Source organism: Tamandua tetradactyla, chromosome 17 (assembly GCF_023851605.1).
Source record: "Tamandua tetradactyla isolate mTamTet1 chromosome 17, mTamTet1.pri, whole genome shotgun sequence".
In the NCBI taxonomy this organism is placed as follows: domain Eukaryota; kingdom Metazoa; phylum Chordata; class Mammalia; order Pilosa; family Myrmecophagidae; genus Tamandua; species Tamandua tetradactyla.
The window spans coordinates 52622113-52910470 of record NC_135343.1 but is presented as its reverse complement, the minus strand read 5'-3'; the positions used below and the strand labels follow the sequence as shown (position 1 = coordinate 52910470).

Sequence of the window (288358 nt, the reverse complement as noted above, 5' to 3'; positions counted from 1 at the left end):
TTTTCTAGTGGCCTTATCTTTTTCCCCCATTTTGTATTTCAATTTTCTAAGAACTCTTCCTTGACCAAAATCTGTACCTTGAAGCTCTCCAGCTGTTATCTACTATTACACAGAATCCTTCTTCATGTAGTAGATTCAGAGACAGGAAGAGTTCTATAGTCTTTTGATTAAATTTCAGTCTTTCAGTGGGCCTGTGTCCCAGTTTTTTGTTTTTGTTTTTTTTCACTAAACTTTGTTTTAATGGGTCTTAAAATTCTGTGACAGATTTGGTCATTGTTTCCATTTAAAAAGTACTGATTTTAAAAACTAATAACTTAAAACTGCCATGCAAAAATAAATGGTCCACAAAACATCCCTTTCCTTCTGAAAGTTTTACAATGCATTGTTATCATTAGCCAGTCTTTTACTATTAAACTTAAATGGCCAATTGAGACAAACAGTTCGGAGACGTTCTTTCACCACTGATTAAGATTGGAGTGGCAGGTATAACAGGTAACATTCATTTAACTTTCTGAGCTTTCTGTGCAGACTTGGTGACCTTACCAGCTCCAGCAGACTTCTTGTCCTTTGCTTTGATGACAACCACAGCAACTGTCTCACATCATGAACAGCAAAATTACCTAGAGGAGGATAGTCAGAGAAGCTCTTAACATACATGGGCTTGCCAGGAACCATATCATCAATGGCAGTATCACCAGATTTCAGGAATTTGGGGCCATCTTGCAGCTTCTTGCCAGAATGGTGATCAATCTCCTTCAACTCAGCAAACTTGCAAGGAATGTGAGCTGTGTGGCAATCCAGCACAGTTGCACAGTGAGCACTGATTTGTCTTGGATGGTTCAGGATAATCACCTGAGCATTGGAGCTGGTTGCTTCTATTGGTGGGTCATTTTGCTGTCACCAGCCACATTTCTATGGTGAGCATCTTTTACAGACACATCTTAACATTGAAGCCCACACTGTCCCCAGAAAGAGCTTTACTCAAAGCTGCATGGTGCATTTCAACAGAATTGACTTCAGTTGTAACACTGACTAGAGCAAAGTGACCACCATGCCCGGTTTGAGAACACCAGTCTCCAGTCAGCCCACAGGCACAGACCAATACCACCAATTCTGTAGACACATCCTGAAGAGGTAGACATAAGAGCTTGTCAGTTGGAGGAATAGGTGGCAGGATACAATCCAGAGTTTCAAACAACATGGTTCTGCTGGCATTGCCGTATTAACACTTGGCTCCAGCATGTTGTCACCATTTCAACCAGAAATTGGCACAAATACCACTGCATCAGGGTTGTAGCCAATTTCTTAATATAGATGCTGACCACCACGACAATTTCTTCATATCTCTCTGACTATAAATTGGTTTTGTGGAATCCATTTTGTTAATACAAACCATTAGTTATTTCACACCCAGTGTGTAAGCCAGAAGGGCATGCTCTCAGGTCTGCCCATTCTTGGATATACCAACCTCAAATTTACCAACATCAGCAGTGTACTGGTTTGAAGGGATGTATGTCCCCTAGAAAAGTCATGTTTTAATCTAAATCCCATTTCGTAAAGGCAGAATAATCCCTATTCAATACTGTATGTTTGAAACTGTAATCAGATCATCTCCCTGGAGATGTGATTTAATCAAGAGTGGTTGTTAAACTGGATTAGGTGATGACATGTCTCTACCCATTTGGCTGGGTCTTGATTGGTTTACTGGAGTCCTATAAAAGAGGAAACATTTTGGAGAATGAGAGATTCAGAGAGAGCAGAGAATGCTGCAGCACCATGAAGCAGAGTCCATCAGTGAGCACTTTGGAGATGAAGAAGGAAAACACTGCCCAGGGAGCTTAATGAGACAGGAAGCCAGGAGAATAAGCTAGCAAATAGTATCATGTTTGCCATGTGCCCTTTCAGATGAGAGAGGAACCCTGACTCTGTTCACCATGTGCCTTTTCACTTGAGAGAGAAACCCTGAATTTCATTGGCCTTCTTGAACCAAGGTATCTTTCCCTGGATGTCTTTGACTGGACAGGTCTATAGACTTGTTTTAAGTGGGACATTTTCTCGGCCTCAGAACTATAAACTAGCAATTTATTAAATTCCCCTTTTTAGAAGCCATTTCATTTCTGGTATATTGCATTCTGGCAGCTAGCAAATTAAAACAAGCAGCAACAATCAGAAGAGCACAATAAGTCTGAGATATGCCTGTAATCATGTTTTAAATAAAGTTTCTATGTCCTGGGGCATCAATGATGTTCACATAATACTTGCTGATCTCAAATTTCCACAGAGAGATATCAGTGGTGATACCATGCTCATGTTTAGTTTTTTGTTTAACCAAGACCCAGGCATACTTGACCCTTTCCATCTCAGCAGACTCCTTCTCAAATTTTTCAGTAGTTCTTTTGCCAATTCTACCACATTTGTAGACCAGAGGACCAGTCATGGTGGACTTCCCAGAACCTATGTATCCAATAATGACAATGTTTGATATGAGTCTTTTCCTTTAATTTTGGCTTAAGATACAGCAATGGTTTTCATGACACCTGTGTTCTGGTGGCAAATCCACTGCAAAAAGACCTGTGCCCCACTTTTGCAAGCATTTCTTCATTTTCCTTCCAGCTTCCCCACTTAGCACTTTAGGAGATATAGAAAGGCTAGAGGAGGCTGCAGTTGTTTAAGGTTGTTTCCCCTGAGTAGTAACCCTTTGTTGTGGAGAACATTCTAAGCAGATTTCAAACTGTATACTGTCAGATTCACAAGGGATCTTTCTTGGCTCTTCATAATGAGAACCTGGTCGGGTGCCTAAAAGTAAAATCTATAAAGCGTGGGGATCTCCATAAGCCTGTGGCCTCTAGGAGTTTGAAACTCTTATTGCTAATCCACACTCACTCCAGCAATTTTTCAAAATTACCATTTATATTTTCCTAAGAACTCATTTCTGATCTCGCTCCAGTTAAGCAGCTCTCAACTATAGTTTCCTGTAGTTGCCTGTCTCTGCAAATATCAGATGGTGCTTTCCCTTACAATCTCAATTCTCTGATGGGTACAAATAACATTGTTGATGTTCATTTTGTCTAACTTTCTTTTCATTTTAAGGAAGGGAGTGAATACATTCTGGCACTTTACGTAATGGAACTGTAATCAGAATTCAAAGGAATTAATTTTTATTCTACTTTACAAAAGTTGTGACCCAATGTTGATTGGAAATTAAGGAAGAAGATAAAAAGCCCTGTGTTTCAGGCAAATAACTTGATCAATATTGTTCTAAACATCTTCAGGGTCCCATAAGTCTCCTTGTATCACACCACTGGGAACTGGGTTGGGGGAATGTGTGGGCAGCTGAGATCCTATATGAACAGGACCCACATTCTCATTACAAATACATCTGTGGGTATGTGGATTGAATAGTTATACCATAGGAAGGGTGAATTTGGGCCGAAGGAAGACATGAGAATTACCTCCCCCTCCCCATCCACCCTGCTTCTCAGGATTTGGCTAGGAGACCAGTACACAGCTATATGTTGAAATATGAATGTGTAGACAACTTTTTTTTTCTCTTTTTTACTGTTTATCAAGGCTTCAGACCAATAGGATAAACAGAAGAACCTGAAATAAAGGTAGGGAAGAGGGGAGAAGGGACATCAGAATGAGGAGGTCAGGCTGGGGCTGTGGGGAGAACACTCCCTTCACACTGTGTTTGGGTTTATTAAGGCTGCTGGAATGCAATGTACCTGAAATGGAGCAACTTTTAAAATGGGAATTTATTAAGTTGCACGTTTACAGTTGTAAGGCTATAAAAATGTCCAGGGGAAGATACCTTGATTCAAGAAAGACTGGTGGGTCTGGAATACCTCTGCCAGTTGGGAAGGCATGTGGCTGGCATCTGCTGGTGTCTGTGACTTCTAGGTTCAAACAGCTTCCCTGGGGGTGTTTTCTTTCTTCATCTCCAAAAGTTTCTGGCTGTGTGTGAGCTCTGTAGCTTTTTCTAAAATGGTTTCTTCTTGGAGGATTCCAGTAGGTGTATTAAGACCCACCTTGACTGGGCAGAGATTCATCTCCATGAAAATCACCTAATCAAAAGGTACCACCCAACACTGGGAGGGTCACATCTCCATGGAAACAATCAAAATAATCCCACCTGATGATACTGAATTAGGATTAAAAAACATGGCTTTTCTCGGTTACACAACAGTTTCAAACCAGCGCAGACTGCATCTCATAGCATGATAAACTTTACACCAACTCCAGCTGCTGATTTCTACCTACCCTAGTCCTTAAACTTGCACATATAAGGTGATTGCTAATCATATTTATAACTTTGCCGTTGAAGATAACTGAAGAGAAAAGAGATAAGGCAGAGGGGGATAGTGGAGGCTGTGATTCTAGCAGAAAAGCACCAGATTCTGACAAAGGCTTCAAAAATCTCTCCCTCATTTTCACTGATGCCCCACAACAGAAAAATGAGAAGCAAAGGAAGGAGAGATGAGAGTAGATGGAAAAACAGAAACCAATATTGAATTTCCAAATTGCAGTCCTGGCAAAGGATGGGGATTGAGTAAACAGAGGAGAAGATAATGGTTCCTCTCTTTCTTACCTTGTTTTACTGGATAGGCTCCCACAGTAGCCAGGTCTTTCTATGGTGGAGGGTTCTCCTTCCCAAGCCTAGTAATTAAGCATGCCAGTGCTCCTCCATTCCCACCCACCTCCATTGGGTTTCTGGCTTTATATAGGAGAGGATAGAGCCTGGTGAGTGGAATGGCCAGTACCATTCTCCTTGCATGATCCCCCAAGCTCAAATACATGACCCATCCCCAACATCATGGAATTTGATCTGCTCTTCAAGATCCTTAGAAAAATCTCTTCAGAGAAGGTCTTTCTTAACTCCTCACTCCTTTTGGCAAATCCCAAAGCCATAAGCAGTAGAACATTCAAAGTACCATCTTGCTGGCTGAACAACAGCTAATGGCTCACTTGTGATTAGCCTCTCAACACTGAAGACAACGACTCCTACAGGAGGAAAAAAACTGTTCTTTCGTCCTTTAGGATTCCTGTAGAAGAGTTTGCACAGATCCTATGAAGATGAGGGAGTTGAATTCAAATTCTCATGGAGAATTGTATATAAAGTTTCACAAGAGGTAGATTGACTTTAACTGGAGACCAGGGAACTCTACAGAATTCAGATTTCAGCTTGCATAAAGCTTTTTATGTTCCCAAACATGTCTCCTAGGATTCTTAAGCTGAAGACTCCATGGGGCAATTTCAAGGCAGGCACAAGGACAGGCCATGGGGCTGGGTGACAATAGCCACATAAAAAGTGACGGAGAGGAGAGAATGTAACCACACCACTGTGGGGTCTCAGAGCCCAATCTAGATACATGTATAGTTGTTCACATTACTCTCGACCAGGAAGGTCAGGAAGGATCCATCGTCCTTGCTCAGTACAGACAGCAGGTGTCCCAAGGGTCACTTCGGGCAGGCCATCTGTGCAGGAAATGAAGAAAATGAGAGGGAGCCTGAGACTTCACTGAGAAAGGGGAGGGGAGGACATGCAAGAGTTGCAAGTGCAAGTTCTCACCCTCCAGGCTCTCTGAAAAATGGAGATGCTCTTTTCACCTGCATCTTCCATATGCTTTTCTCTACCTCTCCACTCCCTACATCCCACCTCTCTCAACTGCATCTATCCAGGATTTCGGCATCAGAAACAAGGCATAGCAGTATGAGCATAGGCTTTGGAGCCTTTAGAACAGCTGATTCATTTAGAACGCAGGTCCTTCTGGGCATCTTCACCTGGGGTGGATGGGAAATAAAGGAGAGAGATGGGGGAAAAGAAGAGTGGGGGCGGCCCCTGACCTTGGAGGAATATCTATGAGGCTAATTTCTAGGGAGTAACACCAAACACCCAACAGCTTCTCACCTTTGCCAACATTTTCGGGAATTCCTGATCTTGCAATGTGCCAAGAAAAAAATAGGGATGAAGAGCTGAGATACCATCTGTCTTTTTTTTTTTTCTCTCTTTTCCTCTCTTTGATTTCTACCCTCATCCTTTCTCTGGCTGTCTGTCCCTAAATTGGACTCTCCAACTCTTCCCCATATCTCATTAATGAACCTTCACACTTTCCCTTCTCTACTTCCCAGGAAGGGTATACTGACAAATAGAAAATAATCACATTCCAATGTTAATGTGCCATTGCAATGTCTCCCACAACTGGCTGACCCAAAGGCAGTGTAAAGATGGAAGATCTGCAGGTAATTGTGGGGCAGTATACCTCTTCCTTACCCACATGTCTCACTTAGAAAACTTCTTATTCTTCTTGACCCTGAACATTGACAGGGAACCCAGAGGTGAAGGCAGAGAAATCTCACTTTGGACCTGGGAGAGGAGCATCAGACAGGGGAGCAGCATCCAGAACACACTAGAGTGGACCGTGAAAGGCAGTATCAGGCCTGTGAATTGAGGAGGCAAAAAGAGATCAGTAAAGGAAAGGCTGACCAGAGAGTGGTTTGCAGAGTCCCCACTGTCCTACCTCTTGTCTTTTATTTTTAACCCATAGGTATAATTAGCCTTGGTGAATATCCATCCACTTCTGTGGATCTGAAAACAATTGGAAATCTGTACGCCAACTACTTCTGAGACCTCTCATGATAGCCTTTGCTGAATCTCAGAGCTCCTACATTGGATGAGGACTGGGATCTTATAACCTACCTCTGCAAGGTGTGAGGAAAAGACCTTGACATGGATCTCATCTTCCCATGCTACCACTTTCCTGTCTTGCAGTGGGGCTGGGGTCTAGGGTGGTTTATCAAGACAGGTAAGTCTAGATTTTTAGAGGATTGGAAAGAGCGGCATTGAAATGAATAACAGCAATATATAGGCACAATGGGGTTGTGGGGGGAAATATTGGCCTTTGTTCAAGTAGATTCTCATCATGGGAAGAGAAGACACTTCCCAACAAAGTCTGGGATTTCCCACATTTGTTGCCTTGTTGCCTTTTCCTGTTAGCTGGATAGCACTTTCTCCAAGGAGAGGTGATGTCCTAGTCTCTCCGAATTGCCCCGTTCTGAGAGACTTAAAGGAATAACAGAGGCCCTGTGGCACCAATTCTGATGTTAGGTATTTAAGAAAAATTGTGGTATTAGGTAGTTATTGAAAAACATAATTTAAATGTATTTTTGATCAATTTGAAGATGCCATTCTTTTAGGCATGCATATCAATTTATTTTTACTTTGTCTAGTAAAATTTTAAATAAATACAAGAAAATGAGGAAAAGGGTGCTGGGTACAGCAGTTGGATTAAAGGTGAAGGAAAAGTATTAGTTGAAGGGAAAAAGAACTAAAGCCGTGTGTAGAAGCAATGGTTCAGAGTTACTTCTTTAACCTAACAATAAGGTGTGAAGCTTGATATAATCTTGCAAGTCAATTGGCAAGACAAGATCTAAAGGAACAGAAGATGGACAGACTTGCTTTTGAGTCTTCTGGAACATCAGTTTCACTGATGATAAAGCTAATGGGAGAGAATGAAGAGAAATGAAGGAAATCAAATTTTAATTAAGAGACCAGGTGTGTCCTTCCCTTGGGCATACCCATGTTAACCTCTCTAATGTGTACTACTCTCTCTTTTTAATAAACTTTCCTTCTAATAAACTTAACTATGAAAAAAGAGACCAGGTAAACAGTGAAAAATGGAAGAAAAAGTGAATCTCACATGGAGAAGTGACTGAGGAGATCATGGATGAGAGTAGATATGGGCCTATATTACATGTAGAGCGAAATCTCCATTGTATTCATTACTTCATTGTTTCTCAAAGACTCCTGGTAAGACTGTCATGTGTCTATAGATTGACAGTTCATCTCTGCTACCTGCTGTCTTAATTTCCCAGCTGCTCAGGGTATCGCTTTTTTCCCTGGAGACTAGTGACTATTCTGGAGCGGACTGGCAGTGATCCCTGTGTCCTTGGCTTCTTTGTCACATGGCAATGCACATAGAAATGTCTTCTCCTTTTTCTTCTGAGTTCCATTGATTTCCAGCTTCTGGCATTTCCCATGGTTTTCTTTCTGTGGTCTTCCTTATAAGGCCTCCAGAACTAAGATAAAGGCCCATCCTGATTCAGCTGGCCACGCTCAACTTAAAATCATCATCTTCAAAAGGTTCTATTTGCAATGGGTTCAAAGAATGGATTAAGATTAAGAAAATTTTGTTTGTTTTTTTTTTCCTGAGGTACATATTTCAACCTACCACACCTGAATACCGAAGACGCTAGCAAACTCTATCTAGGGAAACAGAAATAGTTCTTCAGTTCAGCATAGCTCTGAGCTGGAGATTTGATGCTTTAGTATCATGTACTCAGCATATAATCTCCAGTTATACGGGAGTCTTCAAGACACTTTTAGGGGAACTCTGAAGCTATAATTATCATAGTTACACCAAAATGTTATTGCATTTTCAAAGGGTTGACATTTGTGCTAATTTTGCAAAAGCAATGATGGGTAAAACTTCTAGTGCCCCGTCATTGAAAGCAGTAGAGCCATCTTGTATTATTCATACCTATGTACTTTCAGGAAAACAAAACAAAAGAATTAACTTTAAAATGCCTTTGATGAAGAGTTGAAAATAATTGATTTCAGTAAATCTAGCCAAAATGAAAGGAGGCATATATTTGTTCATAATGTTCTCTTATAATCCTTCTAATTTCTGCAAGGTTCATGGTAATGCCCACCTTTCACTTTGGATTTTATTTATTTCGATCTTTTTTTCTTTGTCAGTCTAGCTAAGGGTTTGTCAATTTTATTCATTTTTTCAAAGAACCAAATTTTGGGTTCCTTTATTCTCTCAAATGCTTTTCTGTTCTCTATGTTATCTGTATTTGCTCTATTCTTTATTATTTCTTCCTTCTACTAGCTTTGGGTTGACTTTGCTCTTCTGTTTCTAATTGCTCAAGATGTGAAGTTAGGTAATTGATTTGAGATCTTTCTTCTTTTTAACATGGGCGTTCATAGCTGTAAATTTCCCTCTGAGTCCTGCTCACTGATTCTCCCTTAGGATCTCTCATACTTTTGCAGACAGTGGCTGGAGTCATGTGAATGTTTAAATGGGTGGGGACTTCGGACATGGATCACTCACATGGCTAGTTGCTGACACTGGCTATTGACTAAAACCTTATCTGGAGCTGTTGAGGGCTAACTCATGACCTTTCCATGAGGCTTATACTTCTTGCAGAATAGATATATCAAGATATTTGAACTTCTTTCATGGTGTCTCAAGGTGCCAAAAGGACTTAGTAGAAGCCGTGAGTCTTCTTAGATACTGGGAGAAGTGACATAATTCTATTTTCACCATACTCTATTGATGAAGCATAAGGTTGAATTCCCAGTGCCTAGCACAGTAAGCCCTCAATAATATTTATTTAATAAATTAATATATTCATTCACAATGATTAAAATGACTATGAAAGTTACTTTTAATTTCATAATGTCCCACAAGGTTAAAAGACTTGGATATTTATTTATTTCTAGAAGCATGCTAATTTGTGTAAGTGATTTTATTCCCCTTCAACCTCTATTTTATTGATTTTGAAATGAGGGCTTTGGGCAAAGAGTCTCTGTGGTGAATTCTTCAACTCTCCTATTGTTGTCCAGAATGGTGGAAAACATGGTGTATGTGGGTCATGGGAGCCCTGGAATATGGTTTATTAGAGTGATTGCTCCCATGTTAAAATCTTTTGGAAGACCATTTTCTTATTTTATTACAGCAGAGGGGTTATCTCAATTATTATTGAGAGTTGTTTCTATTATCTTGCATTGACTATTAGAAAAACAACATATTTCCAAATGGAGTATATGTATGAAAAAATTATCAGGGAAAAGTATGTTCACTGAAGGACCATATGCTTTCAGAAAATCCTTAAAAATTAGTAGAATTTGACAGGTGCCATCTGTTTCTGATTCCTCATTGTTCTAGGGGCCAATTGGGTACAGTAGGAAGATGGGTTATCTATATTACGGCACTAGGATTTGGGCTAAATCAAAGAGTAGTATAAGAAAATCAAGTCAATGCAGAAACACGTTCTATAGAAGAGAGTGCTCATAAGAACAACTTCTTTAGTGACCAGTGGACTAAAAGAAAAAAAAAATGACAAAAGGAAAGGGAAAACAAAGGATCATGAACAGGAGGAATATAAATTATTTGATCTTGTGGGTTGGCTGGAGTTAAGAATTCAAAGTCAAGGAAATCTTTGCTCTTTGGCCTCATACTTCATTACTTGAAATAAGAACAATAGGGAGGAAAGAAATTTCATAGAAAATACCTATTTTCTATATAAGTATTATAATTTATAATACTATAATAATTATAATGCATAATTATTAAGGGTTTAGGCTTTCAAACCATCCTATCTCATCAGGATGTAGTGAGAATAAAATCCAATAATCCACGCATGTCAAGCATAGTACATGACTTCCAAGGCTTTCCTTTTTCACACTTCTGCCTTCACCTTTCTGTTTCTCAGATCAACCTGAATTGCTTAGAAGAGAAGGGAGACATGAAAAAGATTCCATTGTAATTGAAGGGAGAATCAAAATTAGGGTAGAAGCAAAATGGTAACTCCAAGCTGAGGGTTAGACAGGAAGGGGATGTTAGCTAAGAAAGACAAAGTAACCAGATACCCCAAACTAAGTCATAGGCAGAGAAGGAATGGCATATTTCTAGGCTGGGTTGATCCAAGACAACTGGAGGATGGCAAGCTTAAGCAATGTTTCATCAGGAGGTAGAATATTCATAAGACAAATTCAAATGGACTGTATTCTCTGAGGATGTGGTGAGAAGTGCCAGCTCCAGTCTTCTGGCATTACTTAGAACAAGGTCATTCAACCAAGGTGGGAATGGAGGATGAGCCTGAGGGTTGGAATTCTCCAGAGGAGTCCTAAATTGGAAATTCTTCCTAGGCTGGATGCTTTAAGGTTGTAGAGATCTCTTTCCTACTCTTGATATCCTCTAGGACCATCAGCGAGGCATAATTATTAAGGGTTTAGGCTCTCAAACCAGGTTGATCTATCTCAACAGGTGTCGTGAGACTAAAAATATTGCTTGAATATCTTTAAGCATCATGCCTAGCACATAATAAATGATAGATAATAAATATTATCTTCCGTGCCTGGAACAGAACAGATATTTGATAAATTCCAGAGGAATGACAAAATTATGGTCTGGAAATGGCAGTTACATAGTGATTCCTCTGAATCATAGCTATAGCATATTGAATATTTTTTAACCTTTGATAATGTTATCTTGGGGACATTGAGTAAGCAATGCTTGCCCAGCCTTTTCATTCTCTGTAAATGCTTAAATGCAATATAACAGTATTTATTTTTAAAATGTATTTAGATGTTGCTATTTTAGAAAATCATTAAAAACCTGTCTCAGGGAATTGTAACCTAGTTTGTGTAAGAGCTCTTCTAACTATAACTACCAGTTATTTAGCACTAATTTTGTCCAGGCATTGTGCTAAGAGCTCTAAATCAATTTTCATTTTTGATCTCCAGAGCATCCTTAAGAGACAGGTTACCCCCATTTCTCACACAAGGAAATGGAAATTTTGAGAGGTTGAATAAATTGGTCATAGTTCCTTAGAATTAACTAAAGGGAGACGAAAACCCAAATTCCAAAGCTATGACTTTAAGCATTCTTGCCTACTTCTTCTTAAGGGAGGAGATAGGGAAACAAAACAGAGATATAGTAGTGGCCTCCATTTCAAGGCCATTTACTTCTGTACAAAGAGAGAGGGAATGGTTTTTCTTATGTGTTTAATTTACCAATGAAAGGATTTGACATTTAGGAGACATATGCTCAGAAAATCAGAATTCTGATGTACATACAGGGAATTGAAAACACGGGGGAAATTCTGTGACCAATAGCCAAGTGGGGTTATTTGCATTAACCTAGTGGATACTGAGAAAATGAATGTGCTCAGTAACATTAACACCATGCCTTTCCTTACTTTAAGTACAATACCATCAATTCCTTGTTTGAAAAAAATGACCAATTTTGTTCCTGTTCTTATGATAATAAGTCATTCGAATGCTGTGAGCTCCAATTTTTCTTTGATTTAGACACTTGTCTAAATTGTCAGTATATTCCATTATTTCCTGACCCTCAAAACTACCCTGTATGTTAGGCAGGGCAGGTGTTGTTAACTCCATATGACACTGCAAATGTTCAGGACCAGAGAGGAAACCGGACTTTGTTAATGTCACCCCATAAGACAGTGGCCTAGTGAAGCAGAGGACCCAATATGATCCCTGGGGTTCTTCCTCCTTGATTGTATATCCTAGCCTGTTTCATGTGAATTAACATTCTTCAGGCATTCAGCAGCAATGAGGTAAATTATGAAAAGACCCAATTAATTGCCCCTTGGCATGCTAGGTTTTTAAAACATCTCACCCTAGTTGAGGGGTTCATTATTTCAGAACATCTTATTTGTTTTTGTTAATGGAATTTCAGCAGGTGACTGCTTAGTTACCTATTCTAAACCTCATGCAGAGTTTAAATGTCATTTAATACAAAGACACTTACTGCATGGAATATTGGTCTAATTAATTTTTTGAAAGCAAGTATAAATTACTTTAAGACACTTTTGTCTGGAGTTGGACCATGAGCTGTGATATTAGCATTAGAATTTCTCGAGTACATATAGTTTCCCACATGTATCAACCTAAGCACAAGTGTATGTTAAAATGGGTTCAGAATGGCGATTTTGTTTTTGTGGAAATTAGAATATTTGTTTCAAGATTCTTTCAGGTTTTTTCCCTTTCTGAACCTATTCCAACTCTATGTAATGCAACAGCTTGATTGCAAAACAGCTGGGAAATATCTCTGGGGTGGGGAGGGTGCCTGTAGGGCTGGATGAGATCGCTGTTGTGGGGCGCACCAGAAGAGAGACCACACAAGTCAAAGCAATTTGCAAGCCAATTAGGAGTCTTTATTAGCCAGCTGGTGACTGCCTCAGAAACTCAAGAAAGAGGAATCAGAGAGCAGTCCTGAGGAGTTCTCGAGGGGGGCTTATAAAGGTAAAAACCACAAGCGTATCCAAAGCAGGAAAAAGGACATTATCTTTTTGAGCCACATCTTGGTTTGCAGCTGTAAGCAAGCAATTTTATCTACAGAAGCAGAGAAATGCCATTTGCTCTTGCACAATACATTCCATTCTTTTTGTTTCTTAACAATGATTATTGTTCAATTTTTAACTCTTGGGAACTTCCTGCCCTGAATCTTGTGACTCCGGATACCTTCTTCTTGCTAGGGCCTGATTTATTGCCTGATTTATTCCTCCTGACCCCCCACAATCGCCATGCCCGAAGGCCATGGATCAGGGTCATGTAGGTTAATCTTGTTTGGTTGGGGTTAGAGAAAGAAAGATAGTCTTGCAAATCCAGGGAAGTATAGCCAAGGGATACACACAAACCAAAGTCTATTAGGTGCAGGGTTTGGTTGGAAGATAAATGTCAAGCCCTGGGGACTGCAGTGGTCTTAGTGTCAGGAATTAAATATTGAATTTGAGGGATATGAGAAAATACAAGAGAACATCACCAGTATTAAAGGTATTGGCAGATTCTTTCTTTCCCCCCAGTATTTATTTATTTCTATTTCTATATATTTTTACTCATCTGTTCATATCCTCGATAAAAGAAGCATCAGACACAAGGTTTTCACAATCACACAGTCACATTATAAATGTTATATCATTACACACTCATCTTCAAGAATCAAAGGTACTGGAACAAACTCATGAGTTTCAGGTACTTTCATTTAGCCACTACAATGCACCATAAACTAAAAATGGATATCTGCATAATGCATAGGAATGACCTCCAGGATAATTTCTCAACTCTGTTTGAAATCTCTTACCCACTGAAATATTATTTTGTCTCATTTCTCTCTTCCCCCTTTGGTCAAGAAGGCTTTCTCAATCTGATGATGATGGGTCCCAGCTCATACTGGCATTTCTGTTCCAAGTTGCCAGGGAGATTTACACTCCTGGGAGTCATGTCCCACATATGCAAAGAGGGCTGTGAATTCACCTGCCTAGTTGGCTTAGAGAGGGAGGCCACATCTGGAAGGAGGTTCTCTGATAGTGACACTTAGGCATAATTTTAAGTAGGCTTGGCCTATTGTTTGCAGGAATAAGTTTCATAGGGGTGAACCCCAACATTGAGGCTCAGCCTATTGATTTGACTGTCCCCACTGCTTGTGAGAATATCTGAAATTCTCAAAATGGGGAAGTTGAATATTTCCTCCTGTCTCTCCAGTCCCCCACATTACATTGGGATATATTGGGGCATCACACTAACTGGACAAACCAACAAACATGTCCATTTAAGATTCCATGCATTTATGGTCACCTAAACAGACCAGACAGGTTAAACAGATAATATGCTCCTAAAATATAAATTTTGCACCAAACAAACATCTCTCCCTTTGGTCTCACACAGAAGTTGAAGTTTTAAAGTATGGACTGTATCATTCTTAACACTGTTTTCTAATCCACCCTCGTCCTATCCAGATCATCTTCATTCATATCTCAAGTCAAAGTGTGGTCCTTTTGTCAACTTTTTGAATAGTTCCTATATGGGTAATGCTGACTTTCATTTCTTTGGAGTTCTAACTCTGAGTCTCAGGTGTCACATAAATACCTGATGTTTCTGGGAATGACCAAGTTATATATAAACAGCTCAGTATTTCAGGATTTAGAAACAACAGTTACAACTACTGAATTTAGAAATAACAGTTACAACTCCTGAATATATGTGTCTGTTGTAAAACCTTACAATCTAGGACCCTTTACAAATAGGTCCAAACTTGATAATTTATGCTCTTGACTTCAGTTCACTGAGTTTTTATATTATAGTTGGTCCATATGAGTGAGGCAAGATAATATTTGTCTTTTTGTTTCTGATATTTCATTTAGCATACAGTCCTTACGGTTCATTTACCTAGTTGCATGTTTCACAACTTCATTCCTTCTTGTGTTGGTTCAGTAGTCTGTTCTATGTATATACCTTCCATTCTTCAGCCATTGTACCCTTAGGCTGCCTCCATCCATTGTGAATCACAAACACTACTGCCATAAACACCAGCATGCAAATGTCTATTCCTGTCCTCACACTCAGTTCTCCAGGTATATACTAAGCAATGTTGTTGCAGGATCATATGGCAACCCTAACCCTAGCCTCCTGTGGAACCACCACACTGCCCTCCAAGGAACTGTACCTCTCAGTTTCCCTACCAACAGTGAATAGGTATATCTATTCCTCTGCATTTTCTTTAGTACTTGTTTCTCTCTGTTCATTCTCAAACAGTTTTATTTGCACATCATACAATCCAACCTAAGTAAATAGACATACCTTCACCATCATGATCTTCATAGAATGAGTTGGATTGTTTCCTCTCCTCTTCAATTTTTTTGAAGAGTTTGAGCAGGACTGTACTAATTCTTTCCTGAATGTTTGGTAGAATTCACATGTAACACCTCTAGTCCTGTACTTTTCCTTTTGGAGGCTTCTTGATGATGAATTCAATGTCTTTTCTTGTGATTGGTTTGTTGAGGTCATCTATTTCTTCTTGAGTCAATGTTGTTGTTTATGACTTTCTAGGGAGTTGTTCTAGTTTGCTAGTTTACAGTTCTAAGGCTGAGAAAATGTCCCAATTAAAGCAAGTCTATAGAAATGCCCCATCAACGGCATCCAGGGAAAGATACCGTGGTTCAAGAGGGCTGATAAAGTTCAGGGTCTCTCTCTCTCAAGTGAGAAGGCACATGGCAAACACAGTCAGGGTTTCCCTCTTGGCTGAAAAGGCACGTGGTGAACATGGAGTCATCTGCCAGCATTCCCTCCTGGCTTCCCGTTTCATGAAGATCCCCAGGAGGCATTTTCCTTCTTCATCTCCAAAGGTCGCTCACTGGTGGACTCTGCTTCATAGTGCTACAGTATTCTCTGCTCTCTCTGAATCTCCTTCATTCTCCAAAATATTTCCTCTTTTATAGGACTTCAGAAACCTATCAAGACCCACCCAAATGGGTGGAGATATGTCATCACCTAATCCAGTTTAACAACAATTCTTGATTAAATCACACCTCCAGGGAGATGATCTGATCACAGTTTCAAACATACAGTATTAAACAGGGATTATTCTACCTTTATGAAATGGGATTTTGATTAAAACATGACTTTTCTAAGGTACATACATCCTTTCAAACCAGCACAGGAGTTGTCCATTTCAAATATGTTGTCTAGTTAATTCGTATGTAGCTGCTCATAGTATTCTCTCATTACCTCCCTTAATTCTGCAGGGCCAGTGGTTATGTCTCCTCTTCCATTTCTGATTTTATTTATTAACATCTTTACTCTTTCATTTTCATCAGCCTAGCTAAGGGTGCCTGTGCTCTTGAAAATTATTTTCAAATAAAAGGGAATAAGAGGATGCAAATAAATAAAGGTCCAATTTTATGATTTTCTCAAAGAACCAACTCTGGTTTTGTTGATTTTCTCGATTGTTTTCATATTTTGAATTTCATTTGTTTATACTTTTGTTATTTTTTTTCCCCTTTTGTTTGCTTTGGGGTTAGTTTGGTGTTCTTTCTCTAGTTCTTTCAAGTGAAAAGTTAATTCCTTGATTTTTGCTTTTTCTTCTTTTTAAATATAGGAATTTAAGGCAATAAATTTGTCTCATAGCACTGCCTTTGCTGTTTTCATTCCATAAATTTTGATATGTTGTGTTTAATTTTCAGTTGTCTTCAGACATTACTGATTTCTTTTGCAATTTCTTCTTTGACCTACTGATTGTTCAAGAGTGTGTTGTTTAGCCTACATGTATTTGTGAATTTTTCTGGCCCTCTGCCTGTTATTGATTTCCCACTTCTTTCCATTACAATCTGAGAAGTATTTTGTATGATTTCAATATTTTTAAATTTACTGTTATTTGCTTCATGACCCAGAATATGGTCTATCCTTGAGAATGATCCATGGGCACTTGAGAAAAATGCATATCCTGATGTAATGTTCTGTAAATGTTGGCTAAGTCTAGATCATTTATCATATTATTCAAAATCTCTTTCTTTATTGATCCTCTATCTAGATATTTTATCCATTGATGAGAGTGGGGAAGTAAAGTCTTCAACTGATATGGGAGCATTGTCTACTACTCCCTTCAGTGTTGTCAGTTTTTGCCTCATGTATTTTGGAGCACTCTAGCTTGATGCATAAATAGTTATGACAATTTTTGTTGACTTGCCCCTTTAACTAATACATAGTATCCTTCTTTGCCTCTTTTAATTGTTTCACATTTGAAGTCTAATTTGTCAATTATTAGTATAGTTTCTTTGCTTTTTTTCTTATTGTTTGCATGAAATATATTTTCCCAACCATTCACTTTCAACTTATTTTTGTCCTTGGGTCTAAAATGAGTCTCTGCAGACAACGTGTAGATGGGTCCTGCTTTTTAATCCATTCTACCAGTCTATGTCTTTTGATTGGGGAGTTTATTCCATTAACACTTAATGTTATTAATGTAAAAGCAGTACTTTCTTCTATCATTTTGTCTTTTTGCTTATATATGTCATATATAAATTATTTTTCTCTTTTACCTTCACCGAGAGTCTTCATTTCTACATTCTTCTCCTAACCTCTCTCGCCTACCTTTTCCTATATGCCTGTACTTCTCACTTAAGTATTTCTTGCAGAGCCTGTCTTTTAGTCACACATTTTCTCAGTGATTTTGTGTTTTAAAATTTTTAATTTCCCCCTCTTTTTTTTTTTTTTTTTGCATGGGCAGGCACTGGGAATTGAACCTGGGTCTCCAACATGGCAGGTGAGAATTCTGCCACTGAGCCACTGTCACACCACCCTCTCCCTCTCATTTTTTTTTTTTTTTTTTTTTTTTGAAAGGAAGGAAAGAAAGACAGAGAAGGAAGGAAGGATGGAAGGAAGGAAGGGAGGAAGAAAGGGAAACATCTTTATTTTTATTATATTTTTTGTTTGTTTGTTTGTTTCTTACATGGGCTGGGGCCGGGAATCGAACCGGGGTCCTCCGGCATGGCAGGCAAGCACTCTTGCCCGCTGAGCCACCACGGCCCGCCCCTCCCTCTCATTTTTAAAGACAGTTTTGCTGGATATAGAATTCTTAGTTGGCAGTTTTCCTTTTTTTGAACCTTAAATATATCATAGCACTTCCTCCTTGCCTCCAGGGTTTCTGCTGAGAAATCCATGAATGATCTTATTGCGCTTCCCTTGTATGTGATGGATTGCTTTTCTCTTGCTGCTTTAAAAATTCTCTGCCTCTGACATGTGACAATCTGATTAGTAAGTGTCTTGGAGAGTATCTATTTGGATCTATTCTGTTTAGGGTATGCTGCACTTCTTGGATCTGTAATTATTGTGTCTTTCATAAGAGATGGGAACTTTTCAGTGATTATTTCCTCCATTAGTCTTTCTGCTCCTTTCCCCTTCTTTTCTCTTTCTGGGATACCCACACATATATATTTATGTGCACTATGTCATTCAATTCCCTGAGACCCTGATCATATTTTTCTATGCTTGTCCTTATATTTTCTGTTGTGTGTCAGATTTCAGATGTTCAGTCCTCTAGTTCACTAACCTTTTCTTCTGCCTCTTCAAATTGGTTGTTGTAAGATTCCATTGTTTTTTCCATCTCTTCCATTGTACCTTTCATCCCCCTAAGCTATATGATTTGTGTTTACAAACTTTTGAGTACTTCTTTTCATTTTTTATATCCTTCCTCAACTCATTCATTTGATTTTTGATGACATTTCCCACATTCAAACAGGATATTCAAACATCCTGAATAATTTGAATAATATTATTTGAATAATAATTTGAATAATTCAGGATATTCAAACATCCTGAATTAGTTGTTTCAATTCCTGTATCTCATTTGAAGTATTGTTTTGTTCCTTTGATTAGGCCATATCTTTGATTTTCCTAATATGACTTATTATTTTTTTCTGTTCTTTAAGCATTTTATTTCCTTAATTAGTTTGTTCTGGAGGTTTTTTTCACGTTTCTACCTAGGGTTATCTTGCTGGATGGCTTCATTGCCTATCTGTTCTTGAATTCCAGTTCAACCTACTCTAGACCTCTAGCATAGGTTCTGTGATGAGAATATTTTAGTTCTTGTTTTTCTGATTTTATTCAGCCTATATTTAGCCTTTTTTTTTTAATTTGAGGAGGGTCTCCTCAGATATTATAGACCCAAGTCAGATTTTCCAAGATCAGGCAGACCCACATCTCAGGAGGAAAGAGTATCCAGCATTAGTTTACCCTGAGGGTGAGACCCAGCAAGTTGACAGACTTTCGTAGGAATCCTCTAGACTCTGTGCTTTTTGTATCCTGCCCAGCATTTGGAGGTTCTCTGCCTAGAGCTTCCCACCAAATTAAAGTGATGAAGTGCCTTTAATTTCAGCAGACATTTCTTGGAAGGGGAATGGTTGAGTCAAAGGTGAGGTGGCAAGATGGCTTTAATTGCTTCTGTTTTCCAGTACCTGGGGCCTGAATTCCTTGAAGGAGGGATTCCACTTGAGCTGGGCCCTGCCCCCATTTTGGGGTGGGGGGAAGATATACCCTTTAGGGAATTAACTTCTTTCACCTGACTAATCACTTTGTCTCTTAAGCTTAATTCCACCCTTGTCTGGGGGCAGTGCTCAAATCTGAGAGTGCTTTGGGTTCTACCTAATAAGCTGTCTAAAGAGTGAAAAAAAAAAGGAAAAAGCCTTTTCAGAGCCAGATGACACTCTTCAGTTTGTCAAGAGCTTGAGTTGGTATGTGGCTCTATGTATCTCCAGGCTCTATGTGACCCCTTTTCTTAGGGTCCAGACCATTTTCAGTATTTTGTGCTTTCCAACTCAAAAAGGGCTGTTTTTTAAATCAGCCCTGCCCCCTCTCTGCTGGGGCAAATACTCCTAGTTCCTTTAATGCCTATTACAGATTTATTTGTGCTGGGGGCTTGTTTTCAATAGTCAGAATTTTAAAATTAATTCTGCACTTGGAGCTTGGTTCAGCTAAGCCCTTGCTGTTAGTAAAGTCTGTTTCTTTATCCCTCAGGGAACCAGCCTGGCATGCCTGTGGGGGAGGGCTGCTGGCCTCTGGTGCTTGGGGAACTTACAGTTCTGTGTGGGTTCTCAGCTGTTCCACCTGGTCCAGACTGGTGTTTGCTGCGTATCCGGTCACTGATATTCCCCCAGATGCTGTTTTGTACTGTTGCTGTCTATTTCCTAGTTGCTCTGTAGGATAAACTAAATTCCACACCTTACTAGGCTGCAATCTTGCCCCACCTCCTTGGAAAGTTCTTAAGGAGCACATATTCAAAACCAGCTTATGACCCCCTCAACTGGGGGGCTAATAATGGATTCAAGGCTTAAATTCAGTCATACTGGTTAGGCTAACAATATGGGTAAGTACGATTTGGTGCAAGGGTATGAGGGACTTCAGGATTTATTACATGTTCAGTGGTTCTAAGGCTGGGAGCCAGAAGAATAAGTTCACATTCTATGAATTATATGGTAGAGCTTTTAAAACACTGGATACCTATGTTATGATTGACTCTGTGCCTGGGAAGTGTAGAAGCAGTGCTGAAAAATGGTTTTGTGAGCTTAGTATCTTCTTGCCAACTTCAAGCACTTGATATGGACTCTTCCTTTTGTGTGAAACACACGATTGCTCCTTTCTTCTTCCTTTCCTGAACTTAATACTCCAATCATTTAGGTCATGGTTTAAATGCCATTTCCTCAGAAAGGCCTTTCCTGAATTTTGGGCTAAGTAAGAGTTTTCTTCTATGTGTCCCCACAGCATTTTGTACTTCCCCTATCAGAACTCCCTGCACTTCATCATAATTATTTGCTAAATGTCCATTTATCCCTTGAGAGTCAGGGCTCCATGAAGGCAGGGATTAAAGTGTTCTTATTTCCTGCTATATCCCTATCCTTAGCATGGTGCCTTTGGTGTCAAGTGGCTATGCAATATTTATTTACTGAATGAGTGAATGCATGAAAGAGTGAATAAGTGAAAATGAAACCAACTGTGCTCTACTCATATGGCCTTTGATCCCTCTTCCTAATTCTGTAAACTGTGGAAAGGGTGGGTCTAAATGTTGTCTGAACTTTGAGGTCCCAGGAGGATGAACCCCAGGGTAGGATGACCTGGATCCCAGGATAGGAGTGTGTGGGGTCAGGCTGTGTAGGGTGCACTTCCTCAAGGATACGAGGACCATGATACAAGGGTTAGAACCCACAAGTAAAGTGCACAGGAAGCTGCTGAATAGAACAACACAGCTGCCTTGCCCAAGAGGATCCTATGACCTGAGATCCTAGGGGATAAGTCACTTTTCTATTATATTGATGGCAGTGGTATTGGGTTCCTGTGCACTAAGGTGTAGGGAACAATGATTGGAATCAGTTCTCACAGAAGTGGAAATAACCACCTAAGCTCTTCCAGCTCTGGGAGGCTTACTGTGTTTCTTTTTCTTTCTCTCTCTCTCTTTTTTTTTTTTACATGGGCGGGCACTGGGAATCAAACCCGGGTCCTCTGGCATGGCAGGCAAGCATTCTTGCCTGCTGAGCCACCATGACCTGCCGTGTTTCTCATTTTCTGTCTTTACGCTAGAGGTATCTGATTCCTGTCCATTCCTGAGCCCAGTTCTTCTATCTCCTGTAGACTAAAGTAGCCAAAGGTGGTCCATACTTTTTACAAACAAGAATCCTGACTGGCCCACCTTCTAATGAGTCCAGTGCTCATCCACAGAACCTGTGGGTGACCTTAGGTAGGATGTCAGTGATAGCAGCAAGGTAGTTGTCATAAAAGCCCTGACTCTGGGACCAGCAGTCCCCAGGTCTACAGTCGCTTATGGCCATTGAGATCTGGCTTAAAAGCATTAGCTGAAACAATCAGACCACTTTGCTTCAACTTTGTCTAAGGAATGCTCAAACAAACACCAAGCCATGGGGACAAAAAGAAGTTCACATGATGAGGGCCGTGGTTTGGAAAAGGCACATTTAAGTCAAAACTATGACTGAAACCATAATGAACCCAAAGAAGGCAATGAACAGAGAGAAGACAGAAACAGAAGGCATAAGAGAGGCAGAGACATTGAGATTTTGAGAGAGCTGGAGGGACGAGCTGGTTCTCAGAGCTACCTCCGTGTACTGACAAATTAAAAGTCTAGGTCTGGTACATTAATAAGAACAAATAACCACAACATTGTCTCAGGCAAGAAGTCTCCAGAGCAGTGTGTAATTTCACAGTAAGAATAAAAACATTGTTCAAAATTATCATTCCTTCCAGTTCTTACCTAAACATTCCTCCAGTGTTTGAGGGAACATCCTTTTCACGAACAGTTGGCATTATGCGATCAGTCAATCTGTTGGGATTTTTCAGGTGGCCATGCAGGCCAAGGTGGGCTTTCCTCTTTAATACCCTCAGTCTTACTTTTTTATGAGAGAATGGTCATCTTTCTAGAAGAGAAAAACCTTGCCAATAGGTTTTGGCCTGTGAATTATGACAGAGCCAGGTTCACAACTAGATTTGATCACTTTCTAACTTGTAACTTGAATGAGTTTTGAGATTTTCTCCATTTCCACATTTGAAAAGTAGAGATATTAATAGATACTACTTCATGGAATCGTGTTGATTAAATGGCATTATCTTTTTAAATCATACTGAGGCAATCCCTTAGTCATTGTAAATGCTCAAAACTATTAGCCACTCTTTTTATCATTAATGGTAATAGTGGTAATGCAAGTTTAACCTTTATTTTTTTATCATTTTTATTGAAATATAATTCGAACACTATAAATTAGCCCTTTCTAGGACTGAAGTTCAATGGTTTTTATTATATTTACAGATTTATGCAACCATGACCACAGTCAATTTTAGAACATTTTTATCAACCCCAGAATAAACCCTATATCTATTAGTCAATCTCCATTTCTCACTAACCTCCTCACACAAACTCTAGGCAATCACTAATCTACTTATATTCCATATGATATGAGGTCTTTTGAGACTGATTTATTACATATAACATGATTTTTAAAGGTTCATCCATGTTGTAGCATTTCTTTCTATTCACTATTTTTAATTGCTGAATAATATTCCATTGTATAAATATACCATTTCTTTTTTTCCAATTCATCAGTTGATATCGATTCAATTTTTTTCACTTGTTTGGTTATTGTGAATAATGCTGCTACAAGCATTCTGTGGTGGATATATATTCTCATTTTTGTATGGATATTTATTTCCATTTCTCTTGGATGTATACCTGGGAGTGGAATTGTTGAATTATAAACAGCCCTTTGTTTAAGATTTTAAGCAGTTAAAAACTGTTATTTATTGGCTGCACTATATTCCATTCTAGCCAGCAGTATATGAAACTTCCACTTTCTCCACATCTTTACCAACTCTTGTATTACCTGACTTTTTATTTCAACAATCCTTGTGGATTTTAAATGGCATCCAATTGTGGTTTTGACTTGCATGTCTGTAATGGCTAATGATATTGAATATTTTCATGTCAACTGGCCATTTATATATCTTCTTTGAAGGAAAATTGCTACCTCAGCTCTTTTGCTCATTTTTAAATTGGTTATTTGTCTTTTTTATTGTTATAAGAGATCTTTATTTGTCCTAGATATAGGTCTCTTAAGAGATATATGAATTGCAAAAGTATTCTCCCATTATGTGGTTTGTGTTTTCTAGTTCTTAAATGTGTCCTTTGAAGAATAAAGGCTTTTAGTTTTGATGTTGTTCAATTTATCTAAGTTTTGCTTATGTTTTTGCTGTCTCAGAAACCATTTTCTAGTCCAAGCCTTTAAATATTTATGCCTATATTTTCTTGTAGGAAATTTATAGTTTTAGCTTTTACATTTAAGTCTTTGAACAATTTTGAGTAAATTTTTATATATGATGTGGGGTACGGGTCTGACTTCATTATTTTACTTGTGGATATCCATTTATCCCAGCATCCTTTGTTGAAAAGACTATTCTTTTCCCATTAAATTTTCCTGACACTCTTGTCAAAACTCAACTGAATGTAAATGTAAAGACTTATTTCTGGGATTCTCAATTCCATTCCATTGATTTATATGCCTATCTTATATCATTTCCATGCTGTATTGATAGCTTTAGCTTTATAAGTATAAATTTTGCAGTTTATGGAACAGTTTCACACCTTTCCTAGGACCCACTGGATATTTATGAAATCCATGTGAGGTCTCTCTAAGCCCAACTCTGCAAGTGAAATCATTGCCCATCTCCCCATGTGGAAAAGGACATCCAGGGGTAAAAGTCTCCCAGGTGTATGGCAAATGACTCCCAGGGATGAGTCTGGCCCTGGCACCATGGGATCAACAATGTCATCCTGAACAAAAGGGGGGAAAGAAGCGTAACAAATAAGGTGTAAGTGCTGAGAGAGTTCAAATAGAGTCCAGAGGCTACTCTGGAGGTCACTCTTATGCAAGCTTCAGTTAGACATTGCTGCCTACCATAACTTGCCAACCCCCAGCCCAAACCATTACAGTCAATCCTAAAGAATACCCAGGGCAATATGTAAGATTCTACAGAAGTTCCATGCACTGGGGTAACTTTCCAGAAACCTACAACCTCCAGGTAAGTCCTTGGACCAGATGAATCCTGAGATGCAGAGAGGCTAGCCTCTCCATAACATCGACTAATTCCATCCACCCATCTAATATTATTGACAGCCCCTTCTAACATGAAAAAGTTGGAATTGGCATAGCCCAAATACCCCTAAAGAGTGGGAGAAAGATCAAAGGTGATAGTGGAGTAATACAGAGATGGTAGCATTTAACAAATGAGTATACTTGCCTAATCATTGTATTGATATTTCTTTTAGTCTCTAGTAACTTAGAGAATCTAGAAGTAAAAACCTAAAATTGTGGAATTGTAAATAATACCAAACCTTGAGATCTGTTCTACAATTAATTGTTGTGATATGCTTTGAAATTTATTGCTTTTGTATATATGTTATTTTTCACAAAAGAAGAAAAAAAGGTCAATTGTAAGGATTAAAAAAAGTATATATATTCCTTCTAATCTCTAGTGTTCTGGAGCAGCTAGAAGGACAAATCTGAGATGAAGGAATGGTAACCCATGACAAACTCTGAGATCTGTTCTATAACTATTTGTTGAAGAATGCTTTGAAAATTACTGCTTTCTTTCTTTGCTTTGTATATATGTTATATTATAAAATTTAAAAAGTTAAATTTAAAAAATCTGCATGAGGGAGTCATGGTGTAAATTGCTGCCTTCAGCCTCAGTGAACTTGTGACTATAATTGTTGGAGCTGGGGCTAGAACCCAAATTTTCTGTCTTCTAAGCCAGTCTACATTGCAATCTTGGTAACACTCTACATGGCAGAACTAATGCTGCAGGAGACTAATGTTCTAAAACCAGATTCACTGTTTAACCCGGACAATTACTGGGTTTGAATTTAACCTTTCTGATTTCAATTATCCATTCTGGAGAAATGATAACTTGCTGACAGTTTCTATCTCAGCTGAGTGATATGAGAATCTAGTGATACCAATGATGTAAAAATGTTTCGGATGGACCATGATGTAACCATGAACAAGAAAACAGAAGTTATTAATTTTATGTTTTTCTAAGTGCTTCTTGTCTTAAGTGTCACTGCATTCTTAAGATGTCAGTTGGGTTGGGTTTTTGGCACCAAATTAATGATTTGTTCAAGGTTAGAAGTGAAGCTGTTACTGGTCTGTAACTTCTTCAAATCTTTTTCTTTCTTATATACAATTTCAGTGAATCTCCTTGTGGGAAGGACTTTTATTTTCCTATTAACTGAGAAGAGGCAGGTGTTCTAGTTTACTAGCTGCCAGAATGCAATATATAAGAAATAGAATGGCTTTTAAAACAAGGAATTTAATGAGTTGCTAGTTTACAGTTCTAAGGCTGAGAAAATGTCCCAATTAGAACAAATCTATAGAAATATCCAATCAAAGTCATCCAGGAAAAGAGGCCTTGGTTCAAGAAGGCTGATGAAGTTCAGGGTTTCTCTTTCAAGTGGAAGGGCACCTGGTGAACACAGTCAGAGTTTCTCTCTCATCTGGAAAGACACATGGCGAACACGGTCAGGGTTCCTCTCTCATCTGGAAGGGCACATGGTGAACACAGCATCTGCTAGCTTCTTCCCTCCTGGCTTCCGGTTTCATGAAGCTCCTCAGGAGGCATTTTCCTTTTTCATATCCAAAGGTCTCTGTCTGTGGACTCTCTGCTTCGTGGTGCTGCAGGATTCTCTGCTCTCTCCGAATCTCTTTCTCCAAAATGTTTCCTCTTTTATAGGACTCCAGTAAACCAATCAAGTCCCACTCAAATGGGTGGAGACATGTCGTCACCTAATCCAGTTTAGCAACCACTCAACTAAATCACATCATTCAGGGAGATGATCTGATTACAGTTTCAAACATACAGTATTGAATAGGGATTATTCTACCTTTATGAAATGGCATTTAGATTAAAACATGGCTTTTCTAGGGGGCATACTCCCTTTCAAACCAGCACGGTGGGTGACTCCACTCTTTCTCTTTTATTAAAGGAAAAGACCAATAGAAACTTGAGTCCTTGGACATTTGTTCCCTAGCCTCTTGTGGCTTAGCTCATATGGTCTCAGAAAAAGTCAACAATCTGACTTTGTATCCCCCCAGCTGGCTCATAAATGCAGGTATTCAATTTGAAGAGAACATGCATGACTTAAAGAAACTTTTTCCTTCTCTGAGGCTATGACTCACAGTTCAGCATTACTAATAGAGACTTAAAGGATGTGCAGGGACATTGTTTTCAAATAGAGAAGGCAGCAGGAAATGTGTGAATTATGTAACAGAGCATGCTTACCATGATGTTCCTGGCTTAAGATCAAGGCAAAAGCAGAGCTCTTCAAAGCAGTGATTATAAACATTAATTACCTCTATCCCTATCACAAGTTGTATGTCAATGAAACTCAAAAATGGAGTTAAATACTACCTCAGGGGGAGAGTCAGCCATAAACTAAGTAACTTTGTCTCTGTGGCTGCTGGGGTGTTTTTAACAGCATATTCACCAAAGAATTCCCATCAGCAAGTGCTTGTCATGGTTGTAGTGCTCTTCTCTGACCCACACCACAATAAATCTGTTATTTTGACTCGCTGTCCCACGTGGAATCCTTAATGACTCTGTGCCTAACAAGTATTACTTTGATGACACCTTAATTTATACTTTCATTTAGCCTCAAAGCCATAAGCAAATAAATTCCCATTGTTTAACCTAACCCATTTAATAGTATTTGCTTGAGCAATCTAGGAAACTAAACAGAAGAATATCTGATTCATGGGTTTGTATGTGTGTGTTTGGTTATTTAGGTATTTAGGAAGTTAATATTTTCCTCAGAAACTTAAAAAAAATGAGCCACACTAAACAAAATGCTGACATGACATCAAAGATTTTGAGACCATTCAACATTTGTTTGGCTAAAGCTATGAGTAGAGCACAGTATGTCTGCATGTGGGGTTTTGAAGGTGTTTAGAACACATGTAAATACAGTAGTTCCTCATTTTACATGAACTCAGCATGCAAACTCAGGTATATTCAATGGGCAATAGGAAGAAATAAATTTCCAAATAATATGGAAAAAAATTAATTACAGACTAAATCCATGCCATTTTCCCAAGCTGCTTAAAGTCTCACAGCATCTTATCAATCACGCTTGTTCTTACTCTGAGAAGTATTAGGGTGACTTATTACACTGTTTTTCAGCAAACATTAGCACCCTCGTCGATCTTTGTCTGGAGTTCTCCTATCCAACCATCATCTTCAAGATGGCCAACCAAGGAGCCTGGGTCCTCTGAAGCGAGTGATCTTTCTAATGTACCATCAGAAGGACACAGCAGCCCATCGCGATTGCACAATGCTTACACACTACAGTCATCCTGTCATTTCTTTGCAGTAGCATGTGGGCATTCTTATTCTCATCATTGTCATGATTTCAAGAAGATGTCTGAAGAAGGATGGTGAGTACAATATATGTATAGGGAGAGAGAGAGAATTACAAAATTTTTAAATTATTCCTATGATTAATTACATTTACTTATTGCTATTGAGTATTTATTTTCCTTAATTACAAAAAAAAGTGTGAAAGGTTTGTTCATTTAAGAAATATTTACTACATAATGGGGTTCTCTAGTATGCACAATTTTCAATTTATGCAAAGTGTCTTGGAACATATTGGTTGGCTAAATGAGATCCTACTATGCAACCTAAATTTCTCTAATTTCAGATTCAAATGGAGTCCCATTAGAATAAAAATTTGGAATTTTACTGAAATTTGACTCCCCTTGATGATGCAAGATTTTCTGCAAATCTCCTTCCTTTCCCACATGTTGAGAGTCTCTTTAGTTCATGGGGTCATCCCACGTGTACCTTTGGGCAGGTCTTCTGATATTGCAACTCCAACTGTCACTGAAGTCTCCAATGAGGACCACCACTTTCATGAAGTTTTCAGAGAAGCAGTGACACTTGAGAGCCTTTATGGTGCCCCAGCTGTGGATTATGAACATTGAACATGTATATGTGGCGCCTTTCTCCATTTCACATTACACTCTGTTACAAGGCTCCCAAAGCAGTCCCAAGAGCACTCTCAGGTTTGGACTCACTCATGCCCTAGCCCTATGGTTTAAAGTTTTGTTTTGTTGTTGTTGTTGTTGTTGTTTTTACTGAAGCAAGTGTTTCCATTTCTATATAGAGAGCCATCTCTCTCTCTCCTGAAGACCAGCAACAAACCCAAGGATGGGGCTGGAACAGGTTTTGTGTGATGATCAACACACTTGTTTGCAGAATGACTCCCCTTCTCTCAGGGCCCAGGTTTCATAAAAGTGCCAGACTCATCTGCCTAATTATCTTTCCTTGTGATTCTTCTCCAGAAAGATGCCTTGGCCACCTCCAAATAGCATTCAGTGGAGCTGAGTAGTTCTAGATGGATGCTGAGATATATCTAAACCCAAGATAGTGACACAGCAGCTTAGGCACAATATAATAGTTAGGGGGAAAAGCTGAAATCCAGAATCCAGGATAAATTTTATTTGTTTACATTGGCAAGAAACATAAATAGGAGTTGAAATGCTGAGAGAATTGCCAGTGATGGGGAAACCCGTTAAAGAGTTAAAACGCTAAAGATCAATTGAAGGATAAGAAGTAGAAGAGGCTGTGTACCCAAACCACCATCACGGTAATATGAGCCATGCCATTGGAACCTAATTTATTTGTTTCATTCATTTTCTTTGGTTCCTTACAATTCAGATCAAAGATGGTGTTAGTAATCCAAATTTATATGTGAGGAAACTGAGTCTGATAGAAAACATGACCTGTCTAAGTGCATATATCTGGTGAGATGTAAAGCCAGGTTAGACTCTAGATAATGGTGATATTTACATTAGGAGGACAATTTTAATTGTGGGAAGTGGAAATGATTTTGGATGTTAAAGTTATTGGTGGAATTCCAAGTTTAAATGTGAGACTGAAATTTAGGAAGACGATTGGGGTACAGAGGAGTCCTTTATTTGAGATGATCCCTGAACCACTGATGTGGGGTGAACTAGACAAGAGAAGTGATGATGTTGAATTTTATCCAAATCCTGTGATTCCAAAAAATATGGAAGGTTTAGTTATACACTTTTCCTGTTATCCTTTTTGTCCTGGAGCTTCCTCAAGTCACTTCCCTATAAGTATCCCCTTGTCCTACAACAAGGACCGGCACAGAGTGTGGAGATCTGGAGCGATGTACCCCAGACAAACATTCTTAGATTTCATCCATTTCTGGGTTGTGAACCCATTGTAAGTAGAATTTTTGGTGAAGTTACTTAAATTAAGGTGTAGCCCACATCAATCAGGATGGGGCCTCATCCTATTATTGGAGTCCTTTTTAAGAGAATGAAATTCAGACACAGAGAGAGAAAGCTGAAATTAATGATACTCGCAAGAGAAGGGAGAGGCCAGGTGGTGCTGCCATAAGCCTTTCCAGGTGACAGAGCAACCTAGGATCACTGGCAACCAACCCGCAAATGCCGCAGTCTTCAGGGAAAAGACTTGATGATGCCTTGATTTGGATATTTTCCGAGCCTCAAAACCATGAGTGAATAAATTCTTATATTTTTAAGCCAATCCATTTTATGGTATTTGCTTGAGCAGCTAGGAAACGAAACAGAGTCTCTGAATTCCCATTCTTTAATTCATAAAACATTTTCTACACTACTTGTCACCACTGATCAGTTGTAACAAATGCTTTTTATTCAAACTGTGGTTAAGTCTCTGTCCCTCATGCACAGCCCCAAATTTTGACTAGTATACAAACCCTCCTAATAGCCCCTTCTGAGAGTGGGCTGTCCTCATGGTGACAGTCTCTAATCCTCTATCCCATCTCTCTACTCTTTCATCCCACTTCCTCACACTCAGCTTGGTTCTTTTTAAACTGGTCTACTCCTCCTTATTAATAAAAAAATTCTTTTCCCCTAATCTTTTGGATATTTGCCAATCTTATTGTTTGACCATTCTCCCTGTTGCAATATTCTCCCTCCTCCTATTGCAATAGTTCATTTTTTTCCCGTCACCATAATGTTTTTTTTTTTTTTTTTAATATGCCACATGACATGGCAGGGGGCTGGGGTATAGATGACTTCAAAGTGAGGGCAAAATATCCCTCATAATAACTCCTGGGTCTTTGGAAATTCTCTCTCACTTCAACTACCTGTGAACATGAAAAATAATGTAAATAAATATAAAAACTGAGTAATGTTTTGCTCCTGTCATGCTCTGCAAAGAAAAGCTCAGAATAAAAAAAAAGAAGGAAAAAAAACTGCAGAAGTACCATGGAAGGTAGACCTTTAAACCCTTTTAGCAATGGAGGAGGGATAATAAACCCAAGTGTCCTGCATTGCTGTCCCGGTGTGTCCTGCTTCAGGCTGCATTCACTTGGCACATTTGCTGACCTGTGAGATTATATTCAACACCTGTATATTTCCCGGCATAGCTATCTTGATTAAACCTTGTTATCAGTTTGAATTACTGCATTTATCTTGAGCCCTTGGGACCCAATTATCCCAGAACTGGTAAGAGCCATCTCAAAAGAAGATGGAGTCTTCAACTTATCTCAACAGCAAGACTGAGAGGCAGAGGGAGTGGGGCTAGGGCAGGGTTCACCATTCAGGAGAAGGATCTGAAAGCCATTCTGTCCTCTGTAGAGACTCTGTTTTTCATAGACCCATAGGGTTGGAAGCTACTGTACATCTCAACTAAAGTTACTCCACCTGAATCCTGTGTATCTCCAGTAACGGGGAACTCATAATTGAACCAGGTGTTTTGATCGCCAGCCCCAAATGTTCTGCTGCCCCACAATCTGGGGCGTCTATTACAATGGAACAGGACATCATGTGTACTGGCTGGGGCTAAAGTCCACATTGGGTGATGAGTGGGATGTCAAATTTACATTCATCACTGTTGTGGCAGGCATGTTAAAGAAGCAAAGCAAAGCTGGTCTCTGTTCAGAGTCTGTGGCAGCAAGATACAAGACATGAGTAATGAATCACTGCAAAGCTTAGCAAGGAGGAGGGTTTGAGGCAAAATAACAAGGCAGTCAGATCAATTTATTTATTTTTCCTGAAGAAGACACTTATTTTATTGTATTTTATTTTTGGTTTGTAATCACAGTTTTCCTTCTCAGTGCTTTTTGCTCCATTGTCCCACAGCATCATTTGCCAGGCATGAAGTCCTCTAGGCTCCCCAGAGCTAGAGATTTCCTTATCCTTCCATCTGTCTCTGTCTTTCTGACTTAAAACTTGAAAAATTGCTTTAAGGGGAAAATAAAGCTTTAGAAAAAGGAGACTTGTGTTGAAATTTGCCTGTCTGAGGCTCAGGTTCAGTGTTTTATTTAAACAGTTGTATTGTCCTTGATTTTGACATAGAGGACAGATTCTAGAGTAAGAGGACCCAGGATTGATTTTTTGCTGCTGGTTTTATGATCTTTAGCAAATTGCTAACCTCAGTTTTTAAATGTTATTTTATAAAATAGGGTAAGCTCTGTCCCTTAGATTACATAATTATAAAGGTACTCTGATGAAGTACAATACAAAGCTCTATATCAGTACTATATGATAGAAATAAAATGTGAACTAGCCACATTCTCCTCCGTCAAATGATGAATTCCACTCTTGCAGAATAATTTGTGAGTAACTTGTGAAGGACTGTATATTAAGCCATTAGCAATTATTAATTTGTTGGGAATGAACATCTCAGAGCCCTTCTGGCAATTTGATTTTGCAGGTCAGAAAGGTGGAGGAATGGACAAATAACCTAAAATCTTGGAGAAGAGGAAAGCATGAAGGTGGAATGAGGGAGCCAAAAGACAGGTTGGGAGACTTCGAAAAATCTGTCCAACCCAGAGTGTTGTCAAAATTCTGTGATACTTTGCAGAGACCTGTAGGAACGGACTCCTCTGAAGACCCAGGGACCTAAGGCTGAACACACACATTCTCCAGGGAAGATGGGAGAGGAAGTGAATAGGCTAGCTTCAGATACAGCCCAAGAGCCCTTTCTCCTGGGTGGGGCCTGCCATGTTTGGATTGAATGCCCTGCCCAGGCAGCAGGGGCTGATTCCTGGAGCCCTTATCTGTACCTGGGGTTCCTGTCCTTAGATATACCTAACAGCTATCTTTGGGGGCCCCACTTCTCTGGGGCCATAAAAGTAGAAAACAGATGTGGGTAAAAATATCTGCCCAGAACCTGGTTGGTAAATTCTTATAAATGCATGAGTGTAATTAGGACCAGATAGCAAAGTCCGTTTTTTATTTTTATTTTTTGAGGAAATGAAACCAGTGAACCAACATAAAAACATTAGTAGGTGGTAATTAATAGTAATTAAAAAGTAACAAATATTTAATTTTTTAATGTAGACCTGAGTTCACCAATCTACATTTGAACAGTGTTGTTAGAGTGATGGATAAGAAAACACAACCTAAGTTCCCAAATGGGTCTTTTGGTCTCTTTCTTTCTCTGATTTCCTATTACTTATGCCTTTTTATTTTTATTTGTTTTAACTAGAAAAGTTGTGAATTTACAGAAAAGTCATGGATAAAATATGCAAAATACTAAGTTCCCGCATACCACCCTATTAATACTTTACTTTAAGGTGGTATATTTGTTAAAATTCTACCTATGCCTTTTTTACACCTGAAATGCTGCAGGCTATACTAATTTAAACTGGGTTTAGTAAAGATTTGTTTTGTAAAGCACCACGATTCCATGGAGGCTGCTTGTGTGTCCCAACAAGTTCTTTCTTCTCCCCTTCCCTCTCTCCTTAACTGGAGAGAAAGGTAGTGGGGAGAGAAATAGAAATCAACTGGAGGTGATTTTGTCCTTCTCCCCTCCCTGGGGCATTCGACACTGTCTGAAGACATCCTGTGTTTTCATATCTGTGATGAGGGTGCTACTTGCACCTAGTCCTTAGAGGTCATGGATGCTGCTAACCTTGCTATAATGCACAAGATAGCTCCTCCCAACAATGAGTTATTCAACCCAAAATGTGAACAGGGTCAACTTTGAGAAATCCAGGAATAGAGAGGATAGTGGGATTTTGCAAGAGGAAAATAAAGGAAAGGAAATAGGTCATAACCAAGAATGAATTTGAGATTATGTCAACAACATTTTGGTCCAAGAAAAATGTCACTGGTCCAAGCCAGGCCTCTCCCTGCTCTGTGCCATAAGAAGGGTTCAAACACTTGAAACTCCTCACCGAGATGTGAGGAAAATCTGTGGCATGGAAAGTACTGATTGTTCTTTATGGGGTAGATTGGGTGGGTGAGCTGAAGCTTTGTTATTTTTCTCTGAATTTTTGTCATGAACCCTGGGTCAAGCCATGGTTGGGAGCTAAGGCAATTCTTCTATAAGTGTGCTTCAGTTGATTAACCCTTTGTTTTAAGAAAAAATTCAGAGTGTTTACTTTGGGTAGTGCAATTTATATACACAATTATGCATTAGACAAAATCTCTAGCCAGGAAGAGCTTACTACCTAGAATTTTCAAGTTTTGCCATAGACAAAGTTTCTGGAAGAGCACCAGATGAGAAATAGAAGGTGTTTTGGGAATGCTAAGTTAAACTATTTACCCCAGAAAAAACATCCTGCAGAAGTGATACTTAAGAAACATCTTATAAGATGAGGATGAGTTAGCCATTCAATGAAGGGTGGGTGGGGAGGGGACCTTTTCTAAGCAGAGAAGCATCATGTGACTGGCAGATACCTGCAGGTGACAATAAGCAGTCTGGTTAAGCTGGAGTACAAAATATGGAGCAAGTAAGGGCAGGTTGTAGCAACTGCCATTCAACTGTAATTTAGTCCCCTCCAATTCCGTTTGAATCTGGTTCAATTTCAACCCACCTGTTGTTTTTTTTTAATGCTTCCATTTTGACTAATCCTGAGCCATATTCTGTGAAGAGAATGACCAATATATGAGATGTGATTCTGGCTGTATGGTGCCCTGAGCAAATGCAGAGCCAAGACATGATAGGGCCCTGTCCAGTTCTCTACCTGACCTCAGCTGGCTCTCCCATAACTCAGCAGGCCTCAGACAGGTTGACCATCACTCCTAACTTAAACCTCCCTGAGGATTTCTGCTTTTGCTGTTCCTATGACATGGAACACCTATTTTCTCAGAGTTGTACTCACTAATTCCTTCTCAGCCCAAATAGCCAGCCTTCCCCATATAATTTGCCCCTCATCTACACTCTATCACATTTTCTTGTCATATTTTCATTATAACACACATCATCATCCTAGAGTCCCTTTAATTTTGGTTTGCTTGTTTGTTTTTTTATTGTCTGACCCCCAATGGTTTGTTTGCTTTTGGGAGCAGGGATCTTGTCTGTTTTGTTCAGTGTCATGTCACCAGAGAGGTCTATTGTGCCTTGTACAGACTGATACTCAATAAATAGTTAAAAAAAAAATGAAATCATTCACTTAGGAAATAATCAGGAAGTAATTAGTAACACACTTCCTGGCATAAGTGAGTGGTCCCAGTGGTCATTCAGATCATAAATGTAAGAAGGAGTCATATAAAGGAGGGGAGAGCATTCTGGGGAAATTCCTGGCAAGAGGAACCTCATAAATTCAAGGTTGTATTGCAATTCTTCCTTATCTCTAGCATGGACTCTCTCCCAGATCCTGGAAGGAGATGATGAAAACAGCTCTGGATTTGAAAAGTGGTCATAATTACCTGCTGGAAGTTCTTCCCGGACAGGACAAGGTAGGGTGACCTGTCACCTGTGCTAGAGGAAATCAGCTTCTAGATGTTGAGGACTTTCAATTTAGATTGCTGTCTTCTGCTTTTGCACAGGGTCTTCTTTCATGTTAGGTTGGCAGCTGGATGATAGATCACATTCAGGCAAGCAAAGAAAAAAGTGTGGAATCTAGAAGTAGTAGCCAAACTCAGAAGATGTCATGGAAGAAGACACCATCTGCCAACTGCCAACTAACATGACCTCAGAGGAAACAGAGAACAGAAGTAACCTAGGAAAGGGTCTTCAATGCCAAGCTGGAGTGGCCTGCTATGTATATGCAGGGGTCGGTAGGGGCTCAGACTGAGAAGGGCTCCCTCACACATGTCTCTTCAGCACATGAATGCCCTGACAACTGTTCAAAGATGGCATGTCCAAAGTATCTTGATACACTACCTATCCCAGTTTCTCCACACCTTTCCCTTCCCCATTCCTCCTCATCTCTATAAATGGCATCACCATCTACCCAGGTCTCTGGTCAAAATCTAGGAGGGCTCCTGGATGTCCATTATTTCCAGCACCATCAACTCTTCTTCCCAAAAGGATCTCATATCAGCCTACTTCTCTCCATCTCCATTCTCGCCAATGCCATTATCTTGTCCAGGTCACAATCACCTCAAACCTGGACCACAGCTGCCTATGAGGTCATTTGGCTTGTACTCATGCTCCCTCTGTCCTTTATAAAGAAGCTAAGGAAATCTCTGAAAAAGTTAAATCAGATCATACCACTTTGTATACCCTCTTTCAATAGCTTCTGTTTGCACTTGGGGAAAGAAAATCTTACTTCATACCACTTTGCTCCAGATCAGCTTTCTGAAGAAGCTAAGTTTGTTTCTACCTCTGGGTTTTGTCACTTGCTATTCCCTTGGGTTGGCCTGCCTATCCCTCTTTTCTTTGTATGGATTGTCCCTTCTTATTCTCTGGGTCTGAGTGTAAATGTGCCTTGCTCAATGAAGTGTCCTCAGACTTTTATTCTCTTAGCACATAGTCTCTACCAATAGTTACTTTCTAATACATTACTCGATTTCTTTATCTCAAAGCCATGATATAAAAGGCTTAGATGATACAAGTGACATCATTCAGTACAGGCTAGTTGTCAAGGGCACCAGGGTCAGTGGGCTCTCAAGTCCTCTTCTCTCAACCTGCTGTGGATGTCCTGTTGTTTTCCATTCTTTATATAGGAAGATGGAAGTTGATGTTGCAGTGTGGGATAATCACTGTGAGCTCAAGGGTGAGTTCTTTAAGTGGCTATTGAGAAATTCCAGCTGCTCAGGAGTACCTGATTCATGGAAATTGTCAAGAGATTAGGAGCAGTTTCTCCAGCTGGCTGTGGTGGGGAGATGCCTCCCTCAGCTACTTCCTTGCCAGGTTATCAGTAATAAGCTTCTGAATTTATTTGTTGGACTATTTTGCTTCCCTTTCAAACACTTAATTATCTTCTTCATTTGTATGTTTATTGCTAGTTGTCAATCTCTCCTTCTAGAATGTAAGATCCATTAAGATAGAGCTCCTGACTATCTTGTTCACCACTGAGTCCACTTCATGGACTTTAGTCCACCCTCAAGAAATATTTGTTACATGAATTGAGTCAATGACATTGTGCTCGAAATGCCAACAAAAAGTATGACCTGTAAATAGAGCCAATAGTGGAATTTTAAAACATTGTATCTACATTCCCAATAATCCTTAGTTCTGTTTAAAAAGAGATTCCTTTTTATTAAATCTTATTGAAAAGGTTTCCTTTTTATTTTTTTCTGTCAGTATTGGGAATTGGAGGTCAAGCGCAAGATGAGAAGAGTTATAGAAAAAGAAAGCTATGTGATTTTCTACTTCTGAGCTGTAGTACATAAATCTTCAAATGTGCCACTGTTGGCAGAACTGAACAGTGTTTAGTAAATTGATGATTTGACCTCAAAGCTTCTTTTTTGATTTTTGCTCTCCTTTCCTCTTGGAGGTCCTGTGCCCCTCCTCAGTTGCCTCTTTCAAATCTTGTATACTTCCTGCAATGTGGTGGTGACGGTCCATCCCAGCTCCAGGCATATCAACAATTTTAGCTTCTCCTCTGTCTGAGGAAGGAGACACATTCCACTGGAGTTGGAAGGGTGGACTGTGGTTCTCTAATGTCATCTATACAAGTGGTTGCTGCTCCTTAATGGTCTGCTCCCTTCTTGAATGGTTAAATGAAAGCTCACTGTAAAGGGAGATGAGGAATCCCTGAGCTGTTTTCTGCTGTGTCTTGGAGGGATAGGCTGAAATTGGCCAGGAGCCTGGCTATTCTGAAAGGGGCTCAAACTGGGTTTCTGCAAGGGAAACAGGGGGCCAGGTATGAGGAAAGGTAGCACACAAAGGGGAGAAGGAGAGGTTTCAATGAGAGCTGTTACTCAATTGAGTTACAGACCAGATGAAAGAGTATGTGAATGGGTGTATGATCATAGGAAATAACAGGTAAGAGCACTTCTCATCCTCAGAGCACTTCAGTGACTCCCTGATGTCATAGTAATGAAGACTGGAAACCTTATAAAAACATTACTGGTCCTCTCAAATTTTAGCTCTGCCTTGACAGAAATTTTCCCTGGTCCAGGTTTTGCAAGAGCCCCACGGTGAGCCCTGCCCCAAATCTTCTGAACAAGCATATGTCTCTGAGATTCCAGTCAATCTGTTCCCTTTCCTGGAAAGACCTTCCTGCTCTCCTCTCTGATTGCCTGAGTCAGTATCACAGCTCTTAAAATAGTTTGCTTTAGTATGTTGGAAATTGTCTCTCTTTCCAAACAGAAACTATCTTAACTCATCTCGGTGCTACAAGAAATATACCCAGTTCCCTGCACATGCTAATTAATCTAATTCATTCCATTTGTTTATTAATTAACACAGAGTGGTTGCTGCAAGTGGCCACCCCCCATTCCCTAGCAAGGCTCTTTTATCCCTAGATCCATTTCTCACTGATGGATATTGACTTAGCTTGAACTACTGACCCAGTTTTTTCCTGAGTGGAAAGTAAAAAAAGCTCAACTCCTGACAGTTCTTTGGCTGGTGATTTAATAAAAGAACATTATGTCAAAGTCCAAGAAATTGGATTGTACTCAACTGTGGTAGGTGATATGCACTGTTAAGGATGTTTAATTAGCATTTGTGAACACAATTCAAGATGAAATGGTTATTAAGAGGATACTCATGAGGTTTGAAGGCATCACTTGGTTTCCCTTTCCTGGTTAATACTATTTTTTCATGCTGAAAATCAATTAAGCATGAGAAGCAGAGTGGAAATATATTCATAATTTGTTCCCTTTAATGACAACAAAGTAGGAATGGGAGAAAAAAAAGTCCAAGCTCATTTGACTCATGGCTTGGTCATTATTTATAAAGAGATACGTACTTACTTGTAGTGAAATGGGCAATTGTTTTTGAACTTGGGGATAGGAAAAATTGCCTCAATTCAACAAACAATGCTATTTTCAAAATGAAAAAAGGGATTTCTCCACCAACAGCTTTTCCTTTGACACTCATCTCTAGATGCAGGGTTTCTTCTATGCTGGAAAACTTTGACTATAAAGAAGTTCAAAGTACATGTTAGCCAAGAGGCAGATATGCATTTGGTGATGTCTTTTAGGATCCTGAAACTTTTACCTGCCCCTGTACCTAAGAATATTTCTGTCCAAAAAAATGATGTCTTCCCAGGCCTGCCATGATGCTGACTGTCTATTAGCTCTGAATTTCTGCAGGTAATGTTTTGTCAGATGTTGAACAGTACATGCTTCTGGAAGGGGAGCACCTTTGTCGTTAACATCTTAATGTGAATTAACGTAATAGATTATTTTCAAGGCTGAAGTTTAACTGGAATGATTATTTTAATAGTTGGTGAGGATTCATTGAGGTCTAAAGCATAGGTTATGCTATCTGTATATTATATGTTTATTCATATCTAATCCAAGGGAATCAATCTATCCATCAATCATATATTCAATTAGTGAGTTGGTGAGTCTATGTGTACACATGCGTGTTTGGGTTTCATGCTGGCAGGTTAGACCCTTGTATAAATGCTACATATGAGAGATATATAGCGCATTGTTTGAAAGCATGGAGTCTTCTTTCTAGCACACCAATATTTGCATATTGACTCTGTCCTTTAGCTAAAGGAAATTACATATACCTCACAGGGTTGATGTTACTCAATAAGATAATATTGTAGCAGAATTCATGTTACCTAATAAAATTTCAATAAATTCCTGTTGTTATTGTTGCCAAACATGTCTTCATCTCTTTGGCACTCCTCAAAGGTCTGGCTGAAAGCCCCACGTCTGAAGATCAATATTTCTGTTGTCCTAGCTTTGGCTTCCCAAAGCTGACAAGGTGCTGGAGTGATGACTTGCCTCCAGCTCCAGCCCTTTTTCTGTGAGCCCTGTTGTCAACTTCCTCCTCAGCAGCTCCTCTGCAGGCTATTGTTTAATGATCAAATCCCTCTTCTTTGTGAGCTGTTGCCACAGAGAACTCTACCAAATATTTTGGGTGTATTTTCTGAGAAAATCAGGGAACGTTTCCAGGCACAGATAGTCTTTGAAAGGAAACCTGATCTGTGAAATAATTCTTGTTGCCTTTTCCCTGATTACCTACGCCATACATATTATTTGAAAAATAATTGAAAAATGCAGAAACATATAAAGAATGGAATAAAAGGTGATTTGGACTTCAGGAGGATCTCACATGTTAATTAGGTCAGACACTTGGTCACCTCAGGAGTCAGATAAGGTCAGGACATGCAAGACTGAACAACAGGAAACAAAACACTCATAGAAATGAGCGGTTCACTGTCTTAGCAGCTGGTATCATAGTGAGATCCTGAAGATGTACATTTCTGGCACATGTGCATGGAGCTTCTGCCATTACAGGAGGAGTATTCAACTATGGAACGCTTCCCCAGGTCTCCAATTTTCTAACATTGTTCGAGGACTGAAATAGGGGGGAAGGCTAGGAATTGCAGGAGGCATGGATTTTGCCTTGAGCTTGTAGAGACCCTTACATCAACCTGGATCATGGATGATATGCTGGAGGCAGAGCCACTCTGGGTGGGGAACAACTTCACAACTGTAAGTGGCTGTGCTCAGTGCCCAGAGGTATGGTCGAGAGTCAGTACCTATCTGGGAATATCAATGTTTCTTAAGCCAGATATACCAAGGAGATTGGCTGGAAAGAAAGGATTGAGCTGTACCAGCAGCAAGGTAGAGCCCAGGAAGCAATGATTTGAAGTGAGAGGAAGAAGGCAGAAGCCTTCGGTACCCAAGGAAAGGTGGAGGCTTTCTCAGGAAGGCTATGGCTGCAGGATACTGCCTACAATCTGCTGGTGATTTTTAGAACAAATAGAAACAGTAACAAACACCACCTGTGATGGTTAGGTTCTACTGTCTACTTGGCCAGGTGATGGTGCCCAGTTGTCTGGTCAGGTAGGCACTGACCTAACCATTACTGCAAGGATATTTTGTGACTTGTTGATAAACCAGAAGGCTGGTTTATTAAATTATCAGTCGATTGATTGCATATGAGGCTGATTATATCTACAATAAACAAAGAGTGTGATTCTGCAAGGAGACCATTCAATTGGTTGATTTAGTTCAATCAGCTGAAGACTTTTAAGAGAGTAGAGAGAATTTTCATTTCTTCAGCCAGCCAGCCTCTTCTGTGGAGTTCACTGAGGACTTCATTTCAGCTTCCAGCTTTGTGACCTGCCATGCGGATTTTGGACTCTTCCATCCCCATGGTTGTGTGAAGCACTTTTATAAATCTCATATTTACAGATAACTCCTTTGGTTCTGTTTCTCTAGAGAATGATGACTAATATAGCTTGGTACCAGGAATGGTTCTTGAGAAACAGAATCTTTAAAATGGATTTTTTATAATTGGTTTTCTACTCTGATTATATTGAAAGGCACAATTGGCTCTGACAGTTCATGGCACTGACAGTTCATGGAGTGAGTTGGCAATACAGATACACAAAATATCACCATTTGATTCTCCTCCTCATACTCTTATACAAGACCAGGTTCTTTGCGACAATGTTTTTGATACCTAAACAGAGTTTTGTGGAGTTAAGAGGTATAGCAGTGCTGGCTGGTTGTTCTTTGATAGGCTGGATACAGTTATGAGAGAAAGGGATTGAGGTGAAGTCTTCAAATTTGCAACATAAATGCCATATGAAAGATGTGAAGGTTTAATGGGTACCCTGAAACAGGATTTTACTTCCTATGGCTGCAGACTAAAGCTCTCTGCAACCAAACCCAGAGTCTCATTGTGTGAGTAGCCAATTTACAATGTAAACTAAATACTCAAACAGGGTGCCTGCTGTTAGAGTAAAGGCTTTGATTGGAAAAGAATGGGAATCTGAAATTTGGGAAGGGAACATATGAGTTGATAATGATGGCAGTGAAGATATGGAAACCCTGGAATCTGCTAAGTCTTTGCTAGATATAACTGTAATGGTTTCTGAGGAGGCCGCTACCCAAATCCAGACTGCCCTGAGTAAATAGCTACCTGACCTCCAGCCTGCCCCCCTAAAAAACAACTTCCTGGCCTGCAGTCAGTCCCAAGGTGCCTGTAACCCTTCAATGCCTCTAAAACCTGTAACCACCTCCCATGTGAAAATCACCCTCAGTTTTCTGTTTGGAGAGATTAAGTTTATTTCCCAGATGAAACTGCAATGGAATGCCCTGAGGTAATTCACTTGAAAAACACTTTTGATGTTTTTATGACCACCCCACCACTTCTCTTTTCTTCAAGACCTATAATTAGACTAAATTACCAACCCGTCCCAAAAGGTGAGCTACAAAGTGTGACCTATGAAGAGGTATGCTATATTTTAAAAGAACTACATGAGCTTTCCAATTTATATAGACAGAAATCATGGGAATATGTGTGAAAATGGATATTAAGGGTGTGGGATAATGGTGGGAGGACTATAAAGTTGGATTAAGCTGAATTTATTGATATGGTTCACTAAGCAGAGATTCTGCATTCATTGTTGCAGCTCAAGGGGTTATAAAGTGTGTTAACTGTTTGGATGGTTGGTTTAAACATGGATCAAAAGGCAGCTGACATTCCTTGAGGTCCAAATGCCAGAATAACCCTGGTATAATGTAAATGAGGGGATGCAAAGGCTTAGAGAGACTGGAAAGTTAGAGTGGATTTATCAGGGAAGACATGCTCACACACACCAGAAATGTTCAGAGGATACAACTTTCAACAGGAATTTGAGGAATAAATTTGTGAGACTAGTTCCATCATCCCTGAAGAGCTCTGTAGTTGCCCTTCTTCATAGCTCAGAAATTACTCTGGGAAATGATTTCACTGAGCTGGAATCCTTAAACACAATGGGGCTAACTGGATACTGAGTTGGCAGAAGCCACATGGCAATAGTTAATCATCCTAGACAAGGTGACTGTGGTTACCATAATGAACAGCAGACTCAAAGCAGCAGTAAAAATAACCTGATTTGCAAAAACATATGGCATTGGCTGGTTGGCCTTCATTTTCACAGGCACTGAAGGATTAGTCTGTTGATGTGGCAGTAGGATGGGGAACCTAGAAATAAAATGGGAAGTCTATTAAATTCTTGTTGGAGCTGCATAAGCAGAAGAGTTTGAGATCAAGTGAACGGAAGTCTAACTTGAATTATAAAAATAGATTTATAGTCTCTTAATCAAATTTCAGACTTGAGACAGTTTACATTTCCAGAGCCCTTTGTATAAGGGGAGGGGTTGGTACCTTTGGAGAAGGACCCTGATGCACTTCCCAAAATTTACACTGTTAGTATTCTTCGCAGCCTTCCCCAAGGTGATCTACAGCCTTTTATCAGGGTGACTGTGCACTGGGGAAAAGGAAATGATAAGATATTTTGTGTACTCTAGACACTGGCTCAAAAGTAACACTAATTCCGAGAAAACCAAAACATCACTCAGGTCCACCATTCAGAATAGGGACTTATGGAGGTGAGATGGTCAATGGAGTTTTAGCCCAGGTTCATCTCACAGTGGGTCCAGTGGGTCCCCAGACCCATTCTGTGGTTATTTGCCCAATTTAAGAATGCACAATTGGAATTGACATACTCAGCAACTGGAAGAATCCCCACATTGGTTCCCTGTCTCATGGAATGAAGGCTATTATAGTAGGAAAGGACAAGTGGAAGCCACTAGAACAGCTCCTACTAGCAAAATAATAAATTAGAAGCAACTATATATATTCCTGGAGGGATTGCAGAGATAAGTGCCATTCTTAAGGACTTGAAGGTTGCAGGGATGTGATTCTCAACACATTCCTTTTCGACTCTCCTATTTGGCCTATGCAGAAAACTAATGGGTCACAGAGGATGACAGAGGGTTATTGTAAACTGAACCACAGGGTGACTCCAGTTGCAGCTGCCATTCTGAATGTGGTGTCCTTGCTTGAGCAAATCAACACATTCCCTGGTACCTGGTATGTAACTATTGATCTGTTAAATGCTTTTTTTCTCAATAACTATTAGTAAGGACCATCAGAAATAGTTTGCTTGCAGCTGGAAAAGCCAGCTGTACACCTTCACTGTTTTAACTCAAGTGTACATTAACTCTCCATCCCTATGTCATAATCTTGTCCAAAGGGGCTCTGATAATCTCTCCCTCTGATAAGACATCATGCTGGTCCATTATGTGGATGATGAAATGTTGATTGGATCTTGTAAGCAAGAAATAGCAACTATTCTAGATGTATTGGTAAGGCATTTGCTTGTCAAGGAACGGGAGACAAATCCAACAAAAATACAGGGACTTCCACCTCCGTGAAATTTCTAGGTGTCCAGTGGTGTGGGACAGGTCAAGATATCCTTTCTAAGTTGAAGGATAAGCCATTACATCTGGCTCTTCTTATAACCAAAAAAGAGGCACAAAATCTAGTTGACATCTTTGGATGTTGCAGACAACGTATTCCTCATTTGGGTGTGCTACTTCAGTCCATTTACTGAGTGACCAGAAAAGCTGCTTGTTTTGAATAGGGACCATAACAAGAGGAGGCTCTGCAGAGTTCCAGGCTGCTGTGCAAGCTGCTCTGCCACTTGGGTCATATGATGCAGCAGATCCAGTTGTGCTCGAAGCATCAGTGTCAAATAGAGATGCTCTCTGAAACCTTTGGCAGGTCTGTATAGGTGAATCAAAAGGAAGGCCCTTAGGATTTTGGAGTAAAGCCTTACCATGCATTGCAGATAGCTACTCTCCTTTTGAGAAATAGCTTTTGTCCTGTTACTTGGCCTTAGCAGAGACTGAATGCTTAATCATGGATACTAAGTTACCATGTGATCTGAGTAGCCTATTATGAGCTGTGTGTTGTCTGGCCAATCAAGCCATAAAGTTGGGAATGCACAGCAGGACTCAATCATATGCTGGAAATGGTATATAAGAGATAGGGATCAAGCCGGTCCTGAAGGCACAAGTAAGTTACATGAGGCAGTGGCTTAAATGCCCACAGATCCACTCCTGCAATATTATCTTCTCCTTCCCCACCCAGAGCTATGGCTTTTTGGAGAGTTCTTTACAATCAATTCACTGAGAAAGAGAAAACTCAGGCCTGGTTCACAAATGGTTCTGCATGATAAGCAGGTGCCACCTGAAAGTGGGCAGATACCACACCACAGCCTTTTTCTGAGATATCCCTGAAGAATAGTAGTAGGAGGAAATCCTCCCAGTGGTTAGAACTTTGAGTAGTGCACCTGGTTGTTCATTTTGCTTGGAAGGAGAACTGGCCAGAGGTGCATTTGCATACGGACTCATGGGCTGTTGCTAAATGCTTTGGCTAGGACTTGGAAGGAGCATGATTGGAAAATTGACAACAAAGAAGTCTAGGGAAGAGGTATGTGGATTGAACTTTCTGAGTCAGCAAAAAACATGAAAATATTTGTGTGCCATGGGAATGCTTACCAGAGGGTGACTTCAGTTGACAAAGGTTTAATAATCAAGTGGATAAGATGGCCCATTCTGTGGATATCAATCATGCTTTATCACCAACTACTCTGGTCATTGCCCAGTGAGCTCATGAACAAAGGGGTCATAGTGGTATGGTTGGAGGTCACGCATGGGCTTAGCAACATGGACTTACACTCATCTATGTCTCCCTGACTCTGGCCATTGCTGAGTGTGCAAACTGACAGCAGCAGTGACCCACACTCAGTCCCCAATATTGCACCATTTCCTGGGGTGATCAGACTGGTAGGTGGTGGCAGGTTGATTACACTGGACCATTTCCATTATGGAAGAGGCAGTGATTTTTTCCTATGTGGAACAGACACATACTCAAGATATGGGTTTACCTTCCCTGAATGCAATGCTTCTACCAAAACTATGATCCACGGACTTATAGAATGTCTTATCCACTGTCATGGTTTTCCACACAGCAGTGCTTCTGATTAAGAAACCCACTTCACAGCACATGAAATGTGAAAATGGGCAGATACTCATGAAATTCTCTGGTCTTACCATGTTCCCTATCATCCAGAGGCAGCTGGGTTGATAGAACAGTGGAATGGCCTTTTGAAGACCCAATTACAGTGCCAACTAGATGGCAGTACCTTTCAGGGCTGGGGCAGAGTTCTCCAGGAGGCTGTGTGTGCTATGAATCAACATCTGCTCTATGGTGTTGTCTCTCCCATAGCCAGGATTCATGGATCCAGGAATCAAGGGGTGGAAATGAGAATGGCGCCACTTACTATTACCCCTAGTGATCACTGGAAAATTGTTTGCTCCTTATCCCTGCAGACTTAACCTATGCTGGTGTACAGGTCAGAATTCCAAAGTGAGTGCTCCTACCAGAAGACACAACAATGATTCTATTGAACTGGAAGTATAGACTGCCACCTTGCCACTTTGGGTTTCTCATGCCTCTGAATCAACAGGCAAAGAAAGGATTACTGTACTATCTGGGGTGATTGATCCTGACTATCAAGGAGAAATAGGACAACAACTTCACAGTGGAGGGAAAGAAGAGTTTTCCAGAATATAGGAGATCCTCTAGGGCATCTCTTAGAATTTCCATGCCCTGTGATTAAACCAATGCGAAACCACAACACCCTAATCTAGACAGGACTACCAAGGCCCAGAAACTTGAGAAAGGCAGGTTTAAGTCACCCCACCAGGCAAAGAATCATGGCCAGTTGAAGTGCTTGCTGAGTGTAAAAAGGAAATATGGAATGGATAGTGAAAGAAGGTAGTGATAAATATGACCTATGACCATGTGACCAGTTACAGAAATAAGGACTCTGATGTTATGAATATTCCCTCCTTCCTTTTTTATAAGTATGTTTGTATTTGTAAATAAAGCAAATATTTTCTTTTGTCTTATCATATGACATAGGTTGTATTGTTCATTTAAATTATAGGTTATCAAGTTTAAGAGTGAATGTTACCTAAGGACTTGCACCCTATTCTGAAGATATTTAGTGTGTTTCTGATTGTATGCAGGGCAGTTGAGTATCATTAAGTGAAATATATGTCTGTTATTGTATTCTATTTAGAGATTAAATATGGTTTAATGTGATGTGCACGACTACCAAGTTGACAAAGCGTGGACTGCGATTTTTAGGTTCAGTTGTCAACTTGGCCAGATGATGGTGCCCAGTTGTCTGGTCAGGCAAGCACTGGCCTAACTATTACTGTAAGGGTGTTTCTTGGCTAATTGTTAAATCAGAAGGCTGGCTTATTAAATAATCAGTCAATTGATTGCATCTGTGTCTGATTACATCTACGACACACTAATGGTGTGTCTTCCACAATGAGAGAATCAAATCATTTGGATTTAATCCAGTCAATTGAAGACTTTTAAGGGAGAAGAGAAAATTTTCATTCCTTCAGCCAACAAAAACACTTCTGAGGAATTCATCAAGGATTTCATTGGCATTGCCAGCCTTACAGCCTGCCCAATGGATTTTGGGATTCTTGCATCCCTATTGTTGCATGAGACTCTGGAATGTATCTGGGTATTACATTGCCCTGTACAGAATGATATTTCATTCTCTATTCTAGGTTCCATGTAATTGGGTTGCTTAAATAAACTGACCAGACAGGTTAAATTAGATAGTGTGCTACAGAAAATATAAATTTTGATCAAATAAACATCTCTTCCTTTGGTCTCACACAGAGGTTGAAGTTTTAAAACACAGACAAAGTCATCCTTTACCCTGTATTCTGATTTACCTTAGTACTGACAAGGTCTATTTCATTTATATCTATAATTAGAGACTGAGCTCTTTTTCACCTTAACAGTTGCTGTATGGAATAATGCTGACTTTCAGAGCTGCCAAACCGTAACTCTGAGTCACAGGTGTCATACGGATACTCAGTCTTTCCCAAGAAATACTAGGCTATACACAAAGAGCATAGCATCTCAGAATTTAGAAATAACAGTTAAAACTCAGGAACAGATGTGACTGTCATAAGAATTTACAATCTAGGAATCTTTACAATGAGGCTTATTTGAACATTCTGTACTCCTTAATCATTGATCGCCCAATATCTGCCCACTTTCTATCCCCTGATAACCTATGCACCCATATTCAATTCTCAGAGTTTGCTCATTATAGTTAGCAAATATTAGTGAGACCATACATTATTTTTCAATTTTTTTTCTGATTATTGCACTCAACATAATGCTCTCAAGGTTTATTCTCCTAGTTGAATACCACACAACTTCATTCCTTCTGGAAGCCACTCATTACTACATTATACGTATACACCATGTTTTGCCCTTCCATTCATCAGTTAAGGTACCATTAGGCCACCTCCAACCATTGCAAATAATAAATAATGCTGCCATAAACATGAGTGTGCAAATACCTATTCATGTCCCTGCTTTCAGTTCTTCCAAATCTTTGTCTAATAATGGGGCTGCAGGATCATGTGGCAACCATATACTTAGCCTCCTATAAAGATACTATACCACCATCCATAAAGTCTGCACCATTACGTTTTCCTACAGTATAATCACATAGTTATCCCTATTATATAATGCATAATTACGCATTTACCACCACAATCTATGGGAGAACATTTCCATTTCTTACACAAAGAGAGAAGAAAAGGAGAAAAGAAAATGAGAAAAAGAAGAGAAATAACAAGAATCCCATACCCCTTCATTATATCCTCCTCATTGTTGATATTTAGTTTTGATATATTACCTTTGTTAGAAAGAACAACCCAATGTTACTGTTAGCCATAGACCCTAGTGTGCATTAATTGTATATTTCCATATGCCATCCCATTTTTAACAACTTGCAGTGGTGACTTTCAAATGTTCTCTCTCAAGTGAAAAAAGTTTCTTATATTTATAAATGTAATCACAATCATTGTCCCCTCCAGGTTTTGCTATGTTATACAGTCCCTGTTGTTATCCTCTATCTTTTCTTCTGGTGTCATACATGACCCTAGACTTCCTCTTTCAACTATTGTTCCTTTTACTTATACTGTTGCACAACCATCACATAGTATTCTGGTATCCATTTCTGGATCTTAATAGTCAATTTTTGAATGTTCTGTGCTCCTTCAGCATCGAGTACCCAAACTCTATCCTCTTTCTCTCCCCTGATAACTTGTGTTCTCAACTTCAACTCTGAGAATTTGCTCATTATACTTGGTTCATGTTAATGAGACCATATAGTATTTGTTCTTTTTTTGGCTTATTTTGCTCAACATTATGTTCTTAAGGTTCATCCATAGTGTTGCATGCTTTGTGAATTTATTCTGTCTTACATCTGTGTATATCAATATTGTCAGTTTTTTTTTTTTTCTTATCCACTGATCCATTGGTGGGCGTTTGGGCAATTTCTAACTCTTAGCAATCCTGAATAATGTCACTATAAATATCTGTGTATAAATGTCCATTTGTGTCCCTGCTTTCTGTTCCTCCCAATATATACCTAGCAATGGGATTGTTGAATCATACAACAATTTTATATTTAGTTCCCTGAGGAACTGCCAAACCATCTTCCAGAGCAGTTGCACCATTCTATATTCCCCCAGCAATGAATGAATGAACCTATTTCTCCATATCCACTACAGCACTTGTAGTTTTCTCCCTTTTTTTTTTATAATGGCCATTCTAGTAGGTGTGAGATGATATTTCATTATGGTTTTAATTTGCATTTTCTTAGTCACTGTGAATTTGAGAATTTTTTCATGTGCTTTTGAGCCATTTGTGTTTTATCTTTGGAAAAGTGTCTGTCCATATCTTTTACTCATTTTTAGTTGGGTCATATGTTTTTGTTGTTGAATTATGGATCTCTTCAGATATTCTGGATTTTAAACCCTTAACTGATATGCGATTTCCAAACATTGTCTCCCATTGTGTAGGCTGCCTTTTTACTTTCCTGACAAAGTCCTTTGATGCACATAAATACTCAATTTGGGGTAGATCCCATTTATTTATTTCCTCTTTCATTGCTCATGTTTTGGGCATAAGGTCTAGTAAATCACCTCTTATCATAAGTTCCTTAAGATATTTCCTGTATTTCCTTCTAAATATTTTATGTTCTTACCTCTAATGTTTAGGTCTTTGGTCTATTTTGAGTTAATTTTTATATAAAGTGTGAGATATGGATCCTATTTCATTATTTTGCCTATGGATATCCAGTTCTCCAAGCACTATTTTTTTAAAAGAAGCTGCTCTTTCCCAATTGAGTTTACTTGACCACCTTATCAAAGATCAATTGACTATATATGAAAGGGTCCAACTCAGAGAACTCTGTTTGATTACACTGGTCAGTACATCTATCTTAATGCCAGTATTATGCTGTTTTGACCTTGTAGCTTTGTAATATGCTTTAAAGTCAGGTAGTGCGAGACCTCCCACTTCATTTTTCTTTCTCAAGATATTTTTGGCAATTCTTAGCACGCTGCCTTTCCAAATAAATTTGGATATTGATTTTTCTATTTCTTCAGAGTAAGTTGTTGGGATTGTAATTGGTATTGCATTGACTCTATAAGTCAATATGGGTAGAAATGACATCTTAACTATATTTAGTCTTGCAACCATGACTGTGGTATGTCGTTCCATTTATTTAGGTCTTCCTTGATTTCTTTTATCACTGTTTTATAGTTTTCTGCGTGTAGGTCTTTTATGTCCTTGGTTAAATTTATTCCTAAATATTTGATTCTTTTGGTTGCTATTGTAAATGAAAATCTTTTCTTGATTTCCCCCTCAGATTCTTAATTGTTGTTTGTATAGAAACAGAACTGATTTTTTGAGTCTTGATCTTTTATCCTGCCACTTTGCTGTAATTGTTTATTAATTCTAATAGCTTCACTGTAGTTTTTTTTTTTGGTTTGGATTTTCTTCACAAAGCATCATGTCATCTGCAAACAGTGAAAGTTTTAGATCTTTCTTTACAATTTGAATGTCTGTCATTTCTTTTTCTTGACTTATTGCTCTAGTTAGAACGTCCAGCACAATGTTGAATAACAATAGTGACAGTGAGCACCCTTGTCTTGTTCCAATCTCCCAGAAAAAGTTTTCAGTCTTTCCCCTCTGAGTATGATGTTAGCTGTGTGTTTTTCAGATATTCCCTTTATCATATTGAGTAAATTTTCTTCTATTCCTGTCCTTTGAATTGTTTTCCTCAAGAAAAGGTTCAAATGTATCTTCGGCATCAATCAAGATGATCATATGATTTCCCTGATTTAATTTATTGATGAGGCATATTACATTAATTGATTTTCTTGTGTTGAACCATGTTTGCATACTTGGGATAAAATCCACTGGTTGTGATGTATAATTCTTTTAACACACTGATGGATATGATTTTGCAAGTATTTTGATGAGGATTTTTTGCATCTATGTTCATTAAAGGAATTTGTCTGTAATTTTCTTTTCTTGTATCATCTTTCTTTGGCTTTGTTATTAGGGTGATTTTGCCTTCTTTGAATAAGTTAGGTATCCTATCCTCCTCTTCAACTTTTTTTTTTTTTTTTTTTTTTTAAGGAAAGACAGAGAGAAGGAAGGAAGGAAGGAAGAAAGGGAAACATCTTTTAAACATTTTCTTGTTTTATTGTATTTTGTTTTTTTGTTTTTGTTACATGGGCTGGGGCCGGGAATCGAACCGAGGTCCTCCGGCATAGCAGGCAAGCACTTTGCCCGCTGAGCCACCGCGGCCCGCCCTCAACTTTTTTTTTTTTAAAGAGTTTGAGCAGGATTGGCACTAATTCTTTCTTGACTGTTTGGCAGAATTTGCAAGTGAAGCAATCTGGTCCTGGACTTCTGTTTTTCGAAAGATTTCTGATGACTGATTCAGTCTCTTTACTTGTGATTGGTTTGTTGATGTTTTCTATTTCATCATGTGTCAGTGCTGATCATGTTGCTCTAGGAAGTTTTCCATTTTATCTAAATTGTCTAGTTTGTTGGCATACATTGTTTACAATATCCTCTCATTATCTCCTTCATTTTTACAGGTTCAGTAGTTATGTCTCTCCTACCATTTCTGATTTATTTATTTGCAATCTCTCCCTTTTTTCCTTTGTCAACCTAGCTAAGAGTCCATCTATCTTATTGGCTTTCTCAAAGAAACAATTTCTGCTTTTGTTTATTCTCTCTATTGTTATCGTGTTCTCAATTTCATTCATTTCTGCTCTAATCATTATTATTTCTACTAGTTTTCTGTTCTTTCTCTAGTTTCTCTATGTAAGCAGTTAATTCCTTGATTTTTACATTTTCTTCTCTTGTAATATTAGCATTTAGGGTAATAAATTTCCCTCTCAGCAAGAGCCTTGCTATATCCTATAAGCTTTGATATGTTGTGCTTCCATTTCCTCTAGATATTTATTGATTTTTCCTACAATTTCTTCCTTAACCCTCTGATTGTTTGTGTGTTTTATTTAGCCTCCATTTTGCTTCCATATTTGTGTTTTTTCCAGCCTTCCACCTGTTACTGATTTCCAATGTCATTCCATTGTGATCTGAGACAGTGCTTTGTATAATTTTAATCTTTCAAATTTTTTGAGACCTGCTTTGTACCTTAACATATGGTCTATTCTGTAGAATGACCCATGAGCACTCAAGTAGAATATGTATCCTGCTGTTTTAGGGTGCAATACTCTGTACATGTGTGTTAAGTCTAGTTAGTTACCCTTACTGTTAATCTCCATTTCTACACTCTTCTCCAAACTGCCTTCTCTTGTCTTTTCCTATCTGCCTGTACTATTTCCTTTAGTATTTTTTGTAGAGTAGGTCTATTGTCCACAAACCCTCTCATTGTCTATCTGTAAATATTTTAAATTCCCCTTCATTTTTGAAGGACAGTTTTGTAGGATATAGAATTCTTGGTTGGCAGTTTTTCTCTTTCAGTATCTTAAATATATCATACCACTGCCTTCTTTCTTCCAAGTTTTTTGCTGAGGGACCTCACTTAGTCTTATCAAGTGTCCTATGTATGTGATGGATTGTTTTCCTCTTGCTGCTTTTAGAATTCTCTCTGTCTTTAATAGTTGAAAATCTGATGAGTAAATATCTTGGAGTAGGTCTATTTAGTCTATTCTGCTTGTGGTATGCAGTGCTTCTTGGATCTGTAATTTTATGTCTTACATGAGAGTTGGAAAATTTTCGGTGATTATATCATCCATTATTCTGTTTGCCCTTTTCCCACCTTTTCTCCTTCTGGGACACCCATAACATGCATATTCATGTGCTTTATGTTGTCAATCAGTTCCCTGAGATCCTGTTCAAATTTTTCCATTTTTTCCCTATTTTTTCTTTTGTGTGTAGGATTTCAGATTTCCTATCCTCTAGTTCGTTAATCCTTTCTTCTGTCTCTTCTAATCAGTTGATTTATATCTCCATTTTGCATCTCATCTCTCCCATATGACTTTCATTCCCATAAGTTCCATCCTTTGTTTTTTCAAGCTTTCAATTTCTTCTGTATGGTCTCCCAGTGTCTTCTTTATATCCTTCATCTCTTTTGCCATACTTTTCTTCACCTCACTGATTTGGTTTTTCATTTGATTTAGAAGATTTGGTTGAATATCTTTAATTAGTTGTTACAACTCGTGTATCTCAGTTGAAGTGTTTGTTTTTTTTTTTGGTTAGGCTGTATCATCACGCTGTGATTTTCTGCTGGTATCTAGGCAACTGATCTTCTTGCTTAGTTTATCTTGTATGTCTTTTTCCCTCTTGTGCCTTTGGTTTTCATGCTGACTGGATTTGTTTCTATCTGTTCATCTCTCTTACTAGCCAGTTGTCAGACTGACTCTGCCTCTGACCTCTCTGCCCAAGCCAGATGCACACAGCAGCTGGCCTCTGGGATGGGGGTAGGCACCAGGCACCACAGCCTGGTCTCTGTGGATAGAACAATTCTGCTGGCTCCAAGTGGTGCTCTGCTTTCTGCCAGCCTGCAAAACCTGGGTTTGTTTAAAAGTACTGCTTAAGATTATCCATATTTTTCAGACTAAACAAGGGCAGGTTCCCTTGCAGGGGGTCTAGACAAGCTCCAATGGATCTGAGATATTTTTTTGAATTGTCTCTGAAAAAGCCTTTCAATTTCTTTGCACTTTCTTGTATGCCCAGCAGATATCACTGTTCCATAACTTAATTATTTTCAGAAGCTGCTTGCCTCATAGCCCAGGCTAAATCTGGCTGGGGCCATAACCTTCAAACACATTTTGAATGGTTTTTGTTGAAAATTACAGAGCAGCAACAAGTTAAAATAAAATTGACTCCTGGTCATTTGCCTTCACATAAGTCCTGGACCATCTGTCTTCATGCAGACTTCATTCATCCACGATATTCTGCTTTTTTTTTTCCCAAACATCTCTTTCTTTGCTAACTCTTCCTAATCCTGTCTCATTGGAAATCTCATTCTCTGAAGACGTGGTGCAAAGAATGCAATAGGCAGGCTTTCTCTCCTGGGAGGTTTTCTTGAATCCAGAAATGCACCTCACACTGCATACCAAATGGGGAGTCTGACTATAGACTCTGCATCCTGGTCTGTTGCCCAGCTAAAGCACTCACACATCTGTTGTTTTCTCTAAGGCCAGCAATGGAAACCTGACCATGTTTCTGAATCCAAGGCACTGTGCCTGTGCACAGGATCCAGCAGCAGGCCTACCTGCTACTAATCTGCATGCTCTTTACTGTCTCACAGTTTTAGAGGCTAGAAGTCTGACCTCAAGGTTTTGATAGGACATGTTTTCACTCCCCAATCTGAGGCACTCTGCTACATGCTTCTGCAATTCTTGGGGTTCCTTGGCTTGCATTTATACATCCATAATATAGCCTATTTCTGTGGCTTTCTTTAACTTCTGTCTTCTAAGTCTCCTAGCATCTTCTGTTTTTGGGATTCTACTGACTGACTGTATCCAATTCCCTCTCTTTAGAAGGCTTCCAGTTGCATTGATTAAAACCCACCCTGATTCAATTGACCATACCTTGACTAATAACATCATCATAAGGTCCTTTTTACCCAAGGGTTCATACCCACAGGAATGCAAATTAAGGTTAAGTACATGTCTTTCGTTGGGGCATGTGATTCAATCTACCACAGATGGGTACTTGGGTACAGAGTCTGAGGAAGTTAAGAATGATTCAGGTTTTGCAAGTATGTTTTTAAGTCATACTATGTGCTTTGACTTGTGTTAGATCATGCTGTGGAGAGGACAGGGAAAGTAGAATAGTCAATCTCTGCTTTTGGAGAACTCAACTTTTGTTTTCAATTTTATTTTGAAAGCAGAAACTGACTGTAGTCAGAGACATGTTACATGGTATAATCATAAGGAGATTGTGTTGTCAACATTCTATTTGCTGATGGGATCAGAACAGTAAATGTAATGGAAAGAGCTTTAGTTAGTGGAAAAAGTGTTGGTTTGGGAATCAGGTGATCTGGGTGCAGGTCCTAGAAATGATATGTGAGTTTGGGAAAGTCACTTCCCCTTTCTAGACCTGCTTCCTATTGGTAAATCAAAGAGATGAACTGGATGGTATGAAAGCCGCATATTATCTCACTTAATTTTCACAACCACCTTTCTGAAGGCAGTATATCTGAATTTTGCAGACATGAGACTCTGGGCATGAGAGGTTGAATGACTGTCTTCTGATGACTGGGCCAAGACCTGAACCCAGGTTTCTCTGGTTCAAAGTGCATTTTTGGCCACGGCTCCCTATGCATTCTAATTAACACCAAATCCAATGAGTGAGTGGTCTCAGACTTGAAGATGTTCCCAGCCTATACAGGAGACAATTGGCTTAAGAACAATACACATTTTGTAAGTTGGTGTCCAAACTGTTGGCGATCCACAGAGAAGGGATACAGATGGAGAGGTCAGGGAGAACCAGAAAGGAGAGTTGACATTTGAACTCAGGCTTGTAAGATGAGTAGAATTTTGATGGATGGCACAGGGAAAACCTGCAGGAAGACTAAAGAGTGTTAGAAATGATTCAGAAGTATGAACATAGAAGTGTGGTTCTGGCTAAAGAAGCAGAAAATAGCAATCATGGGGAGAATGCCTGGGGTTGAGGTTGCAGAGAGGTACATGCTACTCAACTTTCCACTGTGGGATCCTTGCTTTGCCTGCCCAGAACATAAATACTGACTATCCCCAGTCTCTGGCCCATGGAAGACACTGTCACCCCACTACCCAACAACAGTGGAAAAGGCAGATGGGCAAAGAAGCAGAAGTTCATCTGGTGAGCATGCTGTTTTAGCTCAGCCTTGCTTCTGAGACCAACTTTCTACTTCAACCCACAGACAACTGTGAGAAGGTCACTCCTGAGATAACTGACCCTTGCCTGTTTTGGTGATGATGTCCTGGCAGTGAAGGGCAGTGCAGATGTTTGTTCTCACTCTGAAAAGTCCTGTGAAATAACCAGTGAAGAATAGGAGGCCTGGTGCAGACATGAGCCCTGGGTGCTACAGCTAGTTACTCTGCCACAAATTAGCTTTGTGACTTCTGGCAAGGGTGCTGCCTGCCTGGACCCTTTTCCACTTCCACTTGGCTCTAATGCAGTTGATACCTGCATAGCTTCTGGCTGCAGAAACATATCTTGAAAATTAAATCAGATAACAGGTAGATTTGAGACTGAGCTGGGATTGAGACATGCTTTCACAAACTTTTGCCTTCTTTGCCATTTTGCTAAGGATTGAATCAGACAGCTCAAGACATTTTTTAAAAAAATGAGAATGCAAGTGACCCAGACAAAACAGCCAAGTTCAGACAAAAAGCTTGCATTTTTCAGAAGTAAACACAAGAGGGTACCATAAGACCATGCTTAAGAGTCTGTGTGGATCTAGGAATTTCCCTTCTGATTTAAGTGTTTGTGCGTTTTGTGTCACCTGCTTCACTGATGTCATCCATGTAGGGGTTAAGATGGGACAGTTTATCAGGGATGTGTCAGCTTGAGTCTTAATCAATTCTGATCTTGTGCAATTATCCTAATCATTGGGATTTTGCCTGGTCTGAGAGAGTTCTTTCTTTCTAATTCTAGAGCCAAGATTCCCATTGTAATTCACAAACCTGAATCCTTGAGCTGATAATATGAAGACTTGACTGAGCAAGGTCTGGTGACTTCACAGCACAAAGTAAAGAGAAAGAGTTGGAATCTAGGACCAAGCCTGGCTGGGGCAGGTCAGATAGTATCTAATAGAACAACTGCAGGCTGAGGGATGAGGGACGGTCTGGTTTGGCCATCTGACCTAAGGCTGTGGGCCATGTGCCAGACCAGCTTTCCACATGGAGGGCCCAAAATATAGTAGCATATGGTCCCAGCAGCCCCAGATGGGAGCAGTGCCAAAGAAGAGCTGAGACTCTTATAACTTAGATTTATAAGCCGGCAATCCATGCTTGTGCATCTTACCATTTATTTCTTCAATTACCTGAGAAAGCAGCAGCAGCAGCAGGCAAAATGCCTCCAATTCAGATTAGTTGGTGACATCCCCCCCCCCCCCCAGATCAGACAGGGGTGTGCCACTCTGACAATGCCTGGGACATCTAGCTGAAATAAATACATCCTCATGTATAAAGGAAGGACATGGCCAGGTACGAAGGCCATGGTTTACTTGGGCCTTTTACTTCCTCTCAGCCTTTTTAAAAAAATCTAATGACAAATTTTAGTCTACTTTGACTAGTGATTTTACTGATTTGCTAGAGAAGATGTTGTGAGAGTTACAGTACTTGTTTAGCTGAGAGAATGGCATGGACATCAGCTTACCCACTCCTATTTCTCCTATTTAAGGCTGTGGTCAGCGTCCTTGACCTCCATGGCCTGTACCTTCAAACAGAGCTGGGATGACCTCTAGTGGAGATTCTGAGGCAGGGTTTTTACACAGGATATACAAGTGGATTTGCTATTTCTTAGAGACCCTCCCAAATTTAAAAGGCTGTGACTCTTCTGTGTTTCATAGCAAATTAGTGCAACCCCTTCACCAGCCCCCAATGCCCACCGATGTCTCATAGATGAAAGAACACAAAATGAATAAAACACCAGCTTTGAACCTCAATAACCGTGGAATACAATAAAGCCCTTCTCGATTTAGTTCAGAGTCAACATTCATTAAATGTCCTTGTGTGGCAAGTACAGAAGCTAGCAATTCAATTAGCCAATTGCTAAAATCAAATACATCAAACATGCTTGTTTCTTCTCACTATTTATTTGCATTTTTTTTCTGTTCATGAATATATTTAAAGAAAGAGTGAATATGCCTCTATCCCAACTCCCTATAATTTGTATTAGAGATTAAGAGGTAGAGAGAAGAGAAGATCAGGGACATAAGAATATTTTTATAAAAATATTTTTTCGTATATGAATAACATGAGCAAATTTCTTATAAATATGTTTTCTAAAAAAAAAAACTACGTCCAAAATAATATCAAGGGGAAAATACTTATCTCCATTTATTGGTGTGAGACAAGTACACAATTGTTGGCTGCTGGTACAACTCACAAAGTTGGGATTGTTAGAATTTATCCATGGTGACCTTCCAATGTTACCTTCATATCCTGCAGGATAGGGTTATGCTTTTGCTATTACTGTTTATTATTATTATTATCTTTATAATTTACAATCTTAGGGGAGCCATGGGTTAAATCTTATCAGTCCTAGCTTTTAGACATCCTACAGTAGACAAGAGCAGAGGATGTGGAGCCAAACAGACCTGGTTTCACTTGAGGGTTGGGGGTGGAATGGTGACAGAAAGAGAAGGTAGCTTAATGAGGCAAAGTAAGATGTGAGGAGGAAAGAGATGCTGGGCTTGATTAAAGAAGACAGCCAGCTGAAGCAGGGTGAGGGCCAAAGCAGTGGAGAAAGAGAGCTGTAGGGAGGACATTGTCTACAAGGTAGGAATCCTGGAATCGGCCAGTGGTTGCTCACAGCAGTGGTCTCTGGCACCCTCTGCTGAGAGCTGGGACCAGTAGGCTTTTGGAGATGGAGGTGGGGAGCAGGTTTCCTCTAGGAGCCAGGGTGTAAGGCAGCTAGCTTGGGAGTGAGATGTGTGGGAAGCTTCTTTGGAGTTGAGTGGAGCACAGAGCACCTGCACAGCAGATGCTCTCTTCCCTGCAATGGCCAAAGGAGCAGGGCAGCAGGACCTGATTGGGGTGAACTTTAGAGGCAGCTATGCTGAGGGGAATGCTTGGACTTGTTCAGTAGTACCTGGAGAGGTTCTCCCCAGAGCCAACCAAATATATAACTCCCCTCAATGAGTCACAGCCCCAGTTTACTTAAAACAATAGTATTTTGGGCTCATAGCTTTGTGAAAGGATATTTTTTAAGATAAAATTATGACTCTTACAGACATAAAATTGTATTTTATTTAGTTCTGTTTTAAGGAAGATAGAAAGATGTTACAACTGTTTTAAATAAGTAAAAAAATAAACCCACAATACAGGATCAGGAATACTGAGACAAATTTGAAAACGAGTGCAAAATTTGTGTTTTTACAAAAGGGTGAGGGGAAAGGATTGACGAACAGCATTTACTGGCATGTCTCTAGATGCAGGACTGTCAACCATAATTTAGAGTTGTAAAACTGCTCAGACAATGAAGGGAAGTGCCTTCTCGGTATCAAAATTAGACTCTGAATAGATGACTCCAGAGGGGTAAGCATCCAATTTTCCATCAAAGCACAAAGCTTTCCCCAGGGTGGGGGCTAAGCATGTAAATTTCTTGCAGGTGGGCACTGAGAACTTTGTAAACCAAGGGAGAGAGCAAAAGAGCTAGTGTCTTTGGAGAGAACTTGAAGTGGGCAGAGAGGGGCACCCTTTGGTGCTGGAGATGGAAAACGGGAGAAGTGTGCCCTGGTTTATACAGGGCAATAACCCATCCTACTAAAAACTAACACGTGCGAACAAGCACTTACCCTGTGTCAGGGGCTGTCGCAATCCATTTATGTAAATCACCCCACTTTTTAAGGATCCTGAAGGGAGGAGTCACCATCAAGCCTCTCGACAGGGGAGAGAACTGACAGCCTGGGATGCGGACGTGGGTAGGAGGAGGGGCAAGCAAGACCTCTTAGGGGCGTTGGTGTCGGAAAAGCAGCTCAGAACGGCGCCTTCAGGATGAGGTCACGGCCGCCAGCGAGCGAGTTTGGGGGATAGAGGACGAAGGCGTTGAGGACACCGGGGAGGGCCGGGGGAGGGCGCGGACTTGGAGCCCTGCCTGGAGCGCGAAGGCTCTGGAAGAACCGCCGAGAAGTGTCTGGACGAGGAGGCGTGGGGGTCCCCGGGGTAGCGTGGGTCGCCCAAGTGAGAAAGCAAGGCAAGGGGTACACAGAGCGCCCCCCACCCCCACCAGGCGTAGCGAATGCTCGGGCTGCGAACCACTGCCTAGTCCCTTTTAGTGAAGGGTGGGGGAGTCTGGGCACCCTCGGACTCCCACGACGAGGGCGGAGGCTCCGGGGAGGGCGGTTATAGCATCTGACCGTTTCCGAGTAGAAAGACAGCCGAGCGCGAAAAGCAGGGGCAGCGGGGTTCCTGGAGCTACGGAGGAGAGGAGCGAGTTGGGGGGCAGCGTCAAAGCGCTTCAGAGATCCCATTACAGTGAGAGAGTCGGGGGCCGAGGCCAGATGGAGAGGAGAGCGAAGGCTTGGAACCCCGAAAGGCGCCCGCCAGGGTCTTGGGAGGGCAGGGGCAGGGGCAGGAGAGAAGCGCATCGAGTTGTGTCACGCGCGGTGGCGGCGCAAAGCTGGGCAGCCCGCGCCCTGCAGACTTGGGGCAGAGGAGAACCGAGGGAGTTCGAAAGGGGTCTTGGGGGGCCTCGGGTACGCGGTGCAGAGAAGTGCGTCCTGAGGTGGGTTTACGACAGCCCTCAAGGGCATTTGCTTTGCGAGCTGTGGCACGGGGTGGCAGAGACCGGGACGCAGAAATCGGTGCTAAATAGAAAGTGGGGGACCAACGTGAAGGGATTTGGGGTGAGGAAATTGCTCTGGGAAATTGAAAATAAAGGTTCCTCGGTGGGGCTAGGGAACAGATTACTTGCGGAGCTGTGAGAAGCAGCAGGGTACTTAGTCCAGGGCGGCGACAGAGAGGGACTTAAGAAGGAAATCGGTAAAGTAAGTCCTTAGAGAGCCGGGTCCTTTTAGGGCGCTCAGAGCTGCAGAGGCTCCACCGCCGATAGGTCTCCCTCTCGTGGCCGTTTGGAAGAGCGCAAAGTATTCAAATTTAAAAAGGTAGGTTATCTAGAGAGATTGAAGAACTGACAGAAGAAAGAAGAGCTTTGCAGGACGAGAGAGAGATGGACACGAAAAAAGAAGGAACGTCAGCTTTAAAGGAGATGGAAGGCTATCAGAAATAGCTGTCCTGAAGCAGGGCCCAGAGGCAGGGTCTCCCTGCAAGGCTTCAAGGCCGGGCATAGGCAAACCAGAGATTTAGGGTCAGACCGGGTCACCCCCACCCGCACACCACACCCCCAACCCAGTATGGCAGCGAGGTGCTGCCATAGGAGTTACTTCCAATTGTAACTATTACACACTATACAGTGAGATATGTTCGCTGAAAATGAATTTGAAATTTAAGAAAAAGAAAACCAGTAAGTAGGCATTCTGAAAGATAGCCAAATGTGCATAAAGAGTTGCAAAACACATCTCACCCCCCAAAACTTAATGGTCACTCAAATTACAGTATACGTTAGCCAAATGAATAGGAATTACCATTTCCAACCAAACTGCCATTTTAACTAAATTGTCATTGTCAACCAACCGGTTTTCATTCCAATTATTTTTGGCCAAGTAATGTGTAGTATATGGAGCAAGGGAGTGGGTGGATCTGTTGGAATGATGGTTTTGGAGACAGTTTCCATTCACAGGACTCAGGCTAAAAAGTAACATAGTGTCTCTTCCCAGCACACAGGAGAAAAAGTTTCTTTCTGGGTCCTGGTTTGCTAAGAGATCATAGTCCTGAGGTGAGATAGCAGAATAGGGAGCACCAAGCCTGAATGAGAACTCAGCAGAAGAATCAGCATGGAGACAAGCAGGCTGCACTGATCTATGGTAGATCTACTGCCGATGACCTTGGGCCACAGAATTATTGCCCACCCCTGCTCTTTTCCCCTGGGCCTTCTAGGGACATGCCCTAAGCTCCCAAGCTTGGTTTTACAGATGAATGTGAAGATCACAGATGAAATGTTTTGGTGAAGATAGTCAGTGATGGGCTGAGGAAGAGGTCCCTAATTCTTCTGCATTTAGTGCATTGCCCTTTCTGTTACCTGTCTTTCTGAATGTCGAAGCAAGGAGAGCCACCCTGAAGATTTGAGACAGTGTTAGACTGGACTGTCTGATTTCACACTTTCTCTCTCCCCCTCTCTCCATTCTGCTCGTCCATTTAGAACAGGTGACAATCTTTCTGGGAAGTGTTCAGTGTCAGCTTAAGAACCTGGCCCTGATGCTTTTAATTCCTTCAACTGAGATCACTTCATTTATTCATCCTTTCACTTTTAAAATATGGAGACTCTGTCCTGTGTTCTTTATAAATTAGGAGCTAGGGAAAGAAAACAAGTGAGGGTAATGGATGTTTAATTGCAGTAAGGTTGGATATAAGAATCTCCTTGCCCAACAAGGGAGCACGGAGAAAGCCAAACATCATGGAGTTCACAGAGTGGGCAGGTGAATTTCACTTGAGGCTTGACCCTGGAGATGCAATGATACTCTTAATGGAGTTTCAAAGGGTGAATAGAATCAAATAGAGTCAGGGTAAAGATTGGGGGGTGGGCATTTTCTAAGAAAGGGGACAGCAGGCCAAAGGGTTTGGAATTTTTTTTTCTGTAAGGCAGGGGAAGCTATTAGCTTTTTTTGAAGAATGTAATTAGCTGTGCTTTCTTACTTTTTTCTTTTCTGCAATCTTGGGACACTTTGAAGAATGGACTTGGGAGTAAGGTAGAGCAGGGACTAGCCACAGGGAAACCAATTGTAGGACATTTTCAGTAGTTTAGATAGAGTGGTTGCAAGCTTTAACTAGCATTGTGGAAGGCAGTATTATTCAGTGACTAAGGCTTTGGTGCTAGATAAGCCTCAGTTTGGAGTTCAAGTTCTGAATGATTTTGAGCAACCTAATTAATGTCTCTGATCTTGGGTTTTCTGTTTTATAAGATATGACCACTAGTAATTGGGAGAATTTAGTGAGACATGGCATATGAAATGGTCAGTTCTAGGTTTGGCCTATAGTAAGAGCCTCTGCCATTGGGTTTTACTGTGAAAAGGGCATTAAAAGTAAGAGTTCAAAAGAGTCTCTTCCTGGAAGCATGTTTCCTTCACTTAACGAGTTTCTTGGTGAGAAAGTGGATTATTCAAGACACTTTGCAAATGAGGCCTGTCTAGAAAAGAGAGAAAGGGGGAGATGGAAGTAGATGACTCTGAGATTACAGGTGTAAGGTGATGATGACCCCATAAAGAAATTAAGGATTCAGGAGAAAGAGTGGCTGCCGAAGGAGTGACTTTTATTTTAGCTTTGGAATTGAGTTGCCTGCAAAATATCCAGATGGATTATTTTTCAGAGGCAGTTGAAGTTTGGGCTGGAGCTCAGATTAAAAATCAGGGCTGGAAATGTATACATTGGCTTTTGCAGCCTGAAAGTGAGAGACAGGACTGTGAATCCATATCTAAATCAATAAGAGAAAAGCCTGAGGATAGGACACTGAGACCATCCATATAGTTAAAGGATGAATGCAATAAAAGAGGAATAGAAGAAGAGTAAAAAGGGAAAGGACTAATCAGACAGCATCTTGAGAGGTAGTATAAGAACCACCAGTCTTTATAGAATGTAAGTAAAAGAACCACCAAGTTCTCTGAGCTGTTGAGAAGTTTTTACAGGAAAGGAAACACAGGGTTTCATAGGAAAAGGTCCATATGGCCCTTTCCAGATTGTTTTTGGTAAATTTATGAATAAATTTGAGGTCAGTAAATGTAGGCATTGAGCACTGAGGACTAGACTACATTTTCGGGAAGTTAAATTGTGAAGGAAACAAAGGTGCAACTCAAAGTTCAGGATTGGGTTTGGTTGAAGGCAAGTTTTGTTTGCTTTAGTTTTAATACTGTGGGGCTGGCAAGGGAGAGTTGGAAAAGGTTAGAAAGAGGGGACAAGTGGTTAGAGGAGTTGGCCAATTCTAGAACACAGGTTGCAGAGCAGCCTTAGCTCGGCACAGGTAGGGTGATCTTAGGTGCAGTTTAGATAAATGTAGATATAAAGAGGAGAGGGGAGGTAACTCTTGCCCAAAAGTCTTTATTTTAATGTATTTGTCAAGTGTGCCACATTTGGAGCACATTGTATGGCAGACATCCATCTTTCCATGTAGTGGCTGTGTGAATTTGAGTAGTTAGAGTCAAACCTCAAGGTGCCTCAGTTTCCCCAGCTATGAAAGGGAGATCCTAGCACTTCCTACCTCATGGGGTTGTTAAGCAAATTAATACATGCAAATTAATGAAAACTGTGCCTCGCCATAGTAGCCCTTAAAAGATATTAGCTGCTATTAGTTGTAGTGGGGCAAAAATCTAGATCATCTGCTGAGAGTTATTGGTAGAGTGAGTAGGGGTTGGAAGGAAAAGGTAACACACTGGGGAGAAACTACTGACAATGGAAGAAGGAGCCCACCATGGGCTGCTGAAGGGCAGGCAGGAAGAGCTGGGAGCCAGCTGAGCCTGCTCCTGGAGGCTTTGGGCTCCCTGGCCTCATCTAGGCTCCAGGGTCTTGGGATCTGTCAGACTCTTTGGTGGTTATAAAGGCCCTTTGAACCATTTCTGACCCAATCAACTGCCTTTCAGCCTGACTGCTGCTTACTCTGCAGGCCTAGGAGCCAGAAGCAATGTTGAAAGCTTTTTACTTATTTATTTATTTGTTTTGTCTGGGCAGGCACTGGGAATCAAACCCAGGTCTCCGGCATGGCAGGCGAGAACTCTGCCTGCTGAGCCGCTGTGACCTGGCCTTACTTATTTTTAATTTAATTTGAAAGTAGACTGGCAGATTTCTTTGGCTAGAATATTGGAATTTGCATGAAGGTTAAAGGCTTGAAGAGTCAGAGATCTTGAGCCATATGGCTACAAAACAAAGTTTGGCACACTACATGGGGTTCTAATGAATATTACATTTTGTGCACTTTGTCAGATTTATGGACTGTGCACACATCCAGTTAGCTGAAATTAAAAAGAAAAGGGCAGCTACTTTGTGGATTGGAGAATTCTGAAATATCTGTAGATTAAATTTATGACAAGAATGTTTTGTAGCTGTAGGCAAAAATTATGAAAATGAAACTCACCCTCTGGATCCCATGTCCATGCCATTAATGATGTATAGGCATCAGGGAGAAGCAAGCAAAAACTAACAATGTTAAAATGTTAAACAGCCTGGGACAGTGAATTCATATTGTGAGTAAATGGGAAGAACAAGTGACTGGAAATCATCAGTAACATTTATTTAAAAAGTAATAGAATGAACTCAATTCTGTTATGTATGTGGGATATATCCAACTGCTGGAAAGCAGCGGGGACTCAGTATTATAATACCAGACCTTTTCGATAGGCTTCATAGACATTATTTGAAGAATACCTCATAAACACCCATGTCAATCCCAAATAGGAGGGATTAGAGAAGAGTAATAATCAAGGTGCAACTGGAAACTAAAAGCTTCAACAACATGTCCATGGTTATGTAGTTTAGTAAACTACTTAGAATTGTGATGTCAACCCACTGTAGGTGGGGAAATCAGTTTGGTGATTTGCCACCAGAATTAAAAAATAGATACAAATCATTGATTAAGATAGTGAATATCAGAGTAATAAGACCAGTGTTCTCCTATGACACTTTTGTTTGAGAGGTCTGTGTGCATGTGTTTACACAGGATTATAATTGAATGGAATATCCTGTGTGTCTTCTCAAAAAGTATTTGAAAAAAAAAAATTAGTGAAAGAACACTTAGGTAAAGTAGGAAATTGTAAAGTGCACATAAGATTGAATGATAAACAAAATCTTGCAGATGGATCAATTGATCAAACTCTGAAAAATAGATTACGATGTGATGGTTCAGAAGTTTCTTGAGCGGACAAAAATAAACATGTTGGGATAGAGATCCAAAAGAAGTAAGGCCCTTCTTTTTCAGAAGGTAGAATGGTAATAATTAATAGTATATTAGTACTAAGAACCACATGTACTCTGACTTCAGGAGTCGAACCTAAGACTCAGAAACTGAAAATAGAGCAGAATTTAGGGCAGGGTGCAAGAATTGGGTCCAAAGGGTCAGGGAGGCTATTGATGACAGAGGAAACTTGGGTGTGAAGATGAATTTTTATGTTGTTGCCTGTTCTTTTTTCTGATGTTGTTTAAAATAACCTTTATCTTGCCTAATTTGGCAATCTACGCTGTGGACAGCAAAGGCGACATAGTGCTCTCATCCAAATGAAAAATCACATGGAATCTGTACCATATTTTTTTCTAATGTCTTTTACTGGGATTTGCTGATGATCCAGTAGGTAGAAAATAATGGCATAAACTGTGAAGCTTTAGTGGTGCACCATCATCTCCTCTGTTGTGGGGTAGCTGGTGGCTGGTTAGCTGATGGCGGGGGTGGGGGGTAAGCGGCTGTACTGAGTCAGTCACAGAGACACAGAGCACAGGACTGAGGAGATAACCCTCAGGGGAAAATAGAAGGCCTCTGCTTTATTCAGGAAGTGCACAGGCTTATATAGGCTGGGAAGCATGCAGGGACACGTGTCAGGCTGGGATTGGTGGCTGTTGTTGCTAGGTTGGAAGGCAGATTTCTGGGATTGGTCACCATTGTTGCTAGGCTGGAAGGCAGATTTCTGGGATTGGTCGCCGTTGTTGCTAGGCTGGAAGGCAGATTTCTGGGATTGGTCACTGTTGTTACTAAGGTGGAGGGCAGATTTCTGGTCAGCCATTTTGTATTGCCTTGCATCAGCCATGGCAGCCATATTAGCGATATTTTATGGCTTCTCCAACACTCTGTGTGTAATTCATGGGATTTAGATGCAGTTTTGATGATTTTTTTGATGTGATGTCTGTGTTCTCTTCTAGACCATGAACTCCTATCGGGAAGATACCAGTGGTGCTTGTCTTTGAGATGGCAGCCCTTTGAGCAGTGCTGACTTCATAGTAGGCGAGCAGTTACGCCTTTACTGAGCTGAACAGTTGAATTAATCTGAAAACAGGAATAATCAAGGAGGAGAAGTGGTTGCAATAATGTAGTATAATTAATTCTTCATTTTTAATCTGTTCTTGGAAAGATGGTATTGCCTCGCAGTTTAGAACATGGTCCCTGGAAGCAGCCTACCTTGTTCACATCCCAGAGGTAGGATTTCTTCAAATTGTGAGATCTTACAAATCAAACTGGTTTTTGAATAAAGGGAATGCGTTGACTAACACAGCTGAAAATAGGTTGTATAAGGGCGTTCTAGGACTATTTGTTCATGGTTCCAGCACCTTCCCTCTGAGATGCTCTCAGTTTTGTCCATTTTTCTGTTATATAATTACTTAGATTTACTTCCCTTATGGCCAAAAATATGAAGCAATTTAAACTGTCACATGTGTACACTCATATGTCCAGGTGAATAGAAGGTCCCATTGACTCATGTTTTCCAGCTCAAGTCCTAACAATTATTTTGGTTGTATTCATTCAGGATCTTTGGATCACAAGATCACCTGTGATGCATTCATGGGGGCCAGGGTGAAAGGGATTGGGTTGAATTGTTGAGCCAAAGTTGAGGACTCTCTCTCCTAATAGTTGAGAATGGAATCAAATTCCTTGTAACAACTTGCAACAGTTCAGGAAATCAGAGGTTGTTGCTACCCTTCCTTTTTTTCCCTGTCTTTTATATGTTGGAGAAATTGTGCTGTTTGTCCTATAAATTTCTAATATTCTGCATTTGGTGATTACATACATGGCTTTATTTATCACACTCCCCTATTCCTTGTGATTCCCATAAACTGACAGTTTATATCTAGATGCTTAATCACATTCAGGGTTGATAGTTTAGCAGAAATATTTAATAGATGGCTTTGTGTATTGGTTTCCTTTTTGCCTCAGTTTAGGAGGTACACAATTTACAGTAGTTTCTCCTGATTTCACATTATTACTGACCAAAGAAGTTTTAAATATTTGAAATTGAATATATGAAAAGTGCTGCTTATCATATGTTGTGGGGTGCAAGAAGAAATAATAATTGGAGAAGAAATCATAGCTTTCCATGCTGATATGAGGAAAAGAAGAAAAAAGTACCCAACTAAAGATGTTAGAGAAAGAACAACAGATTAAACTCAAAGAAAATACAAGAAAGGACATAACTGAGAAAAGAGCAGAAATCATTGAAACATAAAATAAGCATAAAGTAAAACCAACTGAGCCTGAAGTTGGTTCTTGGTAAACATCAGTGAAATAAGCAAACCTCTGATTAGACTGCTCATAGAAAAGACAGGAGACAGATAATCAGTACTATTAAATTAACAAAGGATATAATACCAGAGATAAGACTAATATATGGATTTTATATTGTGTCAACAGCTTTATACCAGTACGTCTGACAACTTAGATGGAATATTTAAATTGATCCATGAAGAAATTGAAAGACTTAGTAATTCTAAAAGTATTAAGGAAGTTGATACATATTTTTAAATCTTCATATAAAGTAAACACCAGATCCATTTGGCTTTACAGTTTTAATTTGTTGTTCTTTCTCTAACACCTTTAGTTGGGTACTTTTTTCTTCTTTTCCTCAAGTTGGCAAGGAATAAAGCTTTCCAGTCTTAACCGTATTATCAAAAGACAGTATTAAAGGGGATGGTTAAAGGCCATTCTCACTCAAATTTTTAGATGCAAAAAATGTTTAACAAAATATTAGTAAGCCACATTTACCAGTGTATAAAAAGTTAACACACAATGATCAGATTTAGATCATCCCAGAAGTGTCAAGGATGTTTTATAAATATCTTCTTCTGTTAAAATGATTATTCACCTATAATCATTCCCTGCATGAATAGATTATAGGAGAAAAACAATGCACTGTCTCAGAAAATACACTAAAGAAAAGTATTATCAATTACTGATTCTTAGCAAACTGATAGTAGAAGGGAAAATAATTCAAACATTTTTAATGAGAAAACATTGGAATAACTCCCTTTAAAAATAGCAATAGCACAAGGAACCCAAATACCATCATGTACTGTAGGACACAGATGAAGTAGTACAGACAGAAAAAATAAATGGCATAAAGATTAGAATGGAAACAAAACTATCATTATTTGCAGATTATGTGATTATTATTCTTTGATCCATGTGTTATTTATTAGTTTATAAACTTCCAAATGCCTATGGATTTTAAGCTTTTCTTTTTGTTATTGGCTGCATAATTATACTGTGGTCAGATGCAGTCCACTTGGTCATGTTGGACAATTCTTTTTGTATGCTGCTGGATTGATTGCATTGTATTTTGTTAAGGATTTTTTTGTATACATTTATGAAAAATTTTGAATTTTTTCTTTTTGTGATAACTTTGGTTTTGTTATCATGATCTCACTAGTCTCATATAATGAATTGGGGTGTGTTCCTTTCTCTTCTATTTTTTTGGAGAGTTTGTGAAAAATTAGTATTAACTATTTTTAATAGTCACAAAACTTTATCAATAATAAAAGTATGCCTATGATAATGTATAACTTCTTTCAGAACAACCATGCATAAACTACTGGATTTCCATATACCACTTTATTATCACTACCTCGCATGAGTGCGATACATTTCCTATAATAATTCTTTTACAATTTATGGTAGAATTCACCAATGAAGTCACTTGGATCTGGACTTTTCTTTGTGGGAAATGTTTTGATTAATAATTCAATCTCTTGCATTTATCTATACAAACTTTCTGTTTCTTCTTAGGTCAGCTTCAGCTGTTTGTGTCTTTTGAAGAATATTCCCATTTCATTTAAATTATCTAATGTTTATATGGTTATTCAGAATATTCCCTTGCAATGTTTATTTTTTCCTTCTAAAGGTCAGTGGTAATATCACCCCTTAATTTCTAATTTTGGTATTCGAGTCTTCTCCCCTTCTTGATGAGTCTAGCTAAAGGTTTGCCAATTTTGGTTGCTTTTTTAAAAAAAAAAACACCTTTTAGTTTCTTTATTGCTTTTCTATTTTCTATCACATTTATTTCCATTACAATCTTTATTGTTTCTTTCCTTCTGCTTGATTTGGATTTAGTTTGCTTATTTTTTAGCATCTTAAGGAGGATGGATAAGGTTATTGCTTTGATCTTTTTTCTTTAATAAAGGCCTTTATAACCATGAAATCCATGTAAGTGCTGCTTTAACTGTGTCTCCTAAGTTTTGGCATACTATATCTTCATTTTCAATCATTTCAAAATGTTTTCCAGTTTTTCTTCTTTAACAATTTGATTATTTAGGAATGTGCTATATTCCCTTGTTTGTAAATTTCCCATTTTTTAAATTTTGATTTCTAACTTAATTACACTGTGACAGGAAAACATACTTAGTGTATTTCAGTCATCTTAAATTTATTGAGGATTGTTTTAGGGCCTAACATATGGTCTAGCCTGGAGAATATTCCATGTGCATTTAAGAAGAATGTATATTCTTCTTTTTGGGGATTGATTGTTTTATAAATGTCTGTTTGGTTTAATCATAAAGCAATATTGATGGCATCTTCAGTTTCTTTACTGATTTTCTACTTAGGTGTTCTGTCCATTATTTTTTGTGAGATATTGATGTCTCCAACTATTTTTGCTGAATTGTCATTGTTTCCTTCAGTTTGGTCACTTTTATCCTCAAGTATTTTGCAATTCTGATATTAGGTACATATATATTTATAATTGGTATATCTTCTTGATGGATTGATAATTTTATCATGATAAATGTCCCACTTTATCCTGGTAAGAATTTTTGTCTCAAAGTCTGTTTGAGCTGATGTTAGTATAACCATTCCAGCTTTTATATTATTGCTGTTTTCATGATAGATATCTTTCCATTTCTTTTACTTTCAAACTATTTGTACCTAGGGACTTCTGGGAAGATGACCACATAGAGTAGATCGAGTTCAGCCTTGCTCCATGGGAAAGTTAGAGAAGGGAAGGGAGAGCGACTGAGATGGTGATTCAAGAGTGCAACTGACCTGGGGGAGGCTTCCTCAGAGACTGACAAACTGAAAAGCAGAAAGCTGGAGCCTGGTATGGAGGTATAGAGCCCTCAGGAATGCAGGGACGCGAGCTGGGGACTAGGAATTAAGCCAGGCCATGTTCCTTGAACACACGACCCTCACCAGTGCAACCCTGTGACCCGCGACTCATCCCACACCCCACACGCCTGAACACCATCACATGCTCCATTTGCCATGCTCCAAGTGCTCCGACCCCACCAACCCCCAACAGGCATACCCACCCCACAGCCCCACCCCAACTGCATCCTTCCCAGGTACCACCTCCCCCTCCCTGTTGCTGTAGGCTATTGCCAGTACGTAAAGGCTACAGGTGCTAACCTCCATACCCAGGCTACCTATGCCCCGGAGCTTTGTGCAACGTTTTACATTGCTACTAGTCCCATGCATGTGTACAGGCCTCAGTCACACTTCCCAGCTCTGAGAAAGTGTTGACCTGTGCAACCGGGTCACATCTGCTCCCAGCAAATGAAAGCATTGCACTGACCTGCTGCCACTGCTCTACCATGCACATAAAGAACCTTGTGCCCCAGACCAGTGCACACCATGGTTATGACCCCAAGGTTAGTGCACCCGCATGGCTACATCATCCCTGGTCACTGGGCACCCACATTCACAAGCATCAGTGTAACACCCCCAACCTGTGGCTATACCTGTCCTGAAACAAATCACAGCACTGAGCGCCCTACCCCATGCTTTGCGCCTTGCTGTACAGCCATCCCGCAAACACAAGGCCTTAGACTATTGAAAGAAATCAACTCCAAAGGTAAATCAATCAAGATACTTACATGTGACAAAAACAACAGAAGATTACTAAGTGTATCACAATGCAGACAGATATAGTCCTGCTTATTGACCAAATCAAAACACAAGAGGAGACATAGACATTGGAACAACTAATCAAAGATGTTCATACAACTATACTTAATAAAATAAGTGGGATGGAAAATGACATAAGGGAGATCAAGAAGAGAGTAGAAAAGCATAAAGAGGAATTGAAAGAATAAATAGAAAAATAGCAGATATCACAGAGATTAAAGAATCTTTTGACCAAATAAAAAACTTACTAGAGGCACACAACAACAAATTTGAAGAGACAGAAGAAAGAATAAGTGATATAGAAAACAGGATAACTGACTTGAAACTCAAAATAACACATGGCAAAAAAGATGGAAAAACTTGAATTAGATCTCAGGGAAATGATAGACAAAACGCACAAATATAAGAATCATTGGTGTCCCAGAAGGAGAAGAGAGAAGTAAAGGGCTGGGAAGAGTAGTTGAGGATATAATGGGGGAAAACTTCCCAACCCTTATAAAGGACATAGAGATAAATATACAAATCAAAGAAGCCCAATGAACTCCAAACACAATAAATCCAAATAGGCATTCACCAGGACACATACTAATCAGTCAGCCAAATGTTGAAGAGAAGCAGAAAATTCTGAAAGTGGCAAGAGAAAAACAATCTACTATATACAAAGGAAACCACATAAGGCTGAGTTCATATTACTCAACTAGAACCACGGAGGTGAGAAGGTAGTGGTATTATCGACATCGAATAGCTACAAGCATCCTAAAAGAGAAGAACAAAGTGGGAGGATTAACACCCTCTGACTTAAAAACCTATTATAAAGCCACAATGGTCAAAACTTAATAGTACTGGCACAAAGATAGAAGCATTGACCAATGGAATTGAATGGAGAGTGCAGAAATAAGACCATCATATCTTTGGTCAACTGATTTTTGACAAGGCCCTCAAATCCTCTAAACTGGGACAAAATAGTCTTGCAAATAATTGGGCATGGAAGAACTGGATATCAGTAGCCTAAAGAATGAAAGAGGACCCCCTATCTTACACCCATGAGAAAAGAGATGCTTATTTTCGTTGGCTATAAGGGAAATGCAGATCAAGACTACAATGAGATACCACCTCACCCAATAAGAATGGCTTCTATTAAACAAACAGGAAACTGTAAATGTTGGAGAGGGTGTGGGGAAACTGGGACACTTATGCACTGCTGGTGGGAATGTATAATGGTGCTGCCACTATGGAAGACTGTTTGGCAGTTCCTTAGGAAACTAAATATCGGGTTGCCCTGTGACCCAGCAATAACACTACCTGACATATACCCAGAAGAGCTGACAGCAATGACACAAACAGACATTTGCACACCAATGTTCATAGCAGTATTACTCACAATCACCAGAAGATGGAAACAAACTGAGTGCCCATCAACAGATGAGTGGATAATGCTGGAACAATTGAAACACAGGGAGTCCAGAATAAGAAAGAGGGGCTTTAATCTTGTATAGATTGTAGTGCCTAGATACATCCTAGAGTATATTAAGCAGATATTCAAAAAGTATTGGCAAAGCCCCTTGAGAGATGAGAGAAAGAATATGGAACTATTAAACCTTACCATCAGGCAATCCCCTGGCAATGTGTCAAACTTTAGGGATACCCAAATCAATAGGTCATGCCCTGGATCCTATGGCTTACTCGTATGAAACTTATGTAGGTAGTGGAGAAGCTTAGACTACCTATAGGCATGCCTAAGATTTACATCTGGAGGTCCTCTTTTTATTAGATGTGGCATCACTCGCTCTAAGCCCAACTCTGCAAGTGAAATCATTGCCCTCCCCCCTATGTGGGATGTGACATCCAGGGATGAAAGTCTCCCTGGCAACATGAGAGATGAATCCAGACCTGGCACCATGGGATCAACAATTCCATCCTGACCAAAAGGGGGAAAAGAAGTATAATTAATAAAGTATCAGTGTCAGAGAGAGTTCAAATAGATTTGAGAGGCTATTCTGAGTTGCTCTTATATAAGCTTCAGGTGGACCTTGCTACCTATCATAACCTGCCAATCCCCATCCAGGACCACTCCAGCCAATCCTAAAGAACACCCAATGCAATATATAAGATGCACCAAGGGTTCCAGACACTAGAGTAACTTTCCAGAAGCCTACAATCTCTAAATGGGACCCTGGTCCAGATAAATCCTGAAACCTAGAGGGCCAGCCTCTAGACAACATCAGATAGTTCCATCTCTCTACCCCAAATTAGTGAAAGATGTTTCCAGTATGGAAAATTTAGAATGGCCATAGGCCAAACACCACTAAAGAGAGGGAAGGAAAGACCAAAGGTGATGGTGGAATTATACAGTGTGGATAGGATTTAACAAATTGATATGAATGCTGAATCATTAAATTGATATTTCCTTTAGCCTCCCATATCTTAGAGCAACTAGAAGTAAAAACTGAAAATTATGGAAATTTAACCCATGTCAAACTCTGAAATATGTTCTACAACTAATTGTGATGCTATACTTCAAAATTTATTGATTTATCATATATATGTTATTCCTCACACAAAAAAGTCAATTGTGATGATAAAATATATTTAAGCCTTCTAGCCTCCTATATTCTGGAGCAGCCAGAAGGATCATATGGTATCCCATGACAAATTCTGGAATCTGTCCTGTAACTACTTGTGAAGATGGTTTTGAGAACTGTTGCTTTTTTGTTACTTTCTTTGTATATATGTTTATTCTAGTTTGCTAGCTGCCAGAATGCAATATACCAGAAACAGTATGGCTTTTAAAAAGGAGAATTTAATAAATTGCTAGTTTACAGTTCTAAGGCTGAGAAAATGTCCCAATTAAAGCAAGTCTATAGAAATGTCCAACCAAAGGCATCCAGGGAAAGATATCTTGGTTCAAAAGGCTGATGAAGTTCAGGGTTTCTCTCTCAAATGAGAAGGCACATGGCAAACTGTCACAGTTTCTCTCTCAGCTGGAAGTGCACATGGTGAGCAAGGCATCATCTGCTAGCTTTCTCTCCTGGTTTCCTGTTTCATGAAGCTCCCTGGGAGGTGTTTTCCTTCTTCATCTCCAAAGATTGCTGGTTTGTGGGTTCTCTCCTTCTCATGGCTATGTCATTCTTCTCTGCTTTCTCTCTGAATCTCTCATTCTCCAAAATGTTTCTTTTTTATAGGACTCCAGTAAACCAATCAAGACCCACTTGAATGGGCAGAGATGTGTCATCACCTAATGCAGTTTAACAACCACTCTTGATTGAATCACATCTCCAGGGAGATGATCTACTTACAGATTCAAACATACAATACTGAATAGGGATTAGAAGAAATGCTGCCTTTACAAAATGGGATTAGGATTAAAACATGGCTTTTCTAGAGTAAATACATCATTTCAAACCACACAATGTTATACTATACAATAAAAAAGTTAAAGAAAAAAAACTATTTGTGTCTTTGAATTTAAAGTGTGGCCCCTGTAGACAGCATATAGTTAAATTTTGTTTTATTTTTTTATCCCGTATGAAAATGGCTGCTTTTTGATAAGATTATTTTATCCATTTCTGTATTTGTTATTATTGCTATATTTGAATATATGTCTGCCATTTAACTTTTTTCTATAGGTCTCATGCCTTCTTTGGTCTTCTGTTCTACCTTTATAGTCTTTTTAAATTAATTTTTGCATTGGTGACTATTTTTAGGGTACATTTTAATTCCTTTAATATTTTTTTTACTGTGACTTTTTGCCTGTTGTTTTGGTTGTTTGAGGTCTTACTTTATGTATCTTATCAGAATCTGCTTCTGATTTATATGAACTTAATATCAGTGATGTATATACAATGTTATTACCATATATTTCTAGTCAATTTTTCTGTTTTTGTGCTATTATTGTTATGCATATTACATCTATGTATTTTATAAACTCCCAGAATACATTGCCATCACTTTCAAAGAAGCTGAGAGAAGTGAGAACAAGTACATATTTATAGAAATTATCTTAATTTTCATAGTTACTATTTCTGCCTTCTTCATTATTCTTGTAGACTCAAACTACTATCTTGGGGAATTAAAAAGCAATCAATATAAACTTTCTGGGAGAGGGCATAGATTTTGAATAAATAGACAGACACATCCATTATAAATATGGATCAAAGAACTAAAGGAAACCACATTTAAAGAAGTGGAGGAAGGTATAATAACAATGTCTCACAAAATAAAGGACATCAGTAAAGTGACAAGAATTGTAAAATAGAACCAAATGGAAATTCTGGAATTGAAAAGTACAATAAGTGAAACGAAAAATTCACTAGGGGAATCAACAATTTATTTGTACTTATAGAAGAAAGGATCAGTGAATGTGAAGAAAGATCAATAGGGATTATGCAATTTGAAGAGCAGAGAAAGATAATAATAGAAAAATGAAGAAAGACTCAGAGAAATTTGGGATACCAATAAGTACACAAATATATGTATAGTAGGAGCATCAGAAGCAGAGGAGAGAGAAAGGAGCACAAAGAAATCATAGAATTAATGACTGAAAACTTACCAAGTTAATGAAAAATATCAATATACAATTCAAGAAGTTCAACTGACCTCTCTAAACACAAATAGATTCTCAGCTAAAAACATCTTAATAAAAATGCTGGAGGACAAATAATTTTTAAAATCAGCAGGAAAAATAATAATTCTTCATGTACAGTGAACCAAAACAAGATCACTAGCTAATTTCTCACCAGAAAAAAAAAAAGAAGAAGATGGAGAAGGAAGTAAGCAAATTGCAGATTCAATATGCTGAAGCAATAAAAAGTCAGAAAAACAACCTGTCTTATATCCTGTGTGAGTCACCCTTTCTTATTTCTTTACATATCTTGGGATATTTTATTGGAAACTGGGCATTTTAGTTAATATTTGTAGCAACTCTACATACTAATCCTTCTCTGCTGGGAAACTGATGGGTGGGAAGTGGGGCTGGCTTTTAATGGTTGGTTGTCTGTTTATTTGCCTAGTTACCTGGCTGGATGTTTTAGTAAAGTCTGGGTTCTCCCACAGTGAAGCTTCTGATATTGCTTCTCAGGTGGCTCAGCCTTCGGCACACACAGTCAACCTGAACCTGGGTTGACAGTGGTTTTAACATGGCTCATTTTAACTTTGTTTTTCTGATCTATTAAGCTGTCTGCCTCTTTTGTTACACCTTCCTCTTAGGTGCCAGTAATTGTCCACTGATTTCTCTATTGTTTTCAGCCATATCCTGGGCACATATTGATCCACAGTGTCACTAATTGCACCTTTGTGGGGTAATTTTTGAGGCCAGACACTGATAGATGTCACTGATGATGGGCCTCTTCCTAGCAGTCTTTTCCTCTGGTTCTTTCTGGTAAATTAGCTGGTTCCTTTCATGCCACTACCAGTTTCTTCTTATTTACACACCATTCTCTTACTTATTCATATCCATCTTTTTTTTTAGATCACCCTGTTCTAGTTTGCTAGCTGCCAGAATGCAACACACCAGAGACGGATTGGCTTTTAATAAAAGGGGATTTATTTCATTAGTTCTTCAGAGGAAAGCAGCTAACTTTCATCTGAGGTTCTTTCTTATGTGGGAAGGCTCAGGGTAATCTCTACTGGCCTTTTCTCCAGGCCTCTGGGCTCCAATAACTTTCCCTGGGGTGATTCCTTTCTGTATCTCCAAAGGCCTGGGCTGAGCTGCGAGTGCGGAGATGAGGTATGCCAAGCTGCCTGGGCTGTGCTACATTGAATTCTCTCATTTAAGCACCAGCCAATTAAGTCAAACATCATTCATTGCAGCAGGTACACCTCCTAGCTGACTGCAGATGTAATCAGCAACAGATGAGGTTCACATACCATTGGCTCATGTCCACAGCAACAGAACTAGGTGCCTTCACCTGGCCAAGTTGACAACTGACTCTAACACACCCTATATCTTGAATTCTCCCATTCTCTTTCAAACAAAGAACTCTTTGAGCAGCATTCTTTGTTCTTACAAATTGCTTCTCTGGGCAAAAGCTATGAGCCACAACTCTGGCCTATTTTCTGCCATCTTCTTTATGATGTGTCCACCAGTATCCCATTTAGTCTCCCTTTTTAATATGTTTTCTCCCTTATTTTGGATTGATTTATTTCCCGTCTGCTATCGTATTTGAGTATTGCTCCCAGTGCTTTTTTTTAAAAATCATATACTTTATTTCTAGTTTAGTGGTTATGCTTGAAAGTTACCATATTTATTTTGTTTCACAAAGTGTAAATTTTAAAAAGTGGAGTGTGATAGAGACGATTTTTGCCTCCGGGGACATATCTGGCAATGTCTGGAGGCATTTTTGGTTTTGAACTGAGTTGGAAGTATCCTACTGGCACCTAGTGGGTAGAGGTCAGGGATGTAGCTAAATATCCCACAATGCGTAGGCCAGTCCCTCACAACAAAGAATTAATTATCCAGCTCAAAATGTCAGTAGCCCTAAGTTAAACAATAACTTAATCCCCCCATCTGATCAACACAAGGTCCGTAGAATTATTTTCCTTCTTGAGTTACATGCTCTTTTTACCCGTACTTTGGTTCTCTCTTTTATTTTTAGCCAACTATCATGCATCCCTGTTGTTTTTTTTTATCCTGACCCCTGTTTACTACTGTTTTAAGACCTTCCCTACATTTTGTGAAACTAGTACCTAGTTGGCCATAACACCAGAGGTGAAAGTTTTCTAGGGTCCCTTTCAGATTTCTATTAAAGAAAAGCTTAACAAAAGATAGTCTATTCCTTCCATCAGGCCAGAAGTTCACATGGCAGGTTAAGGTAGGAATAACTACACTGGGTCATCACTTTGCAAGTTGTACTTTTGCAATAAGGTTTCTGCTGGCTAATGGTCAGGACCACAAAACTCTGTTAGGAGGATTGCGAAGTAATAAATGCCAGTATTTTCTGAAAGAAGTCAAGTTGATGAAGTGGAACCACTTTACTATTTTGCCTACATGAATTGCTTGCCTTTGCAAACTAATTTTGAGTTCAGAGTCTTTGAGATAAAACTTCCTCCGATTCTTCTAGACGCTGATGGATCAACTTTAGAAAACACTAGTGCATAACAGCAGAACAGGTGCTTGATTCTCGGCTGTTAGGGCCCCTCTTACTGAAGGATGGGTGGTCAGGACTGTCACTAAATGCAGTGCAGAGCTGTCAGGTGCAATAGCTCAGCTTTGGCTTCCTTTGTTTTGGGAACCCTTTGCTGTCAGACTTGGAATCAGTAATTTGATCACTTTAGTTACAGCCAGCAGAAATGGAATCAATACATGTCAAGATTAACTTCAGTGATTAATCCCAGAATCAATGAACCAAATGATTATCATTTCTGTCAGGTGAAGATTCTGGATGCAAAACTGTGATTACAGAGGTGGGTTCATTTTCACCAGACTGGCTTCAGCAGCAGGCACATCTGAAGCCTGCACTGGCTTCCATGGTAACTTCAGGCTGTAGCCCCTTCCCATGTCACACAGTGGGATCCTTCAAAGTCTGATCTGACAACGATGAGTGGCAAAGTCGACACACTCTGGACTGCTACATCTCTGAGGACAATGCTGAGCTAGTGAAAATTTTCACTCAAAATCAGAGTGATGATTCTGCCTCTGGAATATGGGTAGGCAAGTGCCATTCACTGGAGAACAGGAGGAGTCTGGAGGAAGGGCTGAAGGCTTCTAGCGTCAGTCTGCACAGAGGATTAGAGCCATTTCCGTAGCGGTACTTCCCTTTGAGGCACCAGGCAAAAAGTACCCACTACTGCTAGTTGGGATGGAGACCTTACAATGGGCCAGCGGCTGTGCCTGGTGTTCTATATGTCTTCTTTCATTTACAGCTCACAGCAACTTTCTGTTGTAGGTGTTGTTTCACAAATAGGAAACCGAGTTTTCGTTACTATCATTATTTGCCCAAGGGCACAACCGCCAGTGTGAACCCAGTTCTATCTGATTCTGGATTCTCCGTGCTCAATTTCTCAGTTGTGAACAGCCAGATATGGAAAAGGATATGACTATGTAGGTATGTATTTATTCATTAATTTGATATTGGAATATTTCTAAAAGCAAGAAAACAAATAACACATAATCCCCAAAGCTTACTGTATACAGAGTTCAAGGTTAAGGGTGTGGAGAAGCACAGATATATGAAACTGAGTGCGTGTGCTTGGGTAACATAATATTTATCATTTAATGTGCATTAACTGTACGACAATGCTACCTGGATGAGAAGTGCATGTCACTAAGTAATTCCACTTCTGGAGTCAGCTCAGCTTGCCAGGCCCACCTCTAACTCTATGATATTTCATCAGTGACCTTGGGAAAATGACTTAGCTTGCTCTTTGTCTCAGTTCCTTATCCGTAAAATGGGAATGATGATAATAAAGGAGTCACAGTGACAGCAGGTAAACTAGTGCATGTGAGGCATTTGTCACAATGTCTGACAGTTGTTAAACATTCTCTAGACAAGATTTATTGTTAGTACCTTGTCTTTGTGCCTTCAATAACTGTGGGAGGTGGGTATTCTTATCCCCATTTTATCAATGAAGAAACAGAGGCTCAGAGAGGTTGAGTGATTTCTCAGGGCTACTAACCTGTTAAGGGGCAGACCTGAAATCCAATGTACAGCTCTCCAAAGCCTGGGTTATGTTGACTCCACCAGCTGCCTCCCAAACAAGAGCATGCAACTGAGTCTGGTTAATTAGAGGCCAATACACATTGGGAGCTAAATGTGGTACCAGGAAGTGTTCAAGATGAGACTAAAGAGTCATTTGGCCATCAACTGAGAGTCCTCTGGTCTTACTGGGACATCATAGAAGGCTCTACCAGGTTGAGATGGGTTGCAATATTGCTGGTCTCCTCTTCCACATCAGGAGCATCTATCAATCTGATTCTTTTATGTTTTAATATTTGTGGAGAGCACTGAATCTTGAAAGAAAGAAGAAGGGTGTACCAAGGAGATGGGTAAGTTTTGTTTTTTGCCCCATTAGGGTTATGCAATGGGGTGATCTGAGATTGGACATCAATATTTTAAAAAGCCTTGCTGGCTAGAAATGGCAAGAATTGCTTTTTTGTTATTGCTTTTGGGATGGTGTGTAAAACAGAGCCAAATACAACATTTTAATTGACCCTTTGATTATTTATGCAAAAGCAGAGCCAAAACCGAGCTTCTGAAAGGAGAAATTCAGGACAATGTGCAACTAAATTATTTGTCTGCATAATGATATTAAGATTATTTCTATCATGGACCAAATTTCAAGATGAAGAGAAAATTTGTTTACATCACTCTGAATATTAAATGCTAGTGTACATACACTTAGCAGACATGCACACTGAACGATTGAGGGGAAAAGGTAAAAACAATTAGAAGTTCCAGGACCAAAGAACATTGTCAGTGATGGAGAAACACTAGAGCCATTTCAAATAAAGTGTTCCTGAACTCTTAGCCTCAAACCACTTTCCTGATAAAATTACAGAGCTACTTCCATTTATATCTGTATTAACTTTTAAACTCTGCACATTTCATTTAGTAGTAGATTAATCACAAAACTAATAGTGTGAATTAATAAGGGCAAATCTAAATTACTGATTCCACCTAATGCCAGAAGTGTTTAACAAGAATGCAGTTTTATTATTAAGCACAGTATATGCAAATAGAAATAGTAAATAATAGGTTTTAAATAAAACAAAGCTCTTTCAATACCCCCACCTAACTACTAATGCCAGAAGTGTTTAACAAGAATGCAGTTTTATTATTAAGTGTAGTATATGCAAATAGAAATAGTAAATAATAGGTTTTAAATAAAACAAAGCTCTTTCAATACCCCCACCTAAAACAACGTGTTGTTAGTACTGCTACATATTTTAAAATGCCTAATACTCATAGATGAGTTATTGAAATTGTTACTGAAGGAATCCTAAATATCCTCGGCTACTAATTTTAATCGATTCCCTTTATGTGTGTGACCTTTAATATCCACATAAGGAATTATTTTGAGCTTTTTAAGCCATAAAACTCTCAAAATTTGAAAACCTCAGAATGGATAGATTAAAAATTGTTGGTATTTTCTTATATATCTAGAGAGGCTATCTGGGAAAATCTCCGTTGCTTGGCCTTGGGAAACATTCCTTGGTGTAAAGAAGCAGAGAGCCAGCAGGGGGCAATGCATCTCTACCTGTGAGCAGAGAGCTCCGCGTTTCGTTAAAAAGCCCCTGCTCGGGCTGCAAGCAAGTAATACAGAAATGTTTCTTTGCTCTGTGCAAAGTTGAAATCCATCAGGATGTTCTTTTCTACAGGCATCTGCAGAGGGAGGGCGGGTGGTGTACTGGCTCCCCGAGTGGTTGGTTTTTGGGGTGTGATGGTCCTGCCGGCTCGGACGACAGCTGGCAGTGCGTTGGCGCCCTTGCCTCTTCCCAGGACCGGATCTGGTAAGCCCTGCCAGAGACTGCCGGTCGGATGCCCGAGTCAGAGCCCTGCCAGTCTAAACAGTGTGCTCTCCTGAAAAACGGTATCTTCCAACACACTGTCCGGGTAATGAAAAGGGTGATAGGGGAGCGCGCTGCCTCTGGGCAGGCTACTGTTCTTTCTTCATTACTTTAGAAGCTAAAACATCTCCTGGGTGATGGCCGGCCGCAATACAGAGTCGTGAATCCTGGAGCTGGAAGGCACCTTAGACCAGGCGGCTAATCCCCTCAGATCACAGAGAGAGCACCTGAGGAAAATCAGGGTATTTCACAGACCCCTCAGTTAGCTTTAGGGTAGAGTCAGGATTAGAACTCTCATCTCCCTCCCAGGAAAGGACTCTTTTTCTCCACACATTTACAATGAGTAGGCATTAAAAGAGAATTTCTGAACAGTGAAAAGGAAAGGAAATAGTATTTCTTGACTGATTTCTGTTTTAGGTACTTTGGTCTTTTTTTTTATTTCTTATTTTATTTATTTATTTATTTTTCATACATATGTTGTCTTTTAATCCAGAATGAACTGCCAACTGATCTTACTCTTATTCATAATCTGAATTTCCGAAGGGGTTAAAGGATTTGCCCAAGGTCACTGGGCTAGTAAGTGGTGGGGATTTCCCTCTCCTGCCTACAGAGAGAAGCAAGAGTTGATTTTTAGAAGTTGTTATATGCTGAGCAGGGATCAAAGTATCAATAGAGGATTCATAAGAAAGTTTAACTCAACCTTCATCTTTGCAGATAACTACATTGCCTTTCATAGAATCTTTCCCCCAATCCCATTTTTATACTCAAATCTTCCCGAAAAATTTTCTCTAAATATGTCAACCCAAAGTGCATCATCCTCAGAACAAATGTATTATTTCTGGCTGTGTCCCTCATCAGGCTTCTATCACTTATTGTTTTAAGTAGCATTTATCTATGTACATAAAAATTAGTTTCTTCCAGCTTGATAATAGGTGTTCACTAAATGTTTTGATAGATTCATGGATCAAGTATTTAAGTAACTGGTTGGTGCTTACAAAAATAGGACACACTCTTCAAGGGAACGGAATCGTTTCCAATACTGTTGAGTTCAACATTTCTTAGATCAGGGATCACTTCCAATTCTCTGGAAATTTTGAATTAATAATCTGGTGACTGGTCAGGCTGAACCCATACCCTTGGGGGAAATTAAGCTTTTACTAGTTTCCCCAGGCTCTCCTTGCTGTATTTCATACAGTGTGCTTTTTTGCATAAAATGAGTAAGGTGAATCTTGGGTTATCAAGGCCAGAGTAACTCAGATCCTGGAGGCAGCCCTTGTGGAGGCTGGTGAGGGGTTCCCAAGGGTGGCTTGGAGCTAAATCCTTCCAGGAAGAAACACCATGCTGAATGGAAGCCATTAAGGCCAGTGGAATTCTCTTTTAGGGAGTGTTTACTAAGTAAGTAAAGAGAAAGGGGATCATTTAAGCTTAGCTTGTAATGCAGGTGACACTAAAGGGTTTTCTAGTTCCTAACCCAGGTTGATGAGTGGAATCAAAGTGACCCTACTGCTACTGAGGTCACATTTTTGTGCTACTCTCCATTGTCATAAATCTGCCTCACAAAGAGGCGCTGTCTCTCTCTCTCAACTCTCTTTATCCTAGGGTGGAGTCACATAGCTAGGTATTTTATTGCCTGAAACACCAAAATCAGATGAGGTAGAGTGGAGAAGACCTTAGAAATCGGATAGAAGTGAATTTGATTCTTGCCTCTGTCATGCATTAGTTATTGAGCTCGGATCTCACATCCCTTTGTGCATAATAGGGACAGTAACAACAGTTGGAAAGAGGATTAAAGGAAGTAATATTTGCAAAGCACCTAGAACAGAAAATATCATAAAATAGCTGTTTGATATTATATGCTACATCACCCTATGAGGCAAGGGTCACTTGTATATGCTTTTGCAGTTGGGGAGGGAGGAGGGAAGAAGGACTTGTCTTTCTAAGGTGACCTACTTGTTCACTTGTACACTCACTCACAGTAAATATTCTACCAGATCTGAGCTATGGACAGGGGTGGAATAACAATACAATGCTTGTTGTTGTTTCAATTTTTTTTTTTTTTTTTTTTTTTTTTAAAGGAAAGACAGAGAGAAGAAAGGAAGGATAGAAGAAAGGGAAACATTTTTTTTTAAACATTTTCTTGTTTTATTGTATTCTGTTTCTCCGTTTTTGTTACATGGGCTGGGGCCGGGAATCGAACCGAGGTCCTCCGGCATAGCAGTCAAGCACTTTGCCCGCTGAGCCACCGCGGCCCGCCCTGTTTCAATTTTTAAAATCAAGTTTATTGACATAATTTACTTACCATAAAATACACTCATCCAAAAAGTCTGACCAGTTTGATGAATATACATGTCCGGATGATCACTGCCATCCATGTTCACCAGTCATCACTGTAATCACTACCCCAATCAGTATATAAAACGTTTCGATCACCCCCCATATTTCCAACTTGTCAATTTTCAGTTAATTAAACCCTAATGTTGAGCTTCCGATAACCACTGATCTGCTTCTCAGTTACTGTAGATTAATTTTGCATATTGCATAAAGTCACATAAGTGGAATCGTACAATTTATAATCATCTGTATCTATCTTGGAATAATATTTTTGTCTTTCATTCATACATTTGCATATCAGAAGTCTGTTCCCTTTTATAGCTGTGTAGTATTCCAAGGTATGAATAGTCTATGATTTGTAGTATTGCTTCTTGGTAAACATTTGAGCTGTGTCTACGTTTTGACTGTCATGAATAAGTGGCCAAGTCTTTGTGTTCTATATGTTCTCATTTCATTTGGACAAACACCTTGAAGTGAGATTTTTGAGTCATGTGATAAATGGATACTTAAATTCATAAGAAATGACCAAACCTGTCGAAAGCATGTACTTTTTACATGCCCACCACCAATCTATGAGAGTTCCAATTTCTCACCAACAGTCAGTTTTGATAGCCTTTTAAAAGTTCAGTCATTTTAGTGTGTTTGAGAGTCTTTCATTGTGATTTTAATCTATAAGTTGAAGATGTTGAGAACTTTTGATGTACTCAGTGGCATGTGTTTTCATCTTTCTTTGTGAAATATCTGTAGAAATGTTTTTCCCATTTCTTAAAACTGGCTTATCTGTTCATATTTTAGAATTGTAACAGCCCTTTGTACGTTCTCTTACAGGTTCCCTGCCAGACAGATACTTAGTGAATATTTCCTCCTTCTATTTGGTTCACCTATTGACTTTTTAATTGTCTTTTTAATTTTGACAAACTCTGGGTTTCCAAGATTTAAAACAATGGTTCATTCATTCTGAGTGATGTTTAGGAACTATTTTTCTACCCTAAATTCATGAAGATTTTTTGCTGTGTATTTCTTTCTTAAATGAATGCAGAATTAATGAATAAAATCATATAGGCCAGGAATTGTTTTATGAGAGGATTCTTTTTCTTTCATTACAGAAGTTGTAGGTTTATAGAAAAAGCATACATAAAATAGAGAGTATTTTTATTTCCTGTTTACCAATCTATAATTGACATCTTGTGTTAGTGTGATACATTTTTTACAATTCATGAAAAAAACATTTTAGTAATTGTACTATTAACTATAGTCCATTATTTATGATAGGGTACACTATGTTGTACAGTCCTATTTTATTTTTATTTTTTATTCTAGAAACCTATACACAACCTAAAATTTCCTGCTTTAACTACATTCAAATATATAATTCAGTGCTGCTAATTACATTCACAATTTTGTGCTACCATCACTGCCATCCATTACCAAAACGTTAAAGTCAACTCAAATAGAAACTCTGTACAATCTATGCATCAACTTTGCATCCCCAACCCAGACCTTGACAACTATATTCTATATTCTTTCTCTATAAGCTTGCTGATTCCAATTGATTAATATCAATGAGGTCATACAACATTTGTCCCCTTGTGTCTGGCTTATTTCACTCAACTTAATATCTTCAAGGACTGTCCATGTTTCACATGTATCAGAACTTCATATCTTTTTATAGGTGTATGATATTCCAATGTGTATATATACTGCATTTTATTTATCTATTCATCAGTGATGGATACTTGGGTTGCTTCCTTTTTTTTGGCAATTGTCAGTAACGCCACTATGAACATTGGTGTGCAAATATCTGAGTCTCTCCTTTCAATTCTTTTGGATATACACCTAGAAGTGGGATTGCTGGGTCACGTGGTAATTTTATACTTAATTTTCTGAGGGACTGCCATACTCTGTTCCACAGTGGCTATACCACTTTACATTTCCTCCAGAAATGAATATGTCCCTATTTTCCTACATCTTGTGAGAAGAAGTGTCTTTAATTAGAAAATCTGTTCCTTTATAGATATATGGCTATTCAGATCCTCCACTTCTTTTTATGTTAATTTTATAATTTGTATCTCTCAAGAAATTGATTCATTTCATCTAAGTCATTGCATTTAGTGTCATAAAATTGTTCATAATATTGCCTCATGTAGCAGGCAGCATCTAAAATGATCTCCAATAATCCCTTTTTCTTACCCTTCTGTAATGCCCTCCCTTTGAATATGGGCTTATAATGCAAAAAATATGTATATATAGCAAAAGTGATAATATGTGGCTTCCTAAATCATATTTTAAAAGTCTCTGATTCCTGCCTCATTGCTCACAGTTATCTTGACAGAAGGCAGCTGCAATGCTGAGCTGTTCTGTGAAAAGGCCCACATGGCAAGGAACTGATATCTTTGGTCAACAGCCAGGGGAGCCTTCACCTTCTCTCTGCAGTTGTTGTATGTGCGGGTTTATAAGTGAATCTTCTGATTCCTGTGAACAGCCACAGGAGTGAAGCAGCTCCTCCTCCAGTTGAGCCTTGAGTTGACTAAAGTTCTGTCTGGCATTTGGTTCCAGCCCTTTGAGAGACCCTGAACTAAAGGACCCAGATATGCCATGCCTGGATTCATGAACCACAAAAAACCAGGAGATAAGAAATGTTTGTAGTTTTAAGCCTCTATTTGTAGTAATTTATTAAATAATAAATGATAACTAGAATACTTTACCAGTTTAACATCTGTAGGATCTGTAGTGATATACCCTCTTTTATTCTTAGATCACTAATTTGTATTTTCATCTATTTTTTCTTGTTCAGTTAAGATAAAAGTTTGCTAATTTTATTAGCATTTCCAAAAATAGTGTTCTAGTTTGCAAGCTTCCAGAATGTGATATAACCAGAAATAGCTTTTAAAAGGGGGAATTGATTGAGTTGCATGTTTACCGTTCTAAGGCTGTGAGAATGACCCAATTAAAGCAAGTCTATAAAAATGTCCAAACTAAGGTACACTTAAGAAAGACTGATGAAGTTCAGGGTTTCTCTCTCAACTGGAAAGGCACATGGCTAACATGGCGACATCGACTAGCTTCCTTTCCAGGCCTGCTGCTTCATGAAGCGCCCATAGGGGTGTTCTACTTCCCCAGCTCCAAAGGCCCCTGGCTGGTGAACTCTCTGTCTCCCTTCAAAATGCCTTCCCTTCTAAAGGATTCTAGTCAAGACCCACCTGGAATGAGTGGAGTCACATCTCCCTCTAATCGAAAGTTAGTACCCACAATCAGGTGAGTCACAACTCCATGGGAACAATCAAAAAGCTCCCAGCCAGCAATATTGAATGAAAACTAAAGGACATGGTGTTCCAGGGTCCACCGCAGATTCAAACTGGCACAAATAGCTATTATTTTCATTGATTTGTCTCAACTGCATATTGATTTTCTACATCATTGATTTTGCCCTTATCTTTATTATTTTATTCATTTTACTTACTTTAGTTTTAACTTGCTCTTTTTTACATTTCTCTAGGTGAAAACTTAGGTTGTTCTTTACAAGCCACTTTTATTTTCCAGTACTTTAAATCCTAAATGAGTTTCTAAACACTGTTTAGCAACATCCTACCAAATTTGGTATGCTGTGTTTCATTTTAAATTTGTTCAAAATATTTTCTCATACCCTTTTTTATATTTATTACTTGTCCAATGGGTTATTTAAACTGTGTTGTTAATTTCCAAATATTCAGGGATCTTAGTAGTTAGATTTTTCTTAGTTATTTCTAGGTTAATTTTGTGTGGCCAGAGAATATACATTGTAAGAGTTCAATGAAAAAATATATTGAGACATATTATTGCCCACCATAAGGTCTATTTGAAAACTGTTCCATTTGCACTTGACAGCACTTGTGTTTTGACATTGTTGAGTGTAGCATACCAAAAATACCAATTAGATCAAGTTGGTTGGAAGTGTTTTCCAAGTCCTCTGTTTCCTTACTGATTTACTGTCTACTTATCTGTCTATTACTGAGAAACAAATAACATCTCCAACTTTCTGGATGTGTCTATTTCTCCTTTCAGTTCTCTTACTTTTGCTTGATGTCTTTTTAAACTCTATTAATATCTGCATACTTATTTAGGATTGTTACATCTTCTTTCGGAATTGACTTTTTTTTTCATTATGACAAGTCCTTATTTTTTTATTTTATTTTATTTTATTTTTTATTTATTTATTTTTTATTAATTAAAAGAGAATTAACAAAACAATTAGAAATCATTCCATTCTACATGTACAATCAGTAATTCTTAATAACATCACATAGTTGCATATTCATCATTTCTTAGTACATTTGCATTGATTTAGAAAAAGAAATAAAAAGACAACAGAATAAGAATTAAAACAATAATAGAAAGAAAAAAAAAAACAAAAAACCTATACCTCACATGCAGCTTCATTCAGTGTTTTAACATAATTGCATTACAATTGGGTAGTATTGTGCTGTCCATTTCTGAGTTTTTATATCCAGTCCCGTTGTACAGTCTGTATCCCTTCAGCTCCAATTACCCCTTCTCTCTTTTTTTTTTTTAATTAACGGAAAAAAAGAAATTAACCCAACATTTAGAAATCATACCATTCTACATATGCAATCAGTAATTCTTAACATCATCACATAGATGCATGATCATCATTTCTTAGTACATTTGCATCGGTTTAGAAGAACTAGCAACATAACCGAAAAAGATACAGAATGTTGATATAGAGAAAAAAATAAAAGTAATAATAGTAAAATCAAAACAAAACAAAACAAAACAAAACAAAAACCTATAGCTCAGATGCAGCTTCATTCAGTGTTTTAACATGATTACTTTACAATTAGGTATTATTGTGCTGTCCATTTTTGAGTTTTTGTATCTAGTCCTGTTACACCGTCTGTATCCCTTCAACTCCAATTGGCCATTATCTTACCCTGTTTCTAACTCCTGCTGGACTCTGTTACCAATGACATATTCCAAATTTATTCTCGAATGTCTATTCACATCAGTGGGACCATACAGTATTTGTCCTTTAGTTTTTGGCTAGACTCACTCAGCATAATGTTCTCTAGGTCCATCCACGTTATTACATGCTTCATAAGTTTATCGTGTCTTAAAGCTGCATAGTATTCCATCGTATGTATGTACCACAGTTTGTTTAGCCACTCTTCTGTTGATGGAGATTTCGGCTGTTTCCATCTCTTTGCAATTGTAAATAACACTGCTATAAACATTGGTGTGCAAATGTCCGTTTGTGTCTTTGCCCTTAAGTCCTTTGAGTAGATTCCCAGCAATGGTATTGCTGGGTCATATGGCAATTCTATATTCAGCTTTTTGAGGAACCGCCAAACTGCCTTCCACAGTGGTTGCACCATTTGACATTCCCACCAACAGTGGATAAGTGTGCCTCTTTCTCCGCATCCTCTCCAGCACTTGTCATTTTCTGTTTTGTTGATAATGGCCATTCTGGTGGGTGTGAGATGATATCTCATTGTGGTTTTGATTTGCATTTCTCTAATGGCCAGGGACATTGAGCATCTCTTCATGTGCCTTTTGGCCATTTGTATTTCCTCTTCTGATAGGTGTCTGTTCAAGTCTTTTTCCCATTTTGTAATTGGGTTGGCTATCTTTTTGTTGTTGAGATGAACAATCTCTTTATAAATTCTGGATACTAGAACTTTATCTGATATATCATTTCCAAATATTGTCTCCCATTGTGTAGGCTGTCTTTCTACTTTCTTGATGAAGTTCTTTGATGCACAAAAGTGTTTAATTTTGAGGAGCTCCCATTTATTTATTTCCTTCTTCAGTGTTCTTGCTTTAGGTTTAAGGTCCATAAAACCGCCTCCAGTTGTAAGATCCATAAGATATCTCCCAACATTTTCCTCTAACTGTTTTATGGTCTTAGACCTAATGTTTAGATCTTTGATCCATTTTGAGTTCACTTTTGTATAGGGTGTGAGATACGGGTCTTCTTTCATTCTTTTGCATATGTATATCCAGTTCTCTAGGCACCATTTATTGAAGAGACTGTTCTGTCCCAGGTGAGTTGGCTTGACTGCCTTATCAAAGATCAAATGTCCATAGATGAGAGGGTCTACATCTGAGCACTCTATTCGATTCCATTGGTCGATATATCTATCTTTATGCCAATACCATGCTGTTTTGACCACTGTGGCTTCATAATATGCCTTAAAGTCAGGCAGCGCGAGACCTCCAGCTTCGTTTTTTTTCCTCAAGATGTTTTTAGCAATTCGGGGCACCCTGCCCTTCCAGATAAATTTGCTTATTGGTTTTTCTATTTCTGAAAAATAAGTTGTTGGGATTTTGATTGGTATTGCATTGAATCTGTAAATCAATTTAGGTAGGATTGATATCTTAACTATATTTAGTCTTCCAATCCATGAACACGGTATGCCCTTCCATCTATTTAGGTCTTCTGTGATTTCTTTTAACAGTTTTTTGTAGTTTTCTTTATATACGTTTTTTGTCTCTTTAGTTAAATTTATTCCTAGGTATTTTATTTTTTTAGTTGCAATTGTAAATGGGATTCGTTTCTTGATTTCCCCCTCAGCTTGTTCATTGCTAGTGTATAGAAATGCTACAGATTTTTGAATGTTGATCTTGTAACCTGCTACTTTGCTGTACTCATTTATTAGCTCTAGTAGTTTTGTTGTGGATTTTTCCGGGTTTTCGACGTATAGTATCATATCGTCTGCAAACAGTGATAGTTTTACTTCTTCCTTTCCAATTTTGATGCCTTGTATTTCTTTTTCTTATCTAATTGCTCTGGCTAGAACCTCCAACACAATGTTGAATAATAGTGGTGATAGTGGACATCCTTGTCTTGTTCCTGATCTTAGGGGGAAAGTTTTCAATTTTTCCCCATTGAGGATGATATTAGCTGTGGGTTTTTCATATATTCCTTCTGTCATTTTAAGGAAGTTCCCTTGTATTCCTATCTTTTGAAGTGTTTTCAACAGGAAAGGATGTTGAATCTTGTCAAATGCCTTCTCTGCATCAATTGAGATGATCGTGTGATTTTTCTGCTTTGATTTGTTGATGTGGTGTATTACATTAATTGATTTTCTTATGTTGAACCATCCTTGCATACCTGGGATGAATCCTACTTGGTCATGATGTATAATTCTTTTAATGTGTTGTTGGATACGATTTGCTAGAATTTTATTGAGGATTTTTGCATCTATATTCATTAGAGAGATTGGTCTGTAGTTTTCTTTTTTTGTAATATCTTTGCCTGGTTTTGGTATGAGTGTGATGTTGGCTTCATAGAATGAATTAGGTAGTTTTCCCTCCACTTCCATTATGTTGAAGAGTTTGAGGAGAGTAAGTACTAATTCTTTCTGGAACGTTTGGTAGAATTCACATGTGAAGCCATCTGGTCCTGGACTTTTCTTTTTAGGAAGCTTTTGAATGACTAATTCAATTTCTTTACTTGTGATTGGTTTGTTGAGGTCATCTATGTCTTCTTGAGTCAAAGTTGGTTGTTCATGTCTTTCCAGGAACCCGTCCATTTCATCTAAATTGTTGTATCTATTAGCATAAAGTTGTTCATAGTATCCTGTTATTACATCCTTTATTTCTGTGAGGTCAGTAGTTATGTCTCATCTTCCATTTCTGATCTTATTTATTTGCATCCTCTCTCTTCTTCTTTTTGTCAATCTTGCTAAGGGCCCATCAATCTTATTGATTTTCTCATAGAACCAACTTCTGGTCTTATTGATTTTCTCTATTGTTTTCATGTTTTCAATTTCATTTATTTCTGCTCTGATCTTTGTTATTTCTTTCCTTTTGCTTGCTTTGGGATTACTTTGCTGTTCTTTCTCCAGTTCTTCCAAGTGAACAGTTAATTCCTGCATTTTTGCCTTTTCTTCTTCTCTGATATAGGCATTTAGGGCAATAAATTTCCCTCTTAGCACTGCCGTTGCTGCGTCCCATAAGTTTTGATATGTTGTGTTTTCATTTTCATTTGCCTCGAGGTATTTACTAATTTCTCTTGCAATTTCTTCTTTGACCCACTCGTTGTTTAAGAGTGTGTTGTTGAGCCTCCATGTATTTGTGAATTTTCTGGCATTCCGCCTATTATTGATTTCCAACTTCATTCCTTTATGATCCGAGAAAGTGTTGTGTATGATTTCAATCTTTTTAAATTTGTTAAGACTTGCTTTGTGACCCAGCATATGGTCTATCTTTGAGAATGATCCATGAGCACTTGAGAGAAAGGTGTACCCTGCTGTTGTGAGATTTAGTGTCCTATAAATGTCTGTTAAGTCTAGCTCCTTTATAGTAATATTCAGATTCTCTATTTCTTTATTGATCCTCTGTCTAGATGTTCTGTCCATTGATGAGAGTGGGGAATTGAAGTCTCCAACTATTATGGTATTTGTGTCTATTTCCCTTTTCAGTGTTTGCAGTGTATTCCTCACGTATTTTGGGGCATTCTGGTTCGGTGCGTAAATATTTATGATTGTTATGTCTTCTTGTTTAATTGTTCCTTTTATTAGTATATAGTGTCCTTCTTTGTCTCTTTTAACTGTTTTACATTTGAAGTCTAACTTGTTGGATATTAGTATAGCCACTCCTGCTCTTTTCTGGTTGTTATTTGCATGAAATATCTTTTCCCAACCTTTCACTTTCAACCTATGTTTATCTTTGGGTCTAAGATGTGTTTCCTGTAGACAGCATATAGAAGGATCCTGTTTTTTAATCCATTCTGCTAGTCTGTGTCTTTTGATCAGGGAATTCAGTCCATTAACATTTAGTGTTATTACTGTTTGGATAATATTTTCCTCTACCATTTTGCCTTTTGTATTATATATATCATATCTGACTTTCCTTCTTTCTACACTCTTCTCCATACCTCTCTCTTCTGTCTTTTCGGTTCTGACTCTAGTGCTCCCTTTAGTATTTCTTGCAGAGCTGGTCTCTTGGTCACAAATTCTCTCAGTGACTTTTTGTCTGAGAATATTTTAATTTCTCCCTCATTTTTGAAGGACAATTTTGCTGGATATAGGAGTCTTGGTTGGCAGTTTTTCTCTTTTAGTACTTTAAATATATCATCCCACTGTCTTCTAGCCTCCATGGTTTCTGCTGAGAAATCTACACATAGTCTTATTGGGTTTCCCTTGTATGTGGTGGATTGTTTTTCTCTTGCTGCTTTCAAGATCCTCTCTTTCTCTTTGACCTCTGACATTCTAACTAGTAAGTGTCTTGGAGAATGCCTATTTGGGTCTAATCTCTTTGGGGTGCGCTGCACTTCTTGGATCTGTAATTTTAGGTCTTTCATAAGAGTTGGGAAATTTTCAGTGAAAATTTCTTCCATTAGTTTTTCTCCTCCTTTTCCCTTCTCTTCTCCTTCTGGGACACCCACAACACGTATATTTGTGCGCTTCATATTGTCCTTGAGTTCCCTGATACCCTGTTCAAATTTTTCCATTCTTTTCCCGATAGTTTCTGTTTGTTTTTGGAATTCAGATGTTCCATCCTCCAAATCACTAATTCTATCTTCTGTCTCTTTGAATCTATCATTGTAGATATCCATTGTTTTTTCTATCTTTTCTACTTTGTCCTTCACTTCCATAAGTTCTGTGATTTGTTTTTTCAGTTTTTCTATTTCTTCTTTATGTTCAGCCCATGTCTTCTTCATGTCCTCCCTCAATTTATTGATTTGGTTTTTGAAGAGGTTTTCCATTTCTGTTCGTATATTCAGCATTAGTTGTCTCAGCTCCTGTATCTCATTTGAACTATTGGTTTGTTCCTTTGACTGGGCCATATTTTCAATTATTTGAGCATGATCCGTTATCTTCTGTTGGCGTCTGTGCATTTAGACAGATTTCCCTGGGTATTGGATCCAAAAGTTTGGAAGATTTTTCTGTGAAATCTCTGGGTTCTGTTTTTCTTATCCTGCCCAGTAGGTGGCGCTCGTGGTACACGTTTGTCTGCGGGTCCCACCAGTAAAAGGTGCTGTGGGACCTTTAACTTTGGAAAACTCTCACTCTCCGGGAGGTTCACTAGCCGAAGCGGCTTGAGCCGGCCCGGGGTCCGAACGCGGGGAGGGTTGCTGGCCGCTGCAGCCCGGGAAAGCGCCCGTCCGAATTACCTAGTCGGCCCGGGGTGACAAGTGTGGCGGGAGGGCGCCAGCGGCAGCGGCCCGCCCAGGAGAGTGCACGTTCCCGGGGAGTCACGGGTTTGGAAGGGGCCTCCCCCACCCGTCACCGTTCTCCGTGGCCTGGGGATTTCAGATCCAATTCTCTCAGTTGATCCGGGGGGTCGCGCGTGGTGTGGGTGCCAGCCGCTGCGGTTTCAGGGGACCCACAAGTCCTTATTTTTGCGTAGTGGTTTTCCTTATCCTAAAATCTACTTTGACTGATGTGAATAAAGCCTCTCAGCTATCTTATAATTTATATCTGCATGACCTTCTTTTCTGCGTGTTAAGACACATTATTTTGTTTAGAGAATGTATGGTTGGTATGTGTACATTTTAAATTCACTCTCACAATCTCTGCTCTATAATTAGAATATTTTGGTTGTTTACATATGAAATAATTTTAATATTGTTGGGTTCAAATGTTCCATCTTTTTTGAATTTGTGCTTTATTTGTCCCGACCATTCTGTTTTTTCCACATTTCTTCTTTTTTAGCTTTTCTTTGGGTTTATTACTTCTTTGCTCTTGTTTTTTTTTTATATTTCTTATATTTTTACCTTTTTGTAAAAGCTTACTGCAACACCATTTTATTTTACTTTTTAAAAGGTTTTGAAGGTTTGCAGTGTTCATTTTAACTCATTACTGTCTGTTTTAGTTTGTTAAAGCTGCCAGAATGCAATATACCATTTACAGAATGGGTTTTAAAAAGGGTATTTATTAAGTTGCAAGTTTATAGTTCTAAGGTTGTGAAAATTAGGGCACCATACAAGAGATTATCTTCACTCAATAAAAGCTGATGCCATCTGGAATACCTTTGTCAGGTGGGACAGCACATGACAGTATCTGTTAGCTTTCTCTTTTCATTTCCTAAGTCTTCCCCAAAAGCATTTTCCTTCTGCATTTCCAAAGATCTCTGGCTGTGTGGGTTCTGTCAGTGAAGATTTTTCCAAATTGATTCCCTCTTAGAGGACTCCAGTAAACAACCTCACCTTGAATGGGTGGAGACACATCTTCATGGAAATCACTTAATCAAAAGGTACCACCTAAAATTGGGTGGGTCACAACTCCATGGAAACAGTAAAAAAGATCTCCCCAGCAATGCTGAATGAGGATTAAAGAACTTGGATTTTCTGGGGTACACAACAGTTTCAAATTGGCTCATTCCACACCATGGTCCCCCCAAATACATGTTCTTTCCATATACAAAATACATTCATTCCATTATAGTATTGGAAAGCCTTAAACCATTTCAGTAACAATACAAAGTGAGAAACAGTGCAAAATCTCATCAGAGTCAACCACAGGCATGGTCTGTCCTAAGGCAAAATTCTTCTCTGGCGCTGGACATGTAAACCTCAGAACAATCATCTGCTACCAACACACAAAGAAGCACAGTCTTAGGATATATGTTCCCGTTTCATAGTGAGAAATTGGAAGGAACACAGGGGTCACTGGACCAAAACAGTTCTGAAAACCTGCAGGGGAAACTCTATTAGATTTCAAAGTCTAAGAGTCCTTTATCCTTGGGACTTTAAAAAACAGTAGTCCCACACTTTCCAAGGGCTTCCTCAGCAGTCCTGATCTCTCTTCAAATGCTGGGGTAAGAATTGCAACCTTGAAGGACATTGGGGAGACCACTGTTTTCTCAACCCCACCCTCTCCAAGCATAGGGACAATACCCAGGCACTTTGTCATCTCTGGAGCACATGCTCAGCCCTCTCAGAACAATATGATGGCAGCAAAGCTTTCCCCATTCCCCCAGGAATGTGCTACACCCTCTCCAAGGCCTGGGACACTGATACTTCTGCCCTCTGCCTTCAAGGCAAACTCACCCTCTCCCAGTACTTCAGTGAGTCCACTCTCCTGGTCCAAGATTACTTGGCTTCAGAGTTCAACTCCATAGTTCTGCTTCTAAAGTTATTTTTCCTTCAATTTATCTCTTTTATGTCAATTTTAGTTAGTCCAAACTGGCAGTAGTCCTTTTTGTTTTGGGTGCATGGTCTGGGAATTGAACTCAGGTCTCCCACATGGAAGGCAGGCATTCTAACTGCTAAACAGTGGTTTCTTTTATACAGATCCTACAGTATGTTGTTGGTTTTCCATGTAGTAGACAGGGATTGTAACCATCATACAATAGGACTTCACATAAATCCTTCTTGAATAGGGATTTTTCTGAAATGGCTGACTGGTTCCATGTTTTGTTAAATCCTCATGTGGGGCACTATTCACAGTGGTCTTCCTTTCTGGAAACCAAGAATTTCCCAGACTATCTGTTTCTTGTTTCTTTGTACTCAAGAATTCAGTTCTTAGCTAATCTCTCTCATTTTACTATAAGCTGCAAGGAGAAACCAGGTCAAACTTTCCACATTTAATTTGGAAATCTCTTCTGCTAATATCCCAGCTCATGGCTTTTAAGATCTATATTCTGTCCAAAACCAGTAGTCATTTTCTTCGAGATTCTTTGCCACTTTAATACAAGGATGACCTTCCTTCCACTTTGCAATAACACATGAATCATTTCTATCTAACGTCTTCTCAGAGATATCTTTAGAGTACACATTTCTAAGAACAATCTCTTCAAAGCATTCTAAGCATTCTCTAACAAGCTCCTCACAATTCTTCAAGAGTCTTCCCTTTATCCATTTAAAATCTATTCCAACATGTTTGGTATTTGCAAACCACAGCAGCACACCACTTCTGGTAACCAAAATCTGTTTTAGTATGTTAAAGCTACTGGAATGCAATGTAATAGTAATGGAATGGCTTTTACAAAGGGAATTTATTAAGTTGCAAGTTTATACTTCTAAGAGGGTGAAAATGTGAAAAGTAAGGCACCAACAAGAGGTTACCTTCCCTCAAGAAAGGCTGATACCATCCAAAATACCTCTGTCAGCTGGGAAGGCATGTGGAGGGTATTCTTCTGGTTTCTCTGACGTTTGAACACCTCTCTCAGCTGGGAAGGCACATGGTGACTTCAACAAGCTTTCTCTCTTCATTTTATAAGATTTCCCCAGGGAACTTTGACTTCTGCATCTCCAAAGATCTCTGGCTCTGTCAGCACAGAAGCTTTTTCCAAAATGGTTCTCTCTTAAAAGACTCCAGTAAGCAATCCTACGTTAAACAGCGGGAACACATCTCCATGGAAATTGCTTAATCAAAAGGTACTGCCCACAAATGGGTGGGCCACATCTCCATGGAAAGAATAAAAAATGACTCCACCTAGCAATATTGAATGAAGATTAATGAACATGGCTTTTCTGGATACACAACAGTTGCAAACCAGCACGCTGTCTATTTTCAAATTTTATTCTATTACTTCCTATTTAATATAAGGAAATTAGAACATTATGTTTGCTTTTGCAGCCAATTATCATAAAATAAAGGAAAATATTTTATATTTACTCATATATTTATGATCTCCAGTACTCTTCATTCCTTTGTGTAGTTATGAGTTTTTATTGGGTATAATTTTCCTTGAAAATGAAGTATTTTCTTACCATGCTGGAAACAAGTTCTGTTTGTCTGAAAATGTTCTTATTTTACCTTCATATTTTATTACATCTGTTCTAGTTTGCAAGCTGCTGGAATGTGATATTCCAGAAATGGAACAGTTTTTAATAGGGGGAATTTATTAAGTTGTAAGTTTACAGTTCTAAGGCCATGAAAATGTTGCAATTAATGCAAGTCTATAAAAAGGTCCAGATTAAGGCACCGACAAGAGGTTACCTTCACTCCAGAAAGGCCAATGAAGTTCAGGGTTTCTCTCAACTGGAAAGGCATATAGCGAACCTGGTAGCATCTGCTAGCTTTCTCTTTAGGTTTCTTATTTCATGGAGCTCTCATAGAGGCATTTTCCTTCTTCAACTCCAAAGGTCTCTGACTGCATGGGGTAGTTCTCATGGCTTTCTCTTCTCCAAAATATTTCCTCTTTTAAGAGAAGCTCCCAATGAAGACCCACCTGGAATGGATGGAGTCACATCTCCTTCTAATCAATGGTTAATACCCACAAGTGGGTGGGTCACATCTCTGTGGAGATAATCTAATCAAGTTTCCAACCTACAGTACTGAATAGGGATAAAAATAAATAGCGGCCTCTATAAGATGGCTCAGGATGAAAACATGGCTTTTCTAGGGTACTTGATATTTTCAAGTTGGCACAGCATCTTTCCTGGATATAAAATTCTAGGTTGACAACTTTTTTCTTTCAGTAGTTTACAAACTTTATTGTCTTCTGGCTTGCTTTATTTCTGATGTGAGAGTGCAGTCGTTACTATTTTATTCTCTTGAGTTTGACATGCCTCTTTTTCCTGTTTTTGCTTTTTTAAGAATTGCCCTTTATTAATGTTTTTCAATAATTAGATTTTTTTTATAGCTCAGATGCAGCTTCATTCAGTGTTTTAACATAATTACATTACAATTAGGTAGTATTGTGCTGTCCATTTTTGAGTTTTTGTATCTAGTCCTGTTGCATAGTCTGTATCCCTTCAGCTCCAATTACCCATTATCTTACCCTGTTTCTAACTCCTGATGGTCTCTATTACCAATGACATATTCCAAGTTTATTCTCTAATGTCGGTTCACATCAGTGGGACCATACAGTATTTGTCCTTTAGTCTTTGGCTAGTCTCACTCAGCATAATGTTCTCTAGGTGCATCCATGTTATTACATGCTTCATAAGTTTATTCTGTCTTAAAGCTGCATAATATTCCATCGTATGTATATACCACTGTTTGTTTAGCCACTCATCTGTTGATGGACATTTTGGCTGTTTCCATCTCTTTGCAATTGTAAATAATGCTGCTATAAACATTGGTGTGCAAATGTCCGTTTGTGTCTTTGCCCTTAAGTCCTTTGAGTAGATATCTAGCAATGGTATTGCTGGGTCATATGGCAATTCTATATTCAGTTTTTTGAGGAACCGCCAAACTGCCTTCCTCAGTGGTTGTAATATTTGATATTCCCACCAATAGTGGATAAGTGTGCCTCTTTCTCTGCATCCTCTCCAGCACTTGTCATTATTTGCTTTGTTGATAATGAACATTCTGGTGGGTGTGAGATGATATCTCATTGTGGTTTTGATTTGCATTTCTCTAATGGCCAGGGACATTGAGCATCTCTTCATGTGCTTTTTGGCCATTTGTATTTCCTCTTCTGAGAGGTGTCTGTTCAAGTCTTTTTCCCATTTTGTAATTGGGTTGGCTGTCTTTTTGTTGTTGAGTTGAACAATCTCTTTATAAATTCTGGATACTAGACCTTTATCTGATATGTCGTTTCCAAATATTGTCTCCCATTGTGTAGGCTGTCTTTCTACTTTCTTGATGAAGTTCTTTGATGCACAAAAGTGTTTAATTTTGAGGAGCTCCCACTTATTTCTTTCTTTCTTCAGTGCTCTTACTTTAGGTTTAAGGTCCATAAAACCGCCTCCAATTGTAAGTTTCATAAGATATCTCCCTACATTTTCCTCTAACTGTTTTATGGTCTTAGACCTAATGTTTAGATCTTTGATCCATTTTGAGTTAACTTTTGTATAGGGTGTGAGATACGGGTCTTCTTTCATTCTTTTGCATATGGATATCCAGTTCTCTAGGCACCATTTATTGAAGAGACTATTCTGTCCCAGGTGAATTGGCTTGACTGCTTTATCAAAGATCAAATGTCCATAGATGAGAGGGTCTATATCTGAGCACTCTATTCGATTCCATTGGTCGATATATCTATCTTTATGCCAATACCATGCTGTTTTGACCACTGTGGCTTCATAATATGCCTTAAAGTCTGGCAGCGCAAGACCTCCAGCTTCGTTATTTTTCCTCAAGATGTTTTTAGCAATTCGGGGCACCCTGCCCTTCCAGATAAATTTGCTTATTGGTTTTTCTATTTCTGAAAAATAAGTTGTTGGGATTTTGATTGGTATTGCATTGAATCTGTAAATCAATTTAGGAAGGAATGACATCTTAGCTATACTTAGTCTTCCAATCCATGAACACGGTATGCCCTTCCATCTATTTAGGTCTTCTGTGATTTCTTTTAACAGTTTTTTGTAGTTTTCTTTGTATAGGTCTTTTGTCTCTTTAGTTAAATTTATTCCTAAGTATTTTATTCTTTTAATTGCAATTGCAAATGGAATTCGTTTCTTGATTTCCCCCTCAGCTTGTTCATTGCTAGTGTATAGAAATGCTACAGATTTTTGAATGTTGATCTTGTAACCTGCTACTTTGTTGTACTCATTTATTAGCTCTAGTAGTTTTGTTGTGGATTTTTCCGGGTTTTTGATGTATATATCATATCGTCTGCAAACAGTGATAGTTTTACTTCTTCCTTTCCAATTTTGATGCCTTGTATTTCTTTTTCTTGTCTAATTGCTCTGGCTAGAACCTCCAACACGATGTTGAATAATAGGACATCCTTGTCTTGTTCCTGATCTTAGGGGGAAAGTTTTCAATTTTTCCCCATTGAGGATGATATTAGCTGTGGGTTTTTCATATATTCCCTCTATCATTTTAAGGAAGTTCCCTTGTATTCCTATCTGTTGAAGTGTTTTCAACAGGAAAGGATGTTGAATCTTTTCAAATGCCTTCTCTGTATCAATTGAGATGATCATGTGATTTTTCTGCTTTGATTTGTTGATATGGTGTATTACATTAATTGATTTTCTTAGGTTGAACCATCCTTGCATACCTGGGATGAATTCTACTTGGTCATGATGTATAATTCTTTTAATGTGTTGTTGGATACGATTTGCTAGAAATTTGTTGAGGATTTTTGCATCTATATTCATTAGAGAGATTGGTCTGTAGTTTTCTTTTTTTGTAATATCTTTGCCTGGTTTTGGTATGAGGGTGATGTTGGCTTCATAGAATGAATTAGGTAGCTTTTCCTCCACTTTGATTTTTTTGAAGAGTTTGAGCAGAGTTGGTACTAATTCTTTCTGGAATGTTTGGTAGAATGCACATGTGAAGCCATCTGGTCCTGGACTTTTCTTTTTGGGAAGCTTTTTAATGACTGATTCAATTTCTTTACTTGTGATTGGTTTGTTGAGGTCATCTATTTCTTCTTGAGTCAAAGTTGGTTGTTCATGCCTTTCTAGGAACTTGTCCATTTCATCTACATTGTTGTATTTATTAGCGTAAAGTTGTTCATAGTGTCCTGTTATTGCCTCCTTTATTTCTGTGAGGTCAGTGGTTATGTCTCCTCTTCCATTTCTGATCTTATTTATTTGCGTCCTCTCTCTTCTTCTTTTTGTCAATCTTGCTAAGGGCCCATCAATCTTATTGATTTTCTCATAGAACCAACTTCTGGTCTTATTGATTTTCTCTATTGTTTTCATGTTTTCAATTTCATTTATTTCTGCTCTAATCTTTGTTATTTCTTTCCTTTTGATTGCTCTGGGGTTAGTTTGCTGTTCTTTCTCCAGTTCTTCCAAGTGGACAGTTAATTCCTGAATTTTTGCCTTTTCTTCTTCTCTGATATAGGCATTTAGGGCAATAAATTTCCCTCTTAGCACTGCCTTTGCTGCGTCCCATAGGTTTTGATATGTTGTGTTTTCATTTTCATTCGCCTCAAGATATTTTCTAATTTCTCTTGTAATTTCTTCCTTGACCCACTCCTTGTTTAAGAGTTTGTTGTTGAGCCTCCACGTATTTGTGAATTTTCTGGCATTCTGCCTATTATTGATTTCCAACTTCATTCCTTTATGATCCGAGAAAGTGTTGTGTATGATTTCAATCTTTTTAAATTTGTTGAGACTTGCTTTGTGATCCAGCATATGGTCTATCTTTGAGAATGATCCATGAGCACTTGAGAAAAAGGTTTATCCTGCTGTTGTGGGGTGTAATGTCCTATAAATATCTGTTAAGTCTAGCTCATTTATTGTAATATTCAAATTCTCTGTTTCTTTATTGATCCTCTGTCTAGATGCTCTGTCCATTGATGAGAGTGGGGAATTTAAGTCTCCAACTATTATGGTATTTGTGTCTATTTCCCTTTTCAGTGATTGCAGTGTATTCCTCACGTATTTTGGGGCATTTTGATTCAGTGCATAGATATTTATGATTGTTATGTCTTCTTGTTTAATTGTTCCTTTTATTAGTAGATAGTATCCTTCTTTGTCTCTTTTAACTGTTTTACATTTGAAGTCTAACTTGTTGGATATTAGTATAACCACTCCTGCTCTTTTCTGGTTGTTATTTGCATGAAATATCTTTTCCCAACCTTTCACTTTCAACCTATGTTTATCTTTGGGTCTAAGATTTGTTTCCTGTAGACAGCATGTAGAAGCATCCTGTTTTTTAATCCATTCTGCCAGTCTATGTCTTTTGATTGGGGAATTCAGTCCATTAACATTTAGTGTTATTACTGTTTGGGTATTACTTTCCTCTACCATTTTGCCTTTTGTATTATATATATCATATCTGATTTTCCTTCTATGTACACTCTTCTCCATACCTCTCTCTTCTGTCTTTTTGTATCTGACTCTACTCAGATACTAGATTCTTTGGAAGACTCTAGTGCTCCCTTTAGTATTTCTTGCAGAGCTGATCTCTTGTTACAAATTCTCTCAGTGACTTTTTGTCTGAAAATGTTTTAATTTCTCCCTCATTTTTGAAGGACAATTTTGCTGGATATAGAAGTCTTGGTTGGCAGTTTTTCTCTTTTAGTGATTTAAATATATCATCCCACTGTCTTCTAGCTTCCATGGTTTCTGCTGAGAAATCTACACATAGTCTTATTGGGTTTCCCTTGTATGTGATGGATTGTTTTTCTCTCGTTGCTTTCAAGATCCTCTCTTTCTCTTTGACCTCTGACATTCTAACTAGTAAGTGTCTTGGAGAATGCCTATTTGGGTCTATTCTCTTTGGGGTGCTCTGCACTTCTTGGATATGTAATTTTAGGTCTTTCATAAGAGTTGGGAAATTTTCAGTGAAAATTTCTTCCATTAGTTTTTCTCCTCCTTTTCCCTTCTCTTCTCCTTCTGGGACACCCACAACACGTATATTTGTGCGCTTCATATTATCATTCAATTCCCTGAGCCCCTGCTCAAATTTTTCCATTCTTTTCCCTATAGTTTCTGTTTCTTTTTGGATTTCAGATGTTCCATCCTCCAGTTCACTAATTCTAGCCTCTGCCTCTTTAAATCTACCATTGTAGGTTTCCATTGTTTTTTTCATCTCTTCTACTCTGTCTTTCTATCCCATAAGTTCTGTGATTTGTTTTTTCAGACTTTCCATTTCTTCTTTATGTTTATCCCATGCCTTCTTCATGCCCTCCCTCAATTTATTGATTTGGTTTTTGAAGAGGTTTTCCATTTCTGTTCGTATATTCAGAATTAGTTGTCTTAGCTCCTGTATCTCATTTGAGCTATTGGTTTGTTCCTTTGACTGGGCCATATCTTCAATTTTCCTGGTGTGATTTGTTATTTTTTGCTGGCTTCTGCGCATTTAATCAGATTTCCCTGAGTGTGGGACCCAGCAGGTTGAAGGACTTTCCTGTGAAGTCTCTGGGCTCTGTTTTTCTTATCCTGCCCAGTATGTGGTGTTTGTCTATCTGCGGGTCCCACCAGCAAAAGCTGTTGTGGCTCCTTTAACTTTGGAAGACTCTCGCTGCTGGGTGTGTGGTGGAGACAGAGGAAAGGTTGTAGGTTGGTTTTAATGGCTTCAAATTGTGAAGTCCTGGGATCTGAATTCCTTGAGAGAGGGATTCCACCTGAGTTGCGTTTCACCCCTCCCGCAGGGAAGGTTCAGGTGGTAGAGAGCCCTGAAAGCAGCCTGTTTCTGTGTTCAGGGCAGTTGCAACCTGTGTAATCCCAGCGCTGAGCCCAGAGGCAACGAAGCCTCCATAGAAGCAGCTGAAGAAGGCTCTGTTTCGCCCCTTTCCTCTTTTTCAGTTAGCCCAATTGGTGACTTCCGCCTTGATCAGTTTCGCCTGAGCTGAGGGCCTATTTTTAGTAGTCAGAAGTTGTTCATTAATGCCACTATTGGTGTTATGTTGGGCTCAGTCTCTACTACTGTTGGAGACTCTTTCCTTTCCCTCCGGGAAGTCACCTGTGGTGGAGGGTCGCCAGCCGCCGTGGCTTGGAGAACCGCTGTTCTGAGGCTCCCAGCTGGCCCAGGATGCCACGTGTTTGGAAGGGGTTGTGATCGCCGGCCACCACGGCTTGGGGAACTGATGTTCCGAGGCTCCCAGCTGGCCTGGGAAGCTGTGCATGGGGGAGGGGCACCGGCCGCCACGGCTTGGGGAACTACTGATCCAAAGCTCCCAGCCGGCCCAGGAAGCCGCATGTGGGAGGGCCGCCGCGGCTTGGGGAACTGCCGATCCGAGGTTCCTAGCCATCCCGGGAAGCCGCGTGTGTGGAAGGGGCTCCGGTCGCTGTGGCTTGGGGAAATCGATCCAGAGCTCCCAGCTAGCCCGGGAAGGAGGGAGGGAAGGACTCCAGCCGCCAGCCACCGCGGCCCAGGGAAGCGCGCGCCTCTCGGTGACCTCACCGCAGTGGAGTCTCTTAGCCGGTCCAGCCGGTCCAGGATGGGGTACGCTGTGTGTCTGGTCTCTGTCGTGGCTCCGGTAGCTGTTCTGTACTGTTTCTAGTTCTTTAGTAGTTGTTCTGGAGGAGGAACTAAGACCCGCACGCCTTACTAAGCCACCATCTTCTCTGGAAGTCCAACAATTAGATTTTAATTCTGTGGTTTTACTTGTGTTTATTTTCCTTGGATTTTCCTAGTTTCTTTATTCTGTGAGTTTATAACTCCTACCTAACTTGGGAAAAAAATTCACCATTATTTCTTTAAATAATTTTTTTCCCCTCCTTGTCTCTTCTTTTCTTTGTATCCAGTTACACATATATGTGACTGTTTCATTGTGACTCACATTTAACTAATACACTGTTCATTTCTTCAGCCTTTGTTTTTCTCTGTGTTCAGTTTGGGAAGTTTTATTACTATGGATTCTATTCCACTGACTTCTCATTCTTCAGTGTCTAACACTGTGAAACCCATCCTGTGAATTTCCATTTCAAATGCTGTGCTTTCTGGTATTTCTATTTGGCTTTGTCATATCTCGTATTTCTTTACTAATTTTGTTCACACTTTCCTAAGTCCTTGAATGTATTTGTAACAACTCTTTTGAATTTATTGTCTCCTAATTCTATCACCTCTGTTGTTCCTGGTTCAGTTTCTATACTCTGACTTTTCTCCTCATTTTAGTTCATTTCCTGATATTTCACATATCTACTAATTGTATATTCAATCCTGGAATTCTGTGTTTTGCTGTCTTCCTGTAAGACGAATGTACTTTGCCAGCAGTTCAGTTCAGCAGACCACTTTTGTTTTGAGGGTTTGCTAGGGCTGGTATATAGTGTGACTTTTACTCTAGGTGTAGAATAACACTACAATTTATGTTGAATCTAGAGAATGCTCTGAATGTTTCATGAGTTCTTTCTACTCTGATTAGTTGAACTTTGGCTCTCCCTAGCCCTTCATGTAGTGTGACAATGTTTCAGCTTATAAGACCCCAATAGTCATTTCCCCAAATTGTTGCATCTTGTCTAAACTCAATCTCCCCCAACCATGCACAGCCTTGTTTGCAGCCAGAAGCACAAGGAAACTTTAAATAGTTTTTTGGGGCTCTTTTTCTGCATAATTCCTTCCTTTCTGCCTTACTATTCTTTAGTTATAAAGAATTCTCATCTTTGTTTCTTCAACTCAGTGAGATTATCATACTCTTCTTTGGTTCCCTCTTTCTGTGCCAAGTGTTGCTAAATGCCTCTAGGAAGGAAACCAAGGATCATAAAGGCCGTCTAGTTTGTGTCTGATTTCCTGATACTATTTTGTACAATTTTGTCCAGTTTTCTAATTTTTACTGTGTGGAGGTAAGCTCAGCCCCAGTTCCACTGTCATAACCAAATGCAGAACTCAAAATTGTTGTTTTAATCTAGTTATCATACAATTTAAAGTAATAATACCTCTAATGAATTAGTATGTGGCTGTTCATTTGGCAATGCTAAAAGACATTGTACTTTATCTCAATGAACCTGACATGAAAGCATATATCTGTTTGGGCTATCCAAATTTTCATTTCCTTGAATCCTAACGCTTAATCTTCATTTTTAAGAGTTGTTTTTTTGTTTTTTTTCACTTGATAAGTATAAGACATCTCTACCCTGAAAGAATGGCAGATGTTACAAGGAAATGAGAAAGAAAAGCTCCATTTCTATTTCTTTGGCAAGTTGACTTACAGGTTTGGGATATCATTTTGAAGTTATGTACTGCTGTTGTAATAGCGTCAAGCATGAGGTGGAATTTGACTTCCCCAGCTGCTTCTGTGTGCAGTGGTGAGTACAGGTGTATAGGAGCAGCTGGAGAAGAAAGTGATCGTGAATAATTGAAGAATCATTTAGGACAGAAATTCCTAGTGGAGTTTTGTGGAATGGTGGTATCTGCATTATCTGGGCAAGCTTTAGAAAAATACACGTTCTGGGCCACCAGGATTCAGTAGGGGCCCAGAAATTCATATTTTCAAAACTCCCCAAATGATTCTGGTCTGGAGGTTTGAGTCTATGCTCCGGTCTATGTATTGTTGTCTAACAAACATCTCTAAACATAAAGGGTTAAAGTATCAGCATTTCAGTGTCACAGTTTTCAGGGTCATGGATTTGGGCACAGCCTCCATGGAGGATACTTCTGTGCTGCATAACACTGTCTGAGGAATTCTTCTGCTCCTGTGGTGGGTTGGTCTTGAGTGTCCGAGATGTCCTCAATAAGAATGCCTGGAAGACCAGGCCCACCTTGGACTGATGACCAGCTGGGACTGTTGACATATAGCCTTTGCAGCATGACCGCACCTGGGCAGTCTGACTTCTTATATGACTCTTGAGAGCTCCAAGAGTTAGTCTTGCAACGATCAACAAAGGCCCTGCCTCTGGAATTTGATGTCCTAGTTTTGAAAGTCATACAGCATCACTTTGCCACTGTTTGATGAAATAGAAATTCTGCTCCAGTTCTTTGGGAGGCATTTCAAAGAATTTGTGATCATGTTTTAATATCTCTATAGTATCACTATTCTAAGCCACTGAGTTCAGAGGTTATGCCTTTCCTTCCTAAGACTAGAATATGGCTCCTTGGTAATGCTATCACCAGCCAAGAATTCTCCCCCCACTATATTGTCAGCAATTGCATATCAAAGGCATTAGCAAAATACATTCCTATATGAACTCTTTAGGCATTTTTTAATTTGTATGAATTTATATATTTAAGATTAGAATTTTAAATAGCTAGAATAATAAAACCCTGATTGGGTGAAGTCTGGCTTGGTGTGGTAGTTTTTATTTTAATAAGTGAATTTGAACAAATAAATTCAGAATTTGAGAACTCTCTGTGTTTTAGGTATGGAAAAGCACCTGGTCAGACAAAACCCATCTTGGGGTGTGGAATGGAACATAAAAAATTGGGATGAATACAAAAGTGTTATGAATCTGAAATAGGATACACAGTCACTATTAACATCCTGGAAGATAGCTTTTCGAGTGGGAGACTTAGATATACATTCTAGTTATAACTATAGATTAATACATTAATTGGTTTATCTCTGTAGTCATTTCAGTGCTGGTGCCAGGACCTTTCCTTTTCACAGTCATGACCTTAGGGTGCTAGGATAATTACAAAGAAGGCAAAGACTGGCTCAGCCTCAGTATTTTACACAATTATTATCAATGTTCTTATGTCTTTAAAGGCAACTTGGGACACAGGGTTTAGTTTTATTTAGTTTAACTCAGAGCTAGAGGTTTTGAATAAGAAAACAAACAGACTCATCTTCCAATAGAGACCTTTGAAAGCTGAGAAAGGTCCTCCATTTACCTTTCTTGTAAGTCTGTGACATTCCAATATGTATCAAAAAACCTGGGCTTTAGTAGAAGATTTGCTTTAATGGTCATGCTTCTGTCCTCATACACATATCCAGAATAAATGGATTAGAACAGGGGTTGGGTGACTTTTTCCATAAAGGGCCAGACATAGAATTTCTGTTGCTACTACTCAGCTCTGACCTTATGGTATAAACCAGCCATAGATAATACATAAATGAAACAGCGTGACTCTGACCTAATAAAACTTTATTAACAGAAACAGATTATGGCCCAGATGTTGCCTGCTTGCTACAGTTTGCCAACCCCTGGATCAAAACATAGTTGGTATATAGGTCCTACATATGAATAAATAAAAAGGTTTACAGGTTATTGTTTGATAGGTAAAAATGGCAGGACTCTGGGAGAACAAGGAGGAACAATTTTTAACCACTGAAGCCCTACATCCACATATCTACCGCAGAAAAGACAGATCCCAAATAACTTCATCCTGTATTTAAAACACTTATCCTTAAGTTAATTGCTGTTTTTTAGCTTGTTATAGTATAGAGGCTCAGCTTTTCTCAAATAAGTTCATAAGTTAGAAAATTCCTTTTAGGTATTACCAAGACCGGTCAAAAACAGGGGTATCCATCTAATCATTAGATCTCTTTCCAGGCTAGACCCAATTTTTCTCAATGTGTGCCTCACCTGGTGCATAAGCAGAGAATATATTCATGTTTAGGGTCATCACAAATTTTACTAGGCCTGTGGTCATATACTTCTCTGCTGATGGGTATAGTACTGTTGTGCTGGACAAATACACATGTGAGAACTGAAACAGATTTTGGACCAACACGTTGTAAAAGAGGGGCATCTTCAAATACTTTTAATCACCGATATCGAAAGCTCCATCTCATTTGCCATTGAAGGTCCATTTTAGTAAGATGTATGAAATAGTGCGAACATACAGGGAGTCAGCTGTCAAGAGCCATTTCTTGTGCTGTCTCCAGCTGATTTCTTCTGTTTCATTCTTGACCCTCTTTAATTCCCTTGAGAAGATTTTCTTATAGTCTGAGTAATTCAGTGGTTCTCAACTGTGGCTGCACATTAGAATCAACTTGTGCTGAGGTTAAACACGACCAGATAGAGAATTTTAGCCAACATTGTTATTGGCAGGTTGTTTTATGCCACCTCTGATAGGTTTGCTTTGGCCCTTAGGCTCCTCTCTTGAGTTTCCTTCAATCTGAATGGCCTCTACTCTTTACAAAGATTTTCTTGGCAGTAGTCATTCCGGTAAACCTCATGGAAACCCATGTCCCTGACATCATTGTTCATTTCTGGGTTTCCTTCACAACTTGCCCCTCCACCATGTACATGAGGATATAAGCCTGCCTAATTGGGTCTCATTTAAAGAACAAATATCTAGAGTGAACACTTTTTACTATCCAAAAGTGAATTAAAAGAACTAGAGTTTTCAGATCATCATGTAGGTGAGACAGAGCCAAGGGGAAAAAGAGGAAACAATGGACTGATAGAGTAAAAGACAGAGTGGTTTCTCCAGCTGAGAAGTAGCTACGCATGGCAGAGAGAGATGGACATTCAGTGATGGAGAGGTGTCATTGCCCCACAGAAAGAACTACAGTGGAAAATCTGAATGGAAGCTTTCAGAACCCAAGGAGAGAGTGCACTGATAGACCAATAGGCCAGATTAGTGATTACTGTGAGTTTTGATAGAGCATTTGATTGTTTGATTAAGGATTCTTGGTGCTGACTGAGAGGGACTGTTCAGAACCAAAAGGGATGATGAACATGGCTGCATCTGGTGCTGCTGAAGTTATAGATCATGCAAGAATAGGGAACTGAAGAGTTGTGAACTGGGGCAAATGACATTGGATGGAGCACTTTCCAGTGTCTTTTTCTGCATACAGTAACAGGGATGGGAGGTATGGATTCGACCTTAACTGAAGAAAGGACAAGGGAATGTATCAGGATGGGAAATTGGAGGCTATTTACTATCTTGATAAAGGACCATATAAAAATATTGGAAGAAAAGGCTAATGACAAGGATGGCACAAGACCCTACATTACAGTCACATACTCATTGGCAGGTTACATTTCTATCTTCACTTCTGCTTTGCTGCATACTATTTTCGCTAAGAGATATTTTGCCTCTGAGCATATGTAAGCATCTAATCCATGGCTTTGAGTGCCTATATAACATTTGTAAGGTCGTATGAGTTCACTGTTGAAATCAGTAAATGCAAAATAATCATCTCTAATTGCCTTAACTACATCACTAGCTGTCATGTCCTCGTTGGGCTAGGTGTCAACATTTCTCTTCACAAAAGAGAATCCTTTGTAGTAGGACTAGAAACAAGTGCAATATCTGAAATAGGGCTCAGTCTTTAAAACTTCAGAAGGAAGTTCTGTGACTTGGCCAAAGGACCCAGCATACATCAGTGTTTAATCTGTATAAGGACCAAACCCTCCAGGCTCCCACAGTTTTAATTATATGGATCTGTTTCTGCAAGTGATAGCTTAGAAAGACAGATTAATGATTTAAAGTATATTTTCCTCTGAGAAATAGTTAAATAAATGTAACTGGACAAGTGGGTAAAAGTTGGAGTAGTTTATTAAGTTAAGCCAAGACTATTTGTGGTGTATGAGAAACTTTTCAAGGTGAAGTGTGGGTTCGGTTTTGAATACAGAAGCCATTTTGCCCGTCCTGCCATTGGATTTCATTTTGAATCCCAAGTTGTGTCTTGTGGCTGCTATTCACGTTATAGGTTCCAGTTCTGGGTGAGCACAGCTGCAGGAAGCCGGCGGCGATGCTGTCCTCTACCGAGAAGGACCTTGATCTGCTGTCCGCACAATGAGTGTGCCTCACCTTTTGCTTGCCACGGTGTCAGTTTTCATTACCTTGACATTTCTCACGCTTTGATGTGTGATATGAAATGGTAGCCTTTGGCAATAGATGGGGAAATGAGCCTTCACAGGGACATAGAGCACTTGCCAAAGGAAAGGTGTGGAAAATGGATGTGACAAGGTTATTCGGCTTGCTTTCTTAAGAAGTTTCAGCTCAGCTGCAAGTGTGGATGGTACCACTTTCTGCATCAGCCTGTTTATTATAGGGGTAGCTGTGTATTCCCTTGCAAATTTGTCTTGGGCACTTTTGCCATCACTGTCTAGCTTGGGGAAATCCTGCCTTGTTGGGAAGACAAAACAACCAGTGGTCTAGGAAAGCTTCAGGGCCGCCATTAATTTCCATTTCAATTGCTGAAAACTCCAAAATCAAATGGTGATGTTTTGCTTCCATGTTGTTAATGGCTCAGTTTCTTTTCTTGGGTTTTAATCTTTGGTATTTAAGGAGTGTATTTATGCTTAAGTGAATCAAAAGAGTTCTTTAGTCTATCTTTTGTCTACAAACACCAGTGTTAAAAATATTCAGGCCACAATGCCTCTTGTTTTTGGGTTTTGTCTGTTTTTTTTTCTTAGGATGTTGTGGTGGAAATAACGATAGGCTGGACTATAGATGGTACAGCCAGAAATGCAACACAAGCTTTCAAAAGGGCATGCAAACCAGCTATGATCTGGACTGGGACTGTTATTTAGGGAGAGCTATGAATTTAGGGACTGAAAGTAAAGCAAATTTATATCTCAGTTTCCATGGATCAGGAGTCTAGACTTAGGATTTAGCTGAGTCCTCTGTGCAGGGCTCACTAGTCTGAAATCAAGGGGTCAGCCAGGGCTCTGACTTCACCTGATCCTTTTTCAAACTCACCTGATTGTTGACAGAATTCAATTCCTTACGGATGTAGGACCGAAATCTTCAACTCTATGGGGCCATGTCCACCATAAACTTTTCACAGCACAGCAGTTTGCTTTCTTTCTCCAAGATAGCAGGGAATATTTCCAATGCTTCATTCTCTTTAAAGACCTCACCTACTTACCTCAGGCTCACCTGGAATGATCTTCCCCTTGATCCATTAAAATCTCACTAATTAGGAACCTTCATCATGTCCAGGGACTCTCTTCACCTTTGCCATGTTCTGTTGGCTCAAAGCTAATTATAGGCTCGGCCCATATTCAAAGGAAGGGAATCATCCGAGGGCATAATACCACGGGTGAAGGGCATGGGAGCAATCACAAAATTCTGCCTGCCGCAGTCCCCAGCACTCTAGGTAAACACTGCATTGGTGCACTCCTCACTGCCAAGTCCAGCAGCCTCTTCTTGGTTCTCACTCTCAGGTCAGCATTGCTGACAACACGTCTGATCCTTCTGAGGATTTCTTGATGTGGCTTTCTCTCAACGTTCCCACCAGAGAGGCCATGGAGGGAGGTGGAAAGCAGAAAGCACGTGGGTTCGGTCCCTGCTCTTATTAGGAGCCATCAGCAGGTAGCTTGCTGCTGCTGCTCAAATGACACTGGCAGGAATTGGAAACAGGAAGGCACTTCCTCCTCCTCTCCTTCCTCATCTCTATCTCCTTTTAGTATTTCCTCTGCACAACCTGAGCATAAGCCAGTCACTTCTGGCAAGGGAGTCTGGGAAATACCAAGGGCAGGCTCCAGCCCCTGTGCCCAGAGCAGAGTGCAGAGGGGTGGGCTTGAAGCCTAGAGGTGGGTAGTTAGCAGGCATAGTTCTTTTTAGTAGCACTGGAGCAAATACATTTGAGCCCATCATTCACTCCGGTCTGGGATAACACACATTCCCTTTGGGTACAACTCAGCTCTGCGTCACAGATATAGTGCCTTCTTACTTCCACTTCTCAAACCTGCGTAGCCAGTTAACACTTCACATTTGCATCAGTTCAACATACAGACTCTGATTTCCTGGATCCCACCTAAGAGCATTTCACCCCTTGAGCCTTCTCAGAATCCTTTTAATTGCTCCCCAAATTCTGTTTCCGAAAGTTCCAGCCTCCAGAACTCCCTCCCAGCCCTGTTCGCCTGGTACTTTGAATGGCAGAGGTTTTGTAATTAGCAGCCATCGTAGGAGAGATGGCAGCAGCAGACTCAGTTCTGACATAGCTGCTCTACAATAAGACTGCTTCTCATACATGTGACCAAACGATTATCTGATCTGTTTTACACCGCCAGCCGGCAAGGCTGTTAGAGACCGGCCTCCCAGGGGTTGACCTACTCACACATTAATCCACTCCCTTTGGTTGTGCATTTTATTGCTTTGGGTTATTGTAAAGGTGCAGAGATTAATTAGCAGATTTAAATCCTTGAAAGTTTCATTACATAATTTTAGTCATCAGCAAACCTTGGGAAAACTTAAAAAATGAAGGCATTAGATCATTTTAATTGGAAATTTAACTGTCTCTTTATAGAATATTTTATCGCTTGTCTTCTGCATAGACAGCTGCCTTAATGTGTCCTTAGACACTGGAGTTCACAGCTGGATGCTCCCTGGGAGACCTTGTTCTTGTCTTGGTGAGAGGAGGTTGGATTTGCCTGCAGCAAGCAGACCCAGCTTTAAGAAATCCTAGCATCAGATAAGCCTGAATATGCAAAGAAAGTGCATTAGGGGCTTATTCACGTTACCAAAAGTGTCTAGTTTCTAATGAAATTTTTTTTTGAGATTCTTAAACTGTAATCTTTCTTTTGTTCTCATACAGTAATTTTAATTGGTGAGAACTTCTTTTCCTCCCTGTCACGGCAGGGACCTGCTCACCGGGCTTCTGGCACACCTGGGGATACCTGCCTCATGGGGCTGCTGACTGCCAGCAGGACAAGGAAGCAAGTCGCGGACTGGACATCCTCTCAGCCCGCCCTTTCATCAGAACCAGGCTGACCTCTCCTCCCAACCTACCTGTGCTTTTTCAAGGGCGCTGCTGAAAGGCAGTTGGAATCACAATCTCCCAGTCCCAACAACTAGCTCACGGGGAGACACTGCAGGTCTCTTAAAATACACAGACTACAAGGGAAGGAACAGGGGAAATGGAAATAATCTGTAAGAAAATACAAAAAAATAATCTATGCCTTAATGCGAGCCGTTTGGTTTCTCTTTTCCATTGGATGCTTGTGCTTTCCCAGCAGTAGCCAAATCCTCCTAAGAGGAGATCACAGGTGACTCTGAGGGAAGAGAGACAGGACTCTTCGAGTCGGGTGTGACCTCCTTGAAGTGGTCTGACCCAGGTCCCACCATCATAGATTCACGAAGTTTCATCTAAGAGGCTAACAAGTGGAGGAAAGGGGCGATTCAGGTCTCCCTGCTGCCCTGCACGTATGGTTCTGAATTGCGTTGTCTGCCCATGGGTCCCACGTCCCTCTCTCCCCAAGGTCCCTCCTCTCAGCTCCACGGGGAGGCTGTGGGGGCAGGGCGCGCGTGACCAGAATAAAAGCCAGAGTGCTATCTTTAGCTCCGGTCTGTCACTCCCCATTTCTCAGCAGTTCTGGGCTTGCTTTTCTTCCCATTTCAGGCTCTGAGTCTGTGCGTGGGTGCGTGTGCGTGCGAGCTTCTGTTTGTCTCTATTAATATGTGGCTTAATCACATGGAATGATTCACAATAGTTCTTTTTGCAATAGAATGCAGGTCCTGGAGTTTCACTTCATTGTTTGTCACGCTTATATATGGTCAGTTTTATTCTTAAGATGACTTATGAAATATATTCTTTAAGGTAAAAGCATATTAACTTAAATAAAAGAACTATGTCTATAATAACTCTGATGATAATATCAAGGGAGGATATTTCCCTCTCTGTACCATTTTCCCCCTCTCCTCATGTCCTTACAAAGTAATTAAATTATTAATGCTAATTATGGAAAAATAATTCCTATCTCTTTTGGATTTGAGAAAGGCACAAAAAATTATTAAAAAAAAAAAAAAGTAAAGACACTGATGCTCAGAGAAAACTATGGGTGTCTCTGTTTCTAGCCAGTCTTTTCATCCCCTGTTCCAATATCACCCTGGATCCTTTTTAACTGGGGTTCGTGAGAACTAGCAGTGGGTGAGGGTCTGTGTTTGGTTAAAGTGTTCGTCACTTCCTGCACTGGCATTTGCTGACAGACTCTTGTTCCTATGGTTTTCTTCAGATGCCATTTCACAGCCAGGCAGCTTATCTCTATGCTCGTCTGAAACAGCAGCTCCTTCTACTCTGCCCCCATCTGAGTTGCCTACACACATGGGAAGTACTTGACTGTCTTACACGACATTTTTGAACAGATGGGGCTCCCCTCTGAGACTGTCTCGGGCTCGTCTGCTTGGACCACTCAATGTTTCCTCCAGTCTCGGCCCTAGAAAAGCATCGATGCTTTATTTCAACCATCCCACTTCAGCACTCCTGACTTCAAAGTACACTGGGCTTTCCTTACAGAGTAATTTTTCTCTTAAGAGTATGCCTTGTCTCCTCATAGCTCCATAAGCTTAAGTGACTCACACACCCCCCCTTCAGCATTTTATTATGAACATCTTCAAACATACAGAAAATTTGGAAGAATAGTACAGGGAACCCCCATCCCCCCGCCCCATTACACCCACTGAACTCTAAGTTCAGAATTTTGAATTATATCTAGTTCATAGAATAAGAATTTGACGTACGTGTGGGCACAGGGCAGGGGGTGGATGTATTTGGGGAGTGGGGTGGGGGGTTATAGCAGGTAACAGAGGTAACCTGGGAAACAATGGAACTAGCTTCATCAGGGCAGAAAATGAGCTCAGTGCTGACAAGACTTGAGGAAGCCTTGTTCTTTTCAACCATGGCTATTTGTTGACTTTACCTGGGAGACTTAAAAAAATTCCTGATGTCTGGGCCATAACTCGTCTAAGCTGCAACTTTGTATGAATAGAAAAAGGTGTTCCTGGGGAGAAGGTACAGTCCTGCATCTCAGGATTGACCAGAAGTCGCACCTGTTGGATTAGACAACTGGAAAATTTAGCTTTTATCAATAAACCAGGCTGGACTTCAGGCTCTACCTGCCTCCTTGGCTGAGCCCCCTCTGAGGACAAATTATACAGCCATGTGTCAAAGCCTGTCAAGTTTGCTATCCAACACAGAGGAAGTTGAATCTCTGGAAAGATAAAGAGACAAAAGCTATATTCAGTGCACATTCACACACACGCACGTGCACAACCATACACACGGTGCTAATGGAAAAGAGAAAAGGTCTGAAACAGGCGAAGGGATTTGCGGTACTTCATTCCTCATTTATTCATTTGGTAAGTGTTTATTGAGTATTTCACATGTGTACTTTTGAGAACCACCTGAAGTTGACACACTTTCTGCATCAGAGGAACTTTTGAAGTTTTATAGATAGATAAGCATGTCTACTCCTTTTACAGACACAGAGATTGTGCTGCACAACCTCTGAGAATAAAAGTGACTTCTTGTTGCATGCTGAGCCCTGCAACGTGGCTCTCTAGTGAACAGTACCAATCTCTTGCCTTTGCAGGGTGTTTCCTTTCAAGGTCACCTGAAAGCAGTATCTATAAAGGGACTGATTTATGAGGAACGTATGTCTACTGAAAAGCTTCCCATAGCCCCACCCCCTTCCCAGCATTAAGAAGTTAATACTGAAATTGCCTGACTATCAGCAGAAGGATTAAACTTCATAGTGACAGATTTAGAGAGAAAGAGAAATTCTTTGGGGCTTAGAGCTTAATAGAGAGTTTTTTTTGCCATCCCAGAATGAGTGCCAGTACACTGGGGACTGTTTCCTTTATTCCAGACTCTGCTAGGAAAGAGTCCCCAGCACCATCTTGTTGGACTGCCTGTGTTGTAATAAGAATAAATAACAGATTAAAGAGTGATAAGCATTGATTTACTCTATGATGATGAAAGTAATATTATTTCTTAATAAGAATAAAAATCAGGCACACTGCCATGATCTGCAGATAAACTCTGGCTGTACTTTGTGTGCTGGTTTGAAAGGATGAAAGGATGACCCTAGAAAAGCCATGTTTTAATCAAAATCCCATTTCCTAAAGGCAGAATAATCCCTATTCAATACTGTATGTAATTAGAGCATCTCCCTGCAGATGTGATTTAATCAAGAGTGGTTGTTAAACTGGATTAGGTGATGACATGTCTCCACCCATTTGGGTGGGTCTTGATAAGTTTCTGGAATCCTATAAAAGTGGAAACAGTTTGGAGAAAGAAGATTCAGAGAGAGCAGAGAATGGTGCAGCACCATGAAGTAGAGAGTCCATCAGCCAACGCTTTAGAGATGAAGAAGGAAAAACGTTTCCTTGGGAGCTTCATGAAACAGGAAGCCAGGAGAGGAAGTAGCAGATGATGCTGTGCTCGCCATGTGCCCTTCCAACTGAGAGAAACCATGACTGTGTTCGCCATGTGCCTTCTCACTTGAGAGAGAAACCCTGAACTTCATCAGCCTTCTTGAACCAAGGTATCTTTCCCTGGGTGCCTTTGATTGGACATTTCTATAGACTTGTTTTAATTGGGACATTTTCTTGGCCTTAGAACTTTAAATTAGAAACTTATCGAATTCCCCTTTTTAAAAGTCATTCTGCTTCTGGTATATTGCATTCCGGCAGCTAACAAACTAGAACACTTGATATATGTTATTCATAAATGTTTATATTAAACAGCACAAGTAATTTTTCTTCTTTTTATTTAAGGCTATATTATGCATGTTGCATTTCCTCAAATATGCTTCAAAAACATAATATTTAACTTGTTAAATGATACTCTATTTTTAAGGTTCTTCATATGCATATTGCCAAATTACTACAATCCAAAATATCTTAAAATGTTCACCTCCATCCGCAGCATAGGAATGCCTTTTTTTTTTTTTTTACCATCTTCACCACTTTGGGAATTTTTTTATTCTTGAATTTAACAAATTTTTAGATGATAATATACTTTTGCTTTTATACTTGTTATTTTTGGTTACTACAAGGATGAATATCTACGTACCTCAGTTATTCATGGCTCTTCTATGCATTGTTGACAATATATATTACCCATATTCATATTGGTCTTTGAAAATCTCATTATTGATTTATAAAAGCTCTCTTTTAATACAGAAATTCATTCTTATTTTTCTTTTAATATGCTGAATTTTTTTCAGTTTGTCTTTTACTTTTATTTAGGCATTCATCAAAGTAGAGGAAATATAATTTAGTGTTTTAAATCTATTAATGTTTTCTTTTATGATTTTCACCTTTGGAATTTATGGTTCCTTCCCCATTATACTAATAAATTTTATCTGTATTTTTACCAGTTCTTTTATATTTTAGTTTTTACTTCATATATTTCATTTTGGAATTTATTTTGTTGAGCATGTGGAAGAGCTATAATTTTACTGTTGTTAACTAATCATTTCTTTACTATATATTAAATAATCCACCATTTACCTATTCATGACATATTATTCTAATCTAAATTTAATTATTGCCCCTTTAGGAGCTCTTTCTAGGATTTCATTGTTTCACTGATTTGTCTTTTTGTTCTTATATCAAGCTTTAATATTTGTAGGACAAACCACCTTATTACTTTTTTTTCAATATTTCTTTGTCTGTTTTTATTTTTCAAATGGATTTTAAAATAATTTTGTTAAATCTTGTCCCAATCTTACCGTGTAACTTATTGGCACTTTGATACAGGGAGAACATAACAGTCTTCCAAAATTGACCACACCATAATGTGGGTCAATATTTATCAAAAAAAGAGTGGAAATTTCAAGTTAATCTGAAGATATTAAAATGAACATGAACAACAAAAATTATAGCCCGATTATACTTGTGAATAGAGATGTAAATTCTTTACAAACAAAATGAAAATTGAATATAATTTTACTCTTTTACTCCTAGCCAAATTAGTGTCACAAGGACTAGATTTGACCTGTTGCATGACACAACTAGAAAACAGAACAAAATATATGAAACAATGGTTTCGGAAACTGTACATGAAGCAGCACCAGACAGTGATCCCTGAGAGGGTGTATTAGTTAGGGTTCCCTAGAGGAGCAGAGTCAGCAGGAAATATTCGTAAATATTAAATGTATAAAAGTGTCTCATATAACCGTGGGAATATAGAGTCCAAAATCTGTAGGGCAGGTTGTGAAGCTAATGATTCCAATGAAGTGTCTGGACAAATTCCACAGGAGAGGCTTGCCAGCCAAACCAGGAAGAGAACCTGTCTCTTCTGAATCCTACTTAAAAGGCTTCCAGTGATCAGATTAAACATCATTCATTAAAGAAGACAATCCCTTTGTGTCCCCTTGTGTCCAGCTGTGGATATAGCTGACATGATCATGACTTAATTCTGTGAAATGTTCTCATAGCAAAAGATAGGGCACTTGCCCATCCAGACAAACAGGTGCCACCACCTGGCTAAGTTGACACATCAACCTGATCATGACAGTCCACCCCTTGTCAACTTGGCAGCTATACTCATCACCTAAAACCATACCTAATTTCTAAATAGAAAACAAAAAAGAGATGCATTTTTTCTCACCTAACAGTACTCAACTGTCCTGCATATAATCAAAAACATATTAAATATCTCCAGAATAGGGTGCAAGTCCTTGGGTAATATTTATTCTTAAACTTGATATCTTCAAACTTAAATAGTATAACATGAACAAAGCAGCATTATAGTCCTTGTTTCTGTAACTGATCATGTGGTCATAGTTCATATTTATCACTACTTTCTTCCACTACCCATTCCATGTTCCCTTTACCCTCAGCAAGCACTTCAGTTGGCCATGGTTCTTTGCCTGGTGGGGTAACCCAAATCTTCATTCCTGATGTTTCAGAGTGAGTGGTAGCTCTGCCTGGATTGTGTTGTTGCAGTTTTTCATTGATTTTAATCACAGGGCATGGTAGAACTAAAAGACGCTCTCAGGAATCTCCTATATTCCAAGAAACCTCTTCTTTACCTCCATTGTGTAGTTGCAATCCTACTTCCCCTGATAGTCAGGGTCAATCACCCCAGACAATAATGTAATCCCCTTCTTGGCTTGTTGATCCAGGGGCATGAATAGCCCAAAGTGACCAGGTGGCAGTCTTAGATTCCAGTTCAATGTAATCATTGTTGTTTCTCCTGGTGGAAGCACTCCCCTTTTTGGAACTAAAACCTGTAGACCAGCAGAGCTCAGGGTCACAGGGACAGGAAACAAAAATTTTCCTAGTGGATCACAAGGGGTAATAATAAATGGGGTCACTCCCATTTCTACCCCTTGGTTCCTGGATCCATGGATCTTGGCTATGGGAGAAACAGCACCACACAGCGGATGCTGATTCAGAGCATACACAGATTCCTGGAGAACATTACCCCAGCCCTTCAAGGTATTGTCACCTAGTTGGCACCATAATTGAGTTTTCAAAAGGCCATTCCATTGTCCTAACAATCCAGCTGCTTCTGGATGATAGGGAACATGGTAAGACCAGTTAATTCCATGAGCATGTGCCCATTCTTGTACTTCATTTGCTGTGAAGAGTGTTCCTTGATTAGAAACAATGCTGTGTGGAACACCATGATGATGGGTAGGGCATTCTGTAAGCCCATGATGTTAGACTAAGCAGGAGCATTGCATGCAGGGAAAGCAAACCTATATCCAGAGTATGTGTCTATTCCAGTTAGAACAAATTGCTACCCCTTCCATGAAGGGAGTGGCCCAATGTAATCAACCTGCCACCATATAGCCGGTTGGTCACCTTGCGGAATGGTGCCATATCAGGAGCTGAGTGCAGGTCTTTGCTGATGGCAGATTGAGCACTCAGCAGTGGCTTTAGCCAGGTCAGCCTTGGTGAGTGGAAGTCCATGTTGCTGAGCCCATGCATAACCTCCATCCTTACCAATGTGACCACTTTGTTCGTGAGCCTGTTGGACAATGACAGGAGTTGTTGGGGAAAGAGGCTGACTGGTATCCACAAAATAGGTCATCTTGTCCACTTGATTATTAAAACATTCTTCTGCTGAAGTTCCCCTCTGGTGTGTGTTCACATGGGACACAAATATCTTCATGTTTTTAGCCCACTCAGAAAGGTCTATCCACATACCTCTTCCCCAGACCTCTTTGTCACCAATTTTCCAATTGTGGTCATTACAAGTCCCTGACCATCCAGCCAAACCATTAGCAACAGCCCATGAGTCAGTATACAAATGAAACTCTGGCCAATTATCCTTCCAAGCAAAATAAACAACAAAGTGTGCTGCTTGAAGTTCTGCCTACTGGGAGGATTTCCCCTCACCACTGTCCTTCAAGGACACCTCAGAAAAGGGTTGTAGTGCTGCAGCTGTCCACTTTCAGATGACACCTGCATATCATGCTGAGCCATCTGTAAACCAGGCCTGAGTTTTCTCTTCCTCAGTCAATTCACTGTAAGGAACTCCCTAAGAGGCCATAGCTCTGGTCTGGGAAAGAGAAGGTAATGTGGCAGTAGTGGAGACCATGGGCATTTGGGGACTTCCTCATGTAACTTACTTGTGCCTTCAGGACCTGTTCTGGCTCTATCTCACATATACCATTTCCATTTTATGATGGAGTGCTGCTGCACATGCCCAAATTTATGGCTTGGTGGGTCAGACAACAACCCAGCTCATGATAGGCAACTCAGGTCTCATGATAACTTGGTGGCCCAAGGTTAAGCATTCAGTCTCTACTAAAGCCCAGCAGCAGGCCAAAAGCTGTTTCTCAAAAGGAGAGTAGTTATCTGTAGCAGATGGTAAGGCTTTGCTCCAAAATCCTAAGGGTCTTCATTGTGATTCTCCTATAGGGGCCTGTCAAAGGCTCCAGAAAGCATCTCTATTTGCCACTGACACTTCCAGCACCATTGGATCTGCTGGATCATATGGTGCAGCTTGTACAGCAGCCTGGACCTGTCACAGAGCCTCCTCTTGTTCAGGTTCCCTACTCAAAATTACCATCTTTTTTGGCCACTTGATAAATGGGCTGGAGTAGCACACCCAAATGAGGAATATGTTGTTGCCAAAATCCAAAGAGACCAAGTAGGCATTGTGCCTCTTTTTTGATTGTAGGAGAGGCCAGATGAAGCAACTTATCTTTCACCTTAGAAGGCATCTCTTGACATGCGCCACATCACTGGAAACCTAGAAATTTCACTGAGATGAAAAGCCCCTGTATTTTTGTTGAATTTATCTCCCATTCTCTGACACACAAATGCCTTAGCAATAAGTTTAGAGTAGTTGCTACTTCTTGCTCATTAGGTCCAGCCAATATGATATCATCAATATAGTGGACTAATGTGATGTCTTGTGGGAAGGAGAAATGATAAAGTTCCCAGTGGACAAGATTATGACAGAGGGCTGGGGAGTTGGTATACACCTGAGGTAGGACAGTGAAAATATACTGCTGACCTTGCCAGCTGAAAGCAATCTGTTTCTGGTGGTCCTTACTAACAGCTGTTGAGAAAAAAACATTTGCCACATCAATAGCTGCATACCAGGTAACAGGGGATGTACTGGTTTGCTCAAGCAATGATACTACATCTGGAATAGCAGCTGCAATTGGAGTTACCACCTGATTGAGCTTACACTAATCCACTGTTATTCTCCAAGACCCATCTCTTTTCTGCACAGACCAAATAGGAGAGTTGAATGGGGATGTGGTGGGAATCAACACCCTTGCATCCTTCAAGTCCTTAAGAGTGGCAGTAATATCTGCAACCCCTCCAGGAATCCAGTATTACTTCTGATTAACTATTTTACTAGGTAGGGGCAATTCTAGTGGCTTTCACTTGGCTTTTCCCACCCTAATAGCCCTCACTGCGTGAGTTAGAGAGCCAATTTGGGGATTCTGCCAGATGCTCAGTATGTCTATTCCAATTTTGCATTCTGGAACTGGGGAAATAACTACAGAATGGGTCCACGGGGGACCTGGACCCACTGTAAGATGGACCTGAGCTAAAACTCCACCAATCACCTGACCTCCATAAGTCCCCACTCTGGCTAGTGGATCAGAGTGACATTTTGGGTCCCCTGGAATTAATGTCACTTCTGAACCAGTGTCTAATAATCCCTGAAATATCTGAACATTTCCTTTTCCCCAGTGTACAGTTACTCTGATAAAAGGCTGTCAGTCTCCTTGGGGAAGGCTTGGAGGAAGATATACAGTATAGATCTGTGGCAGTGTAACAGGGTTCTCCCTACTGGCCTCCCCTTCATTCAAGGGACTCTGGGTCTGTAAATTGTCTCAAGTCTGGAAATTGATTAAGAGGCCGTGACTCTGTGTTTTTGCAATTCAAGTTAGGCTTCTGTTCACTTGACCTAGAACTCTTTTGTTTATACAACTCAAGAAAGAATTTAGTAGACTGCCCATCTATTGTATTTCTAGATACCCTATGATTTACTAGCCAATGCCACAAATCTCTGCGAATCAGATTATTTTGACTCCTGCTTTGAGTTTGCTATCTATATTATAATAGAATTAGCTATTATAAGCCACGTCCACCCCTGTCTTTGGCAATTAAGTGCTGCCACCTGACTTCTGCCAACTTGGGATCCGGTCATCCCCATTGTGTTTAAGGATTCCAGCTCAGTGACAGCAGTTCCCACAGTAAATATCTGACCTACAGAGAAGCGCAACTACAGAGCTCTTCAGAGATGATGGCACTAGTCTCACAAATTTATTTCTCACCGTTCTGGTAAAAGGTGCATCCTCCAGACATTCCTGGGGTATAAGAGTAGGCTTTTCATGATAAATCCACTCTAACATTCCAATCTCTCTAAGCCTCTGGATCCCCTCATCTACATTATATTAGGGCCATTCTGGCATTTCAACCTCAGTTAATGTCAGCCACGTTTTGATCCATGTTTCAGCCAACCATCCAAACGAACTGTTAGTGCCTTTTCTAACCCCTCAAACTATAACACTGAATACAGAATCCCTGCTTAATAGGCCCATATCAATAAATTCAGCCTGATCCAGCCTTGTATTCCTCCCACCGTTATCCCACACCCTTAAAGTCCATTGCCACACATATTCCCCTAATTTCTGTCTGTATAAATTGGAAAACTCACATAGTTCTTTTGGAATATAATGTATCTCCTCATGTGTGATACTTTCTACTTCACTTTTAGGGGCCCATTGGCCCCTAGATTATAATCTAGCTATAGATCTGCAGGAAATGAGGGGTGGTAGGGGTGAATCATGAAAAGAATTACAAGTATCTTCCAAGCCATTTGCTTCAGGTCATTCATTTGCAATTTCATCTGGTGAAAGAGGATTAATCACTCTAGGGATAATGTCTTCAGGTGGAGGTTGGGTGACCAATTCCCAAAGGCAGACTGGAAGTGGAGCAGCTATGTCCTCAGGGTAGACTATTATAGGGTTATCTGGAGAAGACTCAGCATGATCTAGGGTTTCAACCTCTCCACCGACATTCTCAATCTGTATGTCGCCATCCTATTTTTCACGGTCCCACTCCTTTCCAATCAACGCCCTCACTTTAACAGCAGACACCATACAAGATTGAGATTTCAGTTGACATTGTAAAGTTGCTACTCTAACAATAAGTTTCTGAGTCTGATTTTAGTAGATACTAAGTCTACAGCCACAGGAAATAAGATTTGCCTTCAGAACACTTGCAGAAATGTCTATATCTGTCAGATGGTGCATTAGCTTCTCCTTTGAAACCTTAAGCACATCCCTTTCACCCATTAATGTAGCCAGTGTATCTAACAACAACCAGCCAACATGTCTATACTTCCTATTTCCACAAAACTCCATAAAGGCATAAAAAACATTATCCCCCAGAGCCTGGCTTCATATAAGTGAAGCATTAGAAGAATCGAATGGTGATATTTTGACTATCTCTTTTTCCAACTCACTCCATGGATTGGGAGTGTCATTCTGATTATGGGAATCAGAGTCTTTAGTGCCTTTGAGTCCAGTCAGAGTATAAAACCATTCATAAAAACCCAGTTTTAAAATTCTGTTTCTTAAGAGCCACTCCTGGTACCAAGTTGTATAAGTTAGGGTTCTATAAAGAAGCAGAATCAGCAGGGAATATTCATAAATATAAAATTTATAAAAGTGTCTCATGTAACTGTGGGAATGTAGAGTTCAAAATCTGTAGGGCAGGCTGTGAAGCTGACAATTCCAATGGAGCATCTAGGTGAACTCTACAGGAAAGGCTCGCTGGCTGAAGCTGGAAGAGAATGTGTCTCTTCTGTGTCCTTCTTAAAAGGCTTCCAGTGATTAGATTAAACATCACTCATTAAAGAAGACACTTCCCATGGTTGATTACAAATGGAACCAACTGTGGATGTAGTCAACGTGATCATGATTTAATTCTATGAAATGTCCTCATAGCAAAAGACAGGCCAGCACTTGCCCAACCAGACAAACAGGTGCCACCACCTGGCCAAGTTGATACATGAACCTGACCATGACAGAGGGGAAACAAACAATTGAACCCTGCAAGACCATTAGCTTATTGCTTGGAGAGACTATCAGGCCACAGCACATGGGGAGAAAACCCAACAGTCTGAAGGTCACCTTGAAGTAAGAACACATAGCAAGGGGTCCAGGGAGACTAAGGTGCTTAAAAAGTACAGGGAAAAGTGCTAGAGAAGAAAGAATTGCAGAGAGGGAAAGAGTACTGGAGATCTGCAGAGTGTCTCCTTCAAGTCTTTAGCTGAGTACTCATCAGTGCATATATGTGTATAAACAGCCTAAGGCTGAGTAGGAACAAACCTAGAAGAGAAAAAATCGGCCTATTAGATCCCATGGGGTCAAGAATAGTTTATTTTCTTACCAGCTGAGTAGAAAATATATTATTGCACTGGATAATTGGGTTGTTTTCCATAGGTTTTCCCTCAGTAGTGGGACAAACAAAATTAGCGCTAGGGACTTCCTGGAAGATGGCGGTTAGTAAGACGCGTGGATCTTAGTTTCTTCTCCAGGACAGCTACTAGGGGAGTAGAAACGATACAGAAAGCGCCCAAAGCCACAACAGAGATAAAAATGACAGCGTACCCCATCCTGGAACGGCTGGCTGGCTGACAGAAGCAGCTCGGGTGAGATCGCCGAGGCGCGCGGGCCTCACCGGGCGGGGTGGCAAGCAGCTGGAGTCACTCCCTTCCCCCTTCCCGGGCCGGCTGGGAGAATTGGAGAGGCGGTCCCCTGAAACTGTGGCGGCAGGCGCCCACACCACGCGCAGCCCCCTGGACCAACTGAGAGAATTGGATCAGAAATCCCCAGGCCACAGAGAACGGTGACGGGTGGGGGAGGCCCCATCCAAACCCGTGACTCCCGGGGAACGTGCACTCTCCCGGGCGGGCTGCTGCCGCTGGCACCTTCCCGCCACGCTTGTCGTCCCGGGCCGACTAGGAAATTCGGACGGGCTCTTTCCCGGGCTGCGGCGACCAGCAACCCTCCCTGCATTTGGACCCCGGGCCGGCTCAAGCCGCTTCGGCTAGCGAACCCCCCAGATGGCGAGAGTTTTCCAAAGTTTAAGGTCCCACAGCACATTTTACTGGTGGGACCCGCAGACAAACGTGTGCCACGAGCGCCACCTACTGGGCAGGATAAGAAAAACAGAACCCAGAGATTTCACAGGAAAATCTTCCAAACTTTTGGATCCAATACCCAGGGAAATCTGTCTAAATGCGCAGACGCCAACAGAAGATAACGGATCACGCTCAAATAATTGAAAATATGGCCCAGTCAAAGGAACAAACCAATAGTTCAAATGAGATACAGGAGCTGAGACAACTAACGCTGAATATACGAACAGAAATGGAAAACCTCTTCAAAAACGAAATCGATAAATTGAGGGAGGACATGAAGAAGACATGGGCTGAACATAAAGAAGAAATAGAAAAACTGAAAAAACAAATCACAGAACTTATGGAAGTGAAGGACAAAGTAGAAAAGATAGAAAAAACAATGGATACCTACAATGATAGATTCAAAGAGACAGAAGATAGAATTAGTGATTTGGAGGATGGAACATCTGAATTCCAAAAACAAACAGAAACTATCGGGAAAAGAATGGAAAAATTTGAACAGGGTATCAGGGAACTCAAGGACAATATGAAGCGCACAAATATACGTGTTGTGGATGTCCCAGAAGGAGAAGAGAAGGGAAAAGGAGGAGAAAAACTAATGGAAGAAATTTTCACTGAAAATTTCCCAACTCTTATGAAAGACCTAAAATTACAGATCTAATAAGTGCAGCGTACCCCAAAGAGATTAGACCCAAATAGGCGTTCTCCAAGACACTTACTAGTTAGAATGTCAGAGGTCAAAGAGAAAGAGAGGATCTTGAAAGCAGCAAGAGAAAAACAATTCATCACATACAAGGGAAACCCAATAAGACTATGTGTAGATTTCTCAGCAGAAACCATGGAGGCTAGAAGACAGTGGGATGATATATTTAAATTACTAAAAGAGAAAAACTGCCAACCAAGACTCCTATATCCAGCAAAATTGTCCTTCAAAAATGAGGGAGAAATTAAAACATTCTCAGACAAAAAGTCACTGAGAGAATTTGTGACCAAGAGACCAGCTCTGCAAGAAATACTAAAGGGAGCACTAGAGTCAGAACCGAAAAGACAGAAGAGAGAGGTATGGAGAAGAGTGTAGAAAGAAGGAAAGTCAGATATGATATATATAATACAAAAGGCAAAATGGCAGAGGAAAATATTATCCAAACAGTAATAACACTAAATGTTAATGGACTGAATTCCCCAATCAAAAGACATAGATTGGCAGAATGGATTAAAAAACAGGATCCTTCTATATGCTGTCTACAGGAAACACATCTTAGACCCAAAGATAAACATAGGTTGAAAGTGAAAGGTTGGGAAAAGATATTTCATGCAAATAACAACCAGAAAATAGCAGGAGTGGCTATACTAATATCCAACAAGTTAGACTTCAAATGTAAAACAGTTAAAAGAGACAAAGAAGGACACTCTATACTAATAAAAGGAACAATTAAACAAGAAGACATAACAATCATAAATATTTATGCACCGAACCAGAATGCCCCAAAATACGTGAGGAATACACTGCAAACACTGAAAAGGGAAATAGACACAAATACCATAATAGTTGGAGACTTCTATTCCCCACTCTCATCAATGGACAGGACATCTAGACAGAGGATCAATAAAGAAATAGAGAATCTGAATATTACTATAAAGGAGCTAGACTTAACAGACATTTATAGGACATTACATCCCACAACAGCAGGATACACCTTTTTCTCAAGTGCTCATGGATCATTCTCAAAGATAGACCATATGCTGGGTCACAAAGCAAGTCTTAACAAATTTAAAAAGATTGAAATCATGCACAACACTTTCTCGGATCATAAAGGAATGAAGTTGGAAATCAATAATAGGCGGAATGCCAGAAAACTCACAAATACCTGGAAGCTCAACAACACACTCTTAAACAACGAGTGGGTCAAAGAAGAAATTGCAAGAGAAATTAGTAAATACCTCGAGGCAAATGAAAATGAAACCACAACATATCAAAACTTATGGGATGCAGCAAAGGCAGTGCTAAGAGGGAAATTTATTGCCCTAAATGCCTATATCAGAAAAGAAGAAAAGGTAAAAATGCAGGAATTAACTGTTCAATTGGAAGAACTGGAGAAAGAACAGCAAACTAATCCCAAAGCAAGCAAAAGGAAAGAAATAACAAAGATCAGAGCAGAAATAAATGAAATTGAAAATATGAAAACAGTAGAGAAAATCAATAAGACCAGAAGTTGGTTCTATGAGAAAATCAATAAGATTGATGGGCCCCTATCAAGATTGACAAAAAGAAGAAGAGAGAGGATGCAAATAAATAAGATCAGAAATGGAAGAGGAGACATAACTACTGACCTCACAGAAATAAAGGAGGTAATAACAGGATACTATGAACAACTTTACGCTAATAAATATAACAATTTAGATGAAATGGACAGGTTCCTGGAAAGACATGAACAACCAACTTTGACTCAAGAAAACACAGATGACCTCAACAAACCAATCACAAGTAAAGAAATTGAATTAGTCATTCAAAAGCTTCCTAAAAAGAAAAGTCCAGGACCAGATGGCTTCACATGTGCATTCTACCAAACGTTCCAGAAAGAATTAGTACCAATTCTCCTCAAACTCTTCAAAAAAATCGAAGTGGAGGGAAAACTGCCTAATTCATTCTATGAAGCCAACATCACCCTCATACCAAAACCAGGCAAAGATATTACAAAAAAAGAAAACTACAGACTAATCTCTCTAATGAATACAGATGCAAAAATCCTCAATAAAATTCTAGCAAATCGTATCCAACAACACATTAAAAGAATTATACATCATGACCAAGTAGGATTCATCCCAGGTATGCAAGGATGGTTCAACATAAGAAAATCAATTAATGTAATACACCATATCAACAAATCAAAGCAGAAAAATCACACGATCATCTCAATTGATGCAGAGAAGGCATTTGACAAGATTCAACATCCTTTCCTGTTGAAAACACTTCAAAAGATAGGAATACAAGGGAACTTCCTTAAAATGATAGAGGGAATATATGAAAAACCCACAGCTAATATCATCCTCAATGGGGAAAAATTGAAAACTTTCCCCCTAAGATCAGGAACAAGACAAGGATGTCCACTATCACCACTATTATTCAACATTGTGCTGGAGCTTCTAGCCAGAGCAATTAGACAAGAAAAAGAAATACAAGGCATCAAAATTGGAAAGGAAGAAGTAAAACTATCACTGTTTGCAGACGATATGATACTATACGTCGAAAACCCGGAAAAATCCACAACAAAACTACTAGAGCTAATAAATGAGTACAGCAACGTAGCAGGATACAAGATCAACATTCAAAAATCTGTAGCATTTCTATACACTAGTAGTGAACAAGCTGAGGGGGAAATCAAGAAACAAATCCCATTTACAATTGCAACTAAAAGAATAAAATACCTAGGAATAATATTAACTAAAGAGACAAAAAACCTATATAAAGAAAACTACAAAAAACTGCTAAAAGAAATCACAGAAGACCTAAATAGATGGAAGGGCATACCGTGTTCATGGATTGGAAGACTAAATATAGTTAAGATGGCAATCCTACCTAAATTGATTTACAGATTCAATGCAATACCAATCAAAATCCCAACAACTTATTTTTCAGAAATAGAAAAACCAATAAGCAAATTTATCTGGAAGGGCAGGTTGCCCCGAATTGCTAAAAGCATCTTGAGGAAAAAAAACGAAGCTGGAGGTCTCGCACTGCCTGACTTTAAGGCATATTATGAAGCCACAGTGGTCAAAACAGCATGGTATTGGCATAAAGATAGATATATCGACCAATGGAATCGAATAGAGTGCTCAGATGTAGACCCTCTCATCTATGGACATTTGATCTTTGATAAGGCAGTCAAGTCAACTCACCTGGGACAGAGCAGTCTCTTCAATAAATGGTGCCTAGAGAACTGGATATCCATATGCAAAAGAATGAAAGAAAGAAGACCCATCTCTCACACCCTATACAAAAGTGAACTCAAAATGGATCAAAGATCTAAACATTAGGTAAGACCATAAAACAGTTAGAGGAAAATGTTGGGAGGTATCTTATGGATCTTACAACTGGAGGCGGTTTTATGGACCTTAAACCTAAAGCAAGAGCACTGAAGAAGGAAATAAATAAATGGGAACTCCTCAAAATTAAACACTTTTGTGCATCAAAGAACTTCATCAAGAAAGTAGAAAGACAGCCTTCACAATGGGAGACAATATTTGGAAATGATATATCAGATAAAGGTCTAGTATCCAGAATTTATAAAGAGATTGTTCATCTCAACAACAAAAAATCAGCCAACCCAATTACAAAATGGGGAAAAGACTTGAACAGACACCTCTCAGAAGAGGAAATACAAATGGCCAAAAGGCACATGAAGAGATGCTCAATGTCCCTGGCCATTAGAGAAATGCAAATCAAAACCACAATGAGATATCATCTCACACCCACCAGAATGGCCATTATCAACAAAACAGAAAATGACAAGTGCTGGAGAGGATGCGGAGAAAGAGGCACACTTATCCACTGTTGGTGGGAATGTCTAAGGGTGCAACCACTGTGGAAGGCAGTTTGGCGGTTCCTCAAAAAGCTGAATATAGAATTGCCATACGACCCAGCAATACCATTGCTGGGAATCTACTCAAAGGACTTAAGGGCAAAGACACAAACGGACATTTGCACACCAATGTTTATAGCAGCGTTATTTACAATTGCAAAGAGATGGAAACAGCCGAAATCTCCATCAACAGAAGAGTGGCTAAACAAACTGTGGTATATACATACGATGAAATACTATGCAGCTTTAAGACAGGATAAATTTATGAAGCATGTAATAACATGGATGGACCTAGAGAACATTATGCTGAGTGAGTCTAGCCAAAAACTAAAGGACAAATACTGTATGGTCCCACTGATGTGAACAGACATTCGAGAATAAATTTGGAATATGTCCTTGATAACAGAGTCCAGCAGGAGGTAGAAACAGGGTAAGATAATGGCCAATTGGAGTTGAAGGGATACAGACAGTGTAACAGGACTAGATACAAAAACTCAAAAATGGACAGCACAATAATACCTAATTGTAAAGTAATCATGTTAAAACACTGAATGAAGCTGCATCTGAGCTATAGGTTTTTGTTTTGTTTTGTTTTGTTTTGTTTTGATTTTACTATTATTACTTTTATTTTTTTCTCTATAAAACATTCTAAATCTTTTTCAGTTATGTTGCTAGTTCTTCTAAACCAATGCATATGTACTAAGAAATGATGATCATGCATCTATGTGATGATGTTAAGAATTAATGATTGCATATGTAGAATGGTATGATCTCTAAATGTTGGGTTAGTTTCTTTTTTCCCGTTAATTAAAAAAAAAAAAAAGAGAAGGCATAATTGGAGCTGAAGGGATACAGACTGTACAACGGGACTGGATATAAAAACTCAGAAATGGACAGCACAATACTACCCAATTGTAATGCAATTATGTTAAAACACTGAATGAAGCTGCATGTGAGGTATAGGTTTTTTGTTTTTGTTTTGTTTTTTTTTTCTTTCTATTATTGTTTTAATTCTTATTCTGTTGTCTTTTTATTTCTTTTTCTAAATCGATGCAAATGTACTAAGAAATGATGAATATGCAACTATGTGATGTTATTAAGAATTACTGATTGTACATGTAGATTGGAAGGATTTCTAATTGTTTTGTTAATTCTTTTTTTAATTAATAAAAAATGGTAATTTTTTAATTACCATTTTAATTACTTAAAAAAAAAATTAGCGCTAGACTAAAAGCTTCACTTATTCCCTGAAGAAGCTTAAAAGTAAGCATCAAGAGTTTCAAATTATTTTCAAGTAACTTAAATGTATTCTAGGACAGAACTCAATAAAATTTTTGGGAATATTAACGTATCCCACATCCAACGAGGTGAAATACACAATGTCTGACACTGAAATAAAAATATACCAAATTTGCAAAAAGCATGTGGAGATGATCCTAGATGAGGGGAAATAGCAGGTAATAGGAAGATATCCATAAATATACAGATGAGAGAATTAGCAGTAATGAACATTAAAACAGTTCTTATAACTATATTTAATATACTAAGAAAGTTAGAGGAAAGGTGAGCATGTTAAGCAGAGATACACAGATATAAAAAGGCACAAATTGAATTTTCATAGATAAAAATTATAATAGCCAAGATTAACAGTAAATTAGATACTTCAGAAGAAAAGATTCGTGAATTTGAAGACATGCAACAGAAACTATCCACAACTAAAAACACTAAGAAACAAGACAGAAAAAAATGAATAGAACATGAGTTAGTTGTGGGAAAATTTCAAGCAGTCTCATATGTGTAACTGACATCTCTGAAGGACAAAGAGAGAAAGGGGAAATAAAATATTTGAAAAATAATGGTTGAAAAATTTTCAAATTTTATAGGAACTTAAACTCTATAGATCCAAGAAGTTCAATGAACCTCAAGCAGAAGAAATATGAATAAAACTATCACATCAAAATCAAATTGCTTAAAACCTTAAATATCTTAAAATATTTAAACCCAGGCAGAGTTAAAAATTGACTATATACTGTATTTGTGTAAGCTTTGCTCCTCCCAAGGAATCTGATGATAAGTTAAGTCTAGAAAATTTATTAACTAAATTTGTCATGGTAAATAAAAAGATTGGTTGGGGCGCGCCATGGTGATTCAGCAGGAAGAGTTCTCACATGCCATGCCAGAGACACAGGTTCGATTCCCGGTGCCTACCCATGCAAAAAAAAAAAAAAAAAAAAAAAAAAAGGACAGGTTGATACCGTTTCTAGAATCATCAAAAATGCACTGATAAAAATTGAGGATCTATTTGTCATAAGATGCTTCAGAAACTGAGAGAAATAACTCACAAAAATGAAAAAGAATTACAAATTCAAAATAACCAAATGAATAGCATGATGTGCAGATGCCATCTCTCTCCTAATTAGTATATACTTATAATGAGATTAATGTAATAATCCTAAGAAGTCTTTTGTTTGTTTGTTTTGAAACAGTTTTCTTACTCTAACTTCTTTTGGGGTCTGAATGTGTAAAATAGGTTCAATTTTGCCGTTCAATTTTTTTTTTTTTTTTGCACAGGCAGGCATCGGGAGTCGAACCTGGGTCTCCTGCATGGCAGGCAGGAACTCTGCCTGCTGAGTCACCATGGCCTGCCCTTTACCATTCAATTTTGCTACTGAATCTGTTAATTTTACCTTTGAATCTATTAATGTAGAAAATGATGTCATCTGTGAATAGTAAATTTATACCCTTTTTCCAGTAATGGATTTTTAAAATTAATTTTATTTGTAAAAATTCCATACCCTCCAAATATACACACCCACTTTCACCCTAGCTCCAACTCCTAGTAACCTCTAATCTACTTTCTGCCTCTTGTAAATTGGCTATTTCTAAACATCTCTTATAAGTGACAGTGTGCAACATTTGTCTTTATGTGTCCTGCTAATTCCACTGAGCATGTTTTCCAGGTTCTTTCATATTGTAGCATGTCTTATAACTTCATTTTTTCTTATAGCTGGATAATATTTCTTTGTTTACTTGTTCATTTATTGATGGACACTTAGTTTGATTCCACCTTTTGGCAAACATGCACAAAGCTATTTTAAACATTGTATATATGTATCTATTTGCCACCCTGTTTTACACTCACTTTGGGTATACAGCTATAAGTGGGTTTGCTGAGTGATGTGGTAAACCTATATTTAAGCTTTTGAGGGACTATCATATTGTTTTCCAGAGTGGCCATACCATTTTGTATTCTCACCAACAATGACTTAGAATTCCAATTTCTCTGCATTCAAATCCTCTCCAACAACTGTTATTTTCCTTTTATAAAAAAGAATAGCCATCTTTATGGGCATGAGGTGTTATCTCTTTGTGGATTTAATATACATTTTCTTGATGGGGAATTATGTTCAGCATCTTTTCATAGGTTTTTTAGCCATTTGTTTATCTTCTTTGTAGAAATGTCTATTTGAGTCCTTTGCCTGTTTTTTTGAATTGACTATCTTTTTGTTGTTGCTTTGTAGATGTTCTTTATATATTTTGTGTATTAAGCTCTTTTTTGAAGCATTTATTTAATATAGGGTTTGCAACTATTTTCTCCCATTCTGTAAGTTGTCTTTTCAATTTCTTGATAATGTCTTTTGATGCACAAAACATTTAATTTTGATGAGTTCAAGTATATCTATTGTTTCTTTGGTTGCTTGCGTTTTTCATGTCATAACTAAGAATCCATTACTGAATTCTATGTCCTGAACATTTTTTATACTTTTATGGTTTTATATTTTATATTTAGGTCTTTGATCCATTTAGAGTTAATTTTTATATATAGTCTGAGTTAGAGGTTCAACTTCGTTCTTTTGCATTTGGGTATACAGTTTTCCTAAAACTCTTTGTTGAAGAGACTATTCTTTCTCCAGGGCACAAACTTCATAGCCTTGTCAAAAATCAATTGGCCAGAGATATGTGGGTTTATTTATGTACTTTTAATTCAGTTCCTCAACGAGGGATGTTTTTAGATTATTCCTGGAGATTTGTTTTTGATTGGAATGTCCAAAACAAAATGTAGTCATTGCAATGGTAGAGATGACCCTTGTTTTATTCTCAGCATCTTTGGAATATTTTTGAGGTTTTATTGTTAAATATGGCTCTTCTGGTTTGAGATAAACTTTATCATGTTCTGATATATTCCTTATTCAAAGTTTATTATTTTATAAAAATAATCAGTAGTGAATGTTAAATTTTATCAAGTATCTTTTCAATATATGTCATACATGTTCCAAAACAATAGCTATATATGCAGACTGTGCTGGCATTGCACTCAATACTTTGCCTTCAGTATCTCATTTAATCTTCACATCAAATCCATGTGGCAGATCGTATTTTATCCTCATTTCATCTGTGACAAAATGGAGACAATGAATGATTAGGTAACTTAATCAAGTATACAGAGCCAATAATTGGTAGAGCTGATTTTGGAAGCCCCTCCATCCAACCCTAGACTGGGGACCTTAAAATACACTATACTTTGTGAATTATAGAAGGCCGCAAGGATGGCTGTCCTTAAAAACAAGGGAAAGAAAAAGAGTATACCAACTGTTGAAGAGGATGCAGAAAAATGGAAACTCTATTGTATTTTTGTTGGGAATGTAAAAATGGTGCAACCACTTTGGAAAACAATATGGCAGTTTCTCAAACAGCTAAATATAGAGTTACCAAACGACCTGGTGTGGTAGCCCAAAGCTGTACGTACCCCAGAAAAGTCCATGTTTTTTTAATTCATTTCTCTGGGTGTAGACCTATTGTGGGTGGGAAGTTTTGATTAGGTTGTCTCAATTGAGATGTGACCCATCTCATTCAAAGTCAGTTTTAGTCCTTTTCTTTGAGTCCATTATAAGAGGATAATAGATAGGGAAAAAAAAGCCTTCAGATAAAAACCAGAGAAGCTAAGAGAGGATCCACAGAAAACAGAGAGGAACCTACAAGAAGCTGGAATCAATGAAACCCAGAAGAGAAGGGCCAGTTGATGCAGGCCACATACCTTCCCATGTGCAAAAGACCCTCAGATTGCTAGCCGCTTTTCTTCAGGGAGAAGATATCATGCTGCTAATGCCTGAATTTTGACATTGTAAGCTAACAAATGCCCTCATAAAAGCCAATCCATCTCTGGTGTATTGCATATTGGCAACTTTAGCAAACCAAAACACCTGTTAATTCTACTTCTAGATATATACCCAAATAAAGTAAAAACTGGGTCTCAAACAGATACTTGTTACCAGTGTTTATAGCTGCATTATTCACAGTAGACAATATGTGAAAGCAACCCAAATATCCATTAACAAATGAATGGATAAGCAAAATGTGGTACACTCATACAGATAAATATTGTTTTGCCATAAGAAAGAATAAGGCTCTGGGACATGCTACAACATGAAAGAACCCTGAAAGTATTATGCTCAGTGAAATAAGCAAGACTCTTAAGAATAAATATTGCATGATGTCACTAATAAGAGATTTCTAGAAATAGCAAATTCACAGAGATAGAAAACAGACTAGAGATTACCAGGATTTGGGGAGGAGAGAAAAAAGGGGAGTGTATGGAAAATGAGAATCCCCATAAAAGTAAAAATAAAATAAAATAAATTATATTTTTCTTTTAATCAATTCTACTTCACAATGTATATTATTCTATATGTTGCTAGATTCTATGTACTGGTGTATTAAATAGAACTTATCACATTGGGATATGAGATTGGTGTATAGTTTTCTTTTAGTCTGCTTCATAGAAGGTTTATTAGGAGCTTTATAAAAGGAATTGAAAAACTTCTTTTTGTGTTCTGGGTAAATTTATGTGTGGTAGGGATCATTTGATCCATGGCTTCTCAAAAACAATAGATCATAAAGTTATCTATGCCTTTAGTCTTTTCTATAGGTGGATTTTCTTTTTCAAAAATATTTCAAATGATAGGGTTTTGATATTTGGTTTACTCAGAAAAAAATGTAAATATATTATCTTCATCATGTTGTCCAAATTTATTTTGTTGAATTCCATATAGTATACCTTCATAATGTTTTCATGTCTTCTGTGTCATCTTAGGCTTACTTTATTTTGTTTGGTTTTATTTGCATGGACAGGCACCAGGAATCAAACCCAGGTCTCCAACATGGCAGGGAAGAATTCTGCCAGTGAGCCACTATTGCACTGCCCCTTAGCTTTACTTTTTAATTCTCACTTTTGCAAATGTTCTTTTTCTCTTTAGAATTATCTGCAATACATCTATATTATTACTGTTACTTCAATTAGAAATTTGCATTGGCTTCAATTATGAGGTGTTAATTTGGACCTTCACTTGACACTGGGATGAGATGTCAAAACTGCTTTATTTAAATTTATTTATGATAACCTTATTTAATGTTTCTCCTGATTTCTAAACAACTCTATGTTGTGTTGCCAGTTGTTTGCCATCTTCTTCATGCTAGATGGGATCTGCACTCATGGACCACGACGAAGTTTGGTAAAGCTCTGATGCTCGTGTGCTCAGTGACTTGGTGTTCCAAAAGAATAAAGGAAACTCAAAGGGCCTTTTTTCCTTCATATATACCTGAGTTGAAAAGTTAAGAGAGGGAAGAGGGTGGAATACAACTTTTCCCTTTGTAAAGTCTGGCTTCATTTAGGCTGGGTTTCTCCTTCTTCTAAAGCTACTTCAGATCTTCAAAGGAACATGGCTACTGCAAAACATATCTGCTCACTGGTAATGTGAAACACATTTTAGATGCATCGATTATTGTTTTCTAGATTTTAATGAGTTCCTTTTTGCTTTTATCATGCCCTCCTTCCTTTTTTTTACTTTAGATTGGTGCCAAATTTGCACTTTGAGTTGAAATACTTCTTTTTTTCCATAATGAATTCCACTGACCTGCAGTGGCATACAACCACCTTGAGCATACAAGGCATACAAATCCTTGAACCTGAGGATTCTCTGAGATACTCGGTTCAAGAGCAGTGTCAGGAGGAATTCCAAGTGGTATGGGAATCATCATCTCCACCTTCAGCTACAAGTGGTCTGCCAGCAAGGAGACACCATTTTGAGGGTTTATTGGGAATCCAGAAAGTACTCTATATAACTATCCTCACATACCTCACTTCTCCTACTTCCCCTGCTCTTTAAGGCTAGATGTGGCCAGATGACTGACTTTGCCCAATGAAATGTAGTCAGAGGTGATGTCTGCCTGTTTTGAATGGATGTCCTAAGAACCTATGCGTCATTTGCCATGTTCTGTTAACCTTAGGGGAGCATGTGGATGCCCATGCCAAGAAGGAATCTCTGCCAGCCTGGGTTCCTGGGTGATAACAATGAGCAGAGCTCCGCTGCTGACGTAGGTTGGATATGTTCTGATAGCAGTTAATCAGCATTTACCCTGTAAAGCTCTTAATATTTTGGGGTTGATTGTTACTGCAGCATATGTGAGCCTACCCTGACTGAGGCATCTGTAGTCATTTGATAATTTAAACTTTGCTACTTGTGACAAATCCTTTGAGTTTCCTGGCTTGAAGTAACTAAAGGCTTTGCAGTTGTACTGTATCATTATCATTTATGGGGATTTTATATATTATCTTCTTGACTAGAGCATAAGACCTGAGAAATCTTATATTATTCAGATAGTGTGGTGATTAATCATAGGGGTTCCAGAGTCAGTCTGCTTGGATTAAAATGTCAGATCTACAATTCACTAGCTACAAAAATTATAGTCACTTGCTCCTCTGCTTTCTTTTCTGTAAAAAGATGAGAGCAATATTACCCAGTTCATATGATCGTTGTGGAGAATTAATAAGTTAATACATATAAAGCTCTCAGAAAAGTCGGTGTCACAGAGGAAGGATTCAGCAAATGTTTGCTATTATTACATCTTCACATCCACCCACAATTCCTAATTGAGTTTCTTGCATATATCTGGGCCAATTTTTTTTAAGTTAACAAAAATGTTTTGCCTCTAACTTTAAGGGAATTAATTGAAGTTTGTTCTTTTTTTTCTAATAGAGATTTGGAAGTCTCAGACAATACTCTGTGAACAGCCCTTAATGATTGGGCAGAATCTTCTGGAAGTTCTAGCGAATCAGGAATGAGAAGGAGAAAGACTTGTATTGTGACTCTTCGATCACTTTCACAGAGATCTCGTACTCGTTATCTGAAAGCCAGCTTTAAAAAGGGATGCCTGGACAGTAGACAAACCCCAGGTCTCAAACTTCTCCCAGTTTAACTGTTTCCATTCTTGACATCTACACAAAACCCTCAAACTGAATATTCTGCTGCTGATTCAGCATTTCTATTTGGATATGTTATGCCAAATTATCTCAAACTCAGTATGTTTGTCCTAAAAATATCAAATTCAAAGCAACTCTGTTTCCATTTTCCCTCTCTCACCCACTGGCTGCAGCATTCTTACAAAGTCACACCCCAGGCATGACAAGTCATCTTCTTAGCCTCTCTACACCTCCCCAGTTCATTTACCCATTTAGTTTATGCCCCAAATACCTCTTGAGTCCATGTTCCTTCATCCCCACTGCAGACTTGTTTAATGTGGGTTGCCTTTTCCTCTCTTGGACAATGATGTAGACTTCTTACTTTACCTCCTGCAGAATCTTAATCCCTTCGTAGGGTTCTTCTCCTGCAGTGGGGTGACCATATTGGTATATTGTCTCAATGATATTGTAACATTCCTTCTTCCTTCTCACTGTCTTCACAGATTACTCTATTTTTTCTTTTTTCTCTTTTTTTTACATGGGCAGGCCTTGGGAATTGAACCTGGGTCTCTGGCATGGCAATAGATTACTTTTAGGGTGAAGAACAGAGTCCTCAGTATGATTCTCAGGGGCTGTATGGTTTTGCCCCTGCCTGCCTCTGTGACCTTATCTTGGGCCTGCCTCCTCTAGCTCTCAGCAATTTTTGGCTGCTGAATCTGATCTCCTCCTTCTCATTTATGACTTTTGCAAAATAATGCTCTGCATCTTTTTATTTTTTGTATAATGAATTTTTGCTCATCTATCAGGTTGCAGCTAAAACACCACTTCCTCCAGGGAGCCTCCCTGTTTATTTACTTTCTGATTAGGCATGTGTTTATCTTTGGGTGTACTTGCTGTATTTGATCCATAACGCCCCCACAAACAAACAAACAAACAAACACCACACAATATATTAGGTGACTGCATGGAAACCAGTGGATGTTGGAAAGACTGCTTTATTCCACTCCATTCCAGCTTCTGGGGGCTTGCCAGTGACCCACAGCAGCCTCCCTGTCTCTCTGTGTCCATATTTCCTTTTCTTATAAGGACACCAGTTGTATTGGATTAAGCCCCAACCTACTCCAGGATGACCTCATTTTAATTTGCCTGATTCCATTTGTAGAGACCCTACTTCCAGACAAAGTCATATTCTGGGGTACTGGGGATTAGGACATAACGTATTTTTTGGTGGACATAATCCAATAAAAAACATCCTTTTATGGTCAATGAATGACTGGGAAGGGGCGATGGAGATGGGAATGTGAAACAAAAGAGAGGGTCTAGGGAGAAAGTAAAAAATCACATCTCCCTATACATGTACTATAGATTTTAATCCATTTGAAAATAGTCTGCCTACTCCACTAGATTTTAAACTTCTTGAGAGCAGGAACCATCTCTATTTTCTTCACCAGGTATATATCTTGTATCTAGTATTCCTGACAAAGACACACACACACCCCACCAGTTTTGTTGAGTGACCTAATAAATATGCTGTGGCTTCTCAGTGCTAGTATTGACTTTGACCTAAATTGAATATCCTACTGTTTTTGCTTGCTCCTCTTATAAAACATCTTTCTGGTAACAGGCAATTGAAACTATTAAAAGAATACATACCTTACAGTGAAACTAGTTTCACATTGGGATTTGTAGCTGTCAGGAGAAATTTAGAAGAGCATTATTGGTTTTCTAATACAATTCGAAGTTTAACACTTAATTTATAATCAATGAAAAGTGGAAGTTTTAATTCCCCAATTGTAAGTGTTTCTCTGGTATTCCCATACATTGACAAATTTTGTTAATTTTTATTATAATTAGCAGACACTTATATTTGAGGTGCAATATATGCTATAATCTTGGGGAATAACAAATTAGGCAAATGTGCAGCTTCATTCTTTTTTACATCTAGCGTATGGTGACTGACAGTTTAATAGGAAATTCTGGCAGCACTTCCCTTGGATCATGGGACAGTTGTCACCTGCTTGACTCAAACATCTAATATACTACAAAATGCAGATATTTACTTGAATACACTCAGTAGGCAAAGCTGAATTTCTGGATTTTTTCCTCTCTTTGTCTTTAACTTGGCATCTTCCATCGTGACATGGACACAGGGGCAAAAATGTATCCATGCATAGACCCAGATTTTTCAAATTCACTTTGGATGCTCTGGACTCAAAAGACATGTAATGGAGTGGGAGTCCGTAATTGTGATTTTGTTATAGAATGTTTTGTTTTCTATATTTGACTTGATTAATATCCTGTTAGAAGAAAGAAAAAAGATAGGATGAATAATGGAAAGCATGAAAAGCAATATTAATAATGTAAATTGCCTACAGTAGACAAGGTTGATATTCAGGAGCGTTGCTTAATTCCAACTTACTGATTTTTTTCATATTTGATAATGGCTAAAGTTTTCTAAGTATCATTTTTTTTGCATGGGCAGGCACCAGGACTCAAACCTGGATCTCTGGCGTGGCAGGCGAGAACTCTGTCTGCTGAGCCACCATGGCCCGCCTCTAAAGTATCATTTTTAAGACAATCAACAAAATATTTTTCTGCTGTGAATAACTGTCTTTTATTATTTTTTTTAAAAAAAACATTAAAATGGATGCTGTCTTTCTAGTCACAGTGCTTTCATTGGGATTGTCTTTTGTATTTTAATTAAATAATGAAAAGTACCTTTTTATATTGAGAAACACTCAAATGAAATTTTGTCTCTAATCTTAGGGTAAATGCGATTGGCAGGTTAAAGTTTTATCAATTTACTTTCATCTACTTCCTTCCATTTAATAAATATGCACAAATATAGGGACTGCACTTAAACTAGCATCAATTATGAAGTGTTTATTAAAGCCGATACATAAATCAGATTTAAGGAATTGCAATTCAACTTTTAATATCTTTAAAAAATGTCACTGATAAAAGGAAAATTAAAAATCAAGTAACTAATTATATGTCATTCTTTAATAGTAAGTATCACCCGTAATCCCACTACCCAGAAATAACCACTGATAATATCTTGGCGTACATTCTTCCAAGCATGTGCACACATATTGGTGCACACAGGCACCATACAGACTTACAAGGAAGATATCAGTCTGTATAACCTGTATTAAATCTGTATGATTGATACACTCATTTTACATAAATTCTCCTACATAATATTTGATATGAAATAATTCTATTTGGGTATATTATAACTAATTTTACCAATTTCCTATTCTTTGAAGTTTGGAACTTCTGATGCACTCTTGTCAACAATCAGGGATTATGAATGCATTGCAAGTCCCTATTTTTTAAATGTGTTTTTTTGTGAAATATAAAATCTATAAAAGAAAAAGCAATAATTTTTGAAATATGCTCCAACAAGCAGCTACAGAACAGATTTCACAGGTTGGGTATGGGTTACCATTCCACCGTTTCAGGGTTTCCCTTCTTGCTTCTCCAGAACATGGGAGGCTAAAAGAAATATCAATATAGTGATTCAGCAGCCATACTCATTTGCAAAATCCTATCTTCTCTACCTCTTCCTTCTCCTTTGATCCTTCTCCATAAGGATGTAAAGCCCTATTTTTTTTTTTTTGCATTGGCAGGCACCGGGAAATGTACCTGGGTCTCCAGCATGACAGGTGAGAGTGGTGATCTTAATTTCAACATGTGTCAGAAGTATACAAGTTTCCTCATTGCTCTACAACTTTGCCAAGACTTGGATTGTTGACTTTTTAACTTTTGCCAGTGTGGTGGGATAATAGTGAAATATTATTATTATATTATATTATTATATATATATTATTCTGGTGCTTATTTTCTATACAAACTGGTTTTGTTAATGACGTTAAGCATTTTTTTCATGAGTTTATGGGCCACATGTATTTACCTTTCTGTGAAATGCCTTTGGTTTCTTTTCTTTTTCCATTTAGTTGTTATGTATTTCTTACAGATTGATTTATGTTCTTTATATAGGCAGTTGTATATGTTGAAAATACCTTCTCCCTGTATTTTACTCTTTTTTTTCTTTGATGAAAGGGTTCTTAATTTTACTATACGTGCATTTATCCATGTTTTTCTATATGGTTTGCACTTTTTGCATTTTGTTTTGGAAACGCTTCCAAATTTGGAGTTCATAATATATATTCTGAAAGTAATACGTATTTCTAAAAGTTATATATAGTTTTTAATTCATCTGGAATTGATTGAGCACTTTTTTTCCATGTGGATCACAAATTGTAACACATCATTAATTTAAGAGTCATCTTCTGTTCATTAATCTAGAATTCTTGCTCTGTTGCAAATCTTTTTTCCAAATATGTGTGGCTTGTTTTGTAGCTCTTTTTTCTTCTCTATTTGTCTTTTTCCCATACCTGCAACAATACCACATTAGATTTAGCTTGTTGAAACCCAGTTTATGTTATTGGAATTTCATTGACTCCATATATCATATTGTGGAAAATTGACATCATTATTCTGTTTAGACTTCCTATTTAAGGATATCTACCTATAGATCCATACTCTTAGATGGCCTTTGTTGTTTTCATTTAGGTTTTATATTTTTAAAATAAAATTTAGCATTTTAAACTTATTTTCTGCCTTATATATCCACACAGATGTGCACCCCTCATATAATATATAATGGAATATTGCTGATAATAATTTATATGTAGATAGATAAAGATATTATGCAAATGTAGCAACTTCATGAAATTCACTGATGCAAATTTTTAAAAAATCTGATAATTTGGGGGGTTTTCAGTGCAGGCAGTCACCTTCAGACAATGACAGCTTCTCATTATTCTTACTGTATTGGTAGAGACTTCCAATATAAAATTCATTAGAAGAGGTTATATTGGGCATTACTGCAGATTTTTGTAGCTTTTTTCTTTGTTTGTTTCTTCGTCTTAATAAATGTTCAGCATCAACCAGGAAATTCTCTTCTGTCTGTTCTCCAGGAGTATTTCATGAGTTCATATTGAATATCATGGAAAGTTACTCTTTTTTTTTTATAGTACAAAAAAAAAGACAAACAAACAAACAGACAAAAAAAAAAAAAACAACCTATAGTGCAGATGCAGCTTCATTCAGTATTTTAACATGATTACTTTACAATTAGGTATTATCATGCTGTCCATTTTTGAGTTTTTGTATCTAGTCCTGTAGCACAGTCTGTATCCCTTCAGCTCCACTTACCCATTATCTTACCCTGTTTCTAACTCCTGCTGGACTCTGTTACCAATGACATATTCCAAGTTTATTCTCGAATGTCGGTTCACATCAGTGGGACATACAGTATTTGTCCTTTAGTTTTTGGCTAGACTCACTCAGCATAATGTTCTCTAGGTCCATCCACGTTATTACATGCTTCATAAGTTTATTCTGTCTTAAAGCTGCATAATATTCCATCGTATGTATATACTACAGTTTGTTTAGCCACTCGTCTGTTGATGGACATTTTGGCTGTTTCCATCTCTTTGCAATTGTAAATAACACTGCTATAAACATTGGTGTGCAAATGTCCGTTTGCGTCTTTGCCCTTAAGTACTTTGAATAGATACCCAGCAATGGTATTGCTGGGTCGTATGGCAATTCTATATTCAGCTTTTTGAGGAAACGCCAAACTGCCTTCCACAGTGGTTGCACCCTTAGACATTCCCACCAACAGTGGATAAGTGTGCCTCTTTCTCCGCATCCTCTCCAGCACTTGTCATTTTCTGTTTTGTTGATAATGGCCATTCTGGTGGGTGTGAGATGATATCTCATTGTGGTTTTGATTTGCATTTCTCTAATGGCCAGGGACATTGAGCATCTCTTCATGTGCCTTTTGGCCATTTGTATTTCCTCTTCTGAGAGGTGTCTGTTCAAGTCTTTTTCCCATTTTGTAAATGGGTTGGCAGTCTTTTTGTTGTTGAGTTGGACAATCTCTTTATAGATTCTGGATACTAGACCTTTATCTGATATGTCATTTCCAAATATTGTCTCCCATTGTGTAGGCTGTCTTTCTACTTTCTTGATGAAGTTCTTTGATGCACAAAAGTGTTTAATTTTGAGGAGCTCCCATTTATTTATTTCCTTCTTCAGTGCTCTTGCTTTAGGTTTAAGGTCCATAAAACCGCCTCCAATTGTAAGTTTCATAAGATATCTCCCAACATTTTCCTCTAACTGTTTTATGGTCTTAGACCTAATGTTTAGATCTTTGATCCATTTTGAGTTAACTTTTGTATAGGGTGTGAGATACGGGTCTTCTTTCATTCTTTTGCACATGGATATCCAGTTCTCTAGGCACCATTTATTGAAGAGACTGTTCTGTCCCAGGTGAGTTGGCTTGACTGCCTTATCGAAGATCAAATGTCCATAGATGAGAGGGTCTATATTTGAGCACTCTATTCGATTCCATTGGTCGATATATCTATCTTTATGCCAATACCATGCTCTTTTGACCACTGTGGCTTCATAATATGCTTTAAAGTCAGGCAGCTCGAGACCTCCAGTTTCATTTTTTTTCCTCAAGATGTTTTTAGCAATTCGGGGCACCCTGCCCTTCCAGATAAATTTGCTTATTGGTTTTGAAAGTTACTCTTTTAACATCAGTTGAGATTATCATATCTTTTTTCATCATGTATGGGTGGATTTAGCTTACTAGTTTCTGACATTAAATCATCCTTAGAAACCTGAAAATATCTAATTTAGTAATGTTATATTATCTTCAACCTGTCAAGATTTTGTTAGGATTTTTGCAACACTGTATATGAGTGTGATTAACCTGTTACTTTGCTCTGTTTTTTTTATTTTAATTTTTTTTATTAATTAAAAAAAAGAAAAGAAATTAACACAACATTTAGAAATCATTCCATTCTACATATGCACTCAGTAATTCTTAATACCATCACATAGATGTATGATCATCCTTTCTTAGTACATTTGCATCGATTTAGGAAAAGAACTAGCAAAACAGCAGAAAAAGATATAGAATGTTAATATAGAGAAGAAAATTACAATAATAATAATAATAAAAAAATATATATATATAAAGGAAAAAGAAAAACAAAAACAAAAGATACAAACAAACAAACAACAACAACAAAAAAAAACTATAGTTCAGATGCAGCTTCATTCAGTGTTTTAACATAGTTACATTACAATTAGGTAGTATTGTGTTGTCCATTTCTGAGTTTTTGTATCCAATCTTGTTGCACAGTCTGTATCCCTTCAGCTCCAATTACCCATTATCTTACCCTGTTTCTAACTCCTGATGGACTCTGTTACCAAGGACATATTCCAAGTTGATTCTCGAATGTCGGTTCACATCAGTGGGACCATACAGTATTTGTCCTTTAGTTTTTGACTAGACTCACTCAGCATAATGTTCGCTAGGTCCATCCATGTTATTACATGCTTCATAAGTTTATTCTGTCTTAAAGCTGCATAATATTCCATTGTAGGTATATACCACAGTTTGTTTAGCCATTCTTCTGTTGATGGACATTTTGGCTGTTTCCATCTCTTTGCAATTGTAAATAATGCTGCTATAAACATTGGTGTGCAAATGTCCGTTTGTGTCTTTGCCCTTAAGTCCTTTGAGTAGATACCTAGCAGTGGTATTGCTGGGTCGTAATCCATTCTGCCAGTCTATGTCTTTTGATTGGGGAATTCAGTCCATTAACTTTTAGTGTTATTACTGTTTGGGTAATACTTTCCTCTACCATTTTGCCTTTTGTATTATATATATCATATCTGATTTTCCTTCTTTCTACACTTTTCTCCATACCTCTCTCTTCTGTCTTTTCGTATCTGACTCTAGTGCTCCCTTTAGTATTTCTTGCAGAGCTGGTCTCTTGGTCACAAATTCTCTCAGTGACTTTTTGTCTGAGAATGTTTTAATTTCTCCTTCATTTTTGAAGGACAATTTTACTGGATATAGAAGTCTTGGTTGGCAGTTTTTCTCTTTTAGTAATTTAAATATATCATCCCACTGTCTTCTAGCTTCCATGGTTTCTGCTGAAAAATCTACACATAGTCTTATTGGGTTTCCCTTGTATGTGATGGATTGTTTTTCTCTTGCTGCTTTCAAGATCCTCTCTTTCTCTTTGACCTCTGACATTCTAACTTGTAGGTGTCTTGGAGAATGCCTATTTGGGTCTATTCTCTTTGGGGTGCTCTGTACTTCTTGGATCTGTAATTTTAGGTCTTTCATAAGAGTTGGGAAATTTTCAGTGATAATTTCTTCCATTAGTATTTCTCCTCCTCTTGCCTTCTCTTCTCCTTCTGGGACACCCACAACATGTATATTTGTGCACTTCATATTGTCATTCAGTTCCCTGATCCCCTGCTCAAGTTTTTCCATTCTTTTCCCTATAGTTTCTGTTTCTTTTTGGAATTCAGGTGTTCCATCCTCCAGTTCACTAATTGTAGCTTCTGTCTCTTTAAATCTACCATTGTAGGTATCCATTGTTTTTTCCATCTTTTCTGCTTTGTCCTTCACTCCCATAAGTTCTGTGATTTTTTTTTCAGATTTTCTATTTCTTCTTTTTGTTCAGCCCATGTCTTCTTCATGTCCTCCCTCAATTTATTGATTTGGTTTTTGAAGAGGTTTTCCATTTCTGTTCGTATATTCAGCATTAGTTGTCTCAGCTCCTGTATCTCATTTGACCTATTGGTTTGTTCTTTTGACTGGGCCATATCTTCAGTTTTCCGAGCATGATCCGTTATTTTCTGCTGGTGTCTGGGCATTTAATCAGATTTCCCTGGGTGTGGGACACAGCTGGTTGAAAGATTTTTCTGTGAAATCTCTGGGCTCTGTTTTTCTTATACTGCCCAGTAGGTGGTGCTCGTGGCACTCGTCTGTCTGCAGGTCCCACCAGTAAAGGCTGCTGTGGCTCCTTTATCTTTGGAAAACTCTCGCTGTGGGGGCGGGTCGCCAGCCAAAGCGGCTGGGGGAATGCCAATCCGAGCCTCACAGTCGGCCCGGGAAACCGCGCATGGAGCGGGGGCCGCCGGCCACCGCGGCTTGGGGGAGTGCCGGTCAAATTGCCCAGTCAGCCCGAGACTCCAAGCGTGGCAGGAGGGCCCTGCTATCCAATGTTCCCAGTCGGACCGGGAAGCCACATGTGTGGAAGGGACCCCGGTTGCCAGCCGGCCCAGGGAAGTGCACGCCCCTTGGTGATCTCACCGCAGCGAATTCTCCCTGCCTGTTCAGCCATTCCAGAATGGGGTACGCTGTCTTTTTGGCCTCTGTTGTGGCTCCGGGAGCTGTTTTGTATCGTTTCTGTTTCTTTAGTTGCTGTTCTGGAGGAGGAACTAAGACCCGCGTGTCTTACTAAGCCGCCATCTTCTCCGGAAGTCCTTTGTTCTGTTTTTGATTGGTTTTAATATTAAAATTATTGAAGCCTCATAAAATGAACAGAGGAGTATTGCTCTTTTTCAATCTCTGGAAGAATTTGGGTAAAATTAATTGATAAAACTAATGTAAGTTAATGAATATTATGTGGGCTTTGAGTGTTTTTGAGGGCATGTTTTAAATATTGTTTCAAATTGTTTAATGGTCAAAGAGCAATTTAGTTACACATTTCTTCTGAAGTCAGTTTTGATGTTCTATTTTTCTGGTTAATGCATACATTTCATTTAATTTTTCAGAATTATTGACATATAAATCTATTCACAATATCTTTGAATTAACAGTTTAGCTGTGGCAACATCTAAAGTTATGTGTCCTTTCTTATTCTTATGATTGTTCATTTACACCTCTTTTTCTCTTGATTAGTTTCAACAAAGATTTTAATCAAATTTATCTTTTTTGAATAATCTGCTTTTTAATTTGTTGATCCTCTCTATTGTACATTAAAAATTCATTAACATTTAACTTTTATCTTTACTTCCTTCCTTCTGATTTCTTTACATTAATTTTGAAGTCCTTTTAATAACTTTATATATTGGATGCTTACATCATAAATTTTGAGTCCATTTCCTTTTATAATTTAATGATTTCAGACCATATGTTTTTCTCCAAGAGGTGCTGTAACTGCATCGCATTATTTTTGATAAGACAGTGTTCTAGTTTGCTAGCTGCCAGAAGGCAACACATCAGAGATGGATTGGTTTTTAATAAAATGGGATTTATTGCATTAGTTCTTCAGAGGAAAGGCAGCTAACTTTCAACTGAGATTCTTTCTTACATGGAAAGGCACAGGGTGATCTCTGCTGGCCTTCTCTCCAAGCATCTGGGTTCCAATAACTTTCCCTGGGGTGATTTCTTTCTGCATCGCCAAAGGCCTGGACTGAGCTGCAAGAGCTGAGATGAGATTGCTGAGCTGCTTGGGCTGTGCTACATTGAGCTCTCTCATTTAAGCACCAGCCAATTAAATCAAACATCATTCATTACAGCAGGCACACCTCTTAGCTGACTGTAGATGTAATGAGCAACAGATGAGGTTCATGTAACATTGGCTCATGGCCACAGCAATTGAACTAGGTACCTTCACCTGGCCAAGTTGACAGCTGAATCTAACTACCACAGACAGTGGTATGTTAAAGCTCCTCATTCACTTTTCTCGGCCACTAATAGCATATAATTTCCTCTCATTGTCAGAGTTGCTTTCTTGATTTTCCTTCAGACTTATTTTCCAGTTCACTAATTCTCTCTTCATCCAATGTATTTAATGTACTTCATTTCTAGAAATTCTATATGATTATATCTCACATATACTTGTTTATTTATGGCCTCTTGCTCTTGGTGTGTATTCTCAACATTTTATATTCTCTTTTCAAACATTAATCGCTGTTATGTAGTTTCAATGTAGTAACTGACAAAACCTATATCTGAAGATTGTGTGTTTCTGTTTGCATTGATGTGTTTTCTGCTGCATTTTTCTCATTGTACTTTGTTTCCTTGTATCATATTTTTGAAACTGTGAACTACTCATTTTCTTTAGAATGTTATCTGTTGAAATTCTGCAATTCATATGTTCAAGTTCAGTTCTGCTTAATGGGGTTAATATTTACTTTTGCCCATCTACTGGGACATGACCTATCTAGACCATCATAAACTAAATTCCATACTTGAGATTTTTTAGACTGCACAAATAGGATGAATTCAGATTTGAATTTCACCACTGAACCATGTGAAATTGTGCTTACATTTATGATTTCTCAGAAGAGAATATTTGTTTTCCTCTGTCCAGTGTCAAGTCTGATATAAGTAAGTTTCCTTACTATTCATTTCTGTCAGTTGCAGTTTATTCCTTATACGCCCTTATATAGTAGGCACAGTCTTTGGATCCCTAGCTTTCTTCAATTGTATCATATTATATTTCCCTATGTAAAAAGCCCTAAACTTTTGGTGTGTGTGTGTATGTTTTGCACTTGTTTGTTTTCCTCAGTGCCCAACACACTAGTTAAAGCAACACTCAACATATCCTCGGCATGGAGTACAATCTCAAGATGGAATGTGGCATTAGAACTTGCTTTTATGTTTTAGGTTCTTGTTCTTTGTTTTGTTTTGTGATTTGGAGTTTCCCTAGTTTTGTGGTAGCTCATTAATCCATATAAAAATATGGTTTTGAAAAGAATTTGCTCAATAAAACTCCATTAATTATCTTTTGCTGTGTAACAATATTATCAGAAACTTAGGTTTTATGGGTCAGGAGTCTGTGCCCAGCTCAACTGGGTCCCTTGCCAGGCTGTAATCAAGTATCATTCAGGACCAGGTTCCTACATGAAAACTTCCCTAAATTCCTTGCTAGGTGGTAACTAGAAGCCACCATTAGTTCTTTGGGGTCTCCTCAACATGTCCTCTTAACATCATCAAAAATAATAAAGGAGAGAGCCTCTTTGCAAGACAACTATTACAGTTTTATGTAACATCATCACAGAAGGGATGTTTGATTACTTTTCCCATATTTAATTGGTTAGAAGAGAGTCACAGGGTTCTCCCACACTCAGGGAGAGAGGATGACAGGGTATGAGTTCCAGGAGACAGGGATAAACTGGGTACTCGTTGGAGTATGTTTGCTACATCCACTTTTTTTTTTCAGTAGGAAGGTGATCCAGAATATCTGTTCCAACATACTTCTAGAAAGGAAGTTGATATGTGATACATTTGAAGAGTCTTCAGAGAAACAGAGTGAGATACGAGCTTTAAAGGAAGCTAAAAATGTAGGATAGGGTGAGGGAAGCAACTACCAATGATTCTCATTCAAACCACATTTAAAATCTCTATCTTGATTTGGCCTTGAGGGATATAAATGTCAAAGGAAAATGCAGTGTGGATGCATTGGTCAACATGCATTGATCCCTTTAAGGAATTCTTGTGCAAGTTTCCTTTTCCCCCCTTTAACCTGATCCATTGGTAGAATCTTGTGAGTCATGGTTTTTACAAGATTTTTGAATGGTCGGTTGCCTAAATATTCAGACAAAACAGTGCAAAGCCCCAGCTGCTCATTTCTCCTCTGTCATATTCACTCATGGGCAGAGCTGTTTATAATGCATCAGACCACTGCCAGCAGTGGGAACTGTATTTATGCTGATAATTCATGCTAAAACAGAAGCATGGCCAACCTGATTACTTTTGCATCAATTCTGGAGGATTTTAGCCAAGTAATTTATATTGGTTGAAATAACCCAGATCACTATTTATCTTTGTGTTTTTATTCCCCAGCTTGAAAGCAAAACCACAAACATGATAATTCCTTTGTCAGTGGTTAGACACCTAGAGGCAGGCTTTCAACCTAAATTTTCCCTGTGAGACATCCTTGAAAAATGACAAAGAGAGTGGCATTTGCTTTGTGTTCTTCTCCTTCCCTTTCCAACTACCCTTACCATGTTTTCCCTTACCTTTGAGTCACTCATGCATTCTATTCCAAAAATCTGCAGCCACTTGTCCCATTGTCTGTAGCTGCTGTTAGAATCTTAATTCCACTAAGGTGTTGGCTCAAAATAATGTAAAGTATCATTGCTTCCAATAGTATTTGCATTTAACCTACAGTAAAAAATAAAGCATCTTTGATGTGGGGATATTAAACAGTGTGACCTCCTCAGGGGTAAAGGGATTATTTTCTGAGTGCTTTAAATTATATTGACTTTTTTTTTGGTATAAAATCAATGCTAATAATGATAGCTAATAATTGTTGGATCCTTACTATGTGCTAGTCATAACCTCAACTCTAAATACATTATCTCAATAAATAACCCCGAGAAAACTATGAGCTGCATAATATTATTGTAATTTACAGATTATAAAATCTAAACTGAAGAAGTCAACTGCCTTGCCCAAGGTTATATAGCTAAGTAAAATATCCTGGACTCTAACTCAGATTTATCTGACTGCAAATATCAGACTCTTATAACATATATACTTCTATTTCATGGTAAGTAATGTTTTACTGTTAGCTTTCATATAATGAAAGCTCCCTGAGTCAGCACCCTGGATTCTTGATTCAAAAATGTCACTAATTAGCTATTAGAACGTAGCCAAATCATTTATGCTTTCTTAGTCCCAGTTTCCTCCCAGATTAAAGGAGAGAAGTGAACTAAATGAACCATGAGTTTCTTCTTTCACATATAATTCTAGCATATAATCTTATAAATTACCTTTAGTCTGGCAGATATCAGCTCTAAAATATTGAGCTCTACTTCTCAATTTATGCACAGAATGAAAAAGTGACCATAACCTTACTGAACTGAGAGTGAGATCAAATGTTCCCAATCAGGAGAGTATTTCTTTGGCTTCTGTGAAACAAGTAGATTGCTAGTATTGCCCATACATTTGAAATTGTTTGGTTTCTTAGCTCTTAATTTAAATGTAATTTCATTTGCATAATATAAGACTAGTATGGTAATTGACACTCTTCTTACTAATTGCTACCCAATTAACCTGCTTTGGGTGTCTTGGTGTTAGCACAGCATCTAAATATTATCTCCCCACCTTAGTTGATTTGTAGGGCTGAGATTCCCATTTATGGCTTATAAAATTTAAAATTAATTGCATTTCAGCTAGAGCGGTAACTCAACATTATATCTCAAAAAATGTTCATTAGGTAATTATTTGATCACTAATTAAGTTTTAGTTGTCTCACTAAATCAACTTAAAATGCTCCTCTTATAAAGCAGATTTAAAGGGTCACAGGAGACTCCTGAAAAAATAACTTCGTAGTCTACTTCTCTTCAGATCATCCTTGTATGTATTTTTCAGAAACATCCTTCTATCACGGCAGAGGTCTTGTCCTAAGGTTAGAAACCTCCTACGTCCCGTTTTAGAGACAGCAATTTGACAAGAAAGTGTCTTATTTTGAACTGGAATTGAAGACAGCTTCAAGATTTGTCCCTACCCCAAACCTCTTTTATGATCCACCCCAGGCCACTTGTTTCTACCCTCCCACCCTTACTTCCCTGCTGTGCTCCCCATAGAGGCTTGGGATGGAGAAACTAAATGCTGATCAATTTTCCCCAGGGCTGGATTTGATTGAATAACAGCTCTTGGCCTAGGGAGTTATCACTTATGTCAGAGATGCTGATATGTGGTATCAAAAGGAGAAATAATCCTAAATTCTTTATATCACAAAAAAAATTTGAGAAGAGGAAAACATTTTAAAATCAAAGGAGTTGTAACATGTTCATATTCTAAAAACTGAAGATCCCAGATATAAACACGGCACATCAAACTGAAGAAATCAGAAAAATAACTTAACATGCAAATAATTCCTCGTACTCTGAAATCTTTATCAAAATCCCCATTCATTTACTAGCTGTTAGTAGGTAACAGTTTGAAATATCAAACCTTGTTTTGTAGAATTCTATAATTTTCACTTCAGGGAATAAACTCTGGGTTTTCATTGATTACCAGATTGATTCAATATATTCTTTATTGAGTTCCATTACATTTTAAACATTGTGCTAAATTTTAAGGATACAGTGGTGTAAAAGACACACTCCCTGAAATCTGAGATTTGGGGAAATACAGAAAAGCTCTTAGGAAACATGGGTGTTAAACAAATGATGACCAGGGTTCTAAAAGTAGAAACAACATGCCAGAGAGGCAGCTAAAGAGGGACCTTGTTAGGTCTCAGGGGGGCCTCTCTGAGAAAATGATGTCTAAACTGTGTCTGAAATAAAGGGGGGCAGCATACCAGATGGAGTAGCTGGTGTTGTTGGCAGGGGCTAGGGGCTAACAAGGGTGTGACAGGTAGAGGGACCATACTGATGCTCTGGCCCAGAGTGTCTATGGAACATGTAGAGAGCCCAGAAGAGCTCAACACAATGTTGGTGGAGCAAGCAAGGGAGGTGAAGTGGCAGATGAAGTGGAGGGTGGCCAGGGCTCCATGACACAGGGCCACACAAGGCACACTTACTCTTTACCCAAAGATGTTGGGAAGTCGTTAACCTCAAAGTGTTGGGAAATCATTTACCCCAAGGTATTGGGAAGTCATTTGCCCCAAGGTGTTGGGAAGTCATTGAAGGCTTCGATGCTAAAATTGCATCTTAATATTCCTGCGTGAAAAAGGTAAAAGAAATTAGGTTAAATTCTTATCTCAAAAACTTTCATTGGGGGAGGAGGACCCAGGCTATGACCATGCCTGTTCTAGTTTGCTAGCTATCAGAATACGTGTACCAGAAACGGAATGGCTTTTAAAAAGGGGAGTTTAATAAGTTGCAAGTTTCCACTTTTTAGGCCATAGAAATGTCCCAATTAAAGCAAGTCTATAGAAATGTCCAATCTAAGGCATCCAAGGAAAGATACCTTGATTCAAGAAGGCTGATGAAGTTCAGGGTTTCTCTCTCAAGTTAGAAAGCACATGACAAACAGGGACAGGGTTACTCTCTCATGTGGAAAGGCACGTGGAGAACATGGTATCATCTGCTAGCTTTCTGTCCTGGCTTCCTATTTCATGAAGCTCCCCAGGAAGCATTTTCCTTCTTTATCTCCAAAGGTTGCTGGATGGTGGACTCTGCTTCTTGTGGCTGCATCATTCTGCTCTCTCAGAATCTCTCACATTCTCCAAAAGGTTTCCTCTTTTATAGGATTCCAGTGCACTAATCAAGACCCATTAGTTCACCTAATCCAGTTTAACAACCACTCTTAGTCACTCAAGATCACATGAAGATCACACCAAGATGTAACTCCCTAAGTCACATCTCCAGGGAGATGATCAAATAACTGTTTCAAACATACAGTACTGAATGGGGATTAGAAGAAACAGTTGCCTTTACAAAATAGGATTAGGATTAAAACATGGCTTTTCTAGGATACATAAATCCTTTCAAACCAGCACCATGCCTTTGCTATTATTAAGAAATTACAATCAGAGAAAATGGAGAGAATGTTTTCAATTATGATTCAAAGGATCACAGTATCACAAATTTTGCTTTGAAAAAATGAGGACTTCTATAAAATTGTATATTATTATACCCTTAATGTGATGCGACAAACTCGGAGGAAAAATTTGATGTAAGAAAGCAAAAAAGAGAAAATGATTGATTAATTATGAATAATAATATCTTATGTCATAATTTGCCATTTTTAAAATACCTTCATCTGAATTTTTGGATTTGGGAAGCCCATTCTCACCTACCTTCAGTCTCAGGAGTGAGACCTGATTAATAGATATTGATCAGCATCTCTAATCCCATCTCTACAGTGATTGATTTAGAGATGGACATGCAAGTTTAGAGCTAATGGAATGATAGACCATTTCCTGATCTTTTTGTTTATTTGTTTTATTTTGTTGTTGTTGTTGTTGTTTTTTGTATGAGCAGGCACTGGGAATCGAACCCAGGTCTCCGGCATGGCAGGCGAGAATTCTGCCACTGAGGCACTGTCATACTGCCCCTTCTGATCTTTTTTATTTTTTATTTTTTATTTTTTTATTAACGGAAAGAAAAAAAAAAAAGAAATTAACACAACATTTAGAAATCATACCGTTCTACATATGCACTCAGTAATTCTTAACATCATCACATAGATGCATGATCATCGTTTCTTAGTACATTTGCATCGCTTTAGAGGAACTAGCAACACAACAGAAAAAGATATAAAATGTTAATATAAAGAAAAGAAATAAAAGTAGTAATAATAGTAAAAAACAACAACAACAAACAAACCAACAAGCAAACAAAAACAAAAAAAGCCCTATAGCTCAGATGCAGCTTCATTCAGTGTTTTAACATGATTACTTTACAATTAGGTATTATTGTGCTGTCCATTTTTGAGTTTTTGTATCTATTCCTGTTGCACAGTCTGTATCCCTTCAGCTTCAATTACCCATTGTCTTACCCTGTTTCTAACTCCTGCTGAACTCTGTTACCAATGACATATTTCAAGTTTATTCTCGAATGTCCGTTCACATCAGTGGGACCAAACAGTATTTGTCCTTTAGTTTTTGGCTGGATTCACTCAGCATAATATTCTCTAGGTCCATCCATGTTATTACATGCTTCATAAGTTTATCTTGTCTTAAAGCTGCATAATATTCCATCGTATGTATATACCACAGTTTGTTTAGCCATTCTTCTGTTGATGGACATTTTGGCTGTTTCCATCTCTTTGCAATTGTAAATAACGCTGCTATAAACATTGGTGTGCAAATGTCTGTTTGTGTCTTTGCCCTTAAGTCCTTTGAGTAGATACCTAGCAACGGTATTGCTGGGTCGTATGGCAATTCTATATTCAGCTTTTTGAGGAACTGCCAAACTGCCTTCCACAGTGGTTGCACCCTTTGACATTCCCACCAACAGTGGATAAGTGTGCCTCTTTCTCCGCATCCTCTCCAGCACTTGTCATTTTCTGTTTTGTTGATAATGGCCATTCTGGTGGGTGTGAGATGATATCTCATTGTGGTTTTGATTTGCACTTCTCTAATGGCCAGGGACATTGAGCATCTCTTCATGTGCCTCTTGGCCATCCGTATTTCTTCTTCTGGTAGGTGTCTGTTCAAGTCTTTTTCCCATTTTGTAATTGGGTTGGCTGTCTTTTTGTTGTTGACTTGAACAATCTCTTTATAAATTCTGGATACTAGACCTTTATCTGATATGTCATTTCCAAATATTGTCTCCCATTGTGTAGGCTGTCTTTCTACTTTCTTGATGAAGTTCTTTGATGCACAAAAGTGTTTAATTTTGAGGAGCTCCCATTTATTTCTTTCTTTCTTCAGTGCTCTTGCTTTAGGTTTAAGGTCCATAAAACCGCCTCCAGTTGTAAGATTCGTAAGATATCTCCCTACATTTTCCTCTAACTGTTTTATGGTCTTAGACCTAATGTTTAGATCTTTGATCCATTTTGAGTTAATTTTTGTATAAGGTGTGAGATCCGGGTCTTCTTTCATTCTTTTACTTATGGATATCCAGTTCTCTAGGCACCATTTATTGAAGAGACTGTTCTGTCCCAGGTGAGTTGGCTTGACTGCCTTATCAAAGATCAAATGTCCATAGATGAGAGGGTCTATATCTGAGCACTCTATTCGATTCCATTGGTTGATATATCTATCTTTATGCCAATACCATGCTGTTTTGACCACTGTGGCTTCATAATATGCCTTAAAGTCCGGCATCGCTAGACCTCCAGCTTCGTTTCTTTTCCTCAAGATGTTTTTTAGCAATTCGGGGCAACCTGCCCTTCCAGATAAATTTGCTTATTGGTTTTTCTAATTCTGAAAAATAAGTTGTTGGGATTTTGATTGGTATTGCATTGAATCTGTAGATGAGTTTACGTAGGATTGACATCTTAATTATATTTAGTCTTCCAATCCATGAACACGGTATGCCCTTCCGTCTATTTAGGTCTTCTGTGATTTCTTTTAGCAGTTTTTTGTAGTTTTCTTTATATAGGTTTTTTGTCTCTTTGGTTAAATTTATTCCTAGGTATTTTATTCTTTTAGTTGCGATTGTAAATGGGATTCATTTCTTGATTTCTGCCTCAGCTTGTTCATTACTAGTGTATAGAAAAGCTACAGATTTTGAATGTTGATCTTGTAGCCTGCTACTTTGCTGTACTCATTTATTAGCTCTAGTAGTTTTTTTGTGGATTTTTCCGGGTTTTCAATGTATAGTAACATATCGTCTGCAAACAGTGATAGTTTTACTTCTTCCTTTCCAATTTTGATGCTTTGTATTTCTTTTCTTGTCTAATTGCTCTGGCTAGAAGCTCCAACACAATGTTGAATAATAGTGGTGATAGTGGACATCCTTGTCTTGTTCCTGATCTTAGGGGGAAAGTTTTCAATTTTTCCCCATTGAGGATGATATTAGCTGTGGGTTTTTCATATATTCCCTCTATCATTTTAAGGAAGTTCCCTTGTATTCCTATCTTTTGAAGTGTTTTCAGCAGGAAAGGATGTTGAATCTTGTCAACTGCCTTCTCTGCATCAATTGAGATGATCATGTGATTTTTCTGCTTTGATTTGTTGATATGGTGTATTACATTAATTGATTTTCTTATGTTGAACCATCCTTGCATACCTGGGATGAATCCTACTTGGTCATGATGTATAATTCTTTTAATGTGTTGTTGGATATGATTTGCTAGAATTTTATTGAGGATTTTTGCATCTGTATTCATTAGAGAGATTGGTCTGTAGTTTTCTTTTTTTGTAATATCTTTGCCTGGTTTTGTATGAGGGTGATGTTGGCTTCATAGAATGAATTAGGTAGTTTTCCCTCCACTTCGATTATGTTGAAGAGTTTGAGGAGAGTAGGTACTAAATCTTTCTGGAATGTTTGATAGAATTCACATGTGAAGCCGTCTGGTCCTGGACTTTTCTTTTTAGGGAGCTTTTGAATAACTAATTCAATCTGTTTACTTGTGATTGGTTTGTTGAGGTCGTCTATTTCTTCTTGAGTCAAAGTTGGTTGTTCCTGTCTTTCCAGGAACCTGTCCATTTCATCTAAATTGTTGTATTTATTAGCGTAAAGTTGTTCATAGTATCCTGTTATTACCTCCTTTATTTCTGTGAGGTCAGTGGTTATGTCTCCTCTTCCATTTCTAATCTTATTTATTTGCATCCTCTCTCTTCTTCTTTTTGTCAATCTTGCTAAGGGCCCATCAATCTTTTTGATTTTCTCATAGAACCAACTTCTGGTCTTATTGATTTTCTCTATTGTTTTCATGTTTTCAATTTCATTTATTTCTGCTCTAATCTTTGTTATTTCTTTCCTTTTGCTTGCTTTGGGATTATTTTGCTGTTCTTTCTCCAGTTCTTCCAAGTGGACAGTTAATTCCTGCATTTTTGCCTTTTCTTCTTTTCTGATAAAGGCATTTAGGGCAATAAATTTCCCTCTTAGCACTGCCTTTGCTGCGTCCCATAAGTTTTGATATGTTGTGTCTTCATTTTCATTTGCCTCTAGGTATTTACTAATTTCTCTTGCAATTTCTTCTTTGACCCACTTGTTGTTTAAGAGTGTGTTGTTGAGCCTCCATGTATTTATGAATTTTCTGGCACTCTGCCTATTATTGATTTCCAACTTCATTCCTTTATGATTCGAGAAAGTGTTGTGTATGATTTCAATCTTTTTAAATTTGTTAATACTTGCTTTGTGACCCAGCATATGTCTATCTTTGAGAATGATCCATGAGCACTTGAAAAAAAGGTGTATCCTGCTGTTGTGGGATGTAATGTCCTATAAATGTCAGTTAAGTCAAGCTCATTTATAGTAATATTCAGATTCTCTATTTCTTTATTGATCCTCTGTCTAGATGTTCTGTCCATTGATGAGAGTGGGGAATTGAAGTCTCCAACTATTATGGTATATGTGTCTATTTCCCTTTTCAGTGTTTGCAGTGTATTCCTCACGTATTTTGGGGCATTCTGGTTCGGTGCGTAAATATTTATGATTGTTATGTCTTCTTGCTTAATTGTTCCTTTAATAGTATATAGTGTCCTTCTTTGTCTCTTTTAACTGTTTTACATTTGAAGTCTAACTTGTTGGATATTAGTATAGCCACTCCTGCTATTTTCTGGTTGTTATTTTCATGAAATATCTTTTCCCAACCTTTCACTTTCAACCTATATTTATCTTTGGGTCTAAGATGTGTTTCCTGTAGACAGCATATAGAAGGATCCTGTTTTTTAATCCATTCTGCCAGTCTTTTGATTGGGGAATTCAGTCCATTAACATTTAGAGTTATTACTGTTTGGATAATATTTTCCTCTACCATTTTGCCTTTTGTATTATATATATCATATCTGACTTTCCTTCTTTCTAAACTTTTCTCCATGCCTTTCTCTTCTGTCTTTTTGTATCTGACTCTAGTGCTCCCTTTAGTATTTCTTGCAGAGCTGGTCTCTTGGTCACAAATTCTCTCAGTGACTTTTTGTCTGAGAATGTTTTAATTTCTCCCTCATTTTTGAAGGACAATTTTGCTGGATATAGGAGTCTTGGCTGGCAGTTTTTCTCTTTTAGTATTTTAAATATATCATCCCACTATCTTCTAGCTTCCATGGTTTCTGCTGAGAAATCTACACATAGTCTTATTGGGTTTCCCTTGTATGTGATGGATTGCTTCTCTCTCGCTGCTTTCAAGATCCTCTCTTTCTCTTTGACCTGTGACATTCTAACTAGTAAATGTCTTGGGGAACGCCTATTTGTGTCTAATTTCTTTGGGGTGTGCTGCACTTCTTGGATCTGTAATTTTAGGTCTTTCATAAGAGTTGGGAAATTTTCAGTGATAATTTCTTCCATTGGTTTTTCTCCTCCTTTTCCCTTCTCTTCTCCTTCTGGGATACCCACTACACGTATATTTGTACGGTTCACATTGTCCTTGAGTTCCCTGATACCTTGTTCAAATTTTTCCATTCTTTTCCAGATAGTTTCTGTTTCTTTTTGGAATTCAGATGTTTCATCCTCCAAATCACTAATTCTATCTTCTGTCTCTTTAAATCTGTCATTGTAGGTATCCATTGTTTTTTCCATCTTTTCTACTTTATCTTTCACTTCCATAAGTTCTGTGATTTGTTTTTTCAGTTTTTCTATTTCTTCTTTATGTTCAGCCCATGTCTTCTTCATGTCCTCCCTCAATTTATCGATTTCGTTTTTGAAGAGGGTTTCCATTTCTTTTCGTATATTCAGCATTAGTTGTTTCAGCTCCTGTATCTCATTTGAACTATTGGTTTCTTCGTTTGACTGGGCCATATGTTCAATTTTCTGAGCGTGATCCGTTATCTTCTGCTGGCGTCTGGGCATTTAGTCAGATTTCCCTGGGTATTCGACCCCACAGGTTGAAAGATTTTTCTGTGCAATCTCTGGGTTCTGTTTTTCTTATCCTGCCCAGTAGGTGGCGCTCGTGGCACACGCTTGTCTATGGGTTCCAGCAGTGAAAGTTGCTGTGGGTCCTTTAACTCTGGAAAATTCTCGCCGTAGGGGAGGTTCGGCAGCTGAAGTGTCTTGGAAGAGTGCCAGCCGGCCTGGGGTCCCGAATGTGGGGAGGGTCGCCGCCCGCCGCAGCACGGGAGAGCGTCCAGCCGAATTAGCTAGTCGGCCCGGGGTGCCAAGCATGGCGGGAGGGCGCCAGCTGTCGCAGCCCGGGAGAGTGCACTGTTCCCAGCCGGACGGTGGAGTCACGTGTTTGGAAGGGATCCCCCGGTCACTGTTCTCCGCAGTCTGGGGATTTCTGACCCAACTCTCTCAGTTGGTCCGGGGGGCCTCGCGTGGTGGGGGCACCAGCCACCACGGCCTAAGGGGATCGCCTGTCCAATTCTACCAGCTGGCCTGGGAAGGTGGAAGGGAGGGACTCCGGTCGCTTGCCGTCCCACCCAGGAAAGCCCGTGCCCCTTGGTGATCTCACCGGAGCTGGTTCTCCCAGATAGTCAGCCGTTCCAGGATGGGGTATGCCGTCCCTTTGATCTCCCTCGTGGCTCCTGGAGCTGCTCTGTATTATCTCCACTCCCCCAGTAGCTGTTCTGGAGGAGGAAAGGTGAGGGTGGCAAGGCTGTCGAGGCTGGTGGCGGAGGAGCCGGTGAAGGCGGAAGAGGGGAGAGGAGGGCGGGCAGGTCCGCCGCTGCGGGGTGTGGGCGCCACATGGCGGGCCGGCAGACAAAAGAGGGGATAGGAGGGCGGGCGGGTCCGCCGCCGCGGGGCGTGGGCACCGCGTGGCAGACCGGCGGACAAAAGAGACCCCTTCTGATCTTTTTTAACAATGTATTTTTGAGAGTGAAAGGGAGAGAGGGAGAGAGGGAGAGAGGAGGAGAGAAGGAGAAGGGGAAAGGGGGAGAAGGGGGAGGAGAGAGAAAGAGACAGAGAGACAGAGAGAGAGAGACAGACAGACAGACAAACAGACAGAGAGAGAGCCTCTTTTCTTTGAAGGGTTACTGCAGGAAATGTTTCTCTTTCTCCAGTGAAAAGATATGAAAATGCAAGGTCTTGAACTTCTTTAACCAGTCTAGAAATAGCTGCTGGAACTGTAAGGAACCAACATATGGAAATTAAATGTGAAGTTGAAATTGCAGAAGGCAGGGATGGAGAGAAAAATTTGATTTCTGGTGACATTGTTTGAAATATTTGTTGAGTTTTGCCTGGAGCCTGAACTACCTCTGAACTTTGCAGTTCTCTGAGACAATAAATTTATCTTGTTGGTTGAGCCTGTTTGAATTACATTTTCTATCATCTTCCACTGAAAGAAGCACAAGTAATAGACAGGAACCAGCAAGCAAAATGAGGTTGCGATGTTTAGGATTAGTGCAAAGAACTTTACCTATGATAATAATAATAGCTTAATCAAGGTAGAGGTTTATTTTTATCTCCTAAGATGAAGAATTTTAGAGAAAATCTATCTAGAGTTAGCATGGAACCAAGATGCTTCTGCCTTTTGCTCTCCCATATAAAACTTCCATTCCTGAGATTTCCTTATGGTCCAAGATGCTTGTCAGAGCTCCAGCCATTATGTCTACCTCCCAATTAGCAGGTAAACAAAGGAATAAAGAAATCTATGGTTCTTACTTTTCAGGACACTTGGAATTTTCACATATCACTGTTGCTTATTCCCTATTGCCCAGAATTTAATCACATAGCCCAACTTCAAGCCTAAAAATAATAGAAATATAAGGAGGGCAGAAATGTGCCCAACTAAAATTTGGGATGCTATTACCATGGAAGAAGGGGAGAACAAATAATGAGGGATAAATCAGCAGACTCTGAGACAGAATGGTATTAGGAGTTCACAGAAGTGGGAGGAAATCCAGACATGGGGATAAGTGTCTCTGCAAGGTTAGGGGGGCAAACAGTGGTAAAGATTCTTTTAGGCATGGTACAATGGAATCCAGGAAATAATTCCTGAAGTCAAAGCCCTGGACAAGAGCAGTGTATAGCCTGAGTTGTAGTTTCATGCTGACCCCACAGCCATGAAGAGGTGGCAAGAACAGGGATCTTTTGGACTTCTATGGTAGGAGAAAGGAGCTGGATTCATCACCCCACCAGACAGTGTCCAGTGAGGTACAACTAATTCTCTAAGAGAAAGAGAGGGCTTTCATATGAGGACTGGAAGCTGCAAGACAAATTAAGAATGATAATGATAATTGCATTCATCTCCTTGGGCTGCTATAACAAATTTCTACAAACTTGGTGGCTTCAAACAACAGAAATTTATTCTCTCACAGTTCTGGAGACCAGAAGTCCAAAACTGAGATGTTGGAACAGCTGAGCTCCCCAAACCAGACTCTAAGCCTGAATCCTTCTTTGCTTCTTCCAGCTTCTGGTGGTTCCAGGTGTTTCTTGGCTTGGGGCTTCCGAACTCCAATCTCTGCTCAGTCTTGGTATCACCTACTTCCCTATGTTTCCCAAATCTCCTCTGCCTTTCTCTTACAAGGACACCTGTCATTGGATTTAGGCCCCACCTAGTTATTCAGAATGATCTTATCCACGTCTTTAACTTAAATTACATCTGCAAAGGCCCTTTTTCCAAATAAGGTCACAATTCACTATGTCCCAGGAGTTAGGACTTGTACATATCTTTCTGGAGACAACTATTCAACCCACTATATTAGTGCCGATAATAATGATAATACAGAAGTTCACTATAGTCTGAGAAGGATGGAGTAACCTGCTTAAGGAAATGCTGGCAGGTAGAGGCAGAGCCAGGGACAGAGCCCTGCTTTTCTTTATAACCAGTCCAGCTCTTTTCCCATTTCCAACCCTTTCCCAAGTATATATAATTCATGGAGGCAGCTAAACTACCACTATTCCTATTGACACTGCTGTTTTAACAGACATTATCTCATCTTAACATTTGTATTTTTGCCCTTACAATAGTCTTGGGAGACAGATAGAACTTATGTTAGTATTTTTTCTATCAAGGAGATCAAGATTTAGAAAGATTAGTTGATTTGCTCAAGGTAACACCGCTAACAAATACTGGAATCAGGACCCAAACTCGGATCTATTGATTCCCATCTCAGAGCTTGGTCTGCTAGGACACTGGTTCTCAACTGAGCGTGATTTTGCCCCAAACATCCCTTCCCACTCTGGGGATATTTGGCAATGCCATTTGGAAACATTTTTGGTTGTTATACCTGGTGTGGGGGTGCTACCGCCATCTAGTGAATAGAGGCCCAGGATACTGCTAAACACCCTGCAAGTCCCAGGACATGCTTGCCCAGCAAAATGTCAGTGATGCCAAAGTTGAGAATTCCTGTACTAGGACAATGGAAGGAAAATGTAATGTTCATCCTCTGATGACTTTTTTGTTGGTTTGTTTAGTCTGGAGAGACTAGTCCAGTTCTCTTTAGTGGGCAATAAGCATAGGTAAGGATGCATCCAAGTATCCAATCCAATAAACTGGCCTGCCAATCTGAGTTCTTTCACCCTTCAATTTTCACCAGGTGCTACCTGAGTGCTCTTCACCAAGATCCAACCCACTCTATGAGTGCAAAGTCATGCTTTTTCCACCAAGGTGAGTCAATAGCCTAGTGGGTAAGAGAATAGGCTTTGGGATCAGGTCTGGATTTGAGTGCCAGCTCTGATGTTGACTACCCATTTGTCACTATCCCAACTTCACTTGGCTCACCAATAAAAGGGGAATAATACTATTTATCTACCTCAAAGTGTGCCATACCGATTAAAATTTTAAAAAGCATGTACACATAGGAAATGCTTAAGAAACTTTAGCTTTTTCTTATTCAATAAACTTCATTGGGCTTATTTCAATAATCACAAAATTAGATCTTTGTTCCACATCATATACCCAAATCTGTTAATATCAGTCTATTTCAAGTCACATTTAACTCACTGGTCTTTGCACTCCCCCTGTCCTCCACCCCAGTCTGGTGTATAGCAGAGAAATGCTATTATATTCTCATGAGTATGACTTATCTTTTAAAATATACTTCTGGGATTGATGAACATTTGTAGCCTGAGGAGGGCCAAAGTCCCATGAATGAAGTCAGATGAGACTCTTTTTTTCCACTCATTTACTTCCTCTAAGGTGAGTTAGTGAAGGGTTCAGTCACTAGCCACAGATTTCCACTTAAATTACAGAGTAAGGGCTTATTGCTTTCAAGCTTCCCTATTTAACACATCAATGGTCTTTGAAGGTCTCACCTGAAATCATTTTCTACTATAAACAAAGATAAGAAGATAGGTGAATATGCAAACACTTAATTGGAAGTGACACTCTGCTAGGTAGTGGGGCTATAGAAATCTGTATGTTTCATTCCCTATCTTGAAAGATTCATGGTCCACAGGCGATTTCACATGCATTTAAAGAGAAAGTACTATTATAGGATAGTCATTACTGAAATAAAAGCACTCTACATTAAAGAAATGGAGGAAGAAGTGCCCACTGCTTTAAAGTAGAGCTGGTACTTAGCATACGTTTTGATAAATGACACGACATTTGCATGCCACAGACAACACAGATTACTACAGACAGAGGGGACTCTTCTGTGCAAAGACAGGCCTGGGTGGGCTTGGGTAGCAGCATGGGTGAGGGGATTCACCTGGTTGTTCCTTGGTAGAGTTGAGTGGACAAGTCGCAATGCAGATGAAAAAGGAAAGTGAGTTAGGAGGGGAAGAAAGGGAAGGAAGAAGTGGCATGCATCATTTTGCTTGTGATGTCTTGTAGTGCCCAGGTAAGTCCATTATGCAGGCATGCATTCAGTATGCTACTCAAAACCTGGATGAAGAGCTGGGGGCACTAAAGAGAAAACAAGGAGTGGGCAGGTGCACCCCATAGGAAATTGACCATGTCTTTTGACTCTGCATCTATGCAACCTCAGTATTGTTTAAGTTAATCAAATTCAATGAAAATCTCAGCAAATCAAGACAAATGGACATAAATGGAAATAATATAATTTCATGTAGATGAAAACAACATCCTCTCTACCGTCACAATAGACATACTTTGATTTATCTATCTGAAAATAATTTGATTTAAATGGATGGGGTAACACATCTAATTAATCATTTCAAAAATATTTATTAACTATCTAGTATATTGTAGGCCCTGGGTTAGATGTTGGGGACAGAACAGTAAATAAGAGATGCAGTCCCTTCCTTCAGAGAACTTACTATCCAATAAGGGATATATATACATACATATATATATATATATCAAGAAATAATGCTGTGAAGATTGTTATGAAAGGTACTCACCAGGTCCTATGGGAGTGTATTGATTTTTTGTTGCTGCATAACAAATTGTCACCAATTTAGTGCCTACTAACAATATCCATTTATTCTCTCATGGTGCTGTAGGTCAGAAATCTGGACACGGCAAAACTGGGTTCTCAGGTTGCATTCTTATCTGGAGTTTGCAAGCCTCCTCCAAGCTCACATGATTGCTCCAGGATTGCAAGGTTCTTTGCAGCTGCAGGACTGAATTCTTCATTTCCCTGCTGGCTGCCAGTTTGGGCCATTGTCAGCCCATATTCCTTGCCCTGTGGCTGCCTCCATCTTAAAAGTCAGCAAAGGAGACTTTTTCACACTGAGTCACTCACAAGCGTTGAATTGCTTTCTTCAGGAAGAGCCCACTACCTTAATGGCTCACCTGATTAGGCCAGCCCCATCCAAGATAATGTCCCTTTCTTAAAGCAAACTGCCCTATAATATAATTTCATCACCAGAGATACTATTTCATTCTATTCCTAAGTCTCAGCAATTCCACAGGGCACATATATCAGGAGACTCTTGGGGTCATCTCAAATTCTTCTTATCTAGGGAGTAAACAGACAGAACATCCAATTTAGATTGGAGGGCAGGTGTAGAAAGGATTCAGCGAAATGAAGGAAGGGAAAAGAGATTCAGGCAGAGGCAGTGGCATGAGATATGGCCTTTACCTTTCCAAATAAGGAAAGCATCCATCTCCCTACCACCTTGCTCTCTACCATGGCTTGCTAATACTTAAATCTTCTGAATGAAACTTTCCCTTTCTTTTACCTGTTTAAAGCACCTAAAAACATCCAAGGGGGGCAAAAATTGAGGAAATCCAGAAGAAAACTGTAGAGTTTGTTGGGTTGAGAGTGGGAAGTTCTTGTCCAAATCCCATATTTTCACCCTAATCCTGTTTGGAATCTTGCCCAAATTGGTATCAAGTGAAAGTCTTTCTCTTGACCACTGTTTGACCTGTGAGGAAAGAATTGGCAAAGTTTCCTCTACAGAGAAAGTGCCCAAGTTTTTGAGATGACTCAGAATTACTCTCATTAGCAGGCATGTCAGACAAACCAAAGCTTTACCACACACCCAGGCAAGAACGCTTTCTTGCATTTTCTGGGTCATTTTGTTTTGAGGAAAACTAGTCTTTAGAACACCAAAAAAAGTGCTTTTTCCCTTATTGCCATATTCCATAACCAGGAGATGATGATTTTAATTCCAAGTGATGTCAGCATTTTAAGGAGTGTGGCATGAGGGAGTAAGGAGAGATGGCAAAATCTTTTCCCCTTCTTTTTCCATGAGGTGCAGACAATTAATTCATTTGCACTTGACTACCTTTTATAGACTCTAAATTCACCCAGCCAAGAAAGTAAGATGAATAGACTATCCCTCCTTTACTTTGGTATCTGAGTATGATCTGATGGGAGCTGCAGTATTTAACAAACCAGCTCACATACCTGGGATGTCATTGAGGTACTACATTTTGCCTTTAACTTCATTCCAAAAAAAAAAAAAAAAGAAAAAAAGAGGATGAATAAAATTGCCCCGAAGAATTCAGAGAAACATTGGCCCCAAAAGACAATATGATATATTTGTTAATTGCAGGACAGAGACAGTACCAGGTTCTATGCCACTGTTGTTGGGGCATGTGTGTCCCTTCCTGCAGGAGTGCACACTTATTTTGACTCCTAGTAATGAACTAGCACTAGTTATCTCATTTAATTTTCTTAGCAACCTGGGATGTAGATGCTGGAGTTATCTTCATTTGGCAATGAGAAGATGGGGGTACAGAGGTGTTGGAATAACATGCCCAGTTTGCCCAGGATGAAGCTGCAGGCCCAGGACAGTCACATTGACCCCTCTGCTTCCCATCTGCCCAGCAGCTTGAGGTACCTCCTACAAATCAGGTGGCATTTTAAGGACTTTACATATACAAATGATCCTCATTCATGTATTCCATAATCTCAAGTTTGTCTACTCATTAGCATTTATTTATAACCCCAAATTCCATTCTCACCCGCTTTTCTAGTGATTCGTTGCAGAGTGGCAAAAATTTGAGTTGCCCATCATGCATTTTCCCAACCAAGGTTTAACAGGACAGCACGCTGCCTTCTAGTTCCAGCTGTTACATTATAAACAAGTGTCCTTTCTGTGGTATATTTAATACTACATTTTCAACCCTTTTCTGCTTTCTGTTGGTAAATTTGCTCTTTATAATGGCCCTCAAGTGTAGGGCTGAAGTGCTGTCTAGTGTTCCTAAGTATAAGAAAGCTATGATATGCATTATGAAGAAAACCCATGTATTAGATCAGTTTCACTCAGGTTTTGAGTTCAATGTTAATGAATCAAAATTGTATATTAATAGGGTGTCTTTAACCAGAAACACACATAAAACAAGGTTGTATGTTGACTGGTTGTTGGAAATGCTGACCAGAGGCTTGCAGGACCCTAATCCTATATTTTCCCTAGGGACAATTGCTCAGTATTCATTGATACAGTATTTATGGTAACTTAATAGAAAATAAAAACTGCAAATAATGAAAATCCAGTGCATTAGTTCTTTTAATCTTCATGATAATGCTGTGAAGCGTTTATACTTATATCCCCATGTTACACATGAGGAAACTGAGTTACAGAAAGGATACATAATTTATCCAGGGCTCTCCATGTACTAAGGGTGGAACCAGATCTTGAACTCAGATAGTTTGGCTCCAGAGTTTTCTATGCCCTTAACAATTGTACCACCTTGTTTCACCTAAAATACCTTTATCTTGGTAATGCTGATGAGGTGGTTGAGTTTTTTTGGACCTCTTGAAATCATAGAATTTTTAACTGCAAGGGAACTTAAACACCATCTACTCTAGACCTACCCAATTCCACTTGTGCTCCTTGGAACCCCATCATTCGTATGCTTGATTTATAGCTGTTGTACTTTCTACCTCCCATTAGGAAGAAAGCAAACACATGCATGCAACGATTGCAATTTAAAGTTTTACTCCAACAGAGCTTTCCAATGAAGGTGACTTCTAAGTGTATTTTCATAATTGTTTTACTGTAGAGATGATGAGATTTTTTAAACATGATAAAACCAAGATATTCTTTTAGCTGATAATGTGTTTCAGAGTGATTATTTGATTATACTTATTTGGATATTGATTTAACTTTTAATTATAATGCTCCCATGCCTAATCACTTAGGAAATCTACCTTTAATAAACTCTTTGTCTACATTATTGATAATGAAGCAAATGTCCTATACCAACAACATTTTATAGCATATAAATTTAAATGCTGCACATCATCAATTTGAGTTTTTTTAAACCCTATTTAAAATTAAATAAATTTTCCTCTTGAATTGGAACAAAAGATAACCTGTACTTTAATAAGCATCAAGGGTGTTGGTGAACAGTGGTTTATTTCTCTTGATGGAGCTTACTGCTCTAGGCATTTCTTTCATATTTTTGAAGAGGCTTTTCTGAGGCATACCAACTATGTTTTACCTTTGAATAACATATGAGCTTTAGCTTTTTCCCTGAAAGCCTCGTTGGTTAGTTCTCCTAATTTCTGTTTGTTTCTCTTTCAATTCTGTATATGCTGCTTAGATATCACTTACTCTACAGTCATTTTTATTCAGAAAGATAAAACTTACAAACATAATTCCCTGTGGACCTATGATGAAAGACGGACTTTAAGGTTGAGAAGCTTTTATATGAAAGTGACTTCAAATTTTTTGAGTCTGGTCGTTATTCTATTCTGATAACCTGGGGAAAAGATCTCGCCAACATGTTTAGGACCAAATGTCAGTTTTGGCTTTGCTTCCTTTTCCAAGTATAAATTGAGAAACTTATGACACAAAGGAAAATAATGAAATAGTAGTTGCCATAAGAATACAAGATTAGTGGGAGTGTTTGATGCGGTATACAATTTGAAGTTATGAAATTATTTACAACAAACTCCTACAGGTTGTGTGGCTATTAGACCCTGCTGAGGAGGATGACAATAAAGAAGACACCATTCCTCTCAAAGCGCATTGACTCTAATCTGCTAATGTTTGGAATTCAAACAGAGCAAAGTTATGTCCCTCAACCCCTTTCTTCACAAGGAAGTAGGGCACTAGCTTTTACTGAAGAAGGAGGAAATCCAAAGACTGTAAATCAAAGTGATTTGTTGATAATGATTGAATTTTCTTTCCTGAAGGTATGTTTGGAATGGAGAAATAGCGGACAAAAGGACAGTATCATGGAAGGAACCCCCAATTCAATACTCCATTTTCCTCATACATAAAACTCACATATAAAGAATCAACTACTCTAATTCTCTTCAGAAAGAAGGTGTCCTGTAAGACAACCAACCCTTTAACACATTTCCAGAGGGAAATTTCTTGTGCTGAAAAATACAGAAACATGGGACGCAACTGGGTTCAAAGTTGGAAGTGGGGAACACCAGGAGAAATTTTCTACTCAGTTGACCTGAGACTTCACGTACAGAGGAGATATAATCACAGGCATTGGGCTGTTCTGAGATACCCCTATAGTTATAATTGACCCAGACTCTGTGTGTGTTTCCTTATAACTCCTTCCATGGCCATTAGGAATATTCAGGAATCTTGAGATAGAGAACTATTCCAGTTTAATACTTAATCTGTTACATTAACCTAATTTTTAACATACTTAACCACTAATCAGCTGGAATTTTAATGTCTCTGTTTAATTTTAAGATAGCTTTGAAAGAATGTCTCCATCCCTTCTCCCTTGCAGAATTAATCATTCTCATTCATTTATTCATCAAATTTTTATCACATGCTTTTTGTTACCAGTATGAGGTGTTTTTCTTTAATATGCAGATTCCCTGGAGTTTCAGGGTAATGTAGGAAAGGTAAAGACATTTGTACAATAGAAGATTTTGTTGAGTCCTTGCAGCCTGCGAGCCTCTTGAGAGGAAGGAATATATCCCAAGCTTTATTCAGAGAAGGATATTCAGGGATTTTATAGAGTGATTCTCATGATTATACTCCAAGTCCTCCCAACTTCTGACACGCTAAAAATAACCCTTTGCCAATAATAAGTCAGGTTTAGTATCAGAAGAAACAGGAGAATCTTCTGATTTTTTTTAATGGTCTTTTCTCCTTTCTAATATTTCTTGACATTCTAATTATATATTTGGCCTTTAGTTCTAGGTATATTTCTCTATGACTGTCTTTAGAGATGAAACACAGAACAGGGCACAGCATTGCACTTGAGAGTGAGAGCATTGCCTCCAGGAGACAGACAATTTCCTTCTATTGAGGCAATAGAATTGCCATTGCCTATTTTGATATCTGCACTTGGGACTGGCAGAAGCTTAGAAGTGCATCCTTTGGCATGGATAGTCGACTGTTGGGAATTCTTGTTCCAAAAACTCATGTGCTTAGTTTATGGATCCCAGAGCAGTAAGTTTTATTTACCCCTATTAAAATTTCACATTGTCCAGCATGTGGAAGATGCTGATTCTGCAATCAAACCAATGAGCTCTTATTCCTCACTTGCTGACATTTTTTAATTTGGCAAACATGTCCTCTTCTGGGATTTTAATACAGACCAGCCATTTTAATACAAACCAGATGTGTAGGTGACTATCCGTCCATTAAACATTTCCCATAGAGTATATGGTTGAATTATTTATGCTTTAGACTGAAGGTACTAGCTCATATTTCTTTAGCTTATGCACGTGGCTAAAATAAAAGTCTTAGTCTAGCGTCTTGCTAAAATACAAAAGCTCTATGTTTACAGAATTATCCTGGAAGTCTGATTATCTTACAGAATGAAAATTATCAATGTTGGAGCACAGATGGATGCATTTTTAAGCCCTTAAAAGAGGCCTACAGCAGAAAGACCTGTCTGAATTTGTACTGAATCACATTCAATTTCATGAGATAAATTTCTCTCTGCCCTGAGGCACAACTTTGTTAGAGTTTTCTAAATCAAGATCCATATAGTCTTATGGCATGGAATGTCTTCCCAGATACTTTCACTATGATGTCTATGTAACTTTATTTTTAGTAGTATGGAAAGTTTTTGTCATTTTCTCTTTTCTTCATTGACATTGCATACTAATTTGGAGCTGTTCCATTGGTGAACAAGCTCCATTATGACTGAGAAGCACACAACTCTATTGTTTTTTATGGTATGGTACCTTGCTATGTAAGGTTTTTCATGCTACAGAAATCAGCTATTAATCAGTTCAAATACTATCTCTAACACTTATTGGTGATATGATATTGGACAAGTTACCTGTCTCATCTCACAGCTCATACTGATTTCAAATTCATAGCATCCCTGTAGGGTTAAACTTAATAATATATGTAGGGAATTTGGCAGGGTTTCTAATACATAGAAAACCTTCAATAAATGATATCTGCTATCATGGCTATGAATATCATATTCCACAGGTGTTATGCTTTTGAGTCAGAAAAGTAATCTGTGTAGGATTGTACATTGAATCTTTCCAGCATGTATGAGTACACTGGAAAATGTGTGAATTCAGCAATCAAAGTCATTTGTAATGTTCTTGGGCCTTTGTAGAGTTGGAAAAAGCCCCGGTTGCATTGCCATGTTACGTGCTGGTAGAATGTGCTGACAGCACCTGTTGTGTTATAAGATATCACTCCTGACCATATATTTATCAACTGCCCTGAAGAAAGTATAGATCCTCTTGGTTGAGTAGCGTTTGGATATTGCTGCACTTTGTCTTCAGTTTTGATGTCATTTCCTAAGCACACATTCCAATCATTTATGCAATAATAGCACCTTATGGCTAGAGAGCAAATGTATGCATTTTTTCCACATCACTTTCCCATTTATTATCTGATTTGCTTCACATAACATTGTTTAATAAGTTATTATTCGTTAGTTTCAGATGGAAAAAATAAGGTTCTGACAAGTTAAATAATGTGCCCCACTCACATCACCCAATTTTTACTCTAGATATGAGGGATATTCAGGGCTATCTGTTTCCAGAGACCATGGTGTCTTCTTTTTTATTGTGGTTAAATCAATATCAAACTCCTTGAAATGGAAAGACAAGGGCTTTGGTGATTTGGCTTGTGATTTCATTCTACTCTTTTGTCCCCTCATACCCCATTATATTTTCTGACTATTTTGATGATTTTTAATTACTGAAGGAGTTTTATCTCTTCACCTTATTTGGTTCCAAATTAGATAGCATTCCTTCTGGGAAGTCTTCCCTGAAATTCCACTGTATTAATTCCAGGTTCTATATCCTCCCATATGCTCTTTGAACAACCTGCATATCTCCTTCTTTAAAATTTATTACAAAATATTACAATTGATTTTTGTTCCCTGTCTTCTAGACAGGATTAGAAGGCAGGGGCCGTGTCTTTCTTGCTCATTGGTGTGTCTCCAGCCTGGGCACTGTGTTTAGCACATGGTAGGTTCTCTCTCAAAACTCATTTGTTGAAAGAAGGGATGGATGATTGAATGCCTATTTTACTCATTCTTTACCTTTCCTTTTCCTCATGTGGAGAAGTGCCCTAGGAGTAATTAACCCTCAGTTAACTAACTGATGATGTATATGTAAGATCAGACAGATTAAGGACCACGCTACTGGCCTCTCTCTAACGAATAACTCTCTCTGTCTGTATTACGTCCTTAAGCTCAAATCTTTTATTTCCTTGTGCAGTTGTATTAACTGATCCTGTAATTTTTCAAAGATGAAGCATGTTTTATTTTTCCATGGTGTGTTATCCAGTGCTTTAATCCCATCTTCAACACTGCCTTATTTTTAAATTTTAGCCTTCATTAACTTACTTAAACTAGTTCTTATGTGTAAATCTATTGTTTTTTTCTTAAAACATGAACTGAAATACATTTTGTTGCATCATATCTACTCATGAATGGAAGGAGGAAGGCTCGTTTTCTGAAGGTCAATAGGCTTCTAAAAGCCTTTATGGTATTTTTTAGAAAATTGCTATTTCAGTGCAACTAATGGAGCCCCTGGCACCAATGAGAAGACCTGAAGTTGATGTTTTAAGTGCCTTCACTTGGTACATTTTGTCCTTATGAACCAACCCACGGTGCCATGTAAAGAGAGCCATTGCTACCATCTTCAAGCAAAGCCAGCAGAATCAATTATATCTGAGGATTTTACTCTGAGGTGAAAATCCAACCATCCCGTTGGACTTGGTCTGACAGTAGGAATTTTCTTGGGTCCATTTTATTACTACGTATCAGAAGCTACACTTGTAGGCAATAGTCTGTTGCTGCGACAGTTCAGAATAGAAAACCCTGCATTAGTTGCAGCTCAGTATGTTGATCTCAACTGCCTAGAGAGAAAATAATGTCAAAACAATTCACTCACTCATACAACCGTATGTCATAAAAAGTCCCGTCAGCCTGGCCCCTCTCTAAAAGAACCTCCTGACACAATTATCTGACACAGGATAAAATCCCCTCACTCAAGAAAGAGCAGTATTAAGAAAGAATCGAAGAATCAAATTTGAGGGAAGATAAGAGACATCATACTTTTTCAAGGAAGTTCAATGTTCTATATCAAGAAAAAAGTTTCATTTCTGAGTGACTGGGGAAAATTTTTTAGAGTTAATAGTTCTTATGAGAGAAGAGTTTTCTGGAGGAGTTTGACCTGTGTAGGGGTTGGTGGCAATAACTGCTAATGTTTCCATGATCATTAAAGTTAGATGATTTTTCACAGTAAGGCGACAGGGGACTTCTGCCTACAGATCTCTTCGTAAGTATCCTGTCCTCTCGATGATCAGTTGCCCACACATGCCCCATCAGCTTTAGCTTCTGACATTACACTTTGAAATCTTTTTTGATTTCTGGGCAAATGTTCTTTTAGGTGGAATCCTTTCAAGACAATGCAGGGCTAGCACACATTTGAGGGGTTGGCAAGTAGCCCATGGGAACTGTTCACCTTGGCACCACTGTACATGTTGACACAAGAGATCGCTCCCCATAAAAGCCCTAGATACTTGTGTTCTTGGGAATCACCTCAGAGTGAAAGGGAGAATGGGAAGCAGAAATTAAAATGTAATCTTAAACAAACAAACTAGGGGACATATGCAAAACGAACATCAATATATGAGGAAGATCAGACATGTTCCAAAAAGATCTTCAGGAGTATAGGAATGCCAAGCCTAGCGAATGCTGATATGAGCTGTTCAGGTCCCCCTTCAGGACTGCAAGACTTGTTTGCCTGGATGTTTGCCCATATGCCAGCAGCCAGAGACTGGAAGGTGAGGGAATTGAAGCCTGGTTCTTTCACTGTAATAGGAACAACTTTTTATTTTATTTTATTTTTTTTTTGCATGGGCAGACACTGGGAATTGAACCTGGGTCTCCCTCACGCCAGATGAGAACTCTGCCACTGAGCCACCGTGGCCCACCGTGTAACGGGAACAACTTTGATGGCCCATCTGACTTTCAAAGCACTCCGTACAGTGAGCTGAGTCTTTGTTGTGACTTTACTACATTTCCTCTTGTCCCTCTGCCCTTCTCCCATCTACTGACCTCGAGTTCAAACTTCATACAAGTTAATCTTACAGAGTTTTCTCCCTGAGGAACCAACCCACGGTGCCATGTAAAGAGAGCCATTGCTACCATCTTCAAGCAAAGCCAGCAGAATCAATTATATCTGAGGATTTTACTCTGAGGTGAAAATCCAACCATCCCGTTGGACTTGGTCTGACAGTAGGAATTTTCTTGGGTCCATTTTATTACTACGTATCAGAAGCTACACTTGTAGGCAATAGTCTGTTGCTGCGACAGTTCAGAATAGAAAACCCTGCATTAGTTGCAGCTCAGTATGTTGATCTCAACTGCCTAGAGAGAAAATAATGTCAAAACAATTCACTCACTCATACAACCGTATGTCATAAAAAGTCCCGTCAGCCTGGCCCCTCTCTAAAAGAACCTCCTGACACAATTATCTGACACAGGATAAAATCCCCTCACTCAAGAAAGAGCAGTATTAAGAAAGAATCGAAGAATCAAATTTGAGGGAAGATAAGAGACATCATACTTTTTCAAGGAAGTTCAATGTTCTATATCAAGAAAAAAGTTTCATTTCTGAGTGACTGGGGAAAATTTTTTAGATTTACTTTAAATATATGTTCTATTTTATTTTTTTCAAATTAGGTTCCTTAAGATGTTTACTCTTCTTTTTGGTGCACAATTTGTTTTATCCATGATTCTTGCCAAGTATTGGAGTTTAATTTGAAAAGATCTTTAAACTCCCTCTAATTGCTGTTAAAGAGATCGACTGCAGTTCTTTTCAAAGATAACAGCTCAAGCCCAAGTAATTATCTTCCCTCCTTTCAGAAATTTCATATAATTGACAAAAATATATAAAATAGGAAAATTCCTGCACCGCATTGAAAGAAAAGGAAGGGGGGGTGGGTCTTGGCCGATCTCCGGTGACAGGGTTCAATGGTCTTGACACCAAACACTTTTGATGTTGCTTCTTCCAAGGCTTTACACGTACCTTTTTCATAACAGCATTTTAAAAGCCTTTTTCTCTACTGTCTTTTATTTTATTTTCTCTTGATCTCACTTCCTTTTTCTGTTTCCATTCTTTTCTCTTCTTCCTTCATAGTCAGATGTCTTGAAATCAATTTTTATGTGCTTGTTTCCCTTCCTCCTTATTTCATAGTGCAGTCTGGCTTTGCTCCCTCCAATACCTAGCAATGATTTTTTGAAAAATCAGCTAGTCTTTGTTGTCTGTTTGTAAAGTCAGGTTTTTTTTCTGTCTTCCTTGCCTTTTGGCTACATTTAACACTGTTGAGTATGTCTGTGCTTTTAAAAAAAGTGAACTTTCATTTTAGAGCAGCTTTATAGTTACAGAGTTATTGCGTAGATGGTACAGAGATGCTCCATGTACTCCACACCCGGAATTTCCCAATATTAACATTCTACATTTGTATGACAGTTCTGTCACAATTAATGGACCAGTATTGGCCCATTATTAGTAACTAAAGTCAACCCTTTTTTTTTTCAGATTATTTCAGTTTTTTTTCCTTATAGTTCTTTTACTTTCCTAGGAGTTCATCCAGGATACCAGATTTCATTTGGTAGTTGTGTCTTCTTGGGTGTCTCTTGGTTGTAAAGCATGAGACAGTAGACTTTCTTTGAGAATTTTGATGACTGCAGGTAAGATATTTTGTAGAATATACATCAATGGAGATTTCTTGTGACTAGACTGCAGCAGTGTTTTCAAGAGGAAGATCAAAATAGTAAAGTGCCATTTTTTGTCACGTCATGTCTAGCAGTACATACTGTCATTATGACTTGTCATTGTTCATATTGACTTCGATCATCTGGCTGAGGGAGTGTTTGTCAAGGTTCTCCACTGTAGTGTTATACTTCATTTCTCCCTTCCATGTTGTGTTCTTTAGAAGGAATTCACTATGCACAGCTCACGCCTAAGGAGTGAGGAATTTTGCCTCCCCTTCTTGAGGGTGAACCATATACAAAAAATATTTGGAATTCTGCCTGCTGGATTCGTCAATTTTCCTCCATTTATTTATTTCTCTATTCAGTCATTTATTTATATCAATATAGATTTGTGGATAGTTATTTTATACTTTGGCTTGCAATCCAATATTTTATTTATTGCTTAACTTATTCCACTTTGGCTATTGTGTCCCCTTTCAGTTAGCTCCTGTATCCCTTTGTCAATCCCTCATCAGTGTGGTTGGCATTTTTTTTAAATCACTTTCCTACTTTCTGGCACTATAAAATTCCCCAGTTTCATCTTTCTTATTTCCTACCTCAGTCCTAAAGTGAACAATTTATTCAATGAATCCTGGTTTCTTTTATTGGTGAGTAGTATAAGAAGCTAAGCTCTGGACTCTAGGTTGCTCTACCTTTCTTTTAGATATACTATGATTCTCATAGAATCTGCGACCATATTCTTTCCTACTTTCTTTCCACCTTCAGGACTACTCTTTTCTGAATCTTCTTTGGAGAATCCTTTTATTCCTTCAATCTCTAATTATTGATATTCTTGATGGTTCTACCCAAGATGCTCTTCTGTTGCCAATCTTTATATTTTCCTTGAATTAATGTTCTTACACGTTACACATGGTGCTCCTTACTCCATTTAATGTGTTTTGCACACCGTGTTTTTAGATTTCTCCTAGGATACAGTACAGATTATTAAGAGCACATGAGACCCTTTATGACCTAGAAGCTTTATTCCTTTATTCCTTTATTCTTGCCATTCCCTCCCTGCACTTTATGCTACAGCTACAGTGAACTTCCTCCAGTTCCCTGAACAGACTTTCTGTATTCCCCTTTGCTCAGTACATCACACTTTTTCATCTTTCTCTTTGGACCCTCTTCCCTCTCAATCTTCTTGCAGGGAAAATCTACAATTTCCACTGGAAGCCTTCCTTGCTTCCCATGGCTAAATGAGACACTCCAGCAGTTTGCTCCCCTATCACGTTCTTCCTGTCATAGACATTAAAGGGCCATTAGTGTGAGGCTGTGGACACACCTCCAATGTGACCTTCGCCCTCTTGTTCCCTGATGTTTCCCTGATGCTTAGGATACTGACAAATTTGGCAAATCACTAATGATTGAAAGGTTGAATGAGAATAGATGAATAGGGGGAAAGCTGTAACCAGAAGCTGTCCTGGGACCAGAAATGGTCTATTAAGCAATGTGGGTATTCAGAGAAATACAGTATCCTCTTTTTCAAGCAGCTTACAACTGAATTGAGTCAATAAGTTCTACACACAGGAACCAGCCAAAGACCTCTCCATTGGCTTCCACTGCTGTGCACTCCAAAGAGAGGTAGGCAGTGAATGTATAAGTGGCTGAATAAGACAGAGATTGTGGTGGGTCCTTGTGGTAGGGGTGGTCTCCAGAAGGAGACAGGTCTGCACATATGCATCTTGAAATTTGTGTAAGGTTTGAATAGATGGAGCAAGTGAGTAAGAGGAAACTTGGTCAAGTTTCAGAGGCAGTGGAGAGCATAGAAATCAGTGAGAGGTTGGACTGGAAGCAGGAGGGGCCGGGGTCTGCTCTGGGAAGTATTTATGTCTTTTTCTTAAACTCGTGCAATCTTTTAGACTCTCAGAAATATCAAGACACCCCAACATTAATATTGTCTCCACATCTATAAACAGTGCTTTCATAAATGCTATTTTTCCTTATTTTCTTCCTTCATTAATGGTAGAAGTTAGAGCTATTGTCCTTTCAAGCTAGCAATTTATCTTTGATGTCAAAAAAGGCTGATATGTGCAACATTGATATTCCTTATAATGCTTTTTTTTATTAAAACACAACAGAGTAGAGGTCTCTTGCATTGTTTATTTATTTATTTATTTATTTTTACAATATTGCTTGTCTTTTGCATTTAAATGATAAAATACTTTGTGACAATGGCAATGCAGATTTATGTTTGTGCATCATGAAAAGAAGGTGTCAAAATATTTCATTTGGGTGCTTATCCTTAAATTGCTTTGACCTACCTTGGGGAACTGTATTTTTCTTCAAAGCAATGATTGGTTGCCTTAATTCTATGATGAATTCGATTTCAGCTCTCCTGGGAGGGATGATTGCTGGGTCCATTTAAAATTATAAATTACAATATGGGATACCTTGCTTTAGACATGAGGATAGCAATAACTCAGAATTTTATTGTACTACATCAGTTAATAACACTGCCACATCTCAAAAGGCTTAGTTCCAGTTTAGGGGGCTACATTATTTGTTTAAAAGGCTGGAACATGGTATTGATTTGACGTGTGCATTTTGACATGCTTCATCATATTTATAAAAGGTAAAATTGTATACACTTCACATTTGGGCATAGAAAACACAAAATATAAGTATTTATTCTTTTTGGAGTGTTGAAGGGGAGGAAATAATCAACAGTCAAAGAGAAATTATAGTCGTGATTTTATTGTGAGTTTATAAAGCTCTACCTACCTGGATCCTAACTAGACAATTTCCTCACTCTTTCTGGTATAATGAAATAAACATTATATCATATTTTATATTCGCCTGCTTTGGAATTTATTAAGAAATATTTTTATGTCTTCTTACATATTGTATTTATTTAACTATTGCATCTATGTATATGTTATTTATATATTATATATTTATGCATGCATTTATGTATGGACTTTATATGGAATTTATTATTAAAATATAATACTTATAAAAGATGTGGAAATATAAAAGTGAAAAGAGAAAGGATTTTTAAAAACTGGTACTCTCACTACCAAGAGAGTGACATAGGTAATGTTTAAATGTGTTACTTTCCATTCTGTTTCTGTGCTTATCTATGTCAATTTATCTATTTTATCTCAAAATTCAATACGTTGTTTGTTAGTTTTATATTCTGCCCTTATCTAATTTTGTTTGAGCTTGTGTTCTACTGTACGTATCTAAACCACTTACAAGATAGAAAAAAAAAACAGAAAGACATGGATGGTGTGCCGGTTTGAATGTGGTGGACCCCAGAGAAGCCATGCGCTTTCATTCTCATTCAGTATTACTGGGTGGCAGCTTTTTTATTGTTCCCATGGAGATGTGACTCACCTGATTGTGGGTATTAACTTTTGATTAGAGGGAGATGTGACTCCACACATTCCAGGTGGGCCTCGACTGGAATCTTTTAAAAGAGGAAACATTTTTGGAGAGAGTCCCTTTTCTAGAACAATGAAGCAGAGCCAGCGCAGCCAGAGACCTTTGGAGATGAAAAAGGAAAACACTCCCAGGGAGTTTCATTAAACAAGAAACCAGGAGAGAAAGCTAAAACATTTTGCCATGTTCACCATGTGTCTTTTTGGTTGAGAGAGAAACCCTGAATGTCATTGGCCTTCTTGAACCAAGGTATCTTTTCCTGGATGCCTTAGATTGGACATTTCTACAGCCTTGCTTTACTTGGGACATTTTCATAGCCTTAGAACTGTGAACTTGCAACTTAATAAATTCCCCCTTTTAAAAGCCATTCTGTTTCTGGTATAGCGCATTTGGGCAGCTAGCAAACTTAGAATAGACAGGTAGCATGGTTTGAGCCAAAAAATGTACTGTAACAACTTATGGGGAATGTGTTGGGTTTTGGGAACACTGGAGTTTAAGAAATTAACTGGAAATGTAGTGAGTAGGTTTATACTTATCAATGAGGTGATTCTATGATGTACCACATCATTAAACATGATGCATCTGAAAGAATAGCAACAAAATCATGTAATAAGGCAAAAATCAACCTAAGGGATGTTACATAGCAGAATTAATGACACAATGAAACAAAGGATGTGCTTTTAATGTGATATACTAAACTTTTCAGTTAACAAGGGAATGCAAATTTAGTGGCTGTAATATAACCTGATAAAATACGTGATTCTAGGTGTCATGTGAGCTTTGGGCTAAATGAGATAGCTTACAGCAGCCGGGTTAAAAAAAAAATACTATTGAGCCCACAGGGCCAATAAAACCACTGGCTCCTGGTTATAGGTTTGCAGAAGAACTGAACTAATGTAGATGGTGAAGTGGCTAGCACGCCACAGGAAATGAAGAAATGATTACGGTAGGTGAGGAAGACAAGTTGTTGCAAGTATATAGAAGCGTGTTATGGAACTTTTACTGCCTGTGGACTCAGCAAACTGGGGTCTACCCTGTTAGTAGAGTCTCCTCATCAGGCCAGATGCTGCATGAAATGGAGAACGTGCTTGTGTGGAAACAGGGGCTGCTTCCACACCCCATAGTTCACCCAAACTCCAGGCACCACTATGGGTCAATAGGATAGTACTTGCTCTTTCCTTTTTTTTCCCTCTAATCTGCTGTGTAGGGTACATTTTGCTTGCCTTTACATGGTTTGAATAGATACACGTCCTCTTTTAAATCATACTTATGGTTATATTTAAATTTGAAAAATCTTTAAACTGTTTTTCTAAAAGTAGCAAATGTAAGAATATAATAGTATCTTTTACATTTCTTCTATTTGCAGTGAGAGATTTAGCTCTCCTGCATTTCCTTTACCTCCTGTCTGGATTCCAGATCTTTGTTAAGCTAGGGATTTAGTACTAGGTCAGTGTTCTTAGAAGATTAGTTTTGGCAGTATGTAAATTTTCTTTTGTGACTATTCTTTAACATTTGTATTCAATCTTGAAACCAAAACTTTTGTTTTTCTTCTTGACGTGGATATGACTGGGAGACTCCTGGTGTGATGCAGGGCTGGGCACACCAGGAGCGCCAATTAGTATCCCCTACAATATTCTCTGAAAAGAGTCTGAAACAAGGGACTGGAAGACACATCTATGCAGGTGGCCCCTAGATTTCCTCTAATAATGCATACTCCTAACTAGAGAGAGGTGGCTTCAGCAGACACTTTTATTTCAATATTTCAGCTTCCCTAATTGTGGTGTCAAAAAGTATCTTGGAAGCACAGAGATAAATGAGAGGTAAAAGTGAAGGGAAGCTGATGAATTCTCAAATGCTCAATGAGTTGGGTTTGGAACCAATTTTTTTTTATGCTAAGAAAGTGCAAAGTGGCAGGCTGATCTTCATGTTCAAATCCTTGCCTTTAGATAAACTCAAAGATCTTTAAAAGCTATTAAGAATATGGTGCCACCCGCATTACCCAGGGCCTCACTTACAGTGCTTTGCTACGTAGGGAAACTTACTTTGTGTGGGGAAGTGCCCCTTGCCCATCTATCAAGGCAGACTATCATATGTGGATGAATTTGGAGAAACTCCAGGCATTCTTCTCTCAGGGAAGTGAGAAACAAAGTCACTGTCCTATCTGAGATGTTTTAATGGATCCCTTGCATTTTCTCTTATGCCAATTACACTCTTTTGGTAGGAGTATTTCAATTCCTATTCTCTTATTTCTGCTAATGAACTTGAGCTACAAAAACAGTTTGAGTCTTTTTCATTGCTTCTTAATCCTGGTGAGTGAGAAAAGAGGAAAGATTGACTTATCTCATTGCTGAGGCTGACAAAAGGAACTGAGAATGCTTCATTCAAATCTTTCTGGGTTTTCCTTTTTGGAGCTATTGCCTGAAGAGAGTACATTTTACCTTATTCTACTTCTCCTGCTTTCTTGTAACAAACTAATATTTTGATGCCTGTGATGGCTAATTTTATGGGTCAGTTTGTCTAGCTCATGGTGTCCAGTTGTTTAGCCAAGGAAGAACTAGCCTGATTGTTCTTGTGAGAGTATTTCATAAATGGATTTGAATCATTAGTCAGTTGATTATATCTATGGTTGATTGCATCTACAATCAACAAAGGTGATTGCTTTCAGCAATGAGATGAATCTCCTCATCCAATCAGTTGGTGGCCTTAAAGTAAGAACTGAGGATTTCAGCAATCAGAAAGAAGGATTTTTATTCTACTTCAGCCAGCCCACTTTACTCTGGGAATTCAGGATCAACTTTGTTGAGTTTCCAATTTATGTAGTATCCCTACATAGTTCAGACTTGCCAATCCCTAATGTTGTATGAGCCCATTCCTATACATAAATATAAGACACATATATATTTCCTATGTATACAAATGTATGTGTTTTATACATCTCCTATTGGCTCTGTTTCTCTAGAGAACATCTACTGAGACAATGCCCATTCTCTTACTCCTGTGAATTTCTCAATTCATTTAGAACCCATAGTGGAAGGGGTATGACTTAGTTGGTCTCCATTCAACCTTAACATTTACTGCCGAAATCCAGGTCAGAGAGATATGGTGGTCATGTCTGGAGAGATCTGCCTAGAGTTTTGTTTCTGTCTTCTGTGATTTGTAAAAGACAGGGACCTATTCAGCATACTTGAAATAAGAGAAAATGGAATGGGATCTGGAGAGTCATTAATGATGGTGAAAACCCCCTCTCCCCCACCTCTTGCTCACACTTGTTCTCTCTATTTTATATTTCATTTCTTCAACTTTCCTCTCTCTGTTGAACAGCTTCCTGTGCTTGCCCATAGTTTTTACTCAATGATACTGTAAGCTTGTATATAGCAAAGGTTACTCTCAGCTGATCTGGATGGTCCACATGTTTATGTCCAGAGCTACTGACTCTTGATACTAATTAAAATATATAACATTCTATGAACATGTGCCTAAGCAGTATGTACCAGCCTGTCGACATTGTTTGGTAATAATAACTGGATTTATGATATGGATTGGGGGATTTCAATGGTTAATTGAAATTCCACCATGAACAGGCTTTAGACTTCTTGACACTCAGGTGCTCTGCATACACTCCAGTGATGGGTTGAGACCTGGAGACAGAACGAGTCCTGTGTGACCTAAGCTGCTGGAACAAGGACAAAGAAGCCTGCACCTAACCTCTATGGACCCTCTCAATGCATGTTCTTTGCCAGCTGTTATTCACCTGTATTCTTTGCCTGTAATAAAGCAACTGCATGAGTATAAATCCTCTGGGTTCTGTGAGTCCTTTCAGCAATCAAGCACTTAAAGTGATTAATGTGTAATTAACACAGCTTGCCATGGCCCCAAACTCTCCTTCACAGCATCTTCCACTTTACCTCCTATCACTAATGGACTCAAGTACTATTCATTCAGATTTACAAGGAAGCCTGATTGGCCCAAATCATTTACTTTTTGTTACATAATAAGGATCATTTGCTTTATTTGACTTTTTCTTTTTTTTTTTTAAGCCAGACTGTGGGTTGGCTGCCCTTGGGTCAGATCCAGTTTTTGGACAATCACCAGTGCTTGCAGATGCAAAGCTATGTTATCCAAACCCTGGTCCCTAAAAAGCATGCTTTGTGAACCAGGCATTTTAATGTTAAATAGAGATGTAACTCTGGAAGGATATAAGGCTGCCCTTTACAATTCCAATACCTGTATGTATAGTACATATGTTCCATGTCAGCTGCCAGCTCTCTTCCGTAGTACCTCAAATCTCTGTTTTGCTCCAGACGCACATCCCACTGCTTTTCTGCATAAACACAGTCACCAGCTTCCTACCTTTCTCAGGAAAAGTACAAACTCCCTTACAGACATTCTGGGTCCTATATGACCTGGTCCTTGCTTGCTCTTCAGGCCTCGACTTCTATTATTCTCTTTAGTTTATTTTGCTTCAAGTTCACTTGCCTTTTTATTACTCCAGTATGACAAGATCTCCATCACTCCGGGAAATTTGCACGTGTTTAAACCAGTTTCACTTGCTCTTCAGGTAGCTGACTCTTCCTCACTTGCAGATCTAAATTTCATTTCAATTCCTTATAGACTACTTCCCTGACTACCTAATATGCCATAGTTTCCCCTTATCATCCTTTTTCATAGCCCCTTGATTTTTTGTTTCTTAATACATACTCAATGCTTAGTTAAATATATCTTTATTGAATTATATGTTAAATATCAGACTGTTCCGCTAAAATGTAAGATCTAAAATGAGGGACTGTGTCTACATTTTTACCACTGGATGTCTGAACATAGTAAATACTCAAAATACACATTTAATAAATACTTGTTGAATAAATAAATTGATGGGAAAATGAGTAAATTTCCCAGGTGAAATGCTGAATATCTGAAAAATTAAAGGTTTGTCTAAACACCAGAGAAAATAAATGAGAGAATTCTCTTTCACTGAAATCCAGCTTGATGCCAAAGTGAAAGCTCTTTCAATAATAAAATCCTGCCATGACCTGGCCTTTGCATGACATTACCTGAAAGCAAACCAGTATGGGAGCTGTACAATACAAAGTTGGTGTGGGCCATTTATTCAGATTTGATCTTGTCATTCACCACCTAAAACATACCTATATATGTTTACATATATATGTGTGTGTGTATACATATATATGTGTGTGTGTATTATATATATCCTACTTTTTTGCATGTTGCATACATGCTGTGTATGAAGCTGTAATTTATTTATTTGAGCTGTGATATAGTATTACAGTCTATGAAGTCTGTGCATGCTACTGCTGATGAACATTTGGATAATTTCTAATTTTTGGCTTAGAAAATAATGCTGTGATGAATATTTTCAACTATATCTTTTAATAAGCATGCATATGTAGAAATCAAGCATGTACAATATATTATTTTACACCACCTCCAGTTATTAGGCAGTGGGGTTCTTAAGCTGCACTATTAAGAAAGCACCAGCCCTTCCTCTACTATGAGTCGAGACAAGGTTCCAAGACCAGAGGGTGTGGCAGAACATCGATGCCCACAATATCCCACTAGCTCAGCATTCATAATTGGGCATCTATAGAGCCCTCCTCTGTAATTCATCAGGGGCCTAAGAGTCCAAACCTACAACTGTGTTCATATGATACAGCAGATGGATGACTTGATGATCCACCAGCACTCTTCCATCTACACTGACTTCACCACTGAAGTCACAGTTTGTTTCAGTAGAGGTTTTGCAAGAGGTCAAAAGCAAGGACTTTTTCTTGAAAAACTTAACACTTACCTCTCAGTAAGTATTTTCTTTATCGAGCATAAAACAACACTCTGTGTCCCTTTGCATATTCCTTTTTCTCTAAATTTAGGATAGTAGTTATCTTTGCAGAAAAGTAGCAGGAGCTATTAAGCAAATGGAGAGTTTTTAGAGTGGCAGATATGTTCTATTGCTTGACCTGAGTTTTGGATATATGGAACTTCATAATATGACAAGTTATTGAGTTGTTCAATTATATTAAGCACTTTTCTATTTAAAAGACTGTGTTCAATGATCACAACTCTTTAAGACCAATTCCACTCCCATAGACTTTGTACCGATTTATTAATAGTTTTTAAATTTATTTTAAAGGAATTTTCACCTGTTCTTTCCAGAAACTGAGATCTCATTCTCTGCTGGTTTTCCAGCATCTAGTTTACTTCCAGGCTCGATCAATTCTTACCACATGAGTGTTTATGTTGAGACTGTATTGGGCAGAGATTGCATAGAGCTTGGTCAAATGGACTCATGGTGAAAGCTGGTAGTCCAAGACGACAGAGATGGTTTGATCTCATGATCTGAGATTAGCTTGGATCATTGGCTGATTCCCACACTGGGAATTTGTGGTTAAGTCTGAGCATGTGCAAGACATAAGCCAAACAGGAGTGATGTCATGTATGAAATCAATACATTCTTATCTGAGAATCATTGGAGGCTTAGGAGGTAGATTTGAGTTGTTCATTGCCGCAGATAAAAATGGGAGCACAGGTATCGTGACAAGGTTGTTGTAATTGTTTCTTTTTTTTTTCATACATACACAGTCTGAACATTGTATACAATCATTGGCTCAAAATATAATCACATAGTTGTGTACTCATCACCATAATCATTTTTAGAACATTTGTATCACTCTAGAAAAATAATAATAAAAAAACATAAATCCCATACCCCTTACTCCTCCGTTTTATTGACCAATAGTATTTTAATATACCCAATTTTTTACCTTTTATCTTCTCTTATTATTTATTGTTATCCTTACTTTCTTACTCATCTGTCCATACCCTGGAAAAAAGAACATCAGACACAAGGTTTTCACAATCACATGGCCACACTGTAAAAGCTATATAGTTATACAATCATCTTTAAGAATCAAGGCTACTGGAAATCAGCTCAACAGTTTCAGGTACTTCCTTCCAGCCACCACAATACATAAATTAAAAAGGACATATATAGAATGCATAAGAATAACCTCCAAGCTAACATCTTAACTCTGTCTGAAATCTTTTAGTCACTGAAACTTTATTTTGTCTCATTTCTCTCTTCCCCCTTTTGGTCAAGAAGGTTTTCTCAATCCAGTGATGCAAAGTCCAAGCTCATCCTGGGAGTCCTGTCCCATGTTGCCAGGGAGATTTACAACCCTGGGAGTCATGTCCCGTGAAGGGGAGAGGGCAGTGAGTTCACCTGCAGACTTGGTTTAGAGAGAGAGGCCTCATCTGAGCATGTGGTTGCTTCTTAACCAGGGAAGCTAAGTACACATTGAGACAGAGACCAAGACTAGAAAGAGGCACCAAAAGGGGAAAATAGCTAAATTGAGTAAGTATTTACTATGTGCCAGAAATTATTTTAAGAGTGTTCTTTATATCAAATAATTCAAAACTCACAATAACTACTTGGGATTTGTGTTTCTGTTTTTTTTTTTTTTTTTTAACATAGGCAACCACTGGGAACCAAACCTGGGTCTCCGGCATAGCAGGCAAGAACTCTGCCTGCTGAGCCACCATGGCCTGCCCAACTTTATATTTTCCATATTCGCTCTTTTGCAAATGAGAAAACCGAGTCAGAGAGGATAGGAAGCATACCCAAACTCATGTAGCTGGTAGGTGTCAGAATGGGCACTGGAGCTGAGTGACGTTGGTATTGGAGTCTGTGCTAGACTTTCTCTTAAACCTTCTTCTGAGATTAACACATATAATGATAATATGAGTGGTTCCAGACTTCTTGGTCTTGAAAAGTGTCCCAGTCATTTGGACTGGAAGTGTGGGAATTTAGCTCTGTTTCTCTACCAAAGCAGATCTGCTCATTAGGGTCACGTGCCTGCTACCCACAGAATCCAGGCATGTTTTTCTCTTGTGACATCCCAGCCTCAAGGCATCCTCCAGTATCTTGTTACACTCACTTTGTGATAGTAGAGAAACATTTAGTTTTGCAAATTTAAAACAAATATTTTCTCCTATAGCTCATATGTTTTTTTCTGGCTGTTTTTTTTTTTTTTTTTTTTTTTTTTGCCAAGGATCCTAAGAAATGAGGCTTCGCATTATCTTGAAGAATGTTTTTTTTCAGACCAGTCATGTGTATTCAGTTCTACGGATGGGACTGGCACATACCCAACCTCAAGGGCAAAGCTGATACTCACAGATGCCTGAGCTCTTGAGTTCATTCTAATACATTTAACAGAAGGAAAATTCAACATAGCTTTCCTGTGAACTCTGTTATTTTACTAATAAGATGGTCTGTGTGATTTTTCAGTCCTGTTTCTCTTATGACATGAGGACACGCTCAGATCAACTTTATAGGATCAATCTAATAATAAAAGCTGTCCATTATGTGCCACCTATAATGTCCCAGGCACTGAGCTAGGCATCCTTGTACGTGATCTCATCCAGTTCTCTGAATCATATATTGAGGTTGGTTTTTAACAACGCTCTTCTTTAGATGATAAAACAGCCCTAGCGAGTAATTTTCACAAGGTCACAGGAGGATTAAATAATGACACTAGGATGTGATCTCTGGTTCCTGTGGCTTCAAATCCCATGTTCCTAATTATTATGCTAAACTACCTTCCCACCCAATCATTTATTGATGCTGCAAAAGCTTATGATAATAAAACATTGCAAAGCTGAAAAGATTGTTTTATTTAGTCTCTACAAGAGTTTCAGCAATAGACGTCCCTCATTATAGTGCTAGAAAGTTTTTGCTTCACTGCCCTTGGTCGAATGGGTTTGGAGCACAGTTATTATGCGGAGAAACTTGCCAAAGCCATTTGCTGAAACCACAGAGATGTTATCAGTGTGAAACACCCAATATTTACAATATGTTTTCTTTTCCTTGGAGAAAGTGTTGTCATAAAACATCAAAATGCCCTCCTAATGATAGAAAACAACCCAAAAGAAGGATAATTGGATGTGTTATAGCCATAAATACCTCAAACCTAAGGGAAGAGCATGAGTGATAAACAGCACTGTCCTGACCTCTGAGGTCTGAAAGAGTTAATTGCTTTTCAATCAGGGAACGGTTTAAGCCTATAGAGTAGAGCCATTAAATGACAGTGGATTTCAGAAGGTTTTATGCCTGGAATACTTGAACACCACGGGATTTCATCTTCCTCTTACAAAACGTCACTCTATTTTTTCCTCTGTTCTGCAAACTTGGATGAAGGCAATTCAAGCTTTTCTTTGGGGAGAAATATTTTTGACTTGCATTGCTGTGGAAACTTGATTTAATCAACAAAATGCTAAACTGATAACTGCATTCGTTTCCTTGTCATTGGAAATAAAAGTAATACATTCAAAGGAATGGGTCACTATAGGAAAACACTCCCAGACCTTCTGTTATTAATGTAGCCATCTTTAATTACATGTAATAATAGCACCCTCCTTCTGGGGAGAGCTCTGCAAGGCACTGTGTCTGTGTCCATTGTGTCCACAATGTTTCCTAAGCAGATATTTTAGCCAATCTCTCCCTCAAACATACCCTCTTCCTTGCCTACTTAAATTGTCCAGTCAGGTTGTCATTCCTCCAGCTCAAGAATTTATTACTTTTATAGAACAAATTTTCCTGTGAGAGGTTGTAGAATATCCTTATCCTGAAAAATGCGTTTCTTCATGTGAATGCATTTAAGTCTTTTTTAAGTGAATACCCGAATTTCTCATAACATGTGGCATAAAGTAGATGCTCAATAAATATTGTTTGAAGAAATGAATAGAAGGGAATTGATGCCCAGGAAGGTAGCCAAAGAAAAAGGAAAGAGAAAGAGAGAGCTAGTGGGGAGAGAGAAAGGGAGGGAGAGAGACAAAGAAGGAGAAGGAGAGAGAGAGTCTGAGACATTACCTGGTTGAAATATTGCCTGATCGTAGTTCTATTTCTTATGATCACTTACAGTTGCTGTCCTCTTAGCATTTAAGAGAAGTAGTCCTAATTATTCTCTTAATTAGTCCTAACTCTCAGTCCTAAGCCAGATAGCATCCTTATTAGGTGAGCACAGACAGCTCCCTGTAGGGGGCTGAGCCCAGAGCCAAAGTCCTACCTCCCTTCCTCCCTCCATACTTCTCTTCCTCCTTCCCTTCCTTCTCTTCTCCTTCCTTCTTACTTTTTAAATTACTGAACTATGTTTAAGTGCACATGATGTAAGAAAGGAATGTTTTGTTAACGAATCTGAGAGGCCTGGGCGCCATTCTGGGTTCTCAGACACTGTTGGCTCTTGGCTCTTGGCTTTTTATCTTCCTTCATTGCATGGTAAGAGGTTCTTTACTTTCTGTAGACATGTATTTAGAGGTTCCAGGTTATGCCTGTCTCTATGATTGAGTAAGGACCATTTACTAATTATTACCAATAATATCAACTAGTTTTATTCATGGAAAAATACTAACTAAATCTCTCCTCATGCTTCATCGCCAGAACAACACACATCTACTATTTGCCACTTTCTTTCTCTACCTCAAAATGTACAAAATTTCTATAAGTGAGTTTGGACAAATTCTTCTGCTTCAAAACCAATATCCGTTCCTAACTTTGGAGCAGACCGAGTCGTTTTGTTCCTTGGCAATCAAGTTTGTTCCCATACTACTGCTTCTATATGTAATCAGTTCTCCTTGAAGTCATAAACCAGTAAGAATGAGCAGAACATGCATGCACAAATAAAAGCGTGTACGTGTGTGTGCATGGTTTGTGTGGGTGCACCTTAGGTTTGGGCTGTTTTTAGGCATATGAAAAAGTAAATTGGAAGCAAGGGAAAAAAAAACCATTGGTAACTGTGCTATATTTGGGATAAATCATCCTTAGGTGTAAAAATGGAGCCACATGATTTGTAGCAGGTTATGTATTTTTCTGGTCTTTTCTCCCATCAAATATTGCAGAACCATGTCAAGCTTCCCCCTGCCCTCTCTGAGGATGAACCTGTCCTCTTTACCGTCACTGTTTTTTCTTGGCTCCTGCTGTTGTCAGAGCTGAGGGCACTGGGTACTGCAGCACAATCTCCATCCCTTCATGCTGGACTCTCTCCCCTCTGCTGCCAGAAAGGGGTTCATACTAGAACTGGTATACTTCAGCTATCAGCTCTCTGCTAAAGACTAAATTCCCAGGACCTGGTGCCGAGGTCCCAGTTTTTTTATTGGCACTCATGTTTATTTCCTCAGAAGACTCCCCATGACATTTAAATATTTTTTAGAGTTGTAGTTTCTTTCTGTCCAGGACAGAAGCCCGTAGGGTTGGACTAGAGCACAAATCTGATTGACACATTCCATGCTGTCATTGACTTCCTCTTTCTTCTAGCAACTCATAGGAGGCCTCATTATGGCCAACTTGGTGCTGGCAGCCCTTCCGTTCAGGTGATTTTTATTATTATTATTAGCAGTCTTCTGCACCCTTCATGCAAATATATTCCCTACAGGGATTCCAGCAAAAATCCTTCAGATATTTCCAGCAGGGAAGAGAGTTAACACCCAATGAAAGTTTCCCAGTACATACATAATCAGCTTTATCCCTTGGCAGCTGAGTTAATAGAGCTGAGGCTCAGTTCCCCTCTGCCTTTGGGTTGATATGGAAGACCAAAATAGAGCAGTTACTGCTAACAATGAGATTCACGAGGGTAGGAAAGGAACAGATTCACATGTTGAAATTTACTGTTTTTGGTTTATGTGTTGCATCCCATAAGTATGTTAAGATCAGAAGAAGGGTTGACTGTACCTGTTCTAATGAATCCATTTCTGAAACTTTAGAATCTCCTAGGACGGCTTTATCACTAGACATCACAGCTTGTTCTGAGAATCGTGCAAATAATAAATTCTTCAGAGAAGAAAAAACTTCAGGATTGCACAAAATGATAATCAATTATTATTAGTGAAACGGAAATTTATTTTGATAGAAGGGAATGGAAAGCAAACTCCTGTCTGTGTTACTGACAGAAAGCCCTCCACTTCTTTTATTTTATATTTAAATATGTTATGATCTCTTGCCCTGTATCATGGTATAAAGGTGAGTCTACTAGGATTCTTTCTGCAAGAGACATTGTATTAGTTCCCTGTTGCTGCTATAATACATTGCCTTAAATTTAATGGCTTAAAATAACTCAAATTTATTGTCATACAGTTCTTGAGCCCAGAAATCTGAAAGAGATGGGCAGGTTTCTTCTGAAGACTCTAGGTGAGAATCTATTTCCTGGACTTTTTCAGTTTCCAGAAGCTGCCCACATTCCCTGGGGCATAGCTTTATCACTCTGATCTGCTTCTGTCAGCTGATGTCCTTCTTACTTTCTAACTCTCCTGCTTCCTTCTTAGAAGGATGTTTGTGATGTCACTGGGCCCGTTTGGATGTTCCAGGTTAATCTTCCCATCCCAAGATGCTTAATATAATCACATCTGCAAGGCCCTTTTGCCAGGGCCTGGGCATCCTTTAGGCAGGGGAAATGCATTTTTGTGTGTTTTTTCGTTTGGTCTATTCCGGACCTAAACACTAACTGGTATCAAACACAGATGGAATTAAAGACTAATGTAGCAGACAAATCTAGGAATTCAAAACGTGTCTCAGATCCATTTTCTGTCATCTCTTTTTTTTTTTTGGTTCTGTCTCCTACTTCATTGTTTTAAGGCACATCTTCAGCCACTAGCAAGATGGCGGCAGCAGCTCCAGGCATCACATCTGCTGAAGTCAAAGTCCATTGTCAAAAAGTGTGTCTTCTACACAGGACTCCCAGCAGAATTCTCATGGCATTTCATCAACTCTGATCAAGTCACTTGTGTCTCCCTGACCCAGTTATCATGCCCAGGGAAATATATTATATTCCTTGCCCTCAGATTCTTCATCTTTGGACAGTATACTGCTTGGAACCTGCTCTCCATATATGAGGAAGCACTGCATTAAATAGCCATGGTGTGTCAAGAGAAAGACTTGTGAAGGAAAAAAAATTCCCTCCTTTTTGAACAAAGTGTCCCCTATTTCCATGTTTCAGAGGGCCCTTCAAATGATGTAGTATGCCCCAGCAATACTTACAGGGTTGTTATAAAAACTCAGTGAGTTAATAGAAGTAAAATATTGACAACTTTGGTTAGCACATAGAAGGCACTTAGCAAATGTTAGCTGTTATTATTAGTGAAAAATATGCAAGACCTTTTTAAAGCAAATATCTGATTGGAATTTTCTCAGATCTCAATTGTCAAGATTAATTAGACCAGTTTGTTTTTCTCAGGTCACGTTAAATAAGAGAACTCATTATAAAACGGAGTAAAGGGTTTTGATTGCAAAAGAAATCTTACTTTTTTCTTCAGTATCCAACAGCTAAGCCAGCTGTTTTAGTTCAGGCTACCAATGGGAAGCTACTTAATGAAGTTGCTTATGGTTTAATGATTTGTGTGGCATAAATTATTTGTCTTAATGTCATTCCTGGGGCATTTTTCAATTGTTTCAGAGTATAAGCAGTACAAAAAATTACAGTGTGGATCCGTATTCCCATAACACCTGGTGTGAAATAATCTGCTTCCTCAATTGTGGTTCCATCATTTATTTTATTTTGAATCCCTTCACAGCAAGACTCATCAGTGCTTATTTACATATTGCATATATGCTAAAGATCCCCATAATTGCATATCCAGCACACAATTGATTTTTTTCAGAATCCTCATTACACTTCTCAAAGTTCTAGTAATGACAAAGTTAGAATGAGCTTTGAAAAGCATTATGGAGTCAAGCTTTTTAGGGGAAGGAATTTTAACCATTTATGGAGACATGTTCAAGCAAATGATGCAAGCCCATAGTGAGATTATCAAGAGTTGGAAATGAGATAAGATGAGTATCCGACAGGGATATGGTGAAGTAAGCAACTGAGCTTTACAAATATGGCAAAGTTGATTTTCTTTGTTAGGACTTGGGTCACTAGTTTCCTTATGTGGCTCTTGAATGTTAAGATGTTTTATGCTTGAGTCAAAGTATGAACTGGTCAGTTTTATTTTACATTCATTTTTTGGCAAGTAGTGGACTGGTTGATGTAGTAGAATAATCTGTATGTGGTGTTTCATATTTTACTGCAATTATGCTATGACTGTTATTTCTAAAGAGAATATTTTTTAACAAGTATACTGACTATGTTATGTGTTCTGATTATCTTATTTTTCATATATTACTGATTTTCAATCTCTCATCAGGTTTTCTTTGAGTATGTTTTATTTCCTAACCAGGTTAGAAGCTCTTTGGATGCAAAAACAAATGTCCTTTTCTCATCTCCCTACTTTGATAAATACAACACTGAAGATTACAAGTCAAAAAATGCTTCACTGAAAACATAAGAAAAACCTTTATATAATATTGAACACATAGTACTCATTCCCGAGTAAAGTAAATAGAATGAACCCTGGAAGTATATGCCTGGCATTTCCTATTGAATTAGATATCATTACTTTCCTGAATGCCTCTACTTTTTTTAAAGAATGCCTGTTTACATGTTCTCTGATAAAATATTAGTTGTAGCTCTCACCAAGTAAAAGCATTACATTTTCCCTCATTTATCCTTTAGAAGTAAATTCCTGAGTACCATTAATCTAATTCATTATAAAGAAGCCTAGCACCCTTCAGAAATTCTTTTCTCAGTTTTTCTTGAAACCAATCAGATGTCTGAGATTCCTTGTTTTTCCAGCAAAAGTTTCTTTTTATTTTTTTCTTTCTTTGGCAGAATAACGGAATGATTTAGAGCCTGTGCTTCTCCAGTTACAGACGTGGCTCAAATTCTGATTCTACCATATTTTTAGCTATGAAAAGGACAAGTTTATTTTTTAATGCAATTTACTGAGATATAGTATACATTCACATACTGTATAATCATCCATAGTATACAATCAATGGTTCACAGAATCATCATATGGCTGTGCATTCATCATCACAATAATTTTTTGAACACTTGCATTATTCCAAAAAAAGTACAAATACGAATAAAAATAAAAGTAAAAAAGAACACCCAAAACATTCCATGAACCCTGTTCTGGTCTGTTAGTTGCTGGAATGCAATATACCAGGAAAAGAATGGCTTTTATAAAGGGGAATTTAATAAGTTGCTAGTTTACAGTTCTAAGGCTGAGAAAATGTACCAATAAAGCAAGTCTATAAAAATGTACAAATTAAGGCATCCAAGGAAAGATATCTTGGGTTTAAGAAGGCCAATGAAGTTCAGGGTTTCTCTCTCAACTGGAAAGACACATGGTGATGTTGCAGAAACCATACAATGTCGCTAACATGGCTGCCCTGCCTGATGCAAGGCAACACGAAATGGCTAACCTGAAATCTGCCCTCCACCCTAGCAACAATGGTGACCAATCCTGGTAATCTGCCCTCCAGCCTATCAACAACGACCACCAATCCCAGCCCGACACGTGTCCCTGCATGCTTCCCAGCCTATATAAGCCTGTGCACTTCCTCAATAAAGCAGACGCCTTCCATTTTCCTCTGAGGGTTGTCTCCTGAGTCGAGTGCTGTGTGCTCTGTGTCTGTGTGAGTGACTCAGTACAGCCGCTTACCTCCACCCAGCCGCTTACCCCCAGCCATCAGCTAACCAGCCACCAGCGAGACAACATGGTGAACATGACAGTGTCTACTCACTTCCTCTGCAGTCTTCTTGTTTCTTGGAGCTCCCTGGGGGCATTCTCCTTTTATATCTCCAAAGATCACTGGCTGGTGGACTCTGGTTCTCTCAGCGTTCTGAAGATTTCAAAAGGTTTCCTCTTTTAAAGGATTCCAGTATACTAATCAAGACTTAGGTGGGATGGGTAGAGTCACATCTCCATTCAAAAGTTTATACACCACTCCTGGGAGATAACCTACTTGAATCTCCAACCTACATTATTGATAAGGATTAAGAGAAATGGTTGCTCCCTGACAAGATGTATTAGGATTAAAACTTGCCTTTTTAAGGTACATAAATCCTTTCAAACAAGCATGCCCCCATGGCCCCTACTATTTATTTATTTTTGTTTTTATCTTTTTACTCATCTATCCATACACTGGATAAAGGGAGTATCAGTCACAAGGTTTTCAAAATCACATGGTCATACTATTAAAGGTATACAGTTATGCATCATCTTCAAGGATTGAAGCTACTGGATTACAGTTCCACAGCTTCAGGTATTTCCCTCTAGCCACTCCAGTATACCAAAAACTGAAAAAGGATATCCATATACTGCATAAGAATAACTTCCAGAATGACCTCTTGGATTTATGTGAAATCTCTCAGCCATTGAAACTATTTTGCTCCATTTCTCTTCCCCTTTGTGGTCAAGAAGGGCTTCTCACTCCCTTGATGCTGGGCCAGGCTCATCTCTGGGAATCATATCCCATGTAGTAGGGGAGGGCAGTGAGTTCATCTGCCAAGTTGGCTTAGAGAGAGAGGAAGAGATACATTTCTTAGTCTCTCTTAATTGCAATCTTTCTCTCTAAAGTGCCAATAATTATCAAGAATTCATTTTCATATATGTGTGTGCTTGTATTAATGAAATAGTGATGGTAGAACACACTTCCAGCCTTGGTGAGATAATACCTCTGATGTCACTGTTGGATTTGATTGATCAGTGTGTGACAGAAGTGACTTCAGAGTTTTACTTTCTTAGTAAGGAAGAGTGAAAATATGACAGAACTTCAGCTCATGATTTTACAGGAGCTAAAATGTGAAGTAAGAAAGAAGTCACACAAGTATCCTAAATTGTCTTGTAAAAATATACGAGGTTTTTTTTTAATCTCATATAAAATTATTTAGCACCTTTGTGTGAATTCTGGGACAACCATAGAATCATTTGTTTTAAACTTTTGCTTTTGGGGGGTGCAAAATCCAGGAGTTAAACCCAGGTCTCCCCCATGAAAGGCAAGCATTCTACCACTGAACCACCCATGCATCCCCATTTATTTTAATTTAATTAAAAAAGGTGTGCATGTGTGTGTGGCATCTGTGTGTGTGTGTGTGTGTGTGTGTGTGTGTGTGTGTGTGTGTGTGTGTGTGAGATTCTATGTGTTTTTCTTCTCTGTGGCTGGAAGGGGCAGGCTGAAATGTTCTCAGTGGAGAGGTCATTGATTAAGATGCCTTCTGTCTTAACATTTTGGCCTCCCTGTTACTCTCTCTTCCTTTCTCATTCTGATTATTGAAGGCAGAGGAGATGTCCAAGGCATCCTCAGCACTTTCTCCTTTGCCCAGGATAAGGGAAGATTTGGGGTCTGTATGTTTGCACATCAAGGTGAGGGGGTTGGAGTGTTACCCTATCTATTAACCTGCATTGTCTGGTGCATCTCTCTGCTAAGGCTGAGTTCAGTTATGAGCATTTACTGTCCTATCTGAGTTCTTCTGACAGTGCCTCTCTATGGGATTGTCCTGGACAGAAGGGTTATGTGGAACCCTCATTGCTAAGCCCAGGGCAGTCCATCACATCAGATTGGCCACGAGTTTCCTTGGCTTATCGTGCAGATTTGCTAATTTTTGCCTTCAGTTATTGGTGAGTAGGAACTTCGTTCTCTTCCTCATGAACTTCTAGGAAGTTTCAACTTCTAAGAAACCAAGGAAATTTTTTTAGAACTGTAGAGCAAGTGATAATGTTTGTGGAATTTGTTCACCTTCCTCCCATTTTCTTCTCACATATGTGGAATATAAGAGTTATTCTCAATTAGATTTTACACATCTCTGATTCCATTCTTCTAGCCATATGACAGGTTCCTGGAATACAAACATGAAAAAATAATTCATTTTTCTTCCAGCCGCAAATTGGTTATATCAATCATGTACATACCAAAATGATTTCTGACAACCTTTTATTCTACCTTCATTTCGCTTTTTGTTATACCTATTGATGAAACAAACAATCTTTTCATGCTTCTTTTCTTCAAACTCATTGTAATTTGTATGAATTCAGTTTCCATTTTCCTCTTTCCTTTCTTGGTGGTTGCACTTGATCTGTCTTCTAAACCCATCTTTTTCTCATATGGAGTCTCCTTAGCTTGCTGTATCAATACTACTACTATCAATATTATCATTATACTTGAATTTGTTATTTTCTGCTCTTTTAGGCTCCTTATTTTTATTCTGTCTCTTGCTCTTTCGTTGCTAGCACTGCTTGTCCTCTTTCTTCTTTACTTCCATCTTTGACAGTCTTTTTATATTTTCTCACAAACTTACAAGTTTGGGGTTACTTAAGTTACAAGTTTTGTGTTACTTAGATTAAATGCGTTTGTGTGACTAGATTTGTTCTCTTTTCCACTTGTCAAGTATGTTTTATTTTATTTTGTTTGTTTGTTTGTTTATTTATTTATTTATTTATTTTACATGGGCAGGCACTGGGAATCGAACCCGGGTCCTCTGGCATTGAAGGCAAGCATTCCTGCCTGCTGAGCCACCGTAGTCCACCCTTATTTTGTTTCTTAAAGCTGCAAAGCTTTTAATTTTATGAAACATCTCACTTTGTCTTTTACCAACACTCTTCCTTGGAGGGACGTGAATTTACGAATGGTTTCTATCTGGAACATTAAAACCTGACTTTGTTTTGCCAAGCAGAGCTCATTTCTTGATAAATATGCCACAGACCAACGCAGCATGATGCCTGCACAGTGGGGCTTCTGCCTCCTCGCAGATGATCATTGGTGACGTTTCTAGAAAATGTAGAAATACATAAGGAAAATAGATGTCAGACAACATTCACCTCATGTAGAACATACTGTATGATATCTAATCTATTAAATTAGGAAACACCCATATGACTCTGAGCCAAGCAAATGGTAAGCATTAAATAAATTTTGATTTTTAATATCATTGTTGCTATTAAACAATAGTATTAAAAGTTGATGCTTGTCTGTTAATCTTTATATTTTTGAAAATTTTTATGTGGACAAAAGATGGTGGATGATCTTTATTTCCATGATGCATCTTTTGCTAATAATGATATGATGGCCTAATCACAAAGCTCATGATTTTAATCGAAAATTCTATGTTATTAAATTATTTTGTATATAGATATTTGAGGATTTTTTCAGTAACAGTCATGAATTTTCTTGATTATATAATGTTTTCTTATGCTAGCGGAAAAATTTGTAAACACTCTGGCCAGGTAGAGTAATTATTATGTTTCTCACTTTAATGATTTTTTTTTAAAAGCGGGGCTATATAAATTGATCTGTTAGTTGGCAATGTCCTCTCCATAAGCAAAATTCTAAAATCAAACTCTGATATTTGTAGGGTCCAACTTGCAAGATCCTTTCCTCATAGACTAACCCATTAGTAAACTTTTTTCTGTGAAGTGCTGGATAGTAAATATTTTTAGCTTCGTGAGACACATAGTGTCACAACTACTCAAATCTGCTGTTCTAGCACAAGAGCAGCCATAGACAATACATAAGCAAATGGGCTTGTCTGTCCTCCAGTAAAACATGATTTAAAAGAGTTGGCAAAGGGCTTGATTTGTGGCTATAGTATGCTTGCCTACAGAACCCCCAGCATTGTTATGATTTTGTTCAATGGTGCATACTATCAAAAGACAAGTCAGAGCCGAGTTTGCAGGTTAGAGTACTTTATTCAGGACACCAAAATTTTTGATTCAGTAAGGGAGCTGGGTTACTTGCAAATACTGGAAGCAACTTCAAACTTCTACAGTTGGCAAGTGACTTTTATAGACAGATAAGTGACGTTGGCTTGATTCCTACTGATTGAATGAGGGTTTGTCCATATTACAAGCGTGGGTTTAGGGCAGGCAACTTTATCTTGTAATGAACTAGGAGCTTGAGCGGTTGTCTGGGCCAGCTGCCGTGGTGGGGATTTCAAATTTCAAAACATATCAAGAAGGAGTTCAAAGAGGAAGTAGGCATGGGGCTTATTTTGGCTCTGAGGGTCCATGGGAGACATTTTTATGTAAATTTTTTCATTACTATTTATCGAGCACTTTTCTTATTAGGTTAGGGTGCTTTGCTACGTTATAAACTTGAATCTTCATGACAACCCAATTAAGTAGCTATTATTATCCTCCTTTTGTAATTAAGGAAATGGAAGTGCTGAAGCCTAAAGAAGTTGCTGAAAGCTGCAAGACTGGTTGCAGTTAGGTGGAGCTGACCCAAGCCTGCCTGACTCCAAACCTTGGCCCTTGATCTGTGGACCTTGATCAAGTAAGGCTTGAGTCCCTCATTGCTAAGATGACTGCTCGTTGAGATTATGACCACTTCTATGGGATTGATTGTTAAAACAATTTCAAGTTTATAATAAAGGACTGATGTCCTCACTAATATAATTTCTGCAGTGTTAACCGCATGAGAAATAGCAGGATTTGTTTCTTGCTCTCTTAGAACTCTACTGTGGAGCCTTGCTTGATAGTTTAGTTTACCTGTCTCTGTATATTTACAAAATATTTCTGAATGATGAGAGTCATGAATTGATTTTCTTTTCTAAGTTATTGTTTTTTCCCTAGGGTTTCCAAGCATTAAACTTAAGCCATTCTCAAAGAAACTACAACAAAATCAAATGTGTCCCATGCCTGAACCCAATTAATGGTCAAGTTTCCCCTGAGAAAAGAGAACTCAATTTGAATGACATGAAATTAGGCTTAGGAAACTGTAGGTCTTCTTGAGGCAGTGGGGTACAACAGGAAGAACATAGAATTAGATCTTCTGCTCTCTGGCTCCATCACATACTAGCTGTGTGGGCAAGAGACACTTTCTTAGCTGGCCTGGTCTCAGCACCTTTATCTGTAAATAAGGTTAATTATAACTACTTTAAAGGGTTTTGGTGAGAAAGGGGCTATGTTAGCAGAGATGAAATGCAAATGCTTATGTAACACTGATATCTTTACATCTTCCAAATTGCTGGGATCTCCCTGTTTTGTAAAGTTTAAATTAAATGCCTCAAAACTGGTCTTATGTTTTAAGGGGCACCTATCTCAATAGGTGTTGATCAGGTTTTGTTGTTGTTGTTGTTGTTGTTGTTGTTTTGTTTATTATTATTATTATTGTTGTTGTTTGGGAAAGCCTATGCTGATCTTTTAGCCACGTTTTGCATTCTGTAACCTCTTGATAATGCTTCCCCCCCTTTTATTTCCACCATCCATATGTCTTGGTGCTGTTCCCTTTTCCAGACTTTTTGTACCAACTACATGGAAACACAATTCCAGAGTGTGCATTACTGACTGAAGACACAGCAACCCCATGTGGTGTCTCTCAACCCAGTTCTCCCAATTACCAGCTTTTAAACTACCCCAATTCCATTCCTGTTATTTTTCCTGACAGAGCTATTCGATTCAGTCTTGCTGCCTCTTCCCACATGATATCCAGGGCTGGCCTCATTGGCTACATCCCAGACAACTAGGCTTCTCTCAAGTGAGATGTCTTTCCTAGAGAGGAACTTCGGTCCCCTAGTAGTTAATAGTGGCTGCATCACAAACTAAATTTCTTCCTCTCTGTGGTTTTACATTATTATAGCTTGAGGAGAGTTTTTTTTTTTTCCCCACCATACTTGTGGTTAGTGACAAATGAGTATAAATTGGGCTATATTAAAATTTCTGTTAGGTAGAACTTAACTAACAAGTCTATTCAAATAGATTTCTGAATTTTTTTTTTTTTCACTTGTTACATGGCCGGGATCACATTTCACCATTTCACTCTTTTTCCACATGAGTATCCTGTTATTACAGCACCATTTGCTGATTTTGTTTGTTTGCTTGTTTGTTTTGATTGTTTTTGGGTAGTGCATGGGCCAGGAATTGAACCCAGGTTTCCCACATGGCAGGCGAGAATTCTACCAATGAACTGCTTTTGCACCCCCCAGTATTCAGTTTTTACAAACTTTTTCTTACTGAAATATAATGTACATATAGAATAGTAAGCAAAGCACACATATTCATGTATGCATATATACACAGTTCATAGAATTATACTGACATGAACATCTTGGTAAATGTCACCCAGGTCAAGAAAAAAATGCTGCTATCAACCCAAAGGCTTACACATAACCTACTTCAACCACAATCCATTAACTCCATTCCAAATGTAATCACTGTTCAAACTTTCAACACTGTAGATTTGCCTTTTTGCAATTTCTTACAATTGTAACCATATAGTAGGTTTTGTTGTGTCCAATTTCTTTTCCCCACCACTTTGTTTATGAGTGTCATTCATATTGTGGTATGTAGCTCTAATTCATGGATTTTAATTGCTACATAAAACTTTATTGCATGAATGCTCCATTATTTCTTCTTCTATGGACTCACATTTCCACATCCAGTCATTTTCAGTATTTTCACTATTATGAGTAAAATGCTACAATGAGCAGCATGTCATTTATAAATATTGGAAGTGGATTTGCCCAGTCTTAAGTAATGTGTTTATAAATATTTGGAAGTGGATATGCCCAGTCTTAAGTAATGTGTTTATGGAACCATAGTAAACATTGAAATGTTTTTATCCTGGGAACTTACTCAAACTTTATGAAGCTTCAGTGTTCTGCCTTTGTGATTCTGGCTCTACCATCCTCATGTTCAACTATTGGCATTCATTCCTGTCTTCTCTTACAAAGAATTGACAGCTCTCAGTTCCACAGCTCAGCTGGGGGAAATGCTCCATTAAACTGTGGGATCAAAGCAACTTGTTTTTGCTAAATCAGTACATTTAGCTAGTTTAGAAGGATCTATCATTCACTCTCTAAAGGATGCTTCATAAGAATCTGTGAATTTGAAGTTTTCATGTTGTTGCATATCTGAAAGTAAAGTACATGTGCAAAATGGCACACAGGGCTGGTACTGCATCTTGCTGTCCTGCAGGTGGTAAGGCAAAGCTGATTACCTGCATGGAGCTTGTGATTGCAAAGAAGATAGTTAGGGAAAAGGCAACATACTTCTGCAGTCACACACAAGGCCTGTGATTCAGGGAGTCTATATTACAGGGAACCACAGGGAGTCAATTGCCATCTATCTATCTCATATCCATTTTAATTATACTACTAACTTTGGTAGGGAGATGTAACCCTCTGCTAAGACATATTCTTTGTAAAATTAAAATTGTTCTCCTAGGAGGAGGTATGTGCATAATGAATGGCAAACACAAGTGATATTTGTTTGGAAGTAGCTACTGAAATAAGATGGGTCTGGAGTATATATCTAGATGTGTGTGTATGTGTGTGTGTGTGTGTGTGTGTGTATGTGTGCATATGCATGCATGTACATACATAATGCACTATACATTTTCTTTTTATAAAATAGTAAAAAAAAATCACCATAACTTTCATCAAGAAAATTAGAAAAAATATTCATGCTATTTCAAGAAACAGAATAGATGGCAACAAATGTTTATATTTTTTTCTACATGAAAATTCCATTCTCTGTTCTTCTGCTTAGCTTTGGTTCTTGAGACCTTAATACATCTCAATGTCAAGATGGCAGATTTTAAAAATAATTTAACTATTCTTCCCCTCAAATTCCTATTGCTATGGCACAAATACATAAAATTGGGGAAATATAAAAAAAAGTAGGAGCTTCTCTCAGATTACAAGCTCATATCACACACCTTCCTGGTATTTCAATAGTCATATAAATGGAATACCCAGTTTAGCATGTCCTGAAAAGAATCTTTAATTTTGCACATTTACTTCCCACTGACAACAATCTTATCCTCCCCTGGTCCTTCTCATTTCATCAAATAGCATCTCCATTCTTCCATTCACTCATTCAGTAGGCTCTACCTTAGACTGTGCCAGTCTTGTCTAAGGCACCTTCACCTCTTGGCTGGACTGTAATAATCACCTCTTGCAATGCTCTCTGTTTCAACTACTTGACACTGGGGGCCTCCTCTGACACAATTTTATAGGACAGCACCTTCCCTCTCTCTTTCTGTACCCTTACACTGCTTTGGTTTTCATCTAAGCTTTCTCCAACTTCTGAAATGCTCTATTTTTGTGTTTATCTTTTGGATCCTCTCATTAGAACCCAAGGTACCAAAGAAAAGGGGTGGATTCATTTACCACTCTATTCCTGGATCAGCAAGAGTGCTTGGCACATTGGAGGTACTCCATGGACATTTGTGAATAAATGAAAAAAAAATTGCATCAGAATGGGAAACTCTCAAGGATGCCAGGAACACTGAGAGCTTTCTGCAAGATCTATCGTATATATTTCCAGCATAAGGGAAGTAATGTGCAGATCACACATCAGTGCAAACAGAGGGAGAACCCTGTCCCCAGGTAAGTTGACATCCAAGCAAAGACTTGAAGGAAATAGGGAAATAGGCACATGGCTATGTGTGAGAAAGAGTCAGAGGAATGTATGATCTGACCTAGGTTTAAGAAGATAACTCTAGCTGTATGCGAAGAATGGATACAGGAGGCAAGCAGTAAGAACAAGTAGGGTTTGCAAGACAGGTTATTATGATAGTCCAGCAGAGAGATAGTGATGGGTTGGACCAGACTGGCACAGTCTAAGGTGGAGCCCACCAAATGGTGAGTGGAAAAATGGAGATGCTACTTGTAGACAGAGCAGGCTAATCAGAATCAGAAGAGCCCTTCAGGGGAAGTTTTGAATCTCGGTTGAAAATTCACTTACCCAAGTCACTGGCTCTAGAAGAAGAGGAAATTGAAAAGAACCAGGTGGCCTATGCTCAGGACAGTAGTGCATTTCCAGACCTTGTAGTGCTCCCTCCTCTAGCTCTCCACCCACTTCTTAGTGGAAACTTAAAATGGATAGGAATGCTCTGAAGCTTATTTCAGTCCCTAATTTGGGCAAAGTTGGGAGTCTTGGGGAGGAGGCAGTCATCAGGAGGCAAATATAAATCCTATGAAGAACTCTGGTTATAACTAATGCCCACATATCAAGTGTCTGATGAGTTGCCAATTTACCCGCAAAATTTACTTGAAAAGACAGACTGATTACTTCAGCAGATTGAAAAGAGGGCTTTTGAGGGGAGGACAGCAGGAGAGAGCAGTTTGGTGACTAGCATCAGTTTTCTCTTCCTAATCTGCAATGAGTTGCATGGCTAATTTCCCTTTAACCTATACAATGTTTGACAAAACCTGTCTGAACCCCACTTTAAGTGTGCAAATGTGATCAATCAGAGAAAATCCATCAGTAATGTGAAAAGATGTGTTGCTTGAAAGATAAAGACTAATGGAAAAATGAGAGCAGTTGGAGTGTGCTTTTATCAATTTAACCTGAACCCTGAAAAACTCTTTCATGTACATAACTAGTTTTTTTCCTCAGCTCAGGAATGTTTCTTCTATTTTATCATTTTTATTTCTTTGGGTCTGGTCTTTTCCTCATGATCACACATCCCTTAATATGTTGGTTCTGGGTTATATGTCCTTCATGTCTGTGGTTTTCTGTCACGTGGTTTTCATCTCCATTTCATGAGAGGGCTCTTTAATTGTTCTTCCATATCATCAAATCTCTTCTATGGTCAGTTATTCTCTTTGCTGATCAAAAAATTAATATTAATTCTTTGTCCTTTTACAAACCCTGCAATTCTTACCTTATTTTTCTCCATTTTATTTCCTTTTCATAGTTTTTCTATGTCTTTAGCCCTTCAAATATCCAAGGGAAGTACATTTAGGGCAAGGTAGAGTCATTAATTATTCTAGCAAGAAAAATCATGTCTTCAGTGATTATTTTCTGAGATTGGAAAAGTCACTTCATTAGAGGCCATGAATAATCTGTAACTGTGCTTGTTCATGTCTTCCAAGAAGCCGACCGCAAGCTGAGATTAAACATGTAAGAGAAATATCTGTGAATAATATCCCAGATGACTGTGGTAGGTTGAACTATGTACCCTGCCATAAAAGCATGTTTGTAATCATAATAAAAATAAATCCTTTGACTGTGAACTTCACCCATTGTAAACAGGAGCTTTTTAAGATGTTATTTTTGGTTAAGTCTTGGCCATCTGAATCAGGATAACTCCTAACCCTACTGTTGGAGAACTTACAGAGAAAATCACAAGGAAGAAGTTACTTGGGAGAAGAAGCTGGAAGCCAACATAACCCAGAAGACAAAGGAGAGGATGTTGCCATGTGACAGAATAGCCAAGGAACCAAACATCACTAGCTGTCAGCCCCAGAATGCCACAGTCTTCAGGAAGACTTGCTGATGCCTTGCTGATGCTTCGATTTGGACTTTTCCCAACCTCAAAACCATAAGGCAATAAATTCCTGCAATTAAGACAACTCATGGCATGGTATTTGTTTTAGGACAATGACTGATTTCTTGAAGTGAGAGATTATGTGCTCCATTACTACTCAAGGAGGATCCATTGGTATTTTGGACAGTACAGTTCATTTTATGTGGCTACAGAATGTTCCAGGATTATTAGCAACCTTCACACCTGCCTATTAAGGATCAATGTTGATGCCCCTTCCTTCCCTTGCCAGTTAACTATCCTCATACTTTCTGACAGCCACCTTGGGTGGTTGTACTCTGATTAGTACCACTGAATAAGGTGAGCAATTCTTCACAGTAGGAATAAGACTGGACAGGTGTCTATGGTTTTTGGAAGATAGTCTTGTATCACTGATGGGGACAGAGCTCTATATTTGCCTGGAATATCAGAGAGATTTCAAAGGGGATTATCTACTGGAAGAAGATAAAAATAGAATTGCTAAATAATGTAGATGTGATTTATTAATAAGATCCAATTATGCCTTCCTGAGAAGAAGGCACTAGGTGACATTGACACAGGAGAGAAATATTCTAGAGTGGGCCTGTTAGCAAAATAGGATGTTAGTAGAGTATGCTCTATGATTTTAACTCTCTAAATTTGCATAATCATATTCAATTCCTCTGTATTTAGGACATGAATAAGTTTCAGGAAACTTTACAGTGGCTTTTGAAAACTAGATCTTTTCAGAGGACCAGTGCTTTGTCAGAAGGTTTTGAAGGTGCTGCGTAGGAGACAAAAGGGTCCATAGTAAAAGTTTGAAGTTGAATTAGGAGATTCATGCATTTTAAATTCCCCATTGTTCCCTCTATAGGTCTGAGTTCCTTGTGTGGAAATTGTGCTTGGAGAAAGGAAAAGAAGTCAAAATCCTTTATTAAAATTGCAAAGTACTCATATTTGCCATTCTTATTTACTTGGAACCCAAGTATGGAAAGTTTTAACGTGGAAGAACTTTCTACAAAGTTTTTTATAAGCAAGTGAAACAGGGGAATGAAATTGAGTTGTAACCTTACCTGTAAAGTTGACTGTTGCAAATGTTATTATGCTGGGATTCTGTTATATCAGTAGTTTTATTTCCATATTGTGCTGTATATTAAAACCTACCTTTCTCATTGAGCTTATCTCTTAATGGTAAATAGTTTCAGAATATCTTAGCTGTTAATAATGAAAGTTTATAGAAAATCTTCTTCTCCCAGGGTAATGTGGTAAAATTATTTTCGTTATCATTGTTTGCTCATTTAAAAAATATTGGAATGCTTAATGGCCTTGGTACCAGGTAGATATCAGCTTCAAATCTTTCCTCCTTAGTTGCCTTGGTGGAATTGCAATTGTATAGGTTTCTTATTTGAGAGATGTTTCACCTCCTGGCAAATTTAAACCGTTGTTGAATGCTATCACATTGATGAAGGCCATCTGGAAATCATGCTCATTTCATGCTTAGCTGAATGGCTACGTTGCAGCAGCTGTTGCTGCTGTTTAGAGCTGAAGGGACCAATGATGCTATGAGACTGTTCTTTAAAAACCTGGAGTAGGAAACGAGTACGTTTTGCTTATTGCTTTCATTCCTCTCTTCTTTTTGATTTTATTCATATGTAGATGCACTGGACTTTCTGAATATTATGGTAATTTTCATTGTAGTGTCAAAATCTTGGAATTCAACCAAATGATATAAACAATATGTAGGGCTATTTTTGTTTGAAACACCAGCCTGTACTGAAAAAAAGATGATGGCATTTCTGTGTGCTTTCTTACTTACAGATATTGGGCTATCGTTTTCCAGTTAATAATGAAGCTTTTTCAAGAATGACAATGTCTTCTACAGCTTGTTGAATTAAAAGATGAGCCAGATTAGAAAAATCATCCCTTTCTTGAAAATAATGTAATCACAAATTTGTGTTACTGAAAACTAAAATCCCTTTAGAATAGCAACCATTTAAATGCTGTGAACTGAGAAAAAAATTTAATATGTATTTGTTTAAAAAATTCTTGATAACATATGTAAAGCTCATTTTTGTGGTCTAATTATATTTAAACACACTCAGTAGAAAAACTAAAAGTTAATACCTTCATGAATATTTCAGAAAAGAAACACTTATGAGAGTATAATGCTGCAATAACAAAATCTTTCTGTATGCCACAAGTCAAGAGATAATGAGAGCCAAGAATATGTAGTCAAGTTCAAAATTTTAACCAATGTAATATAAATAGGAAAGAAGCAAAGTAGTTAGAGATCTGTTCAGAGCCACCTTTGAACTTTTAAGGCTTATTATCATGACTGGGAAACTAGGGAATCTGGTAAAAATGGGAAGCTTATTAAATAATTTTATTGTTTATTGAATCTCATTATGAAACAGCATCAACCATGGAACAAGAAGGTATATAACTCTAGGAAGCAGCTCAATATACAGTATGCTTGATTAGAATGACAAATTCACAGTCAAGGCACCAATTAGTGCTCATATTTTGTGTTCAAATTAAAATCATGCTTTTTCCAAATATCTCTTAAAATTTTTTTGAACCTATTTACCTTACCGTCTTATCTTTCAAGCTAGTGATGTAGTCAGCAAGCTTTCTTCTTCTCAAAATCCCATTTAAATCCCATTAATTAACTTTTGTAGAACAATGATGGCTAAAATGCATCCAATATCTACTATGTTCCAGGAAAAATTCTAAGTATTCAACAAGTATCATCTCATGGAGATAGGTAAAACTCGCACCATTGCTTGACAGATAAGAAGACTGAGGCACAAGAGATTCCGCCAGTTTTCTGACCACACCCAGGAGTGAGTGACAGAGTTTGGGATTAAATTTAAACCTATAATCTTAACCGCCATGCCACAGTTTCTCTCTAGAAAAAGGAAATAAACCCATAACCCTGCTGAAAATGAAATGGAGGCTCATCAGTACACAATGTATTTTGATGGATTTAGGGAACACAGGAAACAAAGATGGTTTCAGAATCAAAGAAAACAAGCGAAGGAAACAGTGGCTCAGAGATACATAGGGGAGAACAGTGGCGATGACAGAAGCTGTGTCTCCCAGCCTCAAGTTGATAGGTATTTAGAAGTTTTAGACTAACTTGTGCCCGTGATTAATATTTGCAGGTTCATGAATGCTTATTTATGTAGGACTGTACAAATGCATATACTACATAGTACAGCTTCTCATGGGCAGCTCAAGGCCAGGAGAAGCTTGGTGGCACCCTCCTGCTTATTACTTAGCTCCATGTAACAGTCAATGAATAGGCCACAAGATTTATCATGTCAACCTAGGATTTGTTTTTGTTTAATGCTTTGTTGCATATTTAAATGTTTATCATTTGGCCTTTTACATCATGACTTTTGGTTGTTTCTTTTTACCATCTTATATTGTAAGGACACATTTTTCCAATTACTCTACAAACATTTATTGAGTATAGACTACCTGGAAGGAGCTATTCTAGTTTGTGGGAAACCTCAGTGAAAAAAGAGAGGTGTTGATCCCTGATCTGCTGGTTCCATTCAAGCAATGAGAATGAGTCAATACATAATAAATAAGTATAGTATATTGGAGGGTAATAGAAGAAATATGAGATAGAAAAATGAAGAAGTAGCACACAGTGGTGGAGATTGGAATTTTTGGGTTCAGGGAGCATGAGGCAGTGCTATAAAGGTCAGAGTGGGCTTCTTAGAAAAAAGACACTGAAGAAACGATGTGAAGGAGGTGAGGGAGTTAGCCATACCATCGTAAGAGGGAGAACCATTTTAGACAGAAAAACAAATAAGGCAAAGACTGGAAGACAGGAGTGGTCCGGGAAGAAATGTTAGGTCCTCTGACAATGTGAGTGAGGAAAAAATGTTAGGCTCTCTTACTATGTGAGTGATTTAAGAAGAGATTACAATAATTTAGGAAAGAGATGTTGGGAGCTTGGGTAACCTATTAATCACCAGGGAAAAGAAAAAATTCTAAAGGTGAATTTTCATATGGATATGTTCAGTTGATCAAGCTCTATCACGGCATCAGTTCCTATTCAATAATGTTCACCATACTGATTAGGGTTTATAAAATGAAAGCACAGATCTGAATGTCCCATCTGACACCCAAGATAAGGAAGCATCATGGTGGTTGCTTTACATTAGGGTTTGTTTTGAAGGTGAAGAAAATGACCTAATTAGTAGTTTGAGTTAAGCTTCATTTAGAAACAAATTAATAGACTATATAAAATGACTCTGTTCTTGTCTAGTCTCAAGATGAGAAACTAAACATGCATGGGAATCTTTCTAGCAATCGCCAAGATTTTTATTTATCTGGTCTTAAATTTGAGACTTTTCTTCTTGTCTGCTTTGAAATAGGTGTATCAGATGCTATTGTGTGTTGTAGGAACCAGCCGTCCATTGCAAGGAAATATACTCCGACCTCTCAAGAGTCCCTCTTCAACGGGAAGGGACATTTTGTACTCTACAAGAAAAAACAAACTTTATCACCTTCCATGGGATATTTGTAAAATTTTACTACATATTAACATAAAAATGAATCCTTAAATGCATTCTAAAAAGTAGAATTGATTATGTCATGCTTTCTAACAAAATTCAGTCTGCCAAACACCCAAAATAAAGATATAAATATTAACCACGTGGAAACCCTTCCAAATAATTCTTGAATCAAAGCTTAACTCATCTTAGAGATTTCAGAAAGATTAAAAAACAATGATAATGTCTCCAAAGCATATAAAAACTTAAATACTGTGGCCAAAGTTCTATGCAGAGGGAAATTTACAAGTCTAAAAGCTTTTCTAATTAAACTACAATGAAAATAAATGAACTAAAATATTGATTCAAAGTTATATTAAAATTAAAACCTGTGTTATGGAGAAGGAATAAAGCAAGAGAGAAGTAGTAATTCAGTCCACAATTAAAAATTGAGTAGTTGAGAAGGTTAAAAAACTTAGTCCCGAAGTAAAAATTTTGAACAGACAAATGAAACAAAAGCTGCTCATTTATTTTTTTTAAAGAAATAAAGGTGGAAATACATTGAAATACACAAAATTAGAAGTGAGAAAGGAATTATGTGCTTTCAATAACTATAAGGATGTGTGTTTTATAATTAGGGTAACCCATTTTCATATCTGGATGACATGGCTTAATTTCTAGCACTTGAGAAATAACAAATTTTTGAGAAAAATCTTAAGCAGACAATAATTGCGATGTAACTATGAAAGTTCCCAAATAACTAATCTTGTACTCCTCAAAGTTCTAGGCTAACATAATTCCATCAGGAAGAAAATTCATCATCCTTTTAAAATAATTTGCATTCTACAGAAAGAAAGAACTTGCCCAAATTCTTTTACAGGAGATAGAACACTTATACAAAAACCTGATAATAATAATAAAATTAGAGCCAAATCATCTGCTCTTAGATATCCAGCAAAATAAAAATAGGAATAAAATTAAGAGATGTCTACAGCCACAATACTTCATTTAAAACACACACTTTAGTGGAAGACATAAAATAATAATTAAGTGGAGTTGCTGGTTTGAAATTGTTATGTACCCTAAAAAAGCCATGATTTTTTTATTCTGATCCAGTCTTGTGGGGTCAGACCTATTGTTTGGAAACTCTTGATTAGAGGTTGTTTCTCCATTGTTCCTGAGATGTGGCATATTCAGTTGTGGGTGTGATCTTTTGTTTAGACGGAAATTTGACTTCACCAATTTTAGGTGTGTCTTGATTAGTTTACTGGAGTCTTTAAAAAGTGGAGACATTTTGGAAAAGCATGAGGAAGTTCAGATGCAGACATTTGGAGATGCTTGGAGTGCTGACAGGGAGAGCAGACACCTAGCTGCAGGCATTTAGAAATTCAGAAGCCTCAAGGGACAACAAGAGCTAAGAGTGCTGACAGAAGCTAGATGGGGAGCCAGAACTCAGCAGATATTACCATGTGCCTTTCCATAAGATGCTAAGCAACCCAGAACTTGGAGAGATTTGCCCCCAGAGAAGCTAAAAATAGACCAGCCAATGCTGCCCATGTGCCTTCCCATGTGACAGACAAACCATGGACATCATTCTACCCTTCTTCAGAGTCAAGGTGTCTTTCTCTGGATGCTTTAGTTTGTACATTTTTAAGACCTTAGAACTGTAAACTTATAACTTAATAAGTCCCCTTTATAAATGCCAACTCATTTCCAATATATTGTATTCTGGCAATATTAGCAAACTGAAGCATGGAGAGACAGAATTTATATCTCTTTGGGATGCTCACTATAGTAAAGTATTCTTTAAATGAATTTATGTTTATTATAAAAAGTAGTGTAATTTTGGAGAATTTCTCCCAAATCACTATGAAAAAATGTATGATTATAAATAGATGAAAATTGTCTGAAAATGTTTGAGAAAAGAATAGCAAAAAGAGATTAGCATTATAAGATGGTAAATGCATAATGAAATCACAATAAATAACAAGACATGGTACTAGTACCAAAATTAATAGGTGAATCAGTGAATCAGAATTGAATATAAAAATATAGGAATGCATTTACATATGTAGAAACTTTACAATAAAAATAGGTAGAATTTAAAATTATTGTTTAAAGAGTGAACTATTCAATAAATTATGACAAAATTGTTGGCTTGGTATTTGTGGTGGTTAAGTTCTTGGCTCGGTTATGATGTCCATTTGTTTGGTCAAGCAAGCACTGGCCTGGCTGTTGCTAGGAGACCATTTTGTGGTTACTGGGGAGCCATTTTATAGATTTAAGTTATTAGTTAGTTGATTGCATCTACAGCTGATTACATCTACAATTAACAAAGGAGATTGCCTTCAGAAATGAAAGAAGTCTCAGCCAATCAATTGAAGAAGGCCTAAAAGGGAGAACTGATGATTTTGACAATCAGGAAGAAGAACTTCTATTTCTACATCCAATCAAAACCTTCTTTGGAATTCCCAACTTGCAGCCGTCCCTCCAGAATTCAGATTTACTAATCACCAATGTCCCATGAGCCAACTCCTATAATAAATCTCTTTATTAACCATATATGTCATTCATAGAACCAATACATTTTTCAAAAATTGAATTTTCCAGTTTCAGGGAAAAATTAAATTCATTATGTATGCCATAGATTATATGAAAATATAAAATATATTTGGAATTAAGTGTAGATTTAAATATATAATAAAAATACAAACATATTAGAAAATCCTCAGATGAGAAAAATAGTTTCTGTTGTATAAAGGAAAAGGATAACCAATTTTTCAACTTATAAAATTTTCTACATGGGGAATAAACAAAATATACAAAGTAAAATGATCGGCATCATAGTCCTTGAAAGATATTTACTAAATATTTGATATTCAGACAATTCATATTTTATTCTAATAGCTGCAATAATTTATTTCCTAACTCTCCCATATGCTTAGAGCAGAGCTTCCTAACTGGTACAGTGTGGAGTTATGGTGTGGGGGGATAGGTTCACCAGTAGGCTGAGATTTTGATCTTCTAGAACATTAGGGAAAGTCTGGAGTACCTGGCTGCAAAGGCACACCTATTTTACCTCAATATGCCATAACAGCGCTGCCATTCCTTTGAGTGCCTTCATGTCAAAAGTTTAGTAAACACTGCAGGATTAGGGAAAACTGCTCAAAGCCTGCCTGACATGTGTAGCCCTAAGAGTCATATGATCTTGCTTCTGTGACCACTGATGACTCTGTGCCAAGTCCTGAATCAAGATGGGCCAATCATAGTTCCTTTTGTGGAAGTTTGGAATTGAGAATTTAGAGATTAAGTCAAACAAGAACTTTCAGGGTTCACAAACTATATGATCATACAGTGTTGAAACAAATATTGATCACTTGGCAATCTGACATTGTACATGAACTGGGGAGTTTTTGTAGTTTGGTGGGAAATTACAAAACCAAGTAGTCAAGTTTTGATTCTGCCTTCTGCAGCTTATGACCAGTGTTTTAGTTTGCTAATGCTACCGGAATGCAATATACCAGAAATGGATAGGCTTTTACAAAGGGGATTTATTAAGTTACAAATGTACAGTTCTAAGGCCATGAAAATGCCCAAATTAAGGCCTCAATAAAGGATATCTTCACTCAAGAAAGGCGGATTCCTGTCTGGGGTTTCTCTGTCACATGGAAAGGGACATGGCGACATCTGCTGGCCCTTTGCTTCTGGGTTTCATTGCTTTCAGTAGTTTCTCCCGCCATCTCTCTGAACTTCTGTCTGTTTCCAAGCATCTCCAAACATCTGCCTGTGTGTCAGTTCTATGCATTGGTTATCCAAGCATCTCTCCAAATGTCTGCTTCTGTGTCAGCTCTGTACGCATTTTTCTCTCTGTGAGCTCATTGAAAGACTCCAGTAAACCAAGACCCACCTTCAATGGTCAGAATCACAGCACCATCTAATCAAAATTCTCACCTATATTTGGGTGTGTCACATCTCCATGGAAGCAACCTAATCAAAATGTTCCACCTTAAACAATAAATCTGCCCCCACAAGATTGAATTGGGATTAAAAGAACATGGCCTTTTGGGGTTACATAATAGTTTCAAACCAGCACAACCAGTGTGACCTTGAATAAGTTACTGTACTTCTCCATGCCTCAATTTCCTCATCTAAGAAATGGGGATAATACTAGTTGGTACCTCATAAGATAGTTGTGAGGCTGAAATGAGTTACTGTGCCCGGCAACATTGTAGTTGTTATGTAAGAATGTGCTGCTATTGTTTTATTATTTCCACAATAGGTGAAGGAAAAAACTTACCAAAGACATTGTTCTACAAAGAGAAAAACTGAAGGCAAACGAGGATAAAGGATGCTTATGGCATGAGAGAAATAGAGAATCTTGAAGTCATGGCAGTTCTTCTGTGAGGCCAGCGAGAAAATAGGATTCTATGTTGAATGTTTCCCCTGCGCTCTTATAATAACAAATCCAACTTCTTCCCCCACCATTCACAAAATGCCATGTTGAGCCAGTTTGAGTATGTTTCTAGCTTTTTTGCAATGGAGAATGTCCTAGAAACTTGCAAATCATTAAAAAGATAAACCCTCCTCCCACCTTAAAGACACATGCTACAGATAGCTTGCAAAGGAAGGCTAACTAGATTAATTATGTTCAATCAAAGCAATGAATAATCAAAATGCCTACTTACTTTAAAATGATCTCTCTGGAAAGGATTATCTCTCTAAAAGATTATAATTAAGTTGATGAAAGGGTTGGGAAATTGAACCTCTCATATACTATTTTCTAACCCCATAATTCCATTTATGGAGAACCAGTTTAGGACAATATGCTTAGATAGGCCTAAGCAAGGATAGTTACCAGTATATTATTTATAAAAGTAAAATAAAAAGAAAGCTGAATAAGAAATGACATGGAATTGGGAAAATACATAGTTAGCCAGTGATTCTCTGTGTTGGGGATAGATCCATGTCATCCACAAAAGACAAGTTTAGGTCCCAAGTCTTGGTCCTGTGGGTGTGAACCCACTTGTAATTAGGAATTTAGGAGATGTTATTAGCTAAGATGAGCCTGAACTGAATGAGTGTGGCCTTAATGGCTGAATCCTTACAAGCAAAGGAAATTGGATACAGAGAGGGAGCCAAGGAGAGCAGCAAGAAGCTGGAAGTCAACAGAACCCAAAAGAGACAGGTGAAGAAGCTGCAATGTGCATTGCCATGTGACAGAAAAGCCAAGGACCAACGATTGCTGGCAGCCAGCCTCAGAACACCTCAGTTTTGGATTTCCTCTAGCCTCAAAACTGTGAGGCAGTAAATCCATGTTGTTTAGGCCAACCCATTGTATGGCATTCATTTTAGTAGCTGTAAAAAGCAACTTTTACAGAAAATCTATCCTTATAAAAACCTATGGACACACACACACACAATCTCACCTTTTACAGAAAATGCTTGTTATCCCCTGGGTATAGTATTGATATATATATATATATATATATCAATATATATATATATATCTATATATATATATCTATATATATATATATATAGATATATATATATAGATATATATATATATATTGGGTATAATTTTGATGTATACCCAAATATTATGGCTTTTTGTATGGGGGATTTCAGATGAAAAACATGCTTTTCCTTTTGCTTAATGATATACATATATATATATGATATATATAAATATAATGATGTATATATGAATGATTTCCATTTGTAATTATTTTTAAAATGGAGAAAACAAATTACTAGCTATTGTCCGTGTACTTAAAATGGGAAAGACTTTGCTAAAGTTTAATTTTCAGAAAATGAAAAAAACTCCTATTTGGTTTTTTTCATATATTAACAAGCCATGGGAATGTGGCTTAGAATTACAAAACTAAATGTGTCATAAACCACAGCAGGAAAACACTTTGTAGTTATAACTACATGCATTTATAGAAGTGGTCCTTGCAAATAAATCATGAGGATTCTGATTCTTTGAGAAACACAAGATGTGTTATCTCTGGTGTATTTAAACTGTAATTGTTTTCAGGTTGTCCTACTTGAATTACAGTTATGCTTGTCTATAGGTAGAGCCTCTGAAGTCAACATGTATTCAGGTTAACTATTTAGAGAAGCTCTGTTTTTTAAGAGATTAGGATTTTACCCAAAGACCAAAAGATATGAGATGGTAACTTGAAAAGCTTTATATTACAGCACTTTATGGCAAGAGAAAACAAGGAGAACAGCTGATTGATATGGGCTAGATTAGGCTTGCTAGTTACGTTGATTACTTTGCTCCAAATTCTCTCCCTGTGATCTTATAGTCCTCCCTTAAGTTCTTAAGAGAGGCTCTCCAATGGGAAGAAGCTGGACAGTCTAATGCTCATTGTGGTTATTAGATTTCTTATTATGAGGAATGGTAGTTGGATTCTGACAACCTCACATGAATTTTGACAGGATATATATTTTTTTCCCTCAGGATATAGAATCTGCAGAATTGAAAAAGGAGTGGATCAATTCCTGGAATGCTGGAAGTTAACTGTGAACTGAGGTCTCTTCTGATCACTGACTTGCAGGCACTGCAGAGTAGTAACAGTGTATTATCATTCTAAAATGTAAAATTTCGGTCATCTTGTCAAGAGTAAAATTCATTAGGCCAATATCTAATGAGTAGAAATTTCTGATGCACACCAGAAACCAATAACGTATCAGTTTGATTTTATCATAACTAGTGAGATTAGATCATCTAAGTAAATACTGTACCTAGAAGACAGGGAAGAACAGAAACATTAAATTTGGACAAACAGCAGATAGTACATTTGTACCCAGAATTGTTTCAACGGAGAGATGCTGGATCTCATGGAAAGAAACATTGGCAGACCGAGCTGGAAACAGATTTCATTTCTCAAAGTAACTCAAGCAGCAGTGTATGATTGGTAGAGTGTATTGAGGGGGATGGTCAGGTTCACTGAGAAAGCATGGCCTGATTGATTGCTGGTACTGGTAGGGTTTGGGAAGAGGATGTTGCATGAACCATGCACTTACCACTCTCCATGAAGGTAAAATCTGCAATGGGACAAGAAGAATTTGGCACATTATCTGTTTATAATTAGAACCCTGTCTTCATTTTTGTTTTCTTTGCTCCACAAATGATAAGGAAATTATTAATTTTGGCTTCTTGGATATACTGAGCTGCTTGGAAAAATGGTACTCTGGAAAGGAGATGGGAGTATTCTGTTCTACAGAGCAAATTACCCTCTCCCTTGAAAATTAAGGACAAATGTCACCAGGGCAATATATTCTCTACTGTCTTGGCTTAGAGTGCAATTTCCACTAATTCTGTTCAGTCCCAATGTGGGCAAGTGGTGGAGCTTTCTGTTGATTCCACCATACCAACACTGGTTGTTCAAGAATATCAGATGGTGAGTATTCCATCTGGCCCCTGAGTAGACTGCTGGCTGGTGGGTTTCTTCCTAGGTGAGGATGAAGATGCTAAGGGCTAAAAGGCCCTTGGTTCCTCCTCCTTATCCAAGAGCCAAGCATTCCCCACTCATCTTTGGTCTGGGTGGCCTCTTTTCTTCCTTCTTCCTTTTTTTCTTTCTTTTTTAATTTTTTAAGCTGCGCTTTATTGAGTTTCTAGCAATCAAAAGCTCCTGCAAACTCCTATTTGAGAATTTGCAAACAATTTCACCAGTGGCTTCTTTCTTTAAGTTTTAGCGTCTTTTTGGTCTCTTGCGAGATAGGTGAGTTCTGACTGTCAGAGTGAACTATTTGAGAATTTGCAAACAATTTCACCAGTGGCTTCTTTCTTTAAGTTTTAGCGTCTTTTTGGTCTTTTGCGAGATAGGTGAGTTCTGACTGTCAGAGTGAACTGGGGAAGAAGAAGAGTCTGGGATGTAAGTGAGAGAATTTGGTAAGACCAGAAGGGGGAAAGAATGAGACACTAAATATATTTAGTGATCAAATTCCACTTAACCAGTAGTTCTTAAAATGTGCACTGAGGTATCCTGGGTGCCACAGCAAATTTTGAAGACACTTCAGGGCATTTTAAATATTCAAGTGAAACACAGCAATGCTTGCCATCTGTCAGATTCCAGATGAAACAGTAGCTCCAAGTCGTTCCAATTTCAACATTAGATCATGCTGTATTCCTTTCAGTGGCCTCAAATATTTGCAAAGCTGGGTTGTCTGTGGATACAGCAATAAAAAGCAAGGTATCCAAAACTCAATACAGAATAGGAAGTGCTGGTGGGGGGGACCCTTATGATTCCAAGTTTTGTGAAGTGGCGTGATGCCCGGTAGGGATGCACATCCTATGAATAAGCAATTATGGTCATTTAAGAGTGAAATAAAATATTATTTTTCTTTCAATTTACATGTATTATTATTTCTTTCGTATTATGCACAATTTTTTTTTCAAACAGCTCTGAAAGAAATAGGACACTAATATTTACCAAGCTTTTTGGACCTAACTTCTTAATGCATATAACTTTTAGGCACTTTGTTTGTCAGCACGGTGCTATGAAAAATTACTGACATACTAAGGAAACCATGGTTTCCTGCATATCTGCATTACACTAACAGCCTCATTTACACTTTATTTTTTAATTTTTAAGGATTTGTCTAGCTTTGGTCTCTTTCCAAGAATTTTTGCAAGCCAATTCCAGACCAGAGTAAGTCTTCTAGGTAAGGTAAAGTTGGTAGAACCCTCTGGGCTCCCATAGTCTAGCTACCATTGGGAACATTTCTCCTGGCAGAAGATTCTTTTTCCGGAGACCACTACCATAATGTCTAGCACCTAGAACCCTTAATATATACTTTTTCCCTTTTACTCACTTGTGAAATAATCTTTAAATTAAACAAGATATATGGAAAAGGAAAATCAAGGATGTGTGTGGCATGCTTTTCTTTACCATAATGCATCTTTGCTCTTTCCAGTATTTTCCCCTTATCACTCCACTGATTTGAAAGAAGAAATGATGGCTTCTCTTATCATTGTTGGCCTTCCTTAATTTTGTTTCTGTGAGATCTAGATTGCCCATGCCTGTTGCTAAAGCCAGATTAGGTGCCCAAGGAGGTTTATTTGCTATCATGAATGCAGGATAGACCTAATGTGACAGATGCTCAGTTCCCGCTCATTATTATTTTTAAATTTATTCTTTGTTGATTTTATATATATATATATATATATATATATATATATACACATATACATATACACACACACAAACATATATGTGTGTATGTATGCATGTATAAGTAAGTGTATATAATCTTTAAACCCTAAAAATGTACAGAGAAAATACGTGAAAAACCTGAGAGGGGTGGGAGAGGTTGGGTTTTCTATCTCTATACCATCGGGAAAATATTACAGCTTGGTATTAGCTACTTTTGGATATAGCTTTATTTAAAATATGCATTCATTATAATAAAATATTTTTAGAACTTAAGTTTAAGTAGAGCACACTCATATGATAGCTACTTATTTCACTCATCTTCAAATTCAATTATAAATATTTCTAAACTGATACATTTATTTATTTATTTATTTATTTTTAAAAACTCTCCCCTACACCCAGCCCATACCCTCTTAATTTGCTTTCCTTCTCTGCAAATTTTCTATTTCTGATTGTCGCTTATAAGTGATATCATACAACCTTTGTCTTTTTGTATCTTACTTATTTCACTGAGCATGATGTTTTCAAGGTATTTCCATGCTGCAACATCTCAGAGCTTCATTTTGTTTCTGTGACTAAATAATATTCCATTCCATGCCTGTATGATATTTTGTTTATCCATCTATTTGTTGACAGACACTTGGGTTGTTTCTTGCTTTTGATATTGTGACTCATGCCTCTATAAACACTGATGTACATGTATCTGTTTGAGATTCCACTTTTATTTTCTTCAATTGTATACCTAGAAGTGGGACTGCTGGGTTATATGGTAATTCAGTGTTTAATGCTTTTAGGGATCTCCATAGTGTTTTCTTTTCATTACTTAAAGATACCTCAAGATGTTGAGTGGTTTGCTCATGACCACTTAGATTCCTACTTTCAGAGTTTGAATTCATACAAATTTCTGATTTCCTGTCTAATACTCATTCAGTTACACTGCCGTTGGTTTCTAAGTGAAATTTAAGCCCATTTTAGCCTTTAAAATGTCCTTGAAGTTGATCACCATAATTCCTTTCCTTCAATTTGAAGCAGATTATTGCTTTATGTCTGAGAGGAAGCCACAATTTCATCCTGAAGATGGTTCTATTCTAATGTCAGGCTAACTAACTTTTCTCTTTGAGTTGAGGAGGTGCTTGGGAAAAAAGTACTATGCGCTATAAATATAAATGGTTTTATTCTGCTGAAACAAGCTATAGCATGTAACATCTGATATTTTCCGTGTCTTTGCATATAGATAGTATGAATTAGGAAATGCACTTTTTTTGAACTCTACAGCTGTTCATAAAATTGTCACAGAAATTTGCATTTAAAATATAACATATAGAGAATTTGCACACATTTATGAACCTCTCTGGAATCCTTAAGGGGTGGAATTTAATAACTGCCAGCAAATACATCCCAATTATAAGATGGGGAAAGGATGAATAACTTATATATGTGCCCCTTGATAAATCTGGGTCTCATGGGTGTTAATAATGGGGTAAACAAGGTCTTGAGTCTGATATGGCATTCCTATTAAAATAATGAGTAACATTATACTTTTTTTGACAATATAACAAAGTAAGTAAAGTATTATTGGATCAAAGCTATTTCTATGATGCTGAACTGAAAATAAAATTTTTTAAAAGTAAAAATTTAAATAAAAGGTCAGCAAATTTAAAATTTTAATAAAATTCCATTTACTAAAAAATTAAATGACATTATTAAATAAAATATTTGCACTTAAACTAGCTTTTGTTGTCAGGAATTTTGCACATATAAAGATTTTTGAAATGACTTCATTATTCCAAAATAGGTTTGGTTCTAAATAGTTAATTTTTGCTGACAATTTTATTTTCTTGTGTTCTAAAGTACTGCATATTCATTGTGGAAAATTTATAATAAAAATCAGATGGTGAAAGAGTAAGTTAATGGCCTTGCATTCCCACCATCCAGAGATTACTTCCTATTACACTTTCGTGTGTCTTTTCTGGGTAAATATTTCCTGTGAGAACATATATTCTCATCATTTCATTGTTAAGGGTTATATTATATTATACCGACTCAGTCAGCTGAAATGAAATGTTTTTCCTCTTTTTAGCATTTAGAATGTTTCTATTTTTTTCTACTAGTATTAACAGCATTTTCATACTCATTCACTTCCATACTTTAAAAATTATTTCTTAGGATAAAGTCCCAGAAGTGGATTTTCTAGATTAAAAGGATTGTACATTATTAAGTCTTTGGATAAACATTTATATATTAACTCCTAAAAAATTCAAATATATTAGAGACACTTCTCCCTCTGCACATGACTAAAAACTCTGATTATCTACTGCCATATATTTTATTATGTAATAAGGAAAAACATGTAACTGCAATGATTTACTTTGCATTTCAAATTGCTTATGATATTTAAAGTATTTTCTTCTTTTTTATTGAAACATTTCAAAAATTCAAAATGTGTAGTGGTTACTATGACAAAAATCTATGAGAAGAGAATATAAAAATGTTAATAATTTGTTATTTTAGCCTTAGTGTATGTGTACCTGTGTGTGTGTGTGTGTGTTTGTGTATGTGAAACAAAGCCCTACATATAAAGTTGAAGTTCTCTTTGTTCTCCTCCTAAATCTCATCTTTCTACTTTCACTCCAGAAGCATCATTTATCTTAAATTTGTTGCATATCATTACAGACCTTGATTATAGTGCCATATTTTTTTTCTTTTTTTCTATTGGATTTTAAATAATGAACCTGTATTTAGACTCAAGTCCACATTTTGCTAGCTGTTTTGTTTTACTTTGCACCAGTGTCACTTGCATACAACACTCTCATTTTTCATTGAATGGGAGTTCATCCTTAGGTAATTTGTTTAGAGAGGATAAGCTAAGTTAGGAAAATAGAGTTGAAGCTGAAGGCTGAATGAGAAGGATGGCTTGCATAGTTCGAGATTGTTTTTTCTTTGCTTTACCCTAACGTGGCAAAGGAGTAGTGCAAAGAATACATATTAAGTAAGATTCTGGTGGATGGAGGAAGCATCTGTTGTTTTACTCATGTCTCAGAGAGGGTTTCCCCAAATCTGATGGTCTGGGTAGCCAGGCAGAATAATATTTGGGTTTTCACTAAAAGAACCTCCATTTTATTTGGGGTAACAATGTTCCAAGGAAAACCTGGCCACCTTCAAGCCTTCGTTAATGTACTGAATGACATTCCATCAGTCAATGAGCAAAAATGAGACTATACATGAGGGGTCTTGGGAAAAATATTTACTAAGGTTTTGATTCAGTTGGCGTGCATGCATCTTTCTGTCCTGGAGTTCTGGTAGGCATCCTGAAAGCACAAGAAGAATGGGGGTCAAACCTAAGGATAACAGGGTGGGAAATCCATTTTTTTTAATGTAAGAGAAAAGGGCAGAAAAATGGGGGAGGGCATGAGGCAGGAGGGCAGAAAGGAGAGAGAGGAAGAAAAGGTGGGGGGAGAGGGAAGGAAGAAGAGAGAGTGGAAGAGAAAGTGAAGGAGAATGAAGAAAGGGGAAAAGGGAGAGGGAGGTGAGGGAGGGCATAGCAGGGGAGGGAGGAAGAAAGGAAAAATGAGAAACGGAGGGAAGGAAAGAACAGGAAGCACACATAAATGTAAAAGCTACCACCCTTTCCTGGAGGTGTTGCTGGGTGTCTGTGCCATGTGATGCAATAATCCACCTTCTGAAAATAATTCACAGCCCTGTGGACAAGACTAAGTTTGGTAATGAGCGTGAGTCCGCTGGAATCTTTCAATTAAAAACACAACACAACAACAGGTAACAACCTATTCCTCTGCAGCTCTTCTGTCAAATCTAAAGAAGGGACTGTTCCCAGGAAGGATTTTCTACTGGTGCCATACAGTGTAAATGTTCCACTGGATATACAACCTCCAAGGACATTTTCAAACTCAGTTTGAACATTTATCTCCCTGGATCTTCCATTTGCCTAACTGTGAAGCAGTAGGGCTTTAATTTTAAATCTGTTTAACAAGTTCCTGCACAATTTCCTTCAGAAATGAAATGATATGATGTAGCTAAGACGATAAAAATACAAACTGTTGAAGACATATCAAGTCTTTAAATCTAAAGTCTATGATAATATAAAATATCTTTGACTAGATGTGTAAAATAGGTTTAACATCTTAGCTTTCTGAGGCCAACTTAATATCTACCTCTGACCCCGAAAGGATGAAGGGATTTTAGTATTACTTATTCTAAGGACAGAAAGTTCTATAGTAATCCACAATACAGGGATACTGACAGCTACACCAAAAGAAGGCCAGACTTCAGATTGCAGAAAGGCTCTGTTCTGGGGTTAGGATGCAGGTAACTCACTGAAAGTGAGGTCTCAAGAAAATAACGACAATGAGCTGTGCATTACCAGTTAATTTATAAATCAGTCCCTATAGAGTCTGTGAGCACAAGAGGCTTAGCTCCATTCATAAGATGATAATGCTCACTGTGGCTGGAAAAAGACTTAAAGCCATTTTTCATCCATTCATTCCTGTTTATCATGTAGAGAAAAGATTTAGATGTTCAATCGAGATGAGAGAAAAGCACTCCAGGAAAATTCAGTGATGTTCCGACAGGTTGATGACGTGTTCCTGCCACTGAAGCAGAGGAATTAATGTCTTCTGGCACTGGTGGCAAAATTTAATCTCTCCACAGCACAGGAGAGCATCAGTGGTTTATCATCCACGTTTGGGCTTTACAGGAAAAAGGCTTTTCTTCATTACAACTCTGTAGTTTGTAGTCCGCCAACACAGTCTTCCTATTAACTTTCATTATATCCTTTTAATAATAGATGGCCATTTTACTTTCACCACCTCGGATGTTATGTATTGTGACAAGGTGACCAGGAATAAAACTGAAGGCTTGGAGACAGTTGATATTTTTGCGATTCCCCTTTCAGGGGTCATTTGGCAATAACATGCCCTTTTGTCCTGAAGGGAAGAACAACCTTCAGCATGCTTGAAGGCACTAATCCAAGGACAAAGATGAAACTTGGCTTTGAATTCCCTTTCCTTCCTGTGTTGTTGGAGCAGGGGGCTAGAAGTCTAATTTCAGAGGCCTGACAGGTTCATTGTAGAGGATGAGGAGGGTCAGAAGCCCATGCCTTTCGCTGCTTCTCCCACGTTATCACTTCAGCTGCAGCCATGAACTGCTGGGGTGGGGGTTGGGGGCACTGGGAAGGACAGTGGTCTTAGGCATGACTCCATTCAGTAGTCAGTTTATCAGCAATGGGGACTAATGCTTTGGGTTAGAACAGAGTCCAATTTACGCCTCTAAAGCCTAACGGGGACATCTGCAGCAGCCACCAGGGGCTTTTCTGGATCTACCAGAAGAGTGATCCTCTGGATTTGGTACTTAGAGTGACTCAGGGCAACTGATTCAGCATACAGCATGTTTGTGAAGTGGATGGATGCCTGTTGTAGCACTTGTGCTAGAGAATATGATACCCGGCGGAAGTCTTAAAGGAGGAAGAGCTGTCTGACAAGTGAAAAAAGGAGAGGACATGTTCACGCCTTAACTCTCCCAGGCAATTTCTACCGGTAGGATCTATGCAATTTCTTATCTCTGAACAGTTAAATCCTGGGTGAATCAGTAGGGTAGAACTTTAGAACTTTTCTTGTAACTTTGCTATTATGGATGCTCTGTGTAATTGTGTGTACATAATGTACTTACCTTAGGAAACCTATTTGGGAAACTTACACAACATACTTCAGTTAGGAGACTAGAATTTATTTTTTAATATCATTAAGTCAGAGCTACTAAATAACAGAAAAAAGCAAAAGTGAACAAGAATATGCTTTAGTAAGGGACTTGGAGTGCAAAGTACAGAGACTCACTAGTTCAAATAAAGATGTGCTTATTGTAAGAAGATAAAGATGTGCTTTATTGTAAGAAGGTGCACATAGCAGTAATGAAGAATCCAAGAAGGAGCCATCCAAACTCTGGGCCTTTTGGAATGTGGATATTCTGGTTGTTGTGACTAAAAGCCTTGCTTTTCTTTAACAGTTTTGTGGTTCATGGAATTTAGTAAGAGCTATGTTGAAGATTGCATGGACTTTTCACACTGCAGGTCGATCTGTCATATATTTCCCTGCAGTTCCTCCGATTGTAACCACGCTATTTGTGGGTGATGAGGCTTTGTGTTCTCTTATCCCTATGTGTCTTTGAAGGTCGTTTGTGAGCTTGTCCTAGGTTGTCAGAATTGCTATGACAAATACCACACACTGGTTTATTTAACAACATGAATTTATGACGTCATGGTTTCAAGGCCAGAAGTCCAAAATCAAGGCACCGCAAGACCCTTTCTCCCCCAAGTCTGTGGTTTCGGAAGCTGACTCAGTGCCATTCTTGGAGCTCCCTGGCTTGTGTCTGTGCCTCGTGTCACGTGGCAATCTTTCTCCCCTTGCGGCTGCTCTTCCGGTTGCCCGTGACTTCTGGCTTCTTCTCCTGGCTTTCGCTGACCTGGGGCTTCTTTTTTTTCAGGTCTGCAGTAGTATGGATGGGGGCCCTTCCTCATTCAGTTTGGACGTATCAAATAGGAACTTCACAAATTCTGTTCATAAATTAGTGCACACAGTCCTGTGTGCAGAGGGACCCACATCCTCAGGAACATGGCTGTGGATCAAGAACATGTCACGTTTGGGTTACAGGATTCACTACCGCAGAGATGTTGGGAGAGGCCAAATTTGGGGGCTGCCAGCCAATTTTAAATCTAATTTCTTATGACTGAAAAAAAAAAAACAAAACAACTTCAGTTAGTTTTTTTTTTTTTTTTTAGCTGTACTAAGCGTGAATTTGTTTGTGATTAGCAACTCCAGTGTAACTGTGACACATAATGATCTTGATCAATTCCATCTAATTTGATGTGGTACTAGAGTGGTCAGCTTTCCTTTTTCAGTAAGTCAAGCATAGACAGGATAATGGCAAGAATATTCTTCTTTTATTTAGGGGTTCTTCAAATGCCAATCGTGATTTTGTCATTATTAATTGGCATGAGAAAAAAGTAATGCCTATGGTTCAGAAGAGTCATAACAAAGTCTGTGCACATGCTTTAGAGTATGTGTTCGTTCAACTGGGAGTCTGGCCTAGAATGAGGAAAGCTACATAGGTCTGTACAAATACTAATGACCTGTTTGAGGAACTGGGGAGGTAAGAACCTTTCTGTTTTCAGAGTGCGTGGTCTTACGAAGGCTGCTTCCAAAGAGTTTATTTACTAATATGCCTTTATTTCATGCAGAACAAGCTTGTGGTGAGCACTTTCTGGAAAAGGCAGTGTTCTAATTTGCTAGCTGCCAGAATGCAATATGCCAGAAACAGAATGACTTTTAAAAGGGGGAATTTAATAAGTTGCTAGTTTACAGTTCTAAGGCCGAGAAAATGTCCCAGTTAAAACAAATCTCTAGAAATGTCCAATCTAAGGCATCCAGGGAAAGATACCTTGGCTCAAGAAGGCTGATGAAGTTCAGAGTTTCTCTCTCAAGTGAAAGGGCACGTGGTGATCCCAGTCACAGTTTCTCTCTCATCTGGAAAGGCACATGGGGAACACAGTGTCATCTGCTAGCTTCTTCTGGCTTCCTGTTTCATGAAGCTCCTCGGGAGGCATGTTCCTTCTTCATCTCCAAATTCACTGGCTTGTGGGCTCTCTGCTTCTCGTGGCTATGTTGTTCTGCTCTGCTCTCTTTGAATCTCCTTTCTTCAAAATGCTTCCTCTTTTATAGGACTCCAGAAACTTATCAAGACCCATCCAAATGGGTGGAGGCATGTCGTCTCCTAATCCAGTTTAGCAACCACTCTTGATTAAATCACATCTCCAGGGAGATGATTTAATTACAGATTCAAACATACAATATTGAATAAGGATTATTCTGCCTTTACAAAACGGGATTTTGATTAAAACATGGCTTTTCTAGGGGACATGCATCCTTTCAAACCAGCACAGGCAGATTTCCTTTTCCCTGCCCCTTCATGCTTCCCCTTCACCGGCAGTGATTTAGAAGTCATGTATCATTGACAAGTCCCAGCTCAAGGCCAGAAAGTCATTTCCTTCTCTAATGGATTACTGGAAGCATCGTGTTCCAATATGAGGAAGTAGTAGGCCCTTAGTAGATTTTTATTGCATGAGTGAATCATAACAAAGTATGTTCTCAATCATTCTAAATTCATCTTTCTTCTTTTATACTCTTGTTAGTATCAGGAGTTAAATAATAGCCCCATGTAACGTTCTAGATAGAAGGATGAATCAAATGAACCTTCAACTAATCATGGAAATATGATTGTAGCTTCCTCAGCAGGCTGATCACTGAAGAAGCACTTTTGTACAGAATATTGCCTTTGCAATCAATGACCTAAGCTTCATCATTCATGCTTCTTTTTGTTTTCTTGCTTGCTTCATTCATATGTCAAACATTTCTATTTCCTTTTTCCTTGCTCCTGTGCTTATTCCTCCAAAAGTTATTAAAGATTTTCCTGAACTGGAGGGTGACCATGAAGTGCCATCTTCTCACTCCATGAGCAACTCTTAACTCTTTGAGGAAAGTGAGTCTGAACAATCATTTCTGAGTTAGAGTGCAATAAGTCATTCCATGAACAAGGGGTGAAGTTAATATTGCTACTCTGTTCTCAAGTCATTGGACTGATGTGGTGAGTTTTTGCCAAATGTAATAAACTACAGCAAGGGTGGTATTAATTTCTGACCAGGTGTTGTGTGGAATACTGCCCAACTTTGGATTCTCTAATTCAGATCCTCTATCCTAGGAAAACAAATACTAGATCAATTTAACTGATCATTCAAACTAGGCTGAGTCTCAAATGATAGTGACCTATTATTCTATGCCTTATATTTCACTATGTCAGAACTAGTGCAGTTTGAGGCTATAAGTAGATGTATTTAATTCTGTTCATATTCTCTACTTTCTTTCCAAACCCAACCTTAGGTTTCCTAGTTCCTCTAATGTTAAATAGCTAAATAAAAAAAAAAACTAAATAGTTTTTAATCTGTGCATAGAATTGCTTATACTGAGCTCTCTTCACAATACTCAACTTTAAGGCACATGTGGGAGATAGGAAAATCATGCAAATCATCCACATTCAGTTGGACTGGCACTGCAAGACTGCCCCAGAGATCTGAAAAGAACTCAACAGCTATGAAAAGAAAAATCAGTTTCATTCTCTTCAATCTCTTTTTCCTCTACATATGCAAGTACAAAACTCTGGATTATTTCCACAGAGGATTGTTTGCAATCAGAAATAAATAAACATAACAATTAGTCATGATAATTTCTATATTTAGATTTAAAAACAATATTAATAAAATTGAGGATAAGGTTTTTGTCAAAGATAACCTGAAGCTAATACACTAGCAGAATAGGATGGGATTTTGTCGTAGAGAATTTTTATTTAAAACCTATTAAAATATGTCTGTGGGATAAGAATTGACCGGGAATAACAATCAAGGGCAGTAGGCTGCCTAAGACAGTTTTGTGTAAGGAGATCTTTCCTTGCTGAGGGAACCACAATCTTATCTTTTAGTAGATTGAGGTTAAATCTGGTAAAGCTTTCTATGAAGAAAAATCCCTGGGGCTGTTTCCTACTGCACGCTTTTATGGAAACAATAAAAGAAGAAAGGGGTGATTAATTTAGAATGTGGGAACCCCATCTCCATACGATTAATTCATGCAATAAATAATTATTAAGAACCTATAATTTGCTGGGTGCTGTTTTAGGCAGAGCAGATAGAATCAAAATCCTAGCTCTCATCAAGCTAACGTTCTAGCTGAAGGAGCTAAATAATGAACACATTTATATGTGTGCTAGCTTGAAACTGTGATGCACCCCAGAAAAGCTTGTTTCTTTAATCCTGATTCAATATTGTAGGGTGGGACCTTTTGATTAGGTTGTTTCTATGGAAATATGACACACCCAATTATGGGTGTGACCTTTTTTTTTAGATGGAGATATGACTCCACCTGTTCAAGGTGGGTCTTGTTTAGTTCACTGGATTTCTAAAAAAGGTTGACATAGGGAAGCATTTAGGAGAAAGCTTAGGTGTACATGTTTGGAAATATAGATGCCCCAGGAGACACCAGGAGTTGAAAGAGCCAACGGGTTTTTTTTTTTTTACACTTTTTTTTTATTAATTAACGAAAAAAAAGAAATTAACACAACATTTAGAAATCATACCATTCTGCATATGCAATCAGTAATTCTTAACATCATCACATAGATGCATGATCATCGTTTCTTTTTTTTTTTTTTTTTTTTTTAAACATTTTCTTGTTTTATTATATTTTGTTTGTTTGTTTGTTTTTTACATGGGCTGGGGCCGGGAATCGAACCGGGGTCCTCCGGCACGGCAGGCAAGCACTCTTGCCCGCTGAGCCACCGCGGCCCGCCCTGATCATCGTTTCTTAGTACATTTGCATCGGTTTAGAGGAACTACCAACACAACAGAAAAAGATATAGAATGTTAATATAGAGAAAAGAAATAAAAGTAATAATAATAGTAAAAAACAAAACAAAACAAAAAAAACCTATAGCTCAGATGCAGCTTCATTCAGTGTTTTAACATGATTACTTTACAATTAGGTATTATTGTGCTGTCCATTTTTGAGTTTTTGTATCTAGTCCTGTTGCACAGTCTGTATCCCTTCAGCTCCAATTACCCATTATCTTACCCTGTTTCTAACTCCTGCTGGACTCTGTTACCAATGGCATATTCCAAGTTTATTCTCGAATGTCCGTTCACATCAGTGGGACCATACAGTATTTGTCCTTTAGTTTTTGGCTGGACTCACTCAGCATAATGTTCTCTAGGTCCATCCATGTTATTACATGCTTCATAAGTTTATCTTGTCTTAAAGCTGCATAATATTCCATCATATGTATATACCACAGTTTGTTTAGCCAATCTTCTGTTGATGGACATTTTGGCTGTTTCCATCTCTTCGCAATTGTAAATAATGCTGCTATAAACATTGGTATGCAAATGTCCATTTGTGTCTTTGCCCTCAAGTCCTTTGAGTAGATACCTAGAAATGGTATTGCTGGGTCATATGGCAATTCTATATTCAGCTTTTTGAGGAACCGCCAAACTGCCTTCCACAGTGGATGCACCATTTGACATTCCCACCAACAGTGGATAAGTGTGCCTCTTTCTCCGCATCCTCTCCAGCACTTGTCATTTTCTGTTTTGTTGATAATGGCCATTCTGGTGGGTGTGAGATGATATCTCATTGTGGTTTTGATTTGCATTTCTCTAATGGCCAGGGACATTGAGCATCTCTTCATGTGCCTCTTGGCCATCCGTATTTCCTCTTCTGGTAGGTGTCTGTTCAAGTCTTTTTCCCATTTTGTAATTGGGTTGGCTGTCTTTTTGTTGTTGAGTTGAACAATCTCTTTATAAATTCTGGATACTAGACTTTTATCTGATATGTCATTTCCAAATATTATCTCCCATTGTGTAGGCTGTCTTTCTACTTTCTTGATGAAGTTCTTTGATGCACAAAAGTGTCCAACGGGTTTTTTAAGGCCTTAACGCTGTAGACTTATAAATTAACAAATCCCCTGAATAAAAGCTAATCCATTTCTGGTATTTTGCATTCCAGCAACTGGTGAAGGTAGGGAAGTCTTCAATTTTAAGTAGGGAGTCCAGAGAATGATGCACCAATATGGCATTGTTTGAAAAATGTCTTGGAGGAGGCAAGAGAAAGACCATATGGATATCTGAGAGGACAGTGTCACAAACTGATAGAGAGACAGGGTGAGAGGGAAGGTGGAGACAGAGAAGATCAGGAATATGGGTGGCGGTAGCATGTCAAATAGCGACTGAAAGGTAATTGTAGGGATTTCAGCTAATAGGAATTCCAATCATTCTTCACTTAGGACCCAAAACCAACCATTGTTGGAGAATTGTCATTGTTTCGGTGAGATCAGGACTTCAATTTTTCTGTTTTTTTGCTCTGAATATTTCAGATAGTATGATTAATGATAGAATTGATAGTCTCTGGAATTGTTTCTAGTTTGTATATAAATAGTGCCCTCATTATTTTTGAGGAAACTTTCCTTCTATTGTGGCTTTCAAAAATATGAGCCATTTGGGAGCAAGTTTTTTTTCTAATAGATTTACTGTCATTTTTCTTGTGGACAAAGATACATTATGGCCAAGGAACAGCTCTTCTCCACTCCTGGCTTTTCAGATTCCATGGGATAACTAGGGAGATATTAGGTTACTTAAGATTTTCCTTCAGAATATCACAAGAATAAGTCCGCAACACCCATGTTTCTATGTCGTTGTCTCCACTTTCTCTCCTGACAAATTCTTAGCTGTATAGACTGTGATGTGGGCTGACCTCATCAGAGAGAAAAAGTGGGAAAATTTACAAGAAGAAAAGAAAAAAAATGAAATATGATGTCTTTATACAGAGAAATATAAAATGCATACATATAAATATTTTATCATTTGACTTTAACATTAGCTCAATTTAGATAATATCTGTTATATGGTGAATATGATTGGTATCTGTTAAAAGCAATGTTCTGGAATAGAGTTTCTATTTGTGACATGCTGAAGACATCTTCAGCAAGAAGAGTCACTTTGAGGTCATAGGTGTCAGTGACAACAGCTTCTTTCACTCCTAATGATGTGTTCTTTTATATACCATCCTTCCTTTTTGACACAATGCTCCAGAGAAATACAGTGGTTTCCTTTCTCTAGAATTGTAAAAGACAGAGCTAGGCAAAAACAATCAAACTAGACTTTATGTGTGTACCTAGTAGTATTTGGAATTCTTTGACAAGTATAATTTTAAAAATGCACCCCTTCCCAGAATTGCATGTCTCTTAATCTCCGAAGCCTGTGAGCGTGGGGAGATGGCATTTCCATGATTGTTATATTATAGGCACAGTTGAACTTTAAAAAGGGAGATTATTTACTTGTGCCTAATTTAATTATGTGACTTTTCAAAAGCAGAGAACTTTTTCTGACTAGTACCAAGAAAGATATGCAGAAAGAAGTCAGAGAGATTTGAAGCATGAGCAGGATTCCATGCACCCACTGATGGACTGAAGGTGGAGAGAGTTACACACTGAGAAATGCAAGTGACCTCTAGAAGCTAAGAAGTCTCCAGGACTGTTTCAACAAGGAAAGGGGAGCTCAGACTTTCAGCAAGGAACTGGAGTCTGTGAACAACCTGAATGACCTTGGAACCAGTTTCTTCCTCAATGTCTCCAACTAAGAGCTCAACCCAGGTAACACACTGATTTAGAACTTGTGATACCCTAAGCAGAGAACTGAGTTGAGCCTGTTGGTCTTCTGACCTAAAGAACTGAGAGCAAATAAATTGGTGTCGTTTTAAGCCATAACATTTGTTAGGCAATAGTAGAAAATGAATACAAATTCTTCCCTTCCAACTCTTTGAATGGTGGATGGCCTATCCTTAAGTTCCTAGCCATACTAAATAAAGAGACATCTAATAGTTGCTCACCTTATATCACCCTGTTCATTTTCAGCACAGTGCTTCTCATAATCTGTTGATATGTAATCTGTTATTTATTAACTTGTTTGTTAGCTGTTCCCTAAGGAGCCTTAAAATCTGCATGGGAAAGATACTGTCTTTATTACTATTTCCTTCAGCCAGAACACAGTAGGCCTAGCCTTTATTTTCTGAGTTGCATGAATAAAAGCTTGCAGTAACTTGATATTTACCTTAAATGACAAATTGTTTTGAAATGGGCACTAAGATATTTTAAATGTTCCAGCAGTTAAGTAAAATTCTAAAGCCAGTTATAACCACACATCTTTTTACTTAGAGTAGTATTGACTTCATTTGACTGACTTTTAATGCTTTCTTCCATAAATAATTTTGCTGCAATTTAACATTTGCTTTTATGTGGATATAAGAGAGGCTTTTTGATTTTTCATTTATCACTGTATTATGTACCAAATATCCACTAAAAATGCGTATGATTTATGAAGAAATGAAGAAACTTACTGTCATGGTCAGGTTCATGTGTCAACTTGGCCAAGTTGTGGTACCTGTTTGGCTGGTTGGGCAAGTGCTGGCCTGTCTGTTGCAATGAGGACATTTCATAGAATTAGATCATGATCATGTTAGCTGCAGCCACAGCAGATTCCATTTGTAATCAGCCAAAGGGGAGTGTCTTCTGCAATGAATGATGCTTAATCTAATCATGGAAAGCCTTTTAAGGAGGATTCAGAAGAGACAGGCTCTCTTCCTGCTTTGACTGGTGAGCCTCTCCTGTGGAGTTCATCCAGACCCTCCATCGGAGTCATCGGCTTCACAACCTGCCCTGCGATTTTGGAGTCTCCGTTCCTGTGGCCATATGAGACACTTTTATAAATTTTATATTTGAGAGTGTTCCCTGTTTATTCTCTTTCTCCAAAGAACCCTAACTAATACATCTTGGTACCAGGAGTGATTTTTAAAAAACAGAATCTTAAAAATGGGTTTTTATGAATGGTTTTCTACTCTGACAGACTCAAAGGCACTAAGGACTCTGAGTCCCATAATCAGAATGACACTCCCCATCCATGGAGTGAGTTCTCAAAAGAGATAGCCAAAATATTACCATTCGATTCTCCAAATGCATCACTTGTATGAAGCCAGGCTCTGGGGGATAATGTTTCTGACACCTTTACAGAGTTTTGTGGAAATAAGAGGTATAGAGATGTTGGCTGGTTGTTGTTAGATACACTGGCTACATTAAGGAGTGAAAGGGAGGGGCTTAAGACTTCAAACAAGAAGCTTAAGCGCCATCTGACAGATGTAGACGTTTCAATGAGTATCCTGAAAGAAAATCTTATTTCCTGTAGCCGTAGACTTGAGATCTCTGAAAATCAGACTCAGAATTTTACTGTTAGGGTAGCAACTTTACAACATAAACTGAAATCTCAATGTTACATGGTATCTGCCATTAAAGTGAGGGCATTGATTAGAAAGGAGTGGGACCCTGAAAAACAGGATGGTGACATATGGATTGATAATGATGTTGAGGGTGAGGTTGAAATATGTCATGCTGAGTCTTCTCTAGATAACCCTGTAATAGTTTGTCCTGAGGACAGTCTGCCTTGAGGAGTTGGCCACCCAACCTCCTCCTGAAGGGATTAGACCTAGAGTGATTAATCCTGAACTGCAAATGAAGGCCCTGAAGCAAATGGCTTGGAAGATATTTCCAATTCTTTTCATGAGCCACCCCACCACCCCTCATTTCTTCCAGACCTATAACTAGACTAAAGTCCCAACAGCCCCCTAAAAGTGAGGTACAAAGTATCACACATGAGGAGGTATGTTATACTCCAAAAGAACTGTGTGAGTTTTCCAATGTATATAGACAGAAATCAGGGGAATATGTGTGGCAAAGGATTTTAAGTGTGTGGGATAATGGTGGGAGGAATATAAGGCTGGATCAGGCTGAATTTATTGGTATAGGCCCACTAAGCAGAGATTCTGCATTCAGTGTTGTAGCTCAAATGGTTAGAAAAGGTATTACCAGTTTGTTTGAATGGTTGGCTGAAACATGCATCAAAAGGTGGCTGACATCACCTGAGGTTGAAATGCCAGAACTGCCCTGGTATAATGTAGATGAGGGGATTCAGAGGCTTAGAGAGATTGGAATGTTAGAGTGGATTTATCATGCAAAGCCTGCTCTTACACTCCAGGAAAAGGGGATGCATCTTTTACCAGAACAGTGAGAAATAAATTTGTGAGACTAGCACCATCATCCCTGAAGAGCTCTGTGGTTGCAATTCTTTGTAGGTCAGATATTACTGTAGGAACTGCTGTCACTCAGCTGGAATCCTTAAACACAATGGGGATGATGGGATCCTGAGTTGGCAGAAGCCAGTTGGCAGCACTTAAACGCCAAAGACAGGGTAGATGTGGCTATTAGAATAGACAGCAAACTCAAAGTAGGCATTAAAATTATATGACTTGCAGAGATTTGTGGCATTGGCTAGTAAATCACGGGGCACCTAGAAATACAATAGAAAGGCAGTCTCCTAAATTCTTGTTGGAGCTGTATAAACAAAAGAGTTCTAGGTCAAGGGACCAGAAGTCTAACCTGAATTACAAAAACACAGAGTCACAGCCCCCTAATCAATTTCCAGACTTGAGACAGTTTACAGACCCAGTGTCCCTTGAATGAAGGGGAGGCCAAGTCCAAATGCGGGAGAACCCTGTTACATTGCCACAAATTTATACCATTGGTCTTCCTCCAAGACCTCCCCAATGAGACTGACAGCCTTTTACTAGAGTAACTGTGCATTGGGGAAAAGGAAATGATCAGATATTTCATGGATTATTAGACGCTGGATCAGAAGTGACATTAATTCCAGAGGACCAAAATATCACTCTGGTTCACCAGTCAGAGTAGGGGCTTATGGAAGCCAGGTGATCAATGGAGTTTTAGCTAAGGTCCATCTCACAGTGGGTCCAGTGGGTCCCCAGACCCATTCTGTAGTTATTTCCCCAGTTCAAGAATGCAAAATTGAAATAGACATAATGAACAACTGACAGAATCCCCAAACAGACTCTTTAATTCATGTGGTGAGGGCTATTAGGGCTGGAAAAGGCAAAGTGGAAGCCACTAAAACTGCCCTTACTGAGCAAAACAGTAAATCAGAAGCAATACCGGATACCTGGAGGGATTGCAGAGATTACTGCCACTCTTAAGGACTTGAAGGATGCAGGGGTGTTGATTCCCACCACATCCCCATTCAACTCTCCTATTTGGCCTGTGCCAAATATGTGCCAAACAGATGGGTCTTGGAGGATGACAGTGGATTATCATAAGCTCAATCAGGTGGTAACTCCAATTGCAGCTGCTGTTCCAGATTTGGTATCATTGCTTGAGCAAATCAGTACATACCCTGGTACCTGGGATGTAGCTATTGATCTGGCAAATGTGTTTTCTCAATAGCTATTAGTAAGGACCACCAGAAACAGTTTGCTTTCAGCTGGCAAGGTCAGCAGTATACTTTCACTGTCCTACCTCAGGGGTATATCAACTCTTCAGCCCTATGTCATAATCTTGTTTGCAGGTAACTTGATCTTTTCTCCCTCCCACATGACATCACACTGGTCCATTATATTGATAATATCATGTTGATTGGACCTAGTGAGCAAGAAGTAGCAACTACTCCTCTAGACTTACTGGTAAGGCGTTTGTGTGCCAGAGGATGGGAGATAAATCCAACAAAAATACAGGGGACTTCCACCTCAGTAAAATTTCTAATGGTTTAGTGGTGTGGGGCATGTTGAGATATCCCTTCTAAGGTGAAGGATAAGTTGCTGCATCTGGCCCCTCCTGCGACCAAAAAAGAGGCACAACGCCTAGTTGGTCTCTTTGGATTTTGGCGACAACATATTCCTCATTTTGGTGTGCTACTGTGGCCCATTTATTGAGTGACCAGAAAAGCTTCTAATTTTGAGTAGGGATCTGAACAAGAGGAGGCTCTGTGAGAGGTCCAGGCTGCTGAACAAGCTGCTCTGCCACTTAGGCCTTATGATCCAGCAGATCCAATGGTGCTGGAAGTGTCAGTTGCAAAGAGAGATGCTCCCTGGAGCCTTTGGCAGGCCCCTATAGGAGAATCACAATGCAGACCCTTAGGATTTTGGCGCAAAGCCTTACAGTCTGCTGCAGATAACTATTCTCCTTTTGAGAAACAACTTTTGGCCTGCTACTGGGCCTTAGTGGAGACCAAATACTTAACTGTGGGCCACCAAGTTACCATGAGAACTGAATTGCCTATCATGAGCTGGGTCTTGTCTGACCCACCATGCCATAAATTTGGGCATGTGCAGCAGCACTCCATCATAAAATAGAAATGGTATATGTGAGATAAAGCCAGAGCAGGTCCTGAAGGCACAAGTAAGTTACATGAGGAAATCACCCAAATGCTCATGGTCTCCACTCCTGCCACATTACCTTCTCTTTCCCAGACCAGAGTTATGGCCTCTTGGGGAGTTCCTTACAGTGAATTGACTGAGGAAGAGAAAACTCAGGCTTGGTTAACAGATGGTTCAGCATGATATGCAGGTGTCTGAAAGTGGACAGCTGCAACACTACAACCCCTTTCTGGGGTGTCCTTGAAGGACAGTGGTGAGGGGAAATCCTCCCAGTGAGCAGAACTTTGAGCAGTGCACCTGGTTGTTCATTTTGCTTGGAAGGAGAACTGGCCAGAGGTGCATTTGTATACTGACTCATGGGCTGTTGCTAATGTTTTGGCTGGATGGTCAGGGACTTGGAAAGACCATAATTTGATAATTGGTGATGAAGAGGTCTGAGGAAGAAGTATGTGGATAGACCTTTCTGAGTGGGCTAAAAACATGAAGATATTTGTGTCTCATGTGAATGCACACCAGAGGGTGACTTCAACAGAGGAAGGTTTTTTTTTGTTTGTTTGTTTTTGTTTTTACATGGGCAGACACCGGGAATCGAACCCAGGTCCTCTGGCATGGCAGGCAAGCATTCTTGCCTGCTGAGCCACCGTGGCCTGCCCAACAGAGGAAGGTTTTAATAATCAAGTGGATAAGTTGACCCATTCTGTGGATACCAGTCAGCTTCTTCCCCCCAGCAACTCCTGTCATTGCCCAATGGGTTCATGAACAAAGTGGTCATGGTGGTAGGGATGGAGGTTATGCATGGGCTAAGCAACATGGACTTCTACTCAACAAGGCTGACTTGGCAACAGCCACTGCTGACTGCCCAATCTGCCAGCAGCAGAGACCCACACTCAGCCCCTGATATGGCACCATTCCCCGAGGTGACCAGCCAACTACATGGTGGCAGATTGATTACATTGGACCACTCCCTTCATGGAAAGGGCAGCGATTTGTTCTATCTGGAATAGACACATACTCTGGATATGGGTTTGCTTTACCTGCATGCAAAGCTTTTGCCAAAACTACCATTGTGGGCTTGCAGAATGCCTTATCCATTGTCATGGTATTCCACACAGCATTGTTTCTGATCAGGGAACATTCTTAACAGCAAATGAAGTGCAAGAATGGGCACATGCTCATGGAATTAACTGGTCTTACCATGTTCCCCATCATCCAGAAGCAACTGGATTGATAGAACAATGAAATGGTCTTTTGAAAACTTGATTATGGTGCCAACTAGGTGGCAATACTTTGAAAAGCTAGGGTAATGTTCTCCAGAAAGCTGTGTATGCTCTGAATCAGCATCTGCTATATGATGCTGTTTCTCCCATAGCCAGGATCCATGGGTCGAGGAACCAAGGGATGGAAATGGGAGTGGTACCTCTCACTATTACCCCTAGTGATCCACTAGGAAAATTTTTGCTTCCTATCCCTGCAACTCTGAGCTCTGCTGGTTTACAGGTTTTAGTTCCAAAACGGGGAGTGCTTCCTCCAGGAGAAACAACAATGATTTCACTGAACCGGAAGTTAAGACTGCCACCTGGTCACTTTGGGTTATTTATGCCCCTGGATCAACAAGCCAAGAAGGGGATTACATTATTGTCTGGGATGATTGACTTTGACCATCAGGGGGAAGTAGGACTGCAACTACATAATGGAGGTAAAGAAGAGTTTTCTTGGAATATAGGAGATTCCCTAGAGCATCTTTTAGTACTACCATGCCCTGTGATTAAAATTGATGGAAAACTGCCAATCCAGGCGTGACTACCAATGGCTCTGAAACTTCAGGAATGAATGTTTGGGTCACCCCACCAGGCAAAGTACCACAGCCAGCTGAAGTGCTTGCTGAGGGTAAAGGGAACATGGAATGGGTAGTGGAAGAAGGTGGTACATACAAACTTTGACCACATGATCAGTTACAGAAACGAGGACTGTAATGCTGTTTTGTACATGTTATACTATTTAAGTTGTAAGATATCAAGTTTAAGAATGAATATTGCTCAAGGATTTGTGCCCTATTCTGGAGGGATTTAATGTTTCCAGTTATATGCAGGACAGTTGAGTATTGTTAGGTAAAATAAAAAATGTGTGTTTTATTGTTTTTATTTGAAAATTGGGTATGGTTTAAAGTGATATATATAGCTGCCAAGTTGACAAGGGGTAAACCGTCCTGATCAGGTACATGTGTCAACTTGGCCAAGTTGTGGTACCTGTTTGTCTGGTTGGGCAAGTGCTAGCTTGTCTGTTGCAATGAGGACATTTCATAGAATTAGATCATGATCTCGTCAGCCTCATCCACAGCAGATTCCATTTGTAATCAGCCAAGAAGAGTGTCTTCTGCGATGAGTGATGCTTAATCTAATCACGGGAAGTCTTTAAAGGAGGATTCAGAACAGACAGGCTCTATTCCTACTTCGGCTGGTGAGCCTCTCCTGTGGAGTTCGTCCAGACCCTCCATCGGAGTCGTTGGCTTCACAAGCTGCCTTGCAGATTTTAGAGTCTGCGTTCCCGTGGTCATGTGAGGCACTTTTATAAATTTTATATTTGAGAGTGTTCCCTGTTTATTCTGTTTCTCTAGAGAACCCTAACACACTTACAGACACTTGTTTCAGAATGGAAAACCACACTACTTTAGCGTGGTGTTCATGTGCAAAAAATACTTTGGTAACTGTAAAGTATTGTAAAATTATACAAGTTTGTGTTTGAGGCAAGCTGAAAAAACTCTAAGCCAAACAACAGAATGTTGTGTCTTATAGACTGGCTGCAAAAAGACTTCAGAAAAATTGAAAGAAATGTATCTAATTTAATTTCATTAATGATAGGGTTGAGAAGACTGGTACTAAGGGGTGAGAGCCAAAGTAATGTCTAGAAATCAGTAATATCATAATGAGAGCAGAATACATGAGGAGATAGTTATAAGGGTTCAGAAGAATTCAGAATGAATAGGCAGACTCCGTCTCCATTTGAATATCTTCCTTTCCATTTTATTGTTTCCACTGATGAAATTTTTCTTAAAAGCACACCCAGATCAGTTTGGTAAATGGTGCACCAAAAAAAAAAAAAAAGGCAATTACTTAATTTTTCTGAATGTGTGTTTTCTCATTTATAAAATGGAAGTAATAGGATACTACCTATTACATAAGGCTTTTATAATATTGAAACGCTTCTTGCAAATATAGAGTAATATTAAGCAATCCACCACTCGCCATGCAGAAATGGTGGGAAATCCAACTTTGAACGTTAGAGAAGAACCAGCCGAAGCAGACCCATCCCTCTATACGTCTCCACTTACTTCCCAAACCCCTTGACCTTTCTCTATACATGTGGAATTATCCCCCCATTTTCCTACAATGCTTTGTTCTTATGTGCCTCCATATTTTTTCACTGGCTCTTTCTTCAATCTGAAGTATTGTTTTCCCTATTTTAAAACTGGATAAGACGAATGATTTGTCATTAAAAGGGTATAGTTCAGTCACCACTTAACCACTTACTGATCAATGACCACAAAACAATTATTTAAATTTTCTGAATGTGTGTTTTCTCATTTATAAAATGGGAGGAATAGGACACTATCTATTACATAAGGCTTTTATAAAGACTCAGGTACGTAATGTATGTAAAGTGTTCAGCTAAATATTTGGTATGTAATAAATGCTGAGTACACATTAGGGATATGCTATTAGAAATGTGGAACATTTGTTTATTCAAAATGTTGCAAATATTTTCCCTCTTTATGTTTGCCTTTTCTTTTTCATAAACACACACACAGATGTTTATCCTTTTATTTTTTATGTAGCCAAATATTCCCTTTTCTCCTTCGTGTGCTTTCTACCTTTGGCTTCATTACATGGTGTTTCTATACATAGAGGGAATGACAATGCCTAGCTCTCTTTTACCAGCCTCTATCTTATTTTTTATGCTACAAAATTATCTAATAAGGAAATCTTTGAACAGATTATGCTTTACATTGTTCTGTTTGTCTTTTCTACAGCGTTTTTGATATCTCAACCTCCAAGAATTACTTTGAAAGCTAAACACACCATCCTGAAACCCAACTGGATTCATAAGATGGGTCATTTCTTAGACAACAGCCCTGGTCGCTAAACTAGGGCTATTGCATGCAGGGAAGGCAAGATCTCACATTGGAAGGTCTCCAAACTTTCTGCTTTGCAAAGAACTCATTCCTAGCAGTCTCGTAAGAATTGCTTTAGCAGAGAATTAACTGTAGGCTGTTGAAATAAATGTGAAACATTCTGGCTTGAGGTCATGGTTAATACACATCCTGTTGCTACAGTTACAATCAGAGAAGGCAGTTGTCCATCATAAAAGGATGAACACCAGATGGACTTTTTTTTAAAACAACAAAGCTTTATGTCTCATTCTCATACACGTGCAGCGGGGTCAGCAAGGAGGCTCTTCTCCTTTCAGTCGGGATCCAGGCAGATAGAGCAGCCGACATCTTACATGCCGTTAATCACCACCCCAGAAGGAAGTAAAATAAAATAAAATAGCTCTGGAGGGTCTTATATAGGCAATTGGTTGTTCCAGCCCTAAGCATAATCTGTTCCCTCATTCACAATTCATCCACCAGCCTAATCACAGGGCCCCACCTAACCACAAGGGGGCAGCAAAGTGCAAGCCTTCTTTGGTCTACAGGTAGGATAGAAGAAGGTACTTGATGGAGCGCACCACTGCACAAAGGAACGCAGTCTAGATTCTGGAACACAGGCAGCCATCCGCCCTCTTGAACCTACCCCCTACCCCCCACTCCTTGAGTTCTCTAAATTCTGGCTTTTATTAAATCAGAGCGCCAGAAAGCCAAGACCCTGGCCCCAGCAGTTCAGTTGGCAGAAGATAGCTTTCTTCAGTCCAATGCTTTCCACTTCTGTCAAGAGACTGTACCATATATAGCCTTTCCAGGAGCTTTCCGTTTGGGCAAAACCCTGTTTTTTCACCCGTAAAAATATGTAATCCTTAATTCTGACAACTGCTCTGCATATTGTGCTTACCATTGATTCCCATTATATATAAATATATATATATTTTATGGAGACCTTCAAGCATACATGAAAGTAGAGAGAATATTGTCATGAACCACCATGTCCCCTTCACCGACCTTGGCCATTATAAAAATTCTGCCCTTCTTGTTTCCTGACTCTCTCACTTGTGTTTGTTTTTGCTAGAATATTTTATAGCAAGTCCAGACTCCCTTTCATTTCACCTCTATATACTCAGTATGTATTTCTAACTGATAATGCCTTTAAAAAATAACTGCAATGCCATTATCCCACCAACATTAAATTAATTTCAACTAGATGGATTTTAATAAAATCTCCTGGACAATCATGAGGTCTCAAAATGATGTTTAGATGCCTAAAATAAAAACTGAAAAATGGACAGAGATGATAAATATTTTAGTATGCAGCAACCGTATGACTGTATGCTTTTTACTTCTTTACTAATGCCTTGGCTTCAATCTAAAGGCCTAGGAACCACACGAAAAATTTAAAGAAATTAAGTGTTTTATTTCTGCACGTCAGGGGTCTAGCAGTCACTTTCTAAAACATGATGCAGCAGATTGTAATGAAAATTAAGTGATATGTGAAGCTCTTCACACAGTGTCCAGCAGGGTGATGAGACTTTTCTTCTTCTCTTCCCCTGCCCCTTCCCCTTTCTCTTTCTCCTTCATCTTTCTCTTCTTCTCCTCCTCTCCTCTGCCTCCTTCGCTCTCCCCCTTCCCTGCCCCCTCCTCCTTCTTTTACTCTTTCCCCTTTCTTCTTCTTCTTTCTTTCTTCTTCTTTTCCTCCATCTTTTTCTGTTTGTTCTTCAACTGCCTATTATTATTTTCCTCTTCCTCATTTTTCTCGCTTTTTTTCTTCATTATTGTCATAATTATCATCACGACTATTGCCATCTTTATTATAACAGAGATTAAAACTTTATATTATGAATAAATTCAATTTTGTCCTTTTTACTTATTACCTACAGAATTTTAAAATACGTTTTATTGTTTTTAGGAACTGAAGGTGTTTTCAGTTCCACATTTTCTCATAATTGCTCTCTAGTTTTTCATTTCTTATTATAGAAATGTCTTCTAATAAGCAATCTTATTAGTTTGCATAGCGTGTTAGAGGACACAAAATGCAGTGATCTGGGATGTATACTGGGATTATTGGTATTTCACAGGTGAAGAATCTGAGGTCCTAAAACTGTAAACATCTTGCATCAGCACAGCTAGTGGGTTGAAATTCCAGAATGTGAACCCTGGGTTTTTATGTCTACTGATATATCGTTTCTTTTCCTCCCTATTGTTTACCCTTTAAGGGCCATTTTTATGCAAAATTAAAGATGCTTTGGACAAGATATAATTTTTTTCTTGTGTGTGCTGTTAACAGATCTTTAAATGTTTACAAAGGCATTGATCAAGCTCTTGCATTTCTTTCCCCACTGACCATCTGTTCTCTAGCTGATTTTTTTTTTAATTCAGATATTTCATACTAATATATAGTTGCACTCAAACAACATAGACGTAAAGCACTTACTGGTTGGTCCTGGCCCAAGTGACCTGAGAATTAGCAGATCATGACCAAGCATCTCTTCTTTTAAAATAATGGGTATGACCTGAGTGCATGGAGTGGGACTATCCGCTTCTTATTTTTTTTTAATTTATTTAAATAATTTTATCCATGCACTACACAATCCAATTTCAGTGTACAATTAATGGCTCCTGGTATAATCACATGCTTATGCATTCACCACCAAAATCTATATGAGAACATTCCCATTTTTTGTAGGAAAAAAGATCTCATCCCCCCCATTACTGACATTTAGTTTCTGTATGGTGCATTTGTTAGCATTAGTGAAGAATATTACAATGTCATTGCTAACTATGGACCTTAGTTTAAGTTAATTGTATTTTTCCATACACCATCCCATTTTAATACCTAGTAATAGTGAAATACGTTTGTTCCAAATCATGTAAAAACATTCGTATATTTGTTCAATTAACCACTCTCACTGTCCACTCTAGAATTTGCTAAATCATACAGTCTCACTTTTTATACTCCAGCTTCCCATCTGGTGGCATACACAACCCTAGCCTCCCTCTTTCAACCATATTCACACTCAACTTTCTTCAGCGTACTTACAATATTGTGCTGCCATCACACAGTATTGTGCTATCCATTTCTGGACTTGTACAATCAATCTTATTAAACATTTTGTACTCCTTAAGCATCAATTGCCCAGTCTCTACACTCTATCTCCTTATTAATTATGCTCTAAAATTTAACTTTCAGAGTTTGCTCATTATAGTTAGTTCATATTAATGAGAATATGCTATAATTGTGCTTTCATTTCTGGCTTATTTCACACAGCATAAATGTCCTCAAGGTACATCCATGTTGTTGGATGCATAATAACCTCATCTGCCTTATAGCTGCGTAATATCTTATCATATGTATATCATATGTATATACCACAGTTTATCAACTCCTCAGGTGATAGACATTTGGGCTGTTTCCATCTATTGGCAAAAGTGAATAAAGATGTTAAATGTCTATCTGTGCCCCTACTTTCAGTTTTTCTGAGTATATACCTAGTAATGAGATTGCAACATCATATGGCAGTCGTATACTTACCTTCTGGAGTAATTGCCACTGGTTTCCAGAGTAGCTTCACCACTCTACATTCCCACCAATAGTGAATAAGTGTAACTATTTCTCCACATCCTTTCTAGCACTTGTAGTTTTCTGTTTTTTAAAACTTTGTTGAATTGATTTTTTAAAAATATTTTTATTGACAAATATTCACACACATACTGTCCATACATGGTGTACAATCAATGGCTCACATTATCATCACATAGTTGTGTATTCATCACCATGATCATTTTTGGATGTTTACATTACTACAGCAAAATAAATAAAAAGAAAAAACTTATACATCGCATACCTCTTACTCCTCCCTCTCATTGACCACTAGTATTTTAATATACCCAATTTATTTTACGTCTTTTCACCCTTATTACTTATTTAGTTTTTATCCATATGTTTACTCATCTGTCTATACTCTGGATAAAAGGAGCATCACATACAAGGTTTTCACAATCACACAGTCACATTATGAAAGTCATATCATACAATCGTCTTCAAGAGTCAAGGCTACTGGAACACAGCCTAACAGTTTCAGGTACGTCTCTCCAGCCACAAAAATACAACATAAGCTAAAAAGGGATACCTATACAATGCATGAAAATAATCTCCAGGATAACCTGTCAACTCTGTTTGAAATCTCTCAGCTACTAAAACTTTATTTTGTCTCATTTCTCTCTTCCCTCTTTTAGTAAAGAAGGGTTTCTCAATCCCATGATGCCAGTTCCTGGTGAATCCCAGGAGTTCTGTCCTACATTGGCAGGGAGATTTACACCCCTAGGAGTCAGGTCCCACATAAGGCAGAGGGCAGTGAGTTCACCTGCCAAGTTGGCTTAGAGAGAGAGGCTACATCTGAACAATCAAAGATGTCATCTGGGGGTGACCCTTAGGCAGAATTTTAAGTAGGCTTAGCCTATCCGTTGCAGGAAAAAGTTTTATGGGGATGAACCCCAAGATCGAGGGCTCAGCCTATTGATTTGGTTGTCCACACTGCTAGCAAAAATATTCTCCAAATGAAGAAGTTGAATACTTCTTCTTTTCTCTGCAGTACCCGAGGGGACTTTGCAAATACTTCTTTATTCACTGCCTAAATTACTCTGGGATATATCAGGACATCACAGTAAACTGGACAAAGCAACAAGATCTCATGCCTTTTTCAAGATTCTAAATACTTATGGCGTTTATCTAAACTGACCATGCAAGTTAAATTAAGTAATGCACAATCCAAAATATAAATTTTGCACCAAATAAGCACCTCTTCCTTTGGTCTCACACAGAAGTTGAAGTTTTAAAATATGTATGGTGTCATCCTTTTCTCTGTATACCAACTACCCCTGTCATATCCACATCAGCTTCCTTCATATCTCTAGTTGAAGTCTGATCCTTTTTTCAACTTTTCCAATTCTTCTCGTACAGGGTACTTCTGACTTTCCTAGTTTCAGAGCTCTAACTCTGGGTCTCAGGTATTATAGAAATGCCCAAAGTTTCTGGGAACAACTAGATTATATACAAACAGCTCACTATCTCAGAATTTAAAACTAACAGTTACTACTCCTGAATATATGTACCTGCTGTAAAAGCTTATAATCTAGGACCCTTTATAATAGGCCCCAACCTGATAACCCATACTCTCAACCACAGTTCACCAACTTTTTATATTGTAGTTAATTCATATGAGTGAGGCACGATAATTTTTGTCTTTTTGTTTCTCACATTTCATTCAACATACAGTCTTTAAGATTCATTCACCTAGTTGCATGCCACACAACTTCATTACTTCTTGTGTCCGTCCAGCAGTCTGTCATATGTATACACCATAGTTTCCCTTCCATTCTTCAGTTGTTTAGGCCACCCCCTTCTATTGTAAATTGTGAATACTTCCACCATAAACCCCAATGTGCAAATGTCCATTTGTTCCTCCAGGTATATACTGAGCAACTGGGTTGTAGAGTCAGATGGTAACCCCACCCCTAGCCTCCTATGTTACCACCATGCTACCCTCCAAACAGCTGCACCTGTCAGTTTCTCTACCTGCAGTGAATAGGATCATCTCTTTCTCCACATTTACTCTAGCACTTGTTTCTCTCTGTTCATTTTTAAACAGTTTTATTTACATATCATACAATCCAACTTAAGCAAATAGACATATCTTCATCACCATAATTTATATGGAGACATTTCCTTTTCTTCCACAAAGAATCCATACTCCTCCATCATGCCCCCAATCTACAGGCATTTAGTTTTGGCATAATGCCTTTGCTACATTCAGTGGAAGCATATTATTATGTTACTCTTGACTATAGACCCTAGCTTGCATTGGTTGTACTTTTTCCTGTATACCATCCATTTTCAACACCATGCAATGTGCAAAAACATTTTTTACATATGCTTAATCATCATCATTGTCCACTCTAGGCATTCCTAAGTAATACTGCCTCTGTCTTTATCCTCTATCTTTCCTTCTGGTTTCACTCGTGCTCTCCAGCCCATCTCCCTCAATCATACTCACATTCAGCGTCATTCAGTATAATTATATTATTATGATACAATTAGGTAGTACTGTGCTATCCATTTTTTATTTTTTACAATTAGTCCTGTTGCACAATTCTTCAGCAGCAAGTGCCCAATCTCTACCCTATGTCTATCTACTGATGACCTGTGTTCTTAACTTCAAATTTCAAAGTTCACTCAGTAATGTTAGTTCATATTAGTGAGACCATATAGTCTTTTAGTTTCTAGCTAACTTCATTCAGCACAATGTCCTCACAGTTAATCCATATTGTTCCATGTTTCATGACTCTATTTTGTCTTATAGCTGCATAATATTCCATCGTATGTACATACCACAATTTGTTTATACATTAATCCATTGATGCGCATTTGGGCTTTTTCTATCTCTTGGCAATCATAAATGATATGTTATAAATATCAATGTGCAAATGTCTGTCTGTGTTCTTGCCTTCAGTTCCTCTGAATTTATACCTAGTAATGGGATTGCTGGATCATATGGCAGATTGCTGGGTCATATAGCAGTTCTATACTCAGCTTCCTGAGAAACTGTCAAGCTGCCTTCCTGAGTGGCTGTACCATTGGACATTCCCACCCACAGTGGTTAAGTGTGCCTCTTTCTCCACCTGTCAGCATTTGTTGTTTACTGTTTTTTTGATAATAGCCATTATAGTGGGTACCAGAAGATATCTCATTGTGGTTTTGATTTGCATTTCCCTAAGAGCCAGTGAAGTTGAACATCTTTTCATGTGCCTTTTAACCAATTGCATTACCTCTGCTGAGACGTGTCAGTTCATGTCTTTTGCCCATTTTTTAATTGGGTTGTTTTTCCTTTTATTGTTGAGATGAAGAATATCTTTATATATTCTGGATATTAAACCCTCATTTGATATATTGTTCCTAAACATTGTCTCCCATTACATAAGCTGTGTTGTTATTATCCTGATGAAATTCTTTGAATTGTAAACGTGTTTAATTTTGAGGAGATCCCATTTATCTATTTATTTTTTCATTGCTCATGTTTGGAGTGTAAGTCTTAGGAAACCACCTCCTTTCACAAGATTTATATTTCCCTACATTTTCTTCTAAAAAATTTATGGTATTAGTTCTAATGCCTATGTCTTTGATTCATTTTGAGTTAATTTTTTATAGGGTGTGAGATACGGATCCTCTTTCATTCTTTTGCATATAGATATTCAGCTCTCCAAACATCATTTGTTGAAGAGGCTGCTCTGACCCAGATGGGTTGGTTCAATGGCCTCTCAAAGACCAATTGTCCATAGATGAGAAGGTCTATTTCTGAGCTCAATTTTATTCCGTTGGTCAGTATGTCTGTCTTTATGCTGTTTTGTCGACTGTAGTTCCATTATATGCTTTAAAGTTAGGTAGCATCAGACTGCCTACTTAATTTTTCTTTCTCTTAATATTTTTAGGTATTTATGACACCCTGCTCTTTGAAAAAAATTTGTTACTGGTTTCTCTATTTCTGCAAAATAAATTTTTGTGATTTTAATTGGTATTACATTGAATCTATAAATGAATTATGTAGAACTGATATTTTAACTGTATTTCATCTTCCAATCCATGAATACGGCGTGCCCGTCCATTTATTTAGGTCTTCCCATGGTTTCTTTTAGCAATTTCTTGTAGATTTCTGTGTGTAGGTCTTATGTATCCTTAGTTACATTTATTCCTAAATATGTGCTTCTTTTTGTTGCTATTATAAATGGAATTTTTTCGTGATTTTCTCCTCAGATTGTTCATCACTACTGGATAGAAACACTACTGGGTTTGGGGAATTGATCATGTGCCCTGCCACTTTGCTGTACTTGTTTATTAGCTCTAGTAGCTTTGCTGTATATATTTTAGGAATTTTTTACATACAGTTTCATGTCATCTGAAAACAGTGAGCATTTACTTCTTCCTTTCCAATTTGGATGCCTTTTATTTCTTTTTCTTGTCTAATTGCTCAGGCTAGATCTTCTAGCCAATATTGAATAACAATGGTGACAGTGGTCATTCTTGTCTTCTTCCTGATCTTAGAGGGAAAGCTTTCAGTCTTTCCCCACTGGATTTTCACCATATGCTAGCTGGTGGTTTTTATATATCCCCTTTATCATATTGAGGAAATTCCATTCTATTCCTATCCTTTAGAGTGTTTTCATCAATAAAGGATGCTGAATTTTGTAAGGTGCATCTTCTGAATCAATCAAGATGATCATATGGTTTTTCCAATTTGATTTTTTGATATGGTGTATTATATTAATTAATTTTCTTATGTTGAACCTGCTTTGAACATCTGGAATAAATCTCACTTGGTCATGGTGTATGGTTATTTTCTGCTGGATTTGATTTGCAAGTATTTTGTTGAGGGTTTTTGCATCTACATTCATTAAAGATATTGGCCTGTAATTTTATTTTTTTATAGTATCTATGTCTGGCTTTGGTTTTAGTAAAACCCAAATTCTATGTTAGCTTCATAGAATGAGATTAGTAGCTTCCCTTCTTCTTCAAGTTTATTTGAAAAGTTTGAGCAGGATTGTTACTAATTCTTTCTTGAATGCTTGATAGATTTCACATGTGAAGCCATCTGGTCCTGGACTTTTCTTTTGTCAGTTTCTTGATGGCTGATTCAATCTCTTTACTTGTGATTGGTTTGTTGCGGTTGCTCATTTCTTCTTGAGTCAACGTTGGTTTTTCATTCTTTCCTAGGAAGTTGTCTATTTTGACTATGTTGTCTAGTTTATTAGCATATAGTTGTTCATGGTATCCTTTCATTACTTCCTTTATTTCTGCAGATTTTATTAATTCTCATTCTCTCTCTTTTTTGTCAATGTAGGTAAAAGTTCATCAATTTTTCTCAAAGAATCAACTTCTGGTTTTGTTGATTTTCTCTGTTGTTTCATGTTCTCAATTTATTTATTGCTGCCCTAATATTTATTATTTCTTTCCCTTTGTTTGCTTTGGGGTTAGTTTGCTGTTATTTTTCTATTTCTTCCAAGTGAACAGTTATCTCCTTGACTTCTGTTTTTTCTTCTTTTTTTAAAATATATGCAATTAAAGCAATAAATTTCCCTCTCACCACTGTCTTTTCTGTATCCCATAAATTTTGATATGTAGTGTTTTTATCTTCATTTGCCTCAAGACATTTGCTTTTTTATCTTGTAATTTCTTCTAGACCCAATTGTTGTTTAAGAATTGTTGTTTACTTTCCAAAAATTTGTGAATTTTCTAGCCCTCTGCCTAGTTTGATTTCCAAGTTCATTCCATTATGATCCGAGAAAGTGTTTCATATGATTTCTATCTTTTCAAATTTACTGAGACTTGCTTTGTGACCAGCATATGGTCTATCCTTGAGAATGATCCATGAGCACTTGAGAAAAATGTGTTTCCTGCTGTTGTGGGGTGTAATATTCTTTAAATGTCTGTTAAGTTTAGTTCATTTATCATATTATTCAAAACCTCTGTTTTCTTATTGATCCTCTGTATAGATCATTGATGAGAGTGGGGAATTGATGTCTCTAAGTATTGTGCTAGAGGTGTCTTCTTCCCCCTTCAGTGTTGTCAGGGTTTGCCTCATGTATTTTGGAGCACTCTGGCTAGGTGCATAAATATTTATGATTGTTATATCCTTCTCATTGGATTGTTCCTTTTATTAATATGTAGTGCCCTTCTTTGTTTCTTTTAATTATTTTACATATAAAATCTAATTAGTCAGTTATTAGTATAGCTACTCCTGCCCTTTTCAGATTGCTGTTTTCAAGAAATATCTTTTCCAAACCTTTTACTTTCAACTTATTTTTGTCCTTTGGTCTAAAATGAGTCTCCTGTAGACAGCATATATATGGGTCCCATTTTTTTTATCCATTCTACCAGTCTATGCCTTTTGATTAAGGAGTTTAATCCATTAACATTTAATATTATTACTTTATATAAAGGCAGCACTTTCTTTTACTACTTTGCCCTTTGAATTTAACTTGTCATATCTATTTTTTGTCTCTGTTTTACCTTTACTGATAGTCTTCATTTCTACACTTTTCTCCAGACCTCTTTCTCCTCTTTTCCTGTTGCTGTTGTGTTCCCATTGGTACTTCTTGCAGAGCCAGTCTCTTAGTCACAAATGGTCTCAATAATTGTTTATCTGTAAATATTTTAATTTCCCCCTCATTTTGAAAGGACAAATTTGCTGGGTACAGAATTTTTGATTGGCAGTTTTCTCCTTTAGAATCTTAAAATTTTCCATGCTACTGCCTTCTCACCTCCACAGTTTCTGCTGAGAAATTCATAGTCTTATTGAGCTTCCTTTGTATGTAATGGATTTTTGTTTCACTGCTTTCAAAATTCTTTCCTTTGAAATTTGACAATCTGATTAGTAAGCATCTTGGGGGATGTCTATTTGGATCTGTTCTGTTTGGGGTGTGCTGCACCTCTTGGATTCGTAATTTTATGTCCTTCATAAGAGATGGGAAGTGTAGAGTAATTATTTGCTCCAGCCGTCTTTCTCCTCCTTTTCCCATCTCTTCTTCTTCTGGGAGACCTACAACGCATATACTCATGTGATTCATTCAATTCCCTGAGACCCTGCTCATATTTTCCATTCTTTTCCCTAAATTTTCTTTTTTTCTTTTTTTTGGATTTCAGATGTCCAGTTCTCTAGTTCACTAATTCTTTTTCTGTCTCTTCAAATTTAGTGTTATAGGTTTCCATTGTTTATTTCATCTCTTCTATTGTGTTCATTCCCATGACTTTTGTCATTTGTCTTTTCAAACTTTCGATTTCTTCTTTTTGGTAACACAATGTCCTCTTTATATCCTCCCTCAGCTTGTTGAGTTGATTTTTTTTTAAGAGATTTTCCATGTCTGTTCAAACATCCTGAATTAGCTGTTTCAATTCCTGTATCTCATTTGAAGTTTTGGTTTCTTCCTTTATCTGGGCCTAGGCCCCAATTTTTCTAGCATAGCTCCTTATTTTTTGCTCATGCCTAGACATTTAATTTCCTTAATTAGTTTATTCTGGACATTGTCTAAACTCTTCTTAGCTAGGGTTTTCTTGCTGGATGGCTTTCTTCTTGATCTGTTCCTTGATGTTCAAGTTGATTTATTCCAAGCCTCTATCATAGGTTCTGTTTAACTGATAAAATTTTTTCAGTTCTTGTCCTTCTGTTTCTTGGTCTGCATATATGGAGTCTTTTTTTTTTTTTTTTTTTTTTTTTGAGGAGGGTCTTTTCCGATATTATAGACCCCTGACAGATTTTTCTAGACCAAACAGGCCCATGTCTCAGGAGGGAAGAGTAGCCAGCATCAGTTTTCCCTAATGGTGAGGCCCTGCAGTTTGTCAGAGTTTCTTATGAAGCCTCTAGACTCTGTGGTTTTCCTATCCTATCCTATCCAAGGCACATGGCACTTGTCTGCCCACAGTTTTCTACCAGCTTTAAGTCATGTGGTCCTTTTAGTTTCAGCAGACCCTCCTTGCCAAGGGCATGGTTGAGGCAGAGGCGAGGTAGTAGGAAGGCTTTGACTGCTTCAGTTTTTCAGTACCTGTGGTCTGAATTCCTTGAAGAAAGAATTCCACTTGAGCTGACCCTGCCTCCCACCTTTTCCTGGAGAAGATACATCCTTTAGGGAATTAACTCCTTTCACTTGACTAGTTACTTTGTCTCTCAGACAAGCTTAATTCTGCCCTTGCCTGGGGCAGTGCTGAAATCTGAGAGTGCTTCCACCTCTGTCTAATGATCTGTTTAAGGAGTACAAAAAAGCATTTTCAGAGCAGAAGTCTCTCTCCTTGGGTTTGTCAATGAAGAGCATGTGTTGGTGCATGGCTTCTGTGTATCTCCAGGCTCTAGGTGCCTCCTTTACTTTGTGGTCCAGCACTTTTCCCAGTATTTTTGTGCTGCTATTAAACTTAAAAAGCCTCTGTTATTGTCACTTTCTCCATCAGTCCTGCCCCCTCTCTGCCAGGGAAAAACTCCTAATTCCTTTAGCACTTAGTCCAGGTTTATCTGTGCTGAGGACCTGTTTTCAGTAGTCAGAATTTGTTAATTAATTCCATAATTGAAGCTTGGTTAAGCTAAGCCCTTATTGCTAAAAAAGTTTGTTTCCTTTCTCCTAGGGGAACCAGCCTGCCATGCCTGTGGGTAGGGGCACTGGCCTCTATGGCTTAAGGAACTTGCAATTTTGTGTGGGATCTCAGCCATCCACTTGGTCCAGACCAGTGTATGCTGTGTGTCTGGTAATTGATATCCACCCAGCAGTTTTTCTGTACATTCCTGGCTATTTACTAGCTGCTCTGGGGACTATCTGGTTCTATATTGGCTCTAATACTGAGCAACCATGTGGTCCTGGCTGAACTTTATAAGCTTTACCTTCTCAATCTCATTTTCTCATCTGTGAAATGGAATCATGTTTACCTACCTTAAATGATTATGAGGTTTATTAAAAAAATCAGTCTAAGTAAAGAGCACAAAACAATGCCTGAAGCACTGTAGACATTTGATATTAATAGTAGTTATTATCATGTCTGCATTAAGAGCTGAAGAGAAGACAAGCTATTGTACTATTTTTATATTATTATTGATGCTTCATCATTCGGTGATTCTGAATGATCCTATGTGCTAATTTGAAAATATTACATAGTTCAGAAAAGCCATGATCCGATCTTGTTGGGTCAGACCTATTGTTTAAAGTGGACCTTTTTGATTAGATGGGAATGTGACTTCACCCATTCAGTATGGGTCTTGATTAGTTCACCGGGATCCTTCAAAAGAGGAAACATTTTGGAAAAATGTCAGATGCAGATGCAGACACAGATGTTTGGAAAAGCAAAACTCCCAGGAGACACCAGGTGCTGAGAGAGCCAATAGAAGCTGGATAGGAGCCAGATGTGACACAGATGCAGACAACTGAAGATGCTTGATACGCTGACAGAGAGAACAGATGTCTAGACTCTGATGTTAAGAGATTTAAAGCTGAGCAGCTGTCACCATGTGCCTTCCCATGAGATGTTACCCAAGCCAGAACCCAGAGTTTTGCCCCAGAGAAGCTAAGTGAAGGCCCACAGATGCTTAGAGAGGAAGCAGCTGCAATCAAAACTTGGAAGCAATGTAACTTTTGGACTCTGGAAGGCAATGCCATTAGATTTCAAAGTCTGAGAGCCATTTATTCTTGGGGCTTTAGAAAGCAGCAGTCCCACCCTTTCCAAGGACCTACACAGTGTTTGTGTTCTCCCTAATTGTTGGGGTGAGTGTTGCAAGATCGGCACACATTGGGGAAACCACCTATTTCTTGAATCCACCCTCTCCAAACATTGGGGCAGCACTTGGGGTCTCTGCCATCTTCAGGGCCCATACTCAGCCTTTCTGGAACAATGGGGTGGAAGCCAGGCTCTCTCCAATCCCTTGGGAACGTGCTGCTTCTCTGAAACCTGGGGCACCAACACTCTTGCTGAACATAGAGGCAGAAGGCTCTGCTACCAGGGGAAGCTTACTTTTTCCATGTGACTGTGTGGGTCAGTGCTCCTGGCACAAGATCTCTTGGCTTCAGACCTTAGCTTCCACGGTTATGCCTTTGAAATTTTCCTTCAATTTTTCCCTTTTCTAACCCTTTTAGTCTAGACTGGTAGTGGTTCTATTTAAACAATGGTCTCACAAGAAACTTGTCTTTTTTCTCTGCAATATACATGATCACACCCCTCAGATAATAGGAACTTCCATAAATCCTTTCTGGATACTTCATTTCTACTTCTGGTTCTTTCTGAAATGGCTGATTGGCTTCATGTTTGGTTAAATCCACATGTGGGCACTGTTATCTGGGTTCTCCCTTTCCGGAAGCTCAGAATTTTCCAGACCATCAATTTCTGGTTGTACTCAAGAGTTCAGTTTTCAGATTATCCCTTTTCTGATTCTATAATTTACTGAGGAAAAGATAGATGATATTAATTTAATTATAATTTTATTAATTACATATGCAAGGTAAAATTTCAAAAGTAACATCCAAAAGACTAAATTTCTAGTATAATAACTTTCAAATGTAGAATAAGAAAATAGGGGCACAATTAATCCAAAAGAAAGCTGGTAAAACAGAATAAAAATGAAGCATATGCAAAGAATGATATGTAGAGAGCACACAAAACAGGTATTCTTCCATCAGGAAATAAAAATATCAATAATGAAAATAAATATAAATAAAATAACTTAAAAAGCTATAGGAAAAAGATGGTCAGATTAAAGAAAATTGAAAATGTAACTATATGTGACCCCTAAGTAAGACATAAAGACATAAAGAGGTTGGAGGTAAATGAATAGAAAAATAAAAATACTATACAACCCAAAGAGAAAGTGGGATTGTTACATTAATATTAAAAAAAATATTAGTGTAAAACAAAATATAGAAAAAGAAGGTTTCTGTAAAAATAAAGAGTTTATTCATTAGGAAACTATAACAGTTCTTTGTTTAGGGAATGCAAAGTTAACCTCAAAATATATAGTGCAAAATTTAAAGAACTACTCCCCTTTAAGTAACTGCGAAAGTTATGATGTAGAAACACACACACACAGAAGAGTTTCACAACTCAATTAGGCTTAATTTGATAGATATGTTTAGAAATCTTTACACCAATTAAAGAATATGATTTTTCTCAAACACGCGTGGAATATTTACAGAAAAAATCCACATTCTAGATGACATGACAAAACTAAATCTCAGATCTCAGATCTCATGCATACCACAGTGTGTGTACAACATAGTCAAGGGATAATAATGGTAAAAACTGTGAAAAAATACTTTCTTTTGGAAAATTTAAACTATTCTTCTAAATTGATCAAAGAAGGTATCCTAAAGGTAAAAGAAAATACTTAGAACTAAATAAAAATAAAAATAAATAGTCTATAACTTCAATAGTACTTAAGGGAAAATATATTATATGTTTTGAAATATTTGTATTAAAAATTAAACGGTTAATTTTAGTAAGCTAATTGTCAAAGTTAAGATGTTTAAAAGAGAATAAATTATTAAAAAATTTAATTCATGATATACAAAAAATAAGAGGAGATACTAAAGAAGCAGTAAAACATAAATAACAATGGGGATCAGAATAGTCAATGACCAGTTCTTTGAATGAAATACAACTTTATAAAAACTGATAAAAAAGATAAAGCATGAAAAATTATACAAATTAAAAAATGCATATGGTAGAGATACAACAGAGATTAAAAAGATAATAATAGAATTATATAGATGACTTTAAGCTCTTATAATTTAAAAGTTTCTTGGAACATCTAGAAAATAGCCTTAAAATTATATGGAAAACCAAAATAATCCTAGAACACTTAAATACATGAATCATTAGTTAGCAATTTTTCTCATGAAGAAAACTCTCAACCTAATTTCTTTTAAAGGAAAGTTTCAAACAACTTTAAATGAAGAGAGTATTTCATTGTCATAAAAAGTATGGGGGGGGGGTGGGCAGTGCGAGGGTAGTTCAGTGGTAGGAATCTCGCCTTCCATGCAGGCGACCTGGGTTCGATTCCCGGTCCATGCACTTCCCCAAAAAACAAACAAACAAACAAACAAAAATTCAACAAACGGTGCTGCAATAATGGGATACTCACATGGAAAAATAATGAAATATGATCCTGCCATACAGCATACAAAAAAAAAATAGCCATCACACTAAAATTAGACATTTATCAATTAACTTTTATAAAATAAAAGTTAACCATGGCCCATCCACACATGAACAAAAAACCCAAAAAGCCCTAAATAAAATACTGTCAAATTGAATATAGGCAATATAGCTGAAGATGTAATTGGTTTTATCAAATGTTTATATTCCAGGAATTCATTGTTGTTTTGACATTAGAAAATCTATTATTGAATTCATCATGTTAATATATTAAATTAAGAAGAAACAAAATGATGGTTTAAAGTGATGGAGAAAAACCATCTGAAAAAACTCAAAACTTATTCATGATACCAAGAAAAAACAAAAAACATAAAAAAATCTACAAACAAAACACCTCAGCAAATAAGAAATAGAAGAGAGTATAACAAATATTACACTTATTGGTTAAAGATTACAAGCATTCATTTTCAAATAAGGTATAAGAGGATGCCAAATGTCACTGTTTCAATTCATTGTTCTGAAAGTCCTTGGTATAAGATAGTACAAGAAAAAGTATAAAAGAAATAGAAAGATTAAAAAGGATAAAAGCAAAAAATGTCATTTTCTAGATTATATGATTCTATATAGAGAAGACCAAAAAGATATAACAATATTAAAATGAATAAGGTGGTTCAGCAAGATGTTAGATACATATTCAATAAAAAAACAAAAAAAATTACCTTTTCTAAGCTCCTGAAACAATAAAACAAAATTCCAATTACTAAAGCCATAAAAAATAAAGAGAGGTTGCACTTCCAGGTAAGATAGGGTGCACACGCTCTACCGTATTGCTTGCCTAAAAGCAGCTTTAACAACTGGGCACAATGCAGGAAGCTGTTATTTGAGGACTCTGAAAACTGAATAAGATTAGGTACATCAGGGAAGACCAGAATGAAAAATCACATTAAACCAGCTGCTGGTTTACCATTGTTTTCCCTTAGGTTTCCCTCAACCTGATTATATACCAGATTTAGAGACATTTTTAGCCATTACTCACATGTGGAAAACGTTTTAAAAAAGTCTTGTCAGAGACAGATGCTTAGTTTAATATTCCCCCATCAGGAAATCTTCATTAGTAGAGTGAAAAAGGAAGTTGGTAAAGTTTTCAAAATCAAGGTCATATTCAGAGTCAGGGACATTAGAGATATATAAGGCCTTTGTTTCCTTTATTGTGAAGCTCAGAAGCAAGTGTGTTTGTAAAACTCATATTCCTCTTTTATACCATTTGCAAAATTTTAGGACAAAGAGTAGGGCTAGAATATCTAACTTTATTATATTGGATAGAAGAATCATTTTTATTCAACAGTCTAGTCATAATATTCTTCTATAATATCTACCCTAGTTCCAGATAAAAGTTTTAAGGATAAATTCCAATTTTGTCAGACTCAAGTGGACTACTTAGACCATGACATTGCATGAATGAGAAGTTTCTTTCTGCCCAGTGATTGGAACTCATGCGTAATTTTCCCTTATCAATCAACAAGAGGCAACTAAAGGAGTCATAGGTCTAATATGGGATATTTTAGACATTGGGTTCTCAACTTTACTGAAGTGGAATCTGTGGGAAGCTGACACATTTGCACCTTTGCCATGAAGGGAGTCACTGGGGACAGTGTTTTGCACTCTTGGACTACCCAATTACCAGAAAACTGTTTACCAAAACTACATTGGGGTTTCTTATCCAACAGCACAATGGGCTTCAGAGACTCATTTGGCCCTGGAGAAAAGGTATATCTTCCTTGTTTGCAAGTGATTGCAAGGCAATGCTTGCAGTGGCCTTGGCCAAGTCAGCTCCAGGCTCCCCTCTTCTTCCTCACACTGAGCACAGTACTGTAAAATAAGAATATCAAGCACTTTCTGCCTATGGACAGAGATGAAAACTCTATCCTGCTCTGACATTGCTGAAACACCTTTAAAAAATGAAGTCAGAACTCATTGTAGAGGCTTCATATCTTAGGAACAGAAAAGGAAATTACCTGGCTAGTAAAGCTGTAATTTTTCCATTAGTGTTTCTAGAATCCAATCCTCCCCCAGAAGCTAAATCTGACCAAGTAGATGAAGGTATAGCATTTACAGTACTTACTTGGTAGTACTCTCTCCTGCTGGCTGGAGAGAAGAGGGCAAATGCCTCTGTAGATGGCAGCTATGCTTTTGGGGGCAGTTCATGATTTAAGCATGCTTTGGAAATAGTATATTTTTTAAACTGGTGCAGTAGTCCAATTGCACTTGAGAGTGAGTCACAGAAAAGCCCTGTTCAGTGCTTTACTTCTTGCATAAAAATTAAGATTAAAATGCACAGTAAAAAGCAGAGTCAAGAAGTAAACCATAATGTATTAGCAGATTTCCATGCTATGAAAGCTGCTTTAACATACAATCACACTGTCAGCAGGAACTCATGATTAAGACTACCCAGCTCTGGATTACCTGTATATCTATCAGTCTTACCTCCCATCTGTGACTTAGCTCTTACAGGCTGATATGGCCAAATACTATACAGAATTAATATTCCAGTTTACAATCAACAGGTGCATGTGGCTTTTCTCAGGGATAACCCACAGGAACCACAACATGACCTTCAGCCTGGAGAGATAATTTACTAACAATTACGCCAACATAAGTGTACTCAGGAAGTTCATAGGATCTGATAAACACACACACCTCAGGAAATCTCTTTGGAAGAGAATTGTGTCGTGTGCCTTGATTAGAATGACATCACAGACCTCATCAAAATCAAAAATGTTCACTTTGTGAAAGACCCTGTGAAGATGAAAAGACAAGCTACAGACTGGGAGAAAATATTAGCAAACCATGTTTTTGACAAAGGACTTATATCTGGAATACATAACGAATTCTCAAAACTCAACAAATTAGAAAATGGGCAAAGGCTGTGAATAGACATTCCACTTAAAAGGACATACAGATGGCAAATAAGCCATTAGCCATTAGGGGAATGGAAATGGAAATCATAAGTATTCATTGCTACACACCTACCTACCTGAATAGTTAAAATAAAAATCCACGGTAAGATGGAGAGAAATGATCCCTCACACATGGCTGGTGAGAATGTAAAATAGTTCTTCCATATGAAAAAAAAGTTTTCAGGAATAGAAATGACTGAGCTATTGAAACATGCAACAACTTAAATGACTCTGTAGGTAATGAATGTATGAAAATGGCCAATCCCAAAGGTAACATGCTGTATATGTACTATATACATACTGCTATATACTGTTAGATTTCATTCACAGGATATCCTTAAACTGGAAGAATTATTGAAGAGGAAATCATATTAGTGGTTGTCATGAATTAGGACTAAATTTATGGGTGTGAGAGCAAGTTGGGCATGGTTCTAAAAGGCCTATACTAGGGATTGCAGCATTGACAGAATGTTGACTGTATTGAGGCTGTGAATTGTACTAGAGTTCTGTGAGATGTCAACGTAAGGAGGGACTGGGGAAGGCACACATAGCACCTTTCTGAAGGATTTCTTTCAACGGCATGTGGATCAACAATTACCTCAAAATTAAAAGTTAATAATGTTCTCTCATGCATTCCCTTGGAATTGTTACCATACTACATTTCAGAAATTGATTTATTTCCCTTTTGATTTTGCCCACATCCCAATCAAGAAAGGCTCAAGACAGTACTTTAGGAAGCCTGAAATACGATGACGGCAAAGCTGACCTATTATGAAATTCAATCTCAGGTTGTATTTTCAGCTATGCTTATGTCTGATAATTAATGGGGGCTGTTAAAATAAGCAATTAATTAGGTCTTTAGTAGCTTATAATTAATAATCTCTGCTCAGTTCCAGATCCTTACTATGGCCAACACTGTTATATTTAAATACTTTGGCTGACCTTCCTTTTTATTTAGCAGATATAAGGTTATTAAAGTAGTTATCAAGAAATATGACATCTTTAGTTGACCTAATTGGTATCTTTGATTCTCTGAAGGAATTCTCATACTGGCTGACCTACAGACAAGTGTTGAAAAGAAGAGGAAACCAGGACGCTTATTTAAATAGAACCAGTACCGGGCTATTTAAATGTAAGGGAATTCTACAATGTGGTAGATTAAATTGATGTGAATGGCACAACATATTGAGATATTGAGATGCTGTAGTATAACAAAATACTGCCCTCCAAATATGAATCTTGAAAGAAATGTACCAAAAAAAGAAGGGAACTCAAACTGAAACAGTGTGCTGGAGGTGATCTTGCACCAATCTAAGATGATTTGGGGACTGAATATGGACATTAACTTAGCAGCCGATATTTTTAAACTCATGTGGTTACAGGGGTAGTTGCTGGGAGATACATGGACTATTACTGAATTTACTATATAAACCTGGACATTCTGTTAAAAATGTCCTGTCCTTTCTCTGAAAAGGGGACCTGCAAACTTCACCCACTAGCTACAAGAAGCTGCAAGAAATATAGTAATTTTCCTTGCTACTTGAAAAAAAAAAGATGTAGTGTGCATGCTTACAGTGCTGGGAGCAAAGAAACAAATGCAAACAGATATTTATACTTCAATGTGGTAAGCAGAAAATGGAAAATATTTCAGTTGAATAGTAACAGATGTATCACAAATCAAAATATATACCATGTCACTAAAACAGTGTTTAAAAGGGAATTTATAGCTTTTACTATACATTAGAAAAGAAGGATGGCTGCAATTTAATGATAAACAGATTCATCTCAACAAGAGATAAAAGGAATGGCAAAATAAATCCCAAAACATTGAAAGGAGGAAAAGTAAAAAAGAAAGATAAGAACAGAAACTAATGAAACAGAAAACAAACATACAGCAGAGAATCACAAAGTCAAATGTTTATTCTTTGAAAAGTATAATAAAATTGATAAAACTCTGGCAAGACAGAAAAAGTGGGAGAAGCACAAATAACAGTTAACACAAATGAAAGAGAGCATATAGACATTAAATATATAACAAGAAAATCTTTTACATCTTTATGCTAATGAAGTTGATAATTTAAGTAAAATGGACAATTTCCTAAAAAAGTATTTAGTTTACCAATGCAGACATAAGGATAAATAGAAAACCACAGTATTTTTATAACTATTTGAGAATTTGAATCTGTGATTTAAAAATATTTTCCAAATCTTAAAAGCAATACTTTTTAACAGCCTTCCAGAGACCAGAAAAAGAGAAAATAATTTAAACTGCCTTTGCCTTTAGAATATCCTTAATATGAAAAATACAGCAAGGAAATGACACAAGGAGGATATGCCAGCCTAATCTCATGCATTTATTTAGACACAAAAGCCTAAATATTAACATCCTTAACCCAGTAATATATAAAAAAGAAAAATATATATTATACATTGAACATTTGAAAATCAATCATATATTAACAAATTAATGGAGAACAATCCATATAATCATTTCAAAAGAGGCAAAAAATTTTTGCCAAGACTCAAAATGTTCATTCTTGAAAAGAGCTCTGAGCTAATTAGAACTGGAAGCAAATTATGTTAATCTCTTAAGACCTACAGCAAATGGTTGAGAGCTTGCTTCTGGGATTTTTAACAGGAAAATATAACAGCTATTAAAATTTCTATTTGTCATTATCCTTGAAGAACTAAACATTGGAGTAAGCAAAAATATATATAAACCGTTTAAGAATTAAATAAAGAAGAAATCAATTGTGATTATTGTGAGATACCATGACATATATAATCCAAAATAATCTACAGAAAAATAATTAGAATTAATAAAAGAAAGTTGCTAGATATTAAAATATTAGAAAAAATCCATTTCATTTCTAAACACCAGGGAAAATTAGAAATTATAATTTTAAAAAGTTTCTATTTAAATTATCTCAAATAAAACAAAAGAAATATCTTGAAGGGAAAGTAAAATATATGTGCAAGATCCCTATATAGAAAACCATAGGTCATCATTGACATAAATTTTTTAAATAACTAAATAAATGGAAGATTATACTACATAAAAGTATGGAAAGACTCAATATGGTGAAGATGATGATTCTACACAAATTGATCTATAGATTCAACAGTATCCCAATTAACTGTCAACAAGATATCTATGTATGTCTGCATATGTATGTGTGTTTATGAAAACTGGATAACAATTCCAATATTCATAGTCAGAATATACAAGGTAATATTGAACAGTACAAACACGGTAGGAGAACTTGTTCTACTAGTTATCAACACTTACAAAGCTATAGCAATCTAGACAGTGAGATTTGTGAAAAACTAGAGAAGAAATTCAGGCATATCTTTTAAGTAGATCTCTCTCCTTAGTCTCTTCATTCTCCATTAGCTATTTTCTGGCTCCTTTTCCTTTTTGTCTCCCTAACCTGTAAATATTAGAATCCCATATATCTCAGAATTTGGACTCTTCTCTTGTCTCCACACTCATTTTTTGAGATGATCTTATTCATTCCCCTGGCTCTAAATATTGTCTAAAGGCTTATAACTCCAATCATATATATTTTACCTATTCATCCCAGCCCTTCCTCATTTTGCCTATCCCTTAGGTAAGTTACAGGCATCTCAAACTTACTGTGTCCAAAATCAACTTCTATTTTTCATTCTTCATCAGACACCAGTGTTTGTCTATGATATTCATTTGCTGTTTCTTTTATTAACAGAATCTCCTGAGTTTTCACTGAGAACTATACAATTAAGGAATCTTTATATTCTTCCTTTTCTTTCAGATAACCATTGCTATGAGACAGAATGGGAGCCAACAGATGGCCAATGGAAGTGACATGTGTAACTTCCTGGTCATTTCCTTAAAAATGAAGTCATGGGTCCTGGAATTTCTTTTTTATGGTGGGCTGAATTGAGATAAGGAAGTGAGCTGGCTCTAGTTATGAGGAACAGGATAACCCCCTGGAAAACTGAAGAGCATTAAGACTGGAAGAACCTGGTTTCTGAAATGACTCCTGGAGCAGAACCATCATACCAGCCCCTAGATGGCTTCCCCCTTAACCGTTTTGTGAGATAAAATTGAGGCTCTCTCTTAGAAAAGCTACTATATTTTTGTTATCTTATCCCAGCACTGTAGTCCATCCTTTAATTCAAACACTCCCCCAATCTGCTCCTGCCCCATTCTACCTGAGCCTTGACTCTTTTCACATCTCATTTAATTCTTCAGAAGATTGTATTGGGTCTACCTTCAAAATAGATACAAACTCTTACTACTCCACACCCACCATCTTGGTCTTTAACTACCATCATTTCCTAGCTGAATTACTTCAGCAGTCTCTTAAATGCTCTCCTTTTTTTGCTTTTATCTTTTCCAAAATCTAACTTCAACTAAGCAGCTACAATGTTTTCTTTGAAACGACAGGTCATGTCACTCTTCTATCTGATTCCTTCCAATGGCTTCTCTCTTACTACCGAGTAAAAGACAATACCCTTACAAGAGTCTACATAATATGTCCGAGTTTTACCTCTCTGAGCTCATTTTCCATCACTCTTTCCATCAGTTACACCTCTCCAGCCATCTTGGCCAAATTGTTGTAGGTGAAACATGCTGAGGATATTTCCAGCTCAGAGACCTTCCTTACCTGAAACTGTTTCCCCCAAAATATCCAAATGCCTTGCTCCATTCTTTTCTTTACAGCTTTGCTTAAGCATCACTTAATCAGTGAGGTCTTTCTTACAAAATATTGATCCTGCACCATTTTCAGTTACAAACTTCTTTACTTACCTTAGCTTGTTTTTCTCCATGAAACGTATCACTACCTGACTTATAATGAGTTTACTCTTTTATATTTTCATATAAGCTCCATAAGGATACGGGTTTGCTGTTTTGGGAAATGGGGGGTTGGCAGGCATGGAGCTTTGCTTTTATTCTCCATGCTGTTTCCTGAATCCTAGAAAAATGCCTGGTTATCACTGTCACTCAATATATATTGTTTGAAAAAATTCAACAACCAATAGTTAGCATCTGGTAAATGAGATATGCAACTATTATAAAAAGGATGCCACAGAGGAATGATTATATAGCAATTATCACAATATAAGACTAATTTTAAAAAGAATAAAAGAGTACATTTAAATAAGATCAGTTTGATAAAAACATATGCGTATTTATAGAAAGCACTTATAATGATATAACGATTACTGCAAATATAGCTTACTATCTTCCAGAGAATATTTAAATGCATTATCTCATTTAATGCTTGAAATACCTTTTGAATTAGACCATACTGTTTTCCGTATTTTTCAGTTAAAGAAACAGATGCCTTCCGGTTCAGTTACTAGCCAGAGATCACACAATTAGCCAACTTGGGCTGAAGTTGCAGCCCAAATCTTCCGCACAAAACAGAGTTTGTGTGCTCCCTCCTGAAGGATACACCAGTGATATATCAGTGATTTTCTTTACTTAATAGGTTCATAATAGATTGCTATTTTCTCTCTTGTTAACTTACATTGGTTATACACGAATAGCTTATAATAAAAAATAAATATTTGTAATGGTGAAAAATAAAAATAAATCCCTCTAAAGTTTGGATTGATAAGTTTCAAAAAGTGAAAAGCAAATGTTTAATAAATATATGAAAAACCTTACCCAAGTTTGTTGTTATATTTTCCTGTTTCCTTTTCCTATTCCAAATTTTTTTTCTTACTTGCTGTTTGTTTCTATCATGAAGCCCATGTATTCTTGCATTCTGTTGACAATATTAAACTGTCCTCTAAAATTATCTGTAATCATATTCAGAATTTATTCCATTTCTAAACCTTCAGATATTTTTTTCCTTTCCCTTCTACATGCTGACTTTTCTTGTTTACTCATTCTCCAGCAGAAAGAAAGAGAGAGAGAGAGAGAGATCTATCTCATCCTTATAAAAAGTGGCCAAAAAAAAGTTCGTAGCTTGCCCTTGGCTTCTCTTCCTGGGTATCTGGGAGCGATTTCAATCCTCTTCTTAGAATTACAGCCAGAACACAGCCGGATGTATGCACATCTCTCACCCACTTTCCTGAGTCTATTAGACTTTCACTAAGGACTGTCTTAGCGACTTAAGATGGAATCTTCTCTATTCCTTATCCTCTCGTCATCTGGCACACAAGATACACATGCAGCTAGTGTACAATAATAAAAATAAACACACCACACTCTCCAAATTAAAAACAAAACAAAGTAAGACTTAGTTTCATTGTGCATTGTTGCCAGGCACTGTCCTTCTCCATCATCTGCAGACCTTGCTTTGTGGAGACTCACAGTTGTCAATCTTTTCTATTTTCCATCCATTTATAAAAAGAGAGCTATAAAGTAAAGAACACTATTTTTGCCTCAACAGTCAACAGCCATGCAATGTCGGGATAATGACCTAGTTATATTGTTGGCTTCCCAGGGTTTTTGAACCAGGATTCACACATGTAGGGAATAATCAAAATTCTTACCACAGACCTTCTCATTTTTAGCTTTGCCCTCTCTATCACAAGAAGGTGACCACAGACTGAGTCGTTCAATCTGTTCTTTCAGCTTTGGAGTTAAATTTCTCAGATCCTGATAATACATTGGCTGATATTTCTAATTTTTCTCTTAACCATGCATCTTATTCTTTGTTTTCTTTATCAGTTATTTCATTTGGATATTAAAAGATTCTGCACTGGTGCTCAGAAACCATTTTGACCCCTTATTTTTATCTTTAATTGATTCTTGCTTAACAGATTTTTGTTTTGTTTTGACTGAAACTATGTTTCAGTCTAAATTAATTTGTAAATTAATTTTAGATTAGTTCTAATAAGATACACATGCATAGTAGTATCATTTCCCATTAAACAATACTCTGATGAAAAATCTTCATTACAGTTGGGTTCTAGAACGGTAATATCCTTGGACAAATTTAAGGGATTATAGAATACTTTAGAAATTCCATATTTCAAATATCCTTGTTCATTTTATAATTTGTGAATACCATTATTCACTTTTTATTCTCCAAAATCCTTTCCTGACTTTGCCACATAGCTATAAAACAGAAGATAAGACACACTAATGTCTGCGTAAAAGTCCTGTACCATATTCCTCCTAATTACATGAAAACATTTCTCTTTTCGTCTTTGCTTGTCCCTTGATTTGGAGCCAATCCAGCATCTAGCGTAATGGAAAGAAAATTACCATTGGTCAAATTTTAGCTCTGCTGCTTGCTCTGGATGTGGAAATGGTCATGTGACCCTATTTTTAGGAGTCTGTTTACACATCTGCAAAGAAGGAATAATCCCTTTTTGAGAGATGATGATAGGACTGCCTAAAATGGCATATGTGAAGTCTGGGGCAGCAAATTCAATTCATATGCTTTTAACTTTTTTTTTTTTAATTCTTTGAATATCTGATATAATTCCTTGTGGTTAAAGAGATTGGCAGAAGGAAACCTCATAAATAGGTGCAAGTACTCAAAAGTGAAATGTAAAGTAGTAGTCATATTTCTCACTTGCATTGTATGTATGTTTTATCCAATTTTATGTTCCTTTCCAAAATTTCCTATTAGAGTTGACGAATACATGCTTTCCTCTGAAGATTGTTCAACAGTTAACATGCCAGGAATGTTTAGTTAATTTTTCTCTGAAATCCATGTAACAACTGAGTATGTGTATAAGAAAGCAATCAACTCAATATTATCTCTGATTATTTTGTCTAAAAATCTTTATTACCACTGCAAAAATCAGGAATAGTCCAGCTATGGCTCAGACACCTTTCCGGTGTGGAAAATTTTGGAACTTCAGTTGTTTGTTACATTTGATTAAATATAGTTACATGTTCAATATTCAAAAATAATATTCTTTTTACCTCCATAAATAGCACTCAACTGAATTCACTATCAAATATTTATAAGTACCTAATAGGTGCCTAGATTTGTGATACTTGCAGGGGATATGAATGTGAGTAACGAGAGTTCAGAGCTTGGCATAAATACATGTAACCTCTCTTCTCTTGAAACTAGATGTTGAGGGAGGGAAATAAAAGTTAATTCAGAATCCTACATATAAATTCAAAATTGTAATTTTACAAGTGCTAAGAGAATGAGATTCACAGCCTTGTAAGGATTATAGTTTTGTGATATTAGTTAGTCAGAGAGGTCAGAGGAAATATTTATGAGAATGTGATTTTGACTGGAGATTAGCATGATTTGAAGGCTCAACTAAGTGAATGGAAAAGGAAAACAAGTAGGGGTAGCATCATGTTCGAAGGTCCTGTGGTGTGAGGGAACGTTTCAAGTTCAAGTGCCAGAGAGATTGCTTCTATCTAAGGGGTGGGGGGAAAAAAGAGGAACATGATTTGAGATGAGCCAAGAGAACTTGGTAAGGCCAAACCTGTTAGGGACTTTCAAGTGTTATGAGTTATTTATTGTGTCATAATAAACCTTCCTATAACTTAGTGACAAACATCAATAACCATTTTATTATGCTCACAAGTAGCTGTTCTTCAGTAATCCGGAAGACATTGCAAATGGATGCCCTCTGCTCTATGAAGGCTGAGTCTCAGGTAAGCTGACTTGAATGGCCTGGAGGAGCTACTTTCAGGAGGAGGAAGATGGTTTCTCCATTCACATGTCTGTTACTTGAACTCAGAATGCTGAAGTACGGTTCATCTGGGGCTGGAAAACAAAATGTTTACCTGAGACCTCTTCAGCATTGTAGTTTCAGGATAGTCAGACTTTTTACATGGCAGTTCAGCCCTTCTAGAGCAAATGTCTTACCAAACAAGGAGGAATCTACATGCACTTACATAATCTAGTCTTTGAAATTACAGTTTCACTTCTGCTGTATTCCACTGGGTGAACCATCACAAGGTCACCCAGATTCAAGACTCCAGCTCTTGATGAGGGCAGCAAGTCAAAGAGTATGCTACCATATTTAAAAGCCAACATACAGGATTTGTTAAGGAGTAGGTGCTTTTATCCCAAGAATAGTGAAAACAATTTAAGCATGGGGTAATGATGGTCAGGCATGTGATTTGAGAATAATATGGATTGCAGATTGAAGAATGGATTAGAGGGAGTCAGAGCATAGACAAGAAGATGAGATTGCAGGTTAGAAAAGCATCCAGCCAAGAAATATTGATAGCTTGGATGATCAAGTTAATGGTTTTATAGTTTCCCTGCTACTAAAACAAAGACCATGCATGTGTTGGTTTAAACAATGGGAATTTACTGGCTCAAAGTTTTGAGGCTAGAAGTCCAAAATTGAGGCACTGTCAAGGCATTGCTTTCTCCCTGAAGGATATGATATACTAAGACTGGTGATCAAAGATTCTCTGGCCCTTGGCTTTTTTGTCACATGGCAATGCTAATGGTGGCATATATTCTTTCTCTTCCACTTCTACTGAATTTCAGTTTCTTTTCCTGCATGTGGTTTTATCTTTATGTCTAAATTTCATTCAGTTTATAAAGAATAATCCAGATTAAAGTCCAACTTGATTTAGTTGGCAGCACCTTAACTAAGATAGCATCTTCAGAAGATCCTATTTACAATGGGCTCACATCCACAGGAATGGATGAAGATTAAGAACATATTTTTCTAGAGTATCTAATTCAATCTGCCATAGCAGTAAGAGAGGGAGAGAAGTGAATTGTTTGGGGTGGTATTTTGAAGGTTAAATTGGAGAACTTGGTGATGGATCAGGTAACAGGGTTGATAGGAAGTAAGGGCACAAGGACAATTCTTATGTTTCTTGTTTTGCACAAATAAAAAAATGATATGTCTCTTTTATATGATTAGGAAAAGTACTAAGATAAAGAGAGAGAGAGAGAGAGAGGGAAAAATCATTGTATTTTGTACATTTGAGACATCTGAAAGGAGATGTTAAGTAACAAGTTTATCATATGGGCCTGGAACACAGAAAATAAGATGAAATTGACACTTGAATTGCATTACATTATGTGGATTGGTCATCAGCTTCATGGAAGTGTGTGAGAAAGATGTTACTTGATGAAGCATCAAATATGCATTACATCTACTATGTAAACACCAGTGCAGAGGGAGAAGAAATATAAAATAAATTTCTTATGCTTAAATCAATGACAATGGCTAGAGCAGGATATGAGATGCTAAAAAACAGATAATAAATCATAGCAGTTCAGCTAACATTGCAATGCAATATTTTGTGATGGTTTGGAGATGTAGGGATGTCTATTGAACTTGTTAGGCGTAGAGAATGATGATGGTCATCTGAGGAGATAGCTACACTAAAATGCAGGTGCATAGGTGTTCAGCAGTAAATATATTATATAATAAGAATGCAGAGCACCTGCTCAGAGCTGGATGAGTGTTAGATAAATCCTCACAATGACATGACAGAAACATAGCTTGCAACAGTATGCCTAGACTCACTAGTTGAGAATATCAGGCTGGAGCTTTCAGGGTTATCACCCTTCTCCACCTTCTCAAGTATAATCTCTGCTCATGAGACTGAGCGACTTGTATTTCACTGCAGGGATGATAAGAGAAGAAACCCTTAAAGAGTGTCTGAGTATCCCTGGGATTCCAATCCTCTTCCTTCTTCTTGTACCTTACCTGTGAAATAAAGCACATTTTAGAGGAGTTTTTAGAATTGTGTAAGTGACCCTATGACAGAACCATGATGTGTTATCAAGTAAATGAGGCAAATAATAAGCCTTAGAACAACTCAGGTTGGGACACATTATTGGTTCATTAAATAGATTCACTGGGTCATGAACAAAATTTAACAAAATGAAATAGAATAAGATGGAATAGAATACAATGGAATGGAACGGAGCGGAATGTATTAGAATGCTCCAAAGTGTGTTGCTTATTATTACTATTCACACAAACTACTTACATTGGCTAAAGTGGATCTGTGAACTTTGATCCCATTAAAAATAAAAAAAGAAATAGGCTCAGCAATTCATCAGATTTACAGGTAGCATTGGGCTTGTGTGTCCATGCTGTAATGAGTTCCAGCTAGCATCAGGAGTTTCATTAAAAATATTTTCTAATCTGATTTTTATTATTAACTTACTTATTTGGGAATTTTACTAATATTTTATATTTAACATTAATAAATTAAAAACTTCTATTAATCTTAAATGTTAATTTTTTTCATATGTTATACTAGAAATAATTATTTTCTATATTGTACCAATATTCCCAAAAGAACTCCACCATCTTGAGGCAGGGAATTTATTTTAGTCTTATTTTGTATACCTAGTACCAGCTTAGGGCTTGATGAATTGTGGTTGTTTAATACACGTTTGTTATGGCCATTGAATAAGCAAATTGATTCATTAATAACATGCTTGGACAACTATCATTTTGTTTAATCTTTCAGCTTCAACAAAAGAGAAGGAAGCTGGTGTATAAGAGGGTTGGTTTACTTTTAGAAAAACTATTCCTCTCTGGAATGACAAATGGGTAAAGCCAGGCCATGAAGCAACACATTATTCTCCTGCTTAAAATGACCTGCCCCAGGCTTCAGACTGTCCCTTTGAGAACATCATATTCTGCTCCTCTAGCTTAGGTCTTTATAATCCTATCATCGTTTCCCAAATGAATGATAATTACACTATATTAACCAGTGAACCCAAAGCTCTCTGTCTTTAAGTTCTTCAGTCATCAGGCTTTTCTTGGAAACACATCCTTCCACCGAGTGAGTCCATCTATGCTCACCATTCTTTCCTTGGAGATTGCAGTTGGGTTGGATAATGGGGCCTAACCGCAGATTGTTATACTGAGCTTCTGGGCCAGTGAGGTGGGTCATCAGGGTTGGCCCTATGTTTAAGAAAAAGAGGCAACACCTATCTCAATGAGATTTATAGGTTCCCCGGGGATTCCATTTATCCTAATAGAACTCCTTAGCCCGATATTCCATGGGAATTCCCCACCCATATCAGCTCCATAAACCTGCTTGAAATCTTATCATTACAGTTACTTCCCTTAGCTGTCAAATAAAGTCTCTAAAGGTCACCTCTGTAATGAATCTGCCACTTGATCAAGATCTCAAAACTGTATTACCTGGTTTTACCAGCTCAGAGGACTTAAACAAGTTAGCCACATTTCATTACGGAAACAGAAATGAAACAGTGGCAAAGACTCAGTAGAGGGAATCTCTTCCTTATTTCCAAATACTGGAGATCACAAAATCTATATCTAGTTATCTCAGCAAGACCCTACCCCTTCAGGCTTTATTCTAAACTTTCCTTTTTTAGAGAAAATATTGAAGCTTTTCCTTACTTTTCTTTTATAGAGGGATCAATCACTCAGAGATATCATTAATCACTTACCTATAAAGGATGCGTCTCTGACCTCAGGTCTATTTTATATACCTAGATCCTTGTAATGGGGAAGAAAGTACTTTCATTATGGGAGGTAGGAGCCTAGTCATTTAAAATATTTATCTGATCACCAGCGGAAATTATGCCTTTTGAGATTAGAAATAAGGATTTGACATTTTATTGGTATTCCTTATACTCGTTTGGTTAAGATTTCTCACATATCAATCTGTTATAGCGACAAATTTCAACTAGATCAAAATGACAAGGTTTTCAACAGAACTGTAAATCTTGCAGTAGTTATATTGAGGGTCCTTTCTACAGTGGTAGGAATTTGCTTTTATGTCAGACAATCTCAAGGATATGGTCATAACGGAGTTCTATTGAGCAAATAGGATTCTGTAGGGTAAAAGGGGACTTGAATTAGCTGACATTTTCTATGTTGAAATAACATTCTTATTTGATCTAATGTTTATAGACTGACAAGAAGGAAGACATAGTTGGGTTCCTGGAACAGGCTTATTCCTTTACTATCACTTTGGCAATGTCTTGAAAGTATGTTGCCTCCTAATTGATGAAAACATTCAGGGTAACACTTAACTGGACTTAAGTCCTAGAGATTAATGGTTTTAGGGAGGGTACATCAGTGGACCTTGAGTCCCAGGATATATTTCTTCTCTTTTTCAAACGCTGAAATTGTGTTTGGGAGAGATTATTTTTGATTTTCAAACTCTGAGTAAAAAAAAAAACCGGAGATTTTATCAGACACACTGATATGGTTAAGGTAAGATTCCAATCAGGAAAAAAACACATGCCTAGATCTTATTTAAATAAATATATATAATTTTTAGATGTTTATTTTAGTGTGTATATTTATACTTATATACTCAGTAAATCAAGGGTTTTTGAGGCTACTATGTTTCTAATACAATATGCGGTCTTGAAGTTGCAAAACTACATAAGTTATTTTCTTTTTATATTTCCTCCAGGAACTTTAGATGAAGATAGGGAGGAAAGTGAATAACTTGCCACATCTCTCAGGGTTTGTGCAGTATTCTAATTTTTAATATTTTTTATTTGTGTACATTGTATTTATCATTGTAGTGTTATATAAGACCGGTCTTAATAATCTTATTTGTATTAATCATCATACTTAAAATAGAACTCTATACTAAGTGGAGTGTCAACTTAGTGGGACAAATGTCAGTACATGATTGTTTTTTAAAGAACACTTTTGTTATGGAGTTAACATTTGCATGATAGCAGGCAAGAGTATAACTATCAACAGATAATAAGTTAGAAACTCCAGGAATCACAAAATTTAAAGTAAATGGCTGAATAAAAAGTTCTGGTTAAAAATGGAAGATTGCAAACAAATGGCTAATTCTTCATCCTTCTGACAACCCACTGAATAACAAGGGACTTTTTAGAAGGCATAATTTATAAAGAGTGAAAAGAATGAAGAAGGGAAATACCAGCAACAAAATGTCAGGAGCTAGAAAGCAGATACAGCGTTACAACTGACTTAGCAAATCTGAAAAAAACTGATTCCTTAGTTTTAATTAGGGAAAGCTATAATGAAATATAATATCTATTGATGAGCAAACCTCCCGGCTCCTGCCACCAACGTGTCATGAATTGGAGGCACCAGTTATCATTGGAAAAAATGGTAAAGGGTAAAAATTTCACATTGCCAGGGCATTCCCTCCCTTGAAAAACATAAAACAAGATATGTGATAGACTTTGATAAATTTGCATTGCCTACAAATGAACAAGAAATTTTTGGAGTATCAGCAGTAAAAATACAGGACATGTGATAGAATCAAAACCTTAAACAATGTAAGTAAATAATTCACCTATAGATTTATCAGTTCAGAATGGCTAAACTGTAAAGAGATATTCTACCTCACTGGTAATCACAGAAATAGAAATTAAAGCAACATTGAAATGCCAGTTCAAGTTCATATTGGGGGGAGACAAAAATGGATGGACAATTGCTGGAGAAGCAGTAGGGAAATTAAAATTCTCTTGTAATGCTGGTCAATGAGTATGTTCAGTCAATTTTTTTTTTAAAGAAATCTAGCAATTCTGAGGCAATTACGACCAGTATTTGCAATTCTATCCAAGACGTGTAACTCAAAGAAACTCTCACTTTGCTGTGTAGAGGGATGAACAGAGAAGTTACTGATGGATTGTTTGTTTTAGTTATCTGGAGTCAGCCTTGGTGTCCATCATATAAAAACTGGAATATTACACAGCTGTCAGAAACAACTGAATCCACTTGAAACATAATGTGGAATGAAACATAGTGCAATACACATTATTAAATTTAAAGCACGTCTACCTAAAATAATACTAAATAGAGTATAAATTTATTCCATAGCTAAATCTAACAAGCATATAACAAAAGAAAGTGAGTCTGTATAAGTTAGAATAGGAATGGGATTGTAGACACAGAATGAATGAGAAAAACCCTTAACAAATTGATAGCTGATCATTAAACGAACACTAAAATGAAAAAATTCTCAGTCTCTGGAATCTTTTGGAAAAACAATAATAAAAAGCAAACAACAGAAGGAATTAAAAGAAAGGGAAAAATGCCCTCAGAGTAGCTGTCACACAGTAGGTGCTCAATAATTGCCTGTTGAACAAATAAATTAATATTTATTTATTTGTGAATGAACAAATTAACAATTGTTTTTAGATGCTCTGAAGGTATTATTTTGGATGGAAACTGTAAAAAGTAATTGAATGTAATCAAAGAACCTTCTTTCCTGTGTAATCCACATAGCTGTGTCTACAATATTGAGAATTAATTTGGACTAGGGACTTGGTTATGACTATTTATGAAACTGAAGGAAATATGCAGAATTGATACAAATGATGTTGATTGTGCTAAAAAAGCATGATAGGTGGTGGAATTCAATTAACTACCTGCTTTTCTGACATCCTAGGGGCCTTAAGTTCTAACCATAAGATATACTATGGTCAATTTAGAAAATCTCTCTAAGGCAAACATATTTCAGTGGGAAATACGTTTTCCTATCTATAATGTTTGGTTCAGCATAATTAGCATGAATAATTCAGACCAATTTTCTGATAGTTATTATATTTAAGAGCTTAGCTGGATCCTAACTGCCCTCAAAATGTAGTCAGAATGTAAATTTCTCAAGAAAGAGTGGAATGTAGGTAGTTTGATTAAAATGTAATGTGTATTTAGAATTAACAATATTCAGGGTCTTAACAAAATGACCCTAACAGAATTATTTTCACAAATACATTTGCACAATTGTTACAATAACATCTCCCTCTCTTTCCACCTCCCCCTCCACACTTCCTTACATATTTAAATCCACCTTGATCAATAAGCTTTCATAAAAAGGAACATAGCTTATTTTATAGGTCATCTCAAGTATAATGTCGGCTGAAAGAGGCAGTGTGATTTTAACCTAAGACAAACAGACCAAGAAACCTTCTGCTTTTATAAAAAGGAGAATGTTTGAATCAGTAACTTGCATAAGGTCATGTTTGCCATGTTTACTTCATTAACAAGTCATTCACTATTGTGAACTTGTAATATACACTGTGAATAAAACCCAGAAAAAATGCATTAGCTTATGAAAGGGGTTATAAGAGCATGAACTTTGAATGGTAATGTAGGATTAAAAAAAAATTGGGGCGCACGGGTGGTTCAGTGGTAGAAAGCTTGCCGTCCATGCAGGAGACCCGGGTTCGATTCCCCCACCCTTCACTTCTCCCTTCCTCCCCCACAAAAAAGCATGTTTTTAAAAAGGGCAGGCAATGGTGCAGAGTTCTCACCTGCCATACCACCCAGGTTTGATTCCCGGTGCCTGCCCTTGCAAAAAAAAAATTAAAATAAAAATCAAGTCCTCTGAGTCAGTTTTCAATCTTTTCACTATGAAACAAACATCCAAATGGAACCTTGTATCTGCCGGTAGGTGAACTGAGACTGAGTGAATTTTCTCATTCAGAGTAGGAAGAGATTTTCTTTCACTGGCTTCTTACATTTTGTATGTTCTCAGTTATTTGTTGGTCTGATCTCAAACAAATAATCACTTCCATCTGGTCTGAGAGAGCCAGAAAGAGGAGGCTGGGACTGTATTTTAGGGGTAAATTTTCAGTTGGCATCAGCAGAGTCGAGAGAAAGAGAAGAGAAGTCAGAAGCTAGAAAATCAGGTGGCAGTTGTTCTAATCAGCCAGGTAAATGATGAGGAATGATGAGAGAGAAACTCTTCATGCAGTTTAGATGCTCACGGCTTTTTTTTATTAAGCCATTCATGAATCGGGCACCATCTCATTCAGAAAATAGAAAGGAGCTCCACTGAGGGAGTGGAAGAGGGAAGCTCCTGTGGGTCAAATGTGGAAGCAAGTGAGGACATTAAGTTTCCATTTTACATAGAGGGGGTCATACAAAGTGGGGAGCAGACATAGTGATTAGTACAGTATGTTTGTTCATTCCATTAAGCTATCTCTACTGGAACTTAATGTGGTTTTTCACCAGGTTTTGCTTATTAGCAGCCCCTCAGGGTGTGTCCCCTTTTTTTGGGAAACCTGTGCAAGTCAATTGCTTTCATCTTCTGGAAAAGTCCTCCTAGGAAAGGGGCCTGCTCCCAGCAGTACCCAGTGCAGGTGGCCATTTTATTTTACTTAATAGAAGGCCTGCAATTTAGACCAGTGACTCTTCACCTTTAGGGGGCTCGTGGGTCTCTGAGGAAATGATCATTTCCTTGTCCTTCCCCCCAAATACATTTATACCTATCTCTGCTTTCATGTTACATGGAACTGCCAGAAAGAAAATATTAGATTCTGTAACTAGTTAGGTAAAAAGACCAAGTAGGTTTGCATCTAGCTCTGTCATTAAGAAGCTGTGAGTAAATGGGTAGCTTACCTAAGGCCTTTAAGCTTCACTTTCCCCAATTATGTGACAAGGACAATTGAGGATAATTAAGTCTACCACACAGATGTTACTTATTATTAATTGATTTTATTATTGTTAATATTTCATAGTGTTCCAAGGTTATAGCATTTTTTTTCCTGTGTATGCTGTATGGCGGGGGTCACATTTCATTCATTTTCCATGTGCATATCTCCTTATTGCAGGACCATTTGTTGAATTTTTCTTGCTGGCTTGGTTTCTCATTTGTTTGTTTGGCTTCTTTGTTTGCTTAGGAAGTGCATGGTCCGGGAATCGAACCCGTGTCTCCCACATGGCAGTCAAGAATTCTACCATTGAACTATACTCGCAACCCTGGATATAGCATTATTTTTAAAAGCCTTATATCCTTGGTTGTATATGTTGTTTGCAATTATTTGTCAGAATAAGTGATGTGATAAAACAACTAAACTTATCATTCTTGCCAAGTCACATATATATTTTATATGTATGTATACACACACATGCATACTATACACATATATACATGCACATATACATACACATATGATATTTTTCTACTTATTCAACCGGTTTCTTTGCATAAAAACATTGTCACATTTCCAGAAGTAGAGTTGCTACATTCATAGAAGTGAATGTACTACCTAGGATATTTTTTTCAGAAAGTCAGTTCTAATTTATACTCTTCCCAGCAATATATGTGAATGCCCATGCTTTTTATCTTTTCCAAACACTAGATATTATCGTATTTTTAATCTTTCTAATACTATGGTTTAATAAAATCATTCTTAACTATTTGCATTTCTTTGATATATTGGGAACCATTTGTGCATGCTAATTACCTATTTACATTTTTCCCTAGAACATTGACTACTTATACTGTTAGCCTTTTGTTTTTCCCCTGTGGAATTCATCTCTTCCTTATTAATTCTGGAGAACTATTTCTATTTTTTTTCTCATATTTATTGAAGGTATATTTCACACTTTACATTTTGTCTTTCCCTTTGGAGTGTGTTCTATAAAGTGTTCATGTATTTTAAAGTTTATGTTTAAGTCTGCTTGTATTTTCTTTCATGACATTAATTCATACTTACTGTTGGAAATTTTGGTTTCATTGTTATCCTCAAATATTTAATCTGTCTGTAGTAAGGGAGCTGACTTGAAGTGTAATTTTATTTTTAATAATATATAATATTATTAAAGATTATATATTTATATTAAATATTTAAAATAATAAATATAACACATGATAAGATCGTAAAATAATTTTTGTTAAATTTTGAAATATTTTTACATTTATAAAACAGTTACAAAGGTAGTATAAAGAATTCCAAAGATACTCCTCCTCCAATTTACCTTCTGTTAACATCTTACATAGCCTTGGTACATTTGACAAAACAAGAAATTAACAAACTTTGTTGTAACTTTGCTTGGATTTCTTTGGCTCCATTTTTAAATGTTTTATTCTCTTTTACATGTCTCCCTATTCCAATAACAATGCTGTGAGGTTTTTATTTTTAATTTATAAATAATTTTAATGCCTGGTGGAGCAAATTGAAATCGATATTGTTAAATTTCGTTACGTTATTCTGCATATCAGATTTATACTTCTAAATAGACTTTAAAGTTCTGGAGTAAAGTGTGAGGAAATATGACATCAACATTTTCAGCTGTTCTTTTTTTTCTAATTAGAGATCAATTTTGGGGAGAATTAATAGCTTTAAATTGTTCTTAAATCATATTTTTGGGGTCTGTTTATGTAGCATTCTCCCCCCACCCCCATAGGTGGGGAAGTCTGCCCTTAGTATTTGCAGGAGTACAGTCCCTTTTGCCCTTATATTTTATGGAAGGAGTACTTCTCCCTAGACCTCTTTCTCTGACTCCCCCCTATATCCTCCACCCTATATCCCCCAGGGACCTTCTCAAATATCTGCTGCTGCTCCCATGCCTGACTTAGGCTAACCTGTTGGATGTTATTGAATGTCATCTGATGTTAACCTGGACTCTTCTGCATTAAATCGCATACAAACAGCTCCAGGCAACAGAACTATGGCAAATAACCTTTTCTGTTTATTTTACATAAAAGTATCAAAATAGGTTGTTTGTATCGTCAAAGACCCAGACTCTTCACTTTTTTCTTTCCCTACTGCTGCCTTCAGGCGCTTTGTAAATTGTGCATGTCACCTCATGGTCTAAGTTGGATGCTGCAGTGCCAGACGACAGGCTCTTACATAATATCCCAAGTAGGAAGAAAAAGAATGTTTTGAGAATGGGCTCTCATGTTTTTCTCATAGGTCACAACTGTGACCCATGGTTATTCCTAGTTGTAAGGGGACTAGAAAATTCTGGAAAGGAATTCCCAGAAAGGGGAATGTGCCTGCGACAAGTGGCTTAGATCAACCCTGGGTCTAGGAACAATCAGCTTTGGGTGAACAAGGAACAAGGGGATGGAACTGATGTTAAATAAATAATTGTAGTATCAGTCTGCATCTCTGAGCTGGATTTTTTTTTCTTATAACTACTATGTGCAATCGAATGAGTAACTGCCTAAAATGATACAGAGAGTCCCTATTTCCTTTGTTTTTTTAAAATTTTAAGTGATTCTCAAGATATCTTAATCCAGGATATTTATTTTATTTTCTTTTTTTGCAGTTTCAGCTTGGAGTGTCTTCTTTTGATACTAATTTAACTATTTTAGGACATTCACATTTTGATTACTTTAATTGTACATTATGAGACCACTTTTCCATTGCTGCTGAGGATTAAAAAGCTGATAAGAATTTTTACAGTACCAGTTTGATAGTCATGACATTTACAAAAATCAAGTCTTTATGATCAACTATCAGTTCACATTCTAAGTATTTTTTCATTTATATTAGAGATGTTTACTTACACTGTATCCCTTTGCAATTTGGGAGATGCCTCAGATTCTCTTATAGGAAGTAAAGACGGGGGTAAATGGGAGGACTTTCACATCCTTTCTGTCCCTTCTGTTTGAGAAATTCTTCATTTATTATTGAAGAAGGTTATTATGGAGAAATGGCTTAGTGTAAGAACCAACTGTGTCTCCTAACTGAATCCCTTAGTTGATAACTAAAGATTTAGACCTATAAAGCTCAGCCTTTGAGCTAAAGGTGAGTCTTGCTTCTGTCATTGTGTCCAGCTACATGAGCGAGAGGTGACTACTCTATCCAAAGCAAGGTTTTGTTAAGAATTAAATACAAAAAAAAAAAAGCCATGTGTGGCAATCCCCAGTGTTAACTTCACGGTCTGCATGGATATTGCTGATGATCATGTCAGGATACCCTTGACACTGCCTAGTTAAGTAGCTATCTATTGTCTTACTGGGTATGGAATGAAAATATTTCTGAGGAGCAGGGTCTTGATGGAAAGAAGGAAACCTTAATGTAGAAGGAAACCTCACTCCTTATAGAGGATCTCATCTTACCATTGGTGATGGATGCTCATGTAGCTATAACCTTAGGACACCGATGGACTGACTGGACATATGAAACAGTGATCATTTATCTACCTTACTACATCACTGTTAGTATTTAAGATTTGTAAGCAAGTACCAGACTTTTAGAATATTTGGCTTGAGTATGGCAACATGCAATCATAAACTTTGAACAATTTGGGTCACTTGGTAGCACATGGACTGACCTGTCCTCGTGCGCATCTTTCTGTTAGAACACCCGGTGGTGGATGTTATAATGTGGCCAAGGGGGTGCCGTTTCAAATATTTTGCTGAACCCCTCATTTATATGTGAGAGAGTCCTCCATTACTTGGGAAGCCATGCATGATACAGAAGTCTTCTAAACTGTTTTTCTATGAAAATGACAAGTGAAATACAAATGTTAATTATTTTGGTGTTTACTGGAACATGGCTCAGGAAAAAACAACCCGAAAAACAGGTAGCTCTTTCGGAGCATTAGTTCGTGCTGGCATTCATCTCTGTTTTGTGAACATTTCCCGGGGGCTCTGGCCTGGATGCCTGGGGCACAGATCCACTTCAGTGTTAACATATGAAGAAATCAAGTTGCTTTCCTCTGGATTTACTGTCACTTGTATTATACTGTGATGATCCTGTTATTTTAAAGCAAATAACAGTTTCAGATGGAGGAGCCTCTGACATGCTTAAATTTTTAGCTGAAATTGTCCATCATCAAATGGGTTCAAAAATGTGTGCATGCATTCATTCATTTATACATACAATACACAAAATGCTTGGCAGGTATTTTGTAAGGGTGTAGGAGTACACTGATGATTAAACCATGATTCCTGCCATCAGGGAACTAAAGGTCTAGTAAGGAAGAAAAAAATGTATAAACAGATTATTAAATTAGGGCTTAAAAATGTCATAAGAGACATTTGCCAGAGGACAGATACAGTTAACTTCGAAAAGAAATCTATGGGTCAATGACCTAGCAGGAAACAGGGAATATTCAAAATTTTAACAAAAAAGAGCTTCGTGAAGTGACTATTTACAGAGGCATAGACTGGATTGGGGGAACAAAACAGAAATGAAGTAAGATCAGAAGTTGCAAGGCTGGAAGAGGCAATAGGTGAAGCAAAGTTACTGAAGTTCAGCAAATGCTGCAGCCATGGAAGAGAAACTATTTATAGTACCTGGGATATCAGGTAGAAAGGTAGGAAAAAACACAACCTTGTCAAATCTGTGGTTCTAGATGGGAGTTGGGTGTGGGTGTGGCAAAATAAATATCCTGACCTTTCTCACCTCCTGCCTTCGATTTTGTATGGCTCCCCAGTATGCTGGATCCAGTTAGGAAACAGAGGGCAAGCTGATTTAGTTTTAGAAGTCAGTCTCTCAGAGAATGGGGGAAGGTAGAACAGGAAACAATACACAATCCACGGAGAGCCAACAGGCTGGGATGCAAGAAGTTGCTGATGGTTGGATACAAGCAATTGAAGCCAAGTTGGGAAGGGCTTTAGGTTTCCATCTCATTTCATTTAGTACAGAAGACACAGGCAGCCTGAAGAAAATGTGGTTTCTTTCTTTTAATTTTGTTTCCTTTGCAATATAAGCAATTCCTGCAAAAGATTTTTCCATATTTGTGTACATATGTGCATGTGCATATGTGTGATGCATTTTCATTTGCACAAAATACATTTTTTTCAGAAGAGTTTAGAAATGACTAAAAGCACTTTTAAGAAGAATTTTCTTAATAACGTATTTAATATATTCAATATAATATTTCATATTTATAATAATATTCAACATAACATTCATATAAGAAGACATTCATATAATAACATTCTAAGAAGACTTTCATATTATTTATGGAAACTACTAAACAAGTAAGAAAATATTTTAATAGAGACAAAAGTAACTGACGGGAGGAAAATTTGCATTAGGACAATGAATAGCTCATTAGGAGAATTTTTTCAGCAAGACTTATAAGGTTGTAATCTCACAAAAATGCAAAATATCACAGCTGTATTGACCTTGAGATGCCTAAACTACTCACAATAGTTTAGTAAGTCTAACATTAAACAGGTTCCCAATTTTCTGTTCCTCACATCTCATATTGAGCTGACCAGAGATATCCAGATGTTTCAGGTCCTGATTAAAAATAAGGTGACTTAGTGTGTTTTCTAATATGACATTTTGTAGCTAACCTCATTTCATCCAGGCTCCATAAAATGGAGATTTCTTTAGAGACCCTTAGGATAATTGGACAAATATTTATGTATTGCCATCAGTTTTCATAATTAGGTTGGCTTTTTTTCCCCTCCAAGTTTAGATGGAAAAATGCCAAGATGAGCTGTCTGTGTCATTAGTACTTATCCTCATTAACTAAAGTAAGATCTTTAGTCAACAGGAAGCGATTGGACTAATGAGAGTTTCCAGCTTTTTGCTAGTTTATCACTTCTTTTGTCATTTTCACCCTCTGTAGCCTCTTAATTGAGCCAATTTTGAATATAGACAATCAATAAAACTCCAGGTGCCGTGATTGGCACTTCTCTTCTGTACATTATGTGTGATTGTAGAACATAGGACCGTCTTACAGTTAATCAATAGAGAATTTAGAAATATAAAAAAGTGAAAAAGAAAAAAACATTGGGAAATTTCAAGTCAACAGAAGGTGGCTGTATTTTGGGATGATTATTTCTATAGAATTATGAATTGAGCATTTTTTTTTCTGTATGCTGTATGGAGGGGTCATATTTCATTATTTTTTCATGTGTATTCAATTGTTGCAGCACCATTTGCTGAATTTTTGTTTATTTGGTTTTTTGTTTGCTTGCTTGCTGTTTGGAAAGTACATGGGCTGAGAATTGTACCTGGGTCTCCCACATGGCAGGTGAGACTTCCACCGCTAAACTATCCTTGCATCCCCCGGAGCGTTATTTTGGTAGAATAAATATCTATTATGAGTCCAGAGGTGTTCTATTATAGTCACATGTTAGGTTATATAACCTGATGCATATTCCATCAGCTTCCATTTCAGGTCATGTGCATATAGGTCTTTCTAGAAATGGATAAGTTTGGAACAATTTTGAGAGCTCTTATTCTTTTCTCATGGTAATAGGAAGGAAAAAAATATTGACATAGATTCTGGTACCAAATTTATCAATCAGCCAGTAAAATTTTTACTAGGCCCATGTTGTTCACGTTCACAAGTTTATATGCAATAAAAAATCATTCTCCAACATCATTTCTCTCCATATTGAAAATATAGTGGCTTGTACTAGAAATCTGAACCACCAAACCTAGGCAAATCTCTAATAGTGGAAAAAATTCTGTTTTATAAATGCTTTTGAAATGAATTTTCTTTACTTTCACATAACTTATAAATAGATGCTAATAGTAAGGCAATGAAAAGAAAATCCACATGCTTATATAGTGTACGGGGAATATAAAAATTCTTTAACCTATAGTAATTAAATTTTGGAACTCAGAGAGAAGCATTAATGATTCATCCTTGATTTTATGAAGTCTGAGTTTTAAATAATTATAAATTTTTCTATCAGAGCCCTTTCTTTCACAAATAGAATCCTTTAGATTCAGAAAAAAAAAAGAAATTATTTTCATCTCTTGAGTACATGAAAGCAATGCAAGCTGCCACTGTGCTATGGCACAGTCTGAGGTGCAGAATTTGGAATCAGGTAATTGAGTGTTTGGAGTTCTTGCAAAATCTGACCACCCCACATCCCCGTTGGAAGTCCTTTGCCCTCTGCTCCCTCTCTCTTCACTCTGCCCAGGAGGGAGCTGAGTGTCAGTGTGAACAGTGGTGTCATTGGCACAGATTTTTGCATCATGTCTGCTAAACTGAAGCGCTCTCTAGAGACCTGCTCCTTTGAGCAGTGACGCCAGCACCCTGGCTGAGGACAACCCTGAGAATGCAAATGTGGCTATTCTAACTTTGCTGCGGGACTTGGAGTCGGGCAGGAAAACAACTGAACAGCAGTGTCCGCTGAATAGCTGGTTTGATCTTGCTGCTTGTGCCTGATAATCATTGGTAGTTGTATCTCCGCAGGGCTGCAACTGGCACAGAACAAGTCTGGGCAGCCTGCTATCCAGTTGGGTGTGCTTTGAGAGTTTTGGGGAACTACCATTTAGAGATGTTTCCTATTCCTTACAGGACTCCAGATGTAGGGTCATTTATAGGAATATTTCATTCTTATGCCTTTCCTTCCTCTTTTCCTCCCTCTTTCTCTCCTTCTTCTCTCCCTCTTTTCCTTCCTTCCCTTTCTATTTTGAAGTAAATAGTCATTGAGTTGCTATTATGTTTTAGACACTGCTGAAGCCCTGGGGATGCAGATGTCTATCCCCAGTACAGACAGTTCCTCCCCTCTTGGAACAGGAAAAGGGAGATAAGGCACTTATCAACAGAACAGCAAACCCAAATGAATACATAGAACATATAATTTAGGTAATGTTAAGCACTAAGGAGAAAAATTGAGCAGGAGAGAGGCTCGGTGTTCACAGGTGTTATTTAAAATAGGGTGGTGAATAAAGACCTCTCTGGAAAATTGGTCAGAAAGGGCATTTGAATGAGATGATGTTTCAACTGATGCCTAAATGAAGTGAAGAAATGAGCCCATATGGGAATAGGATGCAATTAGAAATAGATAGATCGCACTGCTCATCCCAGAAGCTGTCAACCTCTTCACCAACGTTTGAGAACACCTATATGGTGGCATAGAACTTCCACACGCACCTCTCCACCCACACATCATGAACAGAAAACACCAGTTTTCCACAGTCATTTGCAGTGACTTTTATGTTAGTTATTAAAAGTTTCTCTTGGGTGGTTACCACCGTATTAAGTACAAAAATACATCAGGAACCTTTCCGAGAAGGTAAAGTAAATGAAAATGCTGACACTTCTTGTATTTTATTTACAGGCTTTCACTGCCTTGTCTGCAGTTGTTCATCACCCTTCCCCACTGACTGCCCGCATCCCAAACTCACTGTTAGGATTTTCTTTCAGCTTTAACATTTTCGTTCTTCACAAAGCACATGCATCCTGGAAAACTTGGAAGTGATACAAATGTAATATGGATGTACCAATGTGAGAAAACTGAAGAAGGGATGGAAATGCTCAAAAGATTGGGGAAAATG

The 288358-nt window shown here is 38.1% G+C and overlaps 1 long non-coding RNA gene across 5 annotated transcripts; it reads left to right on the top strand.

Annotated features, from left to right (window-relative positions):
• The first annotated feature begins 66725 nt into the window (after window positions 1-66725).
• LOC143661071 (uncharacterized) lies at window positions 66726-219376 on the top strand. 5 transcript variants are annotated; one of them, XR_013164407.1, is made up of 6 exons: window positions 66726-67129; window positions 79705-79863; window positions 165728-165798; window positions 202136-202258; window positions 206059-206315; window positions 219194-219376. It is a non-coding gene; the product is annotated as an uncharacterized LOC143661071 (long non-coding RNA). The 5 variants fall into 5 exon arrangements; XR_013164404.1 differs by lacking the exons at window positions 66726-67129; window positions 79705-79863 and adding an exon at window positions 116216-116809; XR_013164408.1 differs by lacking the exons at window positions 66726-67129; window positions 79705-79863; window positions 206059-206315 and adding an exon at window positions 116221-116809.
• The last annotated feature ends 68982 nt before the right edge of the window (window positions 219377-288358 follow it).